Source organism: Gobius niger (genome assembly GCF_951799975.1).
Source record: "Gobius niger genome assembly, chromosome: 1".
Taxonomy (NCBI): Eukaryota; Metazoa; Chordata; class Actinopteri; order Gobiiformes; family Gobiidae; genus Gobius; species Gobius niger.
Window position 1 is genome coordinate 30,134,774 of NC_136852.1, and position 288,358 is coordinate 30,423,131.

Below are 288,358 nucleotides of genomic sequence, written 5' to 3' on the forward strand. Positions count from 1 at the left end.
TCATAAAGTGCCTTTAAAGGGAAGATACAGAGTTTAAAAATGTTAAAATGACTGTATGTATATTCCTCCCCTTACATGTTCCAGCCATGTCCTAATGTGTAGAATGAGCTCAGACCTGTTCACCACAACTGCCTCTAAAATCCTGCACTGTCACTCCTCAAAAAGGTGTTACTTCGGGTCTGAAGTGCCGTCATGCACGAGCTTAATATAGAAGCTGCAGTTATGCATAAGACCTGAGGTGGCAGTAGTGAGTATAAAATGACTAACTTGCATCTAGTGCCTTTAAAGTGTCGGTCTTTGGGAAGTTTAGATGTTCAAATGTCTAAAGATTTGCCGGAAATGTGACGGGACGTAAGCAATATTAAATGATTACATTAACTACGTAGTTACAAGCGGGACTTGATTGCTTACTTTGAAATTTCTCTCTCTCTCTCTGTCTCTCCTCACTTTGCAATCTCACAGACTTACAGATCACTTTAAGAATTTTTTTAAAACAATTTAATTTGAGTAAAAGTGCCAGTAAGTTGTCACTTCACAGCTTGAAGGTCCCGGGTTCGATTCCCACCTGGACGGGGCCTTCTGTGTGGAGCTTGCATGTTCTCCCCGTGTCTGCAGAGGTTAATGGTAAAAACATGTGCAATAGGTTAATCCTCCAGCCAGGTGTTTCTGACCACTGGCTCCACATCATGGAGATGATGTGCTCCTCCAGGTCGCCCAGCAACACTGAGGACGGGTCAAATGCAGAGAACACATTTCTCTACAGAGATACTAAAGTATAACTTAACTTATGTCAAATGTACTTCAAATAAAAACATGAAATTGTTCTGTTTGAATCCAAAACATGAGCAATAGGCTAACCGAAGCATTTCACATGGTGCCGTCACCCACTGCTCAGGACAGGCTTAATCTGGCATTGACGTTATGGGCAGAAAGATGACATTGTGCATATTTTGGGATTTTGTTCAAAATGAGAGGCTGTACTGAGAGTTCTTTGTGTTTTTTATGTGAATGAATTTGCGTTAATACTAAGTTTAACTTTGTGAGAGGAGAGGGCGGTTAGAGAAGTTTATTCACATCAGTTACATCAGGTAAATAAATGTAATGAGCACTTTTTTTTCTCAAGAGGAAAACATTTTCAAATAAAATACCTTCATGATGAGAAAAGTTTTTATTTTATTTATTTTTTTACCGAGATAATATTCACAAACCGCATATTTTTGTGTGTGTGAACTCTCTTCTTGGCAGTTGTTGGGATTTGTTCTTCCAGCAAAACTATTTCAGTTAAGAACAAATTTACTGAATGCCAAACATCTTCCAAAGAATGAGGCCCAATACGAACGAGTGGAGAAAAAAGCGAGCACCGCGTTGTGAACAATGACACCGGTATTTTAGTTTATAGCAGACACTAAAAAAGCTCGCTGTAACAGACTCTGTGCTCTGTAATCAATCACTTATTTCACACAGACAAACGTTGAAAGGAAGAAGTTTGTTAAAATCTCTCATAAAAAAAAGCCTCTTTTCACTGTTCAGTCTCAGGGTGACAGGACGGGAAGGCCCGATTCTCGTCTCAATCCCAATAAAAACGCGTGATTTTGATTGTGTGGTTTCCGTGGGTGGGCGGGGTCGGGATCAGGGGGGTTTCAATCAGGGAGATGACGGATGGAGACGGGACAAGGTCAACCCCGGACTGACATACCTGCTCTCAGACGGAGGAAAACAGAGACGAGACACGAGAACAACAAAGCTCTTTGAAGAAATGCCCTGTTTCAGCTGTGATTGTCTCCTTTTTGTCCCTCCTAGCCTGCTGTAGAGTGACAGATCACACCCTAAGAATCCTGCAAATTATTTAGAAAGTTATCAGGTAAAGCGCAGATTTTTGTGTGAGAAGACAAAGTGTTCCTTTTCAAAACAAGACACTAACACTAAAAGGCTCTCAAATCCGTGTATTGCAAAACATCCTTTAAACTGGGGGAAGAGGAGAGGCCGAGAGACAGAGACGGCAGGAGAATTACGGTTCATTTTATTTGCAAGAGTCGACAGGCTCCTATGACAAAACAAAGATAAATCGATCTAATCTGACAGAGCTTCATTTTTGTCTGTCAAAAACGCATTTGCCGTGAATTGCGCCTCATGTGGTTCACAGCAAACGATGCAAACGACATTCGCGCATCCTGGAACAGAGAAATATCACAGTGACACATTATCGTTAGAGCTGAGATAGCACAATTATATTTACGATTTGGCTCAAAATTCCACTCAGGTTTTGTTCGTTTGATGATTTTTGTGATGTTTATTGGTCACTGACAGGAAGTGACTTACAGCAGTTATCCATCTCAGGAAGTCGCCATTACAACATGATTAAAACCTATCATATGCATTTGAAACATATAGAGTTGATAAAAGAGCACTTTCTACATAATATTTGTCAGTATTTGTCATTGTACAACCGTTAAAGGGGGGTTTTATGCAAAATCGACTTTTTCAAGCTTTACATCATGTTATTATGTCATTCCCTCATTAAAACGTGCCTGAAGTGTTGCCTTGGCACATTCACGTATTTTTGAGTCATTTGTAAAAACTCTGATGGCGGCCATTTTAGGGATAGGTTTGCCTGAGTCCTCCTAGGATGAAGAAGAAGGAGGAGGAGGAGGAGGAGGAGATGAAGAAGGAGGAGAAGAAGAAGAAGAAGAAGGAGGAGGAGATGAAGACGAAGGAGGAGGAGGAGAAGGAGGAGAAGAAGAAGAAGAAGGAGGAGGAGGAGGAGGAGATGAAGACGAAGGAGGAGGAGGAGAAGGAGGAGAAGAAGAAGAAGAAGAAGAAGGAGGAGGAGGAGATGAAGAAGAAGAAGAAGAAGAAGAAGAAGAAGGAGGAGGAGGAGAAGAAGGAGAAAAAGGAGGAAGAAAAAGGAGGAGGAGACGATGAAGAAGAAGGAGGAGGAGGAGTTGAAGAAGAAGAAGGAGGAGGAGGAGATGAAGAAGAAGTAGGAGAAGAAGAAGAAGGAGAAGGAGGAGAAGAAGAAGGAGAAAAAGGAGGAAGAAAAAGGAGGAGGAGACGATGAAGAAGGAGAAGAAGGAGAAGGAGAAGAAGGAGGAGGAGAAGATGAAGAAGAGGGAGGAGGAGGAGATGAAGACGAAGGAGGAAGAGAAGGAGGAGAAGAAGAAGAAGAAGAAGAAGAAGAAGGAGAAGGAGGAGGAGAAGAAGAAGGAGAAAAAGGAGGAAGAAAAAGGAGGAGGAGACGATGAAGAAGGAGAAGGAGGAGGAGGAGAAGAAGGAGGAGAAGGAGAAGGAGGAGGAGGAGACGAAGAAGAAGAAGGAGGAGAAGGAGAAGGAGAAGGAGGAGGAGGTCTGATCCTCTGAAACAGTGCAGAGCCTCCTGGGTTTGTCCCTGTTTCAGAGCGTGGTGTCCTGCACTGGTTAGCTCCTCCTCCTCCTTCCGCTTCCCCCTACGCAGCTCCCTCCGCTCCACCACCGTCTTTCACCACCCTCTGGGAAGAGCTTAGCAGTTAGTCTGTTTTATTCTCGTCCATCTGCCAGAACACTTGGGATGGAAGGCATGTGTGGCTTAGCTGTGAGTCTTGACCGGATACCTCCCCGTTTGTCCCTTCCTTGTTTCCTGTAGCACCTTTTGTGATGCCTCCACTGTGGCACAGGTTTTGGGGGGCTCTTGGTGCCTCTTCAGTGTCTCAGAAGAAGAAATGTGTAGATCTCAAATGACTTTAGCTCACGTGCTAGCTGCCATTTGTTAAGATTTGGTTTGTGTGTTCTGCCCCTCCCCCACTTTGTTCTGTTTTGCAGTGTGTGGCAGGGGGCGTGGCTGACTCCTCCCGCTGCAGACTTGACACCTGTATTACCCAATCATTCTGCCAGCTCCCTGCCTCCACAGTCTGTAAAGTAAACGTTAAACCTGCCTCCTGTGTCTGCCTCTGCTTTGGGGTCCGCTAGTTAAAGCAGTACTAACTCTTCCCTCTAGAGGCCATAAGTGCAACTGCAGGTGTCGTAGCAAGTTACAATTTTTTAACGTATTAATTGTCTTGGAGAGTAAATACTACGCTGACAGGAAAGGCGAAGGGAGAGAGGGTTACTGTGCATCCAATTATACAATGAAAATATATTTTTTTCACTAAAACTTGGCTGTAAATACTGTTTAAAGTGACGTTAGCCCGCAGTTAGCTTTGCCCGTTAGCCTGTTAGCTTCTTCGTGATTACATTAGTGTGTATTGCTTTCTCCGGACCGGTGGCAGTCAAGTTGCAAACATGGTTTTCTGTCCAGAGACACCAGGGGGAGATGGAAGACCCTCCAATCATCCCATAAACACTTGTATTACCCACACAGGGACTACGGAAAGGATTTATTAAGGTAAACATGTTACTTAGTACTGCTTTAAACCATTATGGACTCTACAGTAAAAAATAATAATGCGAACTTCATTGAAACACCACAAAGACAAACAAAAGCATCAGTAAAACAATGTGGAACACAGAAACCACACATGCAGTTCACAGCAAAAAGCTTAAAAATGCAGCTGTACCAAGAGAGAGGGAGGTTGCTGCTTGTTTACACATCACCGTGACGCAGATTCAAAAATAAATCTCGGCCCATATTAGGCAAAAAAACAATAATAATGCAAACACAAAGCAAGGCATCTACAGCGCCGCGACAACGAAGCGCAAAGCTGTTGAAATGCTAAGTGCCATTCAGACTATTTAATCATAATGAGCGTCTCCTACGGGCGCGCGTGTGTGTGCGCGTGATGTAATCCCGTTAAACGCCGTGTTTATGTGACAAACTTTGGGGGCTCCATTAGCGCTGCTCGCCTCTCATTGGCTGCGCGCGGCCGGGAGCTGTCCGTGGTGCTCGGCGAGCCTCAATAGCGGGGGCTTCAGAGCGAGGGATTCATCCACACCGACCGAGCCTCCACAGACCTCCGCGGAACTCTGTGGCGCGACCCCAAGCCCCCCCCACCCCCCCGGAAAAAAGCCCGCGGGGAGGACGACACGAGGGAGCGCGCGCCTGTCCGTGTGCGTTTTCCTGACTCCTACGTGCCCCTCGCTTTTCGTCAAATGAGAGTGAACTGCGAGAGGATCGCTGTGCTCAAGTCTGCGCGAGGACCTGGAGCGCGTAACCAAGTCGCTTTGTCCGCCCGAGGGAAAGTATTTTGAACCCCGAGGACGCGCGTAACGACATGGAGTCGGCGAGAGGACGGAGCCTGGTTCTGCTGCTCGCTCTGGCTGCGGCTGCGGGCGCCAAAGGTAAGCCACGAAACAACAGCCCGCGATGATTTCGGTTGTGTCTGGAAGTGGAGAAGTGTGACGTGCTTTCGGGGAGGCTGTTGTGGTTTTTTTTCCCTTCTTCTTTTGCATCGCCGGGCTGGTTCGAGCAGCGCTGCCTTTGTGAGTACACGGACATGTGCACAATGGTTCGCTCGGCTCCAAAACGAGGAACGCATCTGGGGCTGTCACTGCCCGGGTTTCTGCCAACTTCCTCACAGCAAATCTTCTCTCCTCGCTCAAGATTCTGCAGGTGAACGGGAAAAGGGATGCATGAATAGAGATATCAACTGGAAACTTTTGTTGTGGCTGAGTGTGAGGTGTCTTGAATGTGACGATTTGAAACGAAATGAGCCAAAATGTCTATTTATTTCTATACTTATTTTGGCTCGTAGGTTTTATGTGACAGGAAAGTACAGAGTGAAGGTATAGGGAGAGACGTTCTGCACATCTTCAGAGCCGGGACTCAAACCCACGACAGTCTTCAGCCTCATGTGCAGCTGCCTTAACCACTAGGCTATGCACGTATACGTCAAAGTTGATTTTGTTGACATGGATCTTTGAGTAAACTATTTTTTTTTAACTGAATAAATTCACCCAATGTTTCCAATCTTGACTATTTTTTTTATGGGATGAAAAGGTGAAAATATCAAGCTGAGGATTAGACAGCAACAAATTCTTCTGAAAAACAAAATCATGTTAGGAAATTAGAAAATGTAGAGCTCTTACTAAACGCAGCAAAAACTAATCAAAAAAAATGTGAGCCTTCCTGTTAAAAACCTTGATTTGAGATAACTAAAAAAGTCCAGTTTTTGCCCTCACAATAAGAAATGCTCAGATAAATCTCATTTTGCAATTCCAGCGTCAGAGTTTTTTTGCTTGTCAAGTCTGCATTATAACTTTAGATTGAATATTCCCAGCTCCAGTCATTATCGTTCGGTACGTTTGGAGACCCACTCAGACCTTTCCCTGCAGAGCATCTCGATGGGACGACGTGGATCCGAATCTGTGGACGTCTCTGTTGAGCCCGGGCCCGTGTCGTGCCGCCCGTCGCGTTTGCTTTCTGACTTGCCCCATTATGCAAGTTTTCAATTTGCAGAGAGCTGGAGGAGGCGGCGAGTGCGCAGATAAAAATGTCATTTCGCAGCCGGCTGACGAACACGAGAGCTCGGGGAGTGCGTGCCCGTATCTCCCGCTGCTCCTGACGCAGCCCGAGAGCGCGTGCCCCTCCAGTGTCAGTAAGATGAGTTCAGTCCAGAACACAGAACGTGCCTCGGTTTTGTTTAAACATTCTATAAACAGATTTAGTGTGTTTCTATCGCCTGCCGGTCACGTTTTTGTATGGTTTTTGTATGCTAGCCAAGTTAGTTTTTTAATTGTGACTTCCTGTCAGGCTTGTCTCCTTCAGACTCTTTGTAGATTCTTACTTCGTAATCGTGAACTCGCATCATTGACTTGAATGACTTTAGATTTGTTCATAAAGCTTCAGGGTGTCTGATGTAAAGGGAGTGGTCAGGACTGCCATAGCCACGCCTTCTGCAAACACTTTAAGCTCAATAGAAAAGTCTTTGTTCTAGCTTTATTACTATTAAAGGTGCATTATGCAGCTTTTCATGTGAGTGTGTGTATTTGCATCTTGCCTTTACTTCCCATCATGGTGGCCTTGATGCTCCAGGATCAATTGTTTTTAGGGTTTCTGGTGTCTAGCCATGGAGGCTCTGTGGTTCCATCAGCAGAGAAAGAGGCCGACCCCTATATCGGGCCGATATTTGGGGATTTTACAAAATCAGCTATCAGCCAATCTAGCACTGAAAAAAGCCGATATTTCCGGGAAACAAAATGATCGAGACTTTCCATTTTTTGCATTGGAAAAAGCAAAGTCAGGGCTTTGAAACACGTCCTGCCACAACCTCAGGGGAGGTGAGAAACATCGCAATGAAAAAAAAAAAAAAATTGGTTCGCTTCAAGTTTCACTAAACCGGCGTCAACATGGACACGCTGCATGTCATTTTGAAGTGCAGAATCTGGAGAATTCAATCGCAGAGTTAGTTTTAACCTCCACTAGTGTAGTTTTGATCGTTGCGCAAAATGCCGCGGCTAGTAACAATATGCTAATGCTAATGACAACCAATCAATGCTGGGACAGAAACTGTGATTGGATCAACTAAAGTAATAAAATAAAATGGGCCAGTGCTCGAGCAGCCAAGTATTTGTTTTTACAGAATAATAGACCAGACATTTTGGAAAAATCGGCCACAAATATTGGTCAAAAATATCGGCTGAGCACATCAGCCAATTAACATCAAAATATTGGCCTTACATAAACCTATATCGGTCGGCCTCTAGAGAAAACCTACCAGGAACCCTTTTTTTTTATGCATGAAAAGTTCCACAAAGCCCTGCTCTCCTTGGTAGTGACCCAAAAGTGGGAACCTTTGCTTGGGAACAATTATTTCAACCTTTATCTTCTTAAAAAGTAACACCATGAACCAGGGCTGCACATTCTGAAGGAGGACCACCAGCAAGAAAACAAATGGGATTAAGGGCCTTTAACATGCTCGAGCCTCGCGTTTTTCCCACCGTCATCTCTACTTTTCCAATTTTCCACAGTGTTCTGGTTGAGCTGAAGTGCACGGCTGATTGTTGTTTCTGAAGCTAATGGTGAGGTCGGTTATGTGCCCCTCCTTCCTGATTACAAACGTGTCATCTTCCCACTCGCCTCCGCAGAGATGTGGCCCTCTCACAGGCCGCCTCACGCTCTTCAGCACAAGCCTTTCCTGAGTATTTTGTAGTCCTGATTGGCCTGTAATCAACGAGGTCAGGAGGGGGCGCTGTTTGAAGTGGAGCTCCACAAATGATCCTCACAACGTTTGGCAAAATCATCTGACTGAGATTGACTTATTGCTGACACAGCGACTTGAAATGAGATGAGAAGCCACTGTTAGAACTTTTCGGGTTTTCGTATTTGACACTTTTTCGATGCCAGTGGTGCCTGAGCTTTTTTTTTTTTCAGTACCAATCCTAATGATATGAGATCTTGGTGAAAAATAGATAGGACACCGGATCTTTCATCACTTTGATCATAAAGCTGCGCTGTGAGGTGACGAGTGTGTTTTCCAGAGGAGTAACACGGTAATTCAGAAATAGCTGAAGTTACGTTTAAAAGTCATGCACTCGACAGCGCTCGCCGCAGATCTGGTTCAAAAGCAGGTGCAGCCGACTCCTTTTTTAATCATTCTTTTACTTCATGCATCGCATTCTTTCGGCTCGGGGTGTCCATGGTTAAGCGATTAACCGCTAATAATTGCGTAACCGAGTAAAAGTATTAAAAGTAAAAGCTTGGTTAACGGGCGTCTTTAATTTGCCGTGCCAGGCCTGGGCAGCCAAACCCGCCCCCAAAAATATCTGATAAACCGCGGAAAACCCACGGACATACATTGTTTACGAGTTAACGGAGCCCATGTGCTCCTGCGATGATGAGAAACCGGCCCATCTCCTTCACAGAGCCTTGGATTTGAGATTTTGTCATTCAAAATAGTGATTTTGATTCAAAAAAAAGAAGACAGAAATAGCCAATTTTACTTTGAAAACAACAACGCCGCCCAAGAAGTACCTTCCTGTTTCAATCCAGCACACCAAAATAAAAGGACCGCAAAGCATCTTATTCATGAGTTCAGCAGTTCATTAGTTCAACTTTCTTTCTGCATATTAACAGACAAAACACATAAAATGCGTGTATTTAATTCTTGCCTGCTGAACTAATCAATGAGACGAACTGTGTGCTTTTATTTTGGTGCGCTGATCTGAAACAGGAAGTCACTTCTTGGGCGGTGTTGTTATGATTTGAAGTTACGCACAGTCAGTTCCGGCAACCCTGCGTGCCATTGAAAATACTTGTAGAGCATTTTTGCACCACCAGAGACCGCCAGAGCGCTCACAGACATTTGTCCACCAGAAGTAGTCATTGCGCATGGCTAGCTAGTCTTCAAAAAAACAGCACAGCGTGGGAGCTCTTTACAACCGAGAACGACGGATCGAAATGCAAGTGTTGCGTTGCGGTGCTTAGATATACTTCAAATCCAACTTTATTGTTCCATCTCAACAGTCGACACCCGGGCATCGCTTAAGACAGGGGTGTGCAAACTTTTTTCCTGTGGATCCGCATACTGAAGCGTACACAGGGTGAAGGGCCATAGATCGGTGGTTAGTGCCTTTGACTAGCAGAGGTTTAAATTGTGCCCCACACCTTTATTTCTGCTCAAAACCTTCATGCCAGCTCTGTCTCACAGTAAAAGGTTAGTTGTTAGGTGAGAATTGTGTGGAATTATTACATTTCAAATAAAAAGGACTATCTCTGATGATGTGTCCCGATTCAGCAAAAAGGCAGAGGGCCACCAAAAATTGGTCTGAGGGCCGCATTTGGCCCCCGGGCCGCACTTTGGACACCCCTGCCTTAAGAGGTAGGCCTAGCTCGGTCAGCTAAAGGCACAAAACTCACCTTTCTCGTTACGGTTAAAAAGTGGCGGAGAAAAATGTTGTTGTTGTTTTTACGCATCAATGATTGTTTCTTTGGACAATGTTTAAAAAAAAAAAGAGCTAAATGACTGCAGGTACAATAAATTAAAATTTCTATAAAGTAATTTTCTTTCAAATGTGTTCCAGCCATTTAATAAAGGTGTAAATAATGAAATATCCCCTTCACATTTGTCAGTAATATGTAATGGAGGGGAGCGGCTTTGGTTTTTGCCCACATGGTTAACCGAGCATTAACCGCTCAGTCAGGGCCGCAGTTAACGGTTAATGAAAAAAACGTGAAAACTTGCAGCCCGACTTTCGGCAGACGACGGAGAAACCAAAGATCACAACAACAACAGCAAAAGTCACAGCAACTAACTGTCATTGTCCAAAAATAAATCTGTAATCTTGTTTTAATCCGTATTTCTCACGGCGCTCTCCTCTGAACCTCCTCCAAACCCCTCCGGCGCTCTGACCTCCTCCCGACCTTGACCTCCGGCGCTCGGACGCACGCCTCCCCCGCAGAGTGGCGTTTGTGAAGCCTTTGAATCCCCCCCCCCCCCCCCCCCCCCTCACCCCACCCTCTTCCGTCCGCCCCCAAGGCGTTTTAATACAAATCTGCGTCTGGCACCCGTCCTGCCCCATTCTCTTTAACAGACGCGCTGTGAAATCGAGTTATCCGCGTCGGAGAGGACGGCTTTGACTGCCAGAGTGTCGCGCTAATGCGAAAAAAAAAGTCAATACTGGTTTTTTTTTGTGTGCAATGCTTTTCCACAGGAGGTAATGTAGAGGACGGTCTTTTGAGTTTGACCGAGGGAAAGTGGCCCGGCCTGGGCACGGGCCGGGACTTCTAGCACGACTTTAAAAGAGCCGTTCAGAGACTGGCTGGTTTTTATATCGACTTTTTTCTTTAACAAGCCAGAAAACGCTTATTGTCTTGAATCTAGCTTGCTCAGAGGTTACATATTTGAATTACTAAAAATAACGCCAGGAACTACGGGTGAATAAAAACGCTGTGCCACAATTAACCAAATGGGCGTCAACTGCAAACACAAGTCATGGTGGTAAAATGGTTAGCACTTTGACAGTGTTAAGGCGAGACGCTGCAGGTGAATAGGGAAAAAATGTATATTTACAGATATCAATTTGAAACTGTTGCTGTAGATCACTGGTATAAATGTGAGAAAAAAATACATTGCAAGTTTTCTGTCATTTTATCTTTTCATATAAGAACATGGTGTTTTATGCCTAAAAATGCCCCAAATTTCCCATCTTTTCGGCGACGAAATCTGAATAATGGATAGAGCTACATTCAAATGTATGGTTTCATTTTATTGATGAATGAGTTACCAAGACTTTCTCAGAGGGGATTTTGGATTTCTTGTTTAGTTTAGGCTGTTTTTTTAGTGGAAAAATTTGTAAAATATAAATTTTCGCCTTATTTTTTGACATTCAAAACTCAATAAATGGGGCTAGGGGTTAGATAATAAAAAATCCCTCTGAAAAAATCTTCCATATATTGTTCAGTCCAAGGCTGGAAAATGTGAAGTCTTTAGGTCCGACTTGAATCAGTGCAATATTTAAACATGTTTTTGTGAAGATTAGGTATATTTTTCGGTTTCCGGGTGAAAGCTTGTATGTTCAGAGACCAATTTGGCCCAAAACCTGAAAACTGAAAAAAATTGAGGTTTGCCTGTAGTGTCTCCCCTTAAGTTCAGGACAATGGTTTGGGCATATTATAAAAATACATAGCATAATTAAGTCTAAACTTATTCAATGACTGAACAATAAAGGTAATCACTATTTATGACTTATAAATGAGAAACAAATTATGAGAAAAGCTTTGTAAGTGTTTTAGAAATGATAAAATAAGTCCTTACAGATGCTTTAGTAGTCGTCATTTTAAAGTGTTTCCGCACATTTTATCATATTATAGAATAAGTTAAAGCAAAATGAGAAAATTATAAGAAAATGCAGCACAATAGTACAAATTGTTATTACATTTTGAACTGTTGGTATTATACAAAATGCGGCTCTACAAAGCTAGAAGATTCCAGGTGTCCTCCCTGACCGGACGGAGGCCTTTCAGTGTAGAGTTGACATGTTCTCCCCGTGTCTGAGTAGGCTCCCCTCGGGTAAAATGGTAAATGGTCTCAGTTTATATAGCACTTTTCTACCTTTATCAGGTCCAAGGCACTTTACAGCAAAGAACCAGTCACTCTCTCATGCGTACACCGCTGTGCACTGTCCCTTTGGTCACAAAACGAATCGCTATCACCGCTCTCTTCTTTCATTTGTGCAAGACTACATAAAAAACAGCTCTAAAAAAAACAAAAACAAAACATTGGCCTGGATTTAAAGGAACAGGCCACCGTTTTCCTGTACTGTGTATGTTCTTACCTGAGCTTAGACGAGTTGATACGTACCTGTCTGGTCTTTGTGCCCATCGCTTCCAACTTCATCCCATTTGGAGCCATAGGAATACATTGGGAGACGCCAAATGCTAGCAACATCTTTGGTCGTTTTTGCGTGACTGAGCGCACGCACGAAGACCAGACAGGTACGCATCAACTCGTCTAAGCTCAGGTAAGAACATATCACAGTATGGGGAAAACGGAGGCCTGTTCCTTTAACACGGGACGCTCTGCACCGTTTGGCACACTGATACAGCTCACGAAAGAACGTCGCTCTTCTCCTCCATGATTGTCACGATTCTGATTCAGTAAATGTGGACAATTTGCACACAAAGGCAGCACTTTTGCATAATATTAAGAGAGCTTTTCCACACAGCGATACAAAAGGAGAATAGCTCAAATCTACACGCCTTTTTCCTCCCCCCCCCCCCCGATTTGATACTAAAAAAAAGTAATTACAAGGTTGTCCCTATTCAAAGAGCTCAAATATGGGAAGTAACTGATAGTGCGGACTGTCATTTTCATTTTCATATGACAATAATCTCAGAGGACACAGATGGGAGGGAGCTCTGATTTGCTCAGAGGAAGTGCAGAGGAGCAGACGGACCGGCCTTTGCTCCACGGCTTTACTCGACTTTTAATCCACTCCGAGGTCAGCGAGGCTTCAGCGAGGTTTCAGCGAGGCGTCAGAGAGGCGTCAGCGCGTGCTCCCCCGGCTGGTTCGCTCTGACGGACGGCTCGTCACGGCCGGAGCATGTGTTAAATATTGCATCAGCGCCGCACATGAAGAGCCCGGCGGGCACATGTGCGCGTGGCAGGTGACAGGTGTAAGCGAGGTTCAGCTGTGGGACGGGCCTCAGAAGTCCAGCCCGTCAGGAGCTCTCTGAGGGTTCGGCCTCAGCGCAGAGCTCTCGTCACACAGAGACGGATGTTTTTAACACCGCGGAGCTGCAGTGTCGGCGGTGGTAGTTTCCATAAAAATGTCAGTCCCTTTACGAATCGGGCATTGTGCGCTGTCTTTTGGGCACCTCAGAAGCGTTGATATTTTGCAACTTAAATAAATGTCTGTGGATGTAAAGACAGTTAATGAGTGAGGAAACTATAAGTAAAAAAAAAATCTAGCCATAGTTGAGCAAATGTCCATAAACAAAGGTTACAGGCTACACTGACAGAACTATGCATTTCCCAAAAGTACCATGTGATCAGAGCATAAATGAGTCATTTACTGAGCCACCTTATCCAATAGGCCAGCAGGGGCTGAAGCCCAGGGGCCTCCCAGTCAAGGGCCTATCAGAATTAAGTAAAAAAGCATGACTAACCGTATGTGATGACTGCGCTGCGCTCCTATGAGTGTACCTGGGGTCGGCCCGCCCTACCTGGCCCAGAGGGATACATGTAGGAGTTGCAGGGTTAGGGTTTTTGTGGGATTTAGGCTGAGGGTTATAGGTTAGTGTTAGGATCAGGGTTAGGGTTTGTGCTGAGAGGGGGTGGGGGCCGACTATTCTGTTTAAGCCCTATGCCTATGGGTACATTAAGGCAGGCATGGTAGTTTAAAGGGACTATACAGAGTTTAAAAATGCTAAAATTATGTATTTTCCTCCCCCTACATGTTCCAGTCATGTCCTAATGTGTAGAATGAGCTCAGACCTGTTCACCACAACTGCCTCTAAAATCCTGCACTGTCACTCAAAACGTCGTTACCTCGGGTCGAAGTGCCGTCATGCACAAGCTTAATATAGAAGGTGCAGTTACGCGTATGACCTGAGGTGGCAGTAGTGAGCATACAACTTACATCTATCCCCTATTAGAAATGAACGCACTCCCCGACGCCTCCTGTATGATCTTCATAATCCAACAGTGATTCTCCGTGTCGTGAGAGGCCGCGTGCGAGTGCATGTGAACCTCTGAGCGACCGTGCGTGCTCTGTCGTTGGCTGTGAAGGATTGGGGCTTCTTCAGAATGAGTGGTGTTTGGCTGGCAGGGACCCACAGCTTTCACAAAGGTCGCGTTTTGTACCGACTATGATCTATTTTAAAGGAATAGGCCACCGTTTTTACATACTAAAATATGTTCTTACCTCACTTTAGTCGAGTTAATATATCCCCGTCTGGTCTTTGTCCGTGCGCTCTGTCACGCAAACGGAGCACATACGCAGCCTCTCCCACATGTCACATAGCTCCGAAAAAGCTCACGATAGAAGCTACCAAGCTCTTCCACGTGTTCCCTATTTAAATAAAGTTACGTGAAGTGTTTTCATGCGAAGTATATTTACACAGAAATGTAACATGTCGATTTTATAAGCAGATAAAAAGGGGGACTATATTGTGAGGCGTAATGATACAGGAGTAAAACGTCCGCGCAGTAACTCCTAAAGGTTATTGACGGAAGTGAGCGAGGGGAAGTCTTTAGGAGTTACTACGCGGACGCTGTGCTCCTCGTATCATTACGCCTCACAATATAGTCCCCCTTTTTATTTGCTCATAAAATCGACATGTTTCATTTCTGTGTAAATATACTTCGCATGAAAACACTTCACGTAACTTTATTTAAATAGGGAACACGTGGAAGAGCTTGGTAGCTTCTATCGTGAGCTTTTTTGGAGCTATATGACATGTGGGAGAGGCTGCGTATGTGCTCCGTTTGCCTGGCAGAGCGCACGGACAAAGACCAGACGGGGATATATTAACACGTCTAAAGTGAGGTAAGAACATATCATAGTATGTAAAAACGGTGGCCTATTCCTTTAACATCACGGACTTTTACTCACTTGTCACGGCACAATAAATACGTTTTAAGGCCTAGTCTGGCTTTCCGTCTACTCAGATTCGATCAAACGCGGAAGGAACACGGAAGAGAGAACATCATTTTTCTTGTGTCAGTGAGCCTGGGCCAGTGAAATGAGTAGACCGCCATATAGAAGCCATCCCTGGGGAAAGAGTGAAACAGAAAATACAAGGTTTAAATTTTAGCTTAACCTCTTGACTCCCGCCTGAACCGAGAGGATCTTTGTCCTCACGTCATCAGATTTTTTTTCCATCATTTTTTTGTTGGGCATTAAACACATTTTTGTAATTTTTTTGTCATTATTTTGTCATTTTTTTGTCATTTTTTTGTCACATTTTTGTCATTTTTTCTTCATTTTTTTTTAATCACATTTTTGTCATTTTTTTTGTCAATTTCTTGTGACATTTTTGTGACATTTTTGCCACTTTTTCATCCATTTTCGTCACTTTTTTATCTATTTTTTCTCGCTTTTTTTGGTCTCATTTCCATCATTGTTTTCGTCTCAGTTTTGTCGCCATTTTCATAGCTTTTTTCCAGAAGCTTTTGGACCGGGGTTAAAGCCAAACTGGAGAAAATGTGCTCGGTTCAGGTGGGAGGTTAAGGGGCATGCTTGCAAATCAATGGTCCTGTGATGAACACACTTTGGGACAAAACGGAGATCCAGTGATGATTTATGGACTCTGGAAATGTACAGTCTCTATTATGCAACAGAATGTCCAAAACTTTGTGCTGCCAAAGAAAAATCAGCCTTTTTGCTCAACACTTTTTGATTACTATAACCACTCCTACTCCTACTCCAAGGTAACCAGAACTGGGTGATGAAAAAAACTGTCCCCGGGTTTTTGGTCGAGCTATGATAGAGCCCGATTAGAGCAGAAATCCCTGTTTGCTAGAGCTTTCTAAGAGAGAGATGGGTCTAGAGTGTCCCAAGTCTTCCCTGGGGAGTCGGGACGCTTAGTTGTTTCAGCCCTATCCCCGGATTATCAAATAAACATACGTTCGAGGGTCCATTGTGGAATTCCTCGCTGTATAACCCTGGATTTCGGCGCTGAAATACAGGACCTAAGATAAACCTTCCTCGGTCTCATGTGGCTTCACTCCATCACTCTCTGAGGCTCTGACAGTAATCACAGACCGGGTAGAGCGCCCCCTAAAGGGAGACTACAGGGCTGCTACAGGTCAGACAGATCCAGTGCAATCTGAGCAAGGGGAAAGCGCGGTTGAACCTAAAAACCATAGAGACTGAAATGATTAATATGGTGAACGTGCAGTTCTGTCGGGAACTTTCTCCTCCACTTTTCGCCTGACGTCGCATAACATTTCAAAACCTCAAAATTGGTTTATTATTACACTCTTGCAGCAATATCTCCACCTGAGAGATCTTTCAATATTGAATTCATTGCCTGATTTATTCGTCTTTGAACCCCCCCCCCAAAAAAACTTGCGATTTGTAGCATGTCCCTATGACCATGGATGACATCACACTCCCCGACTCCTCGTGTTATTGGCCTGGACAGTGAGATAGGGGGGGGGGAAAGGGGGAGAGGCGGTCGATATATCGGCTGCAGCGGTGGAAGCTTGTTAAGATGATGGGCAGCGGGCTTCTGTCACTCACAAACCCCTCGTATCGATCAGGCGGAGGGGCAGACAGGACTCATCCACTCTCCTCCCGCCGTTACCATGGGGACGCTCGGGGCTTTGGTTATGAGGCTGGTTACAACGTTTGAGTTTGAAAAGGTATTATTCATCGACGTGCGTGTGACAAGTTTTCATTGTGTGTGGGGAAAAAAAATGGTGACAGTTTTCTGAAGAAAAGTTGTAAAAGGGGAAGATTGCGCAACCATGCTGTACATAAGGGCCATGAACAGCCCCCAGATTCACTGTTTGAGATGGAAAACCTTTGAAAAATGTTTGAGGGAAGTGTAATCTTTATCAGTTTAGTGGTAGTTTTATGAAGAAACGCCGACAAAAAATATTAAAGCTGCATTTTGTAACGTTATATCCCGAAAAAAAAAGTTGATTTTAGTATGTAGTTGAGCTTATAGTGGTCCAGTGGTTAGCATGGTGCCTTTACTTTTTTACCATAGTAACCTCTAGGATGCTCTAGGATCAGTTGTTTTTAGGGTTTCATTGCATCCAGCAAACCTATCGGTACCCTAAAAAAAACATTGATCCCATAATCCCATCTACCGCGATGGAAAATAGAGGCGCCATGCTAACCACCCACAGGGTCACAGCTTTTTTTGGTCATTTTATTGTCATTTTTTGTCACATTTTTGTCATTTTTTCGTCAATTTATTTTTATCACATTTTTGTCACATTTTTGTCATTTTTTTGTCATTTTTTTGTCAATTTTTTGGTAAATGTTTTGGTAAAATTTTTTTGTCAAATTTTTACCATATTTTTGTTGTTTATTTGTCACATTTTGTCACATTTTTGTCATTTTTTGGGTCATTTTTTGTCACATTTCTGTCATTTTTTGTCAGATTTTTATAAAATTTTTGTCACATTATTGTATTTTTTTGTCACATTTTTGTCACATTTTTGTCATTTTTTAATCAAATTTTTATCAATTTTTTTAAATTTATTTGTCACATTTTTGTCATTTTTTCATCAATTTTTTGTCCATTTCTTGTGACATTTTTGTGACATTTTTGCCACTTTTTCAACAATTTTTCATCACTTTTTTGTCAATGTTTTCTCACTTTTTTGTCACACTTCCATCATTGTTTTCGTCTCAGTTTTGTTGCTATTTTCACATCTTTTTCCCCAGAAGCTTTTGGATTGGGGTAAAGCCAAACTGGAGAAAATGTGCTCGGTTCAGATGGGACTTAAGGGGTTAAAAGAGCTCCTGGTTCATTCCGCAGTGTAAACAAAGTCTGTCTCAACTCTGCAATGTTTTTTGCTTCCGCTCCGAAGATGAAATGAAGGCAACCAAAATGCAGCGCAAATGAAAATGTCTATGGCGTGATGATGTGGACTTCTTTTATTCCATTCATTCTGTTTTCTTGTTTCACCACATGTTTATAAGGTCTTTCTAGAAAGACGTTATGTTCAAGAAAACTGTTCAGACATGTTTCAACGGAAAATTCTGTCCTTGGGCAGTAAATGCAACGTGATAAAACATGCAAACAGGAGGGACTTTTAATGTGCGCAAGTGGGAACAAGAAATGCACATGTCTGAAGATGCCTCTGAGGAAGACGGAAAGGTTTTTTTTTTACCCTGTCGAAACATGTCAATTTTGTCAAAAGTGTCTTTCTATCTAAACAGAACACGCCGGCTTTTCCGCTCCATATTGGGATACCGTAATTTGCCTTTTTTCCTTCCTCATCCCCCATTCTCCGCAGCCCCCCCGCTGACTGACGCCTCTGAAGGGGCGCCCTCTTCAGAAGCCTGTTATGCAGAGAGCGGGAGAAGAGCAAGAAACAAGTGCTTTTCCCGCCACTCGAGAGGCAGGATTCTGACATCGCTCTCCTCTTCCTCTTCTTCCCCCGAAACAAAAGCAACCCGATGCAAATCAAGAGCGAGGCGGGACTCGAAAAAAAAAACCCCGACCGTGGCGCCCCCTGTCGCTCCCGGACGAGAAAACGCGTACAGGTTAATCGGGGGCCCTAATCTCCGAGCAGGTGTCTTACACGCGGAAACCGGCGACCGCGCAAGCCTGGCGAACCCCCCTCACCGCCAACCGCGCGCCATGCTAACATCGCCATTCACAAAAGAGCGTCTTCTAATTAAACGCCTTGTCCCCTCGGCGGCGCGGCGATGCTTCGGGAGCCGGGGGAGCGTGAAGCGGCCGTGATTGCATCAGATCGCTGACACACTGAACAAATTGCTTTCTCTGTGGCGCCCCGGATGATGAGAGGGGAGGGATGGAAGGAGAGGCTGATGAGAGAGAGGGGAGGGGGGGAGGGTGTGAAGAGGAGAGAGTCTTATCACTCCACGAGAAGTGATGAATTTAATGCGAAGATGATGCAGGAATTACTCACGGAGCGTTGCGGAAAAAGGGGAGGGGGAAAATAAAAATCGACAGTCATTTGGTTTTTAAAAAAGACTTTGCGTGTGTCCTTGCCCGGGCTTTTTTTTTTTACTTCAGGAAATGATCAATCTTTTTCCGACCGACTATCAGTCAAGCCCCGGGACAGCTGTGGCTAAATGTGCCGCGCATTCCCTTCCCTGCTTGATATGGTGTTAGTTCATCAGAAAACCTTTTTGTATTTTTTTGGGTCAAATTTTGATCACATTCTTGTTGTTTATTTGTCACATTTTGGTCATTTTTTGGGTCATTTTTTGTCAAAATTTTATACATTTTTTGTCACATTTTTGCAATTTTTTTAATCACATTTTTGTCACATTTTTGTAATTTTTTTAATCACATTTTTGTCACATTTTTGTATTTTTTTTAATCACATTTTTGTCACATTTTTTGGTCATTTTTTGGTCAATTTTTTTGTCATTTTTTTGTCAAATTTTTATCACATTTTTTTTTTTATTTGTCACATTTTGTCACATTTTTTTGTCATTTTTTGTCACATTTTTGTCATTTTTTTGTCAATTTTTGTCAATTTCTTGTGACATTTTTGTGACATTTTTGCCACTTTTTCAACAATTTTTTATCTTTTTTGTCAATGTTTTCTCACTTTTTTGTCACATTTTTGTCACATTTTTGTAATTTTTTTGTCACGTTTTTGTCATTTTTTTCGTCATTTTTTGTCAATTTCTTGTGACATTTTTGGTCCAATTTTTATCACAATTTTGTTATTTATTTGTCACATTTTGTCACATTTTTGTCATTTTTTTGGCCATTTTTTCTCACATTTCTGTCATTTTTTGTCAGATTTTTATCACATTTTTGTCACATTTTTCATCACTTTTTTGTCAATGTTTTCCCACTTTCTTGTCACATTTCCATCATTGTTTTCGTCTCAGTTTTGTTGCTATTTTCACAGCTTTTTTCCAGAAGCTTTTGGACTGGGGTTAAAGCCAAACTGGAGAAAATGTGCTCGGTTCAGGTGGGAGTTAAGGGGTTAAAAGAGCTCCTGGTTCATTCCGCAGCGCAAACAAAGTCTGTCTCAACTCTACAATGTTTGGCTTCCACTCCGAAGATGAAATGAAGGCAACCAACTTCTTGATATGGTGTTAGTTCATCAGAAAACCTTTGATGGAGCTGCTTTTTTTGAGAATCAAAATGGAGCTGCTTCTGATGCTCAATCTGTGTTTCTCAAAATGTTCCCACCAAGCACCACCTCATGAAATAGTTGAGCTTCCAAGTCTCACCAGGCCGAGATTGAAGATGTGTCAGGACTGGATCAGGTCTAAAAATGTACCAAAGTAGACCCAGATTTGACTCAAATCATGTGTAAGCTGGGTGTCTAACACATCTAAACCAGGAAAACACCCCAATGTAAATGATCTCTGGTGTCCTAAGCAGAAAGAAGAGAGTTCATGCACGCAGAGTTCCTCATCTTCCTCATTGAATACAAGGCAGTTTACTGCAAAAACAGAGGCACAAATACAATGCCATGGAACTGCGATGGCGTCAATCAAAAAGCCCTCTTTGGCACTGCAGTGGATGGATGAACTTCGGCGACGTGGCTGCGTGATGGAGATTATATGAAAGCCTTGAACACGGTCACAGAAGGAGGTCATGCAGACTTTTAACAACATCTTCCCCATTTCCAAAACGGTGACGATCCCATATCCCAGATTGGACAAAACCCGGTTATGCTCCTGGGGAATTCTTATCCCACTTTCCAACATCCATCTTCTCCCGCTCTTAGTCTCAGCAGACGCCCGGACACTTCCTCAGGGGCGCCGCAAAGAATTCAAATACAATACAACGACAACTTAGTCACCACGGAGGTCATGACCTCATCCTACTTTCCTACAAGATAATATTATGCTTAGAGCACACGAAAATAACAAAATCAAAGTGAAGTTGGGACATGTTGCCTCCATTTGCAGCTAAACCTGCCCAAAAATGTCAGAAAAACAGCCCAAAACTTGCACAGCTGGAATTCTCTCTGCACTTTCTGAAAAAGCAAGTCATTTGAAATGGTTTGATCAAGAAAAAATTGAGTCTGTTCCTATGAATGCATACATTTACCGCACCTGTTTAAGAGCGGTCTATCCCCATACAAATGAATGGTGAAGCCAGGCCCGATATTAAAGTATGGTGAGTTATGACATGTTTGTTTATGTCATTTATGTCATTTCTGTGGTGTCTCTGTCATTGACATATTATACTATCCATCCATCCATCCATCCATCCATCCATCCATCCATCCATCCATCCATCCATCCATCCATTTTCTTCCACTTGTCCGTTGCCGGCCGGTGGGGGCGGCTGTTGGAGTTGCCCAAATCACATTGCACCAGCCCCTTATGGCTCCTCCTGCAGGTGGTGGGTCCATAGAAGGACGGCCTCACCATTCTGTTAGTCTCTCAAAAGGAGCTTCTGGACCGCTCTTTGTCTGACACGTCACCTAGGACCTGTTTGCCATGGGAGACCCTACCAGGGGCACGAAGCCCCCGACAACAGAGCTCCCAGGATCATTCGGGCGCTCAAACCCCTCCACCACGATAAGGTGGCTTTTCCAAGAGGGGATATTATAACGTGATTCTTAGTCACCATTGGATGTGTATTTGACCCCACAAAAAGCAGAAACTGAATATGATTTAGCATTTAGCTTAAGGGGCCATTTTTCTGCACTAATTCAAATCCAAAGAGATCTGTACATTCATTAACAGCTTAAAAACATCTGGGTAATTCAAAATGTGCTATAGGAAAAATGCTTTGAGCAGCGTTGTCTGAAAAGTTTCCCAGACTGGCCGGCTTGCTGACTGTCCACATACGTTAGGTCTGTAAGCTGTTTGTCCTAATTTCAGCACAGCCAAAACTTTTTTCATCCGCGGAAAACCCTGCCAAGGTAAAAGATTCTGCACCTTAAACGCAGCGCTCTTTAAATTTCGATATAGCTGAGAAAGCACGGCGCCATTGGCTTAGACTCGGAGCGTGCTCCTGCTAAAATGGACTAAGAAAAAAAAAACTAATGGTGAGCCTCTCTTGGAGCTGTCATCGGGCGTCAAGCTCTGCTTTTGGGCAGAAGCAAAACGCAGCAGTTTAGAAACAGCCAGCTCCTGTCAGAGTCCTAATGGGTCTGCGCACCGCACGCCAACTCCAATTAGACAGGTGCAGTGGACAGGGAGAGGGGGGGGGGGGAGGCGAGGGTAAACAGTGGTTCTGCACGGCTGAACTGGGCTACTGTATAACAGAGACATACCTGCCACACTGGGGGAGAGGGAGTGAGGGATACAGGGCTGTGTTTGTGCTTTATATACAAACAACCCATGTATCAAATCAGCCTTTTGGCTTGTGCAGCAAATGAAGAAGAGCACGCTGAAAAGAAAATACTTGTGTAGCTCTTAGTTGTCAAAATCTACCCCAGTCTCACAGAATTTCGGTAGTTTGAATTACATTAAAGGGATATTTCAGGATTTTTGACATAGGGCCTCATTTCCTAGTTATCCAGAGTGTTGCCGGTACCTGGAGATATTTTCTTGTAATTCATGCAGTTCTTATATTTGAAGAGTTTCGTGGTGCTAGGCTAATGCAAGGCTAGCGCATTTCTATGGTATCAGCTAGCCTGCATTAAAAACAGTCTGATCCGCTCCACAGAGCACCTGAGGCAAATCACTTATAACACCAGACTAACCATATAAATGTCTGTGTCGATAGAATATTTTTTGGAATATAACTGACCTTGCATCAAATGAATGATCGCATTTTGAGGGACTATTTTCTAGCAGATCACTCCGCCGCTGCGTAGCTTATACAACCACGAAGCAGATGCTGCTCAAATATAATAATAATAAGGAATTTTAAATGCAAAATGGTTAAAATGACTCTATGGACACAGACATTTACATGGTTGGTCTGGTGTTATAAGTGATTTGCCTCAGGTGCTCTGTGGAGCGGGTCAGACTGTTTTTAATGCAGGCTAGCTGATACCATAGAAATGCGCTAGCCTTGCATTAGCCTAGCGCCACGAAACTCTTCAAACATAAGAACTGCATGAATTACTAAAAAAAAATATCTCCAGGTACCGGCAACACTCTGGATAACTAGGAAATGAGGCCCTGTGTCAAAAATCCTGAAACATCCCTATAAATGACACTTTTGTAAAGCAACATTTTAAGCAACATTTCTTGACGTGTTGAAGTATTTAAAACATCCCAAAAATGAATTCCGTCTTCCCACTTCATAAATGTAGCTGTGAAATACATTTAACAACTGTAAAAAACATCTGAAAGAAATATTTCACTGCTGCATTGACACCCGTTTCTCATTTTCTTCTTTGAATCTGGTATTCAGGCATTTCTTCACCCAATTTTGCACTTTTCGTTGGTGTGATGCATTTTCCCGCGCGTAATGGGACAGAAATGGCGGACAGTCGTAAGTGTGTGTCTCCCGGATTGTCGTCCGTGCCGTCTGTATCGTTCTCAAGCCGGCATCTGTACTGGGTTGTTTTAGTGTTGAAGGCTGGATTCGTACTGTTAGTCGCAATTAGAGTTAAGGGCTGAAATGATGTAGTGCCTTTGAGTATCTGTACTTTATTTAAGTAGTCATTTTGTCAGAACTTATTACTTTTACTGCATTGCATTTCTATAAACACTCCTAAGTAACAAGTGTAACATTGGCCTTTTGTGATACCCACTCCAGAACAGTAGGAAGAGTATTTCTTCACTTTTTTTAGACAATATTTCTTACATTGTTTACACCTGCAGCACAGTGGAGGCGTCACAAGAGGAGCTGCAGGAAACATGTGGCCATACCGCCTTTGCTATGCCCGATCCCATCAGACTTTGGAAGCAAAACAGGGGGGGGCTGGCATGGCTTGGATGGGAGACTGTTTGGGAACACCAGGAAGGAGGCTAATGTGCGCAGACTGGTTGCCTCACTTACCATCACCGAGTATAGAGTGCATGAATAATGCGCCAAACTGTGAAGCGACTTTGAGCATCTGGAAAAGCGCCATATAAGACTAATGCAGTGTTATTTTTTATTACAAGGAAGGGACAAACAAGGAGGCATCTAGGCAAGACTCACAGCTAAGCCTGCTAACTGCTAGGCTCTTCCCAGAAGATGGTGGAAGACTGCTGCGGAGCGGAAGGAGCTGCGCAGGAGGAAGTGGAGGGAGGAGGTGGGGCTGGGCGGTGTAGGGCGACAAACCCAGGAGGCGGTGCGCTGTTTCGGAGGATCGGAGAGGTGCTGAAGGGCAGACAGCCAGGTTTCCTCAGGGTGCTACGGTTTCCCGACCGGCGTCACGGCTCAGTCGCGGCGGCTCAGGACTAACACCTGAAGACTCTTTTGTTGTACGCTTCTATAATGAGAAATAAAGCACCTACTTACTGACTTACTTGAATTTGATGTATTGTTAACCTCTTACCACCCGCCTAAACCGAATGCATGCTGTCCTCTATGGCTATAGGCCTGTGTAACACCTCATTTGAAAGCTAAGACCCACAAAACTGATCTTTTTCCCCGCGTTGTTGCTGTGTTGCGTCACCTTTTATGTTTTTTTGGTGTGTTTTTTTTTTGAGATTTTGTCATTTTATTGTTGACTTTTTATCACATCTTTGTTGAAATTTTGTCACTTTTTGTTGCATTTTTGTCACATTTTTGTTGAGTTTTTGACCCTTTTTTTTTGCTGCGTTTACATCCTTGTTTTCTTCTAATTTTTTTGCGGCTGTTTTGGGGCTTTTTTCCCCAGATGCTTTTTGATTAGGGTAAAGCCAAACTGGAGAAAATGGGATTCGTTCCAATGGGAGTTAAGAGGTTAATTGATATTTTAGTGAAATTAAGCTAAATATCAAAATACAGTCTCCAAACTAACATCATCAACATAACATTTTACAGAAGGGGGTCCCTAAGAAACCGTAACTTCAATTATACATAAAGATGAATACTTTTGCCTGCTCTCCTGTGCTGCTGACCAGTGCCCTGCGTCAGAGAGCGATGACTCACCGGGCTTTTATATAGAGACTCCGTGAGAGGCTGCCGGGGAGGTCCACTGATTTAACGCGCTGATATCCCAGGATGCCGCGGGGGCCGTGTGAGTGACAGCCGCTACATGACAGGCAGTCAGTTAGAGCGCGCTAATGACCGGCAGCAGCTGGGCCCAGCGCCGAAGGGGTTAAGGAGGAACTAACAAGATCTGTGAGAGGAGCCCAAGGTCGGAATACGCCGCTTTGTTGGCGAGCAGAATGGCCCGATCCATTCGCGCGCCGTTGGAATGTTTCGTTTGTGTTTGCGTTTGGGACCTCAGATTTGAAGCCGAAATTCAGTCTTGCACATGTTGAAGTTGGGAAGCATTAACGCTGAGAAAAGACTGACATGTGAACTGCCAAACGAATTCAATGATGCCTGAATTGCATTGAGAGAGGTTCTTGTTATTGCTGTACTATACGTCTATAGCACTAAAAGCAGTCAATATGGCATCCGCTCAAGCAGCAGCCACAAATGTCCTGCCATGAAATGTTAGATATATCCGAGCACTTGATTCTTCCACATTTTCCATAGACCGCTCGGAGGAGGAACTTAAAGAAGGCATTATCGGAGAAAGAACGCTTTAAACAGACTTTTATGGAGACAAAGCACCTCTTAAAAAGGGCCCAGTTTATGACCTCCGCCTTTTATTTCATACCCACTTCTCATCTTTATCACACACCTATATTTCCCGTATGTCCAAGTCGGCACTTTTGAAACTGAGAAACTTTGGAGGACCCGATTGGGGCAGTTTTGTTATTAAATGATGTCCCGAATAGTGAAAACGGAAATGAAGTTAGGATTGCAGCGTTGAGAGAAAGGAGCTGTGTGTGTGTGTGTGTGTGTGTGTGCTCTTGTACTTATAACTTTGTTAGGACATTTTGGGTGGTCCTTACTTATTTGAAGGACTGTTTGCGGGTCAAGATGTGGTTTTTGGGTTAGGGTTAGAATTGGGTTTAAATGAGGGTTAGGGCTCGGATTAAGGTTAGGATTGGGGGCCCTAACTTTAGGATTAGGGTCTGGGTAATACATTATGTCTATGAGTGTCCTCACTAAGATAGAAGTACAAGATTGTGTGTACATGTGCGTGCGTGCATTTAAAAAAAGTGCGAATGATGAGTATATATGTCTGAGCTGAGACACAAAGACTTACCATATACAATATAATAAAATACATATAATACAATTATAATACATTGTATAATAATACAATAATAAATTCTGATGTTTTATCAACGAAAGCTATGTTCACATTTTTATATGACTATTAATGTGACTATTTGCATTAGCCTCACCCGCCAGTCACAAGATGGCTGCCACGTTTGCCACGTCCATGAGCGGCATGTCTGAGCTAGGGTTTTGTTACAGATCTTTGCACTGATCTGTATTTCTTGAACTATGTTGTGTCATAGAGGGAACATGAAACTGTCTGGGTTTTTTAAGTCCATAATCCATCACTGGACCAGGTCTGCACGCTATCAATTCACTACCATGCTGTTAGATGAAAGTGAAAGCTTGCCGTCATTATTTGTCATACACACTATTGCCTGTAGGAGGCACTCCAGGACAATTTGTAATCCTTACTGGCCCAGTCCCTCCCTCCTTACTTACTCTTTCTTTCTTTCTTTCTTTCTTTCTTTCTTTCTTTCTTTCTTTCTTTCTTTCTTTCTTTCTTTCTTTCTTTCTTTCTTTCTTTCTTTCTTTCTTTCTTTCTTTCTTTCTTTCTTTCTTTCTTTCTTTCTTTCTTTCTTTCTTTCTTTCTTTCTTTCTAAAGGGTTGATGCCAGGGATCCCAAGGGAGCACTTTAAAGTTGTGCTCAACCTGCCAACGTGCCGCTAATGAATCTGAAGCTAATATGGATGGCCGCTGGCAGCAAATGCGTTCAAAAAGCAGTCAAATGAACTAGGTTTTGTGTTAAGAAGGAAGATAATAGACAAACAACAGTGACAAACATTTTCGTGCCAATGAAAGATTTCACATCGATACAGTAACGGGACATGTGATCTTCCATAAGGTGAGGTGAAGCAGATAAATAGATAGATCATTGTTTTTCACCAATTTGTGTTGATCTGTGGACAATATGAACTTGCCTTGAGACATCACATCTGTATATGATTATCTAAGGTCTTCTGTGCTTTTAAACACACTGAAATCTTTGCTACAGGATGGTTCAAACGCCAAGGACAAACTTCTGAACAGACACTGATCTACAACGCGGGGTTTTGCCGTGAAGTCGCATCGAGAATGTTTCACCTCTCACCTCAATGAGCTTCGTCAGCAACAAACCATCTTTTAGTGGCACGCTATTGATCTTGGAGGGATCGGTTTGCAAACGCATCCCCACTAGAAAACGTACTTATAAAACCATTCCACATTTGCGTGCAGTTGCCATTGATCCGCGTCCACTATAGACTTGCCTTGACTTCTACTGCATCGCTTCACAACCATAGCACTCTCTGTATGGTCCTCTCTGCCTTTAGATACATTGAGTACCGCTCCACTGTGGGTCAAATGCCGAGGACGAACTTCTGTAAAGGAACAATAATGAATGGAGTTGGCTAGCGTCAGCAGCTCGGCACTAGGAAAGCTAGAAAAACATATTCCATCGGTTTCTCGTTTCCCCAGATCTCTGTGCAGTTTGCATTGATCTGTGCGCACGATAGACTCGCCTTGAGTTGGTCCGCGTCTTTCTAATGTAAGATTGCGTCATTTTTCTCGCTCCCTTTTATCTCGACGCAACAGATTCCGGTGTTTTGCTCAATACGCTCCACTGTTCCCTTCAGAACGAAGAGGCTGAATGCCGTGTTTTAGCAGAAAGATGGGTCGAACACAGAGAACGCATCACCCTTTGTAGATAAATGCACCGAAACATCATGCAATACCAAAGGATATAGGCGTTTTCACACCGCAGCTTTTGTAGTTTTTGGTGCTATGTCAGTGCCGGCCTCCCCTTTGTGGAGATCTGGAGCGTTTTTAGAGGTTTTCCAGCTCCGACCCGGTGGATTGTGCATTCCAGTCAGACCAGGAACTCTGTGGTGACGTATGTAACGCAACAACATGTGATTCAGGGTATTTAGCAGCTATCTTTAAAGAGGGGGTATTATGCTTTTTTCAATCACATAGCACCAGTCTATATCACACTACAATGATGACCAAACCTTCTATTGGTCTGTAAATGCAGTAAATTAGAATAACTGCCTTGTATAAAATGTCTCTCTCAAAATGGCTGTTGCGAATATCTTGAAATAGGCCTCTGTCTCTTTAAGAACCTCTGACCCTTTCAGACACGCCCCCTCCACACGCTGTCTGTGGCATCAGTGGGGAGGGGGTTCTGCTGAGGAGCAGTGGTTGGTTACTCGGCTGGTGACGAAAGCTCGGAGGCGTCTCCAGGAGGTGGGGGCGTTCCTAGGAGGACTCAGGCAAACCTATCCCTAAAATGGCCGCCATCAGAGTTTTTACAGATGACTCAAAAATACGTGAATGTGCCAAGGCAACACTTCAGGCATGTTTTTAATGAGGGAATGACATAATAACATGATGTAAAGCTTGAAAAAGTCGATTTTGCATAATACCCCCCCCCCCCCCCCCCCCCTTTAAAGATCTTAAGGTGCATATACAGCTTTTTAATGCCAAAAAAAAGGTGATATTAGTGCATATTTGACTTATTTTCTATCAGGTTTTTTAGGGTTTCTGATAGGTGTTTTGAATGGAATGTTTACGCAACCCTGGGAACTGATCCATCAACAGTGAAAACCTACCAGAAACCCTAAAAAAACATCTGTCCTGGAGCATCCTGGAGGCGCCATGCTAACCACTCGTACAGCCACTGGGTCACTGAAATAAATAAATAATAAAAAGTTGCATAATGCACCTTTAAATATTCTCTATAAAATGCGCTATCCAGTGCTAATTTAAAGCTGGTTTGACTCAACCTTTTCATTTTCATAGTGAAGCTCTTTGTGCTTTGTACGTCATGAACAGAAGCGATACTTCTTATTCAATTGTAAAGTGCGATCATGCTGCTTGTTTTGCTAACCGTAGCGTGAAGATAGCGCGAACGCGGCGCTGCAGACCCGCCGCTGCTGTTCCCTTTACTGAAAAAGGGTTTCAGGGTTTGCCGTTCCCAGTATCGTAGTCGCCCCCTCTTATGATAGTGCAATAGTAGTACTAGGAAACAAAGTAGAGTAGCGTTCTTTTGCTACATGCTAATATTCTCATTCCATACTGATGTTTTCTTGACATTTGTGTTGAGTTCACATTGACGCTTTGAGATCGCCCATGCAGTTTCCCCTCTCTCTCCTTTTTTTTGCCTATGCGCACTGTTTCCTTTGGTCCTGCTTCCCTTCAGAGGCCGCTGCAGACGCTGCTAGCCTCTGCTTTCGTTTGATTACTTCTCGGTGCCGGCGCCGAGGTTGACACATGTGGGGCCCGGAGCGAGCAGTTTCTCTCTCTAATGGCCTCTTTAGTGCAATGGTGATCACCGCCGCACCCGCTCGCACGCTTGTTAGCGCAGAACCGGGCATGTACGGTTTGAAGATGGGGAGGAGATGAGTGCAAAAAACATATTCAAACAGAGCGAGATGGGGGGGAAGGAGGGAAAGAAAGACGAAGAGGAAGGTGCGAAGAAAGGAAGAGAGGGATGGATGGAGAGTGTTGCTTTTTGACGCCTCAGCAGTTTGTGTGTTTGGGACGTTGTTATTCACGGGGGGAGTTGGAGGTGTCGGAGCAGACGGACCGCGGAGCTGTGATTTCTGGGGTCATTAATTCAGAAAACACTGAAATTAGAGACAGATTTATGCAACGGAAACACAGGAATTCCAATGAACGTGGGCTTAGCCGTTGTATTTCACGGGGCGTCACTTTTCGGGCTCGTGAGATACGCGTCCGACTGCAGCTTGGCTTCTCAGAGTCTGATGAATGACGACAGAGGGGAAGATAAAGAACTTAAAGGCCTTAAAGGGATACTTCAGGATTTTTGACAGAGGGCCCTCATTTCCTAGTTATCCAGAGTGATGTTGATTTCTGGAGATTTTCTCTTTTTTTTAAATTCATGCAGTCCTTTGAAGAGTTTAGTGGTGCTAGGCTAATGCTAGGCTAGTGCATGTCTATGGTAACTAGTAGCCTGCATTAAAAACAGTCCCAAGCACAGTGCACCTGAGGCAAATCACTTATAACACCAGACTACCCATATAAATGTCTGTGTTGACTGAATCATTTTTGAAATATAGCCATTTTGCATTTAATAGAAGTTATATTTGAGCAGCATCAGCTTCCTGGTTGTAGCTAGGCAGTGGCGGAGTGATCTACGTTACCGGATCTACAGTAGTTTGTTTACCTGCGGCTGGCGTTACTACACGTGGAATTCCCTAACAAGCTTTCTACAAATCAGATATGGCAACATTTGGAGGACGAGCCCATGATTTTGAGGTGTTTTTTTTTAAAGCAGGCTACTAGTTACCATAGACATGTGCTAGCCTAGCACTAGCCTAGCACCACTAAACTCTTCAAATATAAGGACTGCGGGAATTAAAAACTCAACAATACACTGGATAACTAGGAAATGAGGCCCTATGTCAAAAAGACACATGAAAATGAACAATAAATATATTACTGGGCTTAATCCACATGAAACAGTACTTTTTCTGTGTGGGACTTGGGATCAGGGCTGGATGTGTCTTGGTCACCTGATCAGCAAAACAATGATCAGGTTCAACATTTGGAGATTTTTCGCAATTTTTCTGTAAAGCTGATCAAACAGGGACCAATCCAGATCATTGTTGTTGAGTCAAAACACACCCACAGAGAAGACCGTTGTTGAGATTGATATCCAAACGATGGTAAATAGTCACGCTTACAAAGCACTTTTCCACTTACATTAGGCCCCTCAAAGCGCTTTACATCAGCCACTCACTGGAGGCGAGGTGGGGCCAAGCGTCTCGCCCGAGGACACAACGCTCATGATTCAATGGTGTGGCTCCAATTTCTCAGTTGTTTACCCTCCTCTGTTTCCCGCCGTACGCCTTGTAGCTATGAAGAGATTCTAGGAGAGAGACACCCCTGCAAAATATGCAACACCACGTTTCCAAGTTGCCAAGGAGACTTCACGGCTCCGCTTCGCTTTTGTAACACAACTCAACCCAGAGTGTTCCCAGCACAGCTTCGGCACATCCATACAAGCGAGGTAAATGAAGTGTCTTGCCCGAAGGCTCCAACAGCGTGTGCCTTTTCTCTTCTCTCAAATGTTAATGTACTCCACGCTGCAACAGCATCTTCAATTTATTACACATTTACTCCCATTCAAATGTTTGCGGAGTGAGGGATTGAAGAGCGGGCGCGCGTAAACAGATTTTTCTGACGACGAGGTGGGCTGCTTTTTTTTTTTTTTTTTTTTTTTACCCCTCGTGAAGGCTGCGGGGCATAAACCGGCTCCGACAGAGAGGCCGCCGCTCCCCTCGCGCTAATAAAACGCATAAACGTGAAATATGTAAATGCGGCGGAGAGAGCGCGGAGCTGTCGGGAGAGATCTGCTGCGCCATTCTTTACATTTGCACACATCAGGGGGTCTGCGAGGGGCGCTCGCGGCGGGACGCACGGCTAAACACACGCCGACGCAAACGCACACATGCAAGAGCGAGACAAATGGGAGGGCGGGACGTGGAGCGGCACGAGAGAGATTCGGTTTGACAGTTCAGAGTCTGCGGATAATGTGAGAACATGCAGGATTACAGTAAAAAGGTTAATTTACAGCCGTAGTCCCTCGGCAGATGATGAAACGGAAGTTGGTGCGGCAAAAGGAGCGTTCAAACTTCACTTAATGGGCACAGACTGTTTTGCTTCAAGCCAATGAGTTGAGTTTTGAATGATGGAATTGTGGGACGTTCTCTGACAGCCTTCATGCATGTGCTCTTGTAATTATTACAGTAAGTCATTACGATCAGCAATATCCATCCATCCATCCATCCATCCATCCATCCATCCATCCATCCTTCCTTCCATCCATCCATCCATCCATCCATCCTTCCTTCCTTCCTTCCTTCCATCCATCCATCCATCCATCCATCCATCCATCCATCCATCCATCCATCCATCCATCCATCCATCCATCCTTCCTTCCTTCCATCCATCCATCCATCCATCCATCCATCCATCCATCCATCCATCCTTCCTTCCTTCCTTCCTTCCTTCCTTCCTTCCTTCCTTCCTTCCTTCCTTCCTTCCTTCCTTCCTTCCATCCATCCATCATCCATCCATCCATCCATCCATCCATCCATCCATCCTTCCTTCCTTCCTTCCTTCCTTCCTTCCTTCCTTCCTTCCTTCCTTCCTTCCTTCCTTCCTTCCTTCCTTCCTTCCTTCCTTCCTTCCATCCATCCATCCATCCATCCATCCATCCATCCATCCATCCATCCATCCATCCATCCATCCATCCATCCATCCATCCATCCATCCATCCATCCATCCTTCCTTCCTTCCTTCCTTCCTTCCATCCATTTGCCATGGGAGACCCTACCAGAGGCATGAAGCCCCCGACAACAGAGATCTCAAACCCCACCACCTAGAAGTGGGAGATAATATCAAAATTGTTGTCTGGACAATATGCAAAATTAGGATATCGGATATTTCATAATTTGTACAATCAGACCCCAAACACGTTCTTGTGGGCTACCATAGTGTGATGCGAGCCAATCCGCCCCCTCCCCTGAGTACCACAGTCAAAACAACAACATTTACAGAGATGAACAATCTAGTGATATGAATGAAGTTTGTCACTTGAGTCGCTCATCTTTGGAGGAAAGGGCTCAGGACACGTTGTAGCACGGCTCTGCTTGCAAGCTAACCTTCGTAACTTTTAGCCTGGCGCTAACTAACAACACTGGGAGGAAAACCATGATACAATCGCGGTTAAGGCTAATATCCTTCTCACCTGTTAACTTCAGATCTCACGTAAGTCTCAGGACAAACTCGTCTCTCTTTCCCTCCTGTGTATCTGTGCGTCTTTCACTTTCCACCGACAAAACACACATACACAATTTCCACTTCACAAATGGAAAGGATGGTCTTTACCAGAGTACACGAAGGCAGCGTTAGTCCTGTATGGACCTCACAACGCCCCCTGGAGGAAACCTGTGTCCTGGCACCACAGTCAGCCTGTAGTTTAACCTCTAACCCCCCACCTTAAAGGAACAGGCCACAGATTTTCCATACTGAGATATGTTCTTACCTGAGCTTAGACGAGCTGATTACGTACTTGTCTGGTCTTTGGAACCAGAAGAGTCTGTGGAAGAGCTAACTTCATCCCGTTTGGAGCCATAGGAATATACTGGGAGAGGCCAAATGCAAACAACATCTTTGGTCTTCTTGCGTGACTGATGGCACGCAGTTCTTCCATCTTGTGATATGTTCTTACCTGAGCTTGGACGAGTTGATACGTACCTGTCTGGTCTTTGGAACCAGAAGAGTCTGTGGAAGAGCTAACTTCACCCCCGTTTGGAGCTATAGGAATATGCTTGGGAGAGGCCAAATGCTAACAACATCTTCGGTCTTTTTGCGTTACTGAGGACACGCACAAAGACCGGACAGTTATGTATCAACTCGTCGAAGCTCAGGTAAGAACATATCTCAGTATGTAAAAACAGTGGCCTGTTCCTTTAAGAGGCTAAAGAAGTCCGAAGTGGGAGGCGGGGCTAACTCATGAAACACTTTGTAAACAAAACATGCATCTTTAAAATGTTTATTCTCTCTCAATTAAATCCGCTTTTCTAAATTCATTTCTCTATTGTTCTCTTGATTAAAGTGTGTGCATCGGTTAATGTGACGGCCGAGATTACGGATTATTTATCATGGTTTTGGACGACAGGACGGCACAAGAAAAACTACGTAACAAGTCAAACAATCAATTATAGTTGCATTCCGTTAGCAGTATGGTTTCCTTAACATGATTACTCTCTAGCATCCACCCTGGAGGCGGTGTATTCCAGTGTGAGACAAATGTGCTTTTAAGTGCATTCGTTTTTGGCAGAGGCTAAGCAAATGTAGCATTAGAGGCTCGTCTCGTGACACCGCGCTAAATCATGTTTTATTTCCAGAGCAGAAATATGAATAAAAATGTTGTACAATTACTGTAAATATCATCAATAACCGGTGACCAGGCCACTGCAAAGGCCATGTAGATCATTTCCTTTGAAACCCTTCTACTCCACGTCTGTCCCGTGCAGATGTCGGCCGCCGTGTAACCAGCCTGTGTTAGTCACTCTCTTTCTTCTGAATGAGGGGTAATTATGGGGTGAGGAGGGGGGAGGCACTGAATGGATCTGAAAATAGCCTTCGACGACACTATACTGTAAGCGTGCACCTGCTCCTACAGAGACGGATAAAACACGTCGAACGGGGAAATACAAGCTTTCAATGTGGACGATTACGGTTATGACATGAAATTAAGTCCCTACAAATGTTGATCTTTGACAGCTTTACTAAAGAATCACACTTTCTAAATTGAAAGGGGGACAGCTGCATATTCCAAACAAGTCAGGAGCCAGAATATATATATTTGACTCAAGTGTTGTCGACGTTGTGACATAATTTCACCGGACGTGGAAAAGAAAAAGGCTAAATGTCTGTGCAGTGGAACAAGTGTTCACTCTGAGAGACACAAAAGCATTTATGTATCCAACAGACGAAGGTGAAAACACTCTTTAGCCCGTGTGCTTTCTAGAGTCTTCAGAGCCGTCCTCATAAAGAAAAAAAAGCTCAAGAAAAAGTCGACTTGTGTCTGATCTGTGGCACTGGCAGCATTTATCCCGCACGCCAACACTGGACAAAGCCTTTTCGGAACGTTTCGGACGTTCAATCGCGAAACTTGTTTGTTTAAAGAGACTATACGGAGTTTAAAAATGTCAAAATTGTGTATCTTCCTCCCCCTACATGCTCCAACCATGTCCTAAGGTGTAGAATGAGCCCAGATCTGTTCACCACAACAGCCTCTAAAATCCGAATTGCCGTCATGCACGAGCTTAATATAGAAGGTGCAGTTACACGTATGACCTGAGGTGGCAGCAGTGAGTAAAAAATGGCAAACTTGCATCTAGCCCCTTTAATGTGAATATTGATACATTTTCATAGCGAGGTTACAGTGCTCCCCGGTGACGTAAGGAGGACCGGGGAGGACTCGGTTGAAGTTTTCGATCACTTCCTGTTTAGAAGTTCTGTCTGAGAATCGGTGATTAAAATGACTGGTATAGAAAAAATGAATTTATCGAAAGCAGGAACTGAAAAAAATCTTCTATTTTTAGATAGATAGATGATACTTTATTGATCTCACAGATGGAGAAATTACATTCGATGAGAGAGCATCCAGCAGCAGCACCCATTCAGTGCGAATCACTCTTTTTCTTCGAAAGTTACAGGAAAAGTTAGAGCAAGTCTTAAGCACATACACACACATAGTAGTAGTGAGGCGGACTCAGAGGGAGGGGGGGTAGGATAGGGGCGGGACATTTCGTGTTGTGCCGTATGAGGCCTCTCTGCAGAGAAACCTCGAGATGTTTATGTCTGTATCAGCCCGGCGTCAGTCCTATCAGTCCTTTCCTCCGTGGCTTGGCCTTGGTGTGGGATGTAGACATTGCACAGGAAAGATAACGGCCCAGCTGCTCTCCTGTGTTCCACGGAGGGTGAAATTATTCAGATTGTCAGCTTTAAGTAAGTCAATGGGATTTTTTCACTGATCTTCAACATTATTCAGACATCGGCAGCAGGTAGTGGCCTTCTCAGTCCATCCAAAGTTCTGCAAAGCCCCGAAATCTGTCCCAAAACCTCCCGAGACGCCTCCCCTGACTTTGCCGAGATGTAATCCAACCTCCGTAATCCTTCCTCGTAACGAGAAGAAAGGTCCTTAATTAGTTCCTCACTTTTCGCTATTTTCCGTTGTAACTCCATCGTATTGGTGCTTACCGTTTCAAAACGTTTTTTAATTTCGGTTGACAGTGCGGGGTCTCCTTATTTGCTGCCAATTTGGCAACTTTGCGATAAACCAGGGCAACTCCTAGTCCAATAAGCAGGTACCCTGTTACCATAAGCCCAAAAAGATAAACATCTTCGACATTTTTGGATCTAGGCTTTGATGCTGTTGGTCAAGGGACAGCATTTTCCTTATTTTTGGCACAGTTTCTACCAATTCCCCCCATTTCTTCCCAAATTCTTCTCCATCTTTCACACGTTTCTTGACATTGGAGATGAACCCGATAATGTAAATCTGCAGATCTTCCACACTTCATTATCGTATTAGTATTAGTATTAGTATAGTATTGTTCAGGCATTGGTGTCAAAAACCAAGTATCGCTAACCCAGCCTGTCCTGACGTTGTTTTGGGCGAAGCTAAGTCGGGCAGTGTGTTCAAGCGCCGCAAGAACAGTATGTGAAGCCGACCGAGTGTGACCGCATGGCCTCAGAGATTGAAATGTTAGTAGTATCATGACAACGCTCACAAAACTCCCCCAAATCCTTTACCTACTACTACTCCGAACTGAAATATTCCCTCCATTATGCATTGAGCAGACATTGCTGTTTGCCTGCGCCGACTACATTCCTCACACTGTACATTGCAGTATTTGCGAAAGCTGTCGATGCCGCTCCAGTTCACCACGCGCTCCCTTTAATCCTCCTCTCATCTGCCGCGCATGAACGTCGGAGCAGAAAAGCCTCACCAAGCAGCCCGACAAGGGGCCGCCTATGAGGGCCGTTCTGATGGCACTACCGCCTCTCATTGCGCCGTCGTTTTGTCTTTTCCAGCAAATATCTGAGAGAAAAAAATAAAGAAGCTCAATTTGAACAAACAAAGCCGAGCCCAGGGGAATTACGGTGCCTTCAGCAGACGCCGCTTTGTACACCCACTCACTCCGTAGCCTCCGGGGAGACGGCTCGTATCGATCGGAGGCTCATTCACAGACAAAGCAGCAGTGAACGTTTCTTTGCTTTGATTTAGTGTTATTCAGGCTTTCATACTATAAACCGCCACCTATGTGACATCGTGTAGTAAGAAAACCAGAAGAGAGCTCTAAATGGAACTTCACTTGGAACAGGCGCTGAACTCTTTGCTAGCTGGCTAAAGTTATACAGACCCTTTCCAAAAAAAAAAGAATATCTATGAATGTTTATGTATTTCCATAATTCCATTCATAAGTTTAAACTTCCATAGATTATCGATAAAGGGCCCACATCTTAAAGAGGGGGTATTATGCTTTTTTCAGCCACATAGCACCAGTCTATAGCACACTACAATGATGACGAAACCTTCTGTTGGTCTGTAAATGCAGTAAATTAGAATAACTGCCTTGTATAAAATTGCTCTTTCAAAATGGCGGTAGCAAATGACTTGAAATAGGCCCCTGTCTCTTTAAGAACCTCTGACCCTTTCCGACACGCCCCCTCCACACGCTGTCTGTGGCATCACAACAACACTGCGCTCGTTGTCTCAACTGTATTGAAACTACGATCGGTGCATTTTAATTTTTATTGTTGGAAAGGACCTACTGTTTATCACTTTGTGAACAATGGCCACACAGGATATTATTTGGAGACGAACCTTCCACACCGGACGCTTGGAAGGGGCTCTTGCCCTGAAAAATAACTGCTGTTTGGAGGCTCTCTCTTTGCATCTGCCATGCCCTATGGATCTCTAACTATACCCCCATGGACGACACCAGGATCTGCAGGAGCCCATACCATTCAAAAGACGGACATTATCTGTGCAGGTGGACAATGGTTTTTCGAGGTTACCCCGTTAGCTTGTTATAATCGACTACAGCTCATTGTTGATGAAAAGTCTGCAATAAACCACAAATGTGTAAAGCCAGGCTCATTGTGTGATCATCGTAAAGGCTGCTTCAAGTAGTTGCTGCTTTATTGACGTTATTTGTGCATAATATGCTGCCTGTTTTCAATGAATGTTGTGAAGGTGAAGGTTGTTAGCTTGTCGCGGCTAATAGTGCCTTAGCTCCGGGAGAAACCACTCGGCTATGACCCATTGTAGATGAAATGTGAGCAATAAACTTCCAAATCAACAAGCCAGGCTCCGTGTGTGATCATTGTTAAACAGTTCTTTATGTGTGTGGTGGTTTTTAGGGTTGTGCCGATGGACGATATCATCGTCCATCGGCGATGGATGAGCAACATCACGATGGAGAGCCACCATCGTGATGCCACGCCCCCTCCCGTCAAAAACACGCACTGGTCTTCTGTAGGCCTTGTAAACCTACAAACTGTGCAGGGATTGCACTGTAAATTAATTCACGGATGTAACTAATATGCGCGCTAGTGTCAGTACCTGCCAGAAGCTACGATGTGTTGGCCGTAATTATTAACGTAAAGACGCAGCGCTGCTGTTTATGACGCGCGGAGCTCTCTCTCTCTCTCTCTCTGCAGCTCAGAGTTTAACACCGCGTGGTTTTGCTTTGCTTTGCTGCGTATTGAAACTTAAACCGTTTTAAAATAACGAGAATAGCTCTCACATCGGAGCTAGCTGAGCGCGCGGACTATTTTCACGAAGGACCGAGAGAGGAAAGAGAGAGGAGAGAGAAAGAGGCGGTGCAGGAGTTAAGAGGTTACGGACCGGGCGGCGCGTGGAGCGGCTTCAAAAACGTAGGCTACGACGCAAACTTCTAAATATTGTCCCGTTCACCCACTGTTTCTTAAACATTGCGTTAAAACTGAGCAAATGCAAGTAATAAGCTCCGATTTACATTTGTATTAGTGGAGAAGAGCCTTGGAGTTCACGCTCTGAATACGTCGTTCTCCTCTCAGACTTTACGCACGAGTTTTAACACATTTCTTTAGCAAAACTCGTGTTCCGTGACTCTGTTCAAATCATGTTTAGTTTAGATCCATTTATCCTGCAATCTCACATCTTCCTAACATACATAGTAATATGCAGCATATATATAGGCTATGTAAATGTCTTTAAAAAAATGCTTATAATGAGAAATGGACGATATCATCGTCCATCACGATGGTTCACTGTAAACATCGTCAACGGCCAATTAACCCTAGTGGTTTTATTGACTTTATTTGTGCATATTTCTCGTTTTCACGTGATGACTCGAGGTTTAGCTTAGCATTAGCTTTCTCCGGAGGCTCTGTGCATCATCAAGGTCCAGCGCAGAACCAGACACTGAAATAAGTGTTCTTGTCACCGGTTATAATCCTGGGTGTTTCGGTAACAGAAACACTGATGTGTGTCTTTGTAAAAGTCTGCTGTGGCTCCGGTTCACAACACATGAAGCTAAACCTCCATGATGACTCTGTTTACATCTTAGGGCTAGACACTGCGGGGAGGGGGTTCTGCTGAGGAGCAGTGGTTGGTTACTCGGCTGGTGACGGAAGGTCGGAGGCGTATCCTGGAGGTCGAGGGCGTTTCCTGAAGGAATCAGGCGTTTTATCCCTAAAATGGCCGCCATCAGAGTTTCTACAGATTACTCGAAAATACGTGAATGTGCCAAGGCAACACTTCAGGCATGTTTTTAATGAGGGAATGACATAATAACATGATGTAAAGCTTGAAGTCGAAACATGCTGTAACTGATTACTATCCACAAGTGCTCGTAGCAAAAAACAAATAAAAAAAAACCCTCTGTTATTATCTTTAGCTGCTATATTCCAGTTGCCTGTCTTCTAACGAGAATAATAAATGATATTTCTCACACAAGCTCATGTACCACATTCTCCAGCTGCTCCTCCGTTTGGTCCCCGGCGAGCCTCCGTACTTGCCTATTCCACACTTGTGCAGCCCACATCTCGGGGCCTGGGCCTTGTTGTATTAAAAATAAGCCGGGAGTGTGAGTAACCTTGCACAGAGCAGGCAGCCCCCCGCGGACCTCACTGTCTACACGCGCTTTGGAACTAACACAACCAGGTCTGCGGCGCTAAATATTTCATCACTTGGCTCGGTGTAACTGTTTTCCTGCTACTGTAGAAACCAAAGGCAGAGCGAGACGCCCGGCTGACGTGCATTTAAATGTGCTGCTGTATGTGCGCGGGGGGGGGGGGGTTGATGGAGAGTTCTGGTGCACGTTACTCCTGATACGCCGCAGAGCCAGGGAGATATCCACGTGTCTTTGTCCGTCAGAATCAAAAGCAGAATCTAGATCTTTGCTCACAGCCGATAAAACCTCGAAGGGTGTTTTTATTGATCCAAACACAGAGCGCGTTGTCATGACAGGAAGACTGAACTGAACTAGAAAGACATTTTCTTAAATGTACTTTACAAGAATGTACCTGCGAGATGCTTTTCTGTGTGAGCAGCTGCCCGAGGTGAGGGGCACCGACAAAGTGGATTTTCTTTTTGTTGTTGCCATCTATCAAAAGTGTTTTTGTCCAGTTTCAAACATAGATTGATTGGACCAGCGGTTGCACATTGACCAGTTGGAAAACTCCAAAATCTGAAGTGAGTTGCCTTGTATCCTTAAAGGCCCTATTCCTGATTGTTTCATTTCAAACAATGAAAGAGGAAACCACTAAATTAAAATTCCTAACTTGTCTAATACAGTATATTTGTCGCATCCCAATTCTTCACACGGCCAAGTTTATCGGCTCATTTTACAATTTGCAGGGTCACTTTCACAAAGATGTTAGAAAACTCCAAGGTCATGAAAATGATACACATGCTTTGTAATTAGATGCAAAGTGTTTTCCCCACAAATCTGATCTTACAGTAAATTAAAGGAGGACAAAACTAAGTTTATTCCATAACTAGAAATAAATGTGGCATAGTCCTCTTAAAGGAAACGTTTTTCCATACTGAGACATGTTCTTACATGAGCTTAGACGAGTTAATGTGTAACTGTCTGGTCTTTGTGTGTGCGCTCAGACACGCAAATGTTGTTAGCATTTAGCCTCTCCCAGCATAGGTATAGCTCTAAACTGGGGTCAAACTAGAAGCTAACAAGCTGTTCCATGTTTTCCCTATTTAGTATAGTAAGTATAGTTACACAAAAATAAACATGTGGATTTTCTAAGTGGATAAAACTATGTTTAATTATGTGTAACGGGACTTCCAACGTGTAACTTTTCACGTAACTGTATTGAAAGGGATTTTTAAATTAAGTATTTTCCACCTACATTTTCCAGCCATGTCCTAATGTGTAGAATGAGCTCAGACCTGTTCACCACAACTGCCTCTAAAATCCTGCACTGTCACTCAAAAAGGTGTTACTTCAGGTCCGAAGTGCCGTCATGCACGAGCTTAATATAGTGACTGCAGTTACACGTATGACCTGAGGTGGCAGTAGTGAGTATAAAATGACCAACTTGCATCTTGTCCCTTTAAATAGAGAAAACGAACAGCTTGGTAGCTTCAAACTTGACCCCAGTTTAGAGCTATATCTATTCTGGAAGAGGCTAAATGCTAACAACATGTGCGTGACTGAGCGCACGCACATAGACCAGACAGATACGCATCAACTCGTCTAAGCTCAGGTAAGAACATATCTCTGTGTTCCTTTAAGTTTTTGTACATTAGTCTCCGCTCTTCCATAAACCCATATCATCGTTTACAAAACACGCAGCACACCGCCTACATCATATCCAGCTCTCCTCTGATTGGTCCGTACGCTTGTCAATCACGTCCATCGAGAACTCAAACAAATCAGGCCTGGTCCCAGATTTACGCGTCTTTGTAAAGAATAGGAAAAGTGTGTAGTCTGGCTGGCCAGGCTATATGGCTGCTGTCATAGGCATGGAACGCTTATTTCAACCTCAGCGTCATGGATTTGAGTCCCGGCTGAGACAGTTTGCTGCCTGCTCTCCACACACCAGTCCACAGCATGATTAGGCCTACCCCTGCCATAGTGTACACGTGTTTTATAGCATGTTTAAAGGTTTTGTCCTTGAGCTGGTTGTAAATAAAGCCTTAGTGCATCTGTCTCTCAAGCCTTTTCATCCGTCTTGAACCAGCAGCTAGTTGTTGTTTACATTACTCTGACAGCGTAAGAACTGTTGACCACAAGAAACGATTTCCATTTCACACACTTGCTCTAACCCATGGGCAGAATCAGCTCGTGTTTATTAGTCACGTTGGCCTGGCATTGGCTTAAAGCGGTGATATTCTCCTCGGTGCTTTGCTGCTAATCTCTGAAATGACATCTCAATATGATCTGGAGAACACATCGAGTGTCGCTCCTGACTGCGCGCTGACACCGGCCTCATTGTTCGGATGCGTCCTGTAATTTCTGCGTTTCGCTCCAATAAACGCCTTCATTAGTGTCGTGCCGTCGCCGCGGGAGACATATTTCTGTGGGGGGGAAAAAAGGAGCAGCGTTAGAACCACAAAAGGCTGAGGAGGTGGTGGAGATTACAGCAGGAATCACCGGTGAGAAAGGAGATTTTTACAACAAGAGAAAGTTTGATGATGTGACATTGCACTGTCTAGGTTTGGTGGTCACTGTCCCGTGTGCCGTATTTATATGCATGGGTCTCATGTGTGGCCACTGTCCAGATGTGCACCGTCCCAAAAATAAATAACAGCTGCATAAAACAAAAACAAAACAAAAACAAGAAGAAAGCCGTTATTGAAAGGAGGATGTGGAAGAAGGAGCTTTGGTCAGATGAGGCAAAAATTTAACTTTTTGGCCCAAATGCAAAACGTTATGTATGGAGCAAATCTGACACTGCTCATGGTCCTGAGCGCACCATCCCCAGTGTCAAATATACGGGGGGGAGCATCTTGCTGTGGGGCTGCTTTTCCTCAGCGGGGACTGGGGAGACTGTAAGAATAGTTTTGAAGATGGATGGAGCCAAATACAGAGAAATTTTGGAGGAAAACCTGCAGGAGTCACAAGAGAACTGAGGCTGGGGCAGAGATTCACCTTCCAGCAGGACAATGACCCTAAACACAAAGATAAATCTACAATGGAATGGTTCAATAAAAACATATTAATGTGTTAGAATGGCCCAGTCAAAGTCGTGACCCAAATCCTATTGAAAATTTGTGGAAAGAAACTGCTGTTCACAAACGCTCTCCTTCTAATGTGACAGAGCTGGAGTTGTTTTGTAAAGACGAATGGGCTAAAATGTCAGTCTCTACATGTGCAAACCTTGTAGTCAAACCCCAAAAGACTTGTGCTGTTATTACAGCAAAAGGGGGTTCATTCATGCTGTATGAATACTTATGGACGCTCCATTTTTCGGTTTTCTATTTTTTGAAAAATAACAGAATCATGTATCATTTTGCTTTCACTTCACAGTTGTCTGTTACTTGTGAGTGAACTTTCAGTAAATAATAAAATAAAATCTTTATGTTTATGGTTGTAAACATGACCAAATGTGCAAAAATTCAAGATATATTAGTACTTTCAAGAGGCACAATTGTAATTGTATTTAGTTAAAATACCTTTTCGGTCAAAATGTGACAAAAAAAGGTAAACTCCTTATTGTCACATATTGACTTTTGGGTCGACCAAACACAACAGCAAATCATAATATAATGCAACCTTCACGCATCAGGCTTATTCTCTCACAAATGACTTCACAACATACTTTTATGAGGCAAGTAGAATTTAACCCTTCATGGGAAATCAATATAAACCAGAGCTTGACATTAGTACCTGCCAACCCGCCAAATGTGTGTAGATTTGGGCTGTGGTGATGCCATCTCCCTACAGCCACGTCCTACTCATTTTGTCCCCTCAAAGACGCTTTTCAAACATCACTACATTCAGCGCGTGAAACGGTTTAAACATTCTCTGCCTGAGTTCAGATCGTCCTGTTACGTCCTCGGACCGGGTCTGTGGTCCGTCACGTGAAACAGCACGCTGCTCTCATTCTGCCTGTGAGCGAGTTTCTCTTCATCTCAGCACAAAGTGTTTCATTCCCGACTGAATGCAGAAGTGTTATGGGCGGTGCGAGTGCAGAAAGCTAAAGGCTGCACGTATTCTCTGACGCGCTGGTTAAGTCCTGCTCATGTAACTAAGCAACGTCATGGGAGGCAATCAATAAACTTACTCTAGCCCTTGAACAAAAACAGTATTTCCATATAGTCCTTGTGTCTGTGGTTATTAGTGAAAGCTCAGATCTAATATCTAAAGCCGAAATGAAACCCCATATGTTGCTATCAAAGTATCAGAGCACCACTGTTTTCCCACAAGGTCAGTGCAGACATGACGGCCGTAATCCTACATCCCTGTCCAAGGCCGGGAGAGAGAGAGAGGGGGGGGGGGGCTCCGGAGGTCGAGGTGTACCCAGGAAAGAGCAGGTGTGAGCCCCATGTGTGAGAGAGAGAGAGAGAGCGGGAGAAGGTTTGGAGAGGGGGCAGAGGTGAGAGTGCGGTTAATGCTGCCGTAAATTGCCTTTCCTCTGAGATCAGGCGGCGGACAGAGGTGAGAGGAGAGGACGGACGGAGGGAGGCTGGCCGGCGCCGACCCTACCGTGGTATTCTCGCATTCGTAGGCGGCGTTGACTTTTCGAGGGAGATTTGTCCTCTGCATTTGAACCATCCTTATGCCCAAGAGGAAGCGCAGATACAGAAAGCTCGGCAGAAAAGGCCTAGATATTATTATATAGATGCCAGATGAAACAGCAACCCAACTGCTACGCTGCTCTTCAAAAGCAGATTGACATTTGTATTGCAAATGTCGAGGAGGTCATTAGCAACACAATTGTCCAATCTGCAAAAACAAAACAGGCTAAAACATAGACAGATGTGCGATATGTCATTTCACCCACATTCTCGTTCACCCCAGGCACTCACTTTAATGTTGTGGTTTACAACTTGTTTAATAATTTGTAAAAATACTAACCAACAGTTTATAGAGCTCCACAGTCCCGCCTCCTCTCCGGTCCGGAAGTAAAATTCCCCATCCTTTGGGACCGTATTGATTTCAAATAAAGTCTTAAACTCTGTAACTACGTCAGCTTGGGCTGAATCCAGCTCTGTGGTTATAAAGCGCCCGCAAAGTCAGACGCAGGTGAAAAAAGCACGTATGAGATCCATCTAGTTTACAAAAAAATACAGTTTAACTGCGAGCCCAGGATGCTCGGGAGTCCCATGATCTACTACGAGGCTTTTGATTGGTGGAGCTTCACGTTCCCACACGTGTTTATGTAGACAACATATTATAAACAATGTATTAAAACATAATGCAGGCAGATAATTGACGTTTTATCCTTATCTAACACTGATAGTAAGAAAAACGTCAGATAGATCAAAAAAATGTTCCCAACGATCCAATTAAACGAACCACCGATCCTTTTTATTCCAATTAGCAGGATTCAGATTGTTTAATAGTGAAATAATATAGAACTTTTGTCTGCAAAGTAAAAGAAACTGGCCGTGTTTGCTGAAAACCTGGTTGCCTTGACCAGCAGGCGCGATGTCGCAATGGTTCTTGGGATACGGAGTTTCTATAGTCAGGAAGTGAATGATGTCACAGCCTTGTACCTTTGCCTTTTCTTCAACATTATGTCTTCTTTTTGGATTGAAATGAAACATTTTATGGTCACGAATTGCTACATAGCTGAGTAGCTCTTGCGGTGACGTTAAACTCTAAATATTTGAATTTTTGGAAAATCGACGGTCGTGTAGACAGGGATTTTTTGCTTCCGGACCGGAGCAACAGAACCGCAAGGGGCGGGACTGTGGAGCTCTATCCACCGTCCATTGTAAGAGAATATCTGGGAACCATAATTCAAGAAAGCAAACCTACGGAGGGTTATCAAAATGTGGCAGTGGAACGCTGGTTTAATTCCATTGGAATGATGATCATCCATTCTCTATTTTTTCAGATTTTGTCTGTTAGTTTCATCATGCCTTGCTTTTGTGTCTTTGTATCTCTTGATGTTTGTTGTTGTGGCACTTTGGGGCAGCTGCAGTTGTTGTATATGTGACACATGGAGCAGCCGGTCTCCTCTCCTCGTCTCCTCATCTTCCCCGTATATCAAATGTCTAAAGACAGATATGCTTTTGATCCCTGATGTGCGACCATACACATGTGGAGCACGTCCATGTGAGATCCAAAGTTCAAACCCAAGCGGCAGTGGAGATGTCAGATCAGTGTTTTCAGCTGAATATGTCCAAGAGATATGGATACTCTGGACTGTCCGGGCCCGCAGCCTTGATTACCAATGTTTCCACTTTGCCCCTGTAAAAGCGCGATAAAACTGGATCTTATTTTCTTTTGTCCAGTCTTTTCAGCTCCGTTCAGACCGCTGCGGCAGCTGTCAAAAGATTTGTTGTGTATTCCTGCTACGGAGGGGAAGACGTGACGGAGACAGACCACACTGGTGTAAACTGTCAGGAAATGTATTGTTAAGGCAGATGTACTTGGGACTGATCAGAGACATTACAATGAGGGGTATCTCTAACCAAATTTAAAGGAACAGGCCACCGTTTGAACATTGTGAAATATGTTCTTGCCTGACCTTAGACGAGTTGAAGCCTACCTGTCTGGTCTTTGTGCGTGTCCTCAGTCACGCGAAGCAACCAAATACGTTGTTAGCATTTGGCCTCTCCCAATGTATTCCTATGGCTCCAAACAGGGGTGAAGTTGGAAGCGACCACGCTCTTCCATGGGCACAAAGACCAGACAGGTACACATCAACTCATCTAAGCTCAGGTAAGAACATTTCTCAGTATGGAAAAAGGGTGGCCCAGTCCTTTAAAGAGCGGGTATTTGTCATAATATATATCACTATCTGACACTTTGTTGCCTAGAAAACACAGTATTAATCTAATACAGCTGATACAAAATATCCAGCCGTTTCACTTGCTGAGTTTTACACAATCTCACCATAAGCCCATCCATCCTCCTACTGCTCCCCTTTGCTGTGCAGCTGTTTCAAAAAAGAGAAAAAAAAACAACAACAAAGAAAAAAGGCGAGTTAAAACACTCACAATGGCTGTTGTGAAGCTATGACAAGTGTTTTTGCTCTGTGATGAGAGGATTAAAGGGATATTTCAGGATTTTTGACACAGGGCCTCATTTCCTAGTCATCCAGAGTGTTGCTAATTTCTGGAGATATTTTTTTTGCAATTTATGCAGTTCTTATGTTTGAAGATTTTCGTGGCGCTAGGCTAATGCAAGGCTAGCACATTTCTACGATACCAGCTAGCCTGCATTAAAAACAGTCTGACCATTTTCCATTTAAAATAACTTATATCTGAGCAGCATCAGCTTCGTGGTTGTATAAGCTACGCAGCGGCGGAGTGATCTGCTAGAAAATAGTCCCTCAAAATGCGATCATTCATGTGATGCAAGGTCAGTTAAATTCCAAAAATTACTAAAATAGGTGCTCTGTGGAGTGGCTAGCTGATGCCATAGAAATGCGTTAGCCTTGCACTAGCCTAGCGCCACGAAACTCTTCTAATATAAGAACTGCATGAATTACAAAAAGAAAAAATCTCCAGAAATCAGCAGCACTCTGGATAACTAGGAAATGAGGCCCTATGTAAAAACAAATTCTGAAATATCCCTTTAAGCTTAGCACAAGATTGAGAAATGAGGATACGCAGGACATGACGTGGAGTTTTCTGAGAGCTGCTAAGAACAGCCACAGGAGAAGATCCGAAGCTTACTCAAAGATGCGCGTATGGGTCGAAAAGCTCCAGGTCTGTTTCTAACAACTTTGTAGCATGATGAAAAGCTCTAAACAGGCGATTTTGCAAAATGAAACTGAAACAGTGCTAAATGAAAAAGCACAATTAGGAACGTCATCCCGTGAGAATCCACATGACGCTGTTTTCGATTGCGATATTTGACTGACATCACACCCACCCCCTCCGGCCTGTGCCCCGTGTTTCCCCCGTCTCTCCCGCTCCCCCTCCCGCCTCAGAGTCCACAGAACAATAACAGTTTTCATAGTGGCTCATTATGTAGCCGTAATTAGGCAGTTTGTCTCGCCTCATTGACCGCGGGCTCCCGGGCCCCGCGCTGCTGTCTGCGCGGCCCCCCCGGCTCCCGCATTAAAACTACATTAGGGCCGCTCCGCTGGCCTTACCTGGTCAGAGCGCTCACTCAACACCGCCACGAGCGCAGAGGCCACCGTACCAGACCGCAAGGATACAGCTGCCGGAGAAACCTCCACGGGAACGTTTGGATGGGAGGAAATGAGAGCGCGTGTTAGATACTAAAAGTGAACAAACACATCTGGGTATTGTAGAATATAGAAGTGTCCTTTGTCATTTCAAAGAACATAAACCCGGGTGCCCATTACGTCGCAGAGTCCTGTTGATGAAGAACAAGCCCCTGAGGAACCAAGTCCGCCATATTAGCCTCAGTGAAATTGTTAGTGTGGCAGGTCGCACCAAGAATACTGTGTACGTTTTTGAACCCAATGCCCGCTCATGATAGTAAACGGCTTGTACATAGAGCTTTTTCTCCACATTTTGTCTGGTGCGGTGAAGCCAGTGCCGACTATGGTGAGGCGAGCATGTCCATTTCATGGCATTTGTAGCATTTCTGAAGTTTCTCCATAATAAACAGATTATTAGATGATGTTTAGTGGCCATTAGATGTGTGTCAGACCCACAATAAGCATAAAAAACTGAATATGTTTTAAAATTGTATTTCATGAATGACTTCTAACCAGGCTGTGACTTCATCTAAATGAGGTCGATGGGTTGACAACAGCTGAAAACATCTGGATTGTTAATATTTTGCGATGTCTGAGGCTAAATGCTAATTTAGCAAAAATAAATTGACCAAAATAAACAACAGGTTCCCAGAGTAGCCGGCTTGCTAACTGTTTCCGGAGGAAGTATGCCATCTGTGTTTCCTATTTTTTAGTTGAAGAAAGCGTTAAATCTGAAAACTGCCAAGCCTTGTGGTGCGCTGTAATAAGGTGGTCTCTTTGCACCGCCGTCTATGAGGCTCTGCTCTTCACCTCGTGCCGTCTCGTCTTCATCAATCGCTCCGAAACTCCAAGACAGCCGAATTGTTAAAATCTGAAGTCACGCCCCTGAGCGTTACCATGGAGCTCACCAAAACCAATTTGAAGAGAAGGAAATGAAGAAATAATAAGCCTCAATTTACATTTATTACTGGGCTAATTATTTTGGGCAAAATGAGCCAGATCTTCTTAGTCCAGGTCCTACAATCCATCGAAAAAAAAGAAAGAAAATCAGCTGCATTAATGATAAGTGGCGACAGAATAGAACACTGTGCTCCTTTGTCACAAATAAGTGTTCATAATGATTTATCAAGTCAAACAATGTTGTGTACGAAGTCCATATGAAGTCAAGCTGAGGAACAATGCAAAGATATTTTATAATGGAAAGATCTCAAAACACCTTTTACGTGGCGTCTCTGCAACTTTTATCTATCCATAATCTCATAATGAGTTTTCCTCATGGATCTATGATGGTTTTAGTCCGCTCCTCTTTGCTCCACTGCCGTCCACAAGCCTCAGGTGACAAGCGGAAAAACATGAGCCAGTCTGTGTTTTTGGACTGACAGTAAAAGTCACTAACAGGTTTTTCTGCTTTAGTCCCGTCACGTCTGAAGAATCAACTCTCCTCCTCGTCTCTTCTGTAGATCCTAAATCCCTGAATCAGTTTCATTTTCGCTGTTCACATTCCACATCATTTTCCTGCACCTCTACATCTTGTTCTTTTATCTGCGTTAGCGTCACAGCGCCTCGCACAGGCCTGGAAGATGAACTGCGACGTTTTTCACAGACCTGCTGCGGCTTCGTGCTCACAAAGAAAGTTTCTGAAAATAAAACAACCCTATAACCACCCCTGACACTCCCCTTTCTGACCTTCTGAGAAATCTAGATCTCTCGGCCTCGCTGACTTTGAATGTAGCTCGTGAGCCAAAAAAAAATCACAATAACCGATGGATATCCCGGAGTGACAGCAGAACCCGAATACTTCAACGTGAACGCTGAACGGAGTGTAACACTTTTCCATTGAACATTACACTAAAGTTATTACTGGGTGCAGTTTACGCCAACACAACCCCATTTCCCTGTAAGCGCAGCTGTCTCCTCCTTGGCCGCCTTCCCAACAGCCCGCTTCATCTCGTAAGAGTTTCCCTGTTCAGAGCCTATAGCGCCCAATTAGCTTTGCGCTTTTTTTGTTGTTTTTTTTGACACTCATAGGCATCTTAACGCGGTCTCGCAGGCGCGTGGAGGGTCCCAGCGGGTTCCGTCTCACTCTGAAGGAGCTCTCCATGTGTGTTTCGGCCGATTTCTCTTGAGCTATGAAAGCCGTATCGCCGCTGACAGCGAGCGGGAGTGAGATGGAGATGTTTTTAAAAAAAAGAAGAGAAGAGAAGAGACTGCGGGGACCGGGGGGGGGAGGGGGAGTGAAGAGTTTGTTTAGGGAAGTCTCGGCGCAGATGTAAAAGGATGTGTGGGAGAATGTGAGGGATGAGTTTGTTGCTTTAGTGAAAGGGCATGGGGTGTTCTCGGCGCGCGGGTTTTCTTCCGTTCCTTTCAACCGAGCGGGAAAAACCCCCACGTGTAAACAGGTTTCGATGTGCGCTCGCGTAACATTATATTTATGCTAAAACGTCTCGATTTCTCAGCCCGAGCGGAGCCTGGTGTCGCGGAGGGGCAGGTAAATGTCAGCTCAATCAAGCGCTAATGATGTTGTGTCCAAACATCAGGGAGAGTTTAATCCCGGAGGAGGAGGAGAGCGCTGTGGGGGGGGGGGGCTAATAATGTGATTGGACTCAATAATCAGGTCTGTCTGATTAACGCAGCGGAACAGCCAACCATCCGTCCGTCATTACCGCCGGAGACTTGTTCTCCAATCCCTCCGCAAGTGCCATGACCGTCTTCGTCTTTGTTGTGGCACATTTCGAGCATGCGTTGAAGCATGTTTGGCCATGAGTGTAGTAGGATGCGGTTCACGACACACAGTACCGGATAGTAGTAGTAATTTGCAGGTACAGGCGTGTGAGTGGGCGGGACGAGGGGGGTGGCGTATGAAAGAGATGCACTTTATGTATTGTGTTGTCGTTGTCCTTGCCTGTTTTGTCTGTAATGCACTGCTGTGTGTTGTGGCTTATATGTTTTATATTTTGTATGTTCTTGTCTTGTTTTTTTTTATGGGACTGCGGATGGAAATTAGCCTTGAGCTAAATCCGGCATATTTACAGCACTGTCTGTTCATTAATATGCACTGTCCCATTCAAATAAATTAATAAATGAAAATGAAAAATGCAAAAGCAAAAGCCAGCTATTTTTCAGAATCTATTTCACCAGTTTTTTTGTTTAAAACATTTGTGGTCATACCGCATTTGCTCTGCCCAATCCCGTCAGACCTCAGAAGCTAAGCAGGAAGGGCCTGGTCGGTACTTGGATGGGAGACCGTTTGGTAACACCAGGAAGCCTGACGAATGTAAAGAGTGAGTGGTTGGTGGTGGTCGGAGCGGCTGATGGCACAGACTGGTTGCCTCGCTTCCATCAGTCTACCACAGGGCAGTTGTGGCTACAATAGTCGCTTAACACCACCAAGTATAGAGTGAATGAATAATGCAATGTAAAGCGTCTATGAGTCTCCAGAAAAGCGCTATATAAAACCGATGCATTATTATTATTATTACAGTTCAGTTCAATGGATATCGTCGTCTTTAACGTTTCCAGAGTTAGAAAGCAGCGACCGATACAACTCATTGAGAGAGACACAGTTTTGGAAAGAAACAGAAAATGTCCAAATGTTTTCCCTAGATTCACAAACCACTTTCATCTTATGGCTGAAAGTCCTCTCATCATTTGGAATATTGTCACCACGTTTGGAAGCCTTTATGAGACAATCACATGACCTTAGTTCATATGTGCATAGAGAGAATACGATGAACTTTGTGACAGCTATTGTTTCATGGGGATAGGTCCAGCTATTACACATGTATTAACCAAAAACAAAGTGGAAAGTTCTGTATATTGAGTGACCACAGGAGAATTCACTCTCCACCATTTCAGTTTTAAATGATAAGCTGCTTAGAATGTTGTGATGTAATGTGAGCACACATGTCCCTCCTTCAGAGGACGGTGTAGCCAAAGGAGGTCCGCAGGTCGGATGTGCAGAATTATTATGCAGCTTCTTTTCGTCAAACAAACCGAAAGGTGCACATAGTGTCAAGATGTGAAAGGCCTGTCCCCCCATAAACAATACGAATACGCTTTTTATGCCAAAATATCCTAAAGAGTGGTTGAAGAAAAATGTTTCATGGGCTTCTGAGATGCTGGGGCACAGGTGTGGGCTGGTATCGTTGGAGACTAAAGATTCCAATTTGGACCCGAACTCAACTTCCAAACCTGCCGCTGCCAGGTGTTAGCAGACACGCTCCTCAGGAAACCGACACCTCCGACATGGGCAGATCGTCAGTGAAGGGATGAATGAATAAACTAATAACAACACGGCATCACGCTCGCTCTATTATAATTGCAGGTCTGTACAGCCCCCCGTGGCCATAGCAGCGGCAGAATCCTTGTTATTATATTGACGCCCCCTCCGTCTCTCATCACTTCCACCTCGCCGCCCTGATTTCCCCCGCGGTCCGACAGGAGAGCATAACACAGAAGCCCGAGGTGCAAATTAAGCGTGTCTTCCTGCGCGTCCGCGTCGTGCTCACATATTAACGTAGCGTGGAGCGGGGTTTGTTGGCCGGCGGCGATGGCGGCGGCGGCACTGCGCTCCAGTCTCGCAGCACTGAGAGACTGGAGACTGGAGAGCGCCATCGATCGGGCCGGGGAAGGTATTAGAGCTGATGGATGAGTGTCCCAGCGCGGACAGGAGAGACTGCCACATCAGCCGACTGCGGATGACCTTCACTTCAGAAGGGCCTGGTCTGGTCCCTCTCTGTCCTATTTACAGAGAGACTGAGGGGGGAAGTGTGATTTAGAGACATCAATTTGCTGCGGATTACTAGACATACATATGAGAACAAAATGTACTGCAAGAGCGACGACATTTTTGACTTGTTTTTGTCGTCAACAAGTAGGGATCTATTTGCTCCTGACACGGCTTTTTTATCTTTGTTACTGTCCAGTGGCTTAAATTTCCGCTGTATCTTTAGCCTTTGCCTCTTTAGCAAATGTTCCTATTCTATTTAAACATGTGAGGCTTTTCTATTCCGATATTTTCCTGTCAGGAGTGGTTGAGTGTACTGTATTTATATATTTCGCCGACCATGGGACAAGGAAGAGATTGAGACTGGTGCAGCTGGTTTCATATAATAACTTTCAATCAAGGCATTCCTGTATGTGTCTTGTAATAGGGACAACAGTGCTGTTCCACTGCTATAGAAGCAGCTAAAGCGAGCTAGAGCTGCTTCTACAGCTGACTTAAGGTTTGTTCAGCTGCAATAATCCAGTCCGTTTATCCTTCATTGAGATTGGATTTGATCTAGAGGCCGACATTCTGGGATGTTAATTGGCCGATATTTTTGGCCGATTTTTCCAAATGTCTGGTCTATAATCCTGGAAAAACAGCACTGGCCGATTTTATTTTATTACTTAAAGTGATCCAATCATAGCTTCTGCCCCAGCTTTGATTAGTTGTCATTAGCATTAGCATATTGGTACTAGCACTATAGCATTGTGTACGTGGTGATCCAAAATACAATAGTGGAGGTTAAAACTAACTCAGTGATTGAATTCTCCAGATTCTGCACTTCCAAATGACTGCTGCAGCGTGTCCATGTTGACGGAGGTTTAGTGAAACCTGTGTTTAACAAACTTGAAGCAAACCAAATTTCCTTGCGATGTTTCCCCCTCCCCTGAGGCCTAGGGAGCCTGACTTTGCTCTTTCCAATGCAAAAAAGGAAGTCTATCATTTTCGGTCCCGGAAATATTGGCATTTTTCAGCATAAGACCGTTCGATAGCCGATATTGAGAAATCCCCAAATATCGGCCCGATATATTTTTCGGCCTCTAGTGGAATTTCAAAAGTGAAACCTAGATTGTTTACAAAAGCCATGTCTGCACATATTAGCCTTCAGCGGCGCTTGTTGTTAGTAGTTCTCCTCTCAAACTTGCTCCTGCCCGCCAGTTATCCCAAAACCCTTTTTCACTCTCGCCGCTCCCCCTTGAGCTTCAGTCCCCTCTGCAGATGACCCCTGGGCTGCTGTCCCATTGCAGCCTCTGGTCTTTAAACACAGAGTGGGGTCTCCTCTGGTGTATAGTGCCCCCTGGGGGCTCGGCTGTCTCCCTGACTGTGGTTAAAGGCTGATGTGTCGGACAGTGGGGTCTTCCATTATCAGGTCAGGCCTCCTCCTCACCCCTCTCCCCCATCTCACCCTTGTCCTGTCCCCCTCCTCCGGTGACATATTACACCAATCTGCTCTGCAAGGTCAGCGAGAGCCTGGTATTAAACACATCGATCGACAGAACTGGTCCAGGGATTAGTAACTAGGACGAAATCACAAAATTCACTACGTTCACATCATCATTTCAGATGGAGGGAGATCGATTTATTATCTTAGACTGAAATATATTTAAATTCTTTAGGATTGCACGCCTATTATCACTTTGAGTCTAGCCCATATTAGACTTGGTTCGGTCTGGGTGGTACTTGGAAAGTCTGATTTTTCATCCCATGCTTCATGCTTGTGAACATTTGGAGAAAACTTCCACAGATAGTTCTGCACATAGGAGTAAAAAGGAGACGAGTGTTTGGTCCTAACGTATTCCGACAGTTAGCAAGCCGGCTAGTTCAGGAAACCTTTCGCTGTTCTTTAACTTCTTCAATGGATTTTTCCAAAAAGGCATTATCCATCAAATATTGAAAATTCTATAAGATCCAGCTGTTTTCAGCTGTTGTCAACCCATCGACCACATTTAGGTGAGGTCCAAGCCCTGGTACAGACCTTTTTACATTTAGTGTGTAAAATAATTATTGTATAGAAGTGTCCAGCTAAATGCTAAAACATATTCGTTAAGTTTCTGCTTTTTGTGGGTCCAACATCCACTAAACATCTTATACTATGTTAATGAAAAAGAAGCCACATAAATGATATAAACGGCATGAAATGGACATGTCATACTTCAACATAGGGACTGGCTTCTCCATGGGCAGCAGTGGTGCATCAAAAGATCTGCGGTTCAAATCCCGACTCCTGCAGGTCTACACTGTCGATGTGCAAGACCCTTCACCCCCCTGGCCTCCAGTGTCTGTGTACACTGGTGTATGAATGAGATGGTTCCTTAATGTAAAGGGCTCCAGATAAAGACACTATATGAGCTGAGACCATTTACCATTCATTTGTATGGGGCTATAATTCAAACAGGTCTGGTAGGTGTCAGCTAACAATTTGTATGCATTTGTGATAATAAGGATCATGGCTGACACGTGTGTTGCGCTTTTCACGCCAGTGTTACCAAGTTTTTCAAAGCGCCACACAGTAGTCACTATTCACCCCATACTCAGTGGTGGTAAACGTGCAAACTCCACACAGAAAGACCCCTCTGGCCAGTGATTGAACCTGAGACCTTCTGGTGAAGCACGAGCGCCCGGAGGAACAGGCTCCGATGGCTAAAGACAGTATTAGGTCAATTCCATTTTCATAAATCTGAATGATGAAGGTCAGTTTGACCGAAACGTTGCAGCAATGAAGTTTAAAAGAGTGAGACAGTCTGCTGGAGCTTTTGTCTTTTTACATGTTCATAAATCTAAAATCCACAATCCAAGCCGTCTGTTCAAGCATTGTTACTGGAACACTACTCTTATATTGAAACTTTAAAACACTGGAATAATAAAAAGAAGCATAATCTTTAGCTATATGCATGAAAAGCTTAAATTACATGATTTGTTTTTCCGAATATAAATGCCCTCATGAATACCTTTGCAATTGCTCCTTTGATTTTGTAGTTTTGTTTAATGCATATTTCTTGTTAATGTAGGGCCTACTTTATTGTGTTTATTCAATACAAACAAACAAAAAAAGCCACGTACCTGCTCACACTCTCTCGAATAATAATTTATCTTATATGGAATGAAATACTGGGCTCTTTGTTATTTCCGAGGGGCTTTTCCAGCACATCAGCTCTTTGTGGGGTTTTCCAAATCAGTTCAAAACAAAGGCCAGACTTTTGTGCTTCAGACAGTGCAGGAACTCTGACTCTTGCCTGTGTTTTGACCCTCACTTTTTTTGTTTTGAATGATGATGATCAAATGAGCGCCGCCTCCTCCTGCCGCTGTCACCAAAGCATTAGTTTTACGAATCTGACTGATCCTTTGTTTTCCGGGACAGGTTCATTCAAGCCGCCCCCCGTTTAGCTCCTCGGCCCGCTCCGACTCTTCTGATCCCAAACCCGGCCGGCGCTGGTTCCGCCCGCTCCTCTGCGTGTTCGTGTGCTCTCGCCGGCCGCCCGCCATTATCATTCCGCTCCTGTGCGCGGCCGCGGACGGGCAGGAGATTTGCGGTATCGCGCCTTGGGGAGGATCACGGCCAAATCCCATTAAGTCCTTTGTGTTTACAGAGACAAAAACAGCGGTCGTACTTAACGCGCGGACCCGGCCTGTGTCGGCGGCGGAAAAGAGGAGAGAGAGAGCGAGATAGCAAACTGTTGATTAACGCCGGAGCCGCCTCAATGGGGAAAGACAGTATCTGGCAGGAACATCTCCCGGCCGCATAATGAAGTTTGCATTAGAAAAGTACGGCGGCGATATTGAAATTCCAAATATGTGCGGCTCGAGGAGGAGCGTAATGAAAAAAGGTGAGAGAGATTGGAATGCAGACGGCGTGGGCAGCTCGGGAAAATCTTCAAGTATTATTTTATACAGTAAAGAAAGTTATGTATAAATTTGCATGGAATTGCCGGCACTCGCTGCTGGAAGGAGGCCCCAGGTCCAGTTCTCCAAGACTTTCCCGTGTAGGTTTTGTTTTTTGAGTGCGCTCTCTGGCTGTGTCCAGATGTCCACATTATTCACATACCGCTCTGAGTCGCGGTCACGACATCGCGTCCGAATGTCCAGGGAGGAAAAAAAAGCAGTGCACTCAAGGTTTGTCACCACCCGGGACGATTTAGGGCCCGATGCGTTACAAGAGTCGAAAAAAAAAACGAACGCAGAGAACAGACGGCAACAGGTCTTTGTGGTAAACAGAACATTTGCGTTGTTATGGCGAAAAGTTGCCAATATTAGCTGCTGATCTTCCATAGTTTGATCTGTTTAAAGGTACACGGCGTAACATTTTGGATTATACTGATGCTGCAAAACAAAACACGCTTCTAATCACACAGATAATGTTGTTACTGCAGTGTGTGATAAAAGAATGGATTTGGTTGAAACTAACCTGTTGAAATCTCAAATTCTGCTGCCTTTCATCACATCTCCATGGAGACGAGCTGGAGACGCACCCGCTCCCAGTTAAGTTTTACAGTCAGAGTTTAGGAGGGAGGGGTGAGCTTCATAGATGTTTGTTTGTACATTCATGAGGTATTTTTCAATGATGAAAATATCTGTCATGAAATAGATGTTTGTGTTTGAATTTTATTTATTGGGTAAAATTCTACGCAGTGTGGCTTTAAGAATCCATGTAACTTCCCCTCTCAGGCAAAAAAGGCAATCATCCAAGCTGTCCTCATTTCATGTTAAATCCATGTTATATAGGCACATTTTTATCCATAAACTTTAAATTATTTTGAATTGGGTTGGTCTTCATCACAGAGATCTATTATTCAGCTTACTTTGTAGTCGATGTAGTTCAAGAATTTAATCTTTATACGATTCAATTTAAGGCTAAAAAGCTGAAATCACATTTAAAAAAATCTAATCCTTCAGTTCTCACCTCCCTAAAACAACCTAAAACATGCACAATGAGGGAGTCAAGCCTGACCCTACACTGTAAATGCCAACTCATTGCACTTACTTGGGATAAGTTGTAAACCCGATGCATAATTATTACGCCCAATGTTAAGCCATGATTACTAGTAACGCTAGTATGATTAAGAGGGCTTTCACAGTATTCATTACTTATGATACAAGTTCTGATTACTAGACATGTTAGTACTGACAACTGGGAATTCCGAGTACTGATTACTTTTGTTACTTAAATATGGCCTTAACCTGTACTATTATGCTTAGTACTGGTTAATGGACTATTCTAAAACCATGTGCTGGGTAAAGAGAAAAGCAAGTCAAGCCAATGTTAAGCCTATATTATTAAAAACTGTCAAATCCTAGTAAATGGGACAGAATCTTATAATGGATACTTTAGATTGAGCGTGAGCACAACAGGACGACAAATAATCATTACTGGCATCATGTAGAGTTAGTAATTACTGGCAAAACCCTCTTATTGGAGCGGAAACATGTTGCTGTAAAACGGAAAAGCAATTGATCACAATTTTCTCTTGAAAATGTACTTCTTACATGGAATAGAGGGTAAATGCTGAAAATTTCAGGTCTCCTAGTAATTATAACACTTTGTTTCATGTTACCACCTCAATCGGAATTTACAGTGTAACCGCGTATACACGGTGGCGCAGCAGTTAGTGCTCGTGCCTCACAGCTCGAAGGTCCCGGGTTCGATTGCCACCTGGACGGGGCCTTTCTGTGTGGAGTTTGCATGTTCTCCCCGTGTCTGCGTGGGTTAGTGGTAAAAACATGTGCAGGCAGGTGTTTCTGACCACCAGCCTGGCTCCACATCATGGAGATGGGTCCCCTCACTGCTCCTACAGGTCGCCAGTGACACAGAGGAGGGGTCAAATGCAGAGAAGAAATGTGTCTACAGAGATGAATAACTTTACCCTTGTTTGAGTATTCTCTGAACCTTCAGCCGCTTCTATTGGATCTGCCATTGCCTGCTCATACACTGCTGCCCCAGTTTCCCCCGAGCTCCTCCGTCGGCGCTCTCCTTACCTCCCACCCAACTCCTGCTTAAGCCTTGTTTGATCGGAGTAGCATTTCCAACCAACAAATGCAAGTTTACCAGCAAAAAGCATAAACCTCCCACTTTAAGGTTCAAACGGGAACACTGTGGTGAAGATGAAACTGAATGTTCGATCTAGGAGGTGTAAATGCTGCTTCTGTTAAGCTGTGAGTGAACAACCTCTGTCTCACGGTGAATATCAATTCCTCAAAATGCATTTCTTTCTCACGCTGCGGATACCCTCGGATCTGTACATGATCATTTTCACACTTAAACTGCCTTATTACCATGTGAAAGTGAATGAATACAAACTTGCAATACTTGTACACTTCTGACAGTAATCTACAGCACAATTTTCAAATCGATGTTTATACTTCATCAAGCATCTGAAAATGTACCGACCACTAACAAATCTCTTTGATCTCCTCTGTTCTCTTTCCACGCCTTCCCTCCCTGACGCTGGACCTCCAGGTAAGTCTGTTTTACCGACTGTATGTTTGTCCTTGGCTTGAGTTCATGTTCTTACACATTGCATTTGTAACGGACCCCTCCTGGAAACGCCACCTTAACGTGGTGGAGGGGTTTGAGCACCTGAATGATCCTGGGAGCTCTGTTGTCGGGGGCTTCGTGCCCCTGGTAGGGTCTCCCATGACAAACAGATCCTAGGTGACGGGTCAGACAAAGAGCGGTTCAGAAGCCCCTTATGAGAGACCAACAGGCCCGGTTAGAACCATGAGGCCGTCCTTCTGTGGACCCACCACCTACAGGAGGAGCCATAGGGGCTGGTGCAATGTGATTTGGGCAGCTCCAACAGCTGCTCCCATGACTCGGCAACGCACAAGTGGAAGAAGATGGATGGATGGATGGATGGATGGATGGATTTGTAACTGAGCTGACAGTTCTGCTGCAGTTTATATAGAAAGTCAGAGCATCTCCAAAGTGCAACTCCAGGTATGTTTCGGATGAGGGAGCACCACCACCAAACCCTGGCCACTGTATTCTCGTCCACTTCCCCCAAAGCTCGTCCCCCGTGGCCTATGTGTAACTTCCTGTGCTTGCGATTGTGTTTGAAGATGATCACCAAACATCCCAAATTAGCGCGACACACCGCCTCTGTCATTGCCGCTCCTGATTGTGCCCTTGGAGAGGACCGGTCTCTCTCCTCCTCAGTGCTTTCCTGACTGGGACAGGCTCTGGCGCTCTTGCACACGAGCTGCTGATGGCACAGATGGACCATTTGGCTCGGGCCGCGGCTCCAGATTCCCCCCGCGCCACTATTTCCCCGCCGCTAAACACGCAGCAGAACGACCGCAAACACGGGGACCAAAATCGCCGATTTACGGGCACGTCGTAAAGCAGTCTCTGTTTATTTTTATGCTGCAGTTGTGCTGATTTGTGGGGAATGAACGGCCTGTATTGTCCTAAGTCGGCTTATTGGAACTTTGAACCTCTCCCTGAACCATTACAAAGTGTTTTTTTTTTTCACCGCCTCAAACGCAACAGTGTCCACGGATAAACCTTCAAACCACGTAAATAACCATTCCAAGATTCCCCAGAGAGGAGAATTTACTAAACCCCCCGGCTTCTTGATCGGCAGCGCAATTTATCGCCCGGATGATTCCTTGCAAAAGTTGCGCGCACACGATGGGAGAGTTGTTTAAGCCCTAAACGATGTGTTCCCTCATTTGCAATTCTGATCGGTTTGCGAGGCCAGAGAGGCTGTTGCTATATCCAGATGAGCGGGAGATAACTTTGGCTCGGAACAATATGTTAATCCAATTCGCCAGCGCTGAGACTCGGGGATGTTGGTTTGGAGATAATTAAAATGCTGAAGATGTTGGAGGCGATTCGCGCACGACTCTGGCTAATGGTTAAGGACGGCTATTCCTTATCAATTTGCCGGAGATTTATCTGCGCGGTTTCTCCCGTCGACCAGAAACACGCACGATCACGTCATCCGCCCGCCAACGAATTCACCCCCGGCGTCACAAAAAGCATCCTCGATTAAAGGGGGTTCTCGATCAAAGGGCCTTGCACAACCAGGAGGCGATCTCTTTACCTGACGATCCGTCGCACGGCTTCGCAGAGCAACAAGAGGCAAAAACATGCACCAAATGCCCTGATGCTGCACTAGCGCGACGTCCTAGCAGAGTGTTACATTCTCAGAGACAGGTTAGATTTCAAGGTGAGCCAGGGTAGGAAGGGCTTAGGGTGTGTAGAACTGTAGCTCCCTGGTGTTCCTCAATATCCCCACAGTAAGCTTTACTGGTATAAGCAGAGGTGACCATAAAGAAAGACAATGCTTTGCTGCTGCTATTTCCTGCCTTTTTGAATGTCTGGATGATTTGGGTATCGCACTTGCACCCTTATGTGGCGCTCGCATCAAAATGTTTGCCCATATCTGACTCAGAGGATGTTACCGAAACTGTCACCAGACAACACAAAAAGTTGTGTTTTGTGGCTGCTGTTTGGTCTTCAAACTAAATATACGGCTGGTGCGCATACTCACAGTACTTTGTGTAGGGAAATGACGGAAGTGTGACTTCACCGGGAAAAGGGTCGGTAACATGACTGAAACCTGAAACAAACAGGAAAAGGCAATTTAGCATGATAGAGGCGATTTCTCCCGCGTCAATGCACCGCGTTCCAAATGACTATGCAAATGATATTTTTCAATTTTTCAGTCAGCATAATTTTCACGCCTTTAACTGTTAGAGGATCATTTGAATGTTGTTGAAAAAACTGTATTTTATTCAAAAATAAATATAATAAAAAAACTCAAAATCCACTGTTCCAAATTACTATGCAACTCATCGTCTCAATGCATTGTAAAGGTTGTAATTAACTGAAAATGGTCATTTGTTGAATTTGTAGCATTAGGAGGACATATTTACTGAAATCAAAAGCTCACAAACATCTTAACAGGTTATATTTTAACATAGGACCATTATTTGAGCAGCTTCAAAATTATTGCATCCATTAAAGTTGTGAGTTTTTGCAGGATGTTAGATTAGCCTCCCAGAGCTGCTGTTTGGATGAAAACTGCCTCCCACCCTCATAGAAGTTTTGCTTGAGGCTCCAAAGTTTCTCAATGGGTTGAGGTCAGGGGAGGAGGGGGGCCACATCATGAGTTTCTCTCCTTTTATGCCCATAGCTGCCAGTGATGCAGAGGTTTTCTTTACAGTATGACATGGTGCGATGTCATGCATGAAGAGGATTTTGTTCGGGAAAACACGGCTCTTCTTTTTGTAGCATAGAAGACAGTGGTCAGTCAGAAACTCCACATATTTTTCAGAGGGCATTTCACACTTTCAGGGAGCCTAAAGGGCCCGACCAGCTCTCTCCCCATGATTCTGGCCCAAAACATGATTCCACCCCCTCCTTACTGACGTCACAGCCTTGTTGGGACATGGTGGCCATTCACCAACCATCCACTACTCCATCCATCTGACCATGCAATTATCAGTTTAGAGGACGCCGGATAGACGGTTTATGCACAACTGCCGCCTTGGAGGGTCCTACACTTTGATATTCGGGAGACACCAGAGGCTCCAGCAGCTTCAAATGTACCTGTTTGCTGCTTTGTATTAGGACCTGAAGTTTTTGAGTGACAGTGCAGGATTGGGCAGTTGTGGTGAACAGGTCTGGACATTGCTGGAACATGTAGGGGGAGGAAAATTCTTAATTTTAACATTTTTTAAACTCTGTATAGTCCCTTTAACTGGGCTAATAATCATCCCAGGCGTCTGAGATTAATGTTAGTGATTCAAAGAGCCCTGAGACACAATAACATCCATGAGTTTCATTGAAAAACTTGAAAAACGTCTTTTTTTCCCCCCTTTATGACACTGAAATACAATTTGCATGATAATTTGGAACGCAGTGTAGACGGAGGGCCGAACCTGAAGGGCCACTTTCTAGTATTATTTCACACAAAAAGGTGGGTCTAGAGGTCTCCCCCAGCAAAATTTGAAAGGACATGACAGTGTTCCAGTACTTTTGGAGTACTTTCCCCAGTGTTTAGATCTTTAGTGTCATTGCAGTCCTCAAAAGAAGAGAGCCAAGAGAGTATACTGTACGCTTCAGGCAATTGCTTTGATAACTTTTGAGTTCTTAAAGTTTTGGATAAAGTTATAATTGAAATGGTGAGTTTTACGGTCTGTCACCACACACAGCAGGTCACTCGATTCCTGTACCAATCAATTTAATGTTTTACCGCAAGAATCCTCTGAGTAAATGAATGGGAATTTAATTTATTACACGATCATTTCAACCCCTAAATTCAAGCTAACATTAATCTCTCAACAGTCAAAATCACCATTGGCTTCCATCACTCTTTTTTGGGGGGGGGGGGCAATTCGCATTATTTTTCCGCCGCTACACTGCTTAGCAAAGCCGAAAAGGAATCTATAGAGTTTTAAATCTGCCAAGCGCTGAGCCAGAGGAGATAAAAAGCCGTGGCAGCTCCTGTGATACAGTTATCTCCTCCATAAATCGTCTTGTCGGAGCTTCCCGCCTCACGGACAGTCCGGGTCGGGGGTTAAGTTGGCAGCCCGCGCGGGAGGTTAGCTTACGCCGCGCTTTTGTTTTGTGGACGTCAAGCTAAATTTGCCCCCGTATCGAACACGTTTGACACGGCGGCGCCCCGGCAGTTACAATCGGAGCAGACAGCGAGAGGACGTAGGGGTAAGCGTTCTGGGGGAGAGGCTGTGGTGGTGTGTTTTGGTGAAAGAATTGTGGTTGTCATATCCCATAAAAGTCCGCGGCCAAGATATCAATTCCTACCCGATGGGCCGGTCAGTCATGGTAGCGATGTTTATTTTCCAAGGAAGACTTTTGTCTGGTTCCTGTCGCTGTCAAGGAACGAAGAAGGATGTCTTTATTGTCATTTCCCAAATCATTATCCAGATGTGAAGCAACAGCCAAAGTTAGGAAGCCAATAAGAAAGCAAAAGAGGCGCTAACTTGGGTTGCCAGATCTTATGGTTAAAACCAGTTTGCTTTAAACCTAAAAAAGGCTCTCCCTGAATAAATTCTCAACGACTTTACTCAGTGCTGCTTAGTTGTGCAGTAACGTTGTGATTGTATTCTAAAAGCAAACCCAGTGGATGGTCCAACAAATAATTGATCATAATACCACTTCTATACTGGAACTTTACTGAAATCAAAAGCTTTTTGCTATTTCAATAAAAAAAAATCATAACAGATTGAGTTATATTTTACCATAGGAGCCCTTGAGTGATAGCAGCTTCAAAATTCTTGCATCCATTAAACTTAAAGTTTTTGGAGAGTTTCTGCTTGGATTTCTTTGCAGGATGTTAGATTAGCCTCCCAGAGCCGCTGTTTGGATGAAAACTGACTCCCACCCTCATAGATGTTTTGCTTGAGGCTCCAAAGGTTCTCAATAGGGTTGAGGTCAGGGGAGGAGGGGGTCCACATCATGAGTTTCTCTCCTTTTAAGCCCATAGCAGCCAGTGATGCAGAGGTATTCTTTACAGCAGGACATGGTGCGTTGTCATGCATGAAGATGATCTTGTTCAGGAAAGCACGGCTCTTCTTTTTGTAGCATAGAAGACAGTGGTCAGTCAGAAACTCCACATATTTTTCATTTAGAATACAATCACAATCAAAGTTGTGATTGTATTCTAAAAGCAGACCCAGTGGATGGTCCAACAAATAATTGATCATAATACCACTTTTATACTGGTGCTTTAACCATACTTGGCTTTCGATACCTATACTAAAACATTTGTCATATAGAAGCAGAAAACAGAACGACAATGTGTGGAGGATCTGCTAGTTTACAAGATCGGGTCCATGTCCAATGCCTGGAAATGCGTGACAAATGGGGAATCATGTGGGGAAAACTTGGGAGTCACTTGGGCAAAAATAAGGAAAGAAAAAAAAAACGAAACAGAAAAAAAAGTGAGGCAAAAATAGGAGAATGGGGGAAATAAGGACAATATTAGTAATAAATAATGAAAAGAAGAAGAACATTGTAAAAGTAATGGGGCAAACATTGTGCCAAAAAATATTAAAAGTTGTAAAAAATAAATAAAAATTGGGCAAAAAGTCGGGAAAGAAATTGTTTTAACAACCAAGTCACTTTAATGCTGTCCCTGGACCAACAGCATCAAAACTTGGATCTAAACATATAAGATTTTTTTCTGGTACCTGCTTTTGATACTTTCACTTTGTTTATACTGGTAGTAAGGTAAGTAAGTAAGTAAGTACTAAGCCTCCTGGGTTCTTCCCTGTTTCAGAGCATGGTGTCCTGCACTGCTCAGCTCCTCTACCTCCTCTTCCTCCTGCGCAGCTCCCTCCGCTCCACAACAGTCTTTCACCATCGCCTCGTGTGTCCCTTCCTTGTTTCCTGTAGCTCCTCTTGTGACGCCTCCTCTGTGCTGCAGGGGTGGGGGCTCTCGGTGCCTCCTCAGTGTCTCAGAAGAAGAAAGTTGTTGGTCTCAAATGGGTTGAGCTGACAAGCAACAAATCCACCAAACCTCCACAAAAACACGGCAAAGACGCACAAAAGTATCCAGAAAAAACAATGTGGAACACCGAAACCACAGATGCAGTTCGCAGAAAAGGTAAAAAATGTAGTTGTGCCAGGAGAGAGGGAGGTTGCTTTCTGTCTTCACGTCACCATGACAAGGAAAGGCACAAGGCAATTCAAAATGACAAGAAAACAGATCAAACCAATAAAACAACAACATAAAATGAATCAATATTATTAGTACCTATACTTTTATTCCGTTACTGTACTGGTATTGTTTAACAGTATCCAGCCCTAACCATGTGAGAATGCCATGTGCCTGGGTGTGTGAGAGAGCGGTTGGTGGTGGAAGAGTCCTTTGGATCGCTCGCCACCATGGAGTGTGGCGTGAATGAAAAATTGTCCCTTGTGAGTCTCGTTGGGCGACTTGTGTCATGTGAACAGCACGACTCAAATGAGATTCCCTTCCCCTTGTGACCTCTTATTCATTGGCATGCTCTAAGACGGGTTATCTGTTGTCAAAAGATGATGGACGACAGCCCCATCTCGATCGCCGCTTTCTACACATGTTCTTCCCCACCTCGGCCGAACAGTGTTGATGAAATGAAACAGATTCGATGCACCGAGTATTCGGATTTGTAAATAAAATAAACTGCAACACCCTGAATGAACGTCACCTTTAAAAACGCTCTCCCCCTTCTCCCCCGGTCGATTTGGGAGTTTCCATTTGGGAACACGGGGACATGGATCAGAGTCCCAGGTCCCCGGAGATCCACCACAGACTTAATGAAGCTTAGCGCGGCTGCGGGACGGGAGCCGGCGTTTGACTTTGGGAGCGGGTCTGACCGGAGTCCGCCCCCCCCTCCCCGCCCTCACCTCCCCTGGGACCGTAGGAGGCTCAGCGCTCTGTTTAATTAAAGGGAACGGAGCAGAGAGGAGATCCACCGGGCTTTAAGATAATGCAGGAACACAGCTCAATAACAGCCCGGAGAGAGGCACTGGGCAGAGGGGAGGGAGGCCTGCCCCACGGTAAGAGGTACGCTGATGGGTCAGTGCCTTTTTAAGTGAACAAATCTCCAGCCGAACCCCATTGGATTGTTGTGGTGTTTATATATGTCACTGGAAACACAAAGCAGTTGATTGTAAAGGAAGGAAGGTTTTGTGGCAATCCAATCAGAAGCGCTGTTTACATGGCTGCAGTTAGCAAATCACAAAGACCCTTTGGCTCCGATTCCACTCACCTCAGAGGAGCTGTTGTCCTATTTCCAGTGTTGCAGGTTCAAATCATTCAAAGCATCAACGCACAAAAAAGAGAGCAGATCCATTAACTTATTATCACTTGTTTTATGTGACTAACTGGATAAAACGGAATAATTTACTGTTGTTGTCCCAAGTTGTGCAGTGGTTGGCGAGGTCGATGGCAGCCATAGCTCTTGTCAGTCTGTCCTAGGGCAGATTGGAGGGATAGTTTGAAAGAAACTGACAGTATTCTTGGAGTAGGTAGACTATACAGGTTTTTATGTGTAATAATATTGATCTAAATCATCTTGGGGCGAGTATTATCCAAGTGTTATTCATTAGGTTAATTGATTGACATAACCCTCTCCGGTGCACGCTCACACTTTTACCTGCAGATATGGAAGGAGAGAAAAAGCTGTTTTCCCAGTAGCTGAGAGATGGCAGAGCGGTGCTGTGTGGATGTGTGTAAATGGGTGAGTGGTTCCTGATTGGAAAAGCACTTTGAGAGTCAAGCGCAAAAAAGCTTTATAAACACAGATCATACACCGTTTACTATGTCAACAGCCCGGGGCATATTTCAGACTTTTGGAGCTCTGCAGTGGGTGAGGTCATAATGTGGATGTTACTTGCAAATTATGGCTGGAACGTAGGGCAGCACAGTTTTGCAAAAAAAAAAAAAATGTATGTTTTTTTTCTGACAGATATTGGTGCTCAGTGTTTACATTTCAGCTTTATGCAGCCACAAGATACAAATCTGCAAGAGGCAAAGCAGCATTTTACGGAGCTGTCAGAATAACATACTTAGTTTGAATCTGTCTCCAATAAAAGTGGCGCCCTCGCACTCTCCCTCCCTATTCAGCTGCGTGAAAGCGTTCTCGGAATCACAAGCTGCAAAACGCTGCTTCTTTTATAAAGATCCGCCTCATATTTACATCAAAACCCTGCTACTAGGATGTAATAATTACACAAGGCGATCGGCTTTTATTGACCGCCACAAACTCCCCCAAAACCACGATGAACCTAGGTATACTGTGCCTCTCAAAAGCACTAATACGCCTTAAACTTTTGCACATTTTGTCATGTTTGCAACCATAAACATAAAGATTCTTTGATTTTTTTACTGAAAGTTCACACACAAGTAACAGACAACTGTGAAGTGAAAGCAATATGATACATGATTCTGTTATTTTTCAAAAAAATCGAAAAGTAGGATGTGCATAAGTATTCATACAGCATGAATGAATACTTTGTGGAACCCCCTTTTGCTGCAAATATAAAAAAACAACTCAAGCTCTGTCACATTAGAAGGAGAGCGTTTGTGAACAGCAGTTTTCAGATTATTCCACAGATTTTCAATAGGATTTAGGTCAGGACTTTGACTGGGCCATTCTAACACATTAATGTGTTTTTATTGAACCATTCCATTGTAGATTTATCTTTGTGTTTAGGGTCATTGTCCTGCTGAAGGTGAATCTCCGCCCCAGCCTCAGTTCTCTTGCTGACTCCAGCAGGTTTTCCTCCAAAATTTCCCCATATTTGGCTCCATCCATCTTCCCAACTATTCTTACAATCTCCCCAGTCCCCGCTGAGGAAATGCAGCCCCACAGCATGACGCTCCCCCCCGTATATTTGACACTGGGGATGGTGCACTCAGGACGATGAGCAGTGTCAGATTTGCTCCATACGTAACGTTTTGCATCTGGGCCAAAAAGTTCAATTTTTGTCTCATCTGACCAAAGCTCCTTCTTCCACATGGAGCTGTGTCCTCCATATGACTTCTACAAACTTCAAACGGGATTTCTTATGGCCTCCTTTCAATAATGGCTTTCTTCTTCCACTCGTCCATGAAGGCCAGATTTGTGTAGATACGACTTATAGTTGTCCCATGTACAGATTCCCCCAGCTCAGCGGCAGGACTTCACAGCTCCTCCAGAGTTATCATTTCTTACCAGTGCTCTCCTTGTTGGGTCTGTTAGTTTAGGTGGACGGCCGTGTCTTGGTAAGTTGGCAGTGGTGCTATACTCTTTCCATTTCGGAACGATGGATTGAACAGTGCTCTGTGTTAAAATCTTGGGAAATCTTTGTATAACTTGAACGATGAACGTGGCAGCTTTGTGAACCCATTTCCAGAGAGTGATCAGGGGAAACATTTGGAGATTTCTTTCCAAAACTGTGTCGTCTCCCATCGAGTTGTGTCGGCCCCTGCTCAGGCTGAAGCTCCAGGGCGTCGCGAGCTCAGCCTACATCCCATGTGAACGTCGTGGCCCTAATATTAGCCCGCTCTTCCATAATGCAGCCCATGTGTCTAAATAAATGATGGCCCATGCTTGGTGCAGGTGAGGCGTCAGCACTTTCACCTGGTCACTGTGCCCTCGGCCCCTTAATGTAAGAGCCAGGCCATGCATTATGAATGGGGGGCCCCCGCCTATATACGGCCACGCTGGAGATTAGCTTTGATATGAGAAGTGCTAATGCTGCGATACCATGCTTGGTTTTCCTGGGCCGGCGCTTTTCCAAATGTGAAATTACAGTATCAGAGCGGGATGGAAATGCTGCGGCGTGCAAGAAAAAAGGTGTCGGGAAATACAGTCGTGCAGTCGGAGAAAAATGTGCCCCGTAGACAAACAGAGGTCTGAGGGAGAGGCAGGAAGGCTAAAGCGTCATATATTTTAATTCAAGAAAGAGAAGTGATAAACTCCAGTGTCTTTCTATCCTTCTTCCCTTCTCTATCGTGTCCTTCCTGTGGCTCTCGCATGTCATTTTTCCCGGTTAGGAGCTGATTTATGAACACGGCCGGCTGTATGTCGAGATGGCAGTGAAATATGGCGCGAGTATCGACAGCCCTCGGCAGATTATGGTCAATCGAACAGACGGCCACAAGTCCCACAATGAAGGCGTCATTAGCAAAGACCTTATGAGCGCGGGTCGATATCTCCATGCACTGGATGACACGTAATTAGCTCTTATGAGGGAATACAGGCCCATAGGAGACAATGTGAGCCCTGCAGAGGAGAAGCAGCCGGATTTGGGATTTACAAAAAAAAAATAGTTAAGTGAGCGTTCGTCAAACAGATAAGGCTCTTGCCCTTGCACTTTTGCACTGCTTTAACACAATAGGCATGTTTTGCATGGTAAGATGGTGAGTTGAGACTGTCCTAAAGTTACTTTGTAACCTTGCAGCTGGATCAGTGCCGTATTTGTGATCCAACTGATGCTGATGCTGATCATTAGGGTCCGCACTATTGGTGGCTCGAGAAAGAAAGAAAGAAAGGAAGAAAGAAAGAAAGAAAGAAAGAAAGAAAGAAAGAAAGAAAGAAAGAAAGAAAGAAAGAAAGAAAGAAAGAAAGAAAGAAAGGAAGGAAGAAAGAACGAAAGAAAGAAAGAAAGAAAGAAAGAAAGAAAGAAAGAAAGAAAGAAAGAAAGAAAGAAAGAAAGAAAGAAAGAAAGAAAGAAAGAAAGAAAGAAGAAGGCGGCGCTATTCAAATAAAGATTTGTATAGCGAAGTGGCTCTCAACTGATTAGCATCAGGAGCCACCAACACTATAAAATCAATCAATCAATCAATCAATCAATCAATCAATCAATCAATCAATCAATCAATCAATCAATCAATCAATCAATCAATCAATCAATCAATCAATCAAGCAAGCAAGCAAGCAAGCAAGCAAGCAATCAAAGTTTCCATAGCACTTGGCAGGCGAAAGTGCTTTACATAAAAACACAGATGAGAAGATGACGAGCTGTGACCCAATAAACATTGATTTGGTTTATATATTGCAAAACGTTGAATTTGAAATCGTTGAATAAGCCTAACAGCTGACGTCATGATGAAAACCAGCTGGTAACGGTCGTTTGAACACACTCAGATGGCTTTATGGGCCCGGATCCACCAGTTGAGAACCACTGGTGAAGCACCTTTCACAGACAGTCCCAAAGTGCTTCACATGAGACAATTCACATTCAGTTCACACACGGTGATGGTAATCTAAGTTTGTAGCCACAGCTGCCCTTTGCAGCAGACTGGCAGATGCACAGCTGCACCAATGGACCCTTCTGACCACCAGTCATTCACTCTCATTCATCCTGGCCTATTGCACATGTTTTTAGTGAAGTACCGGCACCGGGGATCAAACCCAGAACCCTTTTTGCTGTGAGGCACAGCAACTAACTTACAGGGATGTTTCAGGATTTTTGACATAGGGCCTCATTTCCTAGTTATCTAGAGTGTTGCTGATTTCTGGAGATATTTCTTTTTGTAATTCATGCAGTTCTTATATTTGAAGAGTTACATGGCACTAGGCTAGTGCAAGGCTAGCGCATTGCTATGGTATCAGCTAACCTGCATTAAAAACAGTCTGACCCGCTCCACAGAGCACCTGAGGCAAATCACTTATAACACCAGACTAACCATATAAATGTCTGAGTCGATCAGAATCATTTAAACTATTGCAACCATTTTGCATTTAAAACTTAAATTTGAGCAGCATCAGCTTTGTGGTTTTAAGCTACACAGCGGCGGAGTGATCTGCTAGAAAATAGTCCTTCAAAATGAGATCATTCATGTGATGCAAGGTCAGTTATATTCCCCAAAATATTCTATCAACACAGACATTTATATAGTTATTCTGGTGTTGTAAGTGATTTGCCTCAGGTGCTCTGTGGAGCGGGTCAGACTGTTTTTAATGCAGGCTAGCTGATACTATAGCAATGCGCTAGTCTTGCACTAGCCTAGCGCCACGAAACTCTTCAAATACAAGAACTGAATGAATTACAAAAAAATATATAACTAGGAATAACTAGGAAATGAGGCAAAATGTCAAATATCCTGAAATATCCCTTTAATAACAACAATGCCAACAAAACATTTGTTTCAAAAGCAGCATACCTATTGACAAACCTTTCTCCAACAAAACGAAATGTCAGATTTAACAAGCCATTCTAAACATTGACATTCTTCACTATATTAATCAGACTTTTTTTCCAGACTGAGCATGACTTTTACTACGCTCCCTAAATGCGAGTTTGCTCGTGCTTGATGAAAGTCCACTTCCAGCCATCAAAGCCCAAATCTATCAAATGTCCTCCCCACTCACATGACTTTATTTATCCTATTTGACCTTTTCTTTGTCTTCACCGTGTGTGTGACGCATTTTAGAAATATTGCTTTACTCGTACAACAACCACAGCCTCATAGCATCATTTATGAATTCTGGTCAAGAGTATCTGGCTGGAGCATTATTAGTGTGCATGTTTTGGATTGGAGGTGGGAAAGCCTCTGGAGATCCACACTGAAGAACATTCTGTCAACAAACATACACCTACCCATAAAGCCACGACAATCTTTACTTTTACAAACAACATGCAATTTCATATAGTATTTGTGAAACCTGGAGAGAGCGGGAGAGGCGTCAGTGCAGAGTGAGCTGTCAGGAAAAGGGACAGGTGATGGAGAGAACACCTCCACCCCCCCCCACGGGCCATCACTCTGTCTAATACCTCCATTACCCCTGTCTCTCTCCCTCTCGGTCTGTCTGTGCGCTCTTATTCTAAACCATCCTCCGCTCCAGTGCCCTCCTCAGCAGCAGCAGACGTGCAGACGAACCCAATCTCCCCCCCCCTTCTATCACCGTTAGCGCCTGCAGCCCCGCTCTCGGTCGGGGCACAATCTTATTTTAGTTAAATGATGTGGAAATCCCGGTGGAGTCGCGGGAAATTAGGAGTATTTTCAGTTTCGGAGGAGCCGCAGAGCGAGCGGGGGGGGGGGGGGGGGGAGGGAGAGATGTGCGTTTATGACCCAGATTTAAGTGTGAAAAGTGTTCAAAATAGCCTACTTCGTCTTCATTAATCTGCGGCGGAGTTAAAGCTGCTGTGACCGATTTCTCCTGAGCTCAGGAGTGACAGAGGGAAGAAGATTTTTAGATATTTTTCATCATTAACATCTTGGCTTGAATGTCGGCCCCTTCAGGAGAGGTGACTGAGATGACGCCGTAATCCAAATATGGTCATTTCCTTTCTGGAAGACAGACGTTTTCTCAAAGTTTTCTTTACACTCTTGCAACAGACTTCAAACTTTCGGGTCTTGCACATAAGAATGTTCTTTATAGCTAGCCCCTATCCTGATTCACTGAGTTTTGAACCATGAAATTAGAATGTTTACAGATTTGGACTAACTAGCTGACTCAAAAACATTATCATTCCAAAAATCCTCTGGGGAAAACAAGTAAAAAATCTTTGTGACTACCGGTATGTCATCGAAATTAAACCATAGATTTTGAGATGGCTCTACAGTAACGTTATTTAGATTTTGTTGCTGATAATATTGTACATCTTTGTGCATAAAGTTCCTTATTTTTATATGAAACCAAACAGTAAAATGACAGAAAACTTAGATAATTTTTCCCTCATATTTATTTTAGTATTCTAGAAATCGGGTAAGTATCTCAGTTACCTGGGAAGAGCTCGGAGTAGAGTCGCTGCTCCTTCACGTCGAAAGGAGCAGCTGAGGTGACTCGGGCATCTGTTCCGGATGCCTCCTGGTCGCCTCCCGCGGGAGGTGTTCCAGGCAGGTCCTAGTGGGTCAAGGCCTCGTGGAAGACCCAGGACACGCTGGTGGGACAATGTCTCCGAGCTGGCCTCGTGTCGCCTCGGGGTCCCCCCAGAACAGCTGGAGGAGGGGTGCGTGGATCAGGAAGTCTGGGCATCTTTGCTGAGACTGCTGCCCCGTGACCCGGCCACGGATAAAGTGGAAGAAAATGGATGGATGGATGGATGGAGTCTACTACTACTATTACTACCTCTACTATTACTACTAGTACAACTACAACTACAACTACAACTACAACAACTACTACTACTACTACTACTACTACTACTACTACCATGTATTCCGGACTATAAGTCGCTCTGGAGTATAAGATGCACTTACCACAAAATGCCTAATGAAGAAAAACTCCACAGGCTGAAATGGCGTACGGTTTGCTAACGTGACACATTGATGGTTATCTGCATGAAGCATAAACAATGGTTTGAATAGGTGTCTGGTATGTTAACATTACATAACCAGTTCAACTATAGCATAAAGAACAAACCACTGCACCATTTCAAGCTCTCATTTGCGAACTTGTTCCTCCAGCTGTAGTTCAAGCTTTTCGCCCGTGATTAGCTTTGTTTTGTTTTCTTCTATGTTTGAGGGCAGTGCCCTCTAACGGCATATTCAATTATATATTTTAACTTAATTATTTATTTATTTTAAATCACGTATTAGTTGCTCCGCAGTATAAGACCTGCCAAACTATGAAAAAAAGTGTGACTTATAGTGTACTACTACTATGGTACAATAACCTTTAATCCTGTGGTGACATAGATAATTAGATTAGGGTGGAATATTCTACTTTCATTGGGCCAGTTGAAATGGCTAGTTTTAGGCAGAGCATAAGGATTATTATCAGACCACATTAAACAGGAGGGCTGAACCAGGGACATAGGATATTTGTGCTGAGAATAACAAATTTGTGACTTTAAAATGGTCATTAAAATGCTATTTTACATAAAATGATGATACTATGATGCCTCTGTGGCCCACAGGCCTGAACAAAAAACTCAAGGGCTTCAGTCTGATTTAGTCTCGCCATATTTGAAGCCTTTACCTTTAAGTGTATTGTCAGTAAATTGTTGTTGTATAAAGTTACGTTGGAATAGACTAAATGGCTCGAGCTCCACCTTTCACTAGAACCATGTTGACTCGTCTCCAAAGCTGCACATTTATAATGCGTGAATCCAAAAGCGCGCGGCTAATTAGCATCATTAAATCGGCGAAAACGGCGTGTGCGACCTGTGGCTTTGTCACTGTATTGGCCTGATGACTCGATTATAATAAACATGAGGAAAGAGAAACTTTAGAGGTTAAAACGAGGAGAGAAGGAGCTCTGTCTCTGACTCAGCGCAGGCAGAGGCAGGACTCACCTCACCTCACCTCATGTTTAAGTGTCATTTATGACATGAAAGTTTCCTCTAAGGTCCGCTAGAACAGGCTAGTGTTAAAGAAAAGCACATTAGAGCGAGGCCAGACTAATATCTGTCTTTCCTCATAGCTCTGTGTCATTACATTACAGAGTCCACCTCATCAAGTCACTGCTGAGCTGAAGCGCACGGTGCTGAACACCGGTGTGGGCTGAACCATTTGGCACATTTTTAAAGGGGTGTCAGGGATATATCCATCATTATTGTTTGTGCAAAATTCTGTGTAGCAACCATTGTATTTTAGCCCCGTTGTTCAGTTCTCATAGTATCAATTATGAAGAAACTTGTGAAGTACAATACAGAACGCTTTTTGCAGCATTTTGAGGGCCCCTACTCTGCTCTGGGCCCTGGGTACTCAGTACCCTTTACCCCCCCAGTCCGACGCCCCTGCTCTGCATACTACTATTATTACTACTACTACTACTACTACTATTAAAGTTCACTTTTGGCACCGCAGATTCCTATTAGTTCTATTAGTAGTAGTAGTTTATTTGAGTAATTACATTCCTAATGTACAAAATCACATCATTACATCGTAACAGAACTCAAAAGGAGTCGGGCCGGAGTGAGAAAGCTTACAAGCGCCTTCCCCATTTTCAGCCTCTTCATAGAACACGCCGCGCTCCTCATAGGGCACCTTTAAAGACGCTTCTTTTTATAGCGCGTCTCATTGACAAAGTGGCTCAAATCGATGGCACCTGAGCACGGCGGTGATGTTCGGCACGGGGACGCTACACGGGCGCAGACACCGGGAGGAAGCGCTGCCTCCTCCTCCACAGACGCACACAGGGGGGAGATAGATTGGTTACAGCGGATAAATAATTCAGAGAGCTGCGTCAGCAAGGGGACTCTGTGAGCGACTGAAGACAAGGTGACACCAGCGCCAGGAGAGGAGACGGGCCTTTCATTTGGTTGCTTCATTTCTGTCTGAAAATAAAGTAAAGTTGGTCGAGCACGCAGGGAAGTAGTCGTCGGTGAGTAGTTTAGATGGAAAGTCAATAAGCTGCGAATTCATATGGGATGAAAAATGCTGAGTACAAACATTTAGGCTGTGATTATAAGCTATAACCTACCAATGCTTTGACCAAACTCACCCTTTGCATGTTTTGTCCTCTACCGAGCCAGAGATTTTGTTCCTTTTCTTCCCTATGGAGAGTGTTTGTTTGCGCGTGAAGCAGAGGAAGTGTGAGAGCTCCAGTCGTCTGTATCAGGTCATCAGTTTATCTCAGATCAATCTCCCCCTCATCATCCGTGGTCGTCCTCTGTGAGGCCGAGGCGAGCTTCGCCTCCCCCTGATCCAGGTCTGCAATCAGCCACCTCGTCTACAACGCAGTGAGTGAGGGGCAGATCGGCAGCCTCGCATTCGTAAACCTATCCCGAGGGCAGCTGTGGCTACGTCGCTTATAGCATGGGCATGGTTTATTTATTGAGATGATTTCATATAACTTTTAAATCCGAGATTCTGACTACTCATTCACCAAACCAGAAAAGTGCTGAACATCACCGTCACAAGAAAAAGCTGTGGAAAAGGATAGACTGAAATACGTAATGTGTTGTTGGGCAGAACATAGAAAAAAGGTGGATAAAGTGATGGCAAGTGATAAAGCCTTGTATAAATTGAAAAAATAAAGTGCTCAAGCCAGATAGCGCAAATACCAGCGCAATGAAGCATCCCTCAGGGGTGTGAATTTGGGCCCCAGTAGTTTGCCAACCGCCTCCTTTAACTAAACGGCAATCATTTTTCACATCTCAAATAGTCTTAAGGTTTGGGCCGTCTGACATGAACGGTCACTTGTCGTGGGAAGAATCTTAAATCGTGGCTCAAACACGCAGGTTTTAGCTGTTAAAGGAACAGGCCTCTGTTTTTCCAGACTGAGATCTTTTCTTACCTGAGCTTAGACAAGTTAATGTGTACCTGTCTGGTCTTTGTGTGTACCCGTGGAAGAACGTGGTAGCTTCTAACTTCACCCTTGTTTGGAGCTATAGGAATATGCTGGGAGAGGCCAAATACAGTGCCTCTCGTACACCTTGAACTTTTGCACATTTTGTCATGTTTACAACCCTAAACATAAAGATTTTATTTTGATTCTTTCACTGAACGTTCACACACAAGTAACAGACAACTGTGAAGTGAAAGTAAAATGATACATGATTCTGTTATTTTTCAAAAAATAGAAAAGTGAAAAGTGGGGCTTGCATAAGTATTCATACAGCATGAATGAATACTTTGTGGAACCCCGTTTTGCTATAATAACAGCAGCAAGTCTTTTGGGGTCTGACTCTACAAGATTTGCACATGTAGAGACTGACATTTTAGCCCATTCCTCTTTACAAAACAACTCCAGCTCTGTCACATTAGAAGGAGAGCGTTTGTGAACAGCAGTTTTCAGATTATTCCACAGATTTTCAATAGGATTTTGGTCAGGACTTTGACTGGGCCATTCTAACACATTGATATGTTTTTATTGAACCATTCCATTGTAGATTTAGCTTTGTGTTTAGGGTCATTGTCCTGCTGGAAGGTGAATCTCCGCCCCAGCCTCAGTTCTCTTTCTGACTCCAGCAGGTTTTCCTCCAAAATGTCTCTGTATTTGGCTCCATCCATCATCACAACTATTCTTACAATCTCCCCAGTCCCCGCTGAGGAAAATCAGCCCCACAGCATGATGCTGCCCCCCGTATATTTGACACTGGGGATAGTGCACTCAGGATGATAAGCAGTGTTAGGTTTGCTCCATACATAACGTTTTGCTTTTGGGCCAAAAAGTTAAATTTTTGTCTCATCTGACCAAAGCTCCTTCTTCCACATGGAGCTGTGTCCTCCATATGAATTCTAGCAAACTTCAAACGGGATTTATTATGGCCTCCTTTCAATAATGGCTTTCTTCTTGCCACTCGTCCATGAAGGCCAGATTTGTGTAGAGTATGACTTATAGTTGTCCCATGTACAGATTCCCCCAGCTCAGCGGCAGGACTTCACAGCTGCTCCAGAGTTATCTTGGGGAACTTGGGTACATTTCTTACCAGTGCTCTCCTTGTTCAGTTTGTTAGTTTACGTGAACAGCAGTGTCTTGGTAAGTTGGCAGTGGTGCTTTACTCTTTCCATTTCCGAATGATGGATTGAACAGTGCTCCAGGAGATGTTTAAATCTTGGGAAATCTTTGTATAACTTAATGCTGCTTTAAACTTCTCCACAGCTTTATCCCTGACCTCTCTGGTGCTCCTTGACCTTAATGATGTTGTTTAGTGACCGATACACTCGACCACAGCTCTGAGGGCCTAAAAGAACAGCTGAAATTATACTGAGAGTAGATTACACACAGGTGGCCTTTATTTAACCGTTAGGCCAAGGTGTGAACATTCTGGAGTCATTAGGAATGTTTTAAAGGCAATTTTATGCACTTAGAAAATGCTGTATGAATACTTATGCACGCCCCACTTTTCACTTTTCTATTTTTTGAAAAATAACAGAATCATGTATCATTTTGCTTTCACTTCACAGCTGTCTGTTACTTGTGTGTGAACGTTCAGTAACAAAATCAAAATTAAAGCCGCAAGCGGCATCGAACGGCCCTCGCGGGCCGTGCCTCCTTTAGCGCCTCTGTTGCCACAACCCTACCAAGGGCGCCAGCGTTGCCACACTGAATTTTCTTTGCCCTGATGTGCCATTAATCGTTGTGAGTAAACATCTAAGCTACATTTTTAGCCCCTCCATGTAAGCAATGGCTCCAGCTTGCAGAGGGCGCTAGCGCACCCGTAATCTTTTTAATTTCACAATTAGCATCAGACGCCCCTGACGGGCCGTACTTCCATGACCACTGTCCACAAGCTCCTGACAGGTGGCGCTAACGCGCTGTAATGTTGCATAAGGTTATATTTATGTGTCAGCCCATTACAATAACATGGGGGCCCCGGACGTCACCATGGCAACACCGTACAAAGTACGATAGGCGTCTCATTGGCTTTTTGGATCGGGACGCCATCAACTATTTTTGTACCGAATTTCATCCATTTCCGACAAACTAATTTTTTTCCCATAATGCAATATTTCTTCAGCACCTGGAGGGGGCGCTATCGCGCCCAGTGTAACTTTTTCACATTTGTTGTGTCCAGGGGTGAAAGGTCAACAAAATGTATATTTCCGATTTTTAATCGGAGTTTGTTTGCGCGAATGGGAGCGATTTTCAGTTTCTGATGAATCGCAAAATACTTCGTAAAGATTGCGGCTTTGCCGCAAACAAACCGTAAAAGTTAGCCAAAAAATTTGGATAACTTTTGATGCCCCACATCTCGAGATGAGCTGGAGCGATTTTGAGCTCATTTGGTCAAACGCCCTAGGAGGAGTTTGTTAAAATGAGACGTCAGCGAAAACGCTGACTCAGCATTCTCCAGACTTCCTGTCAAAATGGCGGACTTCCGGTTTGTCAGGGTGCGTGGCCACAATAATATTTTTTGTTTGTCGTCACATGACGAATGTCTGTACCGAATTTCGTTGCTCTACGACAAAGTTGACGTTGGCCCCGGTTGGTCCCGCCTCCAGAGACGCAATGTATTTTGATTCACCATGGCAACACCGTACAAAATACGACATGGGTCTCATTGGCTTTTTGGATCGGGATGCCATCAACTATTTTTGTACCGAATTTCATCCATTTCCGACAAACTAATTTTTTTCCCATAATGCATTTTTTCTTCTGCACCTGGAGGGGGCGCTTTCGCGCCCAATGTCACTTTTTCACATTTGTTGTGTCCAGGGGTGAAAGGTCAATAAAATGTATATTTCCAATTTTTAATCGGAGTTTGTTTGTGCGAATGGGAGCCATTTTGAGTTTTTGATGAATCGCAAAATACTTCGGAAAGATTGCGGCTTCGCCGCAAACAAACCGTACCACATAGCCAAAAAATTTGGATAACTTTTGATGCCCCACATCTCGAGATTAGCTGGAGCGATTTTCAGCTCATTTGGTGAAACGCCCTAGGAGGAGTTCGTTAAAATGCGAAGTCAGCGAAAACGCTGACTCAGCATTCTCCGGTCTTCCTTTCAAAATGGCGGACTTCCGGTTTGTCAGGGGGCGTGGCCACAATAATATTTTTTTTTTGGCGTCACATGACGAATGTCTCTACCGAATCTCGTCGCTCTACGACAAAGTTTACTTCGGCCCCTCCCCCATTGGCGTAATGTATTTCGATTTTTGTAGGTGGCGCTGTCGCGCCATTTTTTTTTTCCCCAATATGAAACACACATTTTAATTAATTTTTCGCCGGACCAGAATTTTGGGCAAAGTTTGGTGAGTTTTCGACAATGTTCAGGGGGTCAAATTCCTGCTCAAAGAGCAGAAGAAGAAAGAAGAAAGAAAGAAAGAATAATTAAAGCCGCAAGCGGCATCGAACGGCCCTCGCGGGCCGTGCCTCCTTTAGCGCCTCTATATAACCGTACCTAAGGCGCCAGCGTGAACGAACTACATTTTATTGCCCTGATGTGCCATTAATCTTTGTGCGTAAACGTCTCAGCTACATTTTTAGCCTCTCCATGTGAACAATGGCTCCAGCCTGCAGAGGGCGCTAGCGCGCCCGTAATCTTTTTCATTTCACAAGTAGCATCAGACGCCCCTGACGGGCCGTACTTCCATGACCACTGTCCACAAGCTCCTGACAGGTGGCGCTAACGCGCTGTAATGTTGCATAAGGTGATATTTATGTGTCAGCCCATTACAATAACATGGGGGGCCCCGGACGTCACCATGGCAACACCGTACAAAGTACGATAGGCGTCTCATTGGCTTTTTGGATCGGGATGCCATCAACTATTTTTGTACCGAATTTCATCCATTTCCGACAAACTAATTTTTTTCCCATAATGCAATATTTCTTCTGCACCTGGAGGGGGCGCTATCGCGCCCAGTGTAACTTTTTCACATTTGTTGTGTCCAGGGGTGAAAGGTCAACAAAATGTATATTTCCGATTTTTAATCGGAGTTTGTTTGCGCGAATGGGAGCGATTTTCAGTTTCTGATGAATCGCAAAATACTTCGTAAAGATTGCGGCTTCGCCGCAAACAAACCGTAAAAGTTAGCCAAAAAATTTGGATAACTTTTGATGCCCCACATCTCGAGATGAGCTGGAGCGATTTTGAGCTCATTTGGTCAAACGCCCTAGGAGGAGTTCGTTAAAATGAGACGTCAGCAAAAACGCTGACTCAGCATTCTCCAGACTTCCTGTCAAAATGGCGGACTTCCGGTTTGTCAGGGTGCGTGGCCACAATAATATTTTTTGTTTGTCGTCACATGACGAATGTCTGTACCGAATTTCGTTGCTCTACGACAAAGTTGACGTTGGCCCCGGTTGGTCCCGCCTCCAGAGACGCAATTTTTTTTTTTTTCACCATGGCAACACCGTACAAAATACGATATGGGTCTCATTGGCTTTTTGGATCGGGATGCCATCAACTATTTTTGTGCCGAATTTCATCCATTTCCGACAAACTAATTTTTTTCCCATAATGCATTTTTTCGTTTGCACCTGGAGGGGGCGCTATCGCGCCCAATTTCACTTTTTCACATTTGTTGTGTCCAGGGGTGAAAGGTCAACAAAATGTATATTTCCGATTTTTAATCGGAGTTTGTTTGCGCAAATGGGAGCAATTTTTCGTTTTTGATGAATCGCAAAATACTTCGGAAAGATTGCGGCTTCGCCGCAAACAAACCGTAAAACTTAGCTGAAAAATTTGGATAACTTTTGATGCCCCACATCTCGAGATGAGCTGGAGCGATTTTGAGCTCATTTGGTCAAACACCCTAGGAGGAGTTCGTTAAAATGCGAAGTCAGCGAAAACGCTGACTCAGCATTCTCCGGTCTTCCTTTCAAAATGGCGGACTTCCGGTTTGTCAGGGGGCGTGGCCACAATATTTTTTTTTTTTTGGCGTCACATGACGAATGTCTGTACCGAATCTCGTCGCTCTACGACAAAGTTCACTTCGGCCCCTCCCCCATTGGCGTAATGTATTTTCACTTTTGTAGGTGGCGCTGTCGCGCCATTTTTTTTTTCCCCAACATGAAACACACATTTTAATTAATTTTTCACCGGACCTGAATTTTGGGCAAAGTTTGGTGAGTTTTCGACTATGTTCAGGGGGTCAAATTCCTGCTCAAAGAGCAGAAGAAGAAAGAAGAAGAAGAAGTAGAAGAAAGAATAATAATATTTTTTACAAAAACAATATCGTCGCTTTCGCGACGATATCATATTATACATTTTTGGAAAGCTTTCAACGATCCGCACGCACCCGTGGGGTTCCTGGGTGGATGACGAGCGCTTCGCGCTCGTCATCCACTATATACCCCCATTCACACTATATACCCCCATTCATTTTAATGCAATAATAAGTATAAAGGGCCCACACCGCTGGTGTGGGCTTCACTGTTTTACATGGTGAGTTTACGGTTGACATGGGGACAGCGCTTCGCGCTGTTTTTGTGCGCTCCGCGCACTTAGGTTCAGTGCGCTGCGCGCACTGCGCTGTGATTACGATTACAATAGGCCCTTGCGACGGCAGGCCGCTCGGGCCTAATAATATTTCCGAGAAAAACAATATAGTCGCTTTCGCGACGATATTATATTATACATTTTTGGAAAGCTTTCAACGATCCGCACGCATCCGTGGGGGTCCTGGGTGGATGACGAGCGCTTCGCGCTCGTCATCCACTATATACCCCCATTCACACTATATACCCCCATTCATTTTAATGCAATAATAAGTATAAAGGGCCCACACCTCCGGTGTGGGCTTCACTGTTTTACATGGTGAGTTTACGGTTGACATGGGGACAGCGCTTCGCGCTGTTTTTGTGCGCTCCGCGCACTTAGGTTCAGTGCGCTGCGCGCACTGCGCTGTGATTGCGATTACAATAGGCCCTTGCGACGGCAGGCCGCTCGGGCCTAATAATATTTCCGAGAAAAACAATATAGTCGCTTTCGCGACAATGTTATATTATACATTTTTGGAAAGCTTTCAACGATCCGCACGCACCCGTGGGGTTCCTGGGTGGATGACGAGCGCTTCGCGCTCGTCATCCACTATATACCCCCATTCACACTATATACCCCCATTCATTTTAATGCAATAATAAGTATAAAGGGCCCACACCTCCGGTGTGGGCTTCACTGTTTTACATGGTGAGTTTACGGTTGACATGGGGACAGCGCTTCGCGCTGTTTTTGTGCGCTCCGCGCACTTAGGTTCAGTGCGCTGCGCGCACTGCGCTGTGATTGCGATTACAATAGGCCCTTGCGACGGCAGGCCGCTCGGGCCTAATAAAATCTTTATGTTTAGGGTCTTTATGTTTAAGCTCACGGTGTATGAATACTTCCGAGAGGCACTGTACTAACAACATCTTTGGTCGTTTTGCGTGACTGAGGGCACGCACAAAGGGTACAGGTACACATCAACTCGTCTTAGCTCAGGCAAGAACATATCTCACATGGTGGCCTGTTCCTTTAAAGTGAGACAGGGACAAAAAATAAAAACACAACCATCGTGCGGACAAAGACGAGCAACAAAAGACATCGGTGTTCACCGCAGAGTGAGCCGTCGTCTCACTGCAGCGATACACATACTACTGGTCAAATATTACTCCAACATAATGTAAAGTTGCTCAGTCAAGCTGTCACTTAAGTGATTTGCTGTAGAAAAAGTATTTGTAAAAACGACAAATGATTTTAAACAGGTGTCATTGGCATTGTCAGCATAACTGCACAGCGCCACCTACCATTCTGAAGTGTGCATTATCAGGATTAAAATGGGACAAAACATGGCCGACCTCTTTTTACTTTGGAGGTTTTGTTACTGCAAATCCGATTCACTCTTCAAACCATCTCACAGTGGAAGGCCAGCTTGCGATTTTACGTCTTGCAGTGTGCCCATCGAAATATGACGGCAAAATTAAATTCTGCAGTGGACACCGGGCTTTATACTCGCCACTAAAACTATCATGACTTTTATAAGATGTAAAAAAAATGCTCCATGAGTACTGCTTAGCCCACGGACTTGCACCTGACCGCGCTCCCCTTCCCCCACCGGACCTAACAAGCTTATTGAATTAATGCAGAAAGTGCGCGCTGGCCGACTCGGTAATTATAAATCAAGCCCAATCAGCGCGACATAATTGATTTGGTAATTGTGTTTGCGTTTCTTGAGTCCAATCCAAAAGTTTGTTGGCAGGAATTAAGCAGGCTGTCATTTCAGAGAGAGAGAGGGGGAGAGAGAGAGAGAGAGAGGGGGGGAGAGGGCTGCAGTCGTTGAATACAGAAACGTCTGGGCCAACGGGGACACACTATAACAAGCTGCTCACCACTCCATCAATCTATTTCAGAGCCTTGTAAATGACAAAAGAAAATACTCTTGGATAAATTAGACAGACTTTGAAAGGCGGCCAATGCATGTGGATCACCTCTGGAGTCTAATGACGGCACAAGGGCGTGGCCATCGGCAGCCTGCAGACGCTGAACGAAGCTGGCAGCGCTAGGGGAGCCATGCTACAAAGTTACCCGTGTGGCATATCGAAGGAATTTTCATGTTTTCTGTCGGACTGTTTAGCACACACAAATAAAGTCAAAATCTGGGTCGAATGAATTTTCCACTGGAAGCGAAAAACTTGCACTCGAAGTCAGCATGATTAGATGATTGTATTGGATTTGTTTGCGTTTTGTTTTTGGTCGTAAACTGTGTGTGCAGGTTATGGATAATATAACACAGTCATTGTCAATGGCACTAATGAGCGTGTGTGTGTTCTTCTTTCCCTCTGGTCACATGTGTGTGTGTTGGGATAATGTTGCTAGTTGTCATTGTGTTGCTAGTTGCTGTAGAGGTAGGCTCTATGGGAAGTGGATTTATGCAAACCTATCTTTTTCTTCTTTGATAGCACATTTTTCTTGCTTTTTGCCTTTTCTCCCCCCTGTGCAGCATTGTTGGAAAGCTTGGAGACGACACTTAAACAATCTGTGAACAGCTCAAAATGTCCTAGAACCGACTTGTGTCCCTGATTCCTGTGACTGGGCACATATTTACACACTATACCACCAACTATTCTCACCACTAGTAACAAACAAAGAGTGTTTCGCGACCAGTGGGTCAGACTAGGTCGTGAAATGATCATTTCATCACGGAGCGGGTGGAGAAGAAAAGCCGTACATGCGTATCATTGAATTGTGATCTGCGCCTATTTCTAACATCTTTTATTCACTGTTTTTGATTCACAAGTTTATTTGTAAGAACTGGATTTTCTGTAAAACAAGCACTAGCAACTGGAATAAAGAGGGAGACAGAGTGTGAGAGAATGAGAATGATTAAAACTATGAGCATGTTTTTCTGACAGCTACATCACATGCCTCTGAAGCTGAAATCTAACTGAGCACCATGATGGTGAACAGCAGTTTTCAAAGTTTATATGCAGCTCAATCAGCCTGGCTATCATCACACGAAATATCACAAGTTATATTTAGTCTAGGGACCAATTCATTTTCTCGTAGGAGAGGTGTGGTTTATGATCGTCCATAGCCGTTTATTGCAGTGGTTCTCAACCTTTTGGAGCCGCGACCCCCATTATAACAGTTAAAGGGGTTCGAGACCCCCGCTCGGGTCACACCGTGAGGAATCGGATCATTAGCCTACATAATTCTTAAAAAACAAAGAAAAAAACAAATGACTAACATAAAACAAATTAAATAACGAACATATAGTGGCACTCTGGTAAAATAGCACACACAAGCGACAATAAAATATAATATTACATGCTAAAAAAGTATGTATATTTTATCTACATGATCTGGCAACCCCCCAAGTTTGTCTAGCGACCCCCTTGGGGGTCCCGACCCCCAGGTTGAGAACCACAGGTTTATTGGACGCTACGAATGTCTGTCATATGTGTCTGCAGTAGCCATAGCCAATCGTATCAATTGTATCCAATGACGTATGACGTACCCGCTGTAAACTTTCAAGCTAAACTACTTAACATGGTCTAAAGCTTGATCGAAAGATGGCGTCGCATCTGCTGCTGTCATGTTGAATCAGTAAATATATATATATATATATATATATATATATATATATATATATATATATATATATATATATATATATATATATATATATATATATATATATATTATTATCCATAAACAAACTACAAGCTTCCTTATGTCGAATAGCGCGTCATCATCTTGCCGTCGCTCCTCGTTCTGTGATTGGTTCCCAAATCCACGTGAAGATTTCAGCCATGGTCCCCAGGCTGTTGTGCAGTTTGAAATGATTGGAGCGCACACAGCAGCCTGGGTATTCACAGGCTACAGCTCAATGCTCAATTGCATGAAAAAATGTAAAAAATCGCGAATCGCCATGTGTTAGAAAAAATCACAATTAGGTTTTTTTGGTCAAAATCGTGCAGCCCTAGCCTATTCATTCACAAATATTTGTGTATCCACAGATGACGTTGTTATCCAAATATGGTCAATTCCTTCCTGGGAGACTGCCTTGGAGAATTATAAACATGCGCAGATGTTCTTTACACACTTGTTAAAGGGGGGGTATTGTGCAAAATCGACTTTGTCAAGCTTTACATCTTGTTATTATGTCATTCCCTCATTAAAAACATGCCTGAAGTGTTGCCTTGGCACATTCATTTTTGAGTCATCTGTAAAAACTCTGATGGCGGCCATTTTAGGGATAGGTTTGCCTGAGTCCTCCTAGGAACGCCCCCACCTCCTGGAGACGCCTAATTCTAATTTACTGCATTTACAGACCAACAGAAGGTTTGGTCATCATTGTAGCGTGGTGCTATGTGATTGAAAAAAGCACAATACCCCCTCTTTAAAACATCTCCACCTAAGTCGCTCCTACAGGCTCTTACTTAACCTCTTAACCCCCACGTGAACTGAGCTCATTGTCTCCAGTTTGGCTTTATCCAAATCTGTAAATATTGTTACATTTTTCCCTATTCACGTGCAGTGTGTCGCCTTCAGGCCTTAATCATGGCAAAGTTAATCCAATGACTCTCACAGACGCTTTTCAATGCCCCCTCGGAGACACCGTGACAAGAAAGACTCCGATGCGCTCGCAGAGGTTAGCGGAGACGTGGAGTCGCCGTGGCAGAGTGGTTATCTTGTCACACGTGGCAAACACCCCCACTGTTTGTTGTTGAAATTGCGGTCGCTATCTCTGATTTCGCCTTCTGTTTGTGCACCAATGTCCCATCTCGCTCCGTCTTGAAGCTCCCATCTCCCCGTCTGATTAGAGCGTGTGGGGGAACATCACACACGGGCCGCGGCGGGGGGGCCCACTATCGGAGAGCGGGGGGACAGATTGAGTGAGAGAGAGAGAAAGGAAGGAGAGGAAGAAAGGAAGTGAAGGAGAGATGTAAGGAGAGAAAGAGAGGCAGAATGTGTGTTTGAGAGTTAGAGACACAGGGAAAGAGGAAAGGGACTTGGTGGGGGGGTGGGGTGGAAATCAATCAGGATTTTATACACAAAGTTGATGCCGTGAGTGTGTTTGGCCAAAACACACTGTATGATGCATGATCTAGGCCAGGGGTAGGCAACGTCAGGCCCATCATCAAACTCTGGCCCTCGAGATGATTTTGAGAAATATTTTGACCCAAATCAGAGATTGAATGCCTGTTAAAGTACTCTAGAAATGTGAAAAATACTGTCAATTTCTTCAAATGTCTTAGCAGAGCACGCTTTAAGGCCATAATCCTAAAAGAATAATCATCTATGGAAGAAATGACTTAAATCTACTTGAATTAAGAGATTAAATCTAAAGTTTCAGTAGATTTGGTCTGGCCTTAGAGCAGATAAAACCTATTCTGGCCAATGGAACAAGCACGTTTTTTTCAAGTTTTTTCTTAATTCAGATTATTTTGTATAATTTCAAGTGAAAAAGAAATGTTTTTTTTTTTACAGTAAAAGTTAATTTGTTCCAGTAGGATTTATATTTGTTCGATTGTCATTATCGTTTTTATCTCATCTTAAATTTACTCACATTTAACATAAAAAAAAAACTTTATTCAAGCGATTTTAAGTCATTCATCTAATTTAAGATGGACATTTTCCCAGTGTATATGATGTACAACACTGGCATATGTAGAAAGTGATGCTTTATGTCAATGGCTTCAATTGGGCCCTCCACTGAGCAAACTTGCCTCCCCCTGATCTAGGCTTTGTCAGCTAACAACAGAGGGCTTGTCAGAATAAGATAAGATAAGATAAGATAAGATAAACCTTTATTCATCTCACAAAGGAGAAATTCACTTGTTACAGTCGGCGTTACTTCACAGTCTTATTGTACAGTCTGACAGCAGTGGGGATGAAGGCTTTGCGGTAGTGCTCCGTCCTGCACTGAGGGTGTCTCAGTCTGCCACTGAGAGAGCTGCTCAGCTCTTCTACAGTCCCGTGCAGTGGGTTGGAGGTGTTTTCCATGATGGAGGTGAGCTTGGCTAACACCCTCCTGTCCCTCACCTCCTCCACAGAGTCCAGGGGGCAGCCCAGGACGGAGCTGGCCCTCCTGACCAGCTTGTTCAGTCTGTTCTTGTCCCGCTCTGTGCTGCCCGGGGCCCAGCACACGGCAGCGTAGTGGAGAGCAGAGGCCACCACAGAGTCATAAAAAGTCCTGAGCAGAGGCCTGCTCACTCCGAACGACCTCAGTCTCCTCAGAAGGTGGAGGCGACTTTGGCCCTTCTTGTACAGGGCGTTGGTGTTGTGGGACCAGTCCAGTTTATTGTTGAGGTGAACACCCAGGTACTTGAAACTGTCCACCTCCTCAATGTCCTCCCCCTGGATGTTCAGCGGTGTGTGCGGTAGTGGATTCCTCGTGAAGTCGATCACCATCTCCTTCGTCTTACTGATGTTCAAGCACAGGTGGTTGCGCTCACACCAGTCCACAAAGTCTATGATGACCGACCGGTGCTCCAGGTCGTTCCCCTTAGACACACAGCCCACGATGGCGGAGTCGTCGGAGAACTTCTGGAGATGACAACTGTCCGTGTTGTATGTGAAGTCCGATGTATAGATGGTGAAGAGAAACGGTTATTTAATTATTTGCCCTATACTTGATCTTTTTGAGAAAGGGATTGTCCGTCAGTGCATTGCAAAATAAAAGCAGACATTTACGAAAAAAAGACCTAGCCCGCCGGTTGTTCTTCACTTTTTCCGTGCCAGTGACGCCCTGATAGTTGTGAAACGTGCTCATAAAAAAAAAGAAAAAATCACCCCTGGGAGGAATTTGGACGGTGGAAATGCGTCGGGGAAAAGCCATAAGAATGAGTCTGGACCACAACCAACGGTTTAAAATGAATGTGCCTCCCTCTTTTCCATTTCACGTTTGTTTTGAGAACTGAACGTGGTTTGGTGCTGAGAAAAGGAGCGGTGGGAAGGCGGACAGCTGAGCCGGTGTGTCTCGGATGAGCTGGCAGTCCTCGCCAAAGAGATTGGATTGGGAGTTTTGGTGATTCTGAAGCCGCAGCAGCAGGCTGTGCCAAAACAAGAGGGAGAGTGAGAGTCTTTGGCGTCGGCGCGGCAATGTGAAGAAGTTCAATAAGATCTATGTGAGTCCGAGTATTTCTTTGCTACCGAGGCGGAATTACCCAAGAAATGACAATGCGGTTTACGATTCGGATACTTTGGAAAGATACGTTTTCCATATCTATGTTATTGTCCAAAAAAAAATCCTTTGATCAGAGATTTCCATAATCTATTTGAGCGTGGACAATAATATATAACATTGATTCAAACATATTTATTGCAGCATAACATGTAGAACTTTTTGGGATTTTTTTTGGTCCATTTTTTGGTCACTTTTTTGTCACTTTTTCGTCAAATTATTCAAATTTTTTTGTCAAATTCTTATCACTTTTTTGTCCATTTTTTGTCACTTTTTCGTCAATTTTTTCTCAATTTTTCGTAAAATTATTCTCACTTTTTTGTCACTTTTTTGTCAATTTCTGTCCGTTTTTTTAAACATTTTTTGTCAATTTTTTGTCACTTTTTTCACATTTTCGTCCTTGTTTTCGTCGTCTTTCGGGCTCCACGATGTGTGCCTGTGTGCGCACGAACAACACATTCAATTCATGAGTAAGAAACACAAACACGACTTTTGCTGCTTCAGTTCATGATGCACAAAGCAAAGAGGAGCTCCACAGCGGAGACGACAGAGGGGGAGTCCAACTGTCCGAAAGCACGTGAAAGGGGGAGGAACTAAAGGTTCCGGCGGTGCTAAAGTCTTCCAAAAGGGCCTCCTTCCAAAGGGACTTGGAAGGAGGCCCTTTTGGAAGGAGGCATCCAAAACAGGTGCCCAAGCCACCTCAGTGCAATCGAGGGTTGCAAAAGTACAGGAATATATGGGAATTAAAAAAGAAAAAACAGGGAATTAACACATCTGAAGGTTGCTTTTTACAGACAGATGTAAACTGATTTTGATTAGTTACAGTTACTGAAATATCTATCACAGCAGAGATGGAAAGTCTCAAAGAAATCATCATGGCCATGTCTAAACACCCATGCATGAAGAGGGCAGGGCTTTAGGTTGTGGCTGATACAAAGAAGAGCCTTTGGCAATGAAACAGACTCATTCCATGCAAATATTTATCAAGTGTGTGCAGTATTACAATATTATATGGTTGGAAAAGTCTATACTTTAGGTCTGTTCTGTTTAATGCAGCTCTGTGTCAGACAGGCCCCGCCCACTCCTTCTACAGTATTGGTCTGTCATTATCTGAGTTAGAGACGGGTGAATTTGCGCTTTTTAGAAAGAGTTCTTCTAGTTCGCCTAAATACATTTCTTGCATTTCTGGGGTGTGACATCACTCAAAAAATCCTCAAATTTCTGGGCTAAAGATCATGACCCGAATCTCACGACCACAGTAGATTGGTGGGTGAATGGAGAGCTTTGACTGAGCTCCTTCTTCAGGCAGCGACCGATCCTCTCTTCAACCCTCTGTAAACACAAACACTGTTATTGCGCTGCAGCTTCTCTGTTGTCTCCCCTCATCCCTGAAACCATCTTCTTTTTCCACTCCGCTGATTAAGCCACGCTGGGGAAATCAAAAATGGCCGCCCGTGGTCGGCGACACGGGTTCGATCACAGCTATATTTCCCTGCTGAGTGGATCGTGTCTATCTCGGTTCAAATGTCTTCACCCCTCGCTTTGCCTGCTTCCTAAGATGATTTTCCCCCGTATTTGTGATATGTTTTCACAGTATGTTAGCGCATATTTCACAGTGGCTGCTGGTGGACAGCCCTCTCTGTTCCACTCCGCTGGTTTCTCTCAAATTTCACACTTGTCAGCTCCACATTTCTCCTTTCACAGGCCGAAACCGAGCATCAGTCTGCCTTCCGGATGCCGGAGACAGGAAACAGGGAGAAGGCGATCGGATTGGTTCTATTTATAAATATCCACATCTCGTTTTTCCATTTCGAGGGCAAACATGCGTGCATTACAGAAGGCTGAGTCAGGGAATAGTCCGGGAAGGGAAATGTCAATGTTATGTAACTGTCGAAAAACAAAAGGAACAACACATGCTGGTATTCTTCATGAAATGTGGGAAAAGAGAAGTGGGATGGAGCGACGTGTGCTGTCAGTGAGTGGGTACAAGGAACAAGACGATGACATTCAGCTGTGTCATTCCATCATGAATCAGGAGTGTTCTTGGATCCTTTTTTTAAAGCATGGACTTTGAATCATTCTTTCAAGTCTTTTGGCTGAAAGTCCTTTCTCATGAGCAACTTCACACACACATATTTGAACATGGCCACCATTTTGGAGACCATAATGAGATGATAATTGGACATTAGTTCCTGTTTTCTGTAAAAATGATCTGTAATTTAGCAGTTGTAGTACCATAGTTACCACCATACAATTCTAAGATGCCGGCTAGCTCAATCTTAAATATTACGCCGGATCACTAATTGTGGACAGGGACAAAGATTTTAAATAAACCATATTTTCCGGACTATAAGTCACACTTTTTTTTCCTGGTTTGGCTGAGGGTGCGTCTTATACTCCGAAGCGACTAATATGTGATTTTTTTAATAACTCCACATGCCGCTAGAGGGCACTGCAGGCTAATCGAGCAGCAGAAAGAAAGTTTGGAGTGAGCGAGAAAGCGGAGATGACTCAATGAAGAAAACAAAACAAAGCTAATCACGGGCTAAAAGCTGGATGGCCACAGCTAGAGGGACAAGTTTGCAAATGAGAGCTTGAAAAACGTGCTGCCGGGAGAGGCTTGTCAATGGTGCTGCTACGCCTCCGTCCCCAGGTCGTTGCCAAGGCGATTGTTCAGAAGTGACACCGTGGATGAAGATTTCAATGGATGTAGGGATTTGGAGTGAGATGGAGATGGAGAGTTCATGCTATGGTTATCTGAACTGTTTTTGTGACGTTAACATACGAGATACCTCTTTAGTTTGTTGTTTATGCGTCATGTAGCTAACCATCACGTTAGCCTATTCAGCCTGTTGTTTTTTTTCTACATTAGGCAATTTATGGCTAGTGCATCTTATATTGCGGAGGCGCTAACATATAACGTGGTGACGTCACAGCTCTACTTCCGGGTCCGCATAGATCGGCAGATGTGCGAGAAACTACAAAAAAACTCTTCAATACCACTATCAATATTTCTGAAAGTCAACAGAGAGTTACTGAACATACTCATTTATCAGGCCCATTAGCCAAAAATCCTGTAAAAGTCATATTTGCCAAAATTGATACATCCGGGTTAACGGAGATAAATGCTAACGTCTGAGTCGGCGCAGCAGCTACGCTAACTTACTGTTTTAGCAGTAGGTGCGGCATTTTTGGCTAATGACTCTGAGAAACAAGTAGGTTCAGTAACTCTTCGTTGAGTTTCAGAAATGTTGTTTTTAAGAGTTTCTTATGTTTTTTTTCTCGCATATTAGCCGGTCTGCTAGGACCCGGAAGCGGAAGTCGTGACGCCACACTTACCAAACGTATAGTCGTCGAACCAGTGTCCGATATTTTGGAGCGCTAGTTGCAGAGTGAGGCGTCCTGTCGCTCTGTCAAGTGTCTCGTCAAAAAAATACACCATCAGTGCACACAACAACAGAGTCACAAACAACACACACCAGTTATGACACATTTTACTCTCCTTGCACTTTTATAAGTATAAACACTGCTAGCATGCGGCACTCGCCCTGGCTAAACACACCAACGTCCGCACCGGAAACTGCCTCGATCGCACAGCGGGGACGAGTGCAGGCTCACGATGCTACAAACCCCACGTTTTCAATGTGACAACTAATTATCCTGTAAGACAAATAAAATCGTGCAGTGTACACACCCAGGCTCCTTATACCTATTGCTAATCTTTTCTCTTCTGTGCGCACACATCCAGCTCCACCCTCCCGTCTGCTTTGCTTTTCCTAAAACACTGAACCTTTCTGTGTGGAGTGGATTGGAGATTGTTTCATGTTTTCCGCCTGAATATTTGTCCAGAGTCCAGTCGTCTGACGGCCTCTCCGGAGTGTTTCTGTGATACCACTTCTATCACCTCCATTCATCGCGCCCAAACCACATAATAACAACAGCGGCTGCAGTGTGGAGCTAAAACAGCCACAGGGGAATGGTTCAAATCCTCTATCATCAAAAACAGACATGTTTGTTTCGAGCCACTAGCACATCTTTGAGTAATCCTTTGATCTACTCCATAGGGGCTGTTCTATATCCTATATCCTCCTGTTTCCCATAAGCTAAAAGCATATACCCCCCTCTAAAAGATTAAAAATAGCTATGAAGAAATATATAAAAGGCGTGTGGCTCAGAACAGGTGATGGTTTATCTTGTCTTCCATCTTAATGAGACCTAGTTTTTTTCTAGCACAGCCCAAAACAAAGACCCAAAAACTTAAAAATGTGCAGAAGTTCAGTTTTCGTCGTGGTTTTCCTAATTGAGTTCATTTTTTTGGCCTGGTCCCGGTCCTGATCGAGTGTTTTGACACAATTCGATGCAGAGTACCATTGAAATGTTTGGCCTGAACCTCTCGCTCCCGCTGAAGTGCCCTCTCCCTGGGCCTCCCCGTCTCGTCTTGAAGTGGCCTCGCTCTCTCTCTCCCTCTGGTTCTTATCTGCCCGGCTCCGGAGCAGTAAACAGTTTTGTGCCTGTCAGTTGTGGTGAAGGGAGCGTTCATGCAGAACACATCTCACCTCTGTCCTCCGCAACGCTGTTAAAGCTGTCCTCACATCGATCTGAAGCTTAGGTCTCTATTTTATTTGTATTTATAGAGTGGATGTCGCTGCTGTTGGATACGCTGTTCCTGGAGTATTTACCGGGTACATTATGCTATGATTGTCCTCTATTCTCTGCTCTGTTGGTTTGCATATTTCCTCTAGACTTTAGCTCCGAAGTCGGACGCGTTTAGGCCTAGGCCCGCGAGAAAGTTAGCCAACAAAAGTTTAGCTTTTTGATATCTCGCTCTGCGCAGTGACACAACTGCCGATGCATGACTGACAGTCACAGCGAGGTGAGGAGCAGAGGGAATAGAGGCCGTGGCTAATGCTCCGCACGACATTGGCTCGTTGATGTGGCTACGCTAGTTCCGCAAAGCGTCAGTGCTTCATGACGTAATTCATTTCCTTAGCTTAGATTAGCTTAGACTTGCTGGAATAACCACATTTTCTAAAGATTATGTGCCAGATGATCATGATAACAACTTGATGTAGCATGTGAATACGGAACAGTGTGTCTTGAAGCAAAAGCTAACATGCAATTAAAAACAAAATGATTTTAAATTCATCCAATGAATGTTAGCCTTTAGCTTCAAGACAAACTCTCTGACCTTTATAAACACAAGGCAGTGTTTGTAGAACCATCCGATGGCTAAAAACTTTCTTTGCTATTGATTATCCGTAAAACACCTTGGTAACACTTTATATTAAGGTGTGCTCATTAGGTATTGATATAATATGTTTGAAAAGTTTTAAACCACTGCTTATATTATACTTCTGTTATCAAACTAATAGGCCATTAATAATACGCTTATTCATAACCAACCCTTAACCTAACCCTAAAATGATTACTAATGCTTATTAATACTTAATGAGAACACCTTAATATAAAGTGATACCAACACCTCTAGTAACCAAGGGTTCGCAACACTTTTTTTTTTTCCTCAACATGTTGTTTTTTGTTAATATTGTGTACTTATTTATTTGATGGGTACAACACATATTAATGAGCAATCATATATAGTTGATCACAATCTGAAGTAATCCTGAGACAGGTCACATAAGTAATACAATGTATAAAGGAATATGAAACACAATATAAAAACGATACAAATGACATTTTTGTCAAATTAATGCAGGACTGATTTACTTTAAGGTAATATTTAAGTTTTAAATGTTTTAAATGGAAAAAAGCTGTATGTTTATGCACTTAGTAATGATTTGAGAGATAAAACAAATAATTAGCTTAAACTCACTTCAGTATCGCTAAATAAACCTAGACCAAATCTATTTTCCTAACCTTAACTTTCCTGTTTCTCAACATAGACGTTTTCCAACTCCGAGCCCTAACCTGGACCAGTTACAAACTGTACATATCAAACACGTGTGATGGTAAAACAGCCGGGACCCGCCCGACAGCATCATAGACACTTCGTAAACACAATTGTCTCCTCTGTGGAAGTATTTATGCACAACCTACATCAAGCTCTTAACACGCCGTAAATAGTAGTAGTAGAAATGTATTGTCCCCGTGGGGAAATTCATTTGCAGTGACTAAAAATACACAAGGACAACACTGACCACAGCAGACAGATCCAAACATCCACAACATTCAAAGAACAACCTCAGTCTATGTTAAAATCATTGCCTACATTCTTTAAAACCTTCTCTGACAGACCAGCTGTAGAGAATAGAAAGGAAAAATCACAGTTGGTTACTTCATATTCTTAAATCGTCTTCTCTTCTATCTGCCTGGTCCTGTTTTTAGACCGGGCGGGGCACCTGTACCTTCGACCTGAGGGAAGCAACTCAAACTCAGTCCGATAAATATCATCTACTACGAGGTACTCACAGACCACCACTCCATTCAAACGAGTCCAAGCTAATCAGATAGGAAATGAATACAGGAAGTACAGGCGCTGGCAGCTTCAGGCTAGCATCACCAGTGTAGCCTCTGTCGGCCAATGAGCTAATGTAAGTCTAATTTACAATAAACCCTCCCTCTGCACTGATTTTCACTATGGCTGCTACTCTCTCCTCCATCACTCTGGAATGGCGCAGGTAAATCCCCCCGCTCGCCGCTCTCCCAGATGAAGCCCGGGCCGCCTGCTCCGCTCAGGATGACCCCATTTCAGATCCTAATGGCCCGCGCAGAGACGGCTGAGAGAGAGCAGATCGTATCGCTGAGGTTTTGTCTGGCGCAGATGAAAGTATTCGCGCCGGCCGTGTGTGCGCCTACAGAATGTGTGTGTCTCAGCCATTCCACTGCAGTAATGACATAGAGGACCGTGACTGTGGCATTTGGAGCTGTGCGCTTCTTCAGGATGCTACAGATCGCAGAAGTCCCATGCTTTTGCGGAGCAGTTAAGGGGGTCGTATTAGCAAACCGACCTTTCTGAGATTTTGAACACGTTGATTAAGGGTTTGTCGTGCTTTGGAGAAACTGGACGACGCCGGTCATTTTTCTTGGGCGTATGCTTTCCAGTGGAATAAACGGCTAATGCTAATCCTGTTTGTGTCGCCTCCCAGTTGAAGCCGTCCATTGTAGTGGCAGCGTTTCATAAAGTATAGGGGTGTGCTCCACTGTGGTATGTGTGGCTTTGAAGCCTTTGTCCCTCCTCCCACTCCTTTGCAGCCTTTCTCCACAGAATAATGACAGTCTCCATCACTGCAGACCTATAGGGCAGGACGGAGCGGGATTACACTGTATTGAACCTCCAAATGAAATTCTCTCTCCCCCCCCTCGGTCGCTGGATAACTCTGCCTCTCCAACCGTGATCTCTATCTTTAACAAAAAAAAAAAAAGAGAGAGAAAGAAAGCCCCTTCATTTGGCGCTGCAGAATTGCCTTTGCATTTTGAAGACATCCATCACAGTGGAGCGGACAGTTGGATGAGGAACCGGGGGCGGCGAGGTCAAGCGGCGGGTTTCGACTGGGCTTTAGAAATGGGCGACCGCAGTGTGCCAGAACAGAGAGAGAGTGAAAGAAGTCCACGCACAAACTCTTGAAAGGCCAACTGTATTTCAGCACAAAGTCAACTTTTCAGAACTTTTCACCATGTGACAGGTTTTCACTTCTTGGAAACGGCTTGGGGGATGATTGCATTGGGACAAGCACTCAGCGCTGTATCGGTCGTGTGCTGAGATCGGTGTCACACGACCAGGAATAGAGGGAGACAGATGCCCCCGATCTGAAAGCAGTAAATTAGTAAGAGGTCTAGCGCCAAACCGGATGTGCGTCAGCGTCCGCCATGATGAGAAGCTTCCGAATTGGGCTGTTGGTTAGGTAGGAGTTAGGGAAAGAAGCCTCAATGCTAACTATCGTAGCCACTTCAGCATATTGACCAATGGTGGTCCCTTACCGGCGATTAGGAGCTATGTGCCAGCCCATAAGCCACCCTCGAGGGATTCATGAGCAACCACTGTTGATTGACAGGCGCACATTTAATAAAAAACTTTAGAAAAGTGAGGAAATACATATTAGAGTCACCACAGTCACATGTCACTTTTTTTTATTTTTTTTATCATCGTTGTTTTCTGTGTGGCTTCATATCATTATTGTGGTTCACGTTTGAGCCATTAAAGTCAGTGGCTGCAGTATATTTTTTGGTCCAATATGGGTGATGTAGCTTCATGAAACAGCTGTTGAGATAAAATAAGTACCTAACAGTAGGTTGGTGATGTCATTTCCTCACTTCCATGTGTGTTTTCCGACCTGGGTAAGGACGGTCGAATTGGGAAAATGCCGCTGAAGCTCTAGTTCACTAACTGCATAGGGATCTAACAGTTGACCCTATGAAAGGTTAAGGATTAGAAGCAAGGAAATAGGACATAGAGGTTATAATTTGAAGGTTCCGGACACAGCCAGAGACCACCATATACTGTATCATTGCTGTAATGATAGATCGGTTCCATGTGCAGCACCAGGAGTAGGTGGAACTGATTTTTGATGATGGCACTGCAGTCCAAGTGCTCCCTGAACATATACAGTGTACTCAGTGGAAACTGCACTCGGCGAAAAACCCAAAGGGCCAAGATTTAAGCTCATCTTCTCCCTCCCAAAAAAAAATCCTAAATCTACAGTGGTGTCCACGTGGAAACTTCTCTATAAACATGGAGCCAATTCAGTACTGTGCATGTGCATCCACAGGATCTACCCGTGTGTGGAAAAATGCTGTCTGGTGTGCCTGGTGCTGTGACGCTAAAAACAAGACAGTTGACAGCACATGCACTGTAAACCATCCCTAATGAAAACAATAATACTGCTCCCTGCATTACAGAAAAGACCATGAGGTGGATTTATGCTTCAGATCCCACTGGACTATCGGTTTAATCAGTTAAAAATCAAACTAACGTCACCGGGCGACACCATACTGCTGCCACTGTATGAATCACCCATCACTGTGCGATTGATGGGTGTTACATGACTAAAAATGGTGACCAGCTGCAGCCTCTGATGATCACATGTTTGGAAGTGATGCCTTCAGTGGACGGGCGGCGCCTGTCAGTCCAAACACAGGTGGACTGGAGGCTGTTTCCTTGGTGTTTTCTCCCTGTCACCTGTGACTCAACGAAGGATTGGTTCTTAATGTGGATGGTTCAAGGACCTTTGTGTGGATGGTTCTTCATCACTTTCAGCAGCATTCTTCAGTCGATATAGTGATCTCAACCCAAAGCCATGTTTCAACAAATTTTGGATTTATGAAAGGTAAACTGTTGAAGCGCTCAGTGGTCCATCTTCTTCCCCTCCTATTCCTCCGCAGCCCACCCGCGCCCTGACAGTTTATAGACTTTTATACATAGCCCAGGTGTTTGTCAGGCGATCCATCTCCCTCCCAGCTCCGGGCTCCTCCACCAGCTGTTATTACCCCCCCTCCTCCCTCCCAAACTTCCCCTAACCCCCCGCACTCTCCTCCCACTCATATTTCCTGCTCTAATTGGATTGCAGCCTGTCAGTGGCACATTTGTAAGCCCTCTCCTCACTCTCCTCCCTCGAGTTTATGGCTGATGGTTGATTACTTGTAGCCCGCGGCTCCAGACACTGCCTAAGTAATGACTGTGCCGCTCACTTTTGCACCGCTCGTTCATATTTGTCTCGTTCCCATCTCCATTTCTCAAAGCGCCGCGGCAGGGATTGTTTTTTGGTTCTAACGGAGGGCGCTTGTTCGAACCTTGCGGCTCATGTTATGGAGAAGAATCACTTAGGTTTGTATCTAAAGGAGGAAGTAAATATCATTCAAGTGCACATTGAAGCCTATGGACTCCAGAACATGGGTAACATGAGTGCAAATAGGCATTTCGGCTGCGTGAATATGACTCCTTGTTGTGTTGATTGGTTTACAGCATGTAGAGAAGGAGATCATTTCACCCACGGCTGAAATCCAGCTCTGCCAATTTGCTCAACCTTCTCTCCATGGCATCTTTTCCACTTACCCTATAGAAAGGGTAAGTGGTTTCGGTATATATTTTGGTCCGCATTGATAAAGCAACCTTTCAGGCAACAACTGTTGACCATTTTCTTACTGCAAACTCTTCTGTTTAGCGGTAGCTAACGTAAATAATCACTCCCACCAAGAAGAACTTGGGCAATGACTTCTACCCTCCACAATGGCATGCTCCTGGGCCAAATGCCTTGACCGGACCAACAGAACAGAACAGTTGGTAAAGGACATTTTTTTTGGGTCAGGAACTGTATAAAGAGGAAACATTTCAATAACAGGCTGTAGCCATGGAATGTTGTGGCTAACTCCGCAAATGTTTCCTGCCTCTTTTTAACCTAACTTAAAAGTAGAATAAGATAGTAATAAATAATGAAGCACAGCAGGGGCTGTTGTAAAGCTCCTTAAAGTAAAGGTTGATTCATTGAATAAAAAAATAATGGTTAGCCATTTAGCTTTAAGACTAACTTGCATTTATAAACACTGTGCCCCCCAGAACTACAATCACACCAAAGAGACGCTAGTTTTAAACCAAAAGAAAGTCTCAAAAAACTGTAATATGTTTTTTTTTTTATTGTTTGCATGATGATGAATAATTTAAAGTCAATATGACCTAAAATCTTTGAGGTCCCGGGTTTGATTCCCACCAGGGACGGGGCCTTGCATGTTCTTCCCATGTAATAGGTCAATCTTATTAATTAGCCTGGCTCCACATCTGGAGATGGGTCCCCGAGCGCCGGCCTACGCTGGCTGCTCACTGCTCCTCCTGGTCGCCCCATCCAGGATGGGTCAAATGCAGGGATTAATAAAGTATAACTTAACTGAACCCTGTGTGTGAATCATGTGTCACAGCCAGATTTTGCCTCATAATATTGCTGACTGTCACTCATATCAGTGCACACAGCTCTCCATAAGAATAAAGGGAAGGCAGCTCATCATGTTTCCATATCCCATCAAACGAAGGAATTATTTAGTGTCTGAGGAGTTTGGTCTCCGTTGGAAAAAGTGCTGTTCATTTTGGATTTGGGAAAGAGCCGCGGGTCCAGTCCAAACGCACAGATGGACTGGGGCTGATGGACTCTAGCCCCCAGCGAGCCAGACCGGGCGGCCGGAGAGCTGGGGGAAAACATCCAATTACAATTCCCCTTTTCCACCGTGACGTGCTCCTTGTGCACCACGCATTACCGTTATCCCGAGTTATTACAAACAACACTGCGGGATATAGATAACTGCATGTATCGAGCTTTACTTTACCTGATGATCAATTTATTGTCCTCACGCTGCGGTAGTTCCAGCTGTGACCAGGGGGTGACACATCTGCCTCCTCACCTGTACAGACTCCGTGTTCTAATGTGTGTGTGGGACCAAAGCGAGGAACTAATCAGCCGCCTGTGGCTCCATCACCAAACAACTGTCAAGAGCCACACTCAAAATAAACGGGTACAAGCCGCCGCCGGAAACATAATCGCTATCATCCAAATATGGTCATTTCCTTCCTAAACACGGGAGAAAATAGTATAGTAGGTTTTCCACATTAGTAGTTCCTACAGACTCAAAACTTTCCAGTCTTAAAGTGATAATCTTTAAGTTTGCAAAGTGAGGAGAGATATTTGAATGTAGGGCTGTGTCCGAATGTCCACTATTCCCTATATAGTGACTATATAGTGGTCATTTTATGTGGTGTCCAAATGTCCAGAGAGAAAAAAGTAGTGCACTCAAAATTTCCCACAGTGCATTCTGAAAAGTAGTGAGCAGTGGTGGTCACGACACGGGTCAATATAGACCACAATGCATTGCGAGAGTGGAAGAAGAGTCTGACAGACACAGGTCTTTGAACTGGACAACACGACTGAAGTAAATGAGCTGTTTCAGTCGTGTGTTTGTATTTCTCATGGATAAATGACTTGAATTTGAATTTGACTTGAACGTTAGCTGCTAACCTTCAGCTCGAGCTGTTAAATGACCGATAGCTTCCTCTCGAATAATCCAAGCCAGTCATGTAAAATGTTAAATATAACGTATCTGACTCGTATTTATCCATAAATATTCCACTGTCTCATGAGTTTGGTATTTTTCAGCATGTACTGCAGTACTACAGTACTACAGTATGTATGAGGGGTTAGGGACGAGGGTGGACATCCGCGAGTCAGCCTTAATTTGCAGAATGAGGAGAGCAGGAACAGGATTTTCAAAAGTAAACGATCCTGACCAGGACAAGCTCGTCTCATTGGTCGACGTGGGAGGATCCTAGACTCTGAGTAGTTGCTGAGATCCTGGAAAGAGGGACTTCACAAAAAATAATATATACAGTATATATATATATTATTACATACTTTACATCAAAATGCAAGACACAGTGGTCAGTATAGCACATTTTATGAAATGTGTAATACATTTAAACTTCCAGACTATCACTTTAACAATATTTTTGATAGTTTCAATATGTAATTCCTTCCTGTTATTGACAGCTTTTAACAGCAAAAAAACAACAAAACAAGGCAAATATGTGAAACTAAACGAGATCTAAAATCCCCTCTGCAAAAAAACCTTTGTAACTTATGTGATAATGTCACAAAATCAAACCATACATTTAATTATTATTATTTGGATTTCATTGCTGAAATTACAGGCAATGGTGGCAAGTTTTAAGCATCGTGCAGCATTTTTATACAAAAACATAAGAGGACAGAGACTTCCAGGCTTTTATTGTTGATTCTTGCAGACTCTTCCTGGGTTAAACCTTCCTCCCACCTTGCCTGTGTCTGCCTGTGCCGAATGAGTGTGTGGTTAATGAGACATGTTCTGTTTGTTTTCTTATTGTGTAGGTTTGGAAAACAAAAAGCATCCAACCCTAATTGAAATCCTCCATCTCGACCACCACTTGTGTCTTCAAACCCTGCCTTCCTCCCTCCGCTCTCACCATCTCTCTCCTCTTGTTTGGCGCGTAAACATTCACCCCTGAGCTAACGATTAGCTTCTTTGTGACGCCGCACAAAGCTGCAGCAATTAAAGGCTCTTGTCTCTCCTAACAAGCTCTAATCCCGGCACGCTTTCATCGCATCGGATTTTCCCGTCGCTCCTGCCAAAACAAAAAAAAGGGAGGAAGAAAAAAATAGCTTAAAGGAGCGCGTGTGTCTGAGTACGGCAATATCCATACGAGACGTCTGTCGCTTGGCTTTTCCACGGATGGCAAAGCAAATTAAAAAAAGGAAATAAAAATGGCCCTGGAGAGACGAGCGGAGGATCCAGCTATCACAGGCGTGAAGGAGGGGAGCTGTGTGCCAGCTTCAGCTTCAGCCTCAGCTCTGCCAGCCGCTCATTTAAGGGGGAAGGGCTGACGCAGAACCCACTGTTTAAATAACTTTAACTGCTTCACATTTACTACAAAAAACTACTGCGTACTGCACTAAGCAGGACTGATCTACTCAGATGCAACCGATAACCATAGTTTACTTCATCATGAATCTCTTCTTATCATAGGATGAGTTTATAAGCACATTTCACACACTGTTTAACTTGTAAATCAATCGTTTGGCAAGACAGTTTTATTTATGTGGAACATTTCATATCACAGACGACTCAATGAGCCTTACAGCAACAGCAGAACACACATTTAAAACCAATACAATGGAATACATTTAAAAAGAAAACAATACAAATACTAATAATAATATAAAACAAACGGTTTTAAAGGAACAGGCCACTGTTTTTACACACTGAGATATGTTCTTACCAGAGCTTAGATGAGTTGATGTGCACCTGTCTGGTCGTCAGTCAGGCAAAACGACCAAAGATGTTGTTAGCATTCGGCCTCTCCCAATGTATTCCTATAGCTCCAAACGGGTGAAGTTAGAAGCTATACCACGCTCTTCCACGGTCACGCACAAGACCAGACAGGTACACATCAACTCGTCTAAGCTCAGGTACAAACAGATCACAGTATGGAAGAACAGTGGCCTGTTCCTCTAAACACTGGCATTAGGCGTCTGTCTGTCTGTCTCAGCTGCTCCTGGAGACTTCCAGACCGTAGGCACATAAAAGTGAAATGCTGAAATGCCTCAGCACGTTTAGTCCTTACCCTGGGAACCAGTAGGAGACTACCGGGCACGGTGGTTAGTGCTTCACAGAAGGTGAGAATGTGTTTCAGTTTCTGTGTAGATTTCCCCAAACACCACTAAAACATGCACAATAGGCCAGAATGAGTGAGAGTGTGAGTGAGTGCTTGGTGGTGGTCAGAGGGGCCGATGGCGCAGATTGGCAGCCTCACTTCCCTCAGTCTGCCACAGAATGGCTTTGAAAAACTTGAAATACAGGCTTGAAAAGCACAATACAAGTGTAAACTATTATTAGTATTTGTATTATTATTAACTGGTGTTCTCAGAGGGTGAAACGTTCAGAACATGTCAGATAGCCTGGTCTCTGAAGGCAGTGCAGAGACCTGAGTACCGGATTAATCTGGTTGTGTTTTTAGTCAGAACTGAAGCTGCAGCATTTTGAATATACGTTTAGACAGAGCTGTTACGGTCCAACCTGTGGAAGTCTCTCCAAGTCTGGCTTTGACCATGTTTTTAGATGATAAAATTCTGCTGATGTTATTGACCTAATGTGAAAATTGAGGTCAGAGTCCATTGCATTTACAGGTGTGATGGTTAAACACTATTCTGTCATTCTCAAAACGGTGCCTGGGTACTTTACCACAAACATTCAGAGATGGGTGAATGAATTCCAGCGGATCAAATGAAACGCTGGCTTCACACCTTCCATGGAGCAAAGCAGTACAATAATGTTTACAACAACAAGCCATGAGCAGCTTTTTGGCATCAGACATCGGGTCTATGAAGAGTTCATAATACACAGCAGGTGTTCCAAGTAGCTGCAATGACAGTGTACTGCAAGAGGCCATTTCACTCTACTAAAGTAACACAAATACACAGTACAGTCCTTTTAAAGCTGGGTAACCAATTTTAACTGTCTCGAAATCAGTAATAATAGAATAATGTCAATGTTTTTTTCACTCTTTCATCAAAACTAAGATGTTCTGGGAGAAAACTAGTGAAAATCTCATGAAACTGGCGCTCTGTGATGCATATTTGATGACGTTTTGCCGCCAGTAAACCACAGATTATAACAACAATGCGGCGCTCTGGCCGGTTTCCCATGTGTGGTCATTCACAAATATTAACACGTTTACTACCCGTGTGTAGCATGAAAGGAAACCGAGATGACGCTGTGATACAAATGTAACCATTTCCCCTCTGGGAGAAATAAACAGGTGCACGAGCAGATGTTACAAAACTTTAGGATCCATTTTCTCAACAATATCACCACTTTAGTAGATCTTACAGACTCAAAATCTTTCCAGTCTTGGAAATTTTTTAAAACGGCTAATTCTTGGCCTGATTTATTGAGCTTTGAACTGCTAACAGAACAAACAAGGCAAGATTTACATTTTTACAGATCGCTAAGATAACCAAAACCTTCCTATTTCAACAAAATCAAAACATACATTTCAGCCTTTGCCCATGTTTATGCACAACAGGCCTTATTTTTATATGGAAAATGGTCAAATGTTTTTTTTATGACAGTGGTCGACAGCATGATCATGAAAATGAACTAAAAGGAAATTATATAAAAATAATAATAATCATTAAATGAATAATGAAAGAACATGGAAAGCGGTTCTTCCGTGTGAAAAGCGCTAATACGCGGCGGCGGCGGCGGCGGCGGCGGCGTGTGAGCCGTCGTGGTGCGTTGCATCACTTCCCTGTGCGTGCTGGAGATAACTAACTCCTGCAGGTCTGAAGAGGCCGCGGTGAATAGAGGAGCGCGTCTGTCAGGCGAGATAACGTGGAGCGGCGGAGGAAGAGGACGAGGACGAGGAAGGGCCTTTCAGTGAGCGGAGGAGAGTGTGAAGTGTCCGGCCGGGCGGAGCAGAGACGGGGGAGACGGAGCCTTTCACAAAGCTCTGCATTAAATACAACTGTTCCTCTTCCTAACAACAGGACAAAACATGCAGGGACTGAAAGTACTTGATTACCTTGTGTACGGCAACACGACAGGGACAAACCTTCCTGCACACTGCCCCCTACTGCTCCGGAGTGTACGTCACACGGCTTTTAAACGGGACAAAATAAACTGCCAAATGTACTTTTTACTTTGATGTATTTGCAGACATTTTGTGGTGTAGAAAGTATTGCATTTATCTTTCAAATGTAGTGTAGTAAAAGTACAAATGTCTCAACAAAAATACTGCAGATCCTCAAAAACTCAGTGAGAGTGCAGTACTTAAGTAAATTCACTTTGTCCCCAATAAGGAGCATGGTGTAGTTTGGTTGGAGCAACGGGAATTATCTGGACTGAACGGAAAATACAAGCTTTCAATTTTTTTTGTTTTGGCATGCTGACAAATCAATGGCACTGTGATGAACGTATTACGCTACAAAATGCAGGAGATTCTGTAGTTGACACACATTTGAGGGCGTAAAACAATGGTGATTACAAATCAGTTCAGCTTCTTTACTGTTGCTATAAGTATTTCGGTCCATTTGTCTGGGCGCGCTCCCTTCAGTCCTTTCATCCCGGTGTGTCCGTGGCAGAATGGTTATCTTCTGATCTTGTCTTTGACCCCGTGGTGGATGACTGTGCGCTGATACAGATCACTTATCGATCAGCGGGGGGCGCTCTGTCCCGGGCCATTATAGAGACGAGAGGTGACCTTCAGGCGGACGTCAGGAGGAAGCGAGGAAGAGGATCCTCCATGCGTGTTTCCAAATATTCTCCTGATCATTACAGACTTTTATACAAATATCTGGGCTCTGATCATGGAAGAAATGATGTAAAAATTCAAACATGATTGCCATGATTGTGTTGGTCTGCTTTGAACATGGTTTGGATGATGTATTTTTACTCTGCGTCTTTCTTCTTTGTGTAAAATAGTCAAAATGTGCTTTGCTTTTTAGACTCCTGATACAAAAAAACACCTTTTACTTTCAATATTTCTGAGTCGGGGACTTCCCTCTTCCGTTTCAAAGTCCCTAAAACATTTCCAGGCGAGTACTGAGCAGTTCTGCGTTCAAAAGTGTGTTCATTGCGGCTCTGTTGATTTGCTAGCAGGCCGTCAGCAAAGAAAGAAACCTCGTGTTTTCTGTCAATGCTCCAAACAAATTGTAAATCAATCAAGACGAACACAGGCGTCACACGTACACTGTCCTTTCCGGTATTTTAAGTGATAAATGTAAAAACAAAACAATGCCGGGGTGCCCAATGACATGTCCACTTTAAAGCCACACCACGTAAGATTTTCACAACTCATAGTAAACACGGTAATCTACAGCAGAGGCTTCGAATTGATGTGTTGAGACTTATTCACTGCTTGATATGGATTAGTCCCCGCCTCAATCCTCTCGTCAGTGTCTGGTTAAAGCACCGGTGAAGACGTTAGCTGTGGAGAACCTGTAATGTTCCATAGCGTGGCTTTAAACTCCTCTGATGCAGGTACTGTATGTCCTTGTTTATGAGTACAGAGCAGGTGTGTGTTTTTGAAGTGCAGGCCTCAGCGGAGCAGATCAAATGGAGAGTATTCTGTCTGATGTGAGCTCCGCTGTTTGTCCTGGTTTAGACAGTAAAGCCTCAAACCTCACGACTACGACCGTACTGCTGAGGAGGAGAGGCTTTGAAGCAGGAGAATAACACCGCACTCGTTACTTTTTCAATCACTCTTCATGTATGTAGAGGTATGCTTTGGTTTTTACCACCTGAACCGAGTACGGCTTTACCCAAATCTAAAAGCCTATTGAAAAAAAACATTAAAAAATGACGAAAATGAGCATGAAAATGAAAACAAAAAAAGAAAGAAAAAAGTGACAAAAAACCCAGACAAAATGTCGCACTTAAAAAAAATGTGATGAAAACGCGGCGACAACTCAGCAAAAAAAGTCTCCGTTTTGTTGGCCTTAGCTTTCAGATGAGGTGCTTCACTGGCCTATAGGCTACAGCAAGCTCCAGTCGACTGAGATATGTTCTTACCTGAGCTTAGACGAGTTGATGTGTACCTGTCTGGTCTTTGTGCCCGTGGGAGAGCGTGGTAGCTTCCAACTTCACCCCTGTTTGGAGCTATATTGGGAGAGGCCAAATGCTAACAACATCTTTGGTCGTTTGGCGTGACTGAGGGCACGCACAAGACCAGACACTGGACTCAGCTAAGCAAGTAAGAACATATCTCAGTATGGAAGAACGGTAAACTATTCCTTTAAGAATTGGGTAAAGCTGCAGCTCCGCCATGTTGATCTTTTCTTACTACAAAAGCAGACAATAAAAGCTCCCGTAGCCTTAAAGCAGACATGTCAAGCTGGCGGCCCGCGGGCCAAATCCGGCCCGCGAGATGATTTAATCCAGCCCCTGACTTGTACAGCACAAGTTCCTGAGGAAAAGTCTCCTGCCCTGTCCTGTGCAGAGCTATGATTTTTTTTTAGGGAAACAACCAGTATGCTCATTCCAGCCACTAGGGGGCAACTTAAATTTAGGAAGGAAAGAATTCCACACGTGTCCTCTGAGAAGCTTGTGGCACAGGCTTGTGTTTTACAGTCCCGCCGGGCTTTTAATTGAAAATCACAGCTCATTATTATTCATATTTTTGTGTCAACATCAACCAATCGTAACGCCTGTGATCAAATAAATGTTTGTATTTTATTTTATTTTATTTACTAGGTTACTCAGTGTGGGTGTATGGTGAGGCACTGCAGGAATAGGGTGAAAAAAAAGAATTTAGAAAATGCATTTCATGTGTAAAAAATTGGCAGCCAAATCTCAATGATGGATAGAGTCAGATTTTAAAATTCAAGGTTTATTTTGTCAACATATATTAATAAAACAAAACAACCTAACTCTCCGTTTCAAAGCTCAATAAATCAGGCTCGAACTTGGTTATTGAAAAATCCCTCTTTAAAACATGTGGAAACATTGTTAAAGTGATACTCTGTAAGATTGATAAATGAGGAGAGGGTGTCATTTTAAAGGTAAACAATCAAGTCCCGCCCTCCCCCCCTTCTGATTGGACATGACAGGGTTTGCAAAATGAGAAAAAAAGAGAAACAAAATGTTGTTTTCAAAGATCAAGCTCCTCCCCTTTCCCCTCCTGATTGGACGTGACAGGTCGGTTCACTGGGAAGCGCGTCTCACTGGTCAAAGTGGTGGCGCCGGGGATTCTGATTGGTTGCTGAGATGAGTGACAGGAGGGACTTTAGGAAAAAAACAAATGTTGAATATAAATATGGATATATAAAGATAAATATTGAATCAGTGTGACTTTTGATGAGTTTGTGAGAGAAAGTTTTGCCGCCTCCACTGGAATACTGAAAATCTAGTCCAGACGAGAGTGGTTAATCCCGGGCTAAGACCTGGACTGCGGTCCGTGTGAACTTTAATGACAGGATTTGTAGCTCTTCATGCTTTATTCACACTCCGGCAGAGGGACTTCAAAGTGCAGCTCTCAAGGTGCTCTGGCCCTTTTCACAGCTCCTCTCCGCTTAAAAAAAAACCCTCCAGACCTTCAGAAACGGGAAGAAAAGGGAGAAAATGAAGGATTTTCTGTTGCAGATGCAGTTTCCACACGAGCCTGGGAGGAAACTGGAGCACTCTGGTTACCGGGAGCATTTAGACCCAACGTGATAATGTAATGATAGGAATAAATAACAATGGTAACAGGCAAAGTCGACTTTCTGATCAGCTCTAATTTGACGAGGCTTGATGGATAAATGCTGTGTGTGCATCAACCCGGGAAAGATGACTTGTATTTAAACACTTCATATTTAAAGGGATCTGTGGCTGCGAGAGAGAGCACTGTGCAGAGGCTTTGTCCCGGCATCTGAAAGTCATGTATGTTTGCTTGATGGATTTCCTGCGTGTTGTCTGTTGTATGGTTGTGTTGTATCATCGTTTGAATTGACTCACATTTTTAACGCTTCTTCACATTTCTCATTAAACACGGGCCGTTTCTTGTATCGTATCAGGAACCATGTGTAGCTTAGTTGATAAAACCATTAAGTCTTTACAAAAGAAGAGATGATTTGTACCAGATGTAGCTAAGTAGCCATTTTCCGCCACTACAATTATAATCTATAAATCTAATCTACAATAAAATCGCTATGTAAAATACTGAACATTCCTTACAATTTACAATACATTCATCAATGCTGACACGATTGATGGTCTAAAATGTACTTTTTCAAATTTTGAGTAAAAACTATTAACACATTGAGGCCGCGCTGTTTTGGGGATTTAGCTGTAGAGCGCCAACAATCCAGACCGTTTTTCATGATATTTGTAGCACCACAGCGTATTCTATGTTATAGCTATGGACACATGCTATGGCAGGTTTGAAAGGCGAGACTCTAAGCTCTCCGTAGATGAAGACAGTTTATTTTTACGTGCCTCGGTTCCTGAACAATCCAAAGCTAAACAGAGGCGAGTTTGATCAAAATGACTGCTTTTTTTTTCTAGATTCGGAGATAATTAGTGTTTTATGAAACTCTCTCCTTTCTGATTAAATCCTTTCTCCAACTCTCTCCTCTCTGGACAGACACTAACGTTATGGGAAGAGGCAAATGCCTAAATATTTCCGTTTCAAGTCAAATTTCCTCGGATTGAAGACTTTATCAGGATGTTTCTCAGTCGTCCTTGGACCGATTTTGACCATTTAAAAACTCAGAGAAACGTTAAAATCTCGACTGTTTCGATTTGTCCATGTGAAGCTGCTCTGCTTTGTCAAACGCGCTCCAGAGATCGAGAGAGAAGTGTCGGGTTTACAGCTGTTCGAGACGCAAAACCACGCCACTCAGACTAAAAAAAAGAAAAGAAGCAGAATTAGATATACATAATTATATTTATATTATATATTTATTTCACCTCTGTTCTTCACAGAGCTCCCAAATTCACACATGAGGTGCATTAGACTCGTTTCGTAATTACCCAATGTTAAACTGAATACTTCTTGCGTTGTAAATATTGTATCACAATACGTATCGTTTCAGTATTATGATGTTTGAATCGCGACAAAAGTGTGTCGTCCGAGCCCTGTTTTTTTGTAACTGCAATATTTAAATACAACACTCTGCCATTCAATCACCGTGGCATCTTCTGATATCGATTTCTTTCCCCTCTGATCCCCTCATGTATTTCATTGTTCTCCTTTTTCCCTCACTTTTCGATGCATCTTTTAGAAGAACGTCCCGCAACAATCACAATGGGACAGATACACAAATGTATTCAGCCCACCGGTCAAAAAGCATATCTCACATCTCCCCCCATACATTACCTCCTGCTTTTATCTCTGCAGGGACTCTCCTCAGCACCTCGTCCCCCCATGTTAATCCACATGGGGGGGGGGGGGGGGGGGGTTATCGCCACCTCTGCCACGGGCGGCGGCTCGGTGTGTGACGGTGACGGAGAGATAGCCATTAGCCCTGAAACGGCACTCCACCGTTTACTGACGAGACCAGGCTTTGTTAGCAGGAGGATCTCCCGAGTGCTCCCAGACTGGATGGTACAGGTGGAGCGCTGGGGGGGGGGTGGGGGGGGGGGGGGGGGGGTGATGAATACGACAGTAGAGTGACGGCAGCTCGTGTGATTACGGGGAGAGGGCCACGCCGATGAGAGGCACTTAGCGCAATTGATCGGGTGGAACAGTGAAGAGTTTCATCAGCGTGGAAAGGTTGGAGTGTGAAATAATAACAGTTAAGGACAAGTTCATCACCGTCGCATTGCATTCAGATTTGAATAGTTCATACTCACTCCTCCTCCTCATCCTCACTGCTCCTCCTCGTCCTCACTGCGCCTCCTGTCATAGACACTGGTGCCATTCATTCAAAATGTTTCTGAATATATTGCCGTGTTCCAGGTTGTATATTGTGCAACTGTATGTGCTCTTTGCCTAATGTATTGTAAATCATCATTGGTTGATGGATCCATGGGTTTATTCAGTGCACTGAACAGACTACGGTATATGGCAGCCTCCTATGGTCAGCCATCACCCATGTTAACATTCTGCCATCTCTGAATATCTTCTTCTTCTTCTTCTTCTTCTTCTTCTTCTTCTTCTTCTTCTTCTTCTTCTTCTTCTTCTTCTTCTTCTTCTTCTTCTTATCCTTTATCTCTTTCTTCTCCTCCTCCTCCTTCTTCTTCTCCTCCTCCTTCGTCTCCTCCTCCTTTTTCTTCCTCATTTTTCTTCTTCTTCTTCTTCTTCTTCTTCTTCTCCTCCTTCTTCTTCATCTTCTCCTCCTTCTTCATCGTCTCCTCCTCCTTTCTCTCCTTCTTCTCCTCCTCCTTTTTTTTCCTCCGTCTTCTTCTTCTTCTTCTTCTTCTCCTTCTTCATCTCCTCCTCCTCCTTCTTCTTCTCCTTTCTCTCCTTCTCCTCCTCCTTTTTCTTCCTCCTTTTGCTCCTCCTTCTTCTCCTTCTTCTTCTCCTTCTCCTTCTTCTTCATCTTCTCCTCCTCCTTCTTCTTCTTCTCCTTCTCCTCCTTCTTCTTCATCTTCTCCTCCTCCTTCTTCATCATCTCCTCCTCCTTTCTCTCCTACTTCTTCTCCTCCTTTTTCTTCCTCCTTTTTCTCCTTCTTCTTCTCCTTCTTCATCTCCTCCTCCTCCTCCTCCTTCTTCTCCTTTCTCTCCTTCTCCTCCTCCTTTTTCTTCCTCCTTTTCCTCCTTCTTCTTCTTCTTCTCCTTCTTCATCTCCTCCTCCTCCTCCTTCTTCTCCTTCTCCTCCTTCTTCTTCATCTCCTCCTCCTCCTTCTTCTCCTTCTTCATCGTCTCCTCCTCCTTTCTCTCCTACTTCTTCTCCTCCTTTTTCTTCCTCCTTTTTCTCCTTCTTTTCCTTCTTCTTCTTCTTCTTCTTCTTCTTCTTCTTCTTCTTCTCCTCCTCCTCCTCCTCCTCCTCCTCCTCCTCCTCCTCCTCCTCCTCCACCAAATAATAAGTTATTCCTGAAGTCTATTTTAATATGTAAGATATGTCCGCTTTAACTTGAACTTGAACCTTAATTTTGATTGGATTTACAAACCTAACATATCATTCCTAGTCATCACAAAGATATAAGTCATAATCCGCAAAAAAATTACCATGAAATTTTTCACCTGCCAAGGTTGTGACGTCGCATAAACGCATCCGATTGGCTCGATCAGGCCATTTCCTTGTTTCCAGTAAAAGACCAAATTGCCCTTAAATAAAATCACTCTTGTCGGTTTCTGCAGTGCAAGACACTCCGCCCACATGGCCTTCCACGTTTGCTTTCATCATGGCGCTGTTTAGTGGGAGCGATCCAACCAGATGAGCTTTTTGGTTACAGTCGTATTCCCCGGATTTTGGCGCACACAGAGATCCACGGGGCACAGCAGCGCAGGTGATATAGAGCTCCAGAAGCCCGTCTCCCTCTTCCCTTCAGCCTGAGAACGCTGGACCCCTGGGCAGTGTCCTCCACAGATAAACAGACACTGACTGTAATTTACTCTCCAAGAGGAAGCTGTGCACTTGCTCTACGCTCTGTCTCTTTCTGTCTCTCTCTCGTTTCTTCAGTGAAATACAGCAGCCTTTAAACAGCTACAGCCTCGCAGTCTCTCACACATTCGGCTAAGGACTCGAGCCGTCCATTTTCTTTTTAATAGGCTGTTGATAAATAGCATTACCCCCATTGAGAACGTTTGTGCTGGAGAGGCAATCTAAACTCATGGATAGAGCCCGGGGCGGACTGGGACTGAAAAAACAGCCCTGGATTCTGACTAGCCTGGCCCAAATTAGCGTAATTGTGCACTTCCACAAATACATATCGTAACCTCTTACCACCCGCCTCAACATTAACGAGTGCATTTTCCCCAGTTCGGCTTTTTATTATTATTTTTTTTGATTGGAATCATCAGCAAAAAGAACGGGAAAGGTGGTCGTAGAAACAGAAGCAAAATCATGAATACAAATAATAAATAATAACGGTCCCAAAATTGAACCTTGTGGCACACCATGCTCCACGGAATTCCTTTTATATTCATGTTTTTTTTTTTTTATACGGGGCTTTACCCAAATCTAAAAGCGTCGTGACTGGAGAGCATCAATGTAACGCCTCATTTGAAAGCTAAGACCTACAAAAGTGACGGAAACTTTTCGTCACGTCGCCACATTTTTGTTGTTTTTTTAATCATTTTTTCTATCATTTTTTGTTGTGTTTTTCTCACGTTTTTGTAGTTTTTTTTTTGTCTCTCATGTTTTTGTTGACCTTTCATCCTCTTTTTCTCGCTATTTTGATGCCTTTCTGTTCAGCTTTTAGATTTGGGTAAAGCTCGGTTGAGGCGGGACCGGTGGCCCTAGAGCCGGTGGCCCTTCTGTGCTCTTCCAGAATGGACATATGGCCAGTCCCGCCCCTGGATAGAGCCAGGTTTAGCGTGTTCGGGGTGAGTTTGGAGTGAACGAGTTTTAAAATAATAATGATGATGGTTCTCCAATATTTGATCACTCCATACGTGTCCTTTATGTCCATTCAAAAGTCGACCTGTGTGGTTAAACCTCACTGTTAAACGCCTTTAACCTGCGCCTGAGGCAGACTGCGGCAGGAGCAATCACGGAAATAACAGCCGCTTATTTGCGCAGACAAAAGGCTCTCGCTCAATCTGTGTGAAAATACGTTTGTGAAAGGAGGAGAGAATTGCAACCTGCTATTCCCGCGACTCCATCTGTGCCGTCAATGTCACACAACAACAACACGGCGAGCTGCTGGTTTATTTCACGACTACAACAAAGAATGGAGAGAGATGATTGGGCCCTGTCAGTCCAATATTAGGTTCATTTAGCAATCGTCAGCTGAATCACCGTCTATTGTGTCAAGTGCAGTAAACATCTTGGGCATAACAACAACAAACTAGGGAAGCACCAGGAGCCCCATGTTGAGCACAATTTGTCCCTTCACGAAGTCGAGGAGGCGCTTCTCGTGCGTGTCGTGTCAGTGCGATTCTTGCTGCAACAAACCCAAATCCTAAGAAACAAACATGTCATGCACGACTGTAGCCCGTGATTTGAGTGACAGCCAATCAGGAAACTCACCATCACCTCTTTGCTCTTATCCAGCGCTGCTTATGGGGCCTTTGAAACCAGGATTTCACCAGCTCGTGTTTATCTGTGGCCCTTTTGCAAAAAATCCTCTATAGTGTTTCCCAGACCTTAGACAATGTTTCAGTTCAGATATAATTTAAGATCATCGATGAAGGTTCTTGAGTCGTCTTCTGTACGTTCCGCCTCTTATCCAAAAGGCTTCGTCAGTGACACTTAAAGCAGTACAAAGTAACTTATTTACCTTAATAAATCCTTTTCCGTAGTCCCTGTGGGGGTAATACAAGTGTTTATGGGATGATTGGAGGGTCTTTCATCTCCCCCTGGTGTCTCTGGCCAGAAAATCATGTTTGCAACTTGACTGCCCCCGGTGCGGAGAAAGCAATACACACTAATGAAATCACAAAGAAGAAGCTAACATGCTAACGGGCAAAGCTAACTGCGGGCTAACGTCACTTTAAACAGTATTTACAGCCAAGTTTGAGTGAAAAAAAAAAAATTCTATTGTATAATTGGATGCACAGTAACCCTCTCTCCCTTCGCCTTTCCTGTCTACTCTCCAAGACAATTAATAAATTTAAAAATCGTAACTTGCTACTACACCTGCAGTTGCGCTTATGGCCTTCAGGGGGAAGAGTTACTTAGTACTGCTTTAAGTTTCCAGCTCAAGATTTAGTCCTGATTGTATCTTGATCTGGACCATATGATATCTGAGAGGTCAAATCATTTTCAAGCCATGCATTAGTAAATGTAACCCACATGAAACAACGGGCTACTAGACCAGTGCATGTCGCCTAAGCTGTCGTGGCGCTAGCTGTCCACTAGAGTGTGCCACAGTGCCTCATATAACTTGTACCTCACCCATGCGGCCATTGCCTTTTCTCGTGTGTGATCAGAGGCCAGAATTAGCAAATAAATATGAATATAGTGATTCTGTTTATTTACGCTGTACTGTAAACAAGCTAAAGACACTGTGTATGTAAGAAAATCCCGGTGAGTGCTGTTCATATTTAGCATGAGGCTAAAGCTGAGGCTAATACTGAGTCTGATAAATGAAGAAGGTTGAACTTGAACCATATATGTTAAAAAACAGTCGGGAGTTTTATGATGTCTACCCAATCTGTTACCTGCCTTGGTACACATGTATAATTACAACTGATCTAAATGTACTAAAGTAAAATAATAATAAAATAAAGCTAAGCGGCAATTGCTAGCTGCTGCTGCTAATGGCTAACGCGGCCATGTGCTCGTCTTGGCCCATGTTAGCATTACAAACATGCTCAGCAGTGCAAGATGTTTTGTTTGGATATAAACTGCATATTTTAAACCACATTAAGTCATTTTGGTAAAAAAAAAAAAAAAGTCATTAGTTATAATAAATAGATTAAAATACTAAAAGTTTAAATGATAAAGAACCCATGTGAGTGTTTTATTGTACAAAAGTTCATGATGTAACTGCATTTAAGTTAAGTTACACAGACTAACCTACACAGACACGGGGAGAACATGCAAACTCCACACAGTCCAGGTGGGAATCTGTGAGGCACGAGCACTAACCGCTGTGCCACCGTGCATCATGTGTTAAAAACATTTTATCATTGCGAAATACTCTGTGTTGCCGCCAAAACATGGTACCGTTCATACGCTGACTAAGCTAAAATCTAAGAGCCAGTGAAATGTAAAATTGTTTATTCAATGCAATTTCCTTAGCAATTGTTCAAAGAATTTAAATAATATTTATCAGAGAACATCTCTTTGGGGCGATTTACTGCCAATAGTTGGCTAAATTAGCTCTGACTGAGTGAAATAGAAAGATTGCGCATTGATGTCTCACCTGGCAGCAGCAGAGCCACCTGTCGGCCCCGCCCACTGGAGCTCCGTGGAACAGGAAGTGCCTCTTATTTATTCTCTTATGATTGATCTGATCATACATCAATATCAGGCAAAAAATGAAAACGCCGCAGTTTGAAACTTCTCTTGCATCCACGATTGTGTTGGTGCTGCAGTCGTGTTTATGAGAAGTTGCAATAATAAAGTTTGTCCACAAGAGGTCAGTGTTCAAACAGAATGAAGCGTCTCAGAAGCGCTGAATTCTTGCCACAAGTTCCGACACATTTTGCTTGAAAAGCCTTGAAGTGTCACAAGGCTTCACTCACTAATGACTATGTTTGTGGGCTTCATTACCAACTTGCAATTCAGCTGGTACGGTAATTATTCAGATGATTACTTTTTACTACGTAACATTACTTGTACACGAGTAAATATTTTGGCTGACGATCACTTTCCTCTACCTTGATTTATTTGCTGCAAAAAAGGTGGGTGTTTCAAACCATTGTGAAACGCTTCACTCTAACACATAAATTCATTTCTGGAACTGCTTCTCGCTAAATTGTCCTGAAAATGGATATTGGCGCTCTGTCTCTTTGCTTTGGCAGCGCTCCGTTTGTTAGCAGTTGTGTTGGCGCCGTTAGCGTCTGTGTTTTGGCGGCGTCGGCCCGTGCCGCCGCGGTGCTGTGGGTTGGACGTTGGCTGTTGCGTCGCGGTGCACAGCGATCCGTCATTAACTGTGTGGAAATGAGTTTGGCACCGAGTTTGCCGGACGCCGGGCCAGATCCGCGATAGAGTCTGCGGCAGAGAAAAGTCCCCTCTCCGGCCCAAAGGAACACAATGGAGGAGCAGTGCTTTTCAGAGGGCTTTGTGCTCCGTCTGTAGGGGGCAGAGCTGGAAGGGAGTCAGCCTCCGCAAAAAAACAGTGGGATTGTGTGGAAGTAGAAGTGAAGACAAGAGAGTGAGAGGGTGGGTGGATGTCCTTATGGGAGAGGGAGTGGAGGGAGTGGAAGGAGTGGAGGGCGGGGAGAACTCAGACTGTAAAAACAATAGAACGTGAATCAGAATCAGAATTGTTTTTATTGTCATGGATATGAACAGGTTCACAGCTAGGATCGATCGCGCAACATGAAGCATATAACATTAGATAATAGTAAACTATGAGACTATAAGGGCATGCGTACGAAGATTAAATTTAAACTATGATAAAGACAACAACAATGTGACAGAACAACAGCGTGGGTGTATTCACAGATGTGCAGGTGCATTGTGTTAGCAGCAAATATGAGCGTGGACATACCACATAGTGCAGTAGAGCAGATTACATTCATGAGTCTGATGACGGAGGGGCAAAAACTGTTCTTGTGGCGGGAGGTTCGGGTCTGTATGAACCCTAGCCTCCTGCCTGAGTGGAGAGGGGTGAATAGTCCGTGTCCAGGGTGAGAAGGGTCAGCTGTGATCAGACCCACACGCCTCTGGGTCCTGGAGGTGAACAGGTTCTGGAGAGATGGAGCTCACAGCCAATCACCTTCTCAGCAGCACGCACAATGTGTGGCCATACCGCCTTTGCTCTGCCCAATCCCGTCAGACCTTGGAAGCTAAGCAGGGAAGGGCCTGGTCGGTACTTGGATGGGAGACCGTTTAGTAACACCAGGAAGCCTAGCGAATGTAGTGAGTGAGTGAGTGAGTGGTTGGTGGTGGTCGGAGGGGCCGATGGTGCAGACTGGTTGCCTCACTTCCGTCAGTCTACCCCAGGACAGCTGTGGCTACAATAGTAGCTTACTACCACCAAGTATGGAGTGAATGAATAATGCAATGTAAAGCGTCTTTGATTGTCCAGAAAAGCGCTATATAAAACCGATGCATTACTATTATTATTAATGTGCTGCAGTCGATGCTTGTCCCGGGAACCACACGGTGATGGAGGAGGAGAGGATGGACTCGATGATGGCCGTGTAGAACTGCACCAGCATCTTGGACGGCAGCAGGAAGAACATCCTCTGCTGGGCCTTCTTGATGAGGGAGCTGATGGTTGGCTCCCATTTGAGGTCCTGGGTGATGGTGGTGCCCAGGAAACGGACAGAGTCCAAGATGGAGATTGGGGTGGGAAAGTCTGTCAGGGCGAGGGGGGACTGTGGGGCTGTGTCTTTCCTGAAGTCCTGAATATGAAATATAACCAATCATTCATACAATAATTTGCTTTGAGAAGTCAGAGGTGGTCAAGTCCTGAAAAACAACGTATTTTTTGAAAGTAAAAAGTTCAGATCCGTTGAAAAAAGTGCTATGAAAGATGTCCAAGTCACCTCATGTATGGCAGCAAGATTGGGACAAACCTTCTTCAGTGTTGTGAGACAATAGGGCTGAAAAATAGCTCGACTGCCTGCATATCATTGTGTTTGGACAAACTCTGTCCAGTCTGACTCCATTCATCTCCACTGTGAACGCTACAATCAACGAGCAGTTCATTTGTGCAGCTCCACTGACAACAAAATCCCATAGAGCTTATAGGCCCGAACAGCATTATCAGTCAATCCTGTGTTACGGGAGGGGCCGAGCACCAACGCAAACTAATGAGCGAAGAGCAGCAACTTCAGTCGCATCATCAAAAGCTCTGAATTATCAACGCAAACCGAGACCAAACTGTCGTGTACCGCTACATTTGCGTCCATTTGTGGTAAAAATGGGGCAACAACCACTTCAGTACAGCATGTGCAAGAACATGAGCAGCATTTAGCAAATAGCAAATCTGGCAATGGCAACTGAACTAATGTCTCTCTTTATCTCTAGTTTCCAGCTCTGAGGACGTCCCACGGGAGAGCGGGGCCGGCCTGTTCCCCCCGACGCCGGACACCATCAGAAGGGGTTCGGAGGTGACCGCTGCCCCAGGTCTGGACCTCCCGAACCAGCACACCCTGTTCGGTAGGCCCCCTCAGCTCCACCAAGCGCCATACACTCCTCCACAGCCAGACGATGACGGCCCGGGTGAGGACAGTTCATTCAACAAGGGGGCGCTGGATCCAGGAGAGCCTCACGGAGAGCCGCATGGAGGGCCCCAAGGAGAGCCCCACGGAGAGCCCCACGGAGAGCCCCAAGGAGAGCCCCACGGAGAGCCCCAAGGAGAGCCCCACGGAGACAGAGGGGAGAGTTTGGACTTTCAAACGAGCAGCGACGAAGAGGAGACCACCACCACAACTATCACCACCACGACCATCATCACCACGATGCAGAGCCCGGGTAAGAACTGAAACACTTGGATGTTGTAGAAATAGACTTTGTTGGTAGGGATGGGAATTTATATGTTTTTTTTTCAATATTTGATCATTTGTCTGATCACTCGGGTTCTTTATCGATCCTCTTACTGTTGCCAATTCATTTAAAAATAGGCTCTAAATTATTATAATGATCCTTTTTTTTTTGATTAGGCTACTTGTAAATGTGTACATTTTCATTTACAATGCTTTGGGTTTTTCTTTTTTTTTTTCCACCACCCTACCCAGTGATCTGGAGAGAGAGAGAGAGAAAGGGGAAGAATGGGAAGAAAGGAAAGAGAAAGTAGAAGAAAGAAAGAGAAAACAACAAATAAAATCCTTGTAGTTTTTATGTAAACAGGAGAGCTAATTTATTTATTCATGTATTGACCTTTATGTAACCAGGATAGTCCCACTGAGATTAGGAATCCTGGCCCCAGAGGGGAACCTATTTTACATGTCTTTCGTGGTAGGGGAAAGCAAAGTACCCAGAGGAAACCTACACAGACACGGGGAGAACATGCAAACTCCACACAGAAAGGCCCCGTCCAATTGGGAATCAAACCCGGGACCTTCTAGCTGTGAAGCACAAGCACGAACCGCTGTGCTGCCACGACGCCTAATAAATTGTTCTATATTGACATAAATTTCCTTCATTCAAAGCATTTAAAATTTATTGTAATGGTTTTGAAATGAATGAAAATGACGTGCAGAGGAGGAGCTGCATCGGGCACTTCAACGGGTTGTGATCTTCTTACATGTTTCTTCCTTCCTCTATTTTTCTGAACAAAGGTAGAAGGACGTCCTTGTCAGCTCGTCTGCTTTGTTTCTGACCGAGGCCGAGGGAGCTTGCAGAAGCACACGCTCCACCACATGTGCATTGTTTTGGTTCAAGTACGTAGCAGCTTGGATCCTAAAACAGGGCTGTTACGGCCCTAGGCCACCAGCTCCTCCATTCTGGCCATACCCCTTTGTGGCGTCATCTTGTGTGCTGAACCTTGTTTGTTTTGTATTTAAATGTGACTGTGGAAGTCCTCGACAGCCATTGGTGGACTGTCTCTGAGCCTGGTTCCTGAGTGGATAATGGTCCTGGTGCTCCCCTGGCCTGTGATTGGTGTGCCGCCCCAGAGTCAGGCCAACCCTGGGCTCCCACCTGAACGGCCACACCCTTAAAGGACCTGCCAACCTGCCATTCGGGGCTGCTGGGATTGGATGTGAACAGCATGCCACTTTGCTCTGTGTCTTTTTGAATCTGTTGTAAAGACACTCGTAGTCCTTGTGACTTAAGTTAGAGACTGGTTTTGCTTTTTGTATTTCGTTTGGTTATTAGTTTGAGCTTTGTTTTTGGAACCCTTTTTGAAACCTTTGTTCAATTCACCTTTGCATTCCTTTTTAAATAAATTATAACTTTAGTTTTACCATTTCACATCTTGGTTTTGTTACTTCCCCTTCCCCTTAGCTGAGCTGGGTTGTAACAAGGGCAGACTTAGGCCCTGTCCACACGAAGTCAAGCTGAGGACCAAACGCAAAGACATTTTATCAATCCAGTCCATAAGAGCCCGGCGTTTTGGGGGTCTGTAAACGAACATTTTCCAAACTAGGTCCCAGAGTGGAAAGATCTCAAAACGTCGTTTACACTGCGCCGTTGTTACATCGTCTCCGCAACTTTTACAAAAACGATGACATCACAGCTCCAGAGTGATGTCTGTGATCCATACTCTACTGAGCTTAGAATGAGTTTTCCTCATGGATCTATGATGGTTTGACTCCGCTCCTCTTTGCTCCACTGCCGTCCACAAGCCACAGGTGACAAGTGGAAAAACACGAGTCAGTCTGTGTTTTTGCACTGACAGTAAAAGTCCGGTCCATGGCCAGTTTTTCTGCTTCAGTCCCGCTACTGAGGAATAAACTCTCCTCCTCGTCTCTTCCTTGAATCTGTTTCATTGTCACTGTCTACATTCCACAAAAGTTTACTGCACACGCGCCCTCTACATCTTGTTCTATCATCTGTGTTAGCGTCACAGCGCCTCACACAGGCCTGGAAGATGAATTGCGCCGTTTTCACAGACCTGAGTCGACCCACGTGGACGCACACGTTTACAGAGCTGGCTTCGTGCTTACAAAAGAAAGTTTCTGAAAATATAAGCGTTTTGTCCTCGTGTGGATATAGCCTTAGTTTGGGATGAAGTGAACGTGGTGCGTGCATCTGCAGTCTTGGATCTGCAGCGGCTCCACGCCTGCAGGTTTATTATATTGCTCAAGCAGGATAGTTCTCAATTCCCTATTTGTTGTTCACCCCTTTTTACAATAACTCAGTAACAGTATTGTTCTCTGTCTACTATCCCCACCTCTGGCAACGTGACTGTAAGCTCTCACTCGTCCAGGCCTGTTCCATAGTTGCAAAGTTTTGTCAAGTTCTTCATCCAGTTTCACAGATCGGGGAAAACTTCTGAATTGACGGCTGGGATTGGCTGAGCAGTGAAGCATCATCAACTCTTAGAATGCCCTTGTTTAGAAACTTTTACTGCTTACATTCCCTGCATTTTCATTTTAGGTGACATATTTTTTGCTTCCAGACCGTAACCTAAAATTGTCATTCTCCTCCCATCCCGGCGCGCACATGCCTCCTCTGCCGGCGCCGCGGCTGCTCTGGCGCTCCTCTGGGACCCGGCGTGTTGATGTTTTTCGGTTTGGAGCGTTCCGCGCTGCCTCCGTGCCCTCAGCTAATGTCTCGTCTATTTGCATTTCTCACGATCTCAGCGCCGCCGGGCTAAAATAAATTAAAAACAACATCTCTGCATCGCTGCGCCTTAATCAAGAAGGACCCGGCGCAGGAGAGCGCGGGGAGCGAGCGGCGGGGTCCCAGTGTCACCCCGGGAAACAGGCAGAGGCGTTTGATTTGTTCCGTCTCTCAGGCGTTGTGATCGGGGACATTGTCGAGGCATCTGGGTCAAAGTTAGGCTTTCAAGGGCCACGGTTAAGAAAGTCCTAGGTTCGTTTCCCATAATGTGAGGATTTCTAGTTCTATGACAATGAAAAGAAGGAAACGTGAGGTCTCAGGACACTTCAGAAACTAACCAACAGGAAAAATATACACCGCTCAAAGGTCACACAGGCTAGTTCTACAGCTTCTCTAATCAGCACCACAGTTTTCAGCAGTGCTATAATTGCATGATTACCCCCTAATGTACCATTACAACACTGGAGTCTCTGCACACCGAGGTATTCCATTAAAAAATCACCCGTTTCCAGCTAGAATAGGCATTCACAATATGAACAATGTTTATGAAATAGACTGTATTTCTGATTAATTTAGTGCCATCCATTTTAAGTGACCCTAAATGTGTGATCGATGTAAATAAGCTAAGAATTATTTTAACAACCAAAAAACAAAAACAAAGTCATGTCAAACTAAAATGTACTCCCCAGCAAAATCATCTCATTCTCTAAACTAAAAATATCATTAGCCTAAATAAGAAAACGACAGTCTATCTGCAAGGTCTCTTTCTAGTCACCTATGGATCAAATTAGCCCAATAACGTAGCCTGGCCTTAGCCATCCGTAAACCCCGGTCAATGATCATTTCCCTGCATGTACGTCTGGGCTTGATCTCAGTGGCCGCGTTACATCGGTTGATTTTCTACCTACCATTCAGCGAGCGGGGGAGGCGGGGCTTGTAGGCGACGTCAAGCATTTGCGCCGATTTGCGGGTTGTAGTTTGGCAATGGCGGCGGATACGAAAGAAATGGAAGCTTTTCAATCCATCCTGGCTCAGCTCCCAAATATCCAGAAATTAAAATTGAAGCCTTGGAATGTGCAAGGAATGATCAAGGATCCCATTCCTTGCACATTCCTTGCACAGGAATGATAGTTTTGATAGAGTCATGATAGAGTCATGATAGAGTCATGATAGAGTCATGATAGAGTCATGATAGAGTCATGATAGAGTTATGATAGAGTCATGATAGAGTCATGACAGAGTCATGATAGAGTTATGATAGAGTTATGATAGAGTTATGATAGAGTTATGATAGAGTCATGATAGAGTCATGACAGAGTCATGATAGAGTTATGATAGAGTTATGATAGAGTCATGATAGAGTCATGACAGAGTCATGATAGAGTTATGACAGTCATGATAGAGTTATGACAGTCATGATAGAGTTATGATAGAGTTATGATAGAGTTATGATAGAGTTATGACAGTCCTGATAGAGTTATGATAGAGTTATGATAGAGTTATGATAGAGTTATGACAGAGTTATGACAGTCATGATCGAGTTATGATAGAGTTATGATAGAGTTATGACAGTCATGATAGAGTTATGATAGAGTTATGATAGAGTTATGATAGAGTTATGACAGAGTCATGATAGAGTTATGATAGAGTTATGATAGAGTTATGACAGAGTTATGATAGAGTTATGACAGAGTTATGACAGAGTTATGATAGAGTCATGATAGAGTTATGATAGAGTTATGACAGAGTTATGATAGAGGTATGACAGAGTCATGATAGAGTTATGATAGAGTTATGATAGAGTCATGATAGAGTTATGATAGAGTTATGATTGAGTTATGATAGAGTCATGATAGAGTTATGATCGAGTTATGATCGAGTTATGATAGAGTTATGATAGAGTTATGATAGAGTTATGATAGAGTTATGACAGAGTCATGATAGAGTTATGATAGAGTTATGATAGAGTTATGATAGAGTTATGATAGAGTTATGATAGAGTTATGATAGAGTTATGATAGAGTTATGACAGAGTCATGATAGAGTTATGATAGAGTTATGATAGTTATGACAGAGTTATGATAGAGTTATGATAGAGTTATGATAGAGTTATGACAGTCATGATCGAGTTATGATAGAGTTATGATAGAGTTATGACAGTCATGATAGAGTTATGATAGAGTTATGATCGAGTTATGATCGAGTTATGATAGAGTTATGATAGAGTTATGATAGGGTTATGATCGAGTTATGACAGAGTTATGATAGAGTTATGACAGAGTTATAATAGAGTTATGATAGAGTTATGATCGAGTTATGATAGAGTTATGATCGAGTTATGATCGAGTTATGATAGAGTTATGACAGAGTTATGATAGAGTTATGATAGAGTTATGATAGAGTTATGATAGAGTTATGACAGTCATGATCGAGTTATGATAGAGTCATGATAGAGTTATGATAGAGTCATGATAGAGTTATGATAGAGTTATGATCGAGTTATGATCGAGTTATGATAGAGTTATGATAGAGTTATGATAGGGTTATGATCGAGTTATGACAGAGTTATGATAGAGTTATGACAGAGTTATAATAGAGTTATGATAGAGTTATGATCGAGTTATGATAGAGTTATGATAGAGTTATGATAGAGTTATGATAGAGTTATGACAGAGTTATGATAGAGTTATGACAGAGTCATGATAGAGTTATGATCGAGTTATGATCGAGTTATGATCGAGTTATGATAGAGTTATGACAGAGTCATGATAGAGTTATGATCGAGTTATGATCGAGTTATGACAGAGTTATGATAGAGTTATGACAGAGTTATGATAGAGTTATGACAGAGTCATGATAGAGTTATGACAGAGTCATGATAGAGTTATGATCGAGTTATGATCAAGTTATGATAGAGTTATGATAGAGTTATGATCGAGTTATGACAGAGTTATGATAGAGTTATGACAGAGTTATGATAGAGTTATGACAGAGTTATGATAGAGTTATGACAGAGTTATGATAGAGGTATGACAGAGTTATGATAGAGTTATGATAGAGTTATGATAGAGTTATGATTGAGTTATGATAGAGTCATGATAGAGTTATGATCGAGTTATGATAGAGTTATGATAGAGTTATGACAGAGTTATGATAGAGTTATGACAGAGTTATGATAGAGTTATGACAGAGTCATGATAGAGTTATGATCGAGTTATGATCGAGTTATGATAGAGTTATGATAGAGTTATGACAGAGTCATGATAGAGTTATGATCGAGTTATGATCGAGTTATGACAGAGTTATGATAGAGTTATGACAGAGTTATGATAGAGTTATGACAGAGTCATGATAGAGTTATGACAGAGTCATGATAGAGTTATGATCGAGTTATGATCGAGTTATGATAGAGTTATGATAGAGTTATGACAGAGTCATGATAGAGTTATGATCGAGTTATGATCGAGTTATGATAGAGTTATGATAGAGTTATGATCGAGTTATGACAGAGTTATGATAGAGTTATGACAGAGTCATGATAGAGTTATGATCGAGTTATGATCGAGTTATGATAGAGTTATGATCGAGTTATGACAGAGTTATGATAGAGTTATGATCGAGTTATGACAGAGTTATGATAGAGTTATGACAGAGTTATGATAGAGTTATGACAGAGTTATGATAGAGTTATGACAGAGTCATGATAGAGTTATGATCGAGTTATGATCGAGTTATGACAGAGTTATGATAGAGTTATGACAGAGTCATGATAGAGTTATGATCGAGTTATGACAGAGTCATGATAGAGTTATGATAGAGTTATGATAGTCATGATAGAGTTATGACAGAGTCATGATCGAGTTATGACAGAGTCATGATAGAGTTATGATAGTCATGATAGAGTTATGACAGAGTCATGATAGAGTTATGACAGAGTCATGATAGAGTTATGACAGAGTTATGATAGAGTTATGACAGAGTTATGATAGAGTTATGACAGAGTCATGATAGAGTTATGATCGAGTTATGATCGAGTTATGATAGAGTTATGATAGAGTTATGACAGAGTCATGATAGAGTTATGATCGAGTTATGATCGAGTTATGACAGAGTTATGATAGAGTTATGACAGAGTTATGATAGAGTTATGACAGAGTCATGATAGAGTTATGACAGAGTCATGATAGAGTTATGATCGAGTTATGATCGAGTTATGATAGAGTTATGATAGAGTTATGATCGAGTTATGACAGAGTTATGATAGAGTTATGACAGAGTTATGATAGAGTTATGACAGAGTCATGATAGAGTTATGATCGAGTTATGATCGAGTTATGATAGAGTTATGATCGAGTTATGACAGAGTTATGATAGAGTTATGACAGAGTTATGATAGAGTTATGACAGAGTCATGATAGAGTTATGATCGAGTTATGACAGAGTCATGATAGAGTTATGATAGAGTTATGATAGTCATGATAGAGTTATGACAGAGTCATGATCGAGTTATGACAGAGTCATGATAGAGTTATGATAGTCATGATAGAGTTATGACAGAGTCATGATAGAGTTATGATCGAGTTATGATCGAGTTATGATAGAGTTATGATAGAGTTATGACAGAGTCATGATAGAGTTATGATCGAGTTATGATCGAGTTATGACAGAGTTATGATAGAGTTATGACAGAGTTATGATAGAGTTATGACAGAGTCATGATAGAGTTATGACAGAGTCATGATAGAGTTATGATCGAGTTATGATCGAGTTATGATAGAGTTATGATAGAGTTATGACAGAGTCATGATAGAGTTATGATCGAGTTATGATCGAGTTATGATAGAGTTATGATAGAGTTATGATCGAGTTATGACAGAGTTATGATAGAGTTATGACAGAGTCATGATAGAGTTATGATCGAGTTATGATCGAGTTATGACAGAGTTATGATAGAGTTATGACAGAGTTATGATAGAGTTATGACAGAGTCATGATAGAGTTATGACAGAGTCATGATAGAGTTATGATCGAGTTATGATCGAGTTATGATAGAGTTATGATAGAGTTATGACAGAGTCATGATAGAGTTATGATCGAGTTATGATCGAGTTATGATAGAGTTATGATAGAGTTATGATCGAGTTATGACAGAGTTATGATAGAGTTATGACAGAGTCATGATAGAGTTATGATCGAGTTATGATCGAGTTATGATAGAGTTATGATCGAGTTATGACAGAGTTATGATAGAGTTATGATCGAGTTATGACAGAGTTATGATAGAGTTATGACAGAGTTATGATAGAGTTATGACAGAGTTATGATAGAGTTATGACAGAGTCATGATAGAGTTATGATCGAGTTATGATCGAGTTATGACAGAGTTATGATAGAGTTATGACAGAGTCATGATAGAGTTATGATCGAGTTATGACAGAGTCATGATAGAGTTATGATAGAGTTATGATAGTCATGATAGAGTTATGACAGAGTCATGATCGAGTTATGACAGAGTCATGATAGAGTTATGATAGTCATGATAGAGTTATGACAGAGTCATGATAGAGTTATGACAGAGTCATGATAGAGTTATGACAGAGTTATGATAGAGTTATGACAGAGTTATGATAGAGTTATGACAGAGTCATGATAGAGTTATGATCGAGTTATGATCGAGTTATGATAGAGTTATGATAGAGTTATGACAGAGTCATGATAGAGTTATGATCGAGTTATGATCGAGTTATGACAGAGTTATGATAGAGTTATGACAGAGTTATGATAGAGTTATGACAGAGTCATGATAGAGTTATGACAGAGTCATGATAGAGTTATGATCGAGTTATGATCGAGTTATGATAGAGTTATGATAGAGTTATGATCGAGTTATGACAGAGTTATGATAGAGTTATGACAGAGTTATGATAGAGTTATGACAGAGTCATGATAGAGTTATGATCGAGTTATGATCGAGTTATGATAGAGTTATGATCGAGTTATGACAGAGTTATGATAGAGTTATGACAGAGTTATGATAGAGTTATGACAGAGTCATGATAGAGTTATGATCGAGTTATGACAGAGTCATGATAGAGTTATGATAGAGTTATGATAGTCATGATAGAGTTATGACAGAGTCATGATCGAGTTATGACAGAGTCATGATAGAGTTATGATAGTCATGATAGAGTTATGACAGAGTCATGATAGAGTTATGATAGTCATGATAGAGTTATGACAGAGTCATGATAGAGTTATGACAGAGTCATGATAGAGTTATGATAGAGTTATGATAGAGTTATGACAGAGTCATGATAGAGTTATGATCGAGTTATGATAGAGTCATGATAGAGTTATGATAGAGTTATGATAGAGTCATGATAGAGTCATGATAGAGTTATGATAGAGTTATGATAGAGTCATGATAGAGTCATGATAGAGTTATGATAGCTGCTTCACTCACTCGGGCGCATTACATATGTCACGACCAAACACTAACGAAAATCAGAACCAATCGTTTCAAAGGAGTTCACCTCCCACCTGATAACTGAGCTCAATTGTGAAGTTCCAGACCCTTGTACGAAACAAAGTAAGTCCAAGGGTCTGGTAAAACCAGGCTACCAATAAACTATTATTCATAGAATTTTGACATCAGGGTTTCTTCAGGCCATGTCATGAAATTAATTTTCCTTATAGACAGAACCAGCAACAATGACATTGCTCAACTATTTTTACAGCATAGATTTGTCAAAAACACCAAAATGATGGTCTTAAACATATTGAGCTGCTGTTCTGACTGAAATTTCACATAATATTTTGCCTTACGTTTCTGTTGTATCCAATTTAGCTTTGAATATAAAAAATGCCCTCATTCCTCTGCTTGATTGGATGTTTACAAATCTTACAAAATGAAAAATGCCAAGATATTTTGCATTTGTGGCATTATAAATGTAGTATTTAAGCATTAAAAAGGCATTAAAAAGCATTAAGTTTAAGTTATTTAAGTAGAAACCTTGAATATTTAACACTCACACTCTTCCATGTCTTAACATCTTGACGTCCCTGACCACCCAAGCACCATGCTCTGGCATTTGGTGGTCAGGGACATGTCTCCATAGTAACGCTAAGGGTCAGCGCTCATGTGCAAACGACTAAAAAACAAAGCGATTGATGAATGCGTTATAGCAGCCTCTTCTTCCTGCTGAACCCCGGAGTGGTGTGCAGGCGGCACCGCTGTCGGCTCCAGTATGTAGCGGTGCGGCTAAAGGGGAACGGTGGAAACAGCGGCCGGAGAACGTCTAATGAATACATGATTCAACAGTGCCTACAGCGCTGATAAGGAGGCGGAGGGGCGCTATAATTACATTATAATAACAGCTCCTGCTCAAGCTATAAAAGTGCCCGAATGGGAGGACAGGCGTTTTCCTCTGGACACAAGGCTTAAAAACTGGACTGTCCGAACCAAATTCCAGTGACAGTTTGAAAGAGCCTCCTGTCATTTAAGTGAAATGCCAAAGGGAGATGTGGGAGGTCAATAAAACCAGTGCTTAATTTGTAAATTTGTATTCTGATGTGATGAATTGGGGGAACAGGCCAAAACATTTGCCGGAACACTCTCATTAGGCACCATTATATCAGATACATTTTTTGCCTGATCCTCCAAAATATTTCCCGGATCCTCTCTGAAATTTTTTTTATTGGGGGATTGTGTTCTCCCAAACGGGGGATCAAATTAAGCACTGAATAAAACAGTGAATTTTTTTCATAAATGTCATGTTTACTGCATCATTTCAGGTTCAGGCAACTACATTTAATGTCATTTTTGTTGACTGGAACTAGACTCTGTTTGTGCCTGACGGTTCGTTATTGTATCGTTTCCGTTCTCTGACTCTGTGTCCTGCGCTCCCTGCTTGCAGTGGCGTGCCAGCTGAACCTGACTGGTCCAGAAGGCTTCATCGAGGCTCCGCCGCAGTCCAGCTCCTCCTTCCTGTCCACTCGGGACTGCTCCTACCTCGTGACGGTGTACACAGGCTACGGCGTCGAGGTGCAGGTAGGAAACTTACTGTAGTGCCGACTTTGAGCATGTTTGCCAATCGATATTGACCAATGTGGGTTTTTGTGTGTGTTTCTGACGTCAAAAGCATATTTGTAGTAGTTGTTATTTCCTACTGCTGCTGCTGCTGCTGGCTTACACTTGTATTGTGCTTTACAAGCCAGTGTTACCAAGTTCCTCAAAGCGCCACACTGTCGTCATTATTCATTCACTCCATACTCGGTGGAATATACAATAAACAATATTGGTAGGACGGATTTTTTTAGGCATCTATAATATTCAAGATTCAAGATTCAAGATTTTTTATTTGTCAAACCATGTGAATGGTTTATAAAGCATTAAAAATATATGTATATATCTATAAAGCATTCACACTAATGATTGTGAATATATTGCTTTATCGCTGGCAAACCCCTCGCTATCTCGCCGTAGTTTGACAAGTTATTTCCATAATCGGAGCCAGCACTGCTGCATTTGTGTTAGATTTTCCCCTCTTCTTGTTTCAAGGCCAAAATCTGCCCTGAACTATGGTCTCTTGTGATCTCATTTTCTGAATTTAGAATATTTGGACTTGTTGCACCAAGTTTCTTAGTTAAATATTCCTTATCTCTGAATTATTCACAGTGTTTGCAAAAGGTCCAAGTCAAAAATCACTCCGGAAAATGTGCCAAGGGTGAAAATCTGTTCAGATAAATATGAACGCTTGTGTAATGGCTGCTAAGGATCCAAAAGTGGGTCAAAAAGAGAATCAATACTTAAAGGTCCCAGTATCAAGGTTCATCCATTTGATAAACTATTCATTGCACCTCACTCTCTGTTAGCCTGCTGGGCTAAAGTGCAGTTTGCAGAATAATAGCTAGGTCAAACCCATTTGTGCATTTGTAGATGAATTTTGTAGCGCCAGACTGAGTTTTTCATCATTTTCGAAATAAAAGCAACAGAAGACCAAAAACATGCAGGTTCATCATGTTTTAGAGTCCGACAGCTGAACCTTCCTGTAATTTGGGGCGAACCAAGTCAGCCAGAGCTGGAATGAAACAACAAATTGACACTCCATTGTCCAGGCGTTCCATCCTACTGTTGGATCATGACCCGAAACACAAGTCCAAGCTGATGATTATCCAGTGTGATTTAAGATTCTAAGACTTTTAACGTTTTAGATGTACATTTTAAGACCCGCTTTAGGTCTGGTGGCGGTTCTGGGGATCGATAAGGTCTCTATCTTTCTATCTAAGCAGAGATTTCTGGAAATAAGAGTAAAGTCATCACGCTTGGTTTCATAGGATAAAAGGCACATTCTTCTTTTTAGCTTTATCGTTTGACGCTGCAGATGCCCCAGCTCTGATCACACAGCCGGATATAGCGCACATATAGGCTTAAGGATTAGCTGGATCTTTGGGTGTAACGCAATTCAGATCATTTTCTTGTGTCTGAGATTATGGATTACGAAGTTTGGGCCTTGTGGGGATTTCCGTCAAAGTGAGAGGAGCTCAGATTAGATCACAGCGCTTCCTCCTGCGCATCAGCACGGATTAGACTGACGAAGATCTCCACTGATGTGAGCACACAGGGGAGGGATCAATGCGTTAGGCTCGTGACGTGGCGTGTAATAATAAAGCAAGTTTGGTTTGAATCAAAAGAGATAAGATGAACACGCGGGAAGGGCTTTTGTGAGCGTGTAGATATGTTTCCTTATCAGGTGGAGGTCTTTCTTTCTTGTTCAAGTGTAGTACAGTGACGGAGGCTCGGTTGATCAAGGTCGTCCATGGAGTTTGCGAAGGGCTTTTCACTTACGGTGCTCGACTCAGAGTGTGTTTGCTAGTGCGACCGCGAGACACTGGGTAAAGATTAGCCCATGACTAATCTGGCGTACCGCAGGTGTCCCGTGTGTGTTCATTAACAGGTACTGTCACCCCGATAAACATTATTCAAATATCGTGTTTGTTTCTTTTATTTATTTGGTGGGAGCGACGCGTGTTAATGAACACACACGGGAAAATTGGGAAAACACACAGTGAAATTGTATGTTGCCCAATGGGAGTATGTACAGTGGTTTGAAAAAGTACCCTTTTAACTTTTCCACATTTTTCCGCGCAATGGTCCACAAACATAAATATATATAATTCAAATTTTATGTGAAAGACACACACTAAGTGACACAATCGTGAAGTGAAATGACATTCTTTAACTTTTGTTGAAGTATCTATACAATCTTTCCGCAGATTCTTGATTGGATTTAGGTCTGGACTTTGACTTGGCCTTTCTAACACTTGGATATTTTTTGTTTTCAACCATTCCATTTGTCGCCCCGGCTTTATGTTTAGGGTCGTCGTCGTGCTGGAAGGTGAACCTCCGCCCCAGTTTCAAGTCTTTTGCAGACTCCCAACAGGGTTTCGTCCAAGATTGCCCTGTGTTTGGCCCCATCCACCTTCCCATCAACTCAAACCATCTTCCCTGTCCCCGCTGAAGAAAAGCACCCCCAGAACCACCATGTTTGGGATGGTGTTGTCAGGGTGATGTGCAGTGATACTTTTACACCAAACATAGCATTTTGCATTTAGCACTTCAATTTTCGTCTCATCTGACCAAAGCACCTTCTTCCACATGTTTGCTGTGTCCCCCATGTGGCTTCTGACAAACATTAAACTGGACTTCTTATGGTTGTCTTTTCAAAATGTCTTCTTCTAGCCACTCTTTTCTTAAAGGCTAGATTTGTGCAGTGTACGACTAATAGTTGTTCTGTGGACAGTTTCCCCCACCTGAGCTGTAGCTCTCTGCAGTTCATCCAGGGTCATCATAGGCTTCTTGGTAACAGCTGTGGTCAGTGCTGTCCTTGTTCGGTCTGTAAGTTTAGGAGGACGGCCATGTCTTGGTAGGTTTGCAGTGATGCCAAACTCTTTCCATTCCTGGATGGTGTATTTAACTGTACACTAAGAGATGTTCAAAGCTTTGGAAATCTGTTTATAACCTAACCCAGCTTTATACTTCTCAATAACTTGATCCCGGACTTGTCTGGTGTGTTCTTGGACTTCCTGATGCTTCTGCTCCACAATAGTCACTTATCAGACCTCTGAGACCATCACAGAGCAGCTGTATTTGAACTGACATTAGATTACACACAGGTAGACTGTTTAGTCATTGGGTCAACATGTGATCATTCAGAAATCATCAGGCAACTTTTGAAGGCAATTGGTTGCACTCAAATGAAAGGGGTATGGATACTATTGCACACCCCACTTTTCAGATTTTATTCATTAAAAAATGTCAAAATCATGTAGAAATTTCACGATTGTGTGTCACTTAGTGTGCGTCTTTCACGTAAAATTTCAACTCAATATATTTATGTTTGTAGACCATAGCGTGGCAAAATGTCGAAAGTAAAAGGTGTGCGGATACTTTTTGAACTCACTGTATAACATAAATAAAATTGGCCCAAGCACGGATCCTTGCGGTACCCCATAGCTCACTTTGGAGTACGGTGAGGACTGTTGGTTTACAGTCACAAATTGGTCAGATAAATAAGTTTTAAACCATTCTTACTTCACATTCTAACCTCTCAAAGACTGTGAAAGGCAGAAACCAGGATTGAAACTAGTCCGGTGTCAGCAGCTAATAACAGGTCATTGGTAACTTTGTGGTCAGCCCTGTGCCCTGACTGACATTTTTCTAATAAACTCTCCTGTGTTTGAGATTTTTTTCCAAATACCCACAGCATAATACCATCTCTCTCAATATGTATTCAATTGAATTTGTCACAGAGAATTATGTAATAACAATGAAGGAACACCACCAATAGATTTCCGATAATAGTCTGAGACAAAATACATTTAAAACCCTCACTGAGCAAACTCAAATCTTAGCTATCCAAATGTCAGCTATTGAACTGACCTGTGCTTTTCCAAATACCATCTGCCCACACCTGTTTGTGTGCACTGCGTTCACTGACCTTTTAGGGAGCTGGAGTTTTCGGTGATTTAAGCCTCGTCCGGTCGCCCTTGTCTCCACCTGAAACCCTCCATCACAAGATGAACTCCTGCGGCTCATAAAATATACAGCGGCCATTACGGGGCTGACCTTCCCGAAGCATTCGGGGTAAAAAAAAAAAAGGTAGGAGGGCCTAAATCATTGGCGCTGAAGGGCTCTGGCTGTTTCCTGTCACTGCGTATATAAGGTACAGGGGGTGAATGATGGGAAGGCTAGAAATGGTCGGTGGGAAAATAGAGACAAATCACAAGTAAAGCAGAGAACGTAAAGTAGGGCCACACAATGAATCGCAATGAATATCGGCCTTTGAATGTACCTAACTGCAATTATTTTGGGAGGATACAACAAAATGTCCTGTCCTAGGATCTTATTAGAGGCCTTTTGACAGGGGTGAAATTTCTAAGAAAAAATGACATTGATCAGCAACTATTTATATTGCATACAATTGTAAATGATGTCAAATGCACACATGATGGTGCAAAAAGCAGTCAGCTGCAGTTTTGCCTGAAAATACACATCATTTCTTGCACAAAGGTTCCCTGGTGTGTCTAATTTCCTTTTAGATATTGAAACTGCACCTCATTCCTCTATTTGATGGAATGTTTGCAAATCTTAGGGAGAGTAATATGCGCAGATTCGTGGGATTGAATATTTAGCTTTTGTCTATTAAAAAGGGATTAAAAAGCTTTACATTTGACTTGCAGCTATCTGTATAAACATTGGTTTAGTTCAAAACTGAACTGCTGATCAGATGAGGAAAATGCACTTGAGCAAAGATCACATGCCTGAACAATCATAACTTGGCCATATTTAACACATGGATTGCCAAAAAATAATTATTTTATTGCAAAACTAGACACTCTAATACACCTTATGTGTGATTTTGGAAAATTGGTCCAAGGACGGCTGAGAAACATCCTGATAAAGTCTTCAATCTGAGAACCAGGCTGTTTAAATGCACACGCGATAATGAGCGAAAGCGATCCATAACATGTGGTGTTTCAAAACGTGTCTTCCTACAGTGACATGTGATGGTGGTTCCATGATGCTGTGGGGCTGTGTGGCCAGTGCAGGGACTGGGAATCTTGTTAAAGTTGAGGGTCGCATGGATTCCAGCAGATTTTGGAGAACAATGTCCAGGAATCAGTGACAAAGTTGGATTTTTCAACAAGACAACGACACTAAACACTGCTCAAAATCTACTAAGGCTCAAGCAGAGGAACACGTACAATGTTCTGGAACGGCCATCTCAGTCCCCAGACCTCAATATTATTGAACATTTGTGGTGTGATTTAAAGCTGTCCATGCTCAGAAACCATCAGACCTGACTGAACTAGAGATGTTTTGTAAAGGAGAATGGTCCAAAATACCTTCCACCAGAATCCAGACTCTCATTGGAAGCTATAGAAAGCGTTTAGAGGCTGTTTTTCTGCAAAAGGATCCACAAAATATTGAGTTAATTTTTCTTTTGTGGTACTGAAATTTATGCACATGCCTAATTTTGTTTAAAGAGGGGGTATTCTGCTTTTTTCAATCACATAGCACCAGTCTATATCCCACTACAATTATGACCAAACCTTCTGTTGGTCTGTAAATGCAGTAAATTAGAATAACTGCCTTGTATAAAATTGCTCTCTCAAAATGGCTGTAGTGAATATCTTGAAATAGGCCTCTGTCTCTTTAAGAACCTCTGAGCCTTTCAGACACGCCCCCTCCACACGCTGTCTGTGGCATCAGTGGGGAGGGGGTTCTGCTGAGGAGCAGTGGTTGGTTAGGAAAGCTCGGAGGCGTCTCCAGGAGGTGGGGGCGTTCCTAGGAGGACTCAGGCAAACCTATCTCTAAAATGGCCGCCATCAGAGTTTTTACAGATTACTCAAAAACACGTGAATGTGCCAAGGCAACACTTCAGGCATGTTTTTAATGAGGGAATGACATAATAACATGATGTAAAGCTTGAAAAAGTCCATTTTGCATAATACCCCCCCTTTAAATAATTCTTGCACACACCTGTGTTTGTCTCCTATGGTTATTGCCACCTATAACCAATGATTTATAAAGGAAAATCATGAAAATTTACAGGAGTGCCATATCACTGTAAGTACAAATAAATATATAAATTGTACTTTTTTGGAAACAAAGCTCTTGAGGTGGATTCTGACCAAGATTGGATCTTACTAGATCTATCACTCACTGCAGCCTGGGCATCTGCTGGAGAATGTCAGATTTTATTTTACACTCCTACTCTCCACGCAGGTGAGGTCTTTTCCAGAACGCAATATAACAATGCTGAGGTGGCCAAAAGCAGTTTTATTCGTGATGTAAGCCCTTTAACCCTCATGGATATATACTAAAAATGTGAACAGTGAAGTCATTGTCGAATTTAAAACATGCGTCACAAACCTAGTCAGAGTTGCAGCACAGTTACCAATATGAACTCATGAAATGTGTTGTTTAGACACGTAACATTGAGGATTCTGTTGAAAAGGATGTAAATGCGTAAACCTCTAAACACTGACCCAGCCGACTGACTGCAGGCAGTAAATATTACACGCTGGACGCGCTTCAAATGGGCGCCATACGTCACTGTCCCTTTAATGCGCCTTATCAAGAAATCCGGCTCATTTATCTAACCGTCGTCTCAGTGCGGCCCATCGGAGATCCACTCGCTAATTTGATTGCCTTTTCTACAAGATAAGGCCCATTGTAGCCTGATGTAGCCACGAGTATTGGGCAGTGGGCTCTTTGTAAGAAGCATCGACTGACTCCAAAGCGAATAGCACTGCAGCTTTTATCATCGTGTGCTTCTGTTGAGATGGGACAGATTGGAGTGTTGATTTCTCATAATGAGGATATTGTCGGTTAAAATACACTATACTGATGTGCACTCCAATACCAAGTCGCCACAAAAACAAGGTCACACGCTCTGGACCATAGGGATGAGCTTGTTGTTTTGCTGTTTTCCACTGGTCTGTGGTGGAGAGGTGAGCTGTGGTCATTTTGCCAATATGGCCAAATGATTTCGCTCAGTGTCTTATTTTTTATTTCTAATATTGTGCTGCTAATGGCTATTGATATCTGGACAGGTCTTAAGGCGAGACACTGCAGGTGAAATCATTGATTTTTCACGCAGAGCAAAAAAAAAAAATGAACCCTCCCCTTTATGATGCTTATTTTGTCCACTAGCGGGCCAGAGAGGTTTTCATTCCACTCTTGCAATAACACCTCCACTCGAGCCGCACCCACAGTGATCCAATCTTTTACTTAACAATATGCTGAAGGTTTTTCAAAGGAGTTTTTCAACTTCTTGTCCTGTTTTATTTCATTTTGGACCCCAAAAAACAATGCAAAATTGGAACTTTACACCTTTTTCACGCTACTTCCAAAGTTGCTTCAGCCCCACAGTTCACGCCGCCAGAGCCGCCGCCATAACGAGCCATTGTTCCAAAGTCAGACGAAGACAAAAAACAGCGACTTTTCCAATCATCACCTTTTGTGTCTTTCTCTCCCCCTCTGTCTGCGAAATGGCGACGGCCTTATCAGCAATCCCTTATTCCAGCCAACTCTATTTGGGAGCTGTAGTGAGCTGGTGGGTCCTGGGGGTCTGCCATGACGAGAGAGAGGGAGAGGAGGAGTGAGTGAAGGTGGCAGAAGTGAAAAGTGCTCAGGGCTAAGGAGCGAACGATGGTCATTTTAGAGACAGAGAGAGACAGACAGACGGGAGAGGGAGGGGGGAAAATAAATGTTATTAAGTAAATGTCTAAATGGAATCCCAGTTGTCTCATTTCACCTGACAAGATTGAATAAACCACCTGGGTGACTGCAAATGTGCACCGTCTTTTTATCAATTACCATCAACAAGTCAGGGAAATCAATCTTTAGCTCTTGCTTAAATGCCTTCTGACTATCCTCCTGCCTATTCTAAAGAAACGATTAAAGGTTTTGAAATGAATGCAAAGTAAGGCACAAGAAAATCACATTGGCAGCTTCATGGCGTCTAACCCCGCAGACGAACTCAAGTGCAGCTCACAATTGTCAATGAACGGAGGAGACGAACATCTTAAAAGCGCAACAAATTGAACACATTCACAGAGATTTAAACGTATTCAGACGATGGCAATGATTTAAGGCGAGACACTGCAGGCGAATAGGGAAAAAATTTAAATTTACAGATATTATTTTGAAACTTTTGCTGTAGATCACTGGCATAAATGTGAGAAAAAAATACATTGCAAGTTTTCTGTCATTTTATCTTTTCATATAAGAACAAGGTGTTTTATGCCTAAAAATGCCCCAAATTTCCCATCTTTTTCAGAAGGGATTTTGGATTTCTTTTTTAGTTTTAAAATAAGCTGTTTTTTAGTGGAAAATTTTGTAAAAATTAAATTTTTGCCTTATTTTTTGACATTCAAAGCTCAGTAAATGGGGCTTAGGGATTAAATAATAAAAAATCCCGCTGAAAAAATCTTCCAAATATTGTTCAGTCCAAGGCTGGAAAATGTGAAGTCTTTAGGTCCGACTGACGTGGACATAGTGTCGCCACAATGACAGAAAAATGTGTTTTGAGAAAAAGGCCCTTGAAATTGCATTGTCCCATATAAGTCTATGGGGGAACATTGAATCAGCGCAATATTTAAACATGTTTTTGTGAAGACTAGGCATATTTTTGGTTTCCGGGTGAAAGCTTGTATGTTCAGAGACCAATTTGGCCCAAAACAAAAAAAAAAAAATCGTTTTGCCTGTAGTGTCTCCCCTTAATTCAGACACTACACACTGCCTGACCAAACCAAAGGTCACACGCTCAGATATTGGTTTGTTTCGCCTTTAGCTTTGAATACAGCACACATTCGCTGTAGCATCGTTTCAATAAGCTTCTACAATGATCTTGTATTGAAGATGGGAGAGTGTGACCACTGCGCGGTCAGATGTGGAGTCTGTGGCAGCCAGTGCATCTCACGCTCCCTGAACCACTCTTTCACAATGTGAATCCTGGCATTGTCATCTTGGAATATGCCCGAGCCATCAGGGAAGAAGAAACCCATTGATAGGCACATGGGTCAATCCGCCAAATCGGTGCCTTTTCAGCTTTAATACCGCCCCAAAAAAGTTGTTTTAAAAATTATTTTTCTTAATATTTTTTAAATTGTTTAAGTGTACAAAACATGTATGGGGACCATCTCAGTCTCTCTTTTACATTTTTTAATGGATTTTTCTTATCTTTCTTCCTCAGAATAGTAACAGGAATGACGGTAACAGGAATGACAAAATTTGACCAATTTGCCAATTGCAGGCTAATGCTAATGCTAACTAGCACAGAAGCACCCACTGAAACCAAATGTCCACAAACAGTTCATAGAGTAAAATATTGAAGCTGATTGAGTTGTTGATTGTGATGTCATTGGACTGAACCATTAATAGACGAGAGTTTTTGTTGTTTGGCAACAGGAATGACAAAAACTCAGATACATAAAACTGCAAATATTTCATAGAAATGAGATTTTTTAAATACTTAAAATTAGTAAAATAATGAGATCTCTTAGTGGACAATGTAATGAAGTGATTATTTTGTAGTTCTAGCTACAATTTATGCATTTTACACTTTATTAAAGATGAAAAATCAAAGACGGGGAATTTTGGCCTGTTTTTTTTATGAGAATTTGATTTTTGGATTCCCTTTTTTTTTTTTTTTAAATAACATTGTTGAAGTTGTTTCAAAACTATTAAGTATTACAAAAAAATATCTAAATTATGTTATGTAATAGTTGTCTTTCAACAATTGGCAGTGATTGCCATTTTGTGGCTGTTTGGTTTTTGGGACGCAAAAGGTTTTGGCGGAATGACCCACATAGTGTTGCTGTACCAAGACCTGACCAACAGCAGCAGCCCCAAATCAGAACAGTTAGTTACATTATGGTCAGGCAGTGCACTGTCCAAACTGTTTTATTTGCTAAATTTGACATTCTAACTAAGTTCAGCCCCACATCTGCGTTAACACTCGCCTGTATCCATTAGCGCTCTGGTTTTGCGTGGCTGTTCTCCGGTGTTCGTGCAGAGCCTATTAGTAAATTGCAGTATTGACGCCTCTGCTCCAGCGCCTGGATGTGATCACTCTACACTCACAGCCTTCCTCCTGCCTTCTCAAAAGGTTCAAAGTTTGACATTGTTCAATAAGATCACATAAAAGTAGTCCCAACATGATTCATGAAGTATCTGTAAATATCACATCTGTATTTGCAGAGGTTGCGAAAAGGGGACAGGACCAGTATTCCTTGGCATCACGGTGGCTGTGCTGCGTTGGCATGCTCATCCCGTGTCAAAACAACCCAAAACATGTACGATGGGCTAATCCTCAAGACGTTGGTTGAAGGGTGGGCGTGTGTTTTCCCATCGCTCTGCAGCTTCAGCCGGTGGACGGCGGACAGTGCGGCGGGGGAGTATCGAGCGCTCTATTGACGATTGAAGGCGAGAGTGAGCCGAGCCAGACTCCGGTTCGATACAGCGCAGTTAGGCCCAGGATGGTCCCGGTGGGGGGGGTGGGGGGGGTGGGGGGGTGGAGGGGTGAGGGGTTGTGGGGTCGATGAAGAAAGTGCTGAGTTAAAGAAAGAGAATGAGAGGGAATTGATGAGCGCAGGGGAAGAGTGTCACTGTCTCCGGCTGAAAGGGAATACTCCATTCTGATTAGACAGTTGTGGAAAACAGCCGTGTCAGTGTGAATGCAATCAGCGTTGGGGGGGGGGATGTGTTTGAAGCCAGTGTGGAACAATGGATGGAAATGAAATAAGCACTAAGTCGAATGCATGTATAACCGTTTAAGAGTTTAAGACCATAGGCATGCTCTACGGATTTACCTTTTACTAAGAGAAGGTGTGTCTGCTTTTACAAATTACTGGGAAAACATGCACTGGTCTATCCAAATAAACAAATTCAATCAAAGAGACCAGTTCTGCAAAGGCTGATGATGCAATTGTGGCTAGGTAATTGGTCTTGCAGTCTGACTTTCTCCCTACGGTTCAGATTTACCCGGGTCACACGTTAATCCCACTTTTTCCCTTGTATCTCGATCAATCTCATCACTTGGCAGGACCTCTCCTGGCTTTAAGCCCCTATTATCGGCGACTGACGGTCTCTGACACATGCTAATGCCCGTCGTCCTCCCCCCCCCCGGCGTGTGTCCCGTCACCGAAGAACTCCTCTCCCGGTCAATGGCACGTCAACAGGACCCCCACAACCACCTACCCCCGCTATCTAATCAAGACCTCTGCCGTTGTAATCCGCGCGCTCTCTATCTAACGCCGCTTTCAATTTCCGCCGCGTCGAGAGGCAATCATGGGCGCGGGGGGGTCGTAACGGCCATCTCAATACAAGGAGGCTTCATTTGATTGTCATCTCCGAGGAGAGGTGGAGAGCGCCAGGATGGAGACGTGACCTTGTGCGTATGATAGCGCGGCGGAGGGAGGAGCAATCCATCCGGCAAATATGGATTTTTCTCTCTTTCAAGGAAATTTCCTCCACGTGGATCGGTATCGGTGCATCGCTGTGGTTCGGTCTTTGGTCCAGTTAAGGTCAACAAATTCACAATTTCAATGCACTCTAGGCGATTTCAACCAGGGCTGCGCGATATATCGGCAAGTTGTCGTTATGGGAATATTAGGTGAGGCATCGATCCAAAATAACTGAGGTCTTCCATCAGATTGACACCCATACTAGAACAAAAAAGCATTGGGACTTTAAAAATCTATGAAAGTTCTGTCTTAGCCATGATTTTCTTGATTTAGTGCACTCAATAAATGATTCACAACTCCTTTTCATGACTTTATTGGACAGAATTTCAAGGTCTGGAGGGGACTCTTTCTCACCTCTGCCTTTTGAAAACGATCTTCTTCCGTTGGCGTCTTCAAACCAGGACGTTGAACGAGGACGAAGAAGTGAAGTGACGCTGTTGTGGTGAAGGAGGAGCTGAGCTGAAACGCAAAGCTCTCGATTTTAAGAGGCAATTTTCCGGCGCTCCTCTCCCGCTCCTCTCTGAAGTGGCTGCATTACCCAGCCCGATGGCTCGAGGGACAAGCGAGTTTCTTCGGTCCCTCATTGGAGCCCAGAGGAGTGTGGAGCTCGCGACGCTACTCTGGCTGGAGAAGACTTGACTTCAGGGGCGGCTCTGATTCGAAAGGATCGCCCTGATCCTTGAGAGCATCCACTGCTCCACCTCCTTCTCCACAGAGTCCAGACACAGTCCAACCACAGAACCTGGCTTTTTTGTGAGCTGGTTCAGCCTGTGAAGCTCCTTTTCTTAAGTGTTGCCCCATCAACGTACAAAAGGAAAGGGACGCCCTGCACAATGGTCTGGTAGAACACGTGTAATCCATAGTTCCCTCCCAGCCCCAAGTACTTGTCAGTGGGAACAACATCTACCTCCGATCCAACGATGTGGATGAGCTCCAGAGAGGGTGGTTTTATTGGTGTTCAGCAGCTTGTTCCACAGTTAGGATGCAAGGATCTTGGATGCAAACGATGAGTCTCCTCTGTGTGGTGGCGTCTCTGCTCATGCCCAGCTCTGGATGAAGTGGAAGAAGTTAAACCAAAGGAGTCCACTCGTTACTGAGAGTCAGGAGGCAGGTCAACCACTCCGCCCCAGTAACACAGGGAGGACATACAGTACATTATCTATTCATATTAATAACCAAGCTTTTTATGATTGTGCCCTGACCCTAATATCCAGACTCCCTCTCATCCGTCACACGGCTCTGTTGTGGCACGCCGTTGAGCAGGGCGTTCCTCTGGGAGCGTTTGTGCCCAGTTTGGACGTGATAAATCCTAGAGAGCGGGTTTTGTAGATGAGGGGCACTGGCCTAATGAGTTCCGCACATTAGCAGCGTCCTCCAACGACACACATGCAGCGCAAACTTCAGTCAATGATGGCATCGTGGTCAGACACCGGAGGCAAAGAGGAAAAGATAGTCATTTTGGAAAGACATACACAAAGCAAATATATAGCCCTGTCAATCCAATAGTTTAGTGTGATTTTCAGGGACAAAATTCCCCCATGTTTGAGACCCGCTGTGGTAGAGAATAAATTTACAGACAAATTGTTCTTTTAGCAGCTTCCAAAATGTCATTTCACACCATCAAACTAACAAGCGGTTTATGGCACTGCCCCCCCGGTGCACTTTTGAAATCATCTCAGCCGTGTAAACAACCAAAACGGAGCGTACGATACTGCATTCCTCAGCCTGTATTTGAGCTGTTACGCACTTTCGAAATACAAATAGCCTAAGTCCTACCATTCACTGAGTTTGGTTCATATCATTAATCCATAATGTAAGATATGAACTGTCAGTGGAAGGGGTGAATCTTGCCCACATGATTGTGCAGCACTGGCCTGGCCTGAGATCCACTCCTGACCTTTTGTATCTCTTCAAAATCAGAACCACCTGGAACTTTGCTCACAGTGTTACCCAACACTGTGAGCAAAGTTCCAGGTGGTTCTGATTTTGAAGAGATACAAAAGCCTCTAGGGGCTTGAATCAGCACAATACATTCACGTCCGAGCATTATTTTATCTGTGACAAATGGCAGCTAAAGGCAACAATAATGAGCATGTCGACGTATAAAAGCTTAGCCTCGTTCGTAAACCGTTTAGCCTTTGTTGGAAACCGTGCCCGTTCTTCAAAAGAAATGTCTGTAAAGGAGTGCTTACGCTTCACAAAGTGCATTGAATTGGTCATAATAAGCACATCATACTCACTTAAATTGCTTTAGATTGTACAGCTTTCCTCAATCACATGACTGCGAGTTTGTTGTTTACATTGAACGGCTGCTGTCGTTGTTTGGGAGGCGAGGGCTAGCATCATCGTGGTTTTTCTCTTCAGCTTCGCCTCCAGCGCTGCCTTTTCTCCAGTAAATTCAAAATAATGTAAGAGCATCCACAATGAGAACTCGCATGTTGCTGTGTTGATAAAGTGTTGGAGAGATGATAGACTGTCACGGTCACATCTGCCCATGGTAAATAAAAAGTAACGTTACTGAATTGTAAGCAGCTAACGCTTCTTTGTAACTCCTTACACACAACACTGTTTGCAAACAGCCAATCAAATCTCTAAAAGTTTTATATCGATCCAATCACAGATCGCATTGTCACGTCAGGAACCCAATTGACCACTCCTAAAACGTTCTTAGGTTGTACTTGCGAATATGTTGATGCTTCATCTTCTCTCAGAGGATTTTCTTCATGTCGCCATCTATCCAAAGTGTTTGTGTTCCCGTTCCAAACATACATTGAGTGAAACAGCCATTGCACATTTGTGTTGATTTCGCTTCAATTTGAAAGCTGAACCGAGCTGCTTGATGTGTTTTTGTGGCTAAAACGTAGATCACATTCGTCTCCGCTCTTCTGGCTGGCCATTGTAAAACCACTAACTTCCTTAAGGTTAATGTGCTTGTCCATCACGTCCATTGAGAACTCAAAGAAATCACCCCTGATCCCACACACGTCTTTGTAAAGCATGTGCCTGCAATTGCTTTGTGTGTCATTGCATTGTCGCTTTATAGACTCCACAACAGCGAAGTACGTCAAAACCTATCTACTCGCAGCACAAGGACGTTTGTGAATAGGGCCGTGCAGTGAATGGCTTCATCCACTTGAACGCCGTGGTTCCATTCGGGCGACACATGCATAAAAACTGTGATGCAGAGGTTGGCTCTTAGATAAATCTGATGCACGTTCCCGCGATTTAAATTCCAGCAGTGGCCGGTACCGTCTCGCGCATTAACTTTGAGACATCCTGTCGGTAATGAGAGGTGTCTGAACCACTCGGAGCGCTGTGAGGATGATGCCAGCTGATTTCACTGTGAAAGTCCACTTTGTTTCGTGGCACGAGCCCAAACGTCCCGACAGATGGATCGCCCCGACGCCGGGAGCGTCCTCTCAAAGTCAAACCGGCCGCTGACGGGAGCAGGAGTTTGGAAGCTATACCATACGATTATGCTAATGCTAGAGGAATGTTTATCTTTCATATTTCAGCCAAGACAAGTTACACGGCAATGGATTAATTAGCATTTAAGACGCACTTCGCCTCAGTTTGATACAGTATCTGCCTAGTTTGGCGACGGCAGTGGTTCCTCAACTATCCAGTCCCTCAAAGCATCATTTTTTTGACCTTCCGAGTGCAACAGTTTCCTCTCAACTCTTTTTTACCGTTCTCGATTGGCTCTGACTGGGGTTTCAAAGCTTCTCTTTCGCGGCGTGTTGCCCCTCCGTTTTCTCTGCTGTTTCCAGATAAATGCTTGAAAGGGTTTGGCCTTTTGCTTTTGTTCTGAAAATACGTGATCAAAGCAATTACCGGAAGAAACCTCGAGTAGCGCTCCCTCCTTCTGCTTCGCGTGGTAGGAGGAGAGGGGTCAAAGGGTAAACGCTGTGCATGCAAATGAGCTTTATGCATAATGCCAGAGGGGCCTGGGCAGCAGCGAAGGTGGAATTCGTTGTCCTGTGTGTCAAATACGAGTGCCGGCCACTTTATTCGGTGCAGCGTTTTGTCTAAAGGCAAATAACTGTAATAATGAGGAAGGAAGCGAGGGGGGAAAGGAGGCCGAAGCATGGGGAAGGCATCGAGAACTTGATTAGCAGAGGATGTTACATTGATCTATGAAGCCTATGTTTGAACATCAATGATAGAACAATGGGCTGTTATGCTTTTTTCTGGTTTATCACGATCGTACACTTTACTGTATTGGTTTTGAAGGTGCAATATTGATCTTAAACAGCTGAAACAAAACATCCAGTATAGTTTCACTTCCTGGTTACTCAAGTGAACTCATTCTAAGCCCCTCCCACCCCCTCCTCTTGCTCCCCTTCGCTGTGCATCAGCTTTAACTAAGAGGGAGAAAAATAGCCAGTTTGGCAGTCATGAAGCCATTGCGAGTGTTTTACTTAACAATCAATGACTTCAGCTTAGAGATGGAGAGGTGTGGAAAGCATTTCCTGGACACGTAGAACCTCAGTAGGAGCCTTTTGGGACCTTCTTAGGATGTGTCGCCACTGGAGAAGATGCAAATATTACTCAAAGAGCCTCAAAATACAGCTCCAGGTATGTTTTTTGATGAGTGAACAAAACGCTCTAAAAAGTTGTCCAGAATACCCCTCTTTAAAAAACAAACCAAAAAAAGGATATTTCTTCCATCTGTCCAACTTTTAAGCGTTGCGAGAGAGTGGAATGTTGGAAAGTATCTCCTGGTTGCATGGGGCTGCAGGAGGAGCTTAGGGTACACTTGTCGAAGCTGCCGCCATGGGGAAGATTTAAAGATTACACAAAGATGCACAGGATCCTCGAAACACAGCTCCAGGTATGTTTTGGATGAGGGAACAAGTCCCCCTCCTAAACTGTCTTCATGACGATCATTTTGTACCGACTCCACCTACTCCATGAGATTACACTCACAACTCCTCTGAGAAATCAAGGTTTAAAGGAATAGTTCACCGTTTTTCCATACTGATTTATGTTCTTCCCTGAGCTTAGACGAGTTGATGCGTACCTGTCTGGTCTTTGTGCATGCCCTCAGTCACGAAAAAAGACCAAAGATGTTGTTAGCATTTGGCTCCTCCCACTGTATTCCTATAGCTCCAAACAGGGGTGAAGTTGGCAGCTACCACGCTCCTCAACGGGCACGCACACAGACCAGACGGGTACGTATCAACTCGTCTAAGCTCAGGTAAGAATATATCTCAGCATGGAAAGACGGTGAACTATTCCTTTAAGATACATTCATGGCAGGGTTAGTCTGTCCAGGTAAGACACTTTTCCAAGATAAATCCTCCCAGCTTCACAGTGTAAGTCCCTGGTTCATCCCGCATGCCCCACAAGTCTCCAACCAAAACAGTCCCGGACAAAACTGCAGATCCAGAAGCCTCGGAAGCGGTCTCACAGCACAGCCAGCCAGAGCATATGCTCTAATGCGTGGCCGTCATCTAGCATCAGCGGCTTCATTATCTAAGGTGACTGTAGCCAGAGCCGTGGGCCCGCAGTCCGCTCCACTGGTCACAGAAGAGCAGTCTCCGCTCAGCCGCGGGGTAACGCCACGCGACGGCTCGTTATAACGATGAGGAACGGAGCAAATCGGCCCGACCCACCGCTAACCCGAGGGGACGGGCAGGAGGAGGAGATAAAACGGTCAGATTGCACTATCAGGGGAGCTTTTTTTTTCCAATATGAGCCGGGGTAATAAGCAAGTAAACAAAGGGGGTATTTGGACATAATTCGAGAGGAGACAGCGCACATTAATCACTGCAGAATTAGCCACGTTTTCATTGGAAGTCGCTTTGCAAGCTGTTTGAAATTCATGCAAAGTCGCACTGCTTTTGTATGGTCGCTACTGTTGATAGTGCTCACAGATAAAATCCCAGAATGCACTGCTTTCTCTCTTTTCGCTCTCCCATGATGCTTTGCCGCTCTCTACATGAACCAGACTTCCTGCCCCTCTCTACTGATGAGCACAATGTTGCAAAAAACAACAGAGATCGAACCATATTAAAGCCACACCGCGTAGAATTTCACCCAATAAATAATATTGAAATACAAGCATTTATTTCATGACAGATATCTTCATCATCGAAAAGTACCTCATAAATGTACAAACAAACATTTATGAGGCTCACCCTTGCTAAGATATTACTGTGAACTTTACCGGGAGTGGGTGCGTCTCCGGCTCGTCTCCATGGAGATGTGACGAAAGGCAGCAGAATATGGGATTTAGTTTCTTAGCTTCTCATCCAAATCCATTCTTTTGTTACACACTGCAGTAACAGCATTTTCTGTATCATTAGGAGCATGTTTTGTTTTGCCGCAATAGTATAGTCCAATATGTTACGCAGTGTACCTTTAAATAAGAGAACAAAGAAATATGAGACCAAATTAAAGATGTACCTGTACCGAAAAAGTGAAGCAAGCAAGAGTTACTGTTTGTTTTTAGTTTAAATAAAGCAAATAAGATGTTACGATCTGCTCATTCATGATGTTTAAACTGAGGTGGTGATGAATGTTTGGCCCTTGTTGTGCTGGCTTTGCTTTTGCCTGATTCGCTTCGTTGTTTCCGATTAACTTGAATTCACAATCTCGGTTAAACAAAGGTGGAGTTCGCTGTTGGGAAAATAATGGCCCACTATTGATCAGACCAGTGTTACGTGTTTGTTGCATCAGAAATCCGTGGTGATTGTTTCCATTCCCGCACAGGGGCTGAGCCTATGGTGCATGTTCAGACTTGGACCGAGTTTTGACCTGGTTTCGGTCCTGGTTCCAGCTGAGACGAGGCGGTCGCATTCGCTCCTGTGCTCTGCTGAGGCTGGATCTCCGTCTTTGTCGATACAATGTTAACAGCAGAGCGCTCTGAATCAATGTGAACAAACCAGGCGAGACAACAGCTTTATTAACCCCGGCCAGACAGAGTGGGCTTACATACAAAACACATCGCGGCTGAGGAAGTGGCAACAGCCCTCAGACCCCTGAGAAACAGGGCAAAAGTGCAGAGAAAAGTGAGGCAGGGGGTTTTGTGGGGCGGCGTGGACCCCGCTTCCTTTCGGACGAGGGATGAACCAGGCGATTCAAATCCCTAAAGCACATCCGTTTTAACCTCTTAACTCCCGCCTGAACCGAGAGGATCTTTTTCCTCACGTCGTCAGATTTTTTTTCCATCATTTTTTTGTTGGGTATTCAACTCATTTTTGTAACTCATTTTTTTGGGTCATTTTTTGTCAAATTTTTGCCAATTTTCTATCACTTTTTTGTGTCATTTTTTTTGTCATTTTTTCGTCACATTTTTATCCAATTTTTGTCACATTTTTGTAATTTTTTTTGTCATTTGTTGTCATGTTTTTTGGTCATTTTTGTGACATTTTTTGCCACTTTTTCATAAATTTTTCGTCACTTTTTTGTCAAACTTTTCTCATTTTTTCGTCAATTTTTTATCAAATTTTTGTCACATTTTTGTATTTTTTTTGTCACTTTTTTGTAATTTTTTTGTCATTTTTTTGGTCATTTTAGTGACATTTTAGTGACATTTTAGTGACATTTTTGTGACATTTTTGCCACTTTTTCATACATTTTTCATCACTTTTTTGTCAAACTTTTCTAATTTTTTCGTCAAATTTTTATCAAATTTTTGTCACATTTTTGTCACTTTTTTGTAATTTTTTGGTCATTTTTTTGGTCATTTTTGTGACATTTTGGCACTTTTTCGTCACTTTTTTGTCAAACTTTTCTCACTTTTTGTCACATTTTCATCATTGTTTTCATCTCAGTTTTGCCGCTACTTTTCACACCTTTTTTCCAGAAGCTTTTGGATTGGGGTAAAGCCAAACCGGAGAAAATGTGCTCGGTTCAGGTGGGAGTTAAGGGGTTAAACACTGCGCCGAAATTTGAAACGCGTCTTGATTTTCTCTCAGAGCTTTTGTCAGATGGTGATGTTTCCGTTTGTCCTCTCACCCGCATTCACCCCCAAACCAACGCAGCATCACCCCATCCACCAAAGTCTATTTCACATCAACACCTGTGACTTTTTATGGATGAGGTGATTTTTGTCTCGTATCAAACTGGCGAGGAACAGGCACCTGGTGATAATGAAACAGCATCACGGAACGTCTAAAGGGGCTCGAAAACAGCATATTTTTGTGAACGTTTGAGTCTCCCACTGTCTGTCTATAGATTTATGAATCTGACCCCGGAGTCCCTGTGATTAATGTGTGGATAAGTCACACTTTTATTAGACAGCCGGTCACAGGACGCCGTGGGTGTGATTGACAGCTGGGTCACATGGCACGGGGGGGTTTTCATTGACGGCTCGCCCACCCGCTCAGTGGAAGTGTAGGAAGTGTGTTTCAGCAGGTGGTGAGCAGAAGGAGGAGCACAGGATTTCTCACATTTCTCCATAGAAAAAGGGGGAAAAGAAAATGGAGATGTCAACGTGATTTACTGCAGTGATCCTAAGGGATGTTCAGTTTGGTGTAAATATTAACATGACTGAAAGAAAAACATACTGTATTGCAAGTTTTCTTATGTGTTAAAATGGTCAAAAACTCATTTACCACTATACACTTAACACGCACATACACTTCATACATCATTCATAAGTCATTTACACCGTTTACTACCTCTTGTTGACATGAATAAGCATCTAAATCAGGGGTAGGCAACGTCAGGCCCGGGGGCAAAATTCGGCCCTCCAGCAAAAAACCTTTGGCCCCCAGAGAATTTTGAAGAAACATGTATTCGTAAATCATTGACCAAATACATGAAAAGGACTCTAAAATGTGGATAATAGATACAGATGGCATCTCTGGAATCGCCCATACATGGTCATTTTTGAAAACAGTTAAGGGGGAAAACAATTTTGAAAAAATGAAAATTTTCTCTAATTATTCAAAATCTACTGCAACAAATGCTGAATTATGAATATAGTTTCTACTAAATAAAGATACAAAGACATGGGGAGGAGCAAAGTGGTTCAACAGCCCATAAATACATGAATAACGGCGAATGCTAACATGATGCTACATGTTAGCATCGGGCTAATGCTAACGGTTAGCTAGCGCTTGCTACAACTGCCGTTTTTTTCACTTCTACTGAACAATCTGCTGTGAGAAAATATCCACATGGGCCCGATTTACACTTGACTTTATTTGTGTGTGATAAATAAGTTCATATTCCACCAGAAAATGGCAAAAAAGAGTGGAAAAGTGTGTTTCTCTAAAGATTCTATTTTCCCCCTCGGCGAAGCCACGCCCCCTTCTATGACTAGATGCCGTCTGTATCTATACAGTGAATTTCCCAGGAAAACACCCCATTAGGTCATATATCATGAGCAAAACGTATATTTGTAGAGAAAAGGTGCTCTACTTTGGGCTAAAATTGTGAGTTTCGGCCCTTGGTGTTTTGGCAATAAAGAAAATCGGCCCTCCATGACACAGACTTGCCTACCCCTGATCTAAATAGTTAAGGCATGTTTATAATAGAGTCTAAACTTATTTATTGACTGAACAATAAAGGTGTCACAATGAGGATGAGGAAAGCTTCGTAAATGTTTAAACTTATGGCGAAATTAGAGAATTATTCCAGAATGTGGTTTTACAAAGAAATAGATAAAGAATTATGATGATGAAATTCTCTTCACAAAGATATTTTAATGGAGAATTTGGAAAACTACTTTTTATTTGTGGAAAAAAAAATCAAATCCTGTCTTGTTTTTGTGTTATTGTGTTGCTAAAGCTCAATAAATCAGACCGGAGATGGATATTACTTCAAAGTAGTATTTGGTACAAGACTTGTGTATATGTTAAGAGCCGCCTCAGCCTCTCCATCTCCTTTTCCCCACTAAACCTGTCCGGTGTCTTCCTTGAGCCGGTAACCCTCCGGATCCGTGGATAATGCTTTAACCCCTTCCCAATTTCATTGGCTTATATGGAATCTTATTACACCGCGCTGGTATTTGGTAAATGTCAGTCCGTGTTGAAGATGAGATAAAGCGGCGATTAAGTTTGACATCTCGCCCGTAAGCCCTCACAGATAATGTCCTCTGTTAAAGTAATGAGTGGGAATACGACGCCAGCGCGTGGTGTTTAAGGGCGATGGGACGTAATCATATTCCGCGCTGTAATGGGGGAAATGTGGGGCTTTTTCTTTTTTTCAAGGGCGCTCTCTCGGCACGAGATCTGATCACGGCAGTGCTGCTTTGTTGGTCGAATGGACGGCAAGAACAGATGATTTTTCATAATTACGGAACGGTACACACACACATGCACTGTCAATCATCCTGACCTGTTGTGCATGTTTTTAGTGGTAGGGGATGCTGGTTCACGCCCACATGAAGCACATGGCAGTTGTCAATGCAGGAGCTAATGCTTCTCGAGGTCAGTCCGGCTGATCAATGCACTGCAAAAAGTACCCGAGTAAAAACAAGGGAAAAACATCTTAAAATAAGACATTTTGTCTTGTTTTAAGGAAAAAAATTCTGCCAATGGGGTAAGCATTTTTTTCTTGCTAAGAATTCTTATTTCTAGAATATTTTATTTTACTTATCATAAAACAAGAAAGAAACACTAAATTTAAGCAAATAAATAGCTAGAATTAAGCAAAATGTCCTCAGAAAATGGAAGAATTTGAGGAAAACATTCTTATTTAGTGAAAAATTGATGATGATATATAAAACTAATATTTAAGGAAAATTTTGCCCGCGCCCGGGGACCCGTCTCCATGATGTGGAGCCAGGCCGATGGTCAGAATCACCTATTGTACATGTTTTTAGTGGTAGGGGAAATGTACGCAGACATGGGGAGAACATCCTCCACACAGAAAGGCCCCGTCCTCGTGGGAATCAAACCCGGGACCTTCGAGCTATGAAGCTGAGGCTCTAACCGCTGTGCCACCGAGCCACTCACTGTAAAGAATGGAATGTAGTATTATCTGTGAGAATCAGTTCTTAAATTAAGAGTTGTTGTGATCTTTGTCTAAAGCTGAAGAAGATTCATAAAGTTTTTCTTTCTTGTTACAAGAAATGTTGTTTGTTTTTTAGCAAATATATCTGAACAAGAAATGGCTAGATTTTATTTCCTAAGATAAGATTTTTTTACTCAAGAAAACTTGGCTAGGCAAGACATTATTACTTTTTAGGGAAGAAATAAGAACTTATTTCTTAAAGTAAGACATGTTTTACTTGCTTAGAATCCACTTTTTGCAGTGTGGCCAGAAGGCGAAGCTTCTCATAACACTGTTTAACACTGTCACCCTGTTTGTCAGATTGTGGTTAAAGTACATGTTGTGATACGCTTTGGATTAAGCCCAGTTCAACCTTCAACTGTTAAAGGCGCATTATATTCTGTGCTGGCCAGAACTCGGACTGAAATGAGACAATCCCATAAGAAAAGAATAACGTGGATGTGGTGTTTTTGGCTGCCCTCTTAGTTTTAGTCTTTAGTGGTGCAGAGAGGAGAGCGGGTCGGGTTGTGATCGGAAGATCGGCGGTTCGAATCCCGCAGGTGTACACTGCCGTTGTGTCCTTGGGCAAGACACTTCGCCCACCTTGCCTCCAGTGTCTGCGTACGCTGGTGTGTGAGTGAGAGGGTGAATGGGTGACTGGCTCCTTGAGAAATGTGATCATTTACCATTTTAGTCATTTCTAAACGTGATTGTTTTAGTCGGTGTCATAAAATTAAAAAAAAAAAAAGTTATTAACTATTTCAACCAGGTATTGAACATGAGATTTGTAAATTAGGATGAAGGTTGACTAGTTGTATTACAGACAGGTTGCACCACACATGGCACAAGTGTCATTGTGAACATGACTTTTCCCAAAAGCAGCCCCTCACCTTATCTCCTTATCCACCACATGGAGATTTTGTGTTAACTGTGCCGTCATTAGTTCATCAACATGGTTTCTACGTTCCTACACTACAGTGTTTAACTGGGGAAGAAGCTGTCCAGAGAAAAGATAAAGTCCCAGTTTGATCACGATCATCCATGGGAGCGAGGGAGGAGACAGAGAGAGGGGCGCGGTGTGCCACGTGTGAGGTCATGTGTAAGTAAGTAAGTAAGTAATCTTTATTTATGTAGCACCTTTCACAGACAAAGGCCACAAAGTGCTTCACAACACAGTTAAAAGCAGAAATAACATTACAATATAAAAAGGGGTCAAAACAACACAGAAATCATAGCAGCCCAAAAGTAGTGAATTAAAAGCTTGAACAAATAAATGTGTCTTAAGTTCACTTTTGAAAGAATCAACAGAGTCAATAGAGCAAAGAGGGTGGAAGATCATTCCAGAGCCTGGGAGCAACAGCCTGGAAGGATCGGTCGCCTCTAGTACCAAAACTCGTACGTGGAACCTTTAGCAGGTTCTGATCCACAGACCTCAGAGCCCGCGCAGGGGTGTAAGGCTGAACCAGAGCACTGATATAAGAAGGAGCCTGACCGTGCACGGCTCTGAAGGCTAGAACCAGAACTTTAAACTTGATCCTATAGGACACTGGCAGCCAATGAAGCTGTTTTAAAATAGGGGATATGTGGGTCCTCCTGTTTGTGCGGGTCAGAATTCTCACTGCAGAGTTTTGCACTAATTGCAGTCGCGAGAGCTCCTTCTTGTTAAGACATGAAAATAAACTGTTACAGTCGTCTAAACGTGAAGACACAAATGCATGGATGATAAGCTCCAAATCATTACGTGAGACCATATTCCTAAGTTTAGACATTTTCCTCAGTTGAAAGAAGCAGTTTCTCAGTTCATGTGAGGTCATGTGAGGTTCCATTTTCGTTTCGTTTTCGTTTCAACGTGAACTCGTCATGTTTTTGTCATCGTTACGTTATCGTCATTCAAAAAGGAAGGATCGTTTTAGTCTTTGTCGACGAAAACAACACTGGAAAACAAACAATGTTGTAGATTGGAGCATTCATATTTCTCAAAATCATCTCCGGAGCTGGATTTGATTTTTCCAACCCCTCCGATAGAACTTCCGCTCAAATAGTTTTTCACGAGTGCTTTTTTGTCTCTCTTCTCGCACATACAGAGTCGAAGCTCCTTCTTTGAGTCCTTCCCGTTTTTTCAAAGCTGCTTGTTCCTGTGGTGTCTCCGTCGCTCTCCTTACATCTTCCTTCCTCTGTGTCTGCGCATAAAAGCAAAGTGCCAAATAATATGCGGTCTCTCACAGGGCTGTCCTTGAGTCTCCCCTCTCTCTCTGTCTCTCTCCTTTCTCCTCTTCTATCACCGCCGGAGAAAAGACGGACCACAAAAGCCCCGGCAGCTTCCAGATTAGGCCCCTCTATTTGAGCGGAAATTGAACATTGTGTGTCGGGAGCGGACCAGAAGACACTTATATTGGGGTGCGTTTCCTCCCCTCGGGGACAGGCAGGTAATCACAGCTCTGCGGACGGGGCTGAATGCAGATGGAGCGGCGCAAGGTCAGAAACTGTAGACGCGAAGAAAGGCGGGACAGAAAAAGAATGTTAATGCCACAGTGTCTCGCTGTCAACCTGTTGGTTTTCTGGGGTTTTGTGTTTGGCGAAGGGTTTGCTTTCTCCCCGTGTTTACAGCGACATTCTCCTTTCGCCCAATCCACCATGTTTGTGGTTACTAACAAACGTTCTTCACTGACTAACATTTGTTAAAAACAGAATGAGAAATGGAGAAAAGAGCCGTGGAACAACTCTGTTCACTGCAGAGTCAATGGTGATAAATGCACCTAAGGCCCTGAACTCTACACAAATAAGTCGAGCTGCTCGATTATCATAATCATTGTCATCACTGAAATCACAATTTGTTTTAAAGGTCCTATATCATGCAAAATCGACTTTTTGGAGCTTTTAGCCATGTTGTTATGCTATTTCCTTATCAAAAACACCCCCAGAGTGGTTTGTGGCTTCATTCACGCAGCTCTCAGTAATCCTCCTGAATCCTGCTCTCTGAGCAGCTGCTCCGCCCTCTCCTGGTGAACGACTGAGTGTTCAGTTGTGTCGTAACAGCGGAACGGAAGTGCTCGACGTCTGTAATGTAATGTCTTAATTCTATGCTTACAGCCTGATTTTAATTTGTAAACCACCCCTTTCATTATTTCTGTTGTAAGAAATAAATAAATAAAGGAAAAGAAAAAAAAAAAAAAAGGATGTGCCCGAGGTGCTTCCAGGTCAGCTGTGGCCAAAACAAACGTCTGAACAGACGTCATGTTTCCGCTGCAGCTGTGAAGATGGAGCTCGTTATAACTGGACACACCTGTTCTTCATTCTTACCTAACGATCATGTCACGGAGAAAAAGAAGCGCGTTTGGCTACGAGGACGAGGAGTTTATACAGTCTATGATTCAACCTTCCTAAAGAAGAGGACACTCTCTCAGAAGTTGTTTTTTTCTCCGGGATTCAGCGACTTTCACCAAAATATTGTTTTTCTGTGACTGTCACTGATGGATGTTTGGTGAATCTTCACCAGAACCAAAGTGGATTAACTTTTATTACCAACGCGAGTCCCATAATGTAAACAGCGATGGACCAGAGGGTGAGTCAATTCAAACGCGTGTTAGCTTGTGTGTTAGCATATTAGCATGTGTGTTAGCCATTTATGAAGCTGTGTTGCTGATGTCAACTCCGTATAACTGCATCGTGAAGTAACTTCACTTATTGCTGTTTATTTACATTACGGTAAAGTATGTGCGGAGAGAGGGGGCGGAGTTAACTGAATCGAAGCGTTGTGTCTTCCGGGGTCGAAAAATACCTCCAGAAAACACTTATATTTATCACAAAAATGAGTGCTCCGTAGTGGTAGAGGTACAATATATCATATACATGCCTATACTTAACTTTGGAATGGCTAAAATAGCATGATATAGATCATTTAAAAAAAGGTCATTTTATTTATTCATCAACAAAAACAACTATGCAAAATGTGTTCTTTGGACAAATAAAAAGTATTAATTATATTGAATATGCTCAGGTTTCTAAGATAATGATCTATGTCACACCTGCCCCCTGCTGGCCAGCCCTCACACCTCAGTTGGTGACATCATCACACAGCGCTGCTTTATTTATTTATTTATTTTTTTCAATATCTATTTATTGTTTTTGTTCTTTTTCATTCTAACAAGGCTAAATGTAGCATTACAAATATACCTTAATCAACTTTCATACATGAGTACATCAAAATGCCTTGAGAAAAACAAATAACAATAATGAAAAAGTATTTTCAAAAAAATATTAAAAGAAAGACACAGGAAAACAAAAACAAAAAAAAAGCAAAGTAAAACAAAGACTCACAAAGGGGGAATAATGTCACAATATATGAATGTCCACATAAACCTCCATTGTCCATATGAATGTCGATATGAAGGGATCAACTTCAGTTTCAAAGAGCTCCATACAGACCGAAATTTCTGAGAGTTTCCTGAGATAGCGCTGCGTGTTTATGTCGGACAAAAAGCATTTGCCAGAAGCACGTGGAATGCGAAGGGAACAAAAACAATCATCCCAGCGTCAGCATGGAATGATGCTTTGCTGCTTTGAGCTCCGTTTTTGAGATTGGCTCCTTCAAAGAGTTTTAGACTCTCCGACACAACCAGCGCCTGGGCAAAGGATGTGAGCGGCTTCTACACTTCTAAACTTTCAGCATTTCCAAATGGCCAAAAAAATTGACTGGGGAAAGTAAATGGTCCCTAAAAGTGGTCATGCGGGGCTAGTGTTAGCTCCTCTTAAGTGCACATATGCAGCTTTGTGGTTTTAAAACCTGGTCCTGGGCGCACACAGGCCCTGTCCCAAAACTCGCACTTTCCGTCATTTGCACGTTCCCGATGATGGGTGCGACTGCGTAGGGTGTCCCAATTCTCCGCCCCCTTTGCACCCCTGATCCACACTTCGGTGTAGCCTGCATCGAAGCATATTGCCCATAATTCTTTGCGGTACAGACAAACAAGGCGGAAAAATGGCTGCATCTGCGGATCTTATGACGAAAAAATGTGCTTTTAATGAAATATAATATGTGTGAATACAATCACGGTTTGCTATGTTACTAAAAAAGAAGCATAAATATCCGATGATTTGTGCACCGGTGTTTACGGACATTCTATGTTAACAATTTCAATACTTTTTTTGCACAATCATTCATATGAAATCTCATTTAAACTTTTCACTTCAACAATAAACTTAGTTCAATAAACCAGTTAGTTCACAGGGCCGGACGAAATGACCTTCAGCTTTATCAAGTTTAGGTCTGAAAATGACGTAAGCCGCTCTGCCATTTTCTGCATGCTTGTAACTCGCGCACTTGAACACTTACACGCACTTCAAACAAGTGCACTCTTTGTGGAGGAGCGCAGGGCGCAGCGTGGGGATTGGGGCAGGGCTGCAGGTTTGATATTTTACACATTACACAATAAAACACATGGAAAGGACCCTTTCTCACTCAGGCCTGTGCTGCAGAGATGTAGTCAAGTCATCAGGCCAAGTCACCCTCAAGTCCTCCTCGTTTGAAGCCCATTGTCCATATTTGTATTCGTGCAGGATGGAGTCAGAGTCTGAAGTTCTGAAGTTCTGAATGTCAAAGTCTGAGTCAGTAGTTTAGGGCTGAAAGAACAAATACTTTAACCGGCAACTAATCGATGACTGAAATGGTTGTCAACTATTTTAGTAATCAATTAAACGTTTTCTGATAACATCAACATTTAGTATAGTTAATGACAAAACCATGTCATTATGATCATCCAATCAGAATGCCCTCCACATTTACTGTTGCCAGATGCTACGGCTAATGCCAGTTTGCAAACCCGTCCCCGATCATCTCCGCTCTCTTGCTTTTCCATCCAACAAAAACTGACTGCACCAAACGGTTAAGCTGTGAAAGTGGCCTCCATCTGAGAAATGATTTAAAGTGTAATATTATATTTATTGTGTAAGACAAAAGTTATGAAGGGGCAGATACAGGGCAGGTGCTTCCTCTGGCTGTAAACAAGGTCCACTGTTCACCGCTCCTGTATCAATAATGAAGAAAATACACACTCCAGTGCAGGGCTTTCATCAACCAAGCCCACCGCAGTGCCTCAGCTGAAATCCCAAAGAATAATAATAATAATACTGCCTTTTACTGAGAACATACTTGATCTTGACTTTTAATCATAGGCTGTAGAATAGCGATGGACTCGGGGAGGGGTGTTTTCAGTGCCGGCGAGCAGGAGCTCATTTGTGCTATAGGTGAATGGGGGATTTATAGTGTAGGAAAAAAAGAAATTCGCCTTGTTTTTTGAAACTCAATAAATCAGGCTGAGAATTCGATATTAAAAAATTCCCCCAGCAAAAAACCTTCAATATATTGTTCAGTCCCAGGCTGGGAGGTTTGAAGTCTGTAGGAGCTACTTTCATGGAGGTGCTGTTGCACCAATGAGAGAAAAATGCATTTTGAGAAAATGGCTCTTGAAATTACAATTTTCATATAAATCTATGGAAAAACTTGGAATCAGTGACATAATGAAACATGTTATTGTGAAGATTAAGTATGTGTTAAAGTTTATATGTTAAGAGGCCAATTTGGCCCAAATCCTGAAAATTGAGTTTTGGAGCCTGGAGCGTCTTGAATAGGGGCAAAAACCGTCCCATAAAAGTCCTTTAGAGCAGGGGTGTGGAAGTCGTTTGGGTCGCGGGCCGAGATTCAGCCCCCACGGCGGCTCGCAGGCTGTGGCCTCATAAATAACAAAAACAACAGTTTACACTCATTGCACTTTATCAGCCTGTGTTTCTCAAAGTGCTACATGAAGCCATTATTCATTCACTCCATGGCAGTAAGTTTCTATTGTAGCCACAGCCGCCCTGGGGCAGACTGACCATTTACCACGTGGCTATAATATGCTGTTTAAATCCTGATCTCTTATTATGTCAGTGCCCCCTGCTGGACAAAGTTGAGCTGCCCCCTAGTGGCTGGAGTGAGCAAACTGGTTATTTCATTAAATATCCATGACGCCGCACAGGAATGGGTTAGAGACTTACTTTTTTTTTTTTTTTAACATGTTCAGGAATTCATGCTCTGTGAAGGGCCACATTAAAGCATCTTGCGGGCCCGTATTGTGGGCCGCGGGCCTTGACCTTAACACATGTGCATTAGAGCAAAGAACTTAATGACTCCACTTCCTTAGGGCTTCTAGAAGAAGTACACTACAATTAGTCCACTGATCTACAATCTATGCTTTTAATGCACACAGTAGACGAAACCTCTGTGGCCAGACGGTCTTTGTCTATTCAGCACAAAAACTAGTCTCTCGTCTTCTGTGAGTAAGTAAAACCTAAGTAAGTAGAAGATTTTTAGTTTAGTTGAGTTGAGTTAGTTTTAGTTTATTAGTTTATTTGAGCAGCAAACAAGGTAAAGACAACAGATGTTTTCACAGGAAAAAGGAGAGCTTTTCCCACAGGTTGAAGTTCACTTATGTAACTTTTGATAGGCACAGGTAAACTCTTGATAGACACCAGGTAGATGGAGGCATCTTTTTGTACTCGTTTATGAACATACACATTTTATATTTAGGAAAGGTGAAGGGAATACAAAAACATTTACCAAGTCCTTTGTCCTTTGACAGGTCCGTAAGACTTATTTTTTTTGATAATGCTTATAATATAGAAGCTTCTGAAAGATTTACACATTGTTTGGTTACCGCAAAAGTGTTTCATTCCATAAGATAAGGCGAAGCATCTTTTACACCATTATTTCACATTTTTAATGAATAAAGTCATTTGTGAATGTGAAAGTAGTGCTGTTTTATGAACGGACAGCAACTCAGCATGTCTATGAGGAGTTAACCAAGCAACATTAAATAAATAAGGATCTGAAGGTCGACCTGAGCCAGGTCTAGAAAGGGCCTAAACAGCCCAACTGTGGACTGCACAATACATAGCCAAGATATTATAATCACAGTATAAGGTGAGGGAAAAGAAGACAAATGACTGAAGGTTTCCGTCTTACCCTGACTAGCCTAACTTTGAGGTCTAACCCTGGTCTAGACCTAACACTCCCTTTTCCTTCACTGTGTTTTCTCACATCACACTTCATTAGCAAAAAGCCGTCTGCTTTTGGAGCAGCTCCTCTCCGGTGCACATCCTCTCAGGGTCCACTCCCCATGGCCCAGTCAGTGAAGCGTGAGCGGGAGAATGAAGTGGTTTCAGACATGTTGGTGAGTGTGGTCCCTATCGGCAGACATGTTTTTTGCGCGCCTCATTTAAGGCCTAATTAAGAGTGAGGGGAGCGAGCGGAGGAACAGGTTTAACATCTGCTGCTGCTGGAACTGGGTCAGACAAACTCACTCAAGTCCGCTCGACTCACACGAGCACAACGTCAATACTAATCCATTGACCAAAATACAGATTGGTCCAATGTTGTGTATGAAAAACACCCAGGCCAATGGGAAAGCCGGGGTCACGGCGGGGAATTAAACACACAGACACATTAAACACATTCTCTACTAAACATATTTTGTTTCTAAACGCAGGCTGTAGACAGACTGGTGAGCTGTGCACTGGGGCCTGTGTTGCCCTGTTTAACCTTTAGCATGAACCAAGTGTATTTTCTACAGTTCAGCTTTACCCAAATCTAAAAGCTTCTCGACCGAAGCTACAAACTACAAAACTGATCTAAACAGATCTCTTTCCTTGCGTTGTTGCCATGTTATCTAATTTTTGCCACTTTTTATTTGCTTTTTTATTGCGTTTTCTGCAATATTTTTGTCACTTTTTTGTAGAGTTTTTGTCATTTTTGTCATTTTTGACCCTTTTTCATTGCGTCTACATCCTTGTTTTCTACTCGATTTTTGAGAAGCTGGAGAAAATGTGCTCAGTTCAGGCGGGGGTTAGGAGGTTAAAATGGCATTAAAAGGCATTGAATTTGACTTGCTGCTGCCTGTACTGAAGCAAAACAAGCTACACATTTATTCAGATTTTGATGGTATCCCTGTTTATTTGTAGTTTGTATTAAAAACTAGGGCAGTGTAGATCAATGTGTATCAGTCTGTCATCCCGAGTTGCATTTGGAGGCCGTTGCTTGCATTTTTCTTTAAGCAGTCAATTTAATCATTTATTCAATGTATACTCCTATTTAATTAAATGCAATACTTTTGCACATACTAAGGTTTTTTACATTTGATATTCTCTTTGTGGTTGACCATATAGTGATGTAGGTTTCCTATATGTAGTAATTGACTGTTACTTTCAACATCTTTTGCTGCTACATGGATGTGATCGATTTCATACCACATCTTCGTCATTATTGTTGTATTTTTTTCTTTAAAAAGTGTATCTTCTGTGTGTGATATTGCTCTGAGCCGCTGTCTTTTTAAGCAGAGGCTCAGTGCTCAATGGCTTTTATCATACATCCTGAAGAAGGTTGATTGAAGACTTTGATTTCCTTGGAGTGCCTTGGATCCTCTCCTTAAGCTTATGGATTCACTCCACTTGATCCTGAAGAGCACCCGTTTTTGATTTTGAACTTTGGTACCCACAGATGCACTCGCATTTTCTCCTCACAATTCAAAACTTTATTTGATCCCCGAGGGGCACTTTGTGTGCCGCCAACAGAAACATACAGAAACACAATCATGCAGAAGATAATGATTAAAAACCCTACTAAAAACGAGAGTTAACAAGTGTGGAGATCACATCGAATTCATCAAATTCATAAAAGTGCTGCAGCCAAGGAAAAGGTCAAATCTATGTGACCTGTTTAAAAACCCTATAACAGTGATGATAAAAGAGTTCTAGACCACAGGCCGACTTAAATGAGCCCTATTTATAGAGCCGTATTTTCCACAATAGCACAGTGCGGTTAATCCCCCCCTCCATGAAATAAACCCGCCGTGGGAGGTTCAAGTGCTCTGTGACAGGCTCCCGCTTTGATCGCCGTCAAGTCGCCTTGTCTCTGAAGAACAAGATATCTGCATGGCATCGCCCGCACGTGGGAAATCTGTGTGTGTGTGTGTGTGTGTGTGGGGGGGGGGGGTTGGGAGGAGACAGCACAGATATGGGGCTGATGGTGTCTCCCTGTCTCCTCCTGACAGTTTATCATGGCCCAGGCAGGTGCGTCGCTATTCAGGCGTGAAGACGAGGAGCTCATGTGCCGCAGATACATATCAATAACGTGGAGATGGCAGGGAGAGAAAGAGGCAGAGGGAATCCAGCGGCGAGAGGCTCAGGGAATGTGAGCGAAGGGAGAATGCTGATACAGAAAGCATCACATCGAAAACTACATACAGATATAGGCAAGGCAAGTCTATTTGTAGAGCACAATTCATACACAAGGCAATTCAAAGTGCTTCAATAAAATGCTTTCAGTTGTGGTACGACCCATTGCTGCTGTTTATTAGCTGACCCAATGGAAGCATGTACAAGTTGAATAAGAGGGGTCCCAAGATTGACCCCTGGGGGACTCCACAGGTCATGGCAGTTTTGTCTGAGACACAGTTGCCAATTTCAACAAAGTACGTCCTGTCCTCGAGGTAGGACATGGACCAGTTTAGAGCAGCACCAGAGATTCCCACCCAGTTTTCTAACCTGTGAAGTAAGATCCCGTGGTCCACTGTGTCAAAGGCAGCGCTCAGGTCCAGCAGAACTAAAACTGAGACCTTACCTGCGTTGGTGTTCATGTGGATATCATTTGTCACCTTGATCAGAGCTGTCTCAGTGCTGTGGTGGGATCTAAAGCCTGACTGGAAAGAATCAAACACATTGTTAGACAGGAGAAAGTAAGTGAGCTGCTGATATACTACTTTCTCTAGGACTTTTCCTAAGAATGGCAGGTTTAATATGGGCCGGTATTTGTTCAGTACCTTGGCATCAAGGCTGTTCTTCTTTAGCAGAGGCTTAATGACTGCAGTTTTCAAGGCCTTTGGAAATGCTCCAGTCTCTAGTGAGATGGTAACTAACTGAGAAAGTTGTGGTAACAAGCTGGTCAGCACAGACTTCAGAAATCTGGTGGGTAATTCATCAAGGCAGCATGTACATGAACATTCTTTACTCCTTAACCCCCACCGTAACCGAGCAAATTTTCTCCAGTTCGGCATTATCCAAACTTTACAGCCTATGGCCAATATAATGGATCATTTGAAAGCTAAGGCCTACAAAACTCACCTGAGCTTCTTTCTTGTTTTTGTTGCCATGTTGTTGTCGTTTTTATTGGTGCCTTTACACATTATGCCACATTTTTGTTGTTTTTTTTAAACACAAAAACATGGCCAAAATGTAGAAAAAAAACTTGATGAAAATGTGAGAAAGCGGAACTTTTTTTTTTTTTACAAAAACGTAACGAAAAAGCGATAAAAACGTGATGAAAGTTTGACAAAAATGTGACGAACACGTGATGTAAACCACGAACGTGTGACAACAAAAACAAGGAAAGGCCTTAGCTTTCAAATGAGGCATTACACTGGCCTACAAGCGGTAAAAGGTAAATGACCTGTTCCTCTGTCCATAGTACAGATACAGCTAATCCAAACAATAACCCAGTATTTTAAAGTTTCAAATCTCCTTTGTCTTTGACTGGAATCCCATAAATCCAGCGCTTTTAGACGGTAAAGCCCCAGCTCGTCTCATCCACAACCGCTTTATTTTCTCCACATATTGTTCGTCCTTCTGATGATGTTTTGAGCCCGCCGACACGCCGTAGGACAAAGCCCTTCTCTCCGGTTACTTCTGTAGAACAATCATAATTCGGCGTTAATGAAGTCACAGGCGTACGGCGTCAGCATAACAAAACAGTGTTAGCATAAAGAGTGTGGATCAAAGGGCAGCTCCAGCTAATCACATTATGTTTATGTCCCCTGTGCGGGCGGAAACAGAGGCAGAACACTCCCCTGACTGATCCAATTCAACCTCTGCACAGCCCCTGCGTGAGAGGAGGGGCCCATGCAGGCAGTCAAGTCAAAGTGAGGTCTGGAGAGGAAGCAAACACCATGTTCAGTTGAATTTGTATCTATGTGAAAAAATTAATAGAAACTGGAAAACAACATTACAGTTGACCTCCAGATTTCCCTGGCTAAAAGGAGCCGTGACGCAGAGGGAATCTGTCCAGCGGTCATAATGTTGCGGCTGATGGTTTTAATGGATCACTCTGCGCCGTGGAAAAACGGGCTTGATTTGATGTGACTGATGCCCATGGAGTGTTACAGGTGCGGACAGGGGTGAGAGTGAGGGGCTGAGGGCCGAGGCGAGCCGTGTTTTTGGTGCAAATAGAAGCAGAACGGACTTAATGAGGAAATGTCAAGATGGATCAGAGCGGAGCCGCGTGACTGGAGACTGTCGCTCTGAAGGAGGAGGGAGAGCGGAGAGTGGAGAGGACGGATGGAAGCTAATCTAATGGAAAGTTTCTCCAGTTTTATGAGTCAGTCGCAATTAAATTTTTTCATTCATGTTTCAAAATAAAGATGCAACTTTTGTATAAGGGGGAAGGCATCCAGAACATACTATATTGCTGATAAAATAACCTAGTTATCTTTTTCTTTTGCTTTTGCTTCCCTTCTGCACATGGGCACAGAGTGACACAGGTATCCCACAACCTTTGGGAAGCTTCGAGACGCACTTTCTACCCAGCAATTACAAGCCAGAGCTCTGGGGAATCAGACCTGGGTGGCTGGGCACACCCCAGAGATGTGGAGAGTCACCCGGGAGGATCTCGGAGTAGAGCCGCTGCTCTTTCACATCATGAGGAGCCAGCTGAGTTGGCTTGGGCATCTGTTTTGGATGACTCCTGGGAACGTAGAAAGACCTAGGACACACTGGGAGGACTATGTCTTGTGTATTTCTTTACAAAGTTCAGTTCACTCACAAGGACCACAACCTCAATTTGAAGTGATCCATCCATCCATCCATCCATCCATCCATCCATCCATCCCAGGACATGGACCAGTTTAGAGCAGCACCAGAGATTCCCACCCCGTTTTCTAACCTGTGAAGTAAGATCCCGTGGTGCACTGTGTCAAAGGCAGCGCTCAGGTCCAGCAGAACTAAAACTGAGACCTTACCTGCGTTGGTGTTCATACGGATATCATTTGTCACCTTGATCAGAGCTGTCTCAGTGCTGTGGTGGGGCCTAAAGCCTGACTGGAAAGAATCAAACACATTGTTAGACAGGAGAAAGTAAGTGAGCTGCTGATCCATCCATCCATCCATCCATCCATTCTCTTCCACTTGTCCGTTGCCGGGTCGTGGGGGCAGCTGTTGGAGCACCAGCCCCTCATGGCTCCTCCTGCAGGTGGTGGGTCCAGAGAAGGACGGCCTCACGATTCCGGACCTGTTGGTCTCTCATAAGGAGCTCTTTGTCTGACCCGTCACCTAGGACCAGTTTGCCATGGGAGACCCTACCAGGGGCACGAAGCCCCAGACAACAGGATCATTCAGGCGCTCAAACCCCTCCACCACGTTAAGGTTCCAAGAGGGGAATTTGAAGTGAAATAAACTTTATTGAACACGTTTGACGATGAAGGTGAATGCTGTTATGATTGCCATTTTGTGGCTTCATGGGACGACGACAAGCTGTTGGGCTTTCATCCCCAATGACCTAAAAGAAATAAGTTTGGGGGTGCTGAGGAGAGACTGTGGGGAGGGACCGGGAGGTATTTATCGGATGGAGACCGCAAAGGGCGTACGTGAGGTTTGGTCCTTCACACTTATCTTCATTTGCCTCAAGGACTAATCATAAGGCAGTTTGAAATCACTGAAAATAGTCTTCTACAGTATTCTTCATTCCACAGATCTTGTTCCGTCAGACTAAGCAACAAAAAGAAAAACATCGACCAGTTCTACGTTTTGTAAATGATGGATGAACAGACAGTTGTTCTGAGGGACAGAGATACAGCGGAGAGAGAAGCCGGAGTGACAGGCATTTAGATTCTAAATGCTGGAGATGACAGTGCAGTAATCCCTCTGACACTTTCTGTACAGGATAAGGCCATCACTTTATAGACGGAGCCCGGGATGAGAGCATACAGATGCATCATGGGAAATGTGTGGAGAGGCACGGAGGAGAAAGACGGGCTGTCCACACTGTACTTCATAGTGATCAGAATGAAGTTGTTCATTGATTGGGCTTTAAGAAGCTTTAGATTTGGGGGTTAAGAGGTTCTAAAGGGGGGTGTTGGTATTTATGACCATTTATAAAGATGATAAATAATAATAAAGTTCTGTTTCATTTAAAAGACTGACTCATTTTTATATCAGATCACTCATTCAGATCACCTTCCATTCAAATTGTCCAAAAATTACATTGGGACTGATTTTAACCCTTCGCAAATGTCCATCTGAACAAAGTTTTGAGCCACAATTGATGAAAAAGAGGCTCCAACTGTCGGTTTGTTTTGTTTTTCAACAGTTTTTTACAAAGTCCGGCTAAACACAATCATTCAACACAAATGACTCATTCAAATTAAAAGCAAAAAAGTTCATCATCATCATCCACTTGTGCAAAGAGGCAACGAGCGCTTGAACGAGTAAACGGCGTCATTCCATGGGGAACCTAATCCTGCTTTGCGACGCCCCGAAGACCTTTCCATATTGTAAGCACTCATTATTCCAAAAATGGCCGGTTGGAAAAAAAAATCACTGGTAAATATTGCAAAAGAACTGTGGGCTGGAGTTCGAGAGAGACCTACAATTTGATGCAAATGGCCTTGACTGCAAATAAACATTATGTAAATGGAGAAATCACAATCCCATTTGCATATGTATAAGGGTATTTTGAAGAGCTTGTTTTTGCTAAACCAGTCTGGGTTGGTAAATGGCATTTTAAATAGCGTTTTTTTCCCACATATTATTCAAATTACAAAACAAATGCTGGTGAGAGGGGTTCAAATCTCAATAAATGGGGCTTTAGGGGAAAAATAAACCTCAGGAAAAGCCTTTGGAAATATTGTTCAGTGTGGACACTCTTCCGAAAGTATCCCGTTTGTGTCTTGCGCAGGTGATGAGCGTGAACATTTCCGACGGGGATAAAGTGGTCTTTGAAGACGTGGGGCAGCGGGAGAACTCCATGTTGGCCAATGAGAGCATCCTGATGAGAGGGCTGGTCGTACGGAGCCACAGCAACCAGCTGGCCATCCGCTTCCACAGCTCCAGGCCCGACTCGGGGAGTGTCCTGCTCAGGTACCGAGGTAAGTTCTCAGAAGGCTTCGTTTCAAAAACAAACACCAAAGTACAGATGGTTGAATAAAGTCAAAGCGTTGAGGGGGCCTTGTTTAACTGGATGCACAGGGGAAAGCGAGTGCATTTATATGAAGTGCGTCACGGGACTGTTAATAAATTGCTTCCATTGTTTTTGATCGTCAGCCTTGCCCTAAATGAGCTTTTGCAAAGATATGAACCACTGTGGTGGAATGGCTGCTCTCCGGTGCTATAAATACTCGTCGTCAGTTCAGCGGCGGAAACGGCTCCCGTCTGTTTCTTTATTAAATCTGCTGCTCTTTGGAGACAGTCCATCCTTCATTGTGCCGCGCTAACGCTATCATCGGCACAGCGCTAACGTCAACAGACCGCACACATCCCATAATGATCCCGGCGCACACAGAGCAGGCGGCGCTATGGGAAGTTAGGCCCGAGGATTAGGGACGAATCCACAGACAAACTCAATCTGGTCCAGGGTTTAACAGTTCGAAAGTGCAGGCTCCACGCCTCTGCTGAGCTGTTAGCATGGCAGACCACTATTGACGGTGCTCTAGGTCAGGGGACGGCAACGTGAAGCCCAGGAGCAGACTCTGGCCTGGCCTGAACCCCTGGCCCATACGATGATAGACTCATATCATTCCATACATACATAAGTGCTTCAATATTCAATATTAGCCCAAATAATGTTCAGAGTACAGCAGAATACCTGACCAAACAATATACAGAAACATTTTCTCACACAGCAAAATGTGTACAGCCTCAGGAGTGCTGATGACCATAGATTTACAATACAACTATGAAAAGGTTTTTGTGTTTCCATTACTGGTGCCAAATTGTGGAATGATTTAAGCTCAGATCTAAAACTGTGCTCAAGTATGAATCAGTTTAACCTCTTAGCTCCCGCCCGAACCGAGAGGATCTTTTTCCTCACGTCATCAGATTTTTTTTCCATCATTTTTTTGTTGGGTTGTCAACTCATTTTTGTAACTTTTTTGTCATTTTTTGTCACATTTTTGTCATTTTTTCATCATTTTTAATCACATTTTTGTCACATTTTTGTCATTTTTTTGTCATTTTTTTGTCATTTTTGTCACATTTTTGTCATTTTCTCGTTAATTTTTAATCAAATTTTTGTCATTTTTTTGTCGTTTTTTTGTCACATTTTTGGACAATTTCTTGTCAATTTCTTGTGACATTTTTGCCACTTTTTCATCAATGTTTTCTCACTTTTTTGTCACATTTCCATTGTTTTCGTCTCAGTTTTGTTGCTATTTTCACAGCTTTTTTCCAGAAGCTTTTGGACTGGGGTAAAGCCAAACTGGAGAAAATGTGCTCAGTTCAGGTGGGAGTTAAGGGGTTAAGAAGACATTTTTGAATTATGAGACAACAGAACTTACAGATTACAAGCGATTCGTCTCATGTATGTGCCTTGTTACTATTGCTACTTAGCAATTTTCTTTTGAGTTTTGAGTAACTATGTAGGAACAGGAAACTGATGTTATCAATCTGTTTTTTTTTTGGACATGTGTATTTGTATTTGGCTTTTTAAGGGAACTGACAAGTTTGCTTTTGTCTTTTTGATTTGTAACAGCCTTTACGTTAAAAATTTTGTAATTTTGTTTTTTTGTAAAAAAAACGAAAAAAAAAAAAAAAAAAAGAATAGCTGGAAAATCAATGTAAAAGTGATTGAAAAGTGATTCCTATAGGGCAGGGGTGTCCAAACTTTTTTCATGGGGGGCCGCATATTGAAGTGTACACGGGGTGAAGGGCCGTAGATCAGTAGTTTGTGCCGCAAAACCTTCGACTAGCAGAGGTTTAAATTGTGCCCCACACCTCTATTTAAGCTTAAAACCTTCATGCCAGCTCTGTCTCACAGTAAAATGTTAGTGGTTTGGTTAGAATTGTATAGAATTATTACATTTCAAATAAAAAGGTCCATCTCTGGTGATGTGTGTACAGCAAGAGGCCGAGGGCCACCATAAATTGGTCTGAGGGCCTCATTTGGCCCCCGGGCCGCTCTTTGGACACCCCTGCTATAGGGGACGCCCCATTCCCCCCTTAGGTCACATATTATGCAGCGATTTGGAGAAAGCTTTACTTTGCATTAGTCTTAAATAGTCTTTTTCCCACACTTTCCACTTCACATTCCTGTGCACTATTCATTCACACCAAACGTGGAATTGTTGGAATTGACTCTTCTGACTTGTTTTCCTTGATTATTATGTGAGAATTCTCCACTGTCTCTGTTATTATTGACCATACAGTGTCGTGCATAATGGTGACCAATGAACCTGAACAGTGCAGTGTCGAGATATCAATTTGAAACGCTAGCTGTGGTTTACTGATGTAAATGTGAGATAAGCAGGAAGTCCAATTCAAAGCTTTGTAATGTCATTTTAAAACTCACTTATATGCAGTATTTTCAATGCATCTATATACATTAACTGTTTCTAAAGGTTTGTAACCTTTCCATCAAACAGAGAAATGAGGGGAAACTACACAAACCGGACGCAACAGCAAACTTACGAGCAAAAATATGTAAGGTTGAAAGTATTTGTGGATGAGAATTTTTTGTAAAGGAATTCAAGCAGTTTCATAATGATCAAGAAGAATTTCGATTGAATACGTTTTGTTTAATTTATATTTATTGGAGTTTTTTGACACAGGACTTTACTTTTACTTATTGTTATTATTATTATTATGTTGACGTACAGTGAAATAGTCACACCTCCCACATTGAGCAAGTCGTCGAACACTGACAAATAAAAGCAATTTGTTTGTTGAACTTTATCTTCAGAACTGACATGTTTAAGATGTGTTCTTCATATATCAGAATCCTAACATTGACATCACCACCTAAACATAAATCATGCTACGTCCTACTCTTCTACTTTTACCTGAATAAATATTTGGATGACTGCTTTTTACTTCTACTTGAGTACTTTAGCGGTACTTTTACCTGAGTGTATCGTTTGGCTTCCCTGCCCACGATGTCTTGTGGTAGTCATGTAAAATAGGGCCGAGTGGCTTTGCTTGTTGCACCTCCTGGCCGTCGTGGTGACCTTTGACCCCATGCACAGTGGCCACGGTTGACAGCAGCAGAGGAACACGCGCTGGTGGGACGAGATTATCGCACTGCATAATGTGATATCTTCAGTTCTAAAGAATATTAGATCTAAAGCAGAGGGATTCTGACTTAAATATCTGCCAATGGATTATTTTAAATGCAATAAATATACTATAATCAGATCGTTGACTGACCTACTCAAACCAAGGCCCAATATGCTCATTTTAAGGAAATGCAGGGCAGTCTCGCTTTTGTTTTTCTCCCAAATGCACTTTGCACACAGCTGGATGTCACAGAATGAACAGACTCACGGAAACAAAGAGGAGATTAAGAGCTTTGTTGGACATGAGTCTGGTTTGGCGCTCAGACCCCGGCGATAGACAGTGGATCAAGGGTTCGTAAATACATGGGCGTGATGAATGAACAGGGTCGTCGTCGCACCGGAGTCTGGACACTGGTGGTGGCAGAGGATGTGCCCGAGTACATTTTTCTATGTGATAAAGAGCCACTGCGCTCCTCTATGATGGGGGGGGGGCGTCCCTTTCTTTCTCCATCACTGAAGAAACAGCTTTGATTACATGATTTGAGATTGAAAAAGGGTGTATATTTGGCTTATGTTTGTTCAAAACAATAAATCAGAAACAACGTCGCCGAAGCCCACTGACAGCTGTTTTGTCCCACAGTAAACACGGCCAGAATTGTCATTTGCATTGTATTACGTCATCTCGGTCGGCTTTCATATTACACGCGGAAACTCAATATTTATGAATGAGCGTGAGAAACCAGCCGACGGCTCACTCGCGGACAAAATGTGAAATATCTCAACACTGACCACTGCGTGAACAATCCATGTTTTTACCAACCATGTGTTGCATTAAGCTAAAAATCATGAGTGACACTTAATCAGAAAGGACTTTATCTGGGTGTAAAGTTGGAGCACCCTCTGCAGGCAACAGTGAGAATGATTGTACTGCCCCCTTGTGGGAACTGTTATTTGTGTTTTGAGTTTTGTATATTTTGTCCTCTTGGTGTTTCCGTAGTTCAGAAATGTTCCAATCAATCTCTCTAAAAGTCAAACTCGACAGTGTTTTATTTTGGCTCTACAATATCTGTCTGTAAGTATTGAAATGTTAGCTTCCATTAGATACCAAATTTTGTCATTTTAGTGAGTTTCCAATCCGTAATTTCTAGGAATAAATTAGGCGCTAATTCCGTTAGCATCCCTATGGGTTTTCCCATGTAAGTTAGCATTGTGCTAATCGCTCGCTAATGAGATCGTTTTTTTTAAGTTTTAGCTATCTCTAAGCTACTTATTTTATATTTATATAGTTTGTTTGCCCACACTAAGATTGTAATATGCATTCTATGTTTTTCTGTGTGTTACAGTTTTACAGTCCTTCAGCAAATTAACACCAAAACAGAAAGACACTTCCTGGCCCTTTATTGGAGACTGTTCTATCTGTAGAGCTAGTTCACACACTAGTAAAGGCAGAATAATGATCACTATTTACAAAACTGTCCAAGCTGTCTGCTCACGCATGCTGCTGCAGAATAAGAAATGACCATGGTAAATAGGTTTGCTCAAACCTGATGTTGGCTCGGTCTTATGCGCAAGCCGTCCCTGACAAAATTGCCATGACCTGTGGAGTCCCCCAGGGGTCAATCTTGGGACCCCTCTTATTCAACTTGTACATGCTTCCATTGGGTCAGCTAATAAACAGCAACAATGTGTCGTACCACAACATGACACTCAGATCTACGTGTCACTGACGGTTGGTGAACATGGGCCTGCAGATACTCTCTGTCACTGGATCCAACAGATCAGTTTGTGGATGCAAAACAACTTTCTCCAGCTGAACTCAGACAAAACTGAGATCATTGTTTTTGGCCCACAGGCACAAAGACAAAGTGTTATCAGTCACCTTGAGTCTCTCTCTCTAAAACCAAAAAATCAGGTTAGAAATCTGGGAGTAATCATGGACTCAGACCTGAACTTAAACAGCCACATCAAAGCAATAACATCAGCAGCTTTTTACCATCTGAAAAACATTGCTAAGATCAGAGGAATAGTGTCAAAACCAGACTTAGAGAGACTTATCCATGCATTTGTCTCCAGCAGGTTAGATTACTGTAACGGCCTGCTAACTGTCAGACAGCTACAGTACATCCAGAACCAGGAAATACGATCATATTAGTCCAGTGCTCCGGTCTCTGCAATGGCTTCCTGTCACTCAGAGAATAGACTTTAAAACAGCTCTGCTTGTCTACAAGTCTTTTCATGGTTTAGCACCAAAGTACATCTCTGACATGTTAGAGCCGTATGAACCATCTCGGGCCCTGAGAACTTCAGGGATGTTAGGTTAGATGTTCTCCTGGTGGTTCCCAGAGTCAATAATAAACACGGTGAGGCTGTGTTTCAGTTTCATGCAGCTAAAATCTGGAACAGTCTTCATGAGGATGTGAGACAGGCCTCAACTCTGACAATGTTCAAATCCAGGCTGAAAACAGTTCTTTTTGCCCATGCATATGACTGAAAGTATTTTATCTGCACTCCTGCCTTTTACTTTAATTGATTAGTTTTATGTTGATGCATTATTGATTCTATTTGTTTTCTTGTATTTATGCAACTGTGAAGCACTTTGAATTGCCTTGTGTATGAATTGTGCTCTCTACAAATAAACTTGCCTTGCCTTGCCTAATGTTTCCCGGTGGCACAGCTGTTCTCTGTACGAGTCGCTACATCACCAGACGTGGTATTCTCTGCTCCACGGGCCTCGGGGGGGAAACGGCCCACCTCTCCCTGCTCGGCTCCGATAAAGCTCTCATTTAACACGCTGAAAAATCAATTCAACTTGGCCCCGGCAATTAATTCATAAAAAGAACTGGCACCAATTACAACTTTATTATCAGCAGAAGAATACGAGTTACACGGCCGTTTGAAATGGATTTTCAGCATGACCACGGCTTGTAATTGTGTAAGGAAGTCTCGGGCCAAACAGCCGCGCATGAGGGAGTGTTTTCACCGAGAAATGAGACCTTGTTATTGACTGTGTATAATGCATGCCAGAGTTATGAGTAACCGCGAGCTTAAGCGTGTTTCAGCTAAACTTAGTGGTATAATATGATATTTACATGCATGTATACAAGAGATGTTTACATGTGTCCAGACTTAGATGGTTTGGAGCAGGAAATGTACTGCTAAAAGTCTGTTCTCTTCGTGAAGGATTTAAACAGAATCCTGCCGAAATTCTAACAATGTTTAAGTAGAATGTTATGTTTAAAATATAAACACTCAAACCTTCTACTTAAAAAAATAACTTTTCTTGAGTAAAGTAATGTTGAAATTCTACTCAGTTTCACAATTTTTTGATCTGAGGTCATTGCAAGTGCTCAAGTACCCCTAGGTCTCGTGCAGTGGTTCCCAGGCCTTTTCATCTTGTGTGCCCCTTGAACCTCATACTTACCCCTAAGTACCCCCTACATTGTGGGTATAGGCAAGTTTTCTTTGCGTATAGGGCCGATTTTCCACACTGGAAAAATCAAAAGCTTAAATGAGATAAATGACTTAAAATTGCTTGTGTAAAGGTTCTTTATGTTGAAGGCTTTAAAAAAAAAAAAAATTATTGTGCTCATGTCGGGAAGAAATTTCATGATTCATGTTGCAAGTCATATGGTCTACAGTACACAACATGTTTTTTTCCCCCTTTTTCACTCCACCGTGTCCACCCCCCACCCCCGTGCCACACGTCTCAAAACCCAGACAAAACACGGAAAACTGAAAATAAAATATATATCACAGCTACAGCAACAACACTATATAGACAGATACATAATAGAATCATAATTATTATTATTAATATAAAATACATACATAGTAATAATAATAAATAATAATAATAAAGTGAATATATACATATATAAAAGTATACAAGAAAAAAGGAGAGAAAATAAAATAAAAAATATCAACAACAACAATAACATCTTAAAGGCCTAGTTTTGTGTACTTGTATATGAATAATATAATATATAATATAATAATATAATATGTATGAATAATATATATGATGGGTAAAGACAGAAAAATCAGAGAGAACAATCGAAGATAGAAAAAAAGACAAAAAGAAAAAAAGAACTGGGGTAAATTTGGGAAACATTGGAAAAATTTGGGAAATAAAGTGAAAATTTGGGGCAGATTGGGGTAAGAATCGCAACAAATGTTTGGGTAAAAAAATGCACATTTTGGGAGAATCGGGGGAAAAAACATGAAACATTATGAAGAAATTTAGGGGGAAAAATGAATAAATAAATACAATTTAAAAATTAGGGGAAAAATCTGAAAAAAATTGTAAAAAAAAAATGTCATTAATAAAAGGTGACAGCTAACTTAGAATAGGTCTCGGAAGAAACGCTGTTCATGCATTGGCACCGGATTCAAATAAAAAAAATATATGTATAAAAATAAATCATTCAATATGTTGAATTTGAGTCTGAGATAAAGATACAAATGCCAACACCAATGGAACAAGCATAAGACCCACTTGAAATCAGACAAATATTAAGAGAAAAATGACTTGTTCCGTTGGCGATAAGATGTTTAATCTGATCTAAGACCAGACCAAATCTACTCTTTAGATTGAATCTCTTATAGATTTCTGTCATTTCTTCCTTTAAATGATTCATTTAATGCACTTTCTACAAATGAAGCCTAGGCGTTAATTCATCCTGGGAGACCAACTTCAGCTTCACCTATACCTCCAGCCAAAGATCGCCTCCGTGAGGGTCACACCTCCACCTCAGCCCATCAGCGTAAGAGCCGCACCTCATCCACCTCAGTCCTGCTTTTAAGCCTCATGGAGCGTCTGTCTGTCTGTCTGAGTCTATCCAGGCTGAAATGCCAGTGTTGTACATAATGTATGGCCTTGTATTGACAGTATTTCTCCCATTTAACCCTAAAAATGTTATTAAAGCACTCTCTGATTTGTGTAATAATGTTTCTGGTTCTGTGCTGGAGGGCCGGATTTGGCCCCCGGGTCTGACGTTGCCCACCCCTACTGTGTGGGTTTGGCCGATTATATCAAAAGTGATCTACTGAAACTCCCATTAAGTTAAAAAGACGATGTGTTGTGAGCCAAATTACTCTGAACCACATACCTTGTACTGCATAGTATCTTCATGACTTTCTTTAAAAAACAATACACACGTACACTTTGTTTTTTCTTCTTTTTTTTAATCTGAAATAATGATAATAGCTGGTCTAGTGCACAATCAACCTATGAACACAAGCTAAAAGTAATGCTACAATGTTTTCCCACTGATTACGGGGAAAATAAACCTAGAAAGCTAAGAGCAGGATAAAAAACAAGTAAACCATTTTCCACAGGTCGTGTTTTCATACTTTTCAGAAAATTGAAAATTGAAAAAGCAAATCCGTGGAATTTGCCAAAATTGCCTTTCCCCTTAACTTCCCCTTCACACCCAAAGCTCTCAACTCTGGAGCTGAAAAATAATGATCCAACTGTAAAAAAAAACATGCCTTCATTTGGTTACTGTGGTCAACATAAAAACAGTGTAAAGTTGCTCATTCAAACTGATGTTTCACCTTCTGCTCATTTCAAAATCTCTGTTTAAACGCAGTTATTTGTAAGAAAGACCTTGATCCACTCGGTCAGCTATTGTCGTGCTCTTTCACACTCCGCTCTTATTAATCAAGTCCATTCTATTGGACTCCATGAACACCATTGTGTCCTCTGTTGGACTGTTTCTCTCACAGTCTCTTCGGTATCACCAGCCAAAGCGCGTTGCCTTTCATTGTATACGGCTCCTTCTGCGCCCTCTCATTTGGCCCATTGTTATCTGCCCACGCCCGCCCCATTATCCGCGACTTTAATAATAAACCGGGGCCGGAGTCAAAAAGAATCCATTTCGCAAAAAATATCATTTTGCACCTCGAGACGCTGGTTTAAAAGCCAGAATCAAACGTTGAGGAGAGAGAGAGGGAGCTGATTTGTTGGCGTGTTGTAGAAGCAGCGGGAGTGTTGTGGGTCACATGAACAGTGGGCTGGAGTAATTAGTTGAAAAAGATGATTCATTTGCCAGGGAATTTATGGTGCATTGGGGTAAAAATAGTCTAAACGGGCAGAGTCATGAGACAGAGCGCCAGCCGGCAGCGTCGAAGTCGAAAAGATTGCTTCAGTGAAGTACAGACCACTTTGAGACTGATGGATTTCGGCCACAGGTTGAGAAGAATCGGGCCTGGTTACCTGGTTTACCCACGATGGGAATGCTTTGATGATGCCTGTCTTATTGAGAGTGTCTTTTGAGTCCATGTGTCCTGAAGTTGAAGATGCTTTACTTCTCATCCAAAAGGGTTTGTCCGCTCATCTGATTTTGCTCTGGCCCCAGGCTGGACTTTGATACTCCAGAGTATTTTATACTAGAAGCCAAACATCTTCCATTCAAAAATAACACACTGACAACAACAGTTATTTCAACCATACTCCTGCCCGGCTGAGAACACAAGCATGTAAAATAATTATAGTAAAGATTGATAAAGAAATCCCTCATTTGAAAGAGAGATGCATGTTGTTTCTGTATGAGGGAGACCCTGCTGTGTGAGGGTCATGGAAGGGGCACCGAGGCAGTAGAAATCAGTCAAGTTATTGCCGTGTTTGATGAAGATTTTGGATGGGTTTTCAAACACTACTGGGCAGATGGTATCTGGCAACCCTGGATCACCTTGTGATGGTCTGCCAATTTTGAGAGGTCTTTATATTGTGGATTTAAGCCTTTTAGGTTCAAGCACCTCTATGCTCCAAGCAGTCGCCATGGAGTGTTCCTCTCAGAAGAAGCCCCATCGTTAGAGACGGGTTTTACGCTCTCATATCTTTGTTGGTTAGAAAATGTAATATTGATCTAAAACTCAAAATATTGAGTAGTTTCACTTCCTGATTCTCTAAGCGAGCTACCAGAAGCCCCCCCTCTTGCTCCCCTTCAATACGCAGGTATTTCAATAAAGATAAGATGAAGAAAAAAGAAAAAACATATTCCGTGTGGTCCGTGAACTATGGCGAGTGTTTTTTCCCCCACGATGAAAGCATTATGTTTAGCAGGAGATGAAGCGGTGAGGAAAGATCTGTCGGACCTCAGGAGGAGCTTTTTGGAAGCTGTCGCCACAGTGTTCTTAGAATAACCACTGGGGGAAGAGTCAAAGATTTCTACAAAATGTGCTAGAGCTCGAAACACAGCTCCAGGTCTGTTTGGGATGAGAGAACAACAGCTCATTTTTGCGTAATACCCTCTTCAATAGCAATAGTCTATTTTGGGCTGGGGCTCAAGGCTCTCTTGTGATGTGACTTTTTACCATATTACCAACCTTAAAGCAGTACTAAGTAACTTGTTTACCATAATGAATCCTTTCCGTAGTCCCTCTGGGGGTAATACAAGGGTTAATGGGATGATTGGGGGGTCTTTCATCTCCCCCTGGTGTCTGGCCAGAAAACCACAATTGCAACTTGACTGCCACCGGACCGGAGCCACCAATACACACTAATAGAATCATGAAGAAGAAGGTAATAGGCTAACGGGCTAAGCTAACTGCGGGCTAGCGCCACTGAGTGAAAAAAAATATTTCCATTGTGTAATTGGATGTACAATATGCAGTGCTGGGCAAGTTACTTCAAAATTGTAATATATTTTATATTAGTGATTACAGCTTTAAAAATGTAATACGTTTGTGTTACATATTATTGTTTCAAAAATGTAGCTGAGTTACACAACTTTGAGTTACTTTTGGCAAAATGTAAACTGACAATAGTAAAAAATGCCACCAGCAAAAGTACAGCAGGAGATTTCTTTTTCCTTCACTTTCCCGCGTTCTCTTGTGTTTTGTAAATGCAGATCTAATACACCAGTGTCCAACTTGATTTGGCATGTTGCAGGTTATTTGAGGGGAGTTTGGCATTTGTTCATTCGTACATTAAAATGCACTTGTAACTTGAGTTACTTGAATTGTAATGGCTAATATAGTCCCGTAATTTGTCTCAGTGATATGTTATATTCCTTAGTTACTGAAAAAAGTAATTTATATTTGTAACTAGGCGTAGTGTTTACTCTCACGCAAAATCGACTTTCTCAAGCTTTACATCATGTTATTATGTCGTTCCCTCATTAAAAACATGCCTGAAGTGTTGCCTTGGCACGTTCACGTATTTTTGAGTAATCTGTAAAAACTCTGATGGCGGCCATTTTAGGGATAGGTTTGCCTGAGTCCTCCTAGGAACGCCCCCACCTCCTGGAGACGCCTCAGCCGAGTAACCAACCACTGCTCCTCAGCAGAACCCCCTCCCCACTGATGCCACAGACAGCGTGTGGAGGGGGCGTGTCGGAAAGGGTCAGAGGTTCTTAAAGAGACAGAGGCCTATTTCAAGACATTCACTACAGCCATTTTGAGAGAGACATTTTATACAAGGCAGTGATTCTAATTTACTGCATTTACAGACCAACAGAAGGTTTGGTCATCATTGTAGTGTGATATAGACTGGTGCCATGTGACTGAAAAAAGCATAATACCCCCTCTTTAAAAAAAATCAAAACTTGCTTCAACACCTGCAGTTGCGCTTATGGCCTCTAGGGGCAAGAGTTACTTTGTACTGTTTTAACTTTTACATGTGTGAACTGTCAAGTCCTTCACACCGTCTTTATTGTGAGTATTAATCTGATGGCTGCCTGCAGTTGCCAGGACTATATTCCACAAATTGCATTGTGTCATTGTATGTAGAAATGTGAAATCTTATTAACTATATACCTCATTGGTCCAAAATCCCAAGCTCATTCCATCCCTTTTCCAATCTTTAGTGCCACTTCACATTACGGACGTGTCGTTTCTGGCACCTTTAATTACGTTTTGGAAGCTGCTCTTTCACAGATTCAAATGACGCTCATTAATCCTTGTCGCATGTATTCATTCACATATTTGAACATGTCTGGAGACCGTAGAGAACATGGACATGAGGAATATAAAAGTGATCCCCTGTATTTGTGTTCCTTCCTCTAGCCGCCATGTTTGTTTTGATGCAGACCGACCATGTGCTAATCCGTTTGGCTCTATAAAGAGGCTTTGTATAAGAAATAAAGCAAAGACTGCCTAGTGTGGCGAGCCCATGCCATAGTCACACATATATTTTCCCCGGACTCAAATTGCGCGTGTTGCCCCCCCCGGTCCCCCGCCCCCCCTTGTTTTACGGCCCCGCGCCTCGCCAGCCACACACGCCCTGTATTTATAGCGCCATGAAATTTCCTTTTGCTAACAGAGACAAATGGCCTATTAGCCTCGCTGCATTTTACATGGAGGGGCTGATGAAATATAGATACGTTTCCCGTGCTCGCCCCCCCCCTGCCCCCCCCTCCCTCCCCCCCTCCCTCTCGTGCGTATCATTGAGAATAATTGGGCGTGACAGGCTGCGGCGGGACGGGGCGCGTGGCGGGTGGGGACAGTTGCCTTCTTGTGATGAGATTTCCATTTCATTTCGGCGCAATGTCACTGACCGCCTCGCAGCGGACGGATCGTCGGGACGCAAGCGCTTTGGGTGTAAGGTCACAGGTTCGAGTCCCATAAAAAAGTGTGTGGGCATTGGACGGCAGAGTGTTTCGTAAAGCCGCTCTCTGTCCCGACGGTTCCAGACACATTATCTTTATGCGAGCCCGTTACTGCCGTCTGTAATGTGGCCGCTCCATTAGTGAAGATTGTATAATTGCGAACACCTCACAGCGCTGCCCCCCTGGTCTCGCCTCATTGGCTCCTGCTGCTCGTGCCATTACCCCTTCACTCTCTCTCTCTCTGTCTCTCATACCCCCCCCCCCCCCCCCTCATTATCTCTCTTTTCCTCTCCATCCCCTTAATTCGAGCTGTTTTTATTTGCCGGCGACACAAAAATGCCAGTGATGTAAATACTCTTAATTTGTGTTGTTTTAGCTGATCAAGATAGGATTTTTGCAGTGCATCCCCTCTCTCTTCTCCCTCTCTCCCCACAGTCTCTTTTCTCTCTCCTCTCTCTTATCTCCACCTCTCTCTCTCCCTTCCCCCTCCCCCACTCTCCCTCTCTCTCTCCCCATCTCTCTCTCCTCCATCTATCCGCTCTCTCTTTCCCTCTGACTCTGTCTCTATCCGCTCTCCTCCCTCTCTCCATCTCCCTTCCTCTCTCTCTCCCCCTCTTCTCCCTCCTCTCTCTCTCACTCTCTCTCCCTCCCCTCTCCTATCTCTCTCCTGTACTCTCTCTCTCTCTTTCTCCCCTTCTCCCTCTCTCCCCTCAACTATCTCTCCTCTCTCCCCATCGCTCTCTCCTGTGTCCTCTCTCCCCCTCTCTCCTCCATCTCTCTCCCCTCTCTAACCCCATCTCTCTCCACTCCCTCTCTCTCCTCTCTCTCCCCTCTCTAACCCTATCTCTCTCCCCTTCCTCTCTCTCTCCCCCTCTTCTCCCTCCTCTCTCTCTCACTCTCTCTCCCTCCCCTCTCCTCTCTCTCTCCTGTACTCTCTCTCTCTCTTTCTCCCCTTCTCCCTCTCTCCCCTCCACTATCTCTCCTCTCCCCATCTCTCCCCATCGCTCTCTCCTGTGTCCTCTCTCCCCCTCTCTCCTCCATCTCTCTCCCTTCTCTCTCCCCATCTCCCTCCACTCCCTCTCTCTCCCCTCTCTAACCCTATCTCTTTCCCCTTCCATCTCTCTCTCCCCTCTCTCCCCATCTCTCTCTCCTCCATCTATCCGCTCTCTCTTTCCTTCCGACTCTGTCTCTATCCGCTCTCCTCCCTCTCTCCATCTCCCTTCCTCTCTCTCTCCCCCTCTTCTCCCTCCTCTCTCTCTCACTCTCTCTCCCTCCCCTCTCCTATCTCTCTCCTGTCCCCACTTTCTCTCTCCCCTTCTCCCTCTCTCCCCTCTCTCCCCCATTTCTCCCCTATCTCTCTCTCCTGTACTCTCTCTCTCTCTTTCTCCCCTTCTCCCTCTCTCCCCTCCACTATCTCTCCTCTCTCCCGATCTCTCCCCATCGCTCTCTCCTGTGTCCTCTCTCCCCCTCTCTCCTCCATCTCTCTCCCTTCTCTCTCCCCATCTCCCTCCACTCCCTCTCTCCCCCCTCTCTAACCCTATCTCTTTCCCCTTCCATCTCTCTCTCCCCTCTCTCCCCATCTCTCTCTCCTCCATCTATCCGCTCTCTCTTTCCTTCCGACTCTGTCTCTATCCGCTCTCCTCCCTCTTTCCATCTCCCTTCCTCTCTCTCTCCCCCTCTTCTCCCTCCTCTCTCTCTCACTCTCTCTCCCTCCCCTCTCCTATCTCTCTCCTGTCCCCACTTTCTCTCTCCCCTTCTCCCCCATTTCTCCCCTATCTCTCTCTCCTGTACTCTCTCTTTCTCCCCTTCTCCCTCTCTCCCCTCCACTATCTCTCCTCTCTCCCCATCTCTCTCCACTCCTGCTCTCTCCCCTCTCTAACCCATCTCTCTCCTCTCTCCTCCCTCTCTCTCCCCTCTCTCCCCATATCTCTCTCCTCTCCCCCAATCTCTCTCCCCTTCCTTCACTCTCCTCCCTTCTCCCTCTCTCTCCCCATCTCTCTCTCCTCTCCCCTCTCTCTTTCTCTCTCCCCTCTCCCTCCTCTCTCCCGCTCTCCCCCAATCTCTCTCCACTCCCTCTCCTCTCTCTCCCCTCTCTAACCCTGTCTCTCTCCCCTTCCATCTCTCTCCTCCCTCTCTCTCCCCTCTCTAACCCTATCTCTCTCCCCTTCCATCTCTCTCCTCCCTCTCTCTCCCCTCTCCCCATCTCTCTCTCCTCTCCTCTCCTCTCCCCTCTCTCTTTCTCTCTCCCCTCCCTCTCTCCCCTCCCTTCTCCCTCCTCTCTCCCTCTCTCCCCAATCTCTCTCCTCCCTCTCTCCTCCCTCTCTCTCCCCATCTCTCTCTCCTCTCCCCTCTCTCTTTCTCTCTCCCCTTCTCCCTCTCTCCCCCAATCTCTCTCCCCTTCCCTCACTCTCCTCCGTTCTCCCTCTCTCTCCCTTCTCTCTCTCTCCCCTCTCTCTCTCTCCCTCTCCCCTCTCTCTCTCTCCCTCCCCTCTCTCTCTCTCCCTCTCCCCCCTCTCTCTCTCCCTCCCCTCTCCTATCTCTCTCCTGTCCCCACTTTCTCTCTCCCCGTCTCCCTCACTCTCCTCCCTTCTCCCTCCCCTCTCTCTCTCTCCCTCCCCTGTGCTCAGCGCGTGGCTCCTCTAATTGAAAGCACGGCGTGGGGGTGGACGGGGCAGCGCAGGCGGACGTGTCCACAGCCTGAAGACATGGCCTCCCCCTGGGCTCGGTGAAACAAACACGGGTCAGAACAGGGAAGGGAGGCGCCTGCTGTTCAGACACACTCCCCACATCGCGGGTCACCGGGTTTGGGGCCAGAGAGAACGCTCCTCGTCAGTCTGTGATTGTAATGCACAGCCCTTTTCAAACACTGGAGTGGTAGTTTTGTTATCCCTCTCTTAGTTTCTCTTTTCTGTGTCATGTCGGCGCGCTCGCTGCAGCCTCCAGTTATTTATCACGGCTGTCTTCTGGTGAGGACGCGCTGTGAAGCTTCAGCCCCAAAAGACTCATCCAACTCAGAGCTCTAGACTTTTCACACCATCTTCCTTTGTGTAGTTTTTTTATCCCTTCTTCCTCTCTCTCTGAGCTCCCAGTGGATCCCAGAAAACCAGGACATAGAAGAAGACATGAAAACCCCCTGTGAGGCTTTTGTGATTTTTATTTAAAACCACCTCTGATCCGGCGACACGTCTCCTCTGTTATGAGAAGCGACTGTTTCAACACAAAGTTAATTTTGAATGAGAGCAAAGCTATTCGGAGATGCGAGGCAGAGAGCCGCCGTGCCCGCGGCCAAATGCATAAAACTACTCCTCTTCAAATAGCTTCCTCTGGCAGAGCTACACAATGTTAATGTCCAATTACAATTGCAGTCATTTGTACTCGCAGACACATATTTTAATCCTGCTAGTTTACTTTACTGTTGTTGGAGCATTGCCCTCTGAGTTCTCAGGGTATCTGCGGAGCATTCATCTCATACCTGTTTCTTTTGGTTTTATTTAGATAAATCAATCCAAAAAAATACTGTTAATGGGAACTTGGAGTTGGTCATTTATTTTTTAGCTATTGCATTAAAGTAAGAGTTGATCTAAGGTGTTTTGGCTTTAATGCTTGCGGGCCAAATTAACCTCTTAACTCCCATCTGAACGGATCCCGTTTTCTCCAGTTTGGCTTTACCCTAATCAAAAAGCTTCTTGGGAAAAAAGCACCAAAACAGCCACAACAAATTAGAAGAAAACAAGGATGTAAACGCAACAAAAAAGTGACAAAAACTCAACAAAAATGTGACAAAAATTCAACAAAGATGTGACAAAAATTTGACAAAAACGCAACTAAAAAGTGACAAAATTTCAACAAAAATGCAACAAAAATGTGACAAAAAGTCAACAAAGATGTGCCAAAAAAGTGACAAAAACTCAACAAAAAAGTGACAAAATTTCAACAAAGATGTGACATAAAGTCAACCCACAAGTGACTAAAAAAAAATGTGACAAAAACTCAACAAAAAATGTGACCAAAACGCAACAATAAAATGACAAAAACGCGAGGAAAAAGATCAGTTTTGTGGGTCTTAGCTTTCAAATGAGGCGTTACACAGGCCTATAGCCAAAGAGGACAGCATGCATTCGGTTTAGGCGGGTGTTCAGAGGTTAAAGCAGTTGTATTCATTTTCTCGTAGCACAGTAAATTTCTTTTGCCCTCATACCGTAGAACAACAATGTTCTTCCTGCATTTGTGGCATAAAAAAACTGCGCTTTTTATATAGCACATTTTCACCATTGCGAATGCGGAGGTCCAAGAGCGTTTTCACACGTGTTCGAGCGCTCTGTGGGACGACCCGAGTCCGCTCTAGTGTCAGCTGTATTTTTACGTCAGTGTTGTTGGGTTGTTGTCACAGCCGAGCACTGTCTCCGTCTGAGATCATCTACCGTAATGTAGAATATATCAGAATATAATCATCAGGATGTAAACCGCACCCACTAAATTTAAAACCATTTTTTAATAACACATATATAGGTTGATATAGGCAAAGTCGGGGGGCAAAGCTCTCGATTTACCGATCGATCTACGTTCCCTCTCTCACCTATGGTCATGAGATTTGGGTCATGACCGAAAGGACAAGATCGCGAATACAAGCGGCTGAAATCAGTTTCCTTCGCAGGGTGGCTGGGCGCACCCTTCGAGATCGGGTGAGGAGCTCAGTTACCCGAGAGGAGCTCGGAGTAGAGTCGCTGCTCCTTCACGTTGAAAGGAGCAGCTGAGGTGGCTCGGGCATCTGTTCCGGATGCCTCCTGGTCGCCTCCCGCGGGAGCTGTTCCAGGCATGTCCTAGTGGGACAAGGCCTCGTGGAAGACCCAGGACACGCTGGTGGGACTATGTCTCCGAGCTGGCCTGGTGTCGCCTCGGGGTCCCCCCAGAACAGCTGGAGTGTGCGTGGATCGGGAAGTCTGGGCATCTCTGCTGAGACTGCTGCCCCCGCGACCCGGCCCCGGATAAAGCGGAAGAAAATGGATGGATGGATATATAGGTCGCACCTGTCTACAGCTGCAGGTGTCCAGGTTGTTACAAAGCGCAGTGGAAATACAGGACTTTTCTCTCCGTGCGCCGTCAAATATTTCAAGAGAAATATTTGTAATACCTTTTTACTTCGATAAATGGTAAATGGTCTCAACTTATAGCAACTTAAACCAGGAGTAGAAGTAACTCTTGCCCCTAGAGGCCATAGGTGCCTCTGCAGGTGTCGTAGCATGTTACGTTCTTTCATTCATTAATTGTCCGTGAGAGTAAATACTACACTGACAGAAAAGACAAAGGGATAGAGGGATATTGTACATCCAATTACACAATGGAGATAATTTTTTTCACTCAAACTTTGCTGTAAATACTGTTTAACCTCTTAACTCTACCCAAATCCTGTAGGCCAGTGTAACACCTCATTGTAAAGCTAAGATCTACAAAACTCATCCAAAGGGATCTTATTCCTCATCATATCATCTTTTCCATCTTTTTTGGGGGGGTATTCAACTCATTTTGTAACTTTTTAGTCATTTTTTAAATGAATTTTTTGTCTTTATTTGTCACATTTTTGTCAATTTTTTGTCAAGGTTTTCTCACTTTCTTGTCACATCTTCATCATTGTTTTCGTCTCAGTTCTGTCGCTATTTTCCCACCTTTTTTCCCAGAAGCTTTCGGATTGGGGTAAAGCCAAACTGGAGAAAATGTGCTCGGTTCAGGTGGGAGTTTAAGGGGTTAAGTGGCGCTAGCCCGCAGTCAGCTTTACCTGTTAGCCTGTTAGCTTCTTCTTCGTGATTCCATTAGTGTGTATTGGTGCCTCCGATCCGGTGGCAGCGAAGTTGCAATTGCGGTTTTCTGGCCAGAGTCACCAGGGGGAGATGAAAGACGCCCCAATCGTCCCATGAACGCTTGTATTACCCCCCAGAGGGACTACGGGAAGGATTTATTAAGGTAAACAAGTTACTTAGCGCTGCTTTAAGGTTTGGAGCTGTAATTCAGTTTCTCACTTCTTTCATTAGCAATAGCCGAGTGTTTTTGGACTCACATATTAAAGCATTTGTGTGTGATTTGTCTATGATTAAATGTAGGTGAAAAAAGTAATAAACTCACGTGAACAATGGGAACAAAGATTTGAAACGGAGTGATTCAATAAGTGCGCCTTTAAAACGTTTCTCAGGCCGTGTGTGTTTTTCCCGTGGTCAGGCCTAAGGCTTTTAACAAAACATCTTATTAACCATCTTGAATAACCTGCCGACCTGAGATTCAAGCTTTTAGAGCTCATTTATTTGATGAAATCCAAAGTGCGGAGTGTTAACAAACGCATTGTGCCGCCTTACACCTCTTTGACTCGGAGTCCTTGGTCCACGATAAATGAGTGATGAAAGTTGTGTGGATGTAAAACGTGAAGACTTGATCTTATTAAGTGCACAAAAAAAAGCGCTGATTTGCTCCGACCATTGGCCCGACATCACAGAGAGGAGCCGGGCCGATTAGCTAAATGTCGGCTCGAGCTTTCAGCCGGACTGTGAAAAGAAACGCCAGCGAGTTTTACCTCTGTTGAGGATCCGCCGCCGACCGCACCAAGGCAACACATGATTGAAGTCATTTCTGTAAAACCCTGGGCACACTTTTGCTTCATCCGCAGCACAGGAGATGCGAGAAATTAGGACATCCAACGCGGAGTTAAAATTAGCTTGCGCAGGTCAATTCCTTTTCTGTGTAATTTGACAGTGTGGGCATCTCTGCGGCCCGGCGGTACACAGTCAGCAGGATAATGATGTGCTTATGGAGCGCAGCGGCATCGCCTGGAAAGGTCACAAAGTCACCGTTAAATGCCACTCCGCCCGACCTGGTTCACCTGTTTGCAGCGCTGCGGGATCACATTTGTTTCACGGCGTTTGTCGGTCCCGCCGCCGGCCCAACCCCATTCTCCGCATCGCTATCTCAAACAAAACACGGCTGACATTTGGGATAAGTGTCGCTGGACAAGCTTTGAATCAGACAAATGTAGTTTTCTTGTTCGAGATGACACTAAATGCCGCTGACTGAGAAAACCCTCCGACTGACTGAGCTCGCTTGGCAAAAACATGGCTCTTTTGTCAAAACGTTGATGGTTTGACACGGCTTCCGAAAACCAAACACGCTGGGAACAATGTCGCTCTTTTCATCACATTTGTCATCCACAGCACACATGACAGAAAAGTGACACACATTTATTCACAGTTTCTGGAATAAGGCTGTTCAATTAATCTAGCCTGCATTTAAACAGACCACATTGGTATTTCATATTTCGTAACTTCATGTATGTATATGATGGGAAAGCAAGTAGTCAGTTTGCTCTATTTTCAGAGTATAAAAAACACCAGGGCTCCCCCTGAAGAGTTGGCCGAAACCACATGTGTTAAGGTCAAGCAAGGCCAGCATTTTTAAAGAAACATCCAGTTTGCTCACTCCAGCCACTAGGGGGCAGCTTAAACTAAAAAAGGAAATAATTCCACACGTGTCCAGCAGAGGGCACTAACGAAATAAGAGATCAGGATATTAACATGTGCTGCGTCCGAAACGAGCAGGTTGATAAGAGCTCTTACGCCAAACCGGATGTGCGTCAGCGTCCGCCATGATAAGATGCTTCCGAATTGGTAAGTCAGTTAGGAAGTAGTTAGGAAAAGGAGCCTCGATGCTAACTATCATAGCCACTTTAGCATAGGGACCTCTGGTGCTAACTAACCGGTGATTAGGAGCTACTGTATGTGCCATCCCATAAGCCACAGCGCCAAAGTTAGTGCTTAGAGGCTAAAATTTGATGGTTTCAGACGCAGCCACAATGGGCGAGGAACATGCTTCTCTATGGTCCTTATGGTGGGGAGCTGACATTGCTGTAATACCACCCCCTGGTGGCCAGGGGCAACTCCAAGAGACACTTGGGAGCATTGATTCTAATGGGACTTCAAACGTCCCAAGAACGGCTTAAAAGCCTGGCCCAACGAGTTTTACTTTTTCTAAAAATCGCTATGACCCATGTGGGGTAGGTGAAATATTTTGTTAATCAGCCTGAAATTTGGAAGCATTTTCAGAACATTGACTGGCTCCAAGCTGTCAATCAAGCTCTGGAGCTCTGTGGAGGCTCCGCCCGCCCTGTGAGTGCAGGGCTTCCCGCCTTTTTGCCCTTTTAAGGAACAGGCAGAGACAGAGCGGCCCTTAAGGTTCACACAGGACTTGGGAACCTTTTTCGATGAATGGGGTTGAATGGGACCCGCTCATCTTTATTATACTATATCTACATAAACAGCATATTATAGCCACGTAGTAAATGGTCTGTCTGCCACAGGGCAGCTGTGGCTACAATAGTAACTTACTGCCATCGAGTGTGGAGTGAATGAATAATGACTTTATGCAGCACTTAGAGAAACATGTGGCCCAGGCTGATAAAGCACAGTAAGTGCAAGCCCTTAATAATGAGCCCACAGTCCTTAAAAATATATGCGGCCCGCGACCTGCCATGGGGGCTACATTTCGGCCCTCGACCCAAACGACTTCCACACCCCTGGCCTAAACAATAGAAGTTAAGAATAGGAAGAAGCTGTTAATGAATAAGCTTAAAGTCGGCAGAAACTGATCAATGTCTACCTCTTAAAGTTTGAAATTACACAATTAAACCAAAGTGTGTGAAAAAAGTACCTTTTTTCCACACACACTGAACGTTTCAAACATTTACACGGTACCTTTCAGTCGCCAGTAGACTTTTTACCTTGCTTTGAGTTAGACCTGTAAGCTAAACACAGTTGGCAATCATTTGTTAGCATTTTAGTTAAATAGTTTGTAATACAACCATTTCCCAACCGCCTTGCCCTCCCGCCTTATGAGCTCCACTATGGCACATATAGAAGCTGCAGTGCTTACGTTTTGATCCAGTGTTTCAGAGCCTTCAGTCGCGTGTCCACAGTGTGTCCCTGGGGTCCCATTATTGAGACCTGGACACAGCTCTCGGCTTCACTGCCCTCTCACTTCTCTTTACGAGAAACATAGCTGTACAATGTGTTCACAGTGCATGGAGTTATAATGGTCTCTTATAATGTACGTCGATCGTTTCCAACCTTTTCCTCTTCCTATTCTACCAGTGGACAGACCTGTGACACATACACCCTTTTCCACTCAGCGGGAGTACTGCGGAAAAAGGTTATTTTGATCGATTCCCATGATTTATGACAATATCATTATTGTTCATCTGAAATACAGAACCAGCGAAATACAGCAGTAAGAAGTCGTGGAGGTTATAACATGATGTTAGTTGTAACGGCACCGCTTCCACCAGGGAACTATTGGTCCTACCAGTGTTTAGATCTTTTCTTTCTGAGCTCAAGGGCAATTTTCAGGGCTGAAGGCAAAAGTACAAAGGTTTATTGAAGGAAAAACGGATTTTGACAGATGAAAGTACTTTTTCAACCCAATTTAAGTGTAGTCTCTCTGGCAGAATGGGAGGTCAGCTTTATTTTCTCCTCTCAAACTACTTATCTAATACGACTAATGCTACTTGTAGGATTTATGCTCTGTCAGCCACGCATGTACTTTATACCTGTGAGTTGTAGTTGAAACAACACAAAGCAAAGAGACCACAAAAGCATTTCTTTGCAGCCCCATTTGCGCACACACATGTTCACTCTCACCCGTACCCATCAAAAGTGCGGATTTTTTTTTTTTTTTCTAATAATTTCAAGACTATTTACATTGTACATTCTCACTGGAGGCATTAAAGCAGTACTAAGTAGCTTGTTTACCTTAATAAATCATTTTCGTAGTCCCTCTGGGGGAACACAAGTGTTAGTGGGATGATTTTTTTTTATCTCCCACTGGTGTCTCACTAATGGAATCACGAAGAAGAAGCTAACAGGCTAACGGGCAAAGCTCACGGCGGGCTAGCGCCACTTAAAACAGTATTTACAGCCAAATTTGAGTGAAAAAAATGATCTCCATTGTGTAATTGGATGTACAATATCCCTCTCTCCCTTTGTCTTTTCTGTCAGCGTAGTATTTACTCTCATGGACAATTAATGAGTAAAAAAACGCAACCTGCTTTGACACCTGCAGTGGCGCTTATGGCCTCTAGGGGCATGAGTTACTTAGCACTGCTTTAAAGGAACAGGCCACTGTTTTTCCATACTGAGATATGTCCTTACCTGAGCTTAGACGAGTTGATGCGTACCTGTCTGGTCTTTGTGCCCGTGGAAGAGTTCCTTCTAACTTCCCTCCCGTTTGGAGCTATAGGAATATACAGGGAGAGGCCAAATGCTAACAACATCTTTGGTCGTTGTGCGTGACTGAGGGCACACACAATGACCAGACAAGTATGTATCAACTCGTCCAAGCTCAGGCAAGAACATATCTCAGTATGGAAAACGGTGGCCTGTTCCTTTAAGCTCATGCATGAACACATAGAATTGTGTTTTAAACCAAAAACCCGCCTGATAACTGCTTTGTACACTTTTGATACTTTTGAGCTTTTGGTCACCAGAAAAAAATATGATTTTCACCTCACAGGGCTGTTGAAAACCATTTCAGGTGACATCTTGAAGCGCATTGGGAAAATGCCAAGAATAAAATAAAATACTTGGAGTTATTTCACTATAAAGGGTGAACACAAAAGTCACATAGCACCAGTCTATATCACACTACAATGATGACCAAACCTTCTGTTGGTCTGTAAATGCAGTAAATTAGAATAACTGCCTTGTATAAAATTGCTCTCTCAAAATGGCTGTAGTGAATGTCTTGAAATAGGCCTCTGTCTCTTTAAGAACCCCTGACCCTTTCCGACACGCCCCCTCCACACGCTGTCTGTGGCATCAGTGGGGAGGGGGTTCTGCTGAGGAGCAGTGGTTGGTTACTCGGCTGGTGACGAAAGCTCGGAGGCGTCTCCAGGAGGTGGGGGCGTTCCTAGGAGGACTCAGGCAAACCTATCCCTAAAATGGCCGCCATCAGAGTTTTTACAGATTACTCAAAAATACGTGAATGTGCCAAGGCAACACTTCAGGCATGTTTTTAATGAGGGAATGACATAATAACAAAATGTAAAGCTTGAAAAAGTCGATTTTGCATAATACCCCCCCTTTAAATAATTCCATGTGTTCATTCATGGTTTAATGTCTTCAATGAGGATCACACAATGTAAAATGTTTCCAAACTTTTGATGGGTACTTTATATCGAGTGTTCAAGCAACAATCAGTCTCAGAAAACCTCTCGTTGTTGCATCTCTAATACTTCAGTCTAAAGCAAAAAAGTGTGACAAACCTCCCCAGTCTCCCCTATCTTTTAACTCACCAATACTGTAGGTATCGATTCTTTCCCATCGGTATTTATTTTGTAAATTGGGTTACTGGTATCAAACCGATCATTTAACATTGATTCACATGCTGTTATGTTATGGCTTGGGTGCATTGCTCCGTATAGCTGCTTGCTTTCCATCCATGACCATAGCTCCCTATAGGAAAAGCAGTTTGCAGAAGTTCATACCCAGTTTAGACATTTTAATAACGTCTCTGTGTTTCCTTTGTGGCTCGAGACGCTCTTCCCTATAACGATCCTGTGGTTGCATTTGCAGCGGCAGGCTGTACGCAGAAAAACTGCCTCCGAAAATAATTGCTTGTCTCCTGGCGTCGCTTCTCCCCCCGGTGCCTGTCTCTGCCAATCCCCGCTAACTACGCTTTACCGCGGACATAAGCGGCTAGCGCGGTGACACTACGGCGAAAACGTCCGGCCCATCAATACCTTTTTCATTAAACGCTAACATGAAAAATAGCCGTGCGACAAGATGAAGTGAAGTAGCTAGCATTTTAGCGCGCTAGGCAATTTGTCCGTTTGAAAGCTGGGTTCGCGCCAGTGTTATGGGGCCACGGAGCTAGCATAGAGGCTGTTTTATCTTTGCGCCTAAAGACTCTAGTGAGATTTCTTTTTTTGCTATTTTTTTGTGCGTGTGTTGGATGATAAAAGCGGAGTTCGACCGGTGGGAGAGATCAAAGTAGATAGGCTATATGGGCTAGCAGATGCAGTGGTCACAGTGGTGCTGTAATGAGGAAAAGAATAAAAAAACGGAACGCTAACAGGCTATTATTTTGGGTTTGCGGGAGTCGGTGAGGAGAGATTGGGCTTACAGAAAACTGGAGGCATTTCAGGTTATCAAAGTCAAAGATAGGATAGAAGTGAAGACACCGCAGGCCTGTGTTTTTTTGAGTGAATTCTTCTGGTTATTGAGGGGGCATCCGATCCTTTTGGGTCTGTAAGGAAATATTATATTATCTTTGTGCCTCTTAAATGATTCAAACTGTCCTGACAAAGTAAACAATAGGCCTTTTGCAATTTATAGTTGCGTTTTTGCTTTGCCATTTCTAATCCAAATGTACGCTTTTCACTTTGCTTCTCACCTTTCATGTCCCCATACTTTTGTGCTGGTTTGTCGTGAAAGTAGCCTAAATAAAGTTTCAAATAAATAGGTAAATAGGTAGTACTCAACTGAAAAAAATAAATAAATCTGACAATTGACACCTGGGGACTCTTTTCTAGATCTGGAGCTTGGTCAGGAGTATCTAGCTGGAGGATTACCCTATTGTGCATGTTTTGGAGGGTCAGACACTGGGAGAACCCAAAGTGCCGCATGGTAAGGGAATAGGCTGGAGTCATTTTGCCATCTTCCTGCCTTTATCACGGCACCATTGTTTTGTTAGCATGCAGCTGGCTCACAATAATTGCTTGCGCTGTGTTTTTATCATGGTAAATTCTCATTGATGCCAGTGGAGGGCCCTTATTAAAGCAACACACAAGATGCTTCGGTATATTAAAGTTTCAAATATACTGTGTATTTTCACAGAATTGCCCAAAAGCAGGTTTATAGGCTACAATTATTCATGATATGTCCACTTCAAGGTCAGGAAAGGCATCCATATAAAAGCAGGCACATTTTGAGCTTGTAACCATGCAATTACAGTCCTTGATCAAAAACCTACATGCAGTGGTAGTTTTCTTTTGAGTACTCATGTTTACTCAGGGTATTTCTTCTTCTACTGTTGATGAAATGCTCTGATCTTTTTCCCTGGGTTTTGTTGTGTCATTGAATCTGCCTCATTGAGTTGTTAACAAGCTTCTTTAATCCCCCTGCCACCAATTCACTTCAAAAGATTTATTGTCAATTCTCATCAGAATCGAAATATTAATTTCTCTCAAGTCCTTGGTATGGGGCAGGGGGTGGTGGGTGAGGGGTGGAAGCGCTGGGAAGGGAGTGAGTTCAGCTTCCTGATAACCTGATGGATACAACTGTTCTTCTGTCGACTGGACCTGGCCCGTGGTCCGCAGTCACCAGCGAAGGGCATTTCAGCCAAACAGAAACGTTCTGAAGTTGTCAAGGCCCAAAGGCAGGTTTTATACGGCGCATTCACGCCACATTAATGAGATTTGTTGTGTAAAAAGATAAAGTATTCCGTGTATGTCCAATACAGTAGTTCTTAGTATTTTTCCCTCGTATACTGTGCTCTCTTGTTGACTGATGCGACATGGACCCAGCTACTTCCCCGGCCTTGCTGTTGTCCTAATGAGAAATACAATAGAGTGTAACAGCGCTGCTCTTATCTCTATTACCGAGACCGTGTAGCTGCTGCAGCTAGCATCTCCTAACTCTCAGTCTCTCCAGCGGGCCGTGGCTTGTCATTTATCGGCCTGCTTAATCTCCCGACATATTTTTAGCCAGAGGCGCTGCACTGTCCCCGAGCACAAGCGATCGATACGAGGCTTACTGTCCGCGCTAACAATAACACGGGGACAATTACGCACCGTTGCGGGACTCTTTAGCGCGGGAATATTGTTAATGCATGAGACAGGAGCTGCGGGGGAGAAGGGACTCGGAGTTTGTTAACGGGAGAGGTTTGTGCATACAAGGCCAGGGAAACAGGATGGAGGTGGGAATTTTTTAAAAAGGCTTCAGGGAGGCGCTAATGGAGCAGGCGAGCACTATAACTCACGGCATGTTTAGTCACATGTGCTCTCGGTTAGTTACACATTATCAGTCAGGAGGACTAAAGGGGAAAGTGGGTTGCTAATTAGAATTGACCTTGTTGGTGGTTGTTTATACAGTAAGGCTTAACTTGCTGAGGATATTCAGCATCGCAAAGCCTCCATTAAGAGACAGTATTTTTTCAGATTGATTGGGGTCTGTATTGAATTATGGGCAGTGTATCTGGATACATTCTGGACTCTAGAGTGACTGGGGAGCAGATGTGGGTAGAATAGTCACAATATTGACTCAAGTAGAGTAAAGAGTAGCATTACTTTAGACTAATAATAAGTAGACATAAAATGTAATAATGGTGGTGATTTAAAACTTCCTCATCCCAAAATAAATTCTCTGAAGTCCACAGTGCTTTGCAGAGCAGTATTTACCTGGAATCAGCTCTCAGTCCGCACACGCAGAGCACAAAATAAATACACATTTAGAAAAATGTCTTCACGAGAACTACTGCAGATGACCATGTGAGAATTTGACTTTTCCAGCAATGTTCTTCATTTACTGAAGAAGAAGAAGAAGAAGAAGAAGAAGATCTTTATTTATATAGCGCCTTTCACAGACATGGTCACAAAGCGCTTTACATGAGACAATTGTACATTCACTCCATACTCGATGGTGGTAAACTATGTTTGTAGCTTCAGTTTCCCCTGGGGGAGACTGTCAGAAGCGCTTTCACGACTACACACGTCTGCGCCAACGGACCCTCTGACCACCACCATACATTCACTCACACACATCATTCATCCTGGCCTATTGTGCATGTTTTTAGTGGAAGGGGAAACCGGAGTGCCCGGAGAAAACCTACACAGACACGATACTGACACTGTGTTTCACTGTATTTCTGTAAAGCATGTTGTGCAAATTTATTTTTTGTAAAGTATGTAGTTGTAGTCCTTTGAAGGACTCCAGGAAGACTAGCTGCCATTAAACGAGCAGCTAATGGGGATCCTAATAAAACAACACTGAGTAATAAAACACTAATACTAATAAAACAACAATACTGAGTAAAGAGTAACTGTATCTATTTGTTTATATTTTAGTGTTGTCATAATAGGACAAAACCAACATTGTTTCAAATAGTACACATTGCAATGACTTTATATATGTTACCTTTTTGTATAATATCGACATGAAGCTCTCACTGCTTAGAGATTTTCACAGGGTCACGAAATGTTTTACTCAAGGAAGTAAAAGCAAAAGTACTTGAGCATGTGTTACTGCAGAGGAGTGGATGAGGAGTGCGGATTTGTATGAAAAGACACCTTTGCAAATATTCCCACATGCTTTCATTAGTCGTAAAACAAATTCTCAATAGCTTTACAGACACAGAAGTGTTTACAGTACACAAATTCAGTATAAAAATGTTCACAGTCAAAAATACTGAAAGTCAAGTATTTCTCACAGATTTGGAAAATTCCTGAAAGAGAGTGCATCATTTTAAGAACTCCTGTGCCGTTCTCTATCCAGGTCAAACCGAAACGATTGAACGTGCTGCAGTTTTTATATTATTCTTCTGAACTACTTTGTTATTTGAGATTCGTGTGTGCACAGAAGACACAACCAAAATATGCTTCAGCCAAAACACTTAAACACTCATACTTTCTCTGTCTCGTAGCGTTCGTGCTCAGCTGCCCGTTCCCCCCCTCGCCTCCGTTCGGGGACGTGTCCGTGAGCAGCCTTCACTCCGGGGGACAGGCCTTCTTCTCCTGCCTCACCGGGTACCAGCTCCAGGGCCCCCGCGTGCTCACCTGCCGCAACGCCACCACCCCCTACTGGAGTGGGAAGGAACCGCGCTGCCGAGGTAAGACCAGAGGACAAGAACACCCCAAACTTTGAAGCTTTTAAGCCAATTATTACAGTCTTTTTTTTCCATAATTGATAAGACACTATTGCTGACACATAACACACATTTTAAGGCGAGACACAGTGGGCGATCGGGGGTAAAAAAAATAAAATAATTTAGCAATATCAATTTGATGCTTAACTGAAATCACTTCCTTTCTTCAACACTCAAGTCATCATTTTCGTTGTGAGTCTTTAGTGCAGATATGAAGCGCCTCCTCGTGCCTCTTCTGGTCCAGTTCCAAATGACACAAACCCCCCCATCTGTTAATGTCTGATTAAAAATGAGCACAGCGTCTCTTAAATGTGACATGATTTATGCGGACACAGGAGCAGCCCCAGAGAGAGAGGGAGGGAGGGAGGGAAGAGAGAACGAGAGAGAGAGAGGACAGAAATGAGAGGTGAAGGTTGAATTAACAAAGGAGTAAACCCAGGGGTATTTAAGCCGGGGAGCACCTGCCTCATAATTAAAAACATCTGTAGAAAGACAGGGAATAACAAGATGTTAAAAGTGCGATTTGAGAGGAGAAGACACGCCCGGGCCAGCTCAAGTCCAAAGCAAACCGATTGTGTTCTAAAACAGTGGAAATATGAGTATAAGGCTCATGTTCCAATCATTTATGTCGGTGTAGGTGGTGAGGTTGGCAAGGTCAGCCCCGACTCCCCCTCGCGGTGAACATCTGCGTGTGTTACAGCCGATATGGAGGGCCAAATGTGTTCAAGAATATCTTTGCTTTTCGGATGAGCCCTCGCTGACCTTAGGCCTCTGAGAAGACTGTAATTCAGGAGGAGAAAAGGGAACAGACTTTTGTTTTGGCCTCTAAAGATTTTAAGCTTTCAAATGAGCCCTTACGTTTCTTCCGAGGTCGATGGGAAACCTTTATTTTCACCAAAAATTACACACTTTGTTACATATTACATGCCGAAAATTCTCAATGTAAACCCGGGCCTTTATTTACTCAAGCGCATCGAGGACCAGGCCTTTATTGGAACCAGGACAAAATTAGAGACAGACCTTTATTTGTATTTGAGCAAAACGAACAAGATTTGTGTCCGTTTGAAACTAAAATATTAGGTTTTGGTTATTAATTAACATTGCAAACACTTCATACAACAAAAGGTAACTTACTGGTTTAGTAACTGACCAGGACAAGTATCTACTGCGGCGCATTGTGCGTGCTGCTGAGAGGGAGATTGGCTGCAAGCTCCCATCTCTCAGGGACCTGGAGGCATGAAGGTTGAATCACAGCTGACCCTTCTCAACCAGGACATGGACTATTCACTCCCCTCAGCCAGGAGGCTACGGTCCATTCAGACCCGAACCTCTCGCCGCAAGAATATTTTTTTCTCCTCTGCCATCAGGCTCGAAAACAAGACCCAAAAACTCTGTATCAGATTCATGAAAACAATAACCTGTTTCAGCCGTTTGCGTTGCTTTATTGCACTATAATCTTCTTTATGCATGTCCTTATAGACCTATAACGTTTTTATAATTTATTAATTATATACGAGAAAAATATGAGAATCACGGATAGAGGCGGTTGAAATGAGTTTCCTTCGCAGGGTGGCTGGGCGCACCCTTTGAGATCGGGTGAGGAGCTCAGTTACCCCGGAGGAGCTCGGAGTAGAGTCGCTGCTCCTTCACATCGAGGGGAGCCAGCTGAGGAGGCTAGGGCATCTGTTCCGGATGCCTCCTGGTCACCTCGGGAGGTGTTCCAGGCATGTCCCATTGGGAGGAGGCCTCATGGAAGACTCAGGACACGTTGGTGGGACTATGTCTCCGAGCTGGCCTGGTGTCGCCTCGGGGTCCCCCCCCCCAGAACAACTGGAGGAGGTGTGCGTGGATCGGGAAGTCTGGGCATCTCTAAGACTGCTGCCTCTGCGACCCGGCCCCGGATAAAGCAGAAGGAAAACCATGGAAAATGGAAGGATAGTTTATCATTTATATAAGCTATGTATATAAGCTAAAAAACAACCAAAAAATCCAATAAAAACAATTCTTCTTCTTCTGATTCTGGTTTATATGTGATGAAAACAAGTGACCTGTCTGTCTTTGTTTCTGGTTGTCAGTATTAATACAGACTGTCAGTATAGGTCTACACACAGTTCATTCAGCGACTGTAAAGCGTTTCAATATGTCCCCAAAATAATTTCAACCTGGCTCTATCAAAATAATGTCCTCCAATAAATGCGGGACATTTTGTTTGGGCTATTTTGCAATGTATTTTTCCTTCTCCAGTGTTTGTCTCGGTGAGTGCAGAGGGACCCGATGTTCTAAACTGATAACCGCTGCACAATGTCCAACAACAACACAGTGATCCGGGCCGCAGCGGAGACGAGACACACTGATAAACCGGGAGAGCGGGATAAAGGGTTTGGGCTCAACAACTTCGGCAAAAACATCCAATTGTACCTTTTCTGACCAGCATTGCGAGTCCATTTGCAGTTCAGTTCCACATTTTAAACACGTCCAGGAGCATAAACATTTGAATGTAAACCAGCGGCGAGACGTGGCAGGTTCAGACAATGGTCGATGTTGAGATGTTTAGCGAGTGTCCTCCCTTAACGTCATAGTTTTAATGTTAGAGTAAATATTCCACCAGAACCAAGCACATTTTTAATTTTACCCAAATAGCTTCCTGAAAAAAAGCATCAAAGTAGCAACAAAAACCTGACGAAAACAAGGATGAAAACGCAACTTAAAAAGCATGACCAAAAAAAGTGATGAAAAAGCAGCGAAAACCAAAATAACCGACAAACGTGACTAAAAAAAGTGACAAAAGTGTCAAAAAAAACAACAAAAAGTGTGTCAAAAACTTGCCATGTAATGATGAAAAATGAAAACTGAAACGTACCAAAGCAAAAAGACAAAAAAGTGACGAAAGAGCACGAAAAAGCAACAGAAATGCAACAATAAAAAGTGACAACGAGGGGAAAAATCTTTGATCGGTTTTGTAGGTCTTAGCTTTCAAATGAGGCATTACACTTGCCTGTAAGAGGTCGTGAACTGGGGTTAAGGGTAAAGCTGAACTGGAGAAAATGGTGAAGGCGGGGGTTAAGAGGTTGACCGATGAAAGAGCAACCATGATGTGAAAAAAAAAAAGTAAATACACTCCTGATCAAAAACAGGATAAGCTGGGTTAGGGCATTACCGTAATAACCAGCCATAAATTGTCATCCCTGACCGCAGGGGTAAATTCTCTCGTTCTCTGTGCCCTCTCCTCCAGCTGCGTGTGGTGGCCTGCTGAAGAACGTCACAGTCGGGCGGATCGTCTCCCCCGGCTTCCCCTCCAACTACAGCAACAACCTGACCTGCCACTGGCTCCTGGAGGCCCCTAGTGGACACAGGCTGCACGTGCACTTCGAGAAGGTGGCTCTGGCGGAGGACGACGACCGGTGAGACCATTTACAACCGCGCTCTGCAACATCTCGCAGTAAATAGGATACAATGAAGAACATAGAACATGATTTTAATACAGATCTTTTTAACTGGGGTTCAATGGTCATAACCTTTCAAAACACTTGATCCTGGAGCATCCGAGAGGCCACCGGGATGGAAAGTAAAGGCGCCATGCTGACCACCCATGCAGCTGGGTCACTGAAAGGTCAAAGACGCACTTATACAGTCCCCATAAAAAGTTTAAGGCCAGTTGAAAAATGGCAATAACTGGCATTTTACATGTTTGGATCTTAACTTGGTTTGAAGCAGAACTTCAATATGCAACAAAAAGTTGCAAAATGGAAGTGAGTTAGTGTATTAACTGTGGCTTTGACTTATAATGCAACGGTCTTATAATGTGCTTGTTTGGACACTCACAGATGCTTTGCATGACATAGTTCATCCTATACTCGGTGTTGAGAAGCTACAAAAGTAGCTACAGCGGCCCTGGAGCAGACTGATAGAAGTGAGGCTGACAATCTGTGCCATCTGACCACCATCAATCAATTAGTATCACACCATCAATTTTGTTACCCAACCTAGTGTTTTCTGACTGAATCGTTTCCGCATTTAAAAGATTGGTCTGGTCGAAGATCAAAGTAGTAAGTTGCTTTAACTCTGTTACTGTTGCTTCCTCAAACACATGCCTGGAATAGTCTTTTAGTTTCCTCATGTCTTTGTCTCTTAGCTGCAGGAAAAACATTAGTTCCAACTTGGTGGGAGGATTGTCATGTCTATAAACTGAAGTCTATAAACAAACACCAACCACTGGTCTCCTTTTGCAAATCACTCAAAAGTATCTTCACAAGCCTCAAAAAGGAAGTCCCTAATACAGACGAGTGACCGGTCGGACTCTCTTGACTTTGTCGGCAGGCTGGTGATAAAGAACGGGAACAGCATTGACTCCAGTGTCCTGTACGACTCGTATGAGGTGGAGTACCTGCCAAACGAGGGTTTGCTGAGCTCCTCCAAGTTCTTATTCATCGAACTGACCACGGACAGCAGCGGGACGTCCACCGGCATCGCCATCAGATACCAAGGTGAGATGAAACACAGTACCTCAGACCCCACGATGTCAGAAATCCCTGCGACCATACGTTTATAAGTCGCACGTTTTTGCTGCTCGTAACCCCATGCTGACATGAGCACAACTTGACTATTGTCTATCAATGCCCAGCGGATTAAAATCATAACAGGCATCAGAGCTTTATCCTGATCGAGATGGATTGAAACTTTGCTCGAGTCTTCCATACAAAACATTTTGCGCCTCAAACATGTACCGAAAAAGATGCATATGCTCAGCACAAACACAGAGCTCCCTGGACTTGCTGCCAATGTGGCTGGCACATCACTTTCTAATGAACACTGTGCTGGAAGGCTTTTGTAAACTAAAATGATTCAGTAACATTTTGGTGAAGAAACTTGGTGAAAAGTCTTTTCTGACTTTGCTGAGCCCAAACATCATTGCAGCTCCTGAAATGCAACTGTAGGGCTTGGACAATATATCGTTTTGCAATACATATACCAAATATCGATACTTACAACAGATGACTTTTCTAAAACCCTGGTCTTTGTTTTTCTTTTCCGAAACAAAACTACTTTCATGTTTCCAGATAACCCAGTCTCTCCCTCTGTTGTTTCTCTTATCTGTTGGTGGTACATTTGTTTGGTAGCTCGTTCCATCAGATAGCGACCTGTCTGTGCTCCTCCAGGCCAAACCCCATCACGGTAATCTGCTTAGGCCCAGATCCACTGCCTCCGATGGGATTAGATCCACGGAGTCCGCCCTGGGTCTCTAAACGGGACACATTATAGGGCCATTAACAGCTTGTGAGGGACTTCAATACTTCCACTGATAGGGGGTGAATGGTTAAGACTTTAAACTAATTGTGCGGCGGTTCTCAGGCTCTTCGCACTAAGAGCTAAGGAAATATTTGCCTTTCCGTGTTTCGCCAGAGCGGTATATGCAGCAGCTAAGGTTGAATTACGGGTTTAAGGGCGGTGAACAGTGCGATGCCTTCGGACACATATGTTAGTGCACACAATGGCGGCCCTCTTCTTCTGCTGTTTTTCAATTCGAAGGGTCTTCTGTGACTGATGAGAGGCTATTGGGTCTCGAGGACTGTCCCCATGAACTGTGTGGTGCGAAAATGTCAATATTCTCTTGGGTTTTCGCTGCATCATGATGTATTTTTATGATGAGAATCTGTATTTGTGCCCAGACTGTTCTAAACTCAAAGGAAAGCAAGAAAGAGTTGAAAAAAACATAAAAATTAAACAATAGCTAGCCTCTGAAACCACCCGCATTACTGGGAGTATGTGCACAGCAGTTTGAAAAAGTAAAAAAGTGTATAATGGAAGTTTTGGTCTTTAAAAGCACCCATGTGAACGCCTCTGTCTCTCTCTCTCTCGTCCCGCAGCGTTTGCTCCGGGCCACTGCTACGAGCCCTTTGTGAAGTACGGGAACCTGACCAGCAGTGACTCCTCCTGGGCAGTGGGGGCAGTAGTGGAGTTCTCCTGTGATCCGGGCTACACGCTGGAGCAAGGCTCGGTGACCATAGAGTGCACCAATCCAGACGACCCGCAGTGGAATGACACCGAGCCGGCCTGCCGAGGTGAGAGGCAGATCGGGACAACACAAATGTCTTTCTTTGACTTGTTTGATAAAGCTGCTTCAGGCGCTCTTGAAAGGCTTTAACGAAAAACTCAAAATACACAAAAGTTCTGAAGTAGTGGGTGTTACGCTATAAGTATTAGAAGCAGTTAAAATAAGTTTTCCAAATAATATTTTTACTTCTTCAAACGCACAAACGCACAAACTTTCGTCCTTGTTGTGAATCAGTACATCAGTGACAGTACATCTTCACAGCGCCTCCTACTGCCCTGGAGTGTACATCGAAAGGCTTTTAAATGAGAAAAAAATATGCACATTTTACCCATAGACTTTTTTTTGTGTGTGATGGAGTGTTATGTACTATATTTATGTTTACAATGTAGTGGAGTGTTCACTTTTTTTTGTGGTTGTGCAGCCGTGTGCAGTGGAGAGATCACGGACTCGGCCGGGGTGGTCCTGTCTCCAAACTGGCCTGAAGCCTACGACAGAGGGCAGGACTGTATCTGGGGCATCCACGTGGAGGAGGACAAGAGGATCATGATGGACATTCAAGTGTGAGTACCTCCAAACTGACAGTGCTACACACAGTATATACTTAAATATACGCTGTCTTACCAGAAAAAAAGGTGTCCCTGACCTGGATGGAACTGTTCTGATCTGGGGCTGCTGCAGTTCAGGCCAGGTCTAGGTTCAGCAACACTGGATTTCTGACATTGCAGAAGCTTAATGAAACATTGCCTTAGCCAGTGAGCTGTAATCAAAGCTAAAGGCGCTACAACCCAATATTAGCGCCTGTGACCTTTTCATTGTTGTGACAGTGTTCTACAGACCATGATGATGTGACTATGCCACGCTTAATCACAGGGGAAAACTGCTGCAGTGAATAGACTTTCATTTTGTTTTTTTGTAACTGTAGCAGTGTTTTTTCCCCCCAGACACAGAGAGGACGTGCAGTTTCCACCTGCCCAGGCAATCAAACCCAGAACCTTCGTGCTGTGTGGAGAGAGGGCTAACCGCGGTGCCACTATACCTAAATGCGATTTATCTGTGATTCCCAACGCAGGGCACGTGGCTTTTATGCAGAATATGCCGTTATTACAGAATATGAAAACATTAATTGGAGACTCTCCAGGCAATTTATTTGTTCCATTGTCAGATTCAGGGCCAGTTTTGCTCCAAACATATAAACTTTCACTTGGGAACAAATATCGTCTTGATCAGAAGGTTTTTCATTATTGCACTTATGCTGCATTCATGTGGTCTCGTAATTATGGTAAACAACACTTCACAGTCTTCTTGTACTTTTCCATGAGAAACTGGTTAATGATGTTGATGCTCAAGTAGGGCTGCTCAATTATAGAAAAAAAAAAACACAATTATTTGAGTCATAATTGAAATCACAGTTATTCAAACAATTGGTTGCCTTTATTTATTTATTTATTTATTTATTGATGATAAGAAAAAACTATGCAAAATATTTTCTTTGGACAAATAAAAAAGTACAAATTAGTTTGTAAAGGTATGATCTATGTCATACCCGCCCCCTGCTGGCCAGCCCTCACACCCGCCTGATGACATTATCTCACAGCGCTCGTGTTTTTATGTCGGACAAAAAGTATCTGCCAGAAGCACGTGAAATGCGAAGGGAACAAACGTGCTGCGTGAAATGATGGAGTTTGCTTTGAGCTGAGTTGGTGAGATTTGCTCGAGTGAAGAGTTATTGACTCTTCTGCCGTAACCAGATATGAGAGGCTTCCAAAACTTCTGTTCTTCTTTCAGCAAAAGGTGAGGACTCATCAGTGGTGTTTTCATTTTTATTGCAACAAATACAGCAGTACATCCGGCAGCGCTGGTCGTTCACTGGATTAGATTCACTCCTGCAAACAAGGGACTTTCTGCACTTCGGATGGACTATAGTGGGAAGGCATCCTTAACGGGACTATACCGAGTTTAAAATGTTAAAATTACGTATTTTCCTCCTTTTGTTCCAGGAATGTTCCAGCAATGTCCTAATGCAGGGGTAGGCAACGTCAGGCCCGGGGGCCAAATCTGGCCCTCCAGTATAGAACCTCTGGCCCCCCAAATATTACATAAATCAGAGACCAAATACACGATAAAGCACTCTAAAGATTAGGAAAATACTGTAATATGTGTTAGATTTTCTTGCTAAACACCCCATTAACCTCTTAACCCCCACCGTAACCAAGCGCATTTTCTACAGTTCGGTCTTACCTAATTCTATATTAAAAAAAAGCTTCTAGACTGGAGCTACTATTGGCCAGAGTAATGCCTGATTTGAAACCTAAGACCTTCAGAACTGATCTAGGATTTTTCCTCGTGTTGTTGTCACTTTTTCGTCCTATTTTTTCGTTGCTTTTTCGACACAGACATTTATATGGTTAGTCTGGCGATATGAGGTGCTCTGTGGAGCGGGTCAGACTGTTTTTAATGCAGGCTAGCTGATACCGTAGAAATGCGCTAGCCTTGCACTAGCCTAGCGCCACGAAACTCTTCAAATATAAGAACTGCTTGAATCACAAAAAGAAGATCTCCAGGTACCAGCAACACTGGATGACTGAAATGAGGCCCTATGTCAAAAATCCTGAAACATCCCTTTAAGACATGTATGATGTACAAAAGTTGCAGAAAATGGTTCTTAACATGGGCTATAATTTTGAGGTTTCGGCCCTTGGTGTTTTGGCAATGAAGAAAATCGGCCCTCCATGACACAAACTTGCCTACCCCTGTCCTACTGCCTCAAAAATCCTGCACCGTCACTCAAGAGGTGTTACTTTGGGTCCAAATTGCCGTCATGCACGAGCTTAATATAGAAGCTGCAATTACGCGTAAGACCTGAGGTGGCGGTAGTGAGTATAAAAATGACCAACTTGCATCTAGTCTCTTTAATAATCATCTTTTTTTTCTTGATTATGCCATTTTTGTAATCGTTTAATGTAATTATCGAAACCGTAATTGAAATTAGCGTAGAGACCTTTCAACAAGACAGACAGCAACAATAATACGTTTTTATGCCTTTTCGCTGATTATTATTATAAGGGAAAACTGTACTTTCAAGACCCCTTTTTTGTCACATTGTGGCGACACCATCTGGACTGGACACAAAACTTTCCAAACGTGTCAGTTGTGAGCTACGAGAGTTTTTCAATATCTAATTCCAGCCTGATGTGTTAAGTCTTGAACCCCAAACAAACAGTCTGAATAAATACATTAAGCTGAGACAAAAACTAAACCATATCCAAAATCCCCTCAGACAAAATAAACAGCTGAATTTAAACCTGGCTCTATCCATTGTTCAGGCTTTGTTGTTTGTAATTCCAGCCATTTTCACGCATAAGCTTCAAACTCACAAACTCAACTATAAAAGTATAAGTATGTACATCATATTTATACCAGTAATCTACATCCAAACGATCATCTTCTCATCTCTACATTCACGTTTTCCTCTCTCTATCTGCTGTGTCTTCGCCTTCCTCCAGCATGAACCTTACCTCTCGTGCTCACTATGCAATTCCTTCATCAAAAGCACCACTTCATCATCAGAAACATCTGATTACTGTACCTGTAGTTTTCCGATCACAGAGTTTCGGATCAACGTGCCCCGCAAATAACAACAGTCGGCGCCTCTGGATGAGATGCACCGGGGGAGCCGCGGAACAAAGGTTAATTGGCTGCATATAAGAGAAGTCATTACCGGCCCGGCGTGTCGGGTCCGTCCCCCCCCCCTGTCTTCTCGGTTTTGTAAATACGCTTGTAAATGAGCCGCGGCGGCGAGGAGAGGCTCGGCGTACGTACAGGAGGGACCAGGGACTCCGGTGTTCCAGTCTGATAAGGCAGTCATGCGCGGAAAATCGTTCAGCATTTGCAAGTGAATGGAAATACTGCTTTGCCTTCTGAAATCATTAATTTGATTTGAAACAAACAAGAAGAGCCCTGTGACTTTGGGGATGAATCCATTTAGAATGAAAGGCGGTGTTTATAAATGGTGCTGCGGCGTTTCACTAAAGATAGCATCACCGGGTATTGTGGAGCTCGTGGAGGCCAGTCCATGAGCTCGACAATACTACTAAAAGGACGGGCTTTTGAACACATTGCCCCATTAATGTCAAAATTGACTCTAGAGGTGGCAGATTATGCACAAAAAATAATTTCCCCACATGATACAAGCCCTTTAGAAATGCACGAGTGAGCTCTGGCTGCTGTGTAGACGGCTCTGTGTCTGTGGTGCAGCGGTTTGGGATGATTATTGTTGTGCCCCGTCTGAATAGAGCCATGCACTCGCCTTCAACAAGAGACATGCGAGTAACGTCTCTTCACTGAACGTGGCCGCCCTCACCACATGTTTACAGATGTATTATTTAACTTTTTACGCTAATAAAAGAAATAACAACAACAACAAAGCAGGTTGATATTCGTGTGTATTTAACCTTTTAGTGACCCAGTTGCTGTATGGGTGGTTAGCGTAGCGCCTTTGCTACCATGGTGGCAACTAGGACGCTCCTGGACCAATTAGCTTGTTGCACAATGTGGCTACGCTAGTTCCTCTGAGCTGAAGCTGTGGGCGCTAGCACTTCCTGTCCGTATTAATTTACATTAAGATTAGCTTAGACTCGTTCGAATCATCGTATTTCCTACAGATTCTGTGGTGGTCAGCGAGTTCCTGGTAGATGATCACTTACTTCAGGTTAACGAGTTGCTGTACAGTGTAAATGTTTCCGTAGAGGAGACGTCTATGTTTATGAGGATCAGTGAGTTTGTCTTGAAGCTAAAGGCTAACATTCATTTCATTTATATTGTTATTTTATTATAAAATTTGAAATAGTGCCTCAAATATAAACTAATATGCATATAAACCATCTTGTCCTACTTTCATTTTTTTATTGCTATATATTTTTATTCCATTTTTTATAGCATGTTAGCCTTTAGCTTCAAGACAAACTATCAATCCTTTATGATCACAGGCGTCTCCTCTGAACTCGTTACATCAAGATTTGAACACACAGTAAATGCTCATCTACCAAGAAACTCACTGTCCACCACGTAATCTTTAGAAAATATGATTATTATTCCAGCAGGTCTGAGCGAATTTCTATAGGAAAAGAATACAGACAGGAAGTACTGGCGCTCACAACTTCAGGTCAGAGGAACTAGCATAGCCATACTGTGCAACAAGCCAATTGTTTTTTAGGGGATTTTGGGATTGAATGCATGGGTAACCATGGAGATGATTCCACCAGCAGTGAAATACGTTTGTTAAGTGTGACGTCACGACATCCGCTTCCGGGTCCTAGCATAGCGGCTAATATGCGAGAAAAAAAACATTAAAAACTCTTTAATACAACAATCAACATTTATGAAACTCAACGGGGAGTGACTGAACCGACTTATTTCTCAAAAATCATTAGCCAAAAATGCCGCACCTACTGGTAAAAAAGTATTATTTACTAAAGTCGGTACTTCCGGGGTTAGCGTAGCTGCTCCACCGTTAGCATTTATCTCCGCTAACCCGGAAGTACAGATTTTAGTAAATAATACTTTTTTAGCAGTAGGTGCGGCATTTTTGGCTAATGAGCCTGAGTCCCCGTTGAGTTTCAGAAATATTGATTGTGGTATTAAAGAGTTTTTTGTAGTTTTTCACACATCTAAGACCCCGGAAGTAGAGCTGTGACGTCACCACTTAACAAACGTACATCACAGAATTGCCTTTAGGTATCCCCATGTAAAAAAAAAGAGAAAAAAAATTAGAAAAATTACATTGTAGGGGCGTCTCCTGATCGGAAGGTCGTGGGTTTGAATCCCAGCTCTCGCAAATGCACATGGCCGTTGTGTCCTTGGGCAAGACACTTCACCCTCCTTGCCTCCAGTGTCTGCGCACACTGGTGTATGAATGAGAGAGAGCAAATGGGTGACTGGTTGCTTAGTGTAAAGCGCTTTGGGCCTGATAAAGGTAGAAAAGCGCTATATAGGTTGAGTCCATTTACCAATATATTCCCTTTCAAATAAATGGGGAAACCAGGTCCAATACTTAAGTATGGTGAGGTCATTTCTGTGTTGTTTTTTTGTCATTAACATCTTATAAGATGATTTTTAGTGGCTGTTGTGAAGTGTATCCGACCCCACAAAAGCAAAAACCTAAGTGAATTTGAGTTAGTATTTTACTTTTACACAGTAATTTGCTGAACACAACTGGATCTTTCATAGTTTGTTTGATGGTTTATGCCAGGGGTAGGCAACGTCAGGCCCGAGGGCCAAATCCGGCCCTTCAGCACAGCACCTCTGGCCCTCAAAATGATCTTGAGAAACATTATCACACAAATCAGAGAGTACTTTTAACAATAATAGAGTTAAATGGGAGAAAAAAGGGTAGAAATGCTGTCAATACATTGTCATATATTATGTACAACACTGGTGTTTGAAGGAAGTGCACTGGAAAAAGAATAATCGTTTTAAGGAAGAAATGACATAAATCTACTTGAATTAAGAAATTAAATCTAAGGTTTGAGTAGATTTGTTTTGGTTTTTGATGAGATATAACCTCTAGTAGTAGTTATTCTCTTAATTCAGATAATTTTGTGTCATTTCAAGTGAAAAACTATTATTTGTCTGATTTCAAGTGGGTTTTATTGTTCCATTGGCGCTATAGCATTTGTATCTTGGATTAGTTCAATCCGACTGAAATTCAACATAGAAGCAAGCAATTTTAAGTCATTTATCTTTTTTTAGATGGTCATTTTTCCAGTGTTGTGCTTTACTTTGGGCTAATAATCATCGGCTTCGGCCCTTGGTCTAATTACAATAAAGAAAATCGTCCCTCCGCCAAGAAAACTTGCCTACCCTTGGTTTATGCTTATGGCTATAAGAATAATACATTGAACAGGCTATCAGGGCTCTTGGGAAGTGAGGGAGTGCTGAATAAGTCCTGCCCCGGACACTCAGAGACCCTTGAAACCCTCTTTTGAGCAGCTTGGATTTTTCTGAGATGCAAGGACCTACCGTAGTGACTGATTTTGCCAAAAACATGGCCTTAACCTGCCTCACTACTCCTCCTTGCTTACTAAAATACATTGTCTTCCACTGTGCCCGTCCCAAAAGTCACTTGTGTGGATGAAAGTGTCCAGCATTAAGGAAGCCTCCCCTCATTTGAATTCGTGGCTCTTGTGCTCCGCCTGTGTGTCCGTGAACAACACCTGCTTTTCTTATGGCGCGGCGAGACAGTGACAAATGCGGCCGCGCGCTGCTGAAAAGACGCCTGTCAACGTAAGTAATTGGTGTTCGTTTAGCCGCGCGCCATCGTTCAGGTTCAGACGCGAAGACGCAAAGAAACACTCTGGGAATAAATGCACAGAGCAAACCATTTCTCTTAATTATTTCTGGAACACGACTGTTTTCAGACAATAACCCAAATTCACAGCGACGCACGCCCAGCCTGATGATTATAATTCATAAAGCAACAGCAATTAAAGTGCCAGGAAAATCACTCTTTTGCTAATTATAAAAAGGAAAAAGGAAAAAAAAATTGTTTGGAGTTGAAAAATGTGCATGCCGGTTGGTCTTATTGACTGAATAAATCTCAAAATATGAACATAATGATTCATCAAAGTACTGTGTCAAAAGTAATGAATGTAGTTTTTATTTTCAGATTGACTCATTTGTGTGAGTTTTCAGTCTCCAGGAATGATTTTAGTGTAAGAAGTTTACTTCTGTCTTCAGAAACTTCTTCTCACTGTTGTTGTTGAAATGGGAGAATGGGAGTCAGGACTGACATAGGCCCACGTATTCCTCTACTTTTACAGTCTCTCTCAGTTACAGTCTCAGTGTTTGTAATAAAAAAGCACTGCAAACAAGTGGATTTCAACCTGAACAGACGACAAAAGCAGCAATTAGAAAGACTATTAGAGAGACGATCCTCTGTGATGATTGGCTGTGGTGAAGGCGATGAGGAGATGATTGGATGAAGGCAGGTGGTTCTGTAATGAGTCTACTTGGTTTGAAGGTACCAAGAGTCGACATATTAGGCCTAGAGGTAAACATTTAATACCAACACTAGAGGCAGGGGTGCCCTAAGTGGGGCCCGAACAATTACATTGGCCCGCCAGAGAGTGACCTACTTTTCCGTCGCGTATGGTTAATACCATAGATATAATATAATAAAGATGAGCGGGTCCCATTCAGCCCCATTCATTGAAAAAGGTTCCCGAGTCCTGTGTGAACCTTAATGGTCGCTCTGTCGCCTCCAACACAGCCTGTTACTTAAAAAGGCAAAAAGGCAGGAAGCCCTGCACTCACGGGGCGGGCGGAGCCGCCACAGAGCTCCAGAGCTTAATTGACAGGCTCTGGAGCCAGTCATTGTACTGAAAATGCTTCCAAATCTCGGACTGCTTAACAAAAACTAGCGCGGTTAAAAATATTTCACCTACCCCAGCGTGGTCACACGGGTCATAGCGATTTTTAGAAAAAGTAAAACTCTTTGGAGCCAGGCTTTTAAGCTGTTCTTGGGACATTTGAAGTCCCATTAGAATCAATGCTCCCAAGTGTCTCTTGGAGTCGCCCATGGCCACCAGGGGGCGGTATTACAGCAATGTCAGCTCCCCACCATAAGGACCATAGAGAAGCATGTTCCTCCTAAATAAGGATGGACTACACTTTTTGGCCACCAGCGTCAAATTGGGGGCGCTGTTACTGTTGTAGTGTCTTAGTGTTTATGAATCACAGAGCGTTGTAGCCCATCAACTTTCCCATTGTTCCAACTTTTATTGCAAAGGTTGTTGACATCAACAAAGGTTCATGTTAAAAACTTAAAGACTTGTAAAATAATGTATGCTGAACTGACACTTTCAAAACTGATCTAATGTGGCATTTTTCTTGAGTTAACAAAGTCACTGTAGGTACAGCAGATACAGTGGTTGTTTTCATTTTGCCCAATATTGCTGTTGGTTTTGTTCTACTAAAACTAGGCTTTTGCCATGCAACATTTGTTTTAATGTAGCATGTTACTTGCATAGACAGAATCAAATGCAAATGTATACCGAAAAAAATAAAATCCAGTTTGACATCGCTGTGTTCGGCCCGCGACCCACGGGCACATTTTCATTTTGTCCTTCAGAGACAAAATGTTTGCGCACCCCTGGGCTAGACCTATCACTGCACCATGTGAACATTTTCTGCTATTCCTACAAATTATTTAAAAAAAAAAACATTTTCATTTCATTCTTATTATTAATGATTGATGGCTTCAATAGACAATCCAAAGGTGATTTGCAGGGAGGAGAAAGTGAGCTGCGTGTCCGAATCGGAAGAATGAGTGCACTCCATGTCCATCATATAGTGCTTCACTATGCAGTAAATGAGGAGTTGGGGGTACAGAGCGGACATTCAGACACAGCCCTGGTCCAACCCGGTGCAGGGGTTCCCAAAGTGGAGGCCACTCTTTCATTAAAGCATTATAATGAGTGTAATTTTGATTGGGCTAAATAACAAAATAAAGTGTGCATATGAACTGATCTGGCATGTTTTTGCACCAGGACTCATTATAAACACTGTCTGATCGTGGCCCCCTGACCTATTAAGGACTGAGTTCTGCCCTCTCTCTTTCCTTGTACATATCGGATTCCGGAGGCGATCACGCTGGCAGCTGGTCCCATAGGCCCCGGCTCAGACTCCGCCTGTCTTATCCTTGCTGTTTCCCCCAAATTGAACCAAATCAAATTAGTGTCAGCGGCGCGCGCCTCTGATAGATTCGGCTGCACAGATGCACGGTGGATCGGCACTAAGCCCTGTTCAGCTTAATCACAACAAATTTGACGGTGGTGGGCAGAATTTGGCAATCTGCTGCCGTCTGCGAGCGAGCAGGTGAGGCTTTACCGGCGCTGAGAGGAGAGATAACTGTACTGACCGGACACGTGAGGATGTAAGGATATATGTATTAAGTTTGTAGCAAGAGTCACACATGCATTAAATGTGTGACTTTATTACAATAAATCGTTATCACAAACAAGAACATTTACTGTAACAGTGTTTCCCATATGCAGGGTCTGTGTCACAAGATTTTAAATGGTGACAAACATGACTTCAGATTGAATTTTTTTGATTTCTTGTGATCAAAATAACACGTGTATTCATCCCACTATTTTGAACAAACTCTTATTTATTCACAACAAAATTTCGCAATCATTCATGACCCATGTGACAACCAACCCCCAAGACCATGACAATTAACTTCGAAGCTAGATATTTGCTAGATGTTAGATTGAAGTACAATAACTGCTAGTAGTGCATAGGGCTGCTCATGTAGTTTTGTTATAAAGCTTCCTTCAGGGGTGACCAGAAGCCACCGCGGTAGGACTTCAAAATAGTTGTGCGATCAAACATCGGGCCAAAAGAGAATGAGATGACAGTGCGGGCTTGTACATTAAGTAAGTAGGTAGGTGAGGAAGTAAGAGCTTTATGTGTCATGGTGGTGTCGGGTTACTCCTGAGCCGCTGCAACTCGTGTAGGCCATTGTGGGCCAACCTGACCCGCAGGTTTTTTGGTGTTGGGGAATCCGGAATACTGCCTTCAGTGCTCCCCTGTAACGGTGCACCGCCTCCCGGGTTTGTCCCTGTTTCGGAGCGTGGTGTCCTGCACTGGTCAGCTCCTCCTCCACCTCCTCCTTCCTTTTCCTCCTGCACACAGTCTCCCCTTCTCCCCTGACTCTGACCCCATTCTTCACCCGAGGGTCCGCCTTACAGTTGAATATAAAAACACAACCTTCCTTCAGCATGTTCTGGGGAGAGCCCAGCAGACCAATATGTTCCAGCTCCAGTGAACACACACTAGCCAGAGGAATAGTAGTGATAGAAAGCTTGTGTGGCTTAGCTATGAGTCTTGCCCAGATACCTCCTCGTTGGCCCCTTTTTTGTTTCCTACAGTGCCTCTTATGACCAATGTCTCCAATGCACTGCAGGTGTGTGTGTGGGGGGGATGGCTTGATGCCTCTTCAGTGTTTCAGAAGAGGGAATTTGCGGATATCAAATGTCTCAGATTTTAGTTTGACGTAAATCATGTTTATGGCCGTTTAGTGCTGGCTGCTCTGCTCATAAAAGGCCTCTGTTTACTAAGTGTTTGGAGGCAAGGTTTATGAGACATAGCTCTGTGTTCTTTTCCAAAATGTTTAATGTCACAATACTTTCTGTATCATAATAACGTATTATGTCGGCCCCTAAGTGTGTGAAATGAGCGTATCATCCCAGCACTAGTAAATATATAACACCCTATATGGACTATGGAAGTCTCAATGACATGTGTTGTTGTTCATATTCAATCTGTTGCTTTTGCCATTTACAACTTTACAAAAGAAGAACAAGACCAGTAGTCCACATTTCAGAGTGAGCCCTCAGCTGCTCGGGCGGCAGCGTGCTGCTGCTATCTTTGCCTTGGGGAATCAGGTTCTGAGCAGAAGAGAGGAGGAGACATCTGCGCTCTTATAAAGAGGTAACACGGCTCCCGCGCCGATGCTAATTTATCACCGCGCTCCTGATAAAAGTCATTAGGCCGACGCAGATTAGGCAATTCATCATTCGCCTGTTCGGTTAACGCAAAGGTACAAGAGGCGTGGACAGAATAGGACGTGTGGGAGAAGTCGAGCTGAAAGGGAACAAGTTCATTTCAGAAATGTTCACCGATTTTTTTGTCGTGTTTTCTCAGGGAACAGCGTCAGATCTGCGGCGTCTGCTGAAAAAAATATGCCTAATCCTCATGTGAAAGACCCAGCCCTGAAGAAGCTTGGTTAGAGGTCAAAATTCCAAATTGCTTGGGAAATGTTTATCCTGTGAAGCAGTTGTGCAAATACTCTGTAACTGTAAATGGCAAGTAACAAGTTATGTAGTGTTCATGAGTCTGTTGGCAGTTCACTTCACTTCAGAACCTCCTGAATGAGGTGTGACAGTGCAGATTCACACTGTCGTCGTTATAGAAGCTTTTTCAGAACAGACCGGCCGGACAGGAGAGTATTGAGTTCCCAATTCCCTCCATTGTCAATTTTCTGCAGGGGGAGGGGGGCCAAAACACATATTTTTTAAAACTGTTGTTATTGTCACTAAAAATCTACAACCGCTTCTGCTCCACGTTTTCCTCCACACGCAACACTAAATACCTTTTTTTACCCAGCTCTAAAAGCATCAAATCTGCAAATGGCCCTGGGAAGACAGTCATTTTGTGTTCCTGTCAATTGGCCCTATTTCCACATTACTCCATCAGCACTCGGCTCTGCGCTCTCACGGGTGAATCCTTTATAAATGACGGGCCAGCCTTTTCCTGACCTGCCGCTGCCTTGGTGGCCCTTTTTGTACAATTACTGTCATTTGAAAAATACATGGAGACATGGAGGGGAGAGGGGGGAGAGAGGGGAGAGGTGGACGTTATTACCGCTCCCACAGGAATGACTTTGCTGCGTTCATATAGCGCATAGAAGGTTGTGACTGCATCGCTTCACAGCAAACAGGACCATTATAGGCTATAGGAAGAGAAGGTGAAAGCACATCTCAGTTATTTGCAAACGTAAAGGGTTTGGTGAATGCGTGGCTGGGAAGCCCGTGGGGGTCATCTTAATCCACACACTGACTTCATACATAGTTTTTCACTTGGAAACAAAACTTTCACCTGCAAACAAATCGTTTCGCAATAAGGTGAATTATGTATAACTATAATAATAAGAATATGATAATGATAATAATATGATAATGGCACCTGTACAAACTAAGGGCCCGATCTTGAGTTTCTAAACGCAGACTATAGTGAAGCCTTCTTAGCGGTGAGATCTTCCAGCTCCAGACCTGGCGCTGTAAGTGGACTGTACGGCTGGAAAACTCGACTAGAACAACCTTGTTCCTCCAACCAGACTCCACAGCTGGCAAGGGGCGAGGGAGAGGGGTTGTGGGGGAGTAGAGGGGTGAACATATGTTTTTGCTTGCGTTGCATTAACGCAGTGATGACTGAGTGCAGACAGGCAGCACAGCGGGACCGTCTGTAGGACATGACAGGGTTTCACTCACGGTGGGATAAATATGCTTATAAAAGCTTATTATGCTAAAGGAAGAACACAAGGCAGCGTGATATAAACGAGGAAAACATTGTGAGACTGTAAAAGAGAGCAGCGCTCAGTGCTGTTTGTAATAAACCAAACCCACCTCACTCTTTTTTTTATGAGCCATGCCCTCTCACAGTGGGACAGTCAAATAGCACAACAGCTGCGTACATAGAAGATGACTGTCTCGTTTGGAGTAGTGCTGTCCTTGCGCCAGGCGGAAGATCGGCCCTAAATTTCCAGTCTTGTCAAGTTTTTAAAGGATTTTTATAGATATTTCCAACTCCTAAGCTTTGAACTCTAAAAAGCAAGGCTAAATCTGAATTTAAATAACATAAGTGACTAAGCAGGAAAGTGAGTTTCTTGCTTCTTCAAGTGGACAGGGGCCATCTGAGGCTGGAGCATCTGCTCTGGATACTGGAGCTTTACAGGATTAAAAGACACAATAACCAGATCGCTTTTCTGCTTTGGTATATTTTCCAGGCTGAACATCGGCGTGAATGACCTGTTGACCTTTTACGACGGGGACGACCTCACGGCTAAAGTCCTGGGCTCTTACGGAGGCTCCAGGCCCCGCTTCAAGCTCTACACCTCCACCGCCGACGTGACCATCCAGTTCCAGTCCGACCCCGCCACCAACGTCTACGGCTACGGCAACGGATTTGTGGTGCACTTCTTTGGTGAGACATATTTTACCCGTGAAAAGACTTCATGTGGTTGTGAGATTCAATTAAAGAGATGAAATTATTTAGAGCGAGTTACAATAAAGCGAAGCGAGTTTTAGGTTGTGGGGCATCATTTTTTAATTAAGAAATGTTAAGAGTTTTAAGAGAATTTTAATAAGGATCTTAAATACTTTAACTAGAAAAGAAAGCACATCAAGAGGGACGTGCTGATTCTGAGAGGATCATTTTATATATTTGGTCTCGTCACCAAACACAGTATAGCGTGCCCTGTTCACTTTTCTATAAATATAAATACAGCAACACCATATCATGATATATCCTAAAGCTATATATCACCCCAGCCCTAACCAGTTTCTTCTACCACTAATGCCACAGCGAGAGGTGAACCTGTGCAGCAGCAGCAGCAGCAGAAGGCTAAGATTAGACCGAGCGGCTAAGATTAATTTGCAGATGGGAATTGTTTTGTTTTTCCTAGAATGTGGAAGAACCTAAAAGTGGAAACTAAAACGTTCTGTCTATGGCCTCGGCTCGGTCCTCCATCAACCCTATTGCAAACACGCACAATCAGATAAAACAAATGAATTTGGAGGGGAAAGGGCCAGGGGTCTGCACAGGCGCATGTCATGAATCTCATTGGGGAAGAGGAGTTTGTCCACGGCCCATTTTCAATTATGAAGTCTTAAAACCTGCTGCGATGTGAGAGCGCTGAGCTAACAGCAGAGGTACAAGTCACACATGGGGATTAGAGAGCGCTGCGAGAGGAGCGTCGTTTATGATGCGGTGGCCGTACAAATGGAATATTGATTTGTTTATTGCTTTTGTTTATGGTCGGAGATTCAAACAAAGCTCTGTTCATTGCGATATACTGTACATTGGGCTCCGTGTAGCTGTTGATACTGCATTAAACTGCTGTGAGTGCATCAGCGGCTCCCTCTGCTGTTGGTTTGACAGCGTTACGTGAAATGGTGGCAAGTGAAACCCTGGTATCCTGTGTCTGGGGTTAGTGAATTACAGAGTGGGCTTTTGTATTTCCTGCCTCTTAGCGTACTGTGTTTGCCTAAGATGATTTTATTTTTTTCTCGATTGAGATCTTTGTTTCATTCTACTCTCCAAACATCTCCGAGCTGGCCTGGTGTCGCTGGAGGAGGTGTGTGTGGATCGGGAAGTCTGGGCATCTCTGCTGAGACTGCTGCCCCCGCGACCCGACCCCAGATAAAGGGGAAGAAAATGGATGGAAGGATGTTTATATTTTTCAAACTTAAGTTATTTCGATCGTCAAGACAATTTTTAAGTCACACATTCCCAGTCAATACAATTTTTTTTTTTCATTTTATTATAGGAGCGAAAAATCCAACCCTCTCTGGCCCTGTGTGGCACTTTTAAGGTCACACCACAGCATCGCAATTGGATTTAAGTCCGGCCTTGGACCCGGCCAGTCCAGAACTTTAAAGGGATATTTCAGGATTTTTTGACATAGGGCAGGGGTAGGCAACGTCAGGCCCGGGGGCCAAATTCGGCCCTCCAGCATAACACCTTTGGCCCCCAAGAGAATTTTGAAGAAACATTTATTCATAAATCAGAGACCAAATACGTGAAAAGGACTCTAATAATGTGGAAAACACTGTTAATATTTTCACATTTCCCAGCAAATCACCCCATTAGATCATATATTATGTGCATAGCTTATATATGTACAAAAAAGGTGCTTTACTTTGGGTTGCAATAGTGAGTTTCGGCCCTTGGTGTTTTGGCATTGAAGAAAATCAGCCCTCCATGACACAAACTTGCCTACCCCTGACATAGGGCCTCATTTCCTAGTTATCCAGAGTGTTGCTGATTTCTGGAGATATATTTTTTTGTAATTCATGCAGTTCTTATATTTGAAGAGTTACGTGGCGCTAGGCTAGTGCAAGGCTAGTGCATTTCTATGAATGATCGCATTTTGAGGGACTATTTTCTAGCAGATCCCCCCCGCCCCTGCGTAGCTTATACAACCACGAAGCAGATGCTGCTCAAATATAACTTATTTTAAATGCAAAAATGGTTAAAATTACTCTATGGACACAGACATTTATATGGTTAGTCTGGTGTTATAAGTGATTTGCCTCAGGTGCTCTGTGGAGCGGGTCAGACTGTTTTTAATGCAGGCTAGCTGATACCGTAGAAATGCGCTAGCCTTGCACTAGCCTAGCGCCATGAAACTCTTCAAATACAAGAACTGCTTGAATTACAAGAAAAATATCTCCAGAAATCAGCAACACTCTGGATAACTTGGAAATGAGGCCCTATGTCAAAAATCCTGAAATATCCCTTTAATTTTGTTCTTTTTGAGCTATTCAGACCAAAAATATTCAGGTATGTTTGGTCCTTGTCCTGCTGCATGACCCAAGAGCACTTGAGCTTGAGGCTTTGAACTGATGGTCGAACGTTTTTCTACAGGAACAGTCTGGTAGACTTTGATGATAAGTATAATATAAGTGTGTTAAATATAAACAAATATGTGGAGTCTGGAAGGGGGGCAGCGCTGCACATTTAGAAAGATGCCACCATTTCACTCCTAACCAGGGAGCTTCTTCACGGCGGTTTTTGGTGACAGTTTCTTCTTCCTCTTGTAAAACAGTAAAACTACATTCCGTCTTGTCCCGCGTACTTTGCAGAAGTGGCGCGTAACGACACGTGCCCGGAGCTGCCCGAGATCTCCAACGGCTGGAAGAGCTCGTCCCATCCCGACCTGGTGCAGGGCACGGTGGTGACGTACCAGTGCTACCCCGGCTTTCAGGTAGAGGGCGCCGAGCTGCTCATGTGCCAGTGGGACCTGACCTGGAGCGGAGACCTGCCCACCTGTCAGAGAGGTGCGTGGGACAAGATGTATTGTATCAAATAAATGAACCAAGCTACTTATACCACTTACACCATGTTCCCTCGTCAGTTTTTGGTCTTTTGGTATTCTTTATGGTTTCATGACTACCAATCTTTGTTGCACCATTTGGACGTTCTAAAGATCTGATGGTCTGACATATTATCTAACAATTGGGACTTTACTGATATAACCCTCAAGTCCTTGGCAGTACACCAACTTCTGAATGTATACTTTTATGAACAAACTTATAGATTTAAAGTGTAAGGTAGTTCAACTTTGTCCCTGCTTTGTTTTCCTCTGTTCCTCTGTTGCCGTTCCAGTGGTGTCGTGTCCTGACCCGGGGCAGGTGGCTCACAGCCGCAGACTCCTGTCCTCTCCTCACTTCAGCGTAGGCTCCAGTGTGCAGTACATGTGCGACAAAGGCTTCAGTCTGCAGGGCAACAGCCTGCTGACCTGCTACAGCCGCGGGACAGGGGGCCCGCGGTGGACCCACAAGCTGCCCGCCTGCATACGTGAGTACAAGTATTACCCTCACCACAGCTTACTCTTCAAGTTTGTTATTACTGCGGTGAGACAGAAATCAAGGCCAAATAAACACTCAACACAAAGATAGGAAACTTTGGAGCCATATCATACACAAATCTGTCTAAATCTGTGTTAGAGAATTCATCCCCCCTTACATGTGTGCCTTAGGCTGTCTACAATAAAAGGACACTCTGAAATGTTCACTTGTGCTTTATTGGAGGGGTCGGGGGAGGTTGGTTTGACCCCCATTTGCCTCACACAGTGCAGCACATCTCCTTCACTGGGTTAATCAGCTTGTTGATATGGACAAACACGGGTGCATTTTATTGATGCCATTTTGAATAACATGTCGCCCATTGAGCATGTTTGAGATGCTCTGGATCGGCGTATACGTAAGGATTAAACGACGAGGAACCGTGCATTAGACGGTTGTAATGCACGACGTGGAGCGGAGTGGTGTTCCTCCGCAAAGTTAATTTAGTTAGTTAGCTTAATCCGCTTATGCCGTGGTCCCACAAACTTAACATTTTCTAACAAATGTAATTTTCATTTACTAAATTCTCTAAATACGCCAAACTACAGGGACCATTTTATGTGGGTTTTTAGCCGGTCTTGCACTGTCTGAAGGCTCGTCTCAGAGCGAGCCATTCTCTCGCTGCTGTGAGGATCTGCAGCAGGCTCAACGAAACAACATCAGCACAGAATCACAACAGCACTAACCCTGCACTTTTCTGTGTAAGGGGCGCCATGACCGGCCGCCCTGGTGTGTTTGGCGCATGTGCGCAAACCCACCGAGTAAAAATCCTAGTGGTGAACCTGTTCATGGCAATAGCAATAAAACCTATTCTGATTCTGATTCTGATTCTAAACACTGATAGTCTGCGGCTCCTGGACAGGACTTATTTCACTTTTACACTGTTTAACCTGAAGCTAACTAGCTACCTGTTTATGGAAACAGCTGCGGTGGAGTCGCTTATACCTTGGTCTCACGAACTGAAACTTTTATGTTTGACTTTATTAATCCAGCGGCTGGATACATTAAATGATCCAGGGATCATTTAATGTATGTCTGATTATAATGAATAGTGCCTTAACCGTTTTCAATAGAAATGGAAAGCTCATATTGTATTTACCTAGCAGCTGCTTGCTCTCCTTTACCTCCCATTCATCAAAATTTTTGTTCTGGCCAAAAATTTTGAAATTAAACTTGTCACCTAACATTAGCTAATTTAATTTATCTGATTCAGCTGAGTACTGCGTTGCTATGGTGACGCCCCTAGCGGAGCGATATCCCAGTTAAACTACCGGACTGCACCGGACGGTGTGCAGTTATACGAAAATAATGCACGGCAGTTAGACTTGGAATTCTCAGTGACCGTGGTATAAAGTACGACAGCGGGATGTGCTGCACTGTGAGGCAAATGGTGGTCACACCAGAGAATGACTGTCCCTGGTCCTCATGTTCCACATTTCAGTGTCCTTTTATTGTAGCCAGCCTATGGCACCTGTGCAATAGTCATACATCTTATCATAATCCTGATATGCCACAGCCGTGAGCGGGGAGGGGTTCTCTGACAAAGGGCGGCGCGATGGTGCAGCGGTTAGCACCTCCGCTTCACAGCTTCACAGCTAGAAGGTCTAGGTGTCTAGGGCTAGGTGAAGCCTCCAGCCAGGTGAGTCTGACCCCCAGCCTGGCTCCACATCATGGAGATGGGTCCCTGGGCGCGGCACTGTCGTCGACCACTGCCCCAGCGGGATCCAAGGATGGGTTAAATGCAGACAAATTTCTCTACAGGGACAATAAAGTAAACAAACAAACAAATGAGAAGTGCTCACTAACACAGATTTAGACAGATTTGTGCACCATATTTTTGAGGAATGGGTCTGTAATGTTTCTAAAAAGAGTTTCATGTCTTTGCGTTCACCTCATGAAAAATGAGTGCTGCATTTAAGGTTTTTTTAGTGTGCTTATTCAGAAGCTTTTACTTTTTGCTTTGCACATGGGGACGACAGTGGCACATGGGTTAAAGCATTTGAGTACAGGCGCTGTCCAAACCATTGTTGTTGAGCCATGTCTCCATAAACAAAAAGACCGCTTATGTGGATTAATCATAGTTATGGCTCTGATATCTTTGCACTTTAAAGGTTCTATATCATGCAAAATCGACTTTTTGGAGCTTTTAGCCATGTTGTTATGCTATTTCCTTATCAAAAACACCCCCAGAGTGGTTTGTGGCTTCATTCACGCAGCTCTCAGTAATCCTCCTGAATCCTGCTCTCTGAGCAGCTGCTCCTCCCTCTCCTGGTGAACGACTGAGTGTTCAGTTGTGTCGTAACAGCGGAACGGAAGTGCTCGGCGTCTGTCTATGCTTACGGCCGGATTTTAATTTGTAAAACAGCGTTTTCATTATTTCTGTCGTAAGAGAGAAACAAAGAGTAAAAAATAAAATAAAATAAATAATTCAAAAAATAAAAAAGGATGTGCCAGAGGTGCTTCCAGGTCAGCTGTGGCCAAAACAAACACATCGCGTCTGAACAGATCAGTCATGTTTGCGCTGCAGCTGTGAAGATGGAGCTCGTTATAACCTACTCTGGACACACCTGTTCTTCATTCTTAACTAACGATAATGTCACGGAGAAAAAGAAGCGCGTTTGGCTACAAGGACGAGGAGTTTATTCAACCATCCAACTCAGCTGTTTTTCTCTCCGGGATTCAGCGACTATCACCAAAATATTGTTTTTCTGTGACTGTCTCTGATGGATGTTTGGTGAACCTTCGCCAGAATCAAAGTGGATTAACTTTTATAACCAGCACGAGACCAGAGTGGTGAGTCAATCCAAACGCGGGTTAGCTTGTGTGTTAGCATATTAGCATGTGTGATAGCCATTTATGAAGCTGTGTTGCAGATGTCAACTCCGTATAACTGCATCGTGAAGTAACTTCACTTATTATGGTAAAGTTGTATGTGCGGAGAGAGGGGGCGGAGTTAACTGAATCGAAGCGTTGTGTCTTCCGGGTTCGAAAAATACCTCCAGAAAACACTTATATTTATCACAAAAATGAGTGCTCCATAGTGGTAGAGGTACAATGTATCATATAAATGCCTATACTTAACTTTGGAATGGCTAAAATAGCATGATACAGATCCTTTAAAATGCTACAGTACATGCAAAACATTGAAGAGGAAAAAGAGACAAAAACACCTTTTTTTTTGGGAGAGAAGCCGCAGCAGATGTGTGCGCCGCCCTGATAACCCGCCAAGGTCACTCATTTTACACAAAATTAAAAAATGTAATTCACACGCTTAGGAAGTTCCCCTTGTCGCTCGAGTGTAGCCCGCACTTCCCCAAGCTTTGGCACAAATCCAATTTCAAACCTTTCAATTATTGCAAAATGACATGTCGGGACTCTTTTGCGTTCAGGCACTTCCTGATTCTAGCACCTGTCTCCTTCCCGACACAGAACTTTCTGATTTTGTGAAGTGCTGTCCCGCTCTTCGCAAATGAACAGGCCTTATCTCATCCTTTTCACTGACCTGCTTGTCTCCTCTGTAGTCATTTCCGTCGTTCGCTCAAATTAATTCTCACGCAGTCAGTGAGGGCTCTATATATGAAACATGCAAATGGGTTTAATGCCTCCAAGCTTGTTGGAAAAGGAAATTACTTTTTAATAAGACGGGCGGGAGGTTAGCAGCGGATACAATGGACTGAGAGGAACGAGGGCGCGGAGGAGACAGAGGTCAGGTGTGGGGGAATGATTAATAACTGTACTATGGCTCTTATTAAAGAAATAAAGCAGATTATTTCTCATTTGACAGACTAGCATATAACAGAATCTATATTAACACTATAAATCCACACTGGTAAGTGCTATAGGAGGCTGTGATAGAATTTTTAGAGCTGTCTTTAGCATTGTAAGGTAATACTCGAGAAGAAAGGGTGGGGCCATTCTGTGTGCACTTTTAAGAATAACAAAATCATTTCGAATTTTATCCTTAAGTTTATTGGAAGCCAACTACCCCTACTTTTTGGTCTCTTCATAGACTGTAAAATTAAGGATGGACAAAGGGAGCAAGGCTTCCCCCATAGTGATCAATGCGTGCTAGCTGAAGCTAGCTGAAGCATGATAGCAATTTGACTGTGTTTTTGGAGCCAGCTCCATTAGCAAAAAGCCTTCACAGTGCTCCGGGGCCTGTCAATCAAAGCCCAAAGTTGACCCAAACGGAAAACTACTAACACGAACCAGCGTGGTTAAAAATATGACGCTCCTTTTAAGAGTTGTCACACGAGGAAACTGTATTTTTTTTAGAAACAATAAAAGCCTTTGGAGCCAGGCTTTAAGGTTTTTTTTTTATGACCAAATACTTTTGCACTTTACACACAAATGTAAAGAAGATACGCTGGGCTATGAATCACATTTTTAACCACGCTGTTATTTGTATATTAGAAATAAAAAGTGGAAGCCTTAGTCTATGATCTCTGGAGCACTGTGGAGGCTTGTAGCCGGTCCTGTTTAATGAAATGGACTGTGTTGAAATGGTGACGAAAAACAATGGAATCATTATGACAATGTCCAAATATCACATTTTCCCTCTTAGTGTGCAGTCTTACACTTTCCTTTTCTGGGTTATACCATGAAGGGCATCTGATTTAGGCCTTTGCCAAACATATACACACATACTCTGCTAGGACTTTGCATTTTGAAGGTCTGAAATGTACCCCTATCACATTACTTAGTCACATTTCAGGAAGATCAAGCCACATTTTGATACTATTATGTGACAATGACAGATTTATAAATGGAGGTCGTGTTATTTTTGACCTGCGGGAGATTAAAAAGCATGAAGAAATGATCCTGCCGCAGTGTTTTACAGCCACGCACCACCTTTTCAACAAAAAAAAGTCCATTATCCTGCAAAGATCAGTGCACTTTGAACACAGGGGGGGTCAACAGTGAAAATGAACCGGTGGCTTGGTCTAGGAGTTGCGCATTTAGAGCTCTTCCCTCTCTGTGTGCAGCCGAGACGTTCGAGCCGTGCAGTCATCCGGGGAACCCCACCTTCGGCGTCCCCGGCTCCAAGCAGTCGCTCTTCCAGCCGGGGGAAACGCTGAGGTACTCCTGTCTGAAAGGGCACCAGCTGCTGGGGGAGCCCGTGCTGCGCTGCATCCCCGGACACCCGTCTCAGTGGAGCGGGCTGCCCCCTGTCTGCAAAGGTCAGCCACTGCATGAGTCTTTTGGAAACAATAAAAAGATATTGGGTAGATCAGTGGACTCTCAAAAAAGTGAAATAATAGCAGCATTTCCATTCACTTGGTTTTTATTTAGAATTTTCTTAAGAGCTTTTTTTTTAATGCAAAGAATGTTAATTTTGAAATGAAAGGTTATTTGTTGAGCACAATTCTTACACAAGGTAATTCAAAGTAACATAATATTACAAAAAGGCAGATCAAATCCACCCATAAAGCAGCCATGTAGTCATTTATTAATTACCTTAAAAGCGAAGAGTGCAGATAAAATACTTTCATTTTATCTGCACTCTGAGGAACTGTCTGGATTTGAACATTGTCAAACACAAACGCATGTTTCGTCCAGGACCAGCAGGAGACCCCTCCCCGAGGTTCTCACCGTGTTTAGTCCTGACTCTGGTTCACATGTCTGAGATACTTTGGTGTCAAGCAAAGCATTTTAGCCAAGGCGACTTTATTTATATGCCGCATTTCGTACACAAGGCAACTCAATGCCCTGTAAATAGTATTCTATTGAGGAAGCCAGTGCAGTGACCTGAGCACTGGACTAATATACAGTGCATCCAGAAACTATTCACACCCCTGCACTTTTCCCACATTTTGTAATGTTACAGCATCATTCCAAAATGTATTATTTATTTTCTCTCATCAATCTACGCACAATACCCCAAGATGACAAAGTGGAACAGGTTTTTTTTAGAATGTTTTGCAAATGTATTCAAAATAAAACTCGAAATATTGCATGTACATAAGTTTTCACACCCTTTGCTCACCCAACCCTCTCTGATACTTTCCCAGTTATTCACTACGTTTTCCTTCTCCTTGACTGAAATTATTTTTAAGCAATGTTTTCGGCTCATAACCCACAAGAGATCTATGTTTGTAGTTTGTATATTAAAATAAAGAAAACCCATTTGAGAAAAGAAGTAAAGAAAGCTCGGTAAGTTACAACTACTTTACATCAGGGCTCTTTGAAACAGAAATAACACATTTTATAATAACTGCACATTAGGCTACATATTGAATGGATTACAATAATAACAGTATCAAAATAGACTCATTCCTTATCAATGCAAGGGTCTGCAGTGAAATATGCCGTCGCAACAAGATTCGACAAAGACGTCCTAATTTCCCCGGAAAAGTTTTGCAGCTCTAACACAGATCTCGTTCTCGTGAAAGCTTTGGAAACGGCTGCATTTCTCCTGTTCACTGATCCCTTTAAACGGCCCATACTCCATTATTTAGCTCCGCCGTCTGCGCGCCCTGACAGCTTGAAAGACAATTTAACAAAACAAAGAAACAACTTAAGCCGAGAAGAGCGAGAGCGCGGCGGAGAGCCTGAAAAACACATCCGTCAACCGAACGGCAGAGGGAAACAGGCGTGGAGGGAGAAGGAGGGAAAGCAGGAGGGATGGAGAGGAGAGGTGGAGAATGTGAAAATGGGTGTGTGTACCTTGGACTTCCCCGTGAAAAATAAAAAGGAGAAGCGGACATGTGCGGACAGTTAACATGCCGGCTTCTTCGGAAATGCTTTGGTCAGTTAGCCTGCTCAATCTATTTTTCCTAGCCACCAAACACTGCAAATTCGGCTGTTGTCAACCCATCAACCACATTTAGGTGATGAGCTAGAAATCATTAATGAGTGTACTGGCCTTTTGAGATAAAAAAGAAAAAAGAAAACATTAGCATACAAAAGTGGCTTCTGAGCTCAAACCTGTGTTAATGACGTAGAAACCACAGAAGTTATATTCACCTTATTCCGCCCCGCCCACTTTTGCCTCTTTGCGTTGTCTCTGCACTTGTGTTGTCCTGACTGATGTTTAGTCGAATGATTTGTGTAAAATGTCCAATGTTCCCTTGCATCAACATGTCAACACTGCCCCGTTTATCTGCGCGGCCAAAAAAGGGCTTTGTTTTCGTGTAGTGACTGATTTTATGCCCACGCTAACTTCCGGAATAAGGTGGATACAGTGTGAACCAGATGTTTACATACACATGTGCATTTTTTTTCCCCACTGTCTGACATGAACCAGAACTAGCTTTTCCTGTTTTAGGTCAATTAGAATAAAAATTTAAAAAAATGTCTATTTGCAAAATGCGATTTTATTTTAGAAATGTTTTTCTACAAAGTCAGAAGATAAGATTACTATACCTTTGAACTATTTGAGAAAGCCCAAATGTCGATGTCACAACCTTGGAAGCACAAGTCTCATCCGTGGGTGCAATTTCAAGATGCCTGATGGTTTTACGTTCATTAGTTCAAACAATTATATGAGGTATAAAAAAGATGGAAATGTCCAGTCATCATCCAGATCAGAAAGAAGGCGGGTTCTGTGTCCCAGAGATGAACGTGCTGTGTCTGGAATGTGAACCCAAGAACAAATGCAAAAGACCTGGTGAAGATGCTGAACCTGGTCAGAGTTTGTCATTATCCAAAGTGAAACAAGGAAGAAGCCCTGACTCCAAAAGAAACACAAAAAAAAATCCAGATTGGAGTTTGCAAATGCACACAAGGATAAAGGCTTACATTTTTGGAGACATATCCTGTGGTCTGACAACTTTTTTCTTTTTAATTGTTTGGCCATAATGACCATCGTCATGTTTGGAGGAAAAGCCTGAGAACACCATCCCAACTGTGAAGCACATGGGGGGCAGCATCATGCTGTGGGGTTGTTTTGATGCAGGATGGACTGGTGCACTTCACAAAATAGATGACATCATGAAGAAAGAACACTATGTGGAAATATTGGAGCAAGACATCAGCCAGGAAGTTAAAGCTTGGCTGCAGATGGGTCTTCCAAATGGACAATACTGGTTACAAAGTTTTAAAGTGGTCATCAGTGGTTGCCAGTTGAAAATGCATGGGCAGAGCTGAAAAGGCACAGGCACGCCAGGTGGCCTACAAACGTGTCTCAGCTACACCAGTTGTGTTTGGAGGAATGAACCAGAATTCCTGCTATTGTGTGAAGCTTGTGGAAGGAAATCCTAAACGTTTGACCCAAGTTATACAGTTTAAAGGCAATACCAAATATAAATGAAATGTATATAAACCTTTGGCTTTGTAAAATTTGATATAAAACCGTGTAGAAAATTCTATCTTTCATTCTTCTGGCATTTAGCAAATAGAAATAAATTTGAAAAAATTGTCTTTTTAAATAGTGTATGCAAACATCCACTGTAAATGCCATGAAATGGACAATACGTATCACGCCATAATTTCATATAGGGCCTGGCTTCACCATTCATTTGTATAAGGTAAACAGTTGGCTATCAGAAGTACGCATTTGTTGGAAGATGATTGGTTGATTGATATGATTGTTGTGGACTTTCCTCTCAATTTGCTGCTGTTGCTGTGACACAAACAGGTAACAATGCAAAAAATGCTGCTAGATTATGACATCAGACGTCTTCCATCTATCAGTGCCAGGGAGCAACAGCTGTCAAATTCAGCCAATATCTATTATACCTAATGTCGATTGCAAAAGAGTATTTCATTTAATCCAACCGGTAAAGTTTTATCGTGCCTTCACATGTTTCGGATTCTTCCTGCATACTTCTCAAACGGGCCTTGTGATGTTACAGTGACAGGTCTCGCTGGCTTATTTACAGTATATAGGTCTTGGTGCTGTTTTTCTACGTGCAAGAAAAAGCTAAAGAAGAAACTTAACAGCTGCAATCACAGACCACTGCAGAAGAGAAAACACATCATGGAGAGGGACAATGTGACAATAACAACCAACTCAACAGCAAACCGCATTTACATACGCGGGTGTGTGTTTACTTACTTCTCAAACGGGACATGCATACACAATTTCATTGTCACTTTGCGGAGCCGCAGGATCTTGTAATGATGAGCCTTCTCCGTGGCTTAGATCTGTTAAAAGCCTTTTCCGCCCTTTGTTTTGGTGGGCTGCTCTTTGGTCGAGGCGTTCAGCTGGGACATTTCGTTGAGAACTCCACAACTGAGAGCGTTGCTAGTATCGACTCGTCATTCTCGGACGTAGGACCTTTACGACCCACAAAATGCAGAGAAGAAATGTACCTGCTGCCCACTATCTGCACACGTGGAAAGTCGCTCGTCCACATAACTATTGCCACTGCGTTGCCTTGTCCATTCTTTGTTTGGCCCATTCTCTTTCCAATTGTGTCATGTCGCGGATCTTCCCAGGCTTTGGAAATGGGATAAAAAAATGTCCCTCTGGTAACCGGTCTGGATATACACTTTGAACAAGCCCACAGTGCTTGGTTCCTTTTTCCTCTTCTTCTTTCAACTTTAATGAAACGAAAGTGCATGCCCCCACCTACCGTTTAGTGCTTAGTTCCTTGGTGTTTGAACATGTTTTGTAGCAGAAAACTTTCGAAGACTGACTATCGAAGCGACTCAGACCATAGACAACCCACGCAAAATGAGTGCTTGTTTGGCTAGCTCTACACCCCATGATGCTTTGCGGTGATCTATTTTTAGCTACTGTGAAAGACAATATTGGGACTGTAGGAGATGTAGCTGTGTTTTTCTAGTAGTTAGGATGGATGGATGGATGATGGATGGATGGATGGATGGATGGATGGATGATGGATGGATGGATGGATGGATGGATGGATGGGTGATGGATGGATGGATGGATGGACGGACGGACGGACGGACGGATGGATGGATGGACGACGAATACATTGCCCACTAGATGGCGTCACATCTGAAAGTCCTTGCTGGGAAATGTTTCATAATGTCATCTCTGTGTCTCCTCAGGTCAGTCTGAAGACGATCGCAGACTGGACGGTAAGTCAGGAGAATTTCATAGCTCAGAATGACTGCATGACTTGTTGTAGTATCTCTCAGTGTCCATGTGGAATTATTGAAGGTCCCCATATGTCCTCATGTTCAGTGTTTCATGTCTCCCCAGTGTCCACGATGTCCCTACGTTTGGACGGAGCGCAGATTCTGTTCGTGGTCTTTGTCCCTGTCGCTCTGATCCTTCTCCTCATCACAGCCGTCTACCTCTACTTCTTCAAGTATGCCAAAAAAACTACTACTACTATTACAACTTCTATCACTATTATTACTGCTGCTACATTGCAACCATAAGAGCAACTGCTACTACTAACTCATAGTTTTTTATTAGAGCAGCAAAATCTCGGGTTGAAACGATGACATAATCTTGATCTTAGAATCGGCTGCGTAAATCGTACTCTCGTCTTCTCGTTTTGTGAACGTGTTTGTGTCTGCTCACAGATTGCAGAGAAACCCGGTCAGACTGACAGTGTCCAAAAGTCCGCCCTATCAGAACATCAGCGAAGGATCAGCCCAAGACAACTCGGTTTACGACACAACAGTGAGTTCGGAGAAGCACATCCTGGAGACAATACTGGGGAACATTTTTTACTAGCGCAGCCTAAAACAAAACGTTCCATTTTAGTCCGGATTTCCCTAATTCAGTTCAGTTTAAAGCTTGTTTTACCTCAGACTTTGTATTTTTTGCATCTTGTCTTGACACAATTTCTGATAGTGTATTGTTTTTTCTTGCATGCTGCAGAACAATGAGGTAAGTTTGTCTTTTCACACAAAAAAAGTTTTGGAGATTTTCACAAAGTTGTCGTCTTAATTGGTTTCAAATACACTTTTCACGTCATTACAGCACACAGTTATTCTTTCATTCACTCTCTAAAACTTCCTGCCTCGGGGGCTGACGGACATACCCTCGGCCTCTCATTATCTGGCTCAGCCTCACCCGCCTCACTATAACACTACTTAATGACTGTCCTCATCATTCCTGGATATTTTGCCCCAGTTTTCACGATTCCGTCACAAAATAAGTGCGTGAATGACCTCAGGATCACTGTTTGAATGAAGCAGGCCCCAAAAAGTTCCACTGCTTTTCCTTGGTTTACAGACATTCACATTAGTTCACAGACATCTAAGTTTTGAAAAAGATTGTTCTGCTTATGTCTCTCCACAGGACACGAGAGAATACGAAGTTTCGATCTAAGAACTGTCTCTCCTGCAATGACTGAAAGCTTCTGCAAAGTCATATATTGAGCCTGTACCGCCCCCCCACCCCCCGCGCCCTCCCTTCACCAGGCCGGAGTCCCCCTTCCACCCACTCCCCTCAAAACATGCTGGACCCCCGGATTATTTTTCTAACTCCAGCGGCGGACACTTGTACAGTTTTTATCTCCGGGCGATGAGAGCTACTGTCTGCACTGTCTGTCTGTCTCTCTGTTGTCATACCTGTCCTTTACCCGAGCGCGCCTCACGCCTCGCGCCTCATGCCACACGCCACACGCCATGCGTCATGTGTCAAGGGGAAGATTTAGAGATGATTCAACGATGCGTTCGCACGACAGGCACTTCTGTACCGCTGCCCAGCTACTGTCCGACCTGCAGCACTATAACTATAACTGATCACCACATCCTTGGACCGGATTGGAAATGCTTTACGTTGATCCACTCCACTGTCACTCATTAATGTTGACGAGGCGTAGAAGAGGTTTTCCAAAAGGTTTATGAGCCGACATCTTTACGGGGTTTTATGTCAACCTATAGATGTGTAAACTCCCGCTTACGCAAGAGGTTGGCAACCTAATGCTGCATTTCACTTGATCTCAGAGGTCGGAATGTCCAAGCTCCGACCAGGAACATTTCAACTGGAACCCCCATAAGTCCCCCATAAGTCCGACTCGGAAACTCGGGACAGAATCACCAAACCCGAGAAGGATCATTTAATGATGTCTGTAAAGTTTCAATAAATATATGCCGGGTGTTGTCCCAAACACACTTGTTAAATGTCAATACGAAATGGAGAGGTTTTACTGCTCTGTCTCTAACGTCTCAATAACGGTTATAAGGAAAATATGGAACTAGTGCTGAAATGTCACCTAATAAATACATTATACTTAAATGTCTGACTTAAAAGACAAAATAGCTAGACCTGTATTTCTGACTCAATATTACTATGAAGTATCATCACTGCAAACTGCGTTACAACTCAGAGAAAATGTTTAATCCTGGTCGGATTTTCTGACTTCCGATCTACCTGGAACGCAGCATTAGGCCAGGGGACCAAATTGGGCCTGCAATACATGAGTGTGAAGTGCTTTGGGTGACCTGTGTCATGTAAAAAAGCGTTAAAGCTTCAATTCCATCAAATCCTATATGCACTGGCTAAAAAGGATGAACATCGCCAATGGCATAAAGAAAGATACTGCATTTCTGCTGCTATTTGTTGCTTTTTAAGATGTGTTTGGATTACAGTGTATTTGAGAATTGTTCTTGTTTTGCTTCTCAAAAAGCCAATGTGGCCCTTGCCCATCTCTGGTTTCCAGACACGTTTTCCCCCTATGATCGTTAAAAAGCTTCTCGGACAAAACACCAAACGTCCTCAGCTTAAGCAGCCCAGTCCAGTGAATGATTTTGAGAAACAACCATTTTGTTGGAAAATTGGACGACTGAGAGCATGCGCAAACATGATAGCGGTGGCCACTTTCATACCTCAATGATCAGACAAGGCCCGAGTTTTTTTCTTTTACCTTTATTATAAGTGATAGTCTGTCAGATTTCAAAATGAGGAGAAAGAGACATTTCAAAAGTACCAGGCACAGGAAAGCTCGTCTCATAGGTCAAAGTGATGGCACCGGGGATTCTGATTAGTTGCTGAGATCAGCGAAGGGAGGGGCTAATGATTGAATATTACTTCCCTTACATCCAATTTCAGGCCCACGCGGTCAACCAATCCCAACGTTTGTAGAACATTTACACTTTAAAGACTATCCGTGAGATTATACCTCTTCTTCAAGGGAGCTGACACCAGAGAGGATCCTATTGTACATACTTTGCCCACTAAACTACATAATACAGAGTTTAATAGTGTTTAATCAAAAAGGTACAGTTGCCTGGGCGTGAGTGCGCCTCAGCTGCTGCTGCTTTGGCCAAAAGATTATTATTTGCATTTCACATGAATTAAGACAGAATGAAGTTTGTTTTATTGACATCACAGTCTGAAGTGAAAGCTGGTTTCGGATTCTGGACCTCTTTAAAGTGAAGCGCTCTCAGTGCTCCGATGTTAGCCATCACCTCTGCTAATTGAAATAAAGGTAACAAGGGGTGGTCTACACACAAATGCCCGGTGCTTATAGGATAATGCATAATAAAAGCTGTACTCATTTAATTTGAGTACTTTGTAGTTGTAGCACAAGGCAATGGCAAGTCTCCAGCAATAAGAAGTACTCGCATAAACGCACGGCCTAAAGTTGAGATTATAGGGTTTGACGAGTTCTGCTGACTTGGAATAGTTGGGCTAATGGTTCTCAAACTGTGCTCCGGGCCTTTTTGAACATTCCTTTATGTATTCATTTCCCCTCCCTGCTGTTAAAGGCATTTTGTGTGTGAGAAAAACAGATTCAGAAACAACTTTACCTACCAAAAAATAGCAGCCAAGTTACCCAAAAAAATGCAGTTATTCACCTTGTTTTGGGGGGGGGTTTTCAGATTGAGAATCACTGACGCTCCCGAGTACACACACACAAAGAATCCAGACTTCATCACTGTCATGAATAATCTGAATCCATTTTGTTGTTTGATGAACTCATGCAAACTGTTGTGGCCACGATGATGGTTAATACTGAGCTATTTTTGAATCATTGTACATATTAAACTTCGCCAACATCTTCAATAAAATAAGTTGTTGAAAAAAAAAGGTGACTGGAGTGCTTCTTCTAAATGGCTGTAAAAGATATGACTGGGAATCATCGGTTGACCCTGGTGATCGTGGCCTGATAACATGCGCACAAGTTGACACAAATGGGTTTGAATGGCTACGAAAGGTAATCATCCTCATCCTCCCCCGTGACCTGTGTTTGTAATGATTGTGGTTGTATAAAAGGTCAGTGAGTTTTTGGCCTCCTGAGTCTGACTGACCCTTGCATCCTTCATCCAGAGCCGGTGCTGGCCTTTCCGGAGCCCGTTTACGGTCAAAAACAGACAGTTACCCGCAGTAGTGCAGGGCAGTGGTGGAACATAAGGACCTGCCCCGCTGTGTGAGAACCACTAACCACTAAGCCACTGTCAGACTGAGGTTTAGGACAACACTAGTCTATTTCCCCCACGCTTTTTAAAACAAAAAAGTGCGGATTGAAACCTGCACCTGATGGTTATTTCGATCAGTAATTTGTTTTAGACCGTGCACATTCAGAGAACTATAGTTACTGAAAGAACCGTGTGGATTCAACTCCCCTTTGAGACAAATAGGCCACGTACAACGGCGTTTCTCTCTTCTATCCAGATACTCTGCTAGAGACAACAACAAAATAGGGAGGCGAGGCGAGCACCGGGACAGACCAAGCGGGGGACGCGAGCGGTGAAGCACTCACGCCTTGGGAGTGACAGGGGGAAGGTCTCTCCTGGGGCCTTTCCGAAACCATTCCCTCCTCCCTTCCCCTACACCCTTCCACTCAGGCCTCAGTGAGGGCACCTCCGGAGGTTCACTCAACAGAGAAAATCGAGCTGTGACTTTCAGACGCACTCTCCCTCATGAACTGCACAGCCCATAATGTGGCAAAAATCACAAATTTGACTGATCATGCTTTTAAATAAATAAAAGGTTCTCTTACGAGTTAACAAAGTAATTCAGATTCAAATATGTCATATTTACATTATATAATTTAGCTTCTTCAAACTCAGAAGTGAGAACTTTTCCTCTCCCAATAAAATCATATTAAGTGTCACTGTATATAATGTAAATACGACATCTGAATCACTTCGTTAACTCATAAGATAACCTTTTATTTATTTAAAAGTATGATCAGTCAAATTTGTGATTTTTGCCACATTATCGCTGGGGCATGAGGAAAACAAAGGAACTGTCAGAGGATCTGCAAGAAAAGGTAGTTGAACTGTATAAAATGGGACAGGATTAAAAAAAATATATATATCCAAAGTACTGACATCAACCAGCAGTGTTCAAACTCTAATTAAGAAATGGAAAATGCAGGATTCTGTTGAAACCAAACCACGGTCTGGTCGACCAACAAACTTTCAGCAACAACTGGCAGGAAAATTGTGGATGAAAAGAAAATCCTACATATTAACTTCAGCTGAAATACAGGACTTTCTAAAAAAAAAAAGTTGTGTAGCTGTTTCAAGATGCACAATAAGAAGGCACTTGATGAAAAATGAGCTGCATGGCCCAGTCGCCAGGAGAAAACCATGACTTCACAAATGCCTCAGAGCATCCGCTTACATATGCCAAACAGCACAGAGACAAGACTCAACATTTCTGAAACAATGTCATTTGGAATGATGAAACCAAAATGGACCTTATTGGCCATGACCATGAACGCTACATTTGGAGGAGACAACCATTCCTACAGTGAAACACGGAGCTGGATCACTCATGTTCTGGGGATGTGTGAGCTACAGGGAACTGGGTCAAAACTGTTTTCAGGATGAACGCAGCAAGTTATTAAAGAATACTGGAGGGAAAGTGTCATCAGTCTGGAAGCTGCACATGGGGCGCACTGGGACGTTCCAACATGACAATGATCCAAAACACAAGGCCATGTCCACCTCTGATTCGCTCGAGCAGAATAAAGTGAAGGTTCTGGAGTGGCCATCTCAGCCTCCTGACCTCAATATCTTTGAGCCACTGTGGGGAGATCTTAAATGTGAAGTTCATACAAGACAGTCCAGGAATTGACTGGAACTGGAGGCTTTTAATCAAAAGAATGGTCAGTTTTACCATTTTTAAAGAGGCCCATCCACAACTACCACAAAAGAATCCAAGCTGTTATTGATGTTAAAGGGGGCACTACACAGTATTAAGAAGTTTTGATCAGGGTCATTTTTGTTGTTTCTTTCGTCATTATGATTTAAAAAGAGTAAACTCAGTTGTTAGATGATAAATGGCTGTAAAAAGAAAGAAATAAACCTTAGTGTTATCATTCATATTTTCTGAAAAATGGCCAAAACAATGTGAGATGTGATGCCAGGGTATGTACATTTTTTTTTGCACAACTGTACGAGTTTGCACTGTGGCCTTTTAGAGTTTTTGAGTGACAACGGTCTCAACTGGGTCTGCTCAAATAAAGCCAAAAATCGACTCTCCCCTGTTCATCCCAGCACTCGTCCACAATCAACTCCAGTCGCTAAAGATTCTCAGCTTTCAAATGAGGAATAGCATGTGTATGGCATGAAGTCCTGCCCATGTGACCCATAAGTCGAGTTCCGAGGTGCGCTTGATCTAGAAGTAAACGTTTTCAAATCAAGCACTGATTTAGCAGAAACGAACTTTAATACTGATTGATTACAAAATGTCACAGCTATTAACACGTTTTACATTTGGTTCTCAGGCGGAAAAAATTCAATCAGAAATCGAAATGGACCATATGCTTCACGTTGCCAGATCCATTGGCAGAATTGTGTATGGAGGGAACTGTAACATAAGGACTTTTATTTAGATTCTCACTTCCAAAGTCCCTGCCACTGTTCCCAAACAAACACACAATGAAAACAAAACCGACCGCTGCACCAGCACTAAAAACAACTCAACAATTTTATTATTGGGGAAATTACTGGTGTATTTTCGTCTTTTCTTTCCCACCCTCACGATGAAAGCTGCTCCATTAGCGGAGTGAATTCGCCTGTGAAGCCTCCTCCTGCGGTGAAGCCCTGGCCTGCAGTGTTTGTGGATGGAGATGTGAGAAAGCCTCATTAAACGATCATCTCTAACAACATTATGGCACACATTAGGTCTGAGCAGACAAGCGGCATGAGATTCCATAACATAATTAATAAAATAAAATAAAGTTTAACGCGGAAAATAAAACATGGATACAAAACCAAAACAGATTGTAATAGTTACTCTAAGATCGTGGCCTAAAAAAGTGTGGGAACTGGCCTGTATGCCGTAGTTAAGATTGGGGTCAAGCACTTATTTTCTTTTTCCTGATCGAAAATATTCTGTATTAACAACATTACGACTCAAATGCCCCCGCATGGCCGTTGCTAGTCAGCTGTAATTATAGCTGTTTCACTGAGTAGAGGCTTGTAATCATTTCATTAAAAGCCATTAAGTCCAGTGAATAGACCTGCATTAATAATTAACCGTCCAAACGTCTCAAGGGAGGGCGTTTGGCGAAAGAGCACTGCCGCCCTCTGCTGTCAGAAATGTGCATTGCAGCGATCGCCATTTATCAAGACAACAAACAGCGTCAACAGGAACTAATCACGCTGGCGACGGTTTGTGATGATAAAAGCGCGCACATGCACCAGCACCACATGATTTTACAGCATATAAAAAAATATGATGAAATGAAGATTAAAAAAAAATATTTAAAGAATATATCGGCCTATATTGCAATTTTCCAATAAAATAATACAAATGAAGAACAGTGTACAGTACTGAACCCAAGAACAGAGGGGACATATTACAATAATAATTACGCTGGGATTGCTTTGCCCCAAAATTACGCTGTACAATATGGACAATGACAAAAAGGGGCCATCATCAAGCAATAGAATAGAGTTTAACCTCTAAACCCCCACCGGAACCGAGAATGTAAGCTTAAAAAAAAAACGTCAAAATAGCGATCAAAACGCAACACAAATGTGAAAAACAATGACAACAAGAGTGACAAAAACACGACAAAGAGCAATGGAAGAACGGTGGAAAAAGCAACAAATGCGCCACAAAAACGCGACGAAAAGGCGACGAAATAAATAAATAAATAAAATAAAATAAAATAATAATAATAATAATAATGATAATAATAATGATAATAATAATAATAATAATAATAATAATAATAATAATAATAATACAAATAATAATAATAATAATAAAAAAAAAAATAATAATAATGATAATAATAAAAATAATAATAATACAAATAATAATAATAATACAAATAATAATAAAAATAATAATAATAATAATGATAATAATAATAATAATAATAATAATAAAAATAATAATAATAATAAAAAATAATAATAATACAAATAATAATAATAATAATAATAATAATAATAAAAATAATAATAATAATAATAATAATAAAAACAACGAAAAAAACGCTTCAAAATATGACAATAACGCAGCGACAATTTGACAACAACAAAAAAGTTACGATCACTTTTGTCGGTCTTAGCTTTCAAATGAGGCGTTACACCGTTGCTCTCCATTCGAGAAGCCTTTAGTTTTGGTTAAAGCCTGAACTGGAGAAAACGCACTCGGTTCAGGCGGGAGGTGAGAGCATAAGAGCTTAACGTTAATAAAAAATGTGTACATTGAACATATGATTGAACACCGCCCGGGGCTACGGCGAAGACGTCCGCGAGAGGAAGTGAGCTTGACGGCACGAGCGGTCACTTGGAAATTACAACTTGGAAAAAATAAATAAAAATATGTTCTTGTCCAGGGGGTGAACGTAGTTGGCGTGCCGAGAAATCGTGAAAACAAAACAAAAAAATAATGCTTAAAAATAATAATAATAATCTGTTGCGTTCGAGCGTAAATGGCGATCCGCTTCTGCCATTACCATATTACCCGCAGTGCGCATGCGCAGCCGGCGGTTCGCGGTTGCGCCAACAGCAGAGGATGTTGCTAGCAGCCAGGGCAGATGCACAGGCTTTTCCACAACAATAACAGCCACGGAAATTTGCATCTCCATCACCGCTTATTCCAAGATTCGTCGCCCCGGGATAGCTGTCGGACGCCGCGCCCCGGATGACCAGCGCGCCGGCCCGGGTGTTTTTTAACGCGTGGGAGCCTGACTGTGTGTTGACAATGGGAGCGCAGGGCTGTGCAGATTTGCAGGGCTCCTTCTTTTTGCAGGAGCAGAAACAAGAATCATGGCTGGCGAGCTAGGCCGCGCGTCGGATCTCCAGCTGAAAGCATTCGTGTCCCCCCACTTCAAATACTGTACCCTCCGCTCGGCGTTAGCATGTGAACAGTGGCGCTAACAGCCAGCGGGTTTTTTTTAATTCTACGATTTTCCCTCGTTTGTGTTGTCACTCGGAGCCGCCAGCACAGCACTCGGAGCCTTCACAACCTTGACGTCTCTCGCCTTTTCGTCGTTAGCATTCACTAGCCTGCTAGCATCAAAGGAGCATCCAAACATACCAATCCAAGCAACCCTTTTAAAGCCACTTTCGTCCGGGATTAGGCCCTCGTTTCGTGCGCACAGGGTGGACTTTTCGCACGGGAGAAGGTTGTGCGTCTGAATGAATGTGGGCCAAGATGGAGACCCCGACAATTGTGTACGATTTGGATACCTCAGGGGGCTTAATGGAGGTAAGCCTGATCTGCTTCTGACAAGGCCCACGACTCAAACCCTTGATAGTTTCAAAGGTTTATAGGTACCTCTGTTGCGGTAGGTGTTCCTAGAAGTGGTGCAAACGATGATATTCTTCTAGAGCCGGTGTAGGTTATGTGGTTTGGTGGTATGACTTTATAATGGAGGCCACAGCTCATTGCTCACTCAAAGTTTCTAGCATACAACTGGGCAGGGGAGAGCCCTCCATGTTGGTGTGGATGTGCACCACAGTGTTTAGCTTGCATACATTGCTTCATTGGTTAAAGGGTATTTGGTCTACTGTGTGATCTGTTGTTTGAAGCTTTACTCAGTGTTTTGCTTAATTTATACATTAGCACAAACATAATGAGCTGGTGTTCTAATACAAAGAGATACAGACATTCTCAAAAGTGCATTCAGACTGTTTGCAACAAGCTTAGAGCTAACTCCAACTCTATGACCGGCTCAGGCTTCTCGTTGAATTGGTTCATATTCATCATTCTTGTACTTTCAGCAAGTAAGCGAATGTCTTCGTCTTTTCGACAGCAAATCCAAAGTCTCCTGGCGCCCCCCAAGTCGGAGGAGGTGGAGAAGAGGAGCAGGAAGCTGGTGCGGGACGTCCGGAGGAGCGGTCGAGCAACAAACCACGACACCTGTGACAGCTGCAGAGAGGGGGGAGACCTGCTCTGCTGCGACCACTGCCCCGCCGCCTTCCACCTGCAGTGCTGGTATGGGACGCTCAACGTCAACAACACAATTTCGAGTGATCACAATTAGAAATCACACATGTTTACATGACGTCTTCAGCGCAGAGAACTAAATATTCTATTCATTTATGGTAGTGATCTCTCTAGTGTTGCTGCTCCGGGCAACATGTCAGATATTGGTCAAAATATATGTTATATATAGATATGGATATAGATGGACAGTGCTTTGTTCCTCAAACTTATCTCTAGAGCAGTGGTTACTCCAAAGGGTTGTCACATTAAAATCAGTTGAGCTTTAAATGTATTTTTTTCTGTATTTAATTATAACCACTGTTTATCCTATAATCTAAATTAATGACAAAAACATTACCTTTTTTCCCCCCTTTTTCAAAAGAGTGCTTTCATGTTGTTATATTAGTGATTACACTGGGGGACATTGCCTGTGGAGGATATTATTTATGTATTTCCAGTACATCTAGTACATAAAAGGTTCAACCCTCATCACCTGCATTTGCTGTTGCCTGCATTTACCTGTGACATGATTCGCTGTGTTTATATTTGCCACTCAAACTTGGAGAAAAAAGAGAAAATGACCCAGCTGCACGTCTTTTGTTTGTGTGAATTGGTGAACGTTCGAAAATTCAGATCCTCAAGAACACTGGGCTACAAAGTGCTCACATAATACTTCCACCATTTAGACACACTCTGTTGTAGCTAAACGATGCCATGATGTTGTTATTATAATAGGTGACTTAGTTGACGTTGTATCTTATCTTCAATGCAAATATAGAACAAACTGTGGGAGAGTAGTTTTAAGTTGGGCTTGTGTTTGTGCTCAAGATAGACATTTGGAGTAAGTTCTGTCCCTGAACGGATTAAACATGCTAATTATTCTGCTTGAACAGATAGATTTCATACTGATAGTGTCTAGTGTTACTACTGTCTGCTTTTACAAAACATAAGTGCGCTAATTTGTGAATGAGATGCACCAAAACTCTGGCACCTTTTACGCAGCACTGTTGTACCGCCCCCTTAAGTTTACTTGCATCTTTCATGTGCCCTTTCGCTTCAGGAAGCCTATATTATGCATGTTTACGCATATTATAGGCTACGGTTCGGTTTGGGGATATAAAGTCATTTTCCTTTTACAAAACACTCTGAAATGAATGGCTTGAAGCAGCTAGCGCCCACTGTGGCTAACTGGACGAAGCTAGCGGTGCCTCCTCTCGTTCTGACAAGCTGTTCCTAAGCTGTGTTTAGGCTTTTTGTCGACTTCCCGCGAGATGTCATCGAAACGACATGACTGTAAACCTACAAACGCGTTCATACGAGCAATGCCGGCGTTTAAAAGCGCCAGGACACGCTTAAAAATGATTGAGTTTGTTGCGAGATGCTAGCTTGTCTTTAGCGTAAAAAAAAAAAAAAAATGGAGTCGAGGCTTCAGGGCAGCTACCGTGTGTTTACAATATGGCGACCTCCCCTGCTCTCCTTCAATTCTACCGCCATTTTCCTTGGCTTTAACGTAAAACGCAAAAAAGAACAGACGCTCGTGTAAAACTAAAGACCAGCGTTTTAAGCGAGAATTAGAGTCGGTTGACATGCGTTAAATCTGCGGGTCGGTTTGGGGAAAGGGCGTGCATAAAAATGGCGCTTGTCCAATTCAAACTGTCCCTAGCTATGCCACATCTGCTGTCTCTGCTCATGATTATTTTAACTTTGGTATTTGGGCGACTTGAGACAGACACTTGCAAAGGAGACCGAGCATTTGACCTTATAAGGCCCTAACAGACCGCTTTACTGTCTGCTTAGCCGAACAAAGGTAAAGGAACTGACTGGAATTATGACATTTTCTGTGCCTGTGTGGAAACGTCCTACAAAACACTACCTGACAACACGTAGGCCCGACAGTAGACCAGTGGTGTGCGCTTGCTGCCATTAAATATGTTTTATTTTTCCCCCTTGTTTTTATACTGAACTGCAATAACAAGAAAAAAAAGTCTGCAGTCGATTTGCTTTTATTTCAAATTGCAGATGAGATTTTAACACTTCTATGTTTTCTCTCTTTCTTTGCAAGTTGTGATTGTGAGATTTACCCTCAATGTTTTTTGCAAAAAAAATAACATGGAAAATTGACTCTGAATGTGTACTTAAATACAAGGCCGCTAGATGGCGACAAATACACAAGCCCGACAATAATAGAACTGTGCCAAGAACAATAATTCCTCTCTTTCAGGGATGATCTGCTGCCAGTGAATTGATTGCAGATGAATTTATGTATTGTTTTATTTTCTGCCACAGTAATCCACCTCTAAGTGAAGAAATGCTTCCTCCTGGAGAATGGATGTGTCACCGCTGCAATGTAAGGAAAAAGGTCAGTCAAGTCAATAATGTTATTAGACATTAAAATATAACTTTGGGAGATCCAATTTTCCTTAACGTTTTACCCACTTTTTGCTAAAATAATCTGTATAATTGAGGAGAGTAGTTGCTTACATGTATATTGTGCTTCTTGTCCTGATTAATGCATTCTCACACTCCGTCGTGGTAAACTATTCACCAGTCCCCACGACATCACAGACATTTTCCCTCTGTCCTCTCTGTCAGAAGCGTGAGCAGAAGTTAGAACAAACCAACGGTCTCCCCGACCGCGCGGCGAAGCGGTCGGTGTCCCCCGCGGTGGAGCTGGAGCTCAGCGCGGGCCCCCTCAGGCTCGACGGTTTACCGGCCGGCGCTGGAGCCGCCGGGCCCGGTCTGCGCGTGGCCCAGGTGCGGCTTCTGGATCGCAGGACCAGCTCCAGACCCAGCAGTCGCCCCGGGACCCCCACCTCCAACACCTCGTCCACTCCCACCCCCTCGGAGGAGCAGAACGAGGGAGAGGAGGAGAGCGCGGAGCCGGAGGAGGACGTCCCGGCTCTGGAGCTGGAGGGAGCCGCTCTGTCCACGCCCGCCCCTCGACTAAAGAGACCGTTCCAGCTGCTCATCGCCGCCGCCATGGAGAGAAACCCCACACAGTTTCAGCTGCCCAGCGAGCTGACCTGCACCACGGCACTGCCAGGTATTTGGAGATGGCCTTACATGAGATTAGAGGACGGGACGGTGTGGTCAACAATATTATTACGGACTTCAAAATGCATCATGGAGTTAGAGGGTTTCCTGTAATGAGCTGTGCCAAATCAAGGCCTCAAAGCAGTAAATTAATGGATTCAAACAATTTCTACTGTACAAGTTCATTGAACATTCCAAAATGATGGTCTAAAACAGTGTTTCTCAACTGGTCGGTCGGCACCCAAAAGAGGGTCGCTGAACCCTTTTCAGTTGCTTTTACCAGAAACCATTTCTATCAAAAATATCTACTTAACCTCTTAACCCCCACCTGAAGCGAGCACATTTTCTCCTGTTTGGTTTTACCCAAATCAAAAAAAAAAAAAGATGGTGTCAAAAACAAGGAACGGAACGCAGCAAAAACATGCCAGAAAAAGGGAAAAAAAAACGTGACGAAAGGACGGCAGTAAAGGGAGGATAACAAGCCACAAAAAGTGACAGAAACGTGATGAAAACATGACATAAACGCTTCAAAAATGTGACTAAAAAGTTACAATCGCTTTTGTAGGTCTTAGCTTTCAAATTGCCCTCCAGTCGAGAAGCTTTGAGATTTGGGTAAAGCTGAACTGGAGAAAATGCGCTCGCTTCAGACGGGGTTAAAATGCCTTTTATTTAATTGTTTTTATTATGATTTCAGCTTTCTAGGATTATCATGTACAACTATTTCACATTTATGGGTCACGGCTTGTGATTTCATAGTGATGGTGGGTCGGACACTAAACCAGTTGAGAACCACAGGTCTAAAACATGTTCAGCTGCAGCTGTGGCCACAATTGACCAAATGCTTTGATTTAAAAGTTGCCTGGTTGGTCCGGTTATCTTTCCTCTGTTTAATGAAATATTTGCAAATCCTAAGAAATGAAATATGTGCCGCTTTTTTTTTTTAAATTGCTTCTGCCAGTATAAACCCTGAGTCAGCTCCTGGACCTTACATTTATGTTTATTGCTGTGGCTTTGTATAAACTAAATACACAAAGATGTATGGGTTTGACCTCCTTGAATCTTGAATGTTTAACATCTGAAAAAGGAAAACCCATCCTGATCCCAGTTCTTGATTGAACGGACTAAACCATACTGTGCTTTATGGTTTGGAAAAATGTCCTTTTAAATGTCCTTCTTTTGTTTAGTAGAAACTCAAACGTGCGTATGAATAAATGTGTTCACTTCTTGCATCTCCAGGCAGCAGTAAGCGCAGGAGAAAAGAGGAGCTGCTGGGTAAACCTTTCAGGAGACCACAGCACGAACTGGACGCCAACGGTCTGGTCCCTCTGCCGGTCAAAGTCTGCTACGCCTGCAACAGGTCAGTTCTCCTGAAACCACAGCACAAGGAAAAGTCCAACAGTGTAGGCTAACTCAGTGTGATGATGTTTGTCCGTCAGGAGCTGCAGAATGGCTCCTCTGATCCAGTGCGACTATTGCCCCCTCCTGTTTCACATGGACTGCCTGGACCCCCCTCTCACCGCCCTGCCCGCCGGGAAATGGATGTGCCCCAACCACGTGGAGCACATGGCGGTAAGCTTTCTTCAGCGGTGGGCCATTTCCTTTCACAAATCACAAATCTCATATGTCACCAAACTAGGGCTAAAAAATCAAATCTCAATTATCCATCCATCCATTTTCTTCCACTTCTCCGTTTCCGGGTCGTGGGGGCTGTTGGAGTTGTCCATATCACATTGCACCAGCCCCTATGGCTGCTCCTGCAGGTGGTGGGTCCACAGAAGGACGGCCTCATGGTTCTAACTGGGCCTGTTGGTCTCTTTATAAGGGGCTTCTGAACCGCTCTTTGTCTGACTCGTCACCTAAAACCTGTTTGTCATGGGAGACCCTACCAGGAGCACGAAGCCTCCGACAACAGAGCTCCAGGATCATCCAGGTGCTCAAACCCCTCCACCACGTTGAGGTGGCGGTTCTAGGAGGGGTCAAATCTCAATTATTTTATTTATTTTTTACTTGGTATGGAGGATTATGATTTGAATCGATTTTATTGGAATTAAACAAATTCATTTGATTTATCACTCAGCCCTTCACCAAACTTTATTTGTTGTGGCGTTGACGATGCATCTGTGCGACGCCACCTACTGTTCAGGAGTGTGAATCATTTGGCTTAGGGGACACTTAATTATTGTTTAGCCTTTTTATAAAGTTATTCCATTTACAGGGCACCCGCAGTGTCTTAAAAAGTATTGATGTAAGAAAAAATGCAAAATTAAGACCCTTTTTAAGGTTTAAAACGGCTTAAAGCGATTCTCTAAGGTATTCTTTGCTTTGGCTTTTTACTTTTAGCCATTAAATTGACTGAAGTTATAATATTGTATTTTTTCCACCTCTTAATGCACTTTTGGGACGTAGCCGGCTTATGTTGAGTTCTCCTCCGTGTCTGCTGACCACAATTCTGTGAAACTGCCCTTAAAGGAATCAGTCAAAACAGGGAAAGTGTAAGTTTGCCGGTTCCTGGCTAGAAGTTGAACAATTGAAACCTTTGTTGAAGATGCTGTGAGGTCTTAAAGCAAACGGTTTTAATTTTTACTTTGGGATTCCCCCGGATACCCGGATTCATCTTTCAAATGTAGAGGAGTAAAAACAAGAAGTTCTCAACAACAAAACCCTACTCGATTTGTGTTTTGGGGATGATGCTGTCTTTTCCTAGACAAAAATTACTTAAAAGTGCCTGATTTTGAGTAGGTTTGGATTGTCTCATTGCCAACGGAACTAGACTGATTTTTCTTGCCTTTGAGTTTTTGTTGAGTTTCAAGTGTACTAGTAATTCTCTTATTTTAAGCACATTAATGCTTTTCCCAAACCTCCTCCAAATCAGTATTAATTGTCTTAATTCAATCCATTTCTATAAGATAAGATGGCGTTTTCCAGCACGGTTCTGTTGCTGCTCTGTGAGGAGGAAAAAAACTCAAATAATCAAGTGAATGTTCTCATTTTATCCGTCAAAACACTTATACTGTAAATTATAAAGATTCTAGGCTTTCACATAAGGGTTTAACATACAAACCTAATGGCGTTGGAATACTTGATTAAGAAATGATGATGGGATGTTGACAAACTGACTCAACCCTGGTGGAGTTTCTTTGTTAAATAAGAATGTTTTGCACTTCCTGCAGCTTAACCAGCGGAGCCTGAGCCTGTCCCGCAGGTGCCAGCTCTTCGACCAGTTCCAGGACCGAATGTCTCAACACGCCGTCAAACTGGACTTTCTGAGACGAGTCCATCGACAACACGCCCCCAACCGCCGCACCAGCCACCAGCACAGGAGGAGGACCGTCAAGGTCTGCTCAGATACTCCCCAGTCTGGACCCGGCCGAACCATGTCAGTTTTAACACTGGTCTGCCTCTGCTCCCAGGTCCCAGATGCGATAAAGTCCCAGTACCGCAGCCCCCCTCCCCCGGTGCAGCCCGCAGGAGTCAGGCAGCTGGAGCTGGTCTGTGGGGGAGACCTGGAGTCCAAGCAGCACCTCAGCTCTGAGAGCGAGCAGGAAGAGGTGAGAAGAAGAACGCCTTTGTTACTTTAATCTGACTGCTCATGACAGTGAGGACAGCGGGTTAAATAATGATCCAGGTGCACTCTGAAATGAGGAATCATTTCACCTAAATGATGTTAAACAAATGAATAAATCGCTGAAATTATATTTCTTTTATTAGAAGCAAATGTCTGGAGGGTCTTTCCCAGGAATAATTTAACAAATCATTTGTTTCAAATGTAGCCTCAACTCATCAACTCATCACACAAACACTGTTTTTACATTTTTCGAGATATACACAATACTGTAATGGCCACCCCTGCACTTATCGCTGACACATGGTAACCATAAGAACGGTAAATGGTCTCAACATAAAGAGCTTTTCCACCAACATTAGGCACATTCACACTCCCATTCATACACCAGGCAAGGTAAGTGTCTTGCTCGAGGACACCGTGACGGTGTGCTCCTGCGGAGTCTGGATTCTGACCACCAATCGTGAGACGACCCGCTCTGACATTGGTGCCACTGTTGGCCCTTATGAACCAGTTCCTGCTGTAAACAATTAAGGGGCCTTGTAAATGTACCTGAGGCATTTGTGCAGATGGATTTAATCTGAAATTAAGTTCCATAATAACCAGTTGGTTTTTCATCTAAAAATATGTCATATTCTTTTTTTTATCATTAATAATGAATGTAATAATTACAACTTCACACTGGATCAGTTATTAGTATTAACATTAGATATGAGATATGAGATAGTTTTAGTGCAGTATTTGCTTTAATAGATCAGTTCATGTATTTGTTTAAAGCTTGACTTTATCTGTCCTCTCCAGTTTCTCCGGGACGTCCTGGCCCTCCAGTGCAGCATCATGCGTCACCTGTCAATCAAACAGAAGTCCGAATGGGATCAGCACAAAGCCAGCACAGACTCTGGCCTCACCCCGGAGGACCTTAAACCCTCTGCAGCATGGACTTCCCCCTCCCCTGCCCCGAGCCAAAAGGAGCCGCACGGTGTTTGTAAATGCGTCTCGAGCCCGTGTCACAACTGTAGGAAACCAAACGGCCCTTTAGCCGAGGAGAGCCCCTCCCCCAAAGCCAACGGGCCCCTAGACTGTCACAGCGTCCCGTGTAAGCAGACCGAACTCCGATTGAAACCCCCGGACTTAGCAGGTAGCAGTAGCGTTTGCAGGAGTGGGCTGGCGAACCACATAGGAGAGGTGAAAAGGGAGCCCGAGAGCAGCGCCGTAGAAGAGAAGTGTCCGCCCTCCGCCCCGACGATATGGGACCGGCATCCAACTCGCGAGGAAGGCGGCGGCCCTGACGTGAAACCGCCCAGAACCAGCAGCGCTTCAGACGCACTTTCCAAAGGCTCAGAGGAACAGGCGCGGAGGCCCGGGCCCACCACACTGCCACCAGGTGAGACTTACTGCCCCCATTCTACAGGAGCCTCTCACGTCCCATTCAGTTCACCTTTCTTCATCATTCATTGAGTAACACAGAGGGGTTTGGAGCACACGGCTGAACCTTGTGTTGTGTTTGCAGATGTGAAGGCGGGGCCGTCGCTCCTCGGCAGCTCTTTCTCCATGGAACACCTCTCTGCCCTCAAAGACGGGCTGGACTCTGAAGGAGGCGAGACACCTTTTCTTTTTACACTGCCGTAGGATCCATGCTTTAGGCCCGTTCTCTGCTTTTCTAATCCTGTTTTGGCAAAATTACCGTCATTTCCGGACTATAAGCCGCTACTTTGTTCCCATGGTGGAGACGCTGTTCCCTTCGGACGTGCCCCACTCATGATGCCCTCCCGTGCTGTAACGTGGCTCCGGGTGCAAAATAAAAATGCATTTAATTCTCTCACCGTTTAAATATTACTAACCGAATACCGGGTTAAATTCATCAAAAGTTTGGAGCGATTCACCAGGAACCTCCAGCTCAGAGCAGAGGCCGGGACCGTGAGCACACAGGCCGAGGAGGAGTCTCTGTACGGAACACCTGGGGTTTAAAGTATAATACAATTGAATATATAAACTTTTAAGTTCTTAAAGGAGCTGTACCTGACCTCTCCATGGACAAGGTTTTTAAACATTTTTGAAAACTCCATGGCTTATTAAGAAGTTTTACTTTTGAGGAAAGGACAAGGAAATTTAAAACAGAAATGAATAATAATGATTTTGAATGGGCCTTATTGTAGGCTATATTATTAATTTAAATATAAATGAGCAGAACTCTGAGCAGTTTTCTTTATAATGAAAGATCAGGAGACCTTTTAGTTTTATTTCCAAAAATCGTAATTGTTCAGACTGAGTAAGAGATTTTATTTTTTGGCCATATCGCCCAGTCCTACTGTGACAGTAAAAATACCAGTTTCGTCACATTTTCATTAAAAATTGGGTATAGTCCCCTTAACACACTTTGTAAAAGTAAATGTATCTGTAGGCCGCCGTTCTCTTGAAATATTTGATTTGAAAGGAAAAGTCAATTGGCTCTTGAAATGTGCTTTAACACGTGGACGGTTGTGGTTATAGACCAATGCTGCCTATATTTTCTACTTTTTTTTCTTTATAAATTTTGTGCGGCTCAATTGTCCGGAATCATGATAAAACAAACTAACAATTGCCTCAGTCTGATATACTGTGCTGAAACGGCAACATTTTGTTAATGGCTTTGACCAAAAGTTGACTGAATCCCGTTAGCGGTTTTGCTGTAACTGTCCTGTCCTCGTGTGTATGAACCCTGACCTGTGCCTCTCCCTGCGCAGGTATAGAGTTGGACAAACTAGACGCCGAGATGATCAAGATCCTGGCCTGGCAGAGGATACAGCAGCTGTTTTCTCCAAAGGCCCCCAGCCTACCCTCTCTCCAAGCTACCACCTCCTCCACCTCCTCCTCCTCCTCCACCACCTCTGCCGTCCCCAAAACGCCACCGCCCACCCCTGACAGTAAGTCCACACATCCAATCGCAAACACACATTCCCTTTTTCCGAATCTTGAAGCTGTAAATGTGTCTTTTTTTTCTGTCATCAGGTCAAAAGAAGGTTCAGGCCCGAGCCGTCTTCTACCCCCTCACAGGAAAAGGCCCGGCCGTGAACATGTGCTACAGGACGCTCTACATAGGAACAGGTAAGAATCAGATCTGTCGGGCTTGTTTACCAGGGTTTGAACATCAGAGTGAACGCTTGACCTCTCCCTGCAGGTGCTGACATGGACGTGTGCCTTACCAACTACGGTCATTGTAACTTTGTGTCGGGGAAACACGCCTGCATTTTCTACGACGAGGTACAGCACCAGGGTTAAAGACGACTGAGAGCCTGAATATTTTTTATTTGTATTTTATTTTACTGCAGACGACTTAACCTCTTACCCCACACCTGAACCGAGCACATTGTCTCCAGTTCGATATTCAAATCTAAAAGCTTTAAAAAAAAGAAAAAAAAGCATGAAAATGAGGATGAAACTGCAACAAGGAAGCATGGAGAGAACATGACAAAAGAGCAATGAAAAAGCAACCAAAATGGAACCAAAACAAAAACATGACAAAAAAGGGACGGAAATATGTTAATAAACACTTCAAAAACTGATTTGTTTCTTTAAAATCCAGTCTTTGGGCATTAAAATGGCATTAAAAAGCATTACATTTGACTTGCTTCTGCCTGTGTAAACCCTGTACACATTTCAGCCCATCCGTCATTTCAGTTTTCATCTCCCAAAATATTGGCTTTTTTTTTTTTTTGACACAAAACTCCCGCTTTAACCAAGCATAATTTCTCCAGTTCGGCTTTACCTAAATCTTAAAGCTTCTCGAAAAAGGCGTCAGAATGCACGCTTTTTCCGACAACAATGGGAATTGAAAAGCAACAAAGAAGCGCCAAAAACGTCCCGGGAAAGCAACAATACGACAATTTAAAAAAGCGACAAACACAAGAGTGACGAAAGCACAACAAAAAGGCAATGAAAAGCGGACGGAAACGAGATACAGTTACCATCAGTTTTGCCCGTGTTAGCTTTCAAATGAGTCGGTACACTGGCCATGGAGCTTTTAGATTTGGGTAAAGCCAAATAGCAAAAAAAAGCACTTAGTTAAAGGGGCGGGGGTAAAAGGTTGACACCGTTCTCAAAGTATTAAATTCGATGCATTTTTCTTGTCAGTTTTCTACAGCAGATGTTTCCTATTCCTCATCATGAAATGTGTTTATTTTGCAGAACACGAAGCATTACGAGCTTCTGAACTACAGCGAGCACGGCACCACAGTCGACAACGTCCTCTACTCCTGCGACTTCTCTGAAAAGGCCTCGCCGACGCCCCCCAGTGGGCTGGTGGCCAAAGTGCAAGGCATCATCCGTAAGTTTGACCAAAATCCCGGCACAGAACTCGGGAGTAAGTAGGTAAAGCGAGAAGGTGCTGCTCAACGGCAGATTTAGCTGAAGTTGTCCTCATTTCTTTAATCAAAAGTTTCCGTTGAATCCAATTGGCTTTTTTTGAATATGCCTCATTCATGTGTTTGATAGAACGTTTGCACTGATAATAACCAACACATAAAACATAAATCGTGTAATCCTTTATAAATTACGTTGCCAATTATTCAAAGTTTCTTGTCTGTAATCCTGTGTATATAAAGCTTCTAAACTGTAAAATGTGTTGAACTGTGACAGCGGGGGGGGGGTTCATTATGAACCTGATTTATTAAAAACATTCCTGTCAGTTATTTCAGAAGAAATAAAATACAAACACTTGCCAGTCATAGCTTCTGTCCCAGCTTTGATTATTTGACGTTAGCATCAGCATCCTGCTGCTAGCATTAGCATGCAGTTTTTAGTCACGGCAATTGCAGAAGTTAAACTAAGTAAGCGATTGGATTTTTCCAGATTGACCTGAGGTTTAGTCGGTGAAACTTGTGTTTCACACTTTTTTTAGAGCAGTTTTCATTGCGATGTTTCTCAGTCCCCTTAAGGCAGGGTTGTCCAAAGTGCGGTCCGGGGGCCAAATGCGGCCCTCAGACTAATTTTTGGTGGCCCTCTGCCTTCTTGCTGAATCGGGACACATCATCAGAGATAGTCCTTTTTATTTGAAATGTAATAATTCTACACAATTCTAACCAAACAACTAACTGTGAGACAGAGCTGGCATGAAGGTTTTGAGCGTAAATGAAGGTGTGGGCCGCAATTTAAACCTCTGCTAGTCAAAGGTTTTGTGGCACTAACCACCGATCTATGGCCCTTCACCCTGTGTACGCTTCAGTATGCGGCCCCCCATGAAAAAAGTTTGGACACCCCTGCCTTAAGGCCTAAGACGTTGTGGGTGTGTTTATATTAAAGCTCCAACTAGGCCCTTCGCAGTACGAACAACGGGAAGTCTCTATCACGTTTGGCTACAGAGATATCGGCGTTTGTCACATTAGATCAGCAGATAGCCGATATCGAAAAATTCCCAAATATCAGCCCGATATATCGGTCGACCTATAGTTTTAGCCCTCTACAATCACAAAGCCTGCCTGGGACTGTTCAGAACTCTGACTATAATGAAAGAGAAAGTGTTTTGACGCCTATCTAAGTCTGTCAGTGACACAGAAAACTAAACCTCCCTTTCCCCCCCCCCCCCAGGTCGCAGTAAGAAGCACGAAGAGGAACACTCCCCCCACCCCGGCTCGCTGCTGGGCCTCCTGCCAGCGGGGGGCGTCATGAGCAGCCAGTCCCAGGGAACCGCCCCGGGGCAGGCGTGCAGCTGTAAGGCCAGCAGCTCCAGCCTGATCGGGGGCGGGGGCGCGGGCTGGGAGGGCACGGCTCTGCTCCACCACGGCAGCTACGTCAAACTGGGCTGTCTGCAGTTCGTCTTCAGCGTCGCCGAATTCGCCAGCAAAGCGCCCAAAGAAGAGGAGCCGCACCCGCCGCACCCCTCGCAACACACGAACCCTGTGTCCGCCGTCCCGCCAAACATCCCCGTAAACGTGAGCAGCCCCTCCAGCCAGGACGAGGCGGACATGGAGGTGGAGCCGGCGGTCGAACTGTACCAGGGCGCTGCCCCGTAGCCCCGGCGCCCCTCGCTTCCCCCTCTGTTATTTTGGGTTGGTCGATGGAAGGAAGTGCAGACGGGCTAATGGGTTAATGGACACGTGCATCATTTCAGCTTTTCCCCCCCGAGGGTCTGGGGTCGAGATATTCACTAAAAGAATTTAGATTTTTAAATATATCCGTCCATTCAGTGTTGAAAAATCGACCGGGTTTAAAACTGGTTGTACATGATTATACAATTACTTTCCCAAGAACAAGGTTTCTTTTTTTTTTACCAAGGGAAAGACCAGCTGTTATGAAATAAAACCACATTTATATTTTCAATGTTACCACAGCTTAAGTCTGATGTTTTTTACTGTGTAAAATTCCGGCGGGGCCAGATGAGAGCTCTAGAGGCCCCGGATTTGGCCCCTGGGCCGCTTGTTGAAGGTCACTGCCTTTTAAAAGAGCGTCTGATTGACCTTTTTGCATTGTGAATATTTAATTTGAGGGATGGTGAACTTGGAAAGCTGTTGCTGAAAATGTTTAAGTCCCAATTTCAATTACTTTAAACAAAGATTAAACAATGCAGATTTCCAAAGCGGTTGAAATACATTCCCTTAAGTGATCAGATCAAGAATAAACCAGCATTTAAGAGCTCTTTCATTGGTCTGAATTAGTACTTAGGCCGTGTGTAAATCCACTAACTTGAATATATTACTAAATCATAAATGAAATGATCTGTAAAACTGCAGATGACCGAGTGCCACATTAACAAACACAGTTTCAAACTTCCAAATTATCTCTGGCAGATGCACTTAATATTCACAAATCACCGTAGAGCGAAATCCCATTAACCCGCCTCCACTTCCTGTCGCCGCGCTGTTTTGTTTTGCACCTTTCGAAGCATCGATGAAGGGAAAGCTGCACAGCCAGTTGCTCAACAGGGAAAGTCTCTTATTTTTTTATTTCGTTTTTTTTCTGTTTTTTTTTTTGTTTTTTTTTACTCGTTGCATGAACTTGAAGTATTATCGACAATCTCTTGTTTTCAAAATGGCTGACAGTTAACGTTGCGTTGTCCGAGGACTATGTCGAGCGAGCGCGGGTTATTTTGAAACCCGCGCTCAACACGTCGCCAGTGTATTCATTAGTTTTCTATAAATATATATAAATATACAAAATCCATTACTTTGTCGGTCGCATTTAGCACAATTTTACGTTTTAGTATTAACCTCATGACATTCTCCTTTTTTTTTTTTTTTCCTTTTGCTGCTTTGCACCACAGGTAGCTCAAAATGTACGAGGAACTTCAACACGCTTACACTATGATATGTGCATAATGTAAATACAATTATTCAGTGGCTCTCAATTTGGAGAAACATTGGATTTTCGTGTAGATTTTTTGCCATTTTTTGGTTTTTAACTGTATAGCCCATGAAATTTGTGATACTGTATTCTCTTTCTGATATAAACTGGTTCTTAGTCCGTGCGCCCCCCCCACTCCCCCACTCCTCCGCTGTGGTCTCTCTCCATTGTAAATAGCACCCGTTTTAGCACTCATTTCACCATCCTGTGCTGCTCTGTACATAAGCACTCTGTCTGTACCTGCTCGTCTGTTCAAACGTGTAAATACAGAAAAGATTTTCTAAGAATGAAAATGGATGTGGCTTTGGTTTTCTTCCCTTTCTGCCGTTTACAAGGACGTGACGACGGAACGCAGCAGAAAATCTACTTTGGGTTTTGGAGACGAGACGAGCACTCACTCCGGCAGTTCTCCAACATATTTTAGTTAAGTTTTAGTCAAACATTTCAATTTTAATCTAGTTTTAGTCGACTAAAATTGCATGTCAATGTAGTCGACTAAGTTTAAGACTAATTTAGTCGACTTTGCATTGATAATATTCATTATAATCATATTTAATCAAGGTCCTCGACTTCATGGAGCTTCTTCCACATGAATACATTTCAGAGCTGATCCTTTGGCAGAGAATTTAAATGTTATGTCAATAGAAGTTTGGCTGATTTTAGTCTCTCCTTTTCATTTTTGTTTAGTCTTATTTTAGTCGACTGAAATATCTGGACATTTTAGTCATAGTTTTAGTCTCATGAGAAACTTTTAATTTAGTTCTAGTCCAATTTTAGTCGGCAAAAATATCTATGACTAAATATTTTGTCGACTAAATGAACACTGTTCTCCAGTAGTGATACATTGACAGAATTAAGGCCTTAAAAGTCATTATATTGGATTCAAACTGGCAGTAAATACAAAATTCAATGGAAAATGACTTTGCCAGATCTTTTACTGCACAAATGTGTCAAAATAACAAAATAGAGGGTGTAAAACACATTCTGCTGCAGTTTCCGGTCTCCCCTACCACTAAAACATGTACAATAGGTGGGTCTTTCCTGGTTAAATAAAGGAGAAAAAAGATATTGTAGAAAAAATGTGGCTTCCAGCGATAGAGATGCTGCGCAATATTGCAATTATAAATGCGGTGATGTAGTGTGCAGTCCTAGGCTCTTAAAATGACTCAACTGTCATTCTTTCTAGTAATCCATATCACCACCAGGGGGCAATAAACACCTGCTTCACAACTCTACAGCGACTGTAACCGGAATGTTGCCAGTGATCCCATTTTTGTGCCCGTATCTGCTCTAAACCTGCGCGTCATGATCCATTTTACGCAGCGTTACGCGCCGCAGGCAGGCAGATACTGTACCTTTGGCACAGGGGTAAAAGGTGACAATAATCTCGAGTGTGACTTTGGACAAACAGCTCCACCTGCTGAGGCAAACACGCGCTCTTCCTTTGACAGCTCACCCTGTTGTCTTGTAGTTACCGGTGATTAACCGTCGGTAACCGCGAGGCAAGCCCGCATTAAAGGGGTGTGACCGCGCTTCAAAGTTTTGTCCACGCGCTTCAGAGCCATGGGCACTTCCTCGTTGGCTCCAGCCCGAGCGCCCTGGTGAAGTCTGGCTCTGGCTCTGAACTAGCTGCCAAAGTAACGCACAAGGAAAAACATGTCGTGCTTTTTGATCTGTGGAGCTCTCTTTGTGGTAGCGGCGTATTTCTATCACGAAACTGTGGTGAAGGGACAGAGATGCACCAGCAACGCCAAACTCCACGGGAAGACCGTCATAGTGACTGGTGAGTGTGTTTCTACAGGCTGTGCGTCTGTGACAGGGCTGTTTTACTGATTATTATTATTATTATTATTATTATTATTATTATTATTATTATTATTATTATTATTTTATTTTGCATAGGCTGTTGGGCTGCAGGGCTCCTTTCACACGCAATAAGAGAGCAGGAAGAGTAACTTTACTTTGAAACAGTTATACTCAAGTAGAAGTAGAAGTACTGACCAAGTAAATAAAGAGTAATAAAGTACCTGGGGAAAATGCTACGTGAGTACTGAGTGTTGTCAGTAGTGACTTAAAACATGAGATGATGTAAAAATCCTCGTATCTCCAAAGGAAATGCCAGAAAACTAAAAATATATTTTCTGAAAGTCAAATTACATACATTTTTATGTCAATATGACGTTTTTTCCACTACCAGATTTACTCACAGTGTAATGAGTAACTATTATAATATAATAATTATAGGCTATAGTTACAAGATTTAAACATTAAAATTAAACATTCAATACAACAATACAACAAAACATTCTGCATCTGCACTCCTCTTGTGTTTGATGTGTAGGGAGTGTTTCCGACAGGGTTTCCACAGGACATTATATAAAAGCCATTCAAATGAATGGAGCCAAAATGAAGGCCTTTACATGTCAATAAATCTTTAAATGAGATGCAAATTGGCATCATATAAAAATGTTTATTTGAAAAAAAAAAAAAGTGCTCTAAATTTGCTCGTTTTTGGCGTCACAAACGTATTCAATTGGACTTACTGCTGCCTGTGAAGAACCTAAGGCCCCTCACACTTTACACACCACTGCATTATTACAGCGATGTAGGCTAAAATGGGCTGAAGGAGGTTCTAGTACATATTACAAATCGATAATAAAATCATACAACTGCATTTTCTATTGCTAAAAATTCCATGTGGATTTCTACATAAAAATAGAAATGTAAAAAGTACATTAATCAAATTAAAGTACTCTGACATGACTGGAGGAAAGGCAGGTTGATTTGTGGAGCGTCCACACAGTAATTCAAAGTGCTTTACAGGACAGGACTGAATTAGAAGTGGGCTACGTAAGATCCCAACAACCCGGATGTGACTTAGCAGTTTTAACCGTGGGTCAGAGCATTTCCAAAGTCTTCCGCTCCCTCTCTCTTTCCAGGCAGCAACACAGGGATTGGGAAATGCGCGGCCGTGGACCTGGCCAGGAGAGGAGCCCGGGTGATCATGGCCTGCCGGAGCCGAGAGAGGGGAGAGCGCGCCATGGAGGACGTGAAGCGGGTCAGATATTTAAATCCTGTACTTTGATGCGAGGGTTTGGTCCCCTGGTTCTAATTTATTACTCTCCAAAGATGGGATCGTTACAAACACAGATAACAATGCATGTGTTTCCACTGGCAGTACTGCATGGGTGAAAAAATACTTAAAAAAGAGCCTCGATCTCAGACTGGTGTCTCCTCAGACCTGACTTGTAACTTTCCTGGCAGCGTCACGAGCTCCTCTCCAAAACGTTACGAGTGTTGCCTTCACGGCGCCGCTTTTTTTTCCCCCCGCTCTGTGTTGCAGGAGAGCGGGAGTAACAATGTGGCCTTCATGCCTTTGGATCTGGCCAGTCTGAAATCGGTCCGAAACTTCGCCGAAAACTACCTCAAGACGGAGCAGCGACTGGACATCCTCATCAACAACGCAGGTCACTGACGACACACTCAGGCATTAGAGCCTACGTTTCCATAACATTAATGACATTATTCGATATTTTTTCCGTTACTTGATCAGACTGACTAAAATTATGGTCCAAAGCACATTTCATTGCTGTTATTTTCTGTCTAATCTACACTGTAGTTTTGCTCAAAGGTTGCCCGTTGTGTCCAGTTTGGTTTTTATTTCAATTTCAATACAACATTTGCAAATTAGGAGCAATAGATGCATGGATTTGTTTCTGTCTTACGCCCAATCTCTTTCTCATTCGTCCAAAATGTATGTGTGTGTTTTTTTTTTAAAGAAACCAGCCTGGATAACTCCTGCAGTATTATTGTCTGAGACTTAACTGGCTGAAAGACAACACCTCCTTTTGAAATGGCTCGTTATTACAGTCACATTTAGTCATCTGACTTTTGGTTGTCAATCAGTTTGTTACTGTGCCTTTTTAAATCTAAATGGAAATGGAACCTTCCAACGGGCTGATTCCTCGTGAAAGACCCAGGACACGCTGGAGGGACTATGTCTCTGAGCTGGCCTGGTGTCGCCTCAGAGTCCCCCTAGAAGAAGCTGGAGGAGGTGTGCGTGGATCGGGAAGTCTGGGCATCTCTGCTGAGACTGCTGCCTCCACGACCCGGCCACGGATAAAGCGGAAGAAAATGGATGGAACCTCCAATAAATGGACAAATGTAATAAAGGCATAACAACAGGCACTCTGTAGTAGTGGGTGGAGTTCCAAACAGCTGATTTCCAAACACAATGACAGAGACTGAGAATGGTCTGTATGAGAGGTCTTTGAAGCTATCTTCTGTCCACACTTCCATTGCGACATGACCATCTCAACCGTTGGCTTAAGGAGGCTTCTCCATGAACAGACGACCTCTCCCAGTGTCATGTTTCTGCGGTAACAATGATCCCTAATCCGTGCGAGTTTAGACTGACCGTACCTGCTCAGAGCAGGAGAAACCTGTCTGCGATGAAGTCGGCAAGTGTTTGCAAAGCTAATGTTTGTTCAGTGAGTGATTGATGAGCGCGATTAGAGCTTCAAACAATTCCCTTTGTCGACAGGTCTGCACCGCCTTGAAATATGCACTGATTTAGGATAACAAAAACAAGAGCAGTGCTGCCAGTTTTCCCCCAGAAAACGTACCGCACATCTGGGGTTAGTCCTGGTACACTGCATAAAGTACCCTGCTAAAAACAAGGAAAAAAATCTTAAAATAAGATATTTTGTCTTGTTTTAAGGAAAAAATTCTGCCAATGGGGTAAGCATTTTTTTCTTAATAAAATTCTTATTTCTAGAATATTTTTCTCATCATAAAACAAGAAAGAAACACTAAATTTTAACAACTAAATAGCTAGAATTAAGAAAATGTCCTCAGAAAATTGAATAATTTAAGGAATACTTATTTAGTGAAAAAATGTGGGGTATTTTACTTAAATGTTGCTTGATTTAAGTAAAATGTTCTAAATTACACACATTTTTGAGCAAAGTGTTCTTAATAAATACTAATATTTAAGGAACATATTGCCCGTGCCCGGGGACCCACCTCCATGATGTGAGGTCAGAATCACCTGGCCGGAGGATTCACCTATTGCACATGTTTTTAGTGGTAGGGGAAATGTACACAGACACGGGGAGAACGTGCAAACTCCACACAGAAAGGCCCCGTCCTGGTGGGAATCGAACCCAGGACCTTCGAGCTGTGAAGCAGATGGAATGTATTATCTATCTGTGAGAATCAGTTCTTAGATTAAGAGTTGTTGTGATCTTATTTTTTCCTAATATAAGAACAAATATTCTTTCTCTAATGTTGAAGAAGATTCAAAAAGTTTTTCTTTTTTTCTCTAGAAAACTTTGCTAGACAAGACATTATTAGAGAAATTATTTCTTAAAGTAAGACATTTTTTACTTGCTTAGAATCCACTTTTTGCAGTGCAGGAACTGTGGTGGGTGAAATGATTGGAATAGCAATTTTGAAATCAGTATCTGTTTCAGTTAAATTGAGTCATTTTGGTGTATGGTGACATGAATTATCACAGTGTTGATCAAATGTTCTGTTTGACCCAACAATTTTCTACTTCCTCTTTAACCTTATAAGGCTATATTGTGACTCCAGCCAAACGATTACGCCACTGATCCTTTCCTTCCCCTCGTCCCCGTAGGGCTGTACATGGAGGGCCGCACGGAGGACGGCTTCGGGATGATGTTTGGGGTCAATCACCTGGGGCACTTCCTCCTCACCAACCTGCTGCTGCAGCGCCTGAAGGAGAGCGCCCCCAGTCGGGTGGTCAACGTCTCGTCGTTGGCCCACAACTTCGGACACGTGGACTTCGACTGCCTGCACCAGAACAAGACCCTGGGCACCGGCAACTCCTTCATGCAGCTGATGCAGATCTACTCCAACAGCAAGCTGTGCAACGTGCTGTTCACCCACGAGCTCCACAAGAGGATGCAGGGGACCGGCGTGACCTGCTACTCCCTGCACCCAGGTCAGTAAGACGGGGGGGGGGGGATTTACTGCAGCTACAAGGCTTGTTCAAGAAAGACTTCTAGGAGGTTTCGTAGACAAGGTAAGGCTGTATACTTGGGCAGGTTTGGTACCTCAAAAACATGACAAACTTTGGGTGCAGGTTGGTCGTGTTAAAAAGCGTAACATGTTTTGTTCCCTTACATGATCAGCTTATGAAACTGCATTCATATCCATAAATGTCACTCAAAGTCGGCTGTTTTGTTGAATGTCCAGTGTTAAGGGGTAAATGTACCGAGTTTAGATGTAGTCTATAGCTCTTGTATGACTTTAATAACTGCTCCAAATGCAACGGCAGTGCCCAAGCACATCAGGGGTCAGGTCGGCAAATTGAGACCCATTTTTTAGGGTTGGGTTTGATTTTCATTGGGTGGGGTTACATAGGTCTATTGGTGCGCTACCAAAGCGGTCCTGGTCTCACTGGGACGTACTACCCCCCGGAGCAGGAGCTGAAATGGCCCCTTTGAAAACAGCGCTGTGCCAATTCTCTCCTGTATAAAAGTGTCCAAAAAGGGGGGGCTGGTTCTGAAACGGCACCATGAACTGCAAAATATTCCTAGATTGATTTAAAGCAGTGCTAAGTAACTTGTTTATCTTAATAAATCCTTCCCGTAGTCCCTCTGGGGGTGATACAAGTGTTAATGGGATGATTGGGGGGTCTTTCATCTCCCCCTGGTGTGTCTGGCCACAAAACCACAATTGCAACTTCGCTGCCACTGGGTAGGAGCCACCAATACACACTAATAGAATCACGAAGAAGAAGCTAACAGGCAAAGCTAACTGCGGTCTAGCGCCGCTTAAACAGTATTCACAGCCAAGTTTGAGAGAAAATTGTGTAATTGGATACAGGTACAATATCCTTCTCTCCCTTCGCCTTTTCTGTCAGCGTAGTATTTACTCTCACTGATAATTAATGAGTAAAACAACGCAACATGCTACGACACCTGCAGTGGTGCTTATGGCCTCTAGGGGCAAGAGTTACTTAGTACTGCTTTAAGTTTTGAACCCCATGAAACACAGGAAAACTGCTGTTTTTTTGTTTTGTTTTTTTCTAATAACTGGCTTATTCAAGATCTCAAAAAATGATTAACAAGATCTCAAAGAATCCTCTGAATACTCATTATGAAGGGTTTCCACAGGACATTATAGTCATTAAATGAGTTTTGCCAAAATTAAGGCCTTTAAAGTCTAAAGTGTAAATTTTACACAATCTTTTGTTCAAAATTGGCCTGTTGTATTGTGTCCAATTTAGTTTTCAATACAAAACTTCCCCTCAATGCCGAGATCTTTTGCATCAATAAAAATATAGTATTTAGGGATTAAAATGGCATTAAAATGATTACATTTGACTTGATGCTGCCTCTATAAACCCTCTTATGTCTTATGGCATTGAAAAAAACAACAAGTTAAACCTGGCTTCATCATTATTCCGATGTTTTCAGAAAATATTGGCAAAACCGTAGAACATTCTTCCAGGGCATGTTGAGGGCAAAGATCTGTATCGTCGAGGCCTAAATAAAACAATTGCAGAGGACCGTGAGCTGACGAGTTTGAGCGCAGCCATTCTGTTGGATCAAGTCTGAGATGAAAAAGCTCAGGAATGTACATCGAAAACAACGCAGTGCTGTGGAATCCGCCACATCGAGGTGCAGCTAACAGCGAATTCACCACAATACGATCAAAAAGTACGACATAAGTATGAAACAGTTGATGGAATGACAACTTAAATACATGAAATCAAGATATAAATTATGCTCTGGGTTCTGAAAATACAATTCCCTTTAATTTCCCCCACATTGACCTTTCATAAACGTTGGATATTAAGAGTTAAAAATAAAATGGGAAGCTGTGTGTTAAGTCATGAAGCTCACTGGAGCCTTTTTGCTGTACCTACATGTCTTTATTTATATACAAACATTTTGGATACTAGTCTTGTATATTCTTGGAATAAACTAGTTATTGCTGAAATGCCTATAAACATCGGGGGCTGAAAGTGACTAGATATATAAACAAAAAAGTTCCCAATATTGTTCAGTATTCACCTTTTTTCCGCCCCGCCCACTTTGACCTCTTTCTTCCTTTCTCTAGTCCTATGTTAACTCATAGGAGAGAAGGGGCGGGCACAGTTCATGGCGCTGCCCACGCAAACCTCCGGAATAAGGTGAATAAGATGTGGATTATGTACAGCATGTATTGTAGGTGGGGGTGAACACGTGCTTTTGTTTGGGTCGCATTAACGCAATTACGGCTGAGTGCAGACTGGCACTACAGCGGCACCGGCTCTCTTTAGTCTGACCATTGAGAGTTTATAAAGGCTTATCATGCTAAAGGAATGATAGGCGCGACGTACCCGAGGAAAAGCCTGTGAGGCTGCTCTTTGTAATAAACCACACCTCAGCCGCCCTCTCGCAGGCATACAGTGCAACAGCTGCGCACATGCAAGATGATGCGTATCCAACGTCGCGTTTGGAGCAGTGCTGTCCTTGCGCCAGCCGGAACATCTGGCCCAGACCGTGTGACTTTTTTGCTTTCTTTTTTTTTCATTAAAAAGCTGTTTTCTGAAAAATCTTCGCAACCCACTGAAAATGGATCTGTGGCCCACTTGTGGATCTTGACCCCAAAGTTGAGAACCACTGCTCCAGAGTGTGAGGAAACAGACTTAAATTTATATGATAACTATAAGGAGGAAAATAGAGTTAGTGTGAAATATTATTTTGTCAGTGAGGCTTATTTTTATTATTCCAATTGTTGATTTGTTAAGAGAGCCCAAACCTGAGGAAATTAAACATCAAATGACAAAATTCATGCAAATTATTTCCTGTGTGTTTGCAGGCGCCATCAACACTGAATTCGCCCGCAACATAAACTGGTTCACGGTGATGTTCCTGAAGCCAATCACGTCCTTCTTCTTCAAAACCCCTGAGCAGGGCTGCCAGACCACCCTGCACTGCGCCCTGCAGGAGGACCTGGAACCCCTGAGCGGGCGCTACTTCTCCAACTGCACCGCAAGAAACCTGCTCGCCAAAGCTCGCGACGACGCCACGGCCAAGAAGCTGTGGGAGCTGAGCGAGAGGCTGAGCGGCCTGGTGTAGGAACTCACTGACGCAGGGCTTGACTTTAGCACCAGCCACAAACATGGATCCATTTTTATTATGGCATGTAAACACAGTCAGTTCCTTGGCGTGGTGATCCTTTGCAAAAATCGACTTTTTAGAGCTTTTTCCCATGTTGCGATGTTGTTTCCCCATTGATTTGTCTTAGCTCAGCTCAAACAATGCTTACAGTAATATTTCAAAAGGTGCAGTTTTTAATGACTACAGGTTTGAATCACAGACTGAATAAAAGCGCTTTGTTACCAATTACAGTTGTGTAGATGTGTTGAATTAGAAATAATGCTACTGAAATGGTTGTTAAATTATTCAGCAATGTAGAATGAGCAACTCTTATCAAATAAAATGTTTGCATCTCTAACACCTCCGCTAACACTTACTTGGATCATGTTTGGCTTTGTTTTTGTGCCACTGCATTCGTCCAAAAGTTGATGACCAGCCATACACACTTCTTTCTTGTTATATTTGAATCACATTCGATAGAAAGTCACCTCCAGTTTTAAATAAACACAGTTAATTGATGATTAGTCTGGTGTGTCAGGCTAGGAAATTTCGACAGTTGCTAACAACAACTTACAATTGCCCTCTTTTCAACTTATCATCAGATTATTGGCCTTCGACTAAACTGAGATGACTATGTGGGTGGGTTTTCACAGAGTCCTTTAGTAGTAGCTAGGATTTGGTACTCTCCCCACCACTGCACGGGTTTGATTCCTGGTCAGAGAACGTGAACTGCCTTACAGCAACCACATCTGTTCATATTGAAACATTTAGAGACTGAACTGGTGTCCTGTTCAATGCGGCATCAGGTCAAACATTATTTACACAGTTCATTATATGAACACTGTTTCCAAAGTGCTGCACAGCCAATACTTTACATGGCAATTATATAAAACTAATTGGAAAGTTGGCATTCAGCTCAAACTACTGAGTGTTAAAATTTCAACCTAATATGACTCTGATCATTGTGGTGTGAGATTGGGTGTGGTCGGAGGTGCTATTGGTGCTGAATGGGAGACACTTCTTTGCTAATCAGCCCCGGGGCATTTACAAAGCTTTCCCACACCCGTAGGAGAGTCACTAATGCACAGGATTGTAAAGCGCTGTATGACACTGATGGATTAAAGACAGTCACAGCTTTACAGCATAAGCCACACCACAACCATGTGGAATTAAATGCTTTTTTTTCCTCCACACCCACACACCGACCAAAGTATTGATGTTGGAAAACAACTTTCAAAGTCGAAAAAACAATGTGTTTTTGTGTTTTATTTCCTCTTCGGGATCAACAGGAACAGACCTCCCCTCCCCTGTGGGACTGCTGCTCCAGGAGGAATGCCACAAAAGTAAATAAAAGCAAACGCAAGAAGGTGGCGTGTACTAGACAGAAAGTTTGTAACAGCCTCAGGTAGCCCTCCCTCTGAGAGCTTCAAAAGTGTCAAAGATGTGCCTTTTTGTTCAGGTTTGCAACACAAGATTAGAAAAAAGATGTTTTTTTTTGGTTACTGTCAAGATAAAGTGCGCCTCATTCTAGTCTGGAGCCGGAGCTAACAACAAAATGCTACGAGAGCCGCATACGTCAACATGGCATTGTCTTTTACAGTGGTAAAGGCCCATTGTCTGCAAATGTAAACCCCGCCCACTTACTGCAACACTGTCACCCGATTGGTCCGAACCGTCAGCTGATTTGAGGCAATCAAATAAGTTCATGGCAATCGAATCAAAATCACAATAGAGTGGCCGCAATGGGCAAACAACAAAGGTCGCAGTTATTAAAGGAGCTATACCCAGGGGCGGATCTACAAGGGTGGCATGTAAAGGTTTTGCCCCCTCAGCTGCCACCCCATTGCTGTCTCACATCTGCTCTAGAAGCTACTTGGGTGCTTCTAGAGCACACAAGTAGTTCAAGAAGACAAAGAATTATAACAACTTTAGAGCTAAATAAGGAGCCAGGTGCCAACTCCTGTGGCTTCCAAGATGAGGATTTTTTTTTCCATTTTTTCCCCCATTATGGTAAATAGTTTCAACTTATAAAGCGCTTTTCCACCTACATTAGGCACTCAAAGCGCTTTACAGCAAGGATCCACTCACCCATTCATACTCTCATTCATACACCAATGTACGCAGACACTGGGGGCAATGTGGGTGAAGTGTCTTGCCCAAGGACACAACGACAGTGTGCACATTCAGGAGGTGGGATTTGAACCCCTGACCTGACCTTCTGATCATGAAACGAGCTGGTCGACCCATGAGATGACCCGCTCTAACAGCATGCGCCTTAGTCTGGCTAGCAGGCCGCCAGTACCATGAAAGAAGAAGAACAATGCTACTATATATATATTATTTATTTATTTTTATTTATTTTATTTATTCATTTATTTATTTTTATACATGATTGAAAAGGAGCACGATGAAGACAACGCTTATGCTAAGTGCCCCTTTCTTCAAATACACAAAGTAGACAAAAAACAAAACAAATCTGCTGCCAAAGCTCCTCAAATAATTGTGGCCATACCGCCTTTGCTATGCCCAATCCCGTCAGACCTTGGAAGTTAAGCAGGGAAGGGCCTGGTCGGTACTTGGATGGGAGACCGTTTGGTAACACCAGGAAGCCTAGCGAATGGAGTGAGTGAGTGGTGGTGGTCGGAGGGGCCGATGGCGCAGACTGGTTGCCTCGCTTCCGTCAGTCTACCCCAAGGCAGCTGTGGCTACAATAGTAGCTTACCACCACCAAGTATGGAGTGAATGAATAGTGCCATGTAAAGCGTCTTTGAGTGTCCAGAAAAGTGCTATATAAAACCGATGCATTATTATTATTATTATATATAATATAAACATTCGACGTTGTAAAATGTGTTGCCACCCCAGAAATGATCCCCGACACCCCGTGATTTTTTTTTTTTGTAGATCCGCCCCCGGCTATACCTGATTTTACTTCTAGAAATTGAATGAAATTTATTTTGTCCTCCTTTTGTATATTGTAAACTCAAACATTTGTGGGGAAAACAGCGTGCATCAAATTATAAAACATTTGCATCAATTGTATTTTCGTAGCATTTCTGTGAAAGTGACCCTGAAAAGTGACCCTGCAAGTTGTGAACTGTGCCTATAAACTTGTCCCTGTAAAGAATTTGGATGCTACAAATATGTTAACATTACAAATGAATTTGGACCACAAGTAACTTTCATTGTCTACAATCAAAAAATCAGGTATAGGGCCTTTAAGGTACTACAATGTTCTTTGCCAATAACAAAGTCACAGCACAACACATGGGAAACATTGAGTACAAATGTTGAACACCAACTGATCGCAGACACAAATTACATAGAGTCCAGACGACTATGCAACAGTCTTTAATAAAAGGCGCACACACTGAGACACATGACACATGAGGCGTTGGGCTGTGGATGGGAAAGCGCTTGGAGCAAAATCAGCAACAAGGCGACTTTTACTGAAGATTTGTGTGTTTTTTCATGGTTTTTGTTATCTATTGAAGAAAACCTCATGCTTTGCTCCCTTATGCTCATATACACATGTTTTCAATATTGTTTCCCTTTCCAATAGTAAGTCTATATTCCTGTCTGTCACACTTCCTATTTGCCGGAGAAAATGCAGTGTCATTGACCTGCTGTTGAAAACCTCAACCCTTCACCTGATAGAGATCCAGTCAGACCTGATCGACGCCACTCTGACTCAGCAGCACTGGTGTGGGAAGACCTATAGCCTATATGTTCATTTGGCATGAGGGACTGTGCAGAAACCTTAGCGATTCAACAAATGTTGTAATATGCACATTAGTATTTCAATAATACAGAAGAGCAAGAGCCATATAATATGTGCTCTGTTCAGAAAGATCAGAATACAGCTTGTTTACTCTCTTAGTTTGTGACTGTAATATGTGCTAATCGAAGGCACTCTGTTATGTGAGTAAAAAGATGTGTATTATTATTACAACATTGTTATATGATTCTGCCACTGTCAATAAACTAGTATGCCTTTGTGTCAGGTTTACAATGTATTATTTAAGCCATTTATTAAGGAAAGTGTTACTAATACACAGGGGTGGACTGGCCATAGTGGCTTGTTGCACGGTATGGCTATGCTAGTTCCTCTGACCTGAAGTTGTGAGCGCGAGTACTTCCTGTCTGTATTCTGTTCCTTTAGAGATTAGCTCAGACCTGCTGGAATAATAATCATATTTTCTAAAGATTACGTGGTGGGCAGTGAGTTCCTGGTAGATGATCATTTACTGTGTGTTCAAATCTTGATGTAGGATGTTACGAGTTCAGAGGAGACGCCTAATCCTAAAGGATTGATAGTTTGTCTTGAAGCTAAAGGCTAACATGCTATGAAAAATTGAATAAAAATAAATAGTGATAAAAAAAATCAAGTAGGACAAGATGGTTTATATGCAGTTCATATTTGAGGCACTATTTCAAATTGTATAATGCATGAAATGAATGTTAAGCCTTTAGCTTCAAGACAAACTCACTGATCCTCACAAACATAGACGTCTCCTCTACGGAAATATTTACACTGTACAACAACTTTTTAACCTGCGGTAAGTGATGATCATCTACCAGGAACTCACTGTCCACCACAGAATCTCTAGGAAATACGATGATTCGAAGAGTCTAAGCTAATCTTAATGGAAATTAATATGAACAGGAAGTGCTAGCGCCCACAACTTCAGCTCAGAGGAACTAGCGTAGCAGCAAAAAAAAAAAAAAAAAAAGTCTATTCTATTTGTTTAACAGCTCTGTTGTTCATTGGTGACACAGATATTGCGCAATAAAAATGATGACTATTATAAATTGAAAAAAATATGTCTTTGTGGACGCGTGTGTTTACACTAACTTGGGCCGGGCTGGTCAGAGTCCAGGGCCGTCTGTCCCAGTCCGCACCTGCCAATACATTAAGGTTAAAACCTAATTCAAATGTGCTTAGTCAGGCTTTTTGTGTAAATGGCGCTATCTAGTGGCTGTAAAAGTTACTGTCGGAAGTTTACATTTTACATTCTTTTCCTGTTTAAACATGATTGGATAAATTGGGTTTCCTTTTATTTTGTACCGGAAGTGGTTTTGTAGTTAGCATGATCTTGACTCGTGGCTAGTCAGTCACAACAACAACACCAGGCTGCAGGATGTCGCTCCTGCTCGGGCTCCTCGCTGCATCGGTCTTCTTTTATATCGTTATTTACTACACTGTGTTCCGAGGGTCGAGATGCACGAGTCAAGCCAAGTTACACGGGAAGACCGCCGTTGTTACAGGTAAAAAACAGACAATCAGGCTAATGTTAACAGTGTTTTAGCATCTGATTTGGTCAAATAACCACCAAGCCTGGTCTGAGCATGTCTTTTAACCACCGTTATTGAAATTAATACAAAACATATATAAAGTCTGATTGGCTGCTGGATAAACGTGCTTTTTGTTAGCATTGTCTGATTTATAAGTGTCAGTGCTTTGAAAAGTTGCATTTTCATCTCCTGGGAATTCTGGAATACTGTTGTGGATGCATCACTGTTGTATAGTCCAGTTTTTGAATAGATGAACAGAAAACAAAGAACAAGGTCTGATGTTTCAGTTTTGAAGAATGTGAGCATGAAAGATTTAATTATGTAAATATTGCATAAACGTGACCCTAAAGGACCTGTACCTGATTTTACTTCTAGAAATTGAATGAAATGTATTTTGTATATTGTAAACTCAAACGTTTTTGGGGAAAACGGCGTGCATCAAAGTCTAAAACATTTGTATCAATTGTACGAACTTTCAGGTCATTTTTCTAGCATTTCTGTGAAAGTGACCCTGAAAAGTGACCCTGCAAGTTGTGAACTGTGCCTATAAACGTGTCCCTGTAAAGCATTTGGATGCTACAAATATATTAGGAACATTACAGATGAGTTTGGACCACAAGTAATATATTTATTAAGTGGCTTCCACTTTCATTGTTTGCAATCAAAAAATCAGGTATAGGGCCTGTAAGTGCCCCCAACATAAGGTCAACTTTCAAAAAATTAAATGTTCATTTTACTGATAACACCTGTAATGGTTTATTTTATTTTATTTATTTGTGATAAGCGGACGGGCACAAAGTATAATTTGTGGTTTTATTTATATATATATATATATATATATATATATATATATTGTAATAACATTGAACTGTATCATTTCTATCATTCATCAACATACGTGTGTCATACGTGTGTCAGGAGGGAGAGATAGTACAGGCTGCAGAGCAAGGATGAGCCAAATCATCCAAAAATGATTTTCTTTCAGTTGAGATATTGATTGCGTTTTGTCTGTTAATAGTACCTGTGGGCTGAGTACCGGCCCACTTGAAGCACTGGTCCCACCCTTTACGCTTGTTGCCATGACTGCAGGATCACATGTCTTTACCCTTTCAATACTGATCACAGTGCAATCAATCCACCTGTATGGTGGCATGGAAATGGAGAAGGAAAAATGGAAAGAAATGGGGGAAAAGGGAGAGACTGAGGGATCTGCGAGACTGGCCCCTCAGGAGCACAGGGTGAGGAGCACAGGGTGAGGACCAGCGGCCAGGGCCGCGGCCCATGAATGGCGTGGTGAATGGATGTGCGAGTGGTGACCACGCCTGTCTGGATGGAGCGCTGGAGAAGGAGGAACCCCACACCGAGCGCACAGTGGAGAGGGCACGGCCTGGAAGTAGAACACTGCGAGGTTCAACAGCAGCAGCATGAGGAGGAGCCCTCCCTGCGGTGTGGGTAGCGTACTTGGTACTGCATAGCAGTGTTCGTGAGGAGCTTTATGGCCCGAGGGTCGTGTGCGTTTGCATATGCTGACCTGTGTGTTTGTGTGAAAAGCAGCCCAGAGCATGATGCTACCACCACCATGTTTGACAGCGGGGATGGTGTTTTTTTTCAGGGTGATGTGCAGTGTTACTTTTACACCAAACATAGCGTTTTGCATTTAGGCCAAAAAGTTTCATTTTGGTCTCATCTGACAAAAGCACCTTCTTCGTTTTCAGTATCCTCCATGTGGCTTCTGGCAAACAGAAAACGGGACTTCCTATGGTTTTCTTTACAAAATGGCTTCTTCGAGCCAATGTACGACTAATAGTTGTTCTGTGGACAGTTTCCCCCACCTGAGCTGTAGCTCTCTGCAGTTCATCCAGGGTCATCATAGGCTTCTTGGTAACAGCTGTGGTCAGTGCTGTCCTTGTTCGGTCAGTAAGTTTAAGAGGACAGCCGGGTCTTGGTAGGTTTGCAGTGATTCCAAACTCTTTCCATTCCTGGATGGTGTATTTAACTGGACTTTGAGAGATGTTCAAAGCTTTGTTTATAACCTAACCCAGCTTTATACTTCTCAATAACTTAATCCTGGACCTGTGTGGTGTGTTCTTGGACTTCCTGATGCTTCTGCTCCACAATAGTCTCTTAACAGACCTCTGAGACCATCACAGAGCAGCTGTATTTGAACTGACATTAGATTACACACAGGTAGACTCTATTTAGTCATTGGGTCAACATGTGATCATTCAGAAATCATCAGGCAACTTCTCAAGGCAATTGGTTGCACTAAGAGGAAAGCGGTACAGAGATTCTTCTGCACATCCCACTTTTCAGTGTATTTATAAAAAAAAAGATCATATTCATTTATGCATTTAATTTCACTTCACGATTGTGTGTCAGTGTGTGTCTTTCACATAAAATTTTAATGGGCTACATGCACAGTGACGCCACGTGATTTCCGCCTGGAAGGTAAACCAGACGCTGTCCTTCCTGTCCGCTATCTCTTCCCATTAAAAATTTGCTGTTCCACAGAAATTAAGCGATAGCTTAATATTTGGTAAAGGACAGCGAGTAAAAGTTGGGATGTGGCTGGAGCAGGTTAAAAAAAACATTATGTGAGATGGAACGTCTTCACTGGAGGAAACCTCTGTGTTCATAACGGTGGATGTTTTTGTCTTGAGGCTGTTTTTGTCTTGAGCCTGCGCAAAAAAGGACAGAGACAAAATACACAGTACTTTTATCATAAAGGGAGACAAAAACACGTGAGACTGGCTTGTAAAAGTTCACCGCCGCAGTTACAGTTAAAGCTCCAGTGCCAGTTTGTGTAACGTTATGTGATGTGATGTTAAAAGCAGAGAATTGGAATGAGAATTAATCAACCAAAGGATGTGCAAACTTTGGGAACAGAGAGGTTTTTGTAACTACTGTAAAGAAGCGCTCGTCTGGGGTTATGGATGTTTAACAGAGAGGTGAGGAATGAGTTTGTAAATAAACAACAACCAAAGAGTTTGCCTACGAGTATGGAGGGAAGGCCATTTTATCAGGGAGTATAGGTCACAGTGATGAGTGTCATATGGGGTACCTGTGACAAACTGGATGACAGAATGGTATATGACATCAGGTTTATGGAGCAATGTTTGTGAAGCCGATCTGTAGACTATGTCACCGTACTCTAAGTTTGGCAGAACTAACGTTTTGACCAAGAGCTGTTTGCTTGTATGAGTGAATAACGCCTTATTACAATAAAGGAAACCAATTTTGTAGATTGTATGTGGTGTATTAATAGTTTGGGACACCAGTGCTCGACCCATAACCTCACAAGTACAATTCTTCCTTGTGCGTTTGTTTCTCATTTTGTAATATAACTTTGTTTTGTGCAGGGAGTAACACAGGCATAGGAAAGGCCACAGCTCTGGATCTGGCCAAAAGAGGAGCCCGTGTGATTCTGGCCTGTCGCAGCAGAGAGCGAGCTGAGGCCGCTGTGTATGACATCAGAAGAGTGAGTATTTCCATTGACCATAGGCCCATGATCATTCCCTTATCAGTGCTAGAATGTATATGGGACTGACTGGAAAATCATTGGACTTCGATGTTTGATCTGGTATGAAATGTGACAGTCAGTAGGAGACTGTAAAGGACTGTAAACATTAACAATACAATATTTATTGAGTTTACAAAACTATTATATATATTTTTTTATTTGGTCATGAACCATGATTTTTTTTTATTTGTACCAGATTTAGATCCAAGTTGTTTTCCATCAGTGGGTGTGCGTATTGTGAAAGGCTGTTTCATCGTTATAAATTTTAGGCAAATAAATATCAACTTTGCTGAATGTTTCCCATGTGTGCTTCCAAAGAACATTGTACTTCCATAATAATTCCAACCTACAAAATCATTTATTAAAACGAAATATTTAATTGCTTTAAAATGAAGCTGCTCTTGCCAGGTTAAATAATGTCGAGCCGCAGTCCTAACCTCTGGTTACTTTCTTCAGGAGAGTGGGAATAACCAGGTGCTGTTTATGCCTCTGGATCTGTCCAGTCTTCAGTCGGTCCGAGACTTTGTTGACACTTTCCTGAAAACAGAGCCACGACTCGACTTTCTCATCAACAATGCAGGTCTGAATATGGTTACTGGGGGGTTCTGGCGCCAGAAAGTACATTACTATTATCTAAATAATAATAATAATAATAATAATGCATCGGTTTTTACTGTATATAGCGCTTTTCTGGAAACTCAAGACGCTTTACATTGCAGTATTCATTCACTCCATACTTGATGGTTGTAAGCTACTATTGTAGCCACAGCTGCCCTGGGGTAGACTGACGGAAGCGAGGCAACCAGTCTGCGCCATCGGCCCCTCCGACCACCACCAATCACTCACTCACTCACTCACTCCATTCGCCAGGCTTCCTGGTGTTACTAAACGGTCTCCCATCCAAGTACCGACCAGGCCCTTCCTTGCTTAGCTTCCAAGGTCTGACGGGATTGGGCATCGCAAAGGCTTGAAATTTGAGATCTGGTAAATCATTGTGATCATTCAAATCAGTATGTTTGGTGTGTTACGATACGGATTAAATGTGATCCATCTTTAACCTCTACATTTTTGAAATGCTAGAATAAAACTTGTCTCAGTAAAATGAAAGCCAATTCAGCTCAGCACTGTGTGTCTCCTCCAGGCATAATAGGTCCAGGGCGCACTCAGGAGGGCTTCGGGATGGAGTTTGGAGTGAATCATTTGGGACACTTCCTCCTGACTCTGCTGCTGCTGGAGCGGCTGAAGCAGAGCGCCCCGAGCCGGGTGGTTACGGTCTCCTCTACGGGCCATCGCATCGGACACATCGACTTCAAACTCCTGGAGTCCACCAAAGACCTGGTGCAGGGAGAGAGGCACTCAGTAAAGAACATGCAGGTAAATGGTGATACCTTAATTTGTGCCATATTTTAGCATTACATGTTTCTTTTATTTCCTGACTAGCCATAAATAAACTGTACGGCCAATTCAAGGCTGAATTGGATCTAAGTTTAGAAGACAGTAGGGTTGTGCCGATGGACGATGTCATCGTCCATCGGCGATGGATGAGCAACATCACGATGGAGAGACACCATCGTGATGCCACGCCCCCTCCTGTCAGAAACACGCACTGGTCTTCTGTGGGCCTTGTAAACCTTCAAACTGCGCAGGGATTGCACTGTAAATTAAATCACGGATGTAACTAATATGCGCGCTAGTGTCAGTACCTGCCAGAAGCCACGATGTGTTGGCCGTAATTATTAACGAAAAGACGCCGCGCTGCTCTAGTTCTGACGCGCGGAGCTCTCTCTCTCTCTCTCTCTCTCTCTCTCTCTCTCTCTCTCTCTCTCTCTCTCTCTCTCTGCAGCTCAGAGTTTAACAGCGCGTGGTTTTGCTTTACTTTGCTGCGTATTGAAACTTAAACCGTTTTAAAATGACGAGAATGGCTCTCACATCGGAGCTAGATGAGCGCGCGGACTATTTTCACGAAGGACCGAGAGAGGAAAGAGAGAGGAGAGAGAAAGAGGCGGTGCAGGAGTTAAGAGGTTACGATCACACGGACCGGGCGGCGCGTGGAGCGGCTTCAAAAACATAAGCTACGACGCAAACTTCAAAATATTGTCCCGTTCACCCACTGTTTCTTAAACATTACGTTAAAACTGAGCAAATGCAAATAATAAGCTCCGATTTACATTTGTATTAGTGTGATAAGAGCACTGGTATTGAGGAGTTGACGCTCTGAAGTCGTTCTCCTCTCAGACTTTACGCACGAGTTTTAACACATTTCTTTTGTAAAAGTCGTGTCCGTGACTCTGTTCAGATCGTGTTTAGTTTAGATCCATTTATCCTGCAATCTCACGTTTTCCTAACATACATAGTAATATGCAGCATATATATAGGCTATTGTCTTTAAAAAAAAATGCTTATAATGAAAAATGGACGATATCATCGTCCATCACGATGGTTCACTGTAAACATCGTCAACGACCAATTAAGGGAACATCGCCCAACCCTAGAAGACAGTGACTTCTATACTACTTTGGGCCGCTATAAATGATGACATAAATGTTTGTACTTATGGTCATCTTGCATGTGCGCAGCTGATGCGCTATGCACCTGCACCATTAGCGGGAGGGCGTAGCTTACTAAAAAAGGTCGACTAAGACGTGGTTCACTGACAGCGCTGCTCTTCCATCCTCACATCATTTACATTGTGCTGCCTCATGTTCTTCCTTTCGCATTGTAGGCTTTTCTAAGCTCTCACAGGTCCAACTAAGCACTTTATTCATCCCACCGTGAGTTAAACACTGTCCGTGTCCGGTGTTCCAAGAGAAAAAGATGTGCAGCCAGTCCTGCTGTGGAGTGACTTTGCACTCGGCCGAAACGCGACATAAAACAAAAGCACATTTCATGTCTCTGTGAATGAGCTATAAATGCATGTGCAGTATTTGCTTAAATACAGAAGAATGAACACGATCACAGCGCTGAGTGAGCGGAGCATCCATCTGCCAGTCGGCCTCCCTGTGTGCTGCATTTGGAGAGAGGCGGGGTGCAAAGAAAACAGTGTGCCATAGAGAGCTTTGCCAATGCCGGCACTTTCTTTCTGTTGACTTTATTGCGGAGAAAGAGGGACTCATGTGAGAACATTGGGATTTCAGCCAAACGAACGCATCACGGAGAGAATAACAACAATAATGCGTACTCCAGGTACAACATGAGTGAAAACTGGCAGAACAAAGCCGACAAAAGCAAAAAAAAAGTAAACCACCGCCCATTCACTGTATCAGAGCGAATCAAATAAATAATGCAAAGGTATTAGCCTACACTTAAAGGGGCTAGATGCAAGTCTGCTATTTCATAGTCACTACTGCCACCTCAGGTCATATGTGTAACTGCACCTTCTATATTAAGCTCGTGCATGACTGCACTTCGGACCCGAATTAACACGTTTTTGAGTGACAGTGCAGGGTTTTAGAGGCAGTTGTGGTGAACAGGCCTGAGCTCATTCTACACATTAGGACATGGTTGAAACCTGTAGGGGAGGAAAATACTTTGTTTTGACATTTTTAAACTCCGTATAGTCCCTTTAAAATCTACTTTGTCAATATCATTGCTCTGTCCATGTCAAAAATATCTTAAATAGCAATAAGCCACTGGGCTGTTCATGTTCCTGTGCTCCTCCCCCAGACGCACTGTGTCCAGAACCCAGGCACCTCTCCTCACTCCTCTCTCTCCTCCTCACTCCTCTCTCTCCTCCTCACTCTTCTCTCTCCTCCTCACTCCTCTCTCTCCTCCTCACTCTTCTCTCTCCTCCTCACTCTCTTCCTCACTCCTCTCTCTCCTCCTCACTCCTCTCTCTCATCCTCAGTCTTCTCTCTCCTCCTCTCTCTCCTCCTCACTCCTCTCTCTCCTCCTCACTCTTCTCTCTCCTCCTCACTCTTCTCTCTCCTCCTCACTCTTCTCTCTCCTCCTCACTCCTCTCTCTCCTCCTCACTCTTCTCTCTCCTCCTCACTCCTCTCTCTCCTCCTCACTCTTCTCTCTCCTCCTCACTCTTCTCTCTCCTCTTCACTCCTCTCTCTCCTCCTCACTCTTCTCTCTCCTCCTCACTCCTCTCTCTCCTCCTCACTCTTCTCTCTCCTCCTCACTCCTCTCTCTCCTCCTCACTCTTCTCTCTCCTCCTCACTCTTCTCTCTCCTCCTCACTCTTCTCTCTCCTCCTCACTCTTCTCTCTCCTCCTCACTCCTCTCTCTCCTCCTCACTCCTCTCTCTCCTCCTCACTCTTTTCTCTCCTCCTCACTCTTCTCTCTCCTCCTCACTCTTCTCTCTCCTCCTCACTCTTCTCTCTCCTCCTCACTCCTCTCTCTCCTCCTCACTCCTCTCTCTCCTCCTCACTCTTTTCTCTCCTCCTCACTCTTCTCTCTCCTCCTCACTCTTCTCTCTCCTCCTCACTCTTCTCTCTCCTCCTCACTCCTCTCTCTCCTCCTCACTCCTCTCTCTCCTCCTCACTCTTCTCTCTCCTCCTCACTCTTCTCTCTCCTCCTCACTCTTCTCTCTCCTCCTCACTCTTCTCTCTCCTCCTCACTCTTCTCTCTCCTCCTCACTCTTCTCTCTCCTCCTCACTCTTCTCTCTCCTCCTCACTCCTCTCTCTCCTCCTCACTCCTCTCTCTCCTCCTCACTCTTTTCTCTCCTCCTCACTCTTCTCTCTCCTCCTCACTCTTCTCTCTCCTCCTCACTCCTCTCTCTCCTCCTCACTCCTCTCTCTCCTCCTCACTCTTCTCTCTCCTCCTCACTCTTCTCTCTCCTCCTCACTCCTCTCTCTCCTCCTCACTCTTCTCTCTCCTCCTCACTCCTCTCTCTCCTCCTCACTCTTCTCTCTCCTCTTCACTCCTCTCTCTCCTCCTCACTCTTCTCTCTCCTCCTCACCCCTCTCTCTCCTCCTCACTCTTCTCTCTCCTCCTCACCCCTCTCTCTCCTCCTCACTCTTCTCTCTCCTCCTCACTCTTCTCTCTCCTCCTCACTCCTCTCTCTCCTCCTCACTCTTCTCTCTCCTCCTCACTCCTCTCTCTCCTCCTCACTCTTTTCTCTCCTCCTCACTCTTCTCTCTCTTCCTCACTCTTCTCTCTCCTCCTCACTCTTCTCTCTCCTCCTCACTCTTCTCTCTCCTCCTCACTCCTCTCTCTCCTCCTCACTCTTCTCTCTCCTCCTCACTCCTCTCTCTCCTCCTCACTCTTCTCTCTCCTCCTCACTCTTCTCTCTCCTCTTCACACCTCTCTCTCCTCCTCACTCTTCTCTCTCCTCCTCACTCCTCTCTCTCCTCCTCACTCTTCTCTCTCCTCCTCACTCTTCTCTCTCCTCCTCACTCTTCTCTCTCCTCCTCACTCTTCTCTCTCCTCCTCACTCTTCTCTCTCCTCCTCACTCTTCTCACTCCTCTCTCTCCTCCTCACTCTCCTCCTCACTCCTCTCTCTCCTCCTCACTCTTCTCTCTCCTCCTCACTCCTCTCTCTCCTCCTCACTCTTCTCTCTCCTCCTCACTCCTCTCTCTCCCCTCCTCACTCTTCTCTCTCCTCCTCACTCTTCTCTCTCCTCCTCTCCCTTCTGTCTCCTTAGCTCAGCTTACACTGCTCTGGCCCTGGTCTACGCTCTGCCCTGACTTGGTCTGAGAAATACAGCTCATTTTCATAAAATGTTATACCACAACAAAACAGAACCGCAAAAGTTACTCCTGACTTCTTACTGCTGACTTTGTCCGGACCGTCTTGACACGCAGCACTGACGTCCTCACTCCAACGGCCCTTTCGTTTCTTTTGTAAAGAAAAGAAACATTTATAACCTACTCCTATTTTTGCAGTAATGTACATTATTATCTGAATCCATGGCCTACATTTAATATACATTTAATTCTAATTAGGTTTAGGAACACAGAAGTGAGTTTTAATCGGGAAAGATTTCACCAGAATGTTGATGAAATATTGATATTAATGTTTGACAAATATATTATGACAGGCCTATGTACAATTAATAATACAAACTCTATTAGTCTCTTCAACAGGCACCAGACTGCTTTGTACCTCACTGTAAATTTCATCTTTACAGGAAAACTAAATTATGAGCTCCTGTTTTCAGGCCTACTGCCACAGCAAGCTCTGCAATGTGCTCTTCACACGAGAACTGGCCAATCGGCTCGAGGGAACCAATGTCAGCTGCTTCTGTCTGCACCCAGGTCTGTGAGAAGTCACTTTGTAACAATCCTAGTATTTCTGGGATGATAGTTTATGTGAATGCTGTGTGAACCCGTCTTCATCAGGAGTGGTGGAGACGGAGCTGGGACGCAACATGAACTTGATCCACCAGCTCCTGGTTTTACCCATCGCCAAGCTGTTCTTCCTGGACCCAGAAGGGGGCGCTCAAACCACTCTGCACTGTGTTCTTCAGGAGGGCCTGGAGCCTCTCAGTGGCAGGTACTACTCCAATTCCTAACAGGGCTATTATTTCACAGTGGCCTGGAACAGGCCTTGACTAAGGCTTATGCAGTACCTTTAATGTATCTTAAAACGGTTTAATCTGTAAACACAAGTTTACACATATTTCTACCATGATCCATCAGTTAAAGGGGCTATATCATGCTATTTTAGCCATTCCAAAGTTAAGTATAGGCATTTATATGATATATTGTACCTCTACCATTATGGAGCACTCATTTTTGTGATAAATATGTTTTCTGGAGGTATTTTTCAAACCCGGAAGACACAACGCTTCGATTAAGTTAACTCCGCCCCCTCTCTCCGCACATACAACTTTACCGTAATATAAATAAACAGCAATAAGTGAAGTTACTTAACGATGCAGTTATACGGAGTTGACATCTGCAACACAGCTTCATAAATGGCTAACACACATGCTAATATGCTAACACACAAGCTAATATGCTAACCCGCGTTTGGATTGACTCACCCTCTGGTCCATCGCTGTTTACATTATTGGACTCGCGTTGGTTATAAAAGTTTATCCACTTTGATTCTGGCGAAGGTTCCCCAAACATCCATCAGTGACAGTCACAGAAAAACACCATTTTGGTGATAGTCGCTGAATCCCAGAGAAAAAAACAGCTCAGTGGCCTCTTCCTGAAAAGGGTTGAATATAAACTCCTCGTCCTCGTAGCCAAATGCACTTCTTTTTCTCCGTCCGTGACATTATCGTTAGTTAAGAATAAAAAACAGGTGTCCAGAGTAGGTAACGAGCTCCATCTTCACAGCTGCAGCGCAAACATGACTGATCTGTTCAGACGCTCAGGGGTGTTTGTTTTGGCCACAGCTGACCTGGAAGCACTTCGGGCACATCCTTTTTTTCTTTTTTTTTACATTTTTTACTCTTTGTTTCTCTCTTACGACAGAAATAATGAAAACGCTGTTTTACAAATTAAAATCCGTCCGTAAGCATAGAATTAAGACATTACATTACAGACGTCGAGCACTTCCGTTCCGCTGTTACGACACAACTGAACACTCAGTCGTTCACCAGGAGAGGGCGGCGCAGCTGCTCAGAGAGCAGGATTCAGGAGGATTGTGGAGAGCTGCGTGAATGAAGCCACAAACCACTCTGGGGGTGTTTTTGATAAGGAAATAGCATAACAACATGGCTAAAAGCTCCAAAAAGTCGATTTTGCATGATATAGGACCTTTAAGTATTTTTCTCTCTCCTCAGGTACTTCTCTGACTGTGCTGTGGCACAAGTCTCTGCCAAAGGAAGGGATGACGCTCTGGCTAAGAAACTGTGGGAGCTCAGCGAGAGGTTAACAGGAATTTAAACTGACTTTTAAAAACTTTGTGCCTTAAAAACATAATCTGAACTGCTTATAATCACCGATTTTATCGGGTGATATTCCATAATTCTTCCACCGGTAAAAAATAAAAGTAACTTTTTATTGTTCTGTATTTTTTAAATAAAGCTTATTCTGCTACCAGAGCGGTTCCTAAGCTATCAATGAATGTGTCGTGTCTATTTTTATGAATAAAATACCATATACAGTCACAGGAATCAGGGACACATGTCGGTTCTGCGGCATTTTGAGCTTTTCACAGATTGTTAAAGTTTCCAAGCTTTCCAACAATTTGTAACACATGGAAATCTGATAATATTTGGAGACGTAGCAGCGATTTGAATTTAAAAACTCCAAAAAGCCCAAAGGAAAACCCTTCTGAAGTTTTGGGCACTCCTCTCCCTGCTGTTGAGAATAACAATAGGGCTCATTTACATCTTATTTAGATAAGACATGCCCCCCTAAAGCTCCCCGCTGTCATGTCATGTGTATGTTGTTGCTATATGTGTATGTTAGGCCATAGTGATGTAGATAATGGACATAGTGTAGCCTACTCTTTTATTTACTTTACAGTCAAAAACCTGCGTGCTTCTCCCAGTCTCTCTGCTGCCTGTGTCCGCTAGGCCTCCGTGAGCTGCTGGAACCTCGTGCTGAAAGAGAGTTACAGACTCCAGACATAACTGAAGTTATAACTTTAGAAAAGACCCCTGTACTACGTTTGTAATGCCATACACTCTCATACACATGAGAGGAAAAGGCCGACATTGCGTCGTATCGCCGCACGTGATCGCATTGTTTACATTTCACTGCACAAACCCTAACTATAAAACCGAAAATATGAAGCGGATTTCTCGCAAATAAGAAGTGGCTGAAAGCTATGGATGCGCTGACTACATTTATGGGTTAGTTTAAGTTTGTAGAGATCTTGATTTTGTGTAAATAGCAGGTTCATTCCTCGTGGACTATATGACTGTCTCCCATGCCGAGAGATCCTTAGTGATCACTAATGATGGTCATCATTAGTGCCATGGGCAATGACTATGTTATATGATCCTTAACCTGCACACACAGCTTAAGACCAAAAACAAAATGCAAGCAAATCCTCCTCCAAACTCACTGAACACACCACAGTTTGGGATCCACCAAACTCAACACATGTGTGAAGTATTTTCCCTACCTAAGAACGTGTTGCGAATCTGGCGCATTGACTGGTAATATATCTCCGGAACAGGATGTGATGGAGACTTGTGTGTTTTTGCATTGGAAGGAGCAGTGTCAGGGCTTTAATATGATGTATCAACCACCTTTCTAGGCTGCTGAGATACTGTATGTTGAAAATCATGAAAATCGGTCAACTGAACATTGTGTATGATATAATTTTATCTGACCCCATGCTTTTTTCTGATTTGGACTTTTTCATGCAATTTTAAACAATACTGCCTTGTGCTTGCAAAAACTAGCAGCAGGACTTAATCGAAAGGCAGTGATACCATCATCCATTAAGGCACATATCTTCACCAATCCAGCATGGGACAGCAAATATTGATAGACCAGAGGAGACAATCACTGGAAAGGAGACATCACACATGGTTAATGGCATAGCAGTATAGACAAAGGTGTATGGGGTCCCCACCTGCCCAGTGCTGAACTTCCATGGGTTGCAAAGCTACAGTAGATTTCAATTGAGGCTAAACATACTACTTTAGATGCTGATGTGGCTGGGACACATGTTGGACCACATCAACTCATGGAATAAAATAACTGTGCCCAAGAGTTACAGACTTCCTCAGTGCAAAACCTGGTGTGGATCCTTATGAGACAGCCACAAGCTGAACATCAAATTGTCCCAAGCTGGACTGGTTTCAACATAAAATAAAATAATCCTTTAGATATCCGTGATAAGATAATCCATGACAATGGACAAGTAGAAATCTGAGAGGATGTAGTAGCACCTTACCACAAACTTTATGTGGCCAAAATTACTTGGATGCATAAAGAACAATTCTGTGGTCTGTAGGACATTTCAGACTATCTGCAATGCATAGACTATTCTTGGGAGGAGGTTTCAGGATGGTGGGCTGAGGGATGTTTGCGTTGAAGCTGGCATAGTTGCTGAGGGACCCATAAGTGGAGTGATGAGTGGGAAACACCTACAACCGTGCAGCGTTCACAGAGAGTGCATTTATGAAGCCATGATGAGACTGGCATGGTCAGAATTCACTAATCAGATACCAGACTAGCAATTTTGAAAAAAATTATGAGGTCAACTCCTTTTTAGCTCAGGCGGTTGCTTTAGCCAGCTGTTTGACATTCAGCAGTGATTTAAACTGTCCACAGTGTTCAAAACCTCCACCACAGCAATGGACAACTCTCAGCTGAGTGAAGGAGTGGAGTCCAAATGCAGGGAACTGCTCAGAGAAAACTCTTCTTGCAACTGTCGGTGACGAGTGCTTTAGCATCACAGCTCAGGGCAGTGAGTTTTCCCTACCTAAGAACGTGTTGCGAATCTGGTGCAGTGACTGGTAGTATATCTCCGGAACAGGATGTGATGGAGACTTGTGTGTTTTTGCATTGGAAGGAGCAGTGTCAGGGCTTTAATATGATGTATCAACCACCTTTCTAGGCTGCTGGGGGGCTGAGAAACTGTATGTTGAAAATCATGAAAATCTCTCCAGTGCTAACAAGAATTCCCAACTCTCCAGTGCTAACAAGAAGAAGCTGATGGTCGTCTTCTGCCACCCATGCATTTGAAGAGGGGTACAATGCTGTTGTCATCTGCTCGGAGGACACAGATGTTTTGATCATGTCCCTTGCTTTCCATGAGACCATTTTTGGCACCTTTGTACAAAAAATAAACACTTTTGTGCCATGAGGGGGAGATAGAAAGCCATCAGCTTCCACCATGCCGAGACTGCTAACTATCAGGCTGTATTATGGAGCAGAGGCTTGGAAATGGACCCGCAAGCACCTAGCCCTGTTGGTCATGGTTTGAAGATCGAGTCTGTGGGACGAGTTGACCAGCTGGTAGTTCAGCGGATGGACAACCAACCAGCACCTGAAGCTCAGTTAGATTTATTGGCCTGCAATTGTCCAAAGCGCTTCGTCCACTACAAATGCAAATGGACTCAAGTGCACGAATATGAGCCAGATACTGAGAATCAAACATGTTGGAGAAACTGATGAACGTGATGATGAAGTGGACATGAGGAATCATTAATAAACTAAATGTGACAGATGTAGAGCGTGCACTATGTCACAAATCAAAGAGTAAATAAATACAGTGGGCGAAAATGTATCTTTTGTAAGAAAACAATGGCATAGCTGTGAGAGTGGGTTGTCTCAGGATCGGAAGGTTGGGGGTTCAAACCCAGCCCCTGAAGAACACTGTCATTGTGTCCTTGGACAAGACACTTCACCCTCCGTGCCTCCAGTGTCGGTGTACATTGGTGCATGAATGAGAGAGTGAATGGGTGACTAGTTCCTTGCTGTAAAGCGCTTTGGGCCTTGACGAAAGAAGAAAAGCGCTGTATAAGTGTCAGTCTAGTCTATTTCTGGGTAGTCACTGCGCTTTTTATCGAGTTGTTTGCACATTTTTATTTGCCGTGTGTATGTTGAAGTTGTAGTGTTTTCCTGTGCAATGGACGGACAGCAAAGGTGCACTGACCTGGGGAGGGACAATTGACCGCACCCCTGATAGAGTACTATTGGCTGGACCCAAGGGACGGGGCGGGACTTGAAGGGTAATTGGTGGGCGGCAAGAGAGGAAGGGAGGCCGCGCAGGGAAGCAAAGAGTTGGGGGAAGCAGGTGCGAGAGTGGACGCGTGGGAGGCCGAGAAGCAGCCCTGAGAGAGGGATCGGCGTGGATACGTGGTTGAATGCACCGCTCGCCATAAGCTAACGACGTCGTACTCTAGCTCCAGGTGGGACTCCGGAGGGGACGTGGCCTATCTGCACCGCGCTCCGCAGCCCTGAGAGAGGGATCGACTGGGAGGCGAGATTGAATACAACGCTCACCACAAGCTAAGTAGAGGAAAGTGACATACCTAGCCTTTTGTGACCGTAAGATTGGCTGTGTGCCCAATCAGTTGTGCCGTGCGTAAAAGCCCCCTTTCGCCTACAGCGGCATCGCACTCCATCCCCAGGGGGGACTCCGGGGAGACGTGGCCTAGCTTCACTGCCCTCCACCTGGGTAACGACTGCGAGCGCACCACGGCGCGGGCGTGAGAGGACGTGGGTCGAGGGACGAAGAGACGAGGAGCCATATAATAATACAACGCTCTCCACAAGCTAAGTAAAGGGAAGTTCCCGTTTATTCCCGGAGCAACGTGTGGTTTTCTGTGCTCGACCTGTTACCCCGTGTAAGAGACGCTCTTGTCCACAGTAAGGACGCGCACGTCAGCGGAGAGGTGACGGCCAGGACGGGGAGCCAAGCTGTGACCTGCTCGGAGACGACGTGCAGCCCAAGGTGGCGGAGTAGCTTGGACTCAACGGAAGACTTAAACCCCTTCGCTATCCCAGAGATTGGACATCGACCAGAGAATCTTTGTGGAGGAGGCTGGGGGTAGTTTTAGTCTAGCCAGTTCCTTTGATTACATATTGGGACACTTTTAAACTTCGTTTTAACACTATCCTTCCTAGGCTGTGCCTATTTAGTTTTAATAAATTTTGTAATCCTTTTTTTTAAATCGTCGTTGTCCTTGTTTAACAGTGGTTATCATTTAAGCTGGTATCAAGGGACTCTGCCCTTTGTGACATTATTTTGGCGTTGTTTGGCAGGATACCAGCACCACTGTTAGACAATGCCTACACTGCCAGATACAAGTGCGGCCATTACTGCCCAGTTCACCATGCCTTGGTTCATGGGTGCCGCTTTCATTCCAAAATTTGGTGGTGAACAAACAAAATATTTGGAATGGAGAGCTCAGGTGGACGCAATGTTAAGGGCACAGGGCCTAAGTGAGCTACAACAGGCTGATTTTGTGCTAACTGCATTGGAAGGACAGGCTAAACAAGAAGTACAACTGTTAAGCGCTGGGGAAAGGGACACAGGAAAGAAAATTTTGGACTTTCTGCAAGGACTCTATTCAAAACCAGTTACGAAAGCACAATTGAGATCTAATTTTTATAATTGCAGGCAACGGACAGATGAAAATGTCAGTTCTTTTATCCTACGATTAAGGGAAATGTGTTCCAGCTGGAGTGCACTGGATGAGGGGGTAGCTGATGACAGAGACAATTTGCTGTTAGATCAATTCATGATTGGTTTAAGGAAGGGACCTGTAAAACAAGAGCTGAGTCGTTTTATGCGACGGAACAACAATGTTACTTTTGCCACAGCATGTAAAGAAGTCCGGGCCATAGAACAAGACCTTGAAGAAGAAGGGGACGATATTTTGTCTCAAAGAGTCAGAACATATGCCCCACCTACCCCAACTGTGGCCGACCAAGACCAATTAAAGGGACAGCTCCGTACTGAGCTCAAAGAAGAACTCATGGGGGAGATAAAGAAGGAAATTATTGAACAACTAAGGACTCTTTCAACTGGCCTAGTGGAGGAAGTAAGGGCCCAGCTTTCCAGTCCAAATCTGGCACAAACCAGAACGCCCACCCCGCCAGCCAGACCGCATCGGCCAGCCCAGACACCCTCTTACCAGTGGGACGCACAAGGACAGCCAATCTGTCGACATTGTGGGATAGCGGGGCATATTCAGCGCCGATGCCCACGCAAATTCCCCCAGCCCCAGGGTTTTTAATACCCCCTGCGGCTGTGGGCGAAGCAGTGGGGGCAGTTGCACTGGACCAAGAGCCCATTCCCCAGACTACGACTACAGGAACATCCGAACCGCCTCCCGAGTCCAAGGCTGCGTTGGTTGGTGAGTGTTTGGATGTTATTGTAAAACTCAATTCCTTTCCTATTCCTTTTGTACTGGATACTGGGTCCCAAGTGACCCTAATAAGCCGCAGCTTGTTCGAGAGACATTTGAATGAGACCAGGGTGAAGAGTGCCGATACAGTGCCATGGCTGACTCTGCGGGCTGCTAATGGACTAAAAATACCTTATATAGGCTATGCCATGGTGAATTGTACGGTAGGCAATGTCCATGTTCCAGAAAAGGGTGTTATAGTTGTCGATGATGATTGTCTGGGGCCGGATAAGGGGATTCTTGGGATGAATGTTATTAAACCTGTTTGGTCTGCTCTCACCCAGGGGAACCATCCAGGTCTGTCTGCCTTCCGGACCCTGCTACCATCTGTGGAAGGCAAGGTCTGGGCAACGGCCTTTGCTGAGTGTCATCGTGCCTCCATGAAAGGTCCCCCTGCCCCCTACGAAGGTATTGCTAAGTTAAGCCGGCAACAACCAGTGATTATCCCGCCTCACTCGGAAATGGTCTTGTGGATGCAAGTGAATGGGAGCCCCACCGGCCAGCCTAGTGTGTTTGTGGAACCGCTCCCTGAGGCTAACTCGGAGTGGTACGTCGGACGGACATTGGCTACAGTGTCAGGGGGACGGGTGCCCTGCAGAGTATGTAACCCGAACCCCTATCCCGTAGAGGTCCCACAGCGCCAACCCCTAGCGCAGGTGACAGAGTTAACTGCCTCTGATATACAAGGCGAACAGGAGCTGGTCCTAGACAGTGTGGCCCCAGACGTTGTCGAAGTGGCGGTCAGGCGTGTGGGGGAGGGACCAGTTATAGAGCGGGAAGCTCAGTCTATGCTATCTTTACAGGGCGATGGCCTTACCCCGGAGGAGGAAGGGAAGATGATGGACCTTTTGCGAATGTGGCAACTGAGGGGTTAACAGACTATAATATAATGATAGTCTTAGAATGGTATTGATCTTCCAACAACGCCACCCCAGACTTCCTGGGGAAAAGAGAGTACTACAGCTTAGAGGCTCGCAAGTAAGTATACTGAAGCAAAGGCACTGGTTCCATTTAGTTTACAAAGTTTATTTTGCATCAATAGGAAACATTTCATTTAATTTCAGTTGTGTTCAATGTGTTTACAATGGTTAATAAAATACCATGGGTTTAAAATGAGCTCACATTACTCGAATAAAAAGAGGTTCAGGCATTTAAAACCTCCTGCCTACCTGGCAAACAGAACCCAGGGCGTAGGCAGTGGATGCACTTTAGCGGTCTGGAGTGCGGTGCCAATCTCCAGGCACACCAGAGATCTCAGCAGGACGTGTCCGCTTTAAGACACCAGTGCGTAATGCGCGAACAAGCGCACAACGGAGCAGAACAAATCAAAAACAAAACACAGAAAAGAAACAGCAGAGAAACAGCGGAGGCAACGTGCCAGTGCCACTGCAGACCACTGAGGACACCTACAAAAAATGAATTTGGATTACTAAACTAAACCTAAGTGGAAACAGGAGCTACAAAAACAACTAAAGGAAAAACATACCGCTGAGGATGCGTGGATGCGCACGGACCACGGCTGGTTGACGTGGAGAGCAGCGTGCTAAGCCGCCGGCTGGGCCTCCAGCGTGGCTATGACCAAAGCGCTGGTTAGTAGTGACTTAAGACTGTTTGAAGTCCGCATGGACGAGTGAATGGGCAGAGGTGATAGTTACCTGCACGAAGGCGTCACGCTGCGCGCACAGAAATGGTGCCAAGCGATAGAGCGCAGCGATGCGGAGCCCACGGCCAACAGCGGCACTACAAAGCGACACAAAGCAGCTGCTTAAAGAACGGATTTTGCTTCAAAAGCGTTATGTTAGGAATTTGGACATGGATTGGAAACTACCTGGAGCTGGAGGACAAGGCGGCCAACACAGAGAACCCGGAAGAGCGTGTGGGGCAAAGACGGAGCGAACAAGAATGGGAGCGCTTATATAGTCCACCAAGCCAGCGCGACGGGGCGACAGGTAAGAGCGCACCCAAACACAGGCCTCCAAAGCCCGTCTTACCACATTCTACCCCCCCGGTTTGCATCGTCGCCCCGACGATGGACATACTCACCTAACACCATGGCCTGAAGACTACACCCGCTGCGCTGGACGAAGAGGAAGCAGACTGTCCTCCCCTGGCCGGGTGGTGTGATGACCGTGGAAGATGATGAACGTTAGCATGATGTCCAGCTGTTGAGCGGGCGGATCTACGCAGGGTCACCTCATTAGGGTCAACCGCTGGTGCAGGTTGACGATTTGTCGCTCCAGAAGTAGAAGCCAAAGGTCCCGAAGCTGTCGGAACTGGGCATGAAAGCTGCAAGGGCTTTGGAGCGGTCCGAGTCACAGCAACATGTTGATTTGGAAGAACAGAGGGAGGTTCCTGAGAGGGCTGTGGCCTTAGACACAGGTCACCATCCAAGGACTCCAGAGAAGATTCATCACCTGTTGGTGGCTGCTCACCAGAACCACCAGATGAAGTCTCAACAACAAGGTCAGGTCTGTCAAGGCTGACCAAGGCCTTAAGCAGAGAGCGATGCACCCGCTTAACCTTACTGTGATCATCGACAGGAGCCACCGTGTAGACAGGACCCTGTTCCTTCGGTGCCTGCATGACCCGATAGGTCACCGAGCTCCACCAGTCCTGAGTCTTCTGGCGACCACGGAGAGCACAGTCACGCAAGAGAACAAGCTGACCTTCCTGCAGGGGTGCGTCCCGCACATGTTTGTCGTGGTTGGTCTTTCGACGATGGGCTGAAGCCCTCAAGCGCTCACGAGCCCCTTCGAAAGCTACTTCTAGTCGTGCTTGATGTTCTTGAACCCACTCGTGGACACTCCCTGCCACCGGTTCCTGCACTTGACCCAGAAAGAAATCAACCGGGAGCCGAGGTTCTTGCCCGAACATCAAGAAATAAGGCGATTCCCCTGTTGACTGGTGAGGGGTGGTGTTGTAAGCGAACAGAACCTCCGGTAAGCAGGAGCTCCAATCTCGTTTTCGCGAGGTGGGCAAAGCACGCAACAGATT

At 43.5% G+C, this 288,358-nt stretch overlaps 4 protein-coding genes across 6 annotated transcripts; all 4 read left to right on the forward strand.

Annotated features, from left to right (window-relative positions):
- Positions 1-4,789: 4,789 nt before the first annotated feature.
- On the forward strand, positions 4,790-230,818 carry LOC306965136 (seizure protein 6 homolog). 2 transcript variants are annotated; one of them, XM_079559379.1, is made up of 17 exons: positions 4,791-5,250; positions 118,931-119,377; positions 130,048-130,181; positions 167,592-167,781; positions 196,122-196,307; positions 199,576-199,744; positions 200,661-200,827; positions 202,208-202,402; positions 202,817-202,955; positions 215,963-216,159; positions 218,823-219,017; positions 219,346-219,537; positions 224,570-224,764; positions 229,545-229,574; positions 229,699-229,807; positions 230,028-230,127; positions 230,752-230,818. In XM_079559379.1, the coding sequence occupies exons 1-17, from the start codon at positions 5,184-5,186 to the stop codon at positions 230,779-230,781; spliced, it is 2,742 nt and encodes a 913-aa protein (XP_079415505.1). In that variant the 5' UTR covers positions 4,791-5,183; the 3' UTR covers positions 230,782-230,818. The 2 variants fall into 2 exon arrangements, with proteins under 2 accessions (XP_079415504.1, XP_079415505.1); XM_079559378.1 differs by lacking the exon at positions 230,752-230,818 and having other exon boundaries at positions 4,790-5,250; positions 230,028-230,237.
- A 7,534-nt stretch (positions 230,819-238,352) lies between these two features.
- On the forward strand, positions 238,353-252,593 carry phf12b (PHD finger protein 12b). Of its 2 annotated transcripts, none has more exons than XM_079559217.1 (15): positions 238,353-239,082; positions 239,630-239,811; positions 242,089-242,161; positions 242,395-242,845; positions 244,072-244,192; positions 244,272-244,404; positions 246,006-246,170; positions 246,246-246,383; positions 247,199-247,781; positions 247,908-247,994; positions 249,121-249,300; positions 249,386-249,481; positions 249,555-249,637; positions 250,562-250,700; positions 251,960-252,593. In XM_079559217.1, exons 1-15 carry the CDS (start codon positions 239,017-239,019, stop codon positions 252,382-252,384), a joined length of 2,922 nt encoding a protein of 973 aa, XP_079415343.1. In that variant the 5' UTR covers positions 238,353-239,016; the 3' UTR covers positions 252,385-252,593. The 2 variants fall into 2 exon arrangements, with proteins under 2 accessions (XP_079415343.1, XP_079415344.1); XM_079559218.1 differs by having other exon boundaries at positions 242,089-242,149.
- Positions 252,594-255,367: 2,774 nt separating this feature from the next.
- Positions 255,368-262,870, forward strand: LOC306965579 (dehydrogenase/reductase SDR family member 13-like; the record flags this gene model as incomplete). The annotated part of the gene is made up of 5 exons (XM_079560057.1): positions 255,368-255,494; positions 256,651-256,769; positions 257,055-257,178; positions 259,353-259,679; positions 262,550-262,870. 5 exons carry the CDS (start codon positions 255,368-255,370, stop codon positions 262,807-262,809), a joined length of 957 nt encoding a protein of 318 aa, XP_079416183.1. The 3' UTR covers positions 262,810-262,870.
- Positions 262,871-267,966: 5,096 nt separating this feature from the next.
- LOC306965557 (dehydrogenase/reductase SDR family member 13-like) lies at positions 267,967-279,569 on the forward strand. The gene is made up of 7 exons (XM_079560038.1): positions 267,967-268,098; positions 271,485-271,603; positions 272,102-272,225; positions 272,787-273,019; positions 277,748-277,844; positions 277,929-278,082; positions 279,326-279,569. Exons 1-7 carry the CDS (start codon positions 267,972-267,974, stop codon positions 279,426-279,428), a joined length of 957 nt encoding a protein of 318 aa, XP_079416164.1. The 5' UTR covers positions 267,967-267,971; the 3' UTR covers positions 279,429-279,569.
- Positions 279,570-288,358: the final 8,789 nt, after the last annotated feature.

Bases quoted from the DNA above. Each gene is read 5' to 3' on its own strand.
- phf12b (XM_079559217.1), top strand. From the start codon at position 239,017: ATGTGGGCCAAGATGGAGACCCCGACAATTGTGTACGATTTGGATACC. The intron at 239,812-242,088 runs GTATGGGACGCT...TTTCTGCCACAG, and splicing joins GCCTTCCACCTGCAGTGCTG to TAATCCACCTCTAAGTGAAG. The intron at 244,193-244,271 runs GTCAGTTCTCCT...TTTGTCCGTCAG, and splicing joins GTCTGCTACGCCTGCAACAG to GAGCTGCAGAATGGCTCCTC.
- LOC306965136 (XM_079559378.1), top strand. From the start codon at position 5,184: ATGGAGTCGGCGAGAGGACGGAGCCTGGTTCTGCTGCTCGCTCTGGCT. The intron at 202,956-215,962 runs GTGAGTACCTCC...TATATTTTCCAG, and splicing joins ATCATGATGGACATTCAAGT to GCTGAACATCGGCGTGAATG. The intron at 216,160-218,822 runs GTGAGACATATT...CGTACTTTGCAG, and splicing joins ATTTGTGGTGCACTTCTTTG to AAGTGGCGCGTAACGACACG.
- LOC306965557 (XM_079560038.1), top strand. From the start codon at position 267,972: ATGTCGCTCCTGCTCGGGCTCCTCGCTGCATCGGTCTTCTTTTATATC. The intron at 277,845-277,928 runs GTCTGTGAGAAG...CGTCTTCATCAG, and splicing joins CTGCTTCTGTCTGCACCCAG to GAGTGGTGGAGACGGAGCTG. The intron at 278,083-279,325 runs GTACTACTCCAA...CTCTCTCCTCAG, and splicing joins CTGGAGCCTCTCAGTGGCAG to GTACTTCTCTGACTGTGCTG.